We start from the raw sequence: 239,566 nt of genomic DNA, 5'->3' as shown, positions 1-239,566 counted from the left end.
TAAGGTTCGTAAATGTGTCCATCATTCTTATTGCTGCATATATGAGCTATTGTTTCAGGAATATTTTAGTCATGTTAGAAACACTTTTCGTTTCTAACACCTCCTTCCTCAATTTGGCTCAGAAAATACCGATCGGCATGGCCGATAACGCAAACACCAAAAACTGGATCTTTAGTGATCACCTGGCTGCTTACTGGGATCGTAAAGATTGTTGAGAATGGTCGTGAAGTTTGGAAAAAAAACAAATAAAAGAACTAGAATTTTTGTTCGCTCTAGCTATCGTTCCTAACTATTTTCTGTTGATTACATTTTTTCACGCTCGGTACGACGAGTCGTAGAAATGGTAATGATCAATTCGTCGACCGAACACAAAAATCGAGTAAACTACTTTAGCAATGTTTTTATCAAAACGAAGAAGAATTCAATTTTTAGTGTGCATGCATTAAATTAGTTTCCTCTCCTTGATTTGTTTATATTCCGTTATTCATATATGGATGCGGGGCTTCTCTCGTTGCTAACCTGGCGCATCTCTTATCGCGCAGTCTTCGCGAAGAATATGTTGAAATCGGCCAGGGTTGTATAATTGAAACGAAGGAATGCCTTTCATCATTCGTTGATTATTGAGGCAGCTTCCTCCTTTGTGCCACCTCCAAATCAATTCTCCACTCCTCCATCCTCCTGCACATTCGCTCGTACATTTCTCTGACCCAACATGGTTTTATGATTCAACCAACGGCGGATCATAGGGTACGCAAACTAAGCAGCTGTTTCCGAACGTGTTTGTGAATTTACTTTTGGATAAAATAAAATGAAAAATATGAACATGCGTGAATGATTCAAATTATCTTAATTATGCTTTGATGCATAAAAGTGGTTTTTGGATGAAAATATATGATTGGCGCCTTAACGTAAATTAAGAGATCATTGTAAAGATATGTTTGTTTGTTGTTTGTTAAACAAGAGGAAAATTCTCAAAACAGTTTGAGGATGTTGGAAATGAATTAACAAAAGAAATGTCCAGCACATTTAAAAAAATAATAACTTTTCTTAGCATATTTTTGTACCCTTCGTTCAAGTAACATTTTTTGGTGTGCCATACTGTGGTACCACACACAGTTTGTTGTGCTGTGCATTCGTGGTAGCACAGTAAAGTATCATACAACATCTTTATTTATTCAGCAACACCTTTTCAATTAAATAGTGTGTGCAATGTGTTTGATTCAACAAGCACACCCTTGTTTTTGACCCACCCCACATTTCACATCCATGTTACTCTGCGCGCAAAAAAAAATGTACGCGCATCACGAAAGTGTGTAAAAGTATCCAAGAATTGAAGTGCAGAAACTTACCATGATAAGAATGTACAATTTGGGTTACCAGAAGAAACAAAAGAATAACACAGTGTTAACACAGTTTTAGTTTGAATTGCGTTTGTGATTTTTCTTCTTGGATTTGAACCGTTCCTTTCGAACTTCAATCAGTGCCTTTTATTCCATGCTTTTCGTATGGTGCCAGTTTTTTTATACTAATGATAATGAGAAAATTATCGTTTTGAAGTTAGACATTCATTGGAAAAGGTGACGCCTCATTGGTCTTTTAATATGAGCAAAGAAATCAAATATCTTTTTCCTTTTTTCAATTGTTAGATCAAATAATTTAATCACCAGTTTTAGATCAAGTATGAACAAAGACAGTTAGCTCTAAAACGAGATTAAAATAGAGATACATGTAGCAACATCAAAGAATGTTAATCATAAATGTATACCTAGTAAACGGTAGTTAGTGGGCAAGGTCGGGCGAGGCAGCATATCCGCTCACCAGACATGACGGTACTTATATCTACCGTTGCTATCGTAAGGAGACCAAGAGATGAAAGATCGGTAGATTTTCGGTCGGCATAGGTTGACCTATGCTGACTTTTTTACGACTTTAAGATATAGAGAAAGAGAAAATGATACAAGTGAATTCTTTCTCAATTCTGCGCGGAGAAAGTCTTTCAGCCTCAGCATGGACTTCAATTGAATTAATCCGATCGAATCGAGCTATCAATTTTAATTCATCTCACGTCAATGGAAACGAGTTGTAACACGTGATTCGTTGAAACGCCGGCCTAGCAAACCGGCTCTGTCGGTCCGAGCGAACCGACACCGACATGCGGGAATGAACTCTGTTGGTCCCATGGAAATTTACCGCATGCATTTTTTCCAATATATGCATTAAAAGACATATTGCAGTAGAATAGCGACAAACTTGGGCAGTGGAGTGAAATGAAAAGTAAATTATTGACGAATTGAAACTCATACTGCCTACTTATTCAAATCAGCTTAACATGGCAGATGAAAACATTTATTTCAATGTCGATTGTACTTGTATCTACTTTATTATCTCCGATTATTTGGAGTAAAAAACAAAATTTCTCTTCATTGGCAATCAATCATAATTGGTCGTGGGAACAAAATGGCAGTGGTACCAAGCGATAAGCCAATTACAGCGCTAGAAACATGACAAAAAGGAAGTGCGATAAGCTTAATTTTAAAATTAAACTTTCAACGTTAAAAGTTCAACCGGTTGGTATTAGCGCCATCTATAGGTAGCCTTTTGTGTATCGGCTAGATGATAAGTTGGCCGCTTGACGTGTCGAAGCGCTCACGCACGCGCCCCTTTTTCCACGGGTGTGAGGGAGAAATGAATAGCATCTCCGTTGACATAGCCGCCGCTTTGGCGGCTAAAAATGTTTGTTTACTTTTGTATGGCGGCTAGATGCGCTACATGTTTATGCACAATTTCCATTTCTTTTTTAATTATTTACGCATTAGTTGTTTTTATGCCGAATAAAGGTAACTAAAATATATCAACGTTTAGTGTACGACAGGCAGGTCAGCATTTGTTACCTCCTTTCTTTTAAAAATCGGGAGTTCTGAGCAAAAATGTTCTAATGTTCTGCTAAAGAAAACCAGAAGCTGCACCGAAAAATGAAATGAAATATAGAAGATTGTACGGTTGCGATTCATCAATCTCGATCCGATGTCGTCGCTATACACTGAATTTACGTGTGGTAAAAAATATGCTGCTTTGGTATTTGTATCAACAACTGTTGTGGGAAATCGTTCCTTGATGAATGAAAATTGTAAATTTTGCATTCAGCACTGCTTTCATGTATTGTGACAAATTAAGATCATATAAAAAAACATGTTTTATGTGTGCTCTGGATCTTAAGTGCTTCAATATGGGGTTGGAACAGGATTTGTTGGACAAAACTCTTTATGTTTAAACTGTTCATTTTGCATTTTTTTTGTCTCAGTATTACTATTTAGATTGAAGCAAACTTAACCGCAATCTATGATCCTTGCAAGTAAGAGGGTGAAAAGAATCCTATGCGCAGTACTCATCCAAACACAGTATGGCATGGCATAAATGTTGTTTCAAGTTTGGATCACCTACATTTGAAACCCCACTGGGATAGCCTATCATAATTTTGAAGCCATCAAACATTCTGCTTTTCATCGTATTCTTCTAAGATACCGACAATGTAGATACATAATCATAAATGTATAATATTTATGTTCGATTTTTAAACCAAATAAATTTACTTGCAAAAGATCTTCACACTGTTTAACAACATTAAAAACTACTCCATTTAAGAACTTTTTAAGCAAACCTAAACTAAGCAGATTTAGTCTGCTTCAATGTTTTATGATTGATCCAAATCAAATCAGAATTGAAACACTACATCAACGCGATGTTTTGTCGAATAAATGTCACAACAAGTCTGCACATCTTTTAATATTCAATTCGTATTCGTTAATACATTCACTTATTGTTGGAAAAGCGATTGGAAACGCTCAGTATGGAAATATGTTTGCTCAGCTATCGACAATTTTTATTAGGTCTAACCAAATCTCGAGTCTGGCACCCTCCGGTATTACGAACGGATGACCAGCAATCTGTAATATACCTTCTTTCGATCACAGTAACTCTCTTCATCCCCACTAAAGTAGGAGTCTGCATAGTACGGTCAAATCCGGACAACTAACTGATCTGGCAAGTAAGAAAATTTTCGGAGAAAAATTCAAAAAGAACATGTAAAAGAACAATTCGATCGAGTTGGCGTTGAAACTATTGTATGAGGTGTTCAATACCAGGCGACATATTCATAGATTGTTATTAGACTTTCTCGATCACATTTTACTCTTGATCGTTTTAAAAATTCCCAGCTGCGTGAAACTCGTAAACAATCCGGCGGCAAAAGAATATGTTTACTTTGAATCCACAATAAGTACCTTCAAATTATACAATTCATATTTTCCTAAGATCCGTTTTTTGTACGACTTTGTGTTTACTCGGTTGTCATTATTTGTAGCTGATGATTATTGTATATGATAGTTTACTTTTAAGGATATCAGTCAGTTTAACAATACGGCAACGTCCGTAATATCATGATAAATATAAAATAAATCAGTCAGCCTCAAGTGCCGGTGCCAAGATTAGAAAGGTGTAAGTGTCGGAACAGTTCGAAACGCAATTCGGAAGTATAGGTTAATCGTTGAATCTGAACGTAGACCAGACCCTCTGAACCCTAGACATGACTAAAACATTGTGATAGTTATCGCACGTAAAAAAGAGGTTTAAGTAAAAACCGTGGACAGGTGGACAGGTGACAAAAAGGGCGTTTCCGTACCATATGGAACAACAAAGCTGGTAACCTCCAGGAGTACAATCGATCACGCAAAGGCATAATGGCACAACATAGTCAAATTTGATCATAGGACCCTTCAGGGTGATCTGAACTACACGATTTATACTTGACAAATTGTTTAAGTTACCAATAAATATTTTTGTTTTTTGGTTCTGAGTCAGTCTGACAACTGTCTATTGAATCGGAAGCCTAATTAAGCAGCTACAATCGATCGCGTAATTTTTGCTGAAAAAAACGGTAGAAAAAGAAATGGTTTGACAAGCAATTTGCAAGTGTGGTATACTTTAATATCCGTTTGTAAAAACCGTTACAATCTTTAGATAAGGGAATGCTTGCAACGATATCTTCTTCATATAATTAGAAAACCAAATCATCGAGTACTGTTTTGGCCGAATTTGGCATCATAACATTAAGCGAATCATACAATAGCGTGTTACCAAGCCGAAGGACTGAAATTCAAACCCAACCGAAACATGTCAAAGCAGCACATTCCATGAAGAAATATCAAAAGGCTGGAGAAAAGTATCCAAAATCCTCGGAATTATATGGAAATAAAATCACCTCGAAATGTAGTAGAAGATATAGGAGGATCGAACAATTAAAAGGAAACTAGGTTTGCTCTCAAAACAAGGAGACACCTTGTTTAACTATATATCAATAATACTTCGTTTGATTTTTTTTTAAATTGTACTGGTTATTGCATTTAGTTATACAAAATCGTTAAACAAATGAACCAAGCTTTTGAACTGAACAAATAAATGAACTCGAACAAATATAGCCGATCGGGCTAACTATTTCAAACAACCAATTATTTTCTATTTGAAAAATATTGTATTATCATAAAGAAAATTCGTGAAAAAACTGGTACACTTCACTATGATTTGATACACTACGATAAGTGCTTATTTTGCACTTTCAATAAAATATAAATAAAATAATTTCAATTAGCTGTAACTGCGAAACTATTTCAGCTACATATATGTAATTGATATTAACCGATGTACATTCATAGAACGATAATATTATTCAATACCAAATGTGCTGGCTAAACTTTAAAAATTAAAACAGATTTACTGACTGCTGGCTGATGATGATGATCAAATAAATCTGGTAAATTGTTCGGGTCTCCAAAACCCTTAATACATTACAGCTTGAAAAAGAGTAGAAACAAAATAACTAGCTTGAGAACCAAACATTCACATATTTTGATTGTGAAAGATATATCAGTAGAATAGTCAGCACATATTCATTAAACAAAAAGTAAATATACGATTACTATCAAGTAACGATTGTATATCAAGCAATCGTTTCGAATTTCATAAGCGAATTGTAGGATTTATCAGTGTCACTGTACATCAATAATCATGTAATCCTAAACAATTATGATACACAATTATCACTCTAGATTTCTTGCGCGTGTGTCCATAAGAGATTTGGAATTAATTATGCTGTATTTAAACAGTAACAAAAGAAAATGAAAGTAAAAAAGTAGCTACAAATAATAAAATAAACATTACCCCGCCCAACGAATAAAGCTTTTCCGTAAGCTTCTTCGTCACGCGCTTGCGCAAAGTGCCATCTGTTGGGTCAACCGATTGAACTGGCGGCTTAAAATATATAACCGATTCGTGTTGGGCGCAATATGACGGCTATTTTAGACCCGAGAGCCTTTGCGTACAAGATCGAGCAGAATCGAGCAGAATTGATCAGTGCTCGACTTACGTGAGAGGGGGGGGACATCATACTTTGTTTTTACCTCTGCGCCTTATGCTTTAACAGTGGATTGGGTCTCGAGACGCATATATTGGATTGACGAAAAGAAAAACACGATCGAGGTGGCATGCTTGGAGAATCCCGACATCCGTACCGTGTTATTTTCCGACCTCCAACACCCTATCCAAATATCCGTTAATCCGCAGCAAGGCAAGCTATTCTGGTTGGGAGTCGGCAAAATTGAATGGTCTAACCTTGATGGGACCGAACGTCAGACATTGGTAGGTGACCGGTCGGTTATAAATATGGAGACTTCTGTGGCCACTGCAGAGCTCTGCTACTCAATGGAAGAGTTTACAAAAAAAGACAAGTTTCTCTGCGTTGAGTGCGTTGATACTTACAGCAAGCAGATCCGTTCGATGGCTCGAAGGCGATTAAACTTGACCGGGTACTATTTTGCCGTAACTGATGACCGGTTTTACGATATAAATTTCTTCGAGTAAGTAACGCTCGCTACAGACAACTGCTTGAAATATTAAATGTTATTTATATTTTTAAATTTCTAAAGCTACAAGATCGAAGTCAAAAATAGGTACGGTATGCCTCAACAACCCATCTCACTCGGCAGGACTTTGGTACCCAAGTGGATAATGGCCGTCACCGACAAGTGTCCCCTGTCATACAGCCCGTGCGCCATCAAAAATGGCGATTGTCCTCGGAACACAATCTGCCTCGTCAATCCTCGTGCACCATCGGGTAAAAGTTGTAATAAGCTTTTGAAATCTGCCGTGACTAAGCGTTGTTTTATGAAAATATTCTGTTACGGTGAAAAAAACATCATTCAACCTAAAATTCTCCCAGATTGATCATAAAATACGCAGTTTAAGTTATTCCAGGTTTTCACACCTACATTAGGGCACCGTAATGGAATTCCAAAGAAGAAATAATTTATGAGTCCTTAACATTCATAACTAAATAAGTTTCATCTACTTTAGATCTACCTATTGTTTTTTACTAATTTTTCATGCGGGTTGTTAATAATAAAAATGGCAATAATGTGAAACAATTCGCAATATTTAATCATGTTCTGTGTAGATGAGAAAGAATGGAAAGGATGTACAGTATTTGGGAACCCTTTGAAAATGTTTGTTTTTTAATAATTTGAAATTTTAATTCTGCTGTGGGGCACGTGGCACGGTTAGACAGCATCGGAAGGACGAGAAATATGGCGCAAAATCAGCATCAAAACGGGGAAGTCGATATTTGTACAAATACAGTAGAAGCTTTACCGTCCTCGATCATTTCGCCGTTAATAATTTCAATTCAAATATTGGACAAGAGCCTAGATGTATGCAATAATATTCTAACATTCACTTGTCAGAATGGAACGCCTGTAACGTATGCAATCTACCTACACGATAGGTTGGTAGAAAAGTACCGACGAAAATACAGCATTTTTCACCGTTTAGTATCAAGAATCCAGCAAGTTACTAACACGCGCCAGATTTCTACTAACGTTTCTCGCTCCATAATGGATACAATGTTTAACCTATTGCATGAGCACATTACTGTTTCACCAAGTCGCTTTCAATCATACACTACACCACAAAAGGCAGTTCATAAAGCCAAAAATACAATTTGATTTGCGATGTAACTGTTCCTCCAGCGGCTTAGCAATGGAAAAGAGTAATGTTGAAAACTAACGAAGAACTGGTCGTTTTACCATCACATCGAACCGGTTGAGGCGTATGATTAAAAGGATTTGGATGCTGAGCCCAAAATGATCGCCCCAAGTGTGGTGGAAATTTTGAGATTTTTTTGTCCCCCTAAACTCGTATCATCATGAACATGGAACTGTGCGTTAGTCAAGAACGCATAATCTGACCGACATATTGATTGACGCCTTTTTTTAAATTAATTATATCCAAAACCGGTACCTCTTGAATAGGTCACACCACTTCTCCTCGGACGAAGGCCAATTTCTTTTTAGGGATGTCATCAGAACGATTGGAACGCTCAACATAACTTACAAGTACTTGAAAGTTGAATAAGAAAATAGAAAAACGTAAACAATTGCTCATTGATCGATCAAAAATGGTAAGTTAAATTGAACGAAAAAACCTTTGGCCAATCGGTCAATCAAAATTAATCAATCAGTAGCGTTACGGAAACAACGAAACAGTGGTGTATGGAATCGTATTACCTAATTAATCGCTGAGGATGATTGCATTCGAGACGGTTCCGTTTCACTTAGGATCTCACCGGTTTGAATTTTTCCCGCCCCGGAATTCATCTGCTGTCCATCGTTTATGTCGTTATGGATGATGTTCGCCCTCACTCCTATTTCGCCCCTTTGTTACCCGTTGTTGAGTGAAAAATATCGAACAATTTTAACCACAAACAAATTCAAGAGAGAAAAAAGAGTTACAAACAAATTATTTGGAGAAAATGAAAGCACACCATCCAATGATGTTTATCTTGAAATTAGATCGATTTGATTTTCTTTTCCCTTCTCTGACTCACGGCAGACAGTTGCGACCGTCTCGGCGATAAATCGCGCCCGCAACGTGCCGGCCAGTTAGTCGGACGCCAGCGAGATGATGCAAATGATCACAACATGATGCACACGATCAGTAACAGATCGGATGGCGTCGATTTGACAAAAACAAAAGTCATCACTGCATCTTCGTACCGTGACGCAACGTCGGAAATACGAATCGCCATCATTAATTTCCATCGCCAGCGTCACCATTCACCAATGTTTCTGCAATTCAGCAAATAGCATATTTTATGATAGCCAGGTTTTGGTATTTGAAATTCGCAAATCCCCTCACAAACCGTTACAAGGCGTAAACAAAGCGTACAAATGCGTAGGACAGCTGAACGGACGCTTTCGTTCGACTTCCGAGTTGTTACCGGGTGCGCCATTGTGCAATCGGAAAGTGTGCGTTGGGCTAAGGGATGCGCACCTTTCATTTCACGCCTTTTGACACAAATTATATGTACATTCGAGGGCAGTAGAATTAGGTGCTGCGCGTTTGGTTGCAAGCAACAGTTTTCCGGTGATGAAAATGGTACGCACGTTCGACACGGCGTGGCAATTAGTTCACATTATTAAATTAATGTATGGAACACTCGCCCACTACTCGGTAACACACTGCAAGCGTTCGAATCGGTTAATGCATTCCTTGACATGTGATTTTTCCGGAAAAGTCCGGAAAAACACTACGCTCTCTTCAATATTTTTGTTTTATGAAAAGGGATGGTATTCCTAAATTTTATACGCTTAAACATATAGTTCTGCAGTCACATTTCCTTTTATACATCGCCATCAAAATTATCTTCCAAAGGTATAATCTGAAGTCGTTAATATTTGCAAACCTTCGTCAAAACTGAAAATATGTGAACTCAAAATGAGAAAAAGCTTCTTATTGAAGCCAAAAATATAAAAAATGAACTTATTAGTAAACTTATCAATGAAATTATGACCGATAACATGATAGAGCATGAATTAATGCTCCATATTTTAAGACAAATCAGGTCAAGAATTTTAAAATCAGTTCAACCAAACTTATTTGTTACTGCTGTCTACTTTATTACAAAATACTAATTCTATAATTTTGTTACTGTTTTGAGCTCCTTTATATGACTTTTTCAAAGGACCTCCATCGAAGAAACGGTATGATTTGCAGGGACTACAAAAACGCGGTCCAATAAGCAAAACAGTTCATAGTCGAACAAAAAGCAATAATTAAAACTTCATTTAGTTTACCCCTATGATGAACATGTTCTGCTTTATTACCCAACATTACCGGAGAGTTAGGAAACACGGATAATACTATTCAGTATTGCACTTTCGTACGTAAAACATCGATAGTTGCGTTTTCAATATGTTTCAAGGGAAAAGATTTCACCTAGAAATGGTTTCATTTTTGCAGAATTCGTTTCATTATTTCGCTTTCGATGATTTATTTTCCACAAGCTTGTTTTATTGTCCGATTTTTATTCATTGTTTTTAGACAATACTAAAATTCACCTCATTTAAAGATTAATAAAAATGTAAAGATTCTAACTCTTAGTTTTGTTAATGATAAAATTTCAAGAACAAAAAATTCTAAATTTAACATTATATTTGTTACCAAAATAAATGCTTATAGACACATCAATTTTTGAATTATCTTGCTGTCTCGAAGGAGAAGTAAAAAACCAAAACCAATAACTATACAAAACGGTCATAGAATCGTTTCAACACTACTCAAATTAGAATCCATTAGAGTAAATTAACCAGAGAATCTTACTGCACAAAAACACAATCGAACGAAATAATAATGCTATAAGCGTGGTTGTATCAAACACATATTAAAATGAAACGTGTTCGAACGGTATCGGATTAACATAAAGAAACAAGTTGGTAGAACTAGAGTTGCAAAACGCGAGAAAAATGAGAAAATGGTGCAAGTTGCAAAACGACGGGATAAAATCAAGCAATCAAACATTGCTTCAAAATTGTTTTGATCCAATTTAAGTGGCCCACCATTAACTGATCATGGCACGATAAGGTACGACTTTTGAACGCGGAAACGTGTAGGAATTACGATTTGGCCATGCGCGATGGCATCTGTGCAGAGAAGCATTTTTTTTACTTTTTGCAGTGACAGAGAGCATAATTATGCTATCAGGCCATATTTATAGACCCTAAAGACCTCTCAGTGTTACCTTTGGCAGCGGACGCCACGCGAGGTATTACGAAACTCATCATCAATCATCATCCTCGGCTTCGTCCGATAAGCTTAAGCCAGTGGAAGACAAGTTCGCGTTCGCATGCAAGTGTTACTTGTTTTGGTTTTTTGCTTCTAAATTGACGGTCATTGAAAAGCTTCCCATTTCTTCTTTATCCGAAACGCAAAAAAGATCTTGAATAAGATCTTCAAACACCGATGGTCATTGTGAGTGGCCAGCCCGTGCGCCGGCGAAGATGGACCACCACTCGACGGACGAACGTTATCGAACGAGCTGCTGGAAGTGTGATTTAACCTCGATTGCGCCGTTTGAAAGAATTGCCCTTCCGTTTGGGAAGAAGCGCGTTTCAAAAAATCAACGAAGCCTACCGAAGAAAGATCGCTCGCAAGCTCCTGGTGCGTTGCCGGCTGTGGGATGGGGCCATTTTCCACGTTAATTTTCCTCGCAGTCAGACCAACCCGGAGAAGTGCAGAGGCGTTGATGGAGATACGCACAAAACACCGAAGCGTGTCGGTTGCGCAATAGGAAGGCTCGGGCATCTGGGATAGGAGTTGGCTGGCCACAGCATGTAACGCATGCGCTTTTCTTTCCTCCTTTCCTCTCCACATCCCTCCGTTATCTTACGGGTCTTTATCCCTTCATGCATCCCAGCAGCGACCAACGTCATCCAAATCTCCGTTGTCCGGTATTGTATTTTCGTATTGCTACATGCAATCAGTTTTGGGGTTTTCCATTCCTAAACAGTAACCGAAGCGGGAAAAACAAAGGTCTCTGCATTCGGTAACCGATAAGAAAGAAGGAAGTGTTTGCCGTCTCGAAAGAAAGGAACCATTTTTCGGGCATCTAACAAAAACTGGAACGAATGGCCGGCCGGGTGAAATCATATACAAACGGTGTTGGATTTTGTAAAGCCATCACCGACGCAAAATAAAACTGATTCACCGAAAACGAAAGGCCATTCTGCTAAACGATAAGCCGAAAAACGAATCACTTCCCTCGGGCAGTTGCAAAAAGAAGCACAACACGAGCAAAACAAAACCCGCTCCTTCCGGACGTAGGCTACTTCAGGCGAAAGACCAAGCTTATCGCGCCACGATCGAGCACCTTCGCGCAAAACGTGGACGGGCAACACGTGGCCGGAACTGCTTCATGCCCGTCAAGGGATCTTCACTGAAGGGATCTTGACGCGAAGAAAGGGAAAAGCGCAAAACAAACAGATAAACAAACAAATAAACAAACGGACAAAAACCATGAACCACTACGTGTGAGTGTGTGTGTGAAAAACACCCTATGGAGTTGAATGTGGGGTGCAAAACAAAATATCACTCCATCAAGGCCCCCATGGCAAACGGGCCACCGGCTGTTAATCGGTTACTTCTTCGCGGATATCAATTTTGCAGCAACGCCTTTCCGTGCTTCGCTTCGATGAGTACATTTTTCTTCAGTGTGTTTATCTGTGTGTGTGTGCTGAGGGGAGGGAACGGGGTTTTTTGGGGCCCAGCTTCTTTCCGGCGTGGGTCACAGTACGCACAAGTACTGCTCGATTGAAATGCAACTCGGAAGATGTTAACATCGGGAAAACAGGTGGACAAACTCCTGCTCTCGAACTCTCTATTTCTCTCTCCCTCGCAGATTCATCCCGCCCGAAGACGATAAGTTTACGAAACATAACACCATGGGGTCGACGGTGGCTAAAATTATAAAAATTAACTAACTAACAGCGCAAAAAACCTGAAAAATTTTAATGAAGTCATGGTTTCATTGTTCGCTTCATTGTCATTGTTTCATCGGGTGTAAGTGTCTCTAGTTCCGGAGCAGCAACCTGAGAAATCGCATATTATTTGATGGTTTACACAAAATTCTAATGAAAAAAATCGATCTCCATCGAACAACAGCTAAGATTTTGTTTTATGCGCATACTACCTTGACGCCCCAGCAACGCCCGTTTAAGAAGGGATGGGGTAAAGAGTTATGTTTTGAAATTTTCTTTTGGGTTAAATTGATATGCTTGTTCTGAAGTTATGCTTTGACCCTTTCCCAGCAAAATTCCTTTGAAACACTTCCAAGAAGCATCGATCGAAATCTAATTCTGAACATAACGTTCTATTTTATAATGTTTAGTTATTTTTAGATGTCTTATTTAATAGTACCATTTAAAATGATCTAGTATTCATCGATTTCCCCGTATTGTATAAACCCTGTTGTATATCTTTTGATGAATACTCCCTGACCATATGTTTTTTTAAACAGAAGCGGAATTTTATTTGATTCACCGAAAGTTATGAAACAAGCATTTATAAAAACATCCAAAGGAAAGATTGACCCCACTTGATCGTACCATCATTACCAAAGTAAAACGACTGTCCTCCCTCGGTGTGATACTAGCCCATAGTGCCGTTTCCGATACTCAACCCCACAACCCCAGCTTTGACGAGAGTGAGAGTGAAAAAAGTTACCACCGTCCGAGCAGAAAGCATTTCCCGCGTCCTTTCGGCCAGCTCGAAGTGCCAAAGGGAAGCAGGAAATGGCTCGCGGAAAATGGCAGTGGATCAACACAACACCAGAGAGAATCGCGCAATTTCTCTCTCTCTCTCCCTCTCTCAACTGCACTCTCCGTCTCTCTGGCATCTCTTCGCGGAGTCCTACCAAAATGTCCAGCAGGTGGTGGTGGATGGTGTTTCTATAAAAAAGCACCCGATCCGGTTTGGAAGGCATCATTAGCGATCGGTCAGTTGTTTCGAGTTGATTTTCCTACCGTGGTACGGTGCAGTTTTTCACTGACGAGCGAACGAACGTGTGGTGTGCAGTTGCATTTTAAAGCGTGAGTGCAAGTGAAGTGCAGTGTTGAAGCTATCGAGTTTGAGCAAAAGTTTTCCCTTGAGCACCTATTTTCACACAGCTTTTTTGTGTATAAACAAAACATCGCTTTTTTCGAATTTGCTCAAACGTATACATAACACGTGCGCAAAAAAGTGCTTTGAAAGTGTCGAGCATATTCCGAAACATCCGGTGTAAGACGTAGTTCTTGGAAGAAATCATATTTTGGTACGTAGGAAAAATGAAAATGAATTGGATTTTTCAATTCAAAATCCGTCAAGCTTTCCTTTCCATGATCCTTGTTCTCCTGCAAATTATGGTGCCTTTACGTTTTTGATTAATTTTATATTTGAAATTTCAACACATAGTACCGATCGAAGAGATGCTTAGTCCCGCACAAGGACTCACAAAAAAATCTTGCTCATCGATCATTTGTCCACTTTTATTAATTCATAAGTGTTTGTGTTTTTATTTCCGGTGTTTGTTCTAAGTACTGACTGTTCTGTATTTGGTTTGTACGGCATCACAGTTCTATTATAACAGAACATTATCAATACAATTTTGGCAGTATCTCTCAACCGAACTTAAGGAAGTATTACAAGGATCAAGAAGATAAAAACACAAAAAAATACTTCGAGTATATCAACACAATATATTAGTATTTGAAGCTGTACCTTTAATACCTTGCATCTTGATATTTCCTTAATTATGTAATTTTGATGCTAAACTTTTTACAAACACATTATTCGAATCCTTTCGAAGATCTATAAAATAAACGATATAATGGAAGAAATGTATTGATTTTGTAAGCCTTTTACATTTTTGAAATTTATTGCATCAGTTCTTGAGATAAAATTCTAAGAGTTAAAAGAACAACATCAATATCATTCAAAACCCACTTTCAAATGAAGGTGTAACTTCCATCAACACTGTATTTCACTATAACTGATATATCACTAGAGAATTGCTTTTTCCCGTTTAACAAAATTCAATGGTTTGATTATGGATGCCATTTTATTTATTTTGAAAAATATAAGATTCATTTTGGACACATCTCTTCAGCTTTTTTAATCTAATCGAATTGGTTTCCTGTTAACAAACCAAGTTCCACTAAACATTGTGCTGTCTACTTATGTTCAAACAAAATCGAACCAAATTCGTCGCGTTTTTTATCGCTAATTAATCCAACCAACGCTGCATGCCAGAGAAAACACGTTTTCTTGCCCCGTGGATAAATTCACCGGCCAACGGTTTTATGCTGATCGTGCGGCATCAACGTCATGCATTGTTTTCCCTTTCGTTTCGGGGGGGTTTTGTAACGGACATCGAATTTTCGTCCCATACCTCGGATATCGATCGAACTGGCGCAGATGAATTGCGTGCCTTTCTGCCCGGTGTTACGCAATGAGCGTTGGTTTTTTTAAAGTTGTTGTTTCTTTCACCCGCTCCTCCGCAACGGAAACCACCGGAACAGGAATCAATCAAACGAAAAATCACGCCTTTCGCGGAGGAATTTGGCACTTGTGTTAGCTTCGACACACCTGAGAGGGTAAAAGGCTCGACTTGTAGAGCCGGCGGGTCGTAAAAGTGAAACAAAATTGCTCACTAATAACGGGGTGAGATTTTTGCCGGCCTCGTTTGGGCTGAAGGAAGAAGCAAAAGCAAATGGTCAATTCGTTTGCCCCGCCGACCCTACCCTCTCGTTAATTCGTTAGTGCCAAATTGCATCCTTACATTTTGCAACCCCTCTTCTAAGATGAACACAAGGGGAAAGGCAAAAGTCGTGTAGTAAATCACTCAACTCAAAAAATAGTAAAAGAAAAATAATTCACATTGCTAATACATTGTGAATTTGGTTAAGCCCATCAGTGAAAAATTGTGCATTAAAGCATACAAATGCCTTTCTTAGGAAAAACAAAACGAATGGAAGCATGGGATTATCCCATTTGCTACAAAGACTACACACAAAGCGCTAAATCATCGTTCAATCCACTTTACAGCTCTCAAAGCTCGTTTGAGCTTAGCTTTCACACTTCTGAAGATGTATCATGGTGTCATAAATGCAAATTCTTTAGACCTCGGACATTTTAAAATCCGTAACAAGTCAATACTCATAAAGCGGAGAGAATCGCAGAAGCGATCAGTGATTGATTTAAACCGCGGATTACGACGATTCGCTTCATGTCAGCTGTCGTCAGCTTTTCATCTGTAGTATTTTTTTCCCTTCAGTTTGGTTTGTTTTGGTTTCCTCTTTTCCATTCATTTATGTTTTATATTGACCAATCGACCTCGTTCCCGGACTCCAGACAGTTCGATTTATTACACATTGTAGGTAATACTAGGGATCAGTTATTACGACACAAATCTTTGTCTTACATTTACTTGCAAACAACTATTTTGAAACATTTTTTTCGATTCTCTTCAGACTGCATCACTTGATCATGCGCTTTCAACGTTACAAGCACCCATTTTAAACGCTTTGCATTGTTACTGGAAAACAAAATAACACCTTCGATTATGTGGACGATTAGTTTTAGTTCCGTAAGTGGCGTTAGCTCCCACTTTTCCGCCCCATTGTGCAGCGTTCAAAACATCATCAGCCCAACGTCTTCTGGACGGAAGCATCATGTCGGATTAGCGAAGGGGCTCCGAAGGGTCTCTCCTGCTTTTCTGGTCTCATGACCATCGTCTTCTCCTTTCTTCACTTACGTTCCACCGACGTTCCGCAGCATACCGAATGATCATTTATTAATTTACGATCGTTACGCGCTCTCCCCTCGATCCATCCGCATAAACATAGCGCAAACACTCCACGTGCAACCGCCAAAAAAAAAATAACCCGCCCCACCTCGCCCTTGCGGTCGCGGATGGGATGGCGAAGGCGAAGAGGAAAAAGCCAACAAAACAAATCGAACACACTGGTTACTTCCGTTACCGCAAGCGGCCGTTGGGATGATGATTTTTTCCGTACGGGTTTTCACTCCACCGTCCACCTTCAATATCTGCTTCCTTCTGGCTGGTGGAGCCAGGGCTCGGCTCGGTTCGATTTGTTTATTTTTAGCACCTCTTGCTAGACGAAGAAATACCGAAAACCAAAAAAGCCACACACGGTCGAGAAAGTCGCTGGCCATAACATTTCCTCGCGCACTTTGTGTCTCACGATGCGGTTAAAAGCTAATTGCAATTAGACGGTTTGAAGCAAACTGTTTTTAAGGAAAAAAGTACTTTAAGTAAGCTAGCACCCTCTTGCTCGTGGCATTATCGAATTAAGTAACAGTGCATGCAACAAAACTAGCAATTTTCCTATAATCAACATCAAATCAAAGGAAGTAAATGCAGATGATTCGATTATAGGTACCACATTAATGCCATCTACTATGGCGATTCAATTTCAAAACAAATTTGGAAGAAAATGTTAAATCGCAATTGTGAGAATCAACATTGTAATTTGATAATGTTAGGCAACTGAATGGTAGAACATCCGGCAGTACTAACTTCAAAGAAGAAGAAAAAAATGTTTTGCAACCTCGCAAAGAATTATTTTGTACGAGTTCTTAACATGTTAAATATTTTTGGATGCTTGTCCGCCTTCAAATGCTGGATACAAACTCCTTTTTAACTAGCTTATCTGCATACATAGTAATGACATTTTAAACTTATAATTCAAAGAAGTAATGCATTCATAATAGCCCTATTAAAACAGGCAGTTAACGGATCTTGCCATCGGTGTAACACGGAGAAGCTGGGCCGGACACACGACACGGACAAGACGACAAGCCCGACACCCTCGAAAACCCTCCCCCAAGCATGTTCGAAAACTAACGAATTTGAAAGTGCCGTTGAAGTGTGTTCAAATAAATCCGCCTCATTGCAAACGTTGCGCAACCGACGGAGCTGTCGAAAGAAGAAGAAAATACACGAACTGTCCACCGATAATCTTCCCTCCGGTTGGGATAGAAAATGCACCCAGCACGTGCGCCTCCGAGAAGGACAAACTTACGTTTTACATTTGGGGCCGGTTTTTGCATGACTTTTTCACGATCAAATCGCGCAATCGTAATCGCAAACGCGTTTTTTTGCTTCTTTCGCTTCCAGTTGTTGTGGTTGGCATGGTTACGTTTTGCACGTTTTCTTACCATCGTTTCCCATCTCGTTTTCTACTGCATGTGCTCCATAAGCGTGTATTGATAACCTCACTTTCCCGTTTGTAGACTTTCAGTTTCACTGTCACTGTCGTGTGCCGAAGCTTAGGATGAAGCCCGTTACCATCGCAACCATCGTCGGACTGCTGCTGTGCTTTGGTAAGGATTGCGCGCACTCGCATGGTTGAGCGTATCTCTAATAACACTGGTTTTTCCTTTACTTCTCCCTATCTCTCCCTTTCTTTCGCAATAGACGGCATTGTGGCGCGTTCGAGCGGTGCAGACCGGAAGAAGTCGTACGACGAGTACGACTACGACTCGAACACCTCCAGCGGTGGGGGCGGCGGCGGTAGCTACGGCAGCAGCATCGGCAGCTACTCGCCCAAGTCGGGCTACAGCGCTGGAAGTGGGCTGCGTTCGATCGCCCAGGGGTCCGCGGATCAGGCGAACTCGGCCGTCGCCAATCAGCACGCGGCGGCCAAGCAGGCTGCGTACGTGGCGCAGAACACGCTGGCTCAGGCAGCTTCGCAGGCGGCCGCTACCGCCCAGGCCGCCCTCGCCGGGAAGCACGTGCTGCTGCAGGGTCTGGAGCAGCAGAGCCTCGAGGCCCACCAGGCACTGGACGCGGAGATCCAGCAGCTGCAGCAGGCCAAGCGGTCGGCCAAGGCGGCCCAGCACGCAGCCCAACAGGCACTCAACCACGTGCAGGTGCTGACCAGTGCCCTGAACAACGCGCAGGTGGCGGCCGAGCACGCCCAGCAGAGTGCGTCCGAGGCGGCGGCTGAGTTGGCCTCCCAGACGCAGATGGTCGGTTCGGCGAAGCAGCGAGTTGAGGCGCTCGAGGAGCAGCTGAATTCGGCCCGCGTCGACTTTGAGGCGACGCAGGAGGCGGCTCACAAGGCGGCTGCTTCGGCGCAGGAGGCTCAGAACAACGCGGCCGAGGCGGCGGCTCATGCGGCCATCCCGTTGGTGCACGTCTCGCAGTCGTCGCTCGGGGACTCACACTCGCACGGGCACTCGCTGCAGGCCAAGATCGGCAAGGCCAGCGGAGGGCAGCACGCGTCGTCGGAGGACGAGATCAACAGCGGCGAGATTGAGGTCGCCGCCAACCACAACTACGGCGAGTTCGTCCCTTCGAAGCAGACGTTCAGCTTCGCTGGCTACTAAACCCGCCGCGGCCACACCGACACCATTGACTTCTATGTTTTAATAGAGACTCCAGGAACCTCGAACCTCACACTAACTCATCCTCTGCCAACTCGAACCCGTCCAAATCAAGATCACTGCCAGCATCGCTAGCCCAATCTCTAGTTCATCTAATGAAATCATGAAAGTGAAATTCTGCAACCCATACCAAGCGAGGGACGGCTTATCGGAACCGGATAGTGGAACGGATCTACGCCAATACTCCCGTGCGGTCAGGTTTGCAATTTGCGTCACTTCACGCGTGGAGTTGCAGCGCTAGTTCCGCGGAAACCCGGAAGCCAATTCCAACTCGCCTTCCATTGGCTTCATTCCTTTTCCTTTGCTTCGTACGCAAAAAAGCCGGTTTGCGTGTGATCGTCGTAACCGGATCGTCACGAACATCTGTAAGTCCCCCAATACGCTGATGTTCGACACTGAGGTATATCTTTCAATTCCAAGCGAGCGGTTCGACTTGGTACAGCATGTAATAATTCATTCAAACAAATGGACGAAACGAAACAATCGATGCATAAAAATGACCACTTCATCTCAAAGTTTCCTAAAAACTAACATCCCCACACCATTATCGCCGCACGCGCGCAAGTTTTATTTATTTATATATATATAATATGTTTTTAAACGAAAACCCCATCTCGACCTACCGGAGAAACCCGTGCAAGAGAGGGAGCGGTTTTGAGTGGCCTGTTTTTGGCGACCGGAAAATGGATAACAGTGAGCTGTTGTGTTTAAGTGTTATTAGTTTAATAAGCGGTTTTTCATGACGATAAAAATAAAATCGTGTCAACAGGTCTAAAACATATACCAATACGTTTGAGAGATCGCGAAAGAAAACAAAAGTATCAGCTGTCTATTAAATAAGGTAAGTGAGGTTCTTTAACAAGTTTTTAAGTTTTTTGTTTCAGATTATCTAAGAAATATTGTACATTGCAGATTGCAGAAGCATTCCAATCGTTTCTTTTCTAGCTTTGCGTTTCAACTTCCTTCAAAAATGGTTGTTTTAAAGAAGTATGGATTTTAATTAAAAGAGTTGACTATCATTTCAAATAATTCACCTGGAAATGTGAGTATGAGTCCATATTGCAATGAGGAAGTATTCAATAAACATTAGTTTAAACCTAGTATTATCATTTTGCACTGTTTACTTTTTCTTTTCTTTCCAGGAGGAATCTACCGATTCCCCGATTGAGTCAGGCAAACAATCCCAGCAGATAAGTGCAAGCAATGTCAACTGGTACCATTTTTGTATTTTCTTGTATTTTCTAATTCCCGTTATAGTTTGTGCAACGATGAAGTGCATTAGGGTCGGTTTGGAACAGAGAGTAACCAACATATTTTTTGTGTTTAATGTTTGACTAGTTCCAATATTAGCTTAGGTGTAGTGGTTGAAACACGCGTAAAAATACGTAAATTTAATTTCAATGACCCCAGTTGGTGTTGAGATAGGGGAAGAACACTGGCTCATAGGATGTGGATTACGATCAGTAAATAGTCAAATACTATGCTAAGCGAAAATATGAATTAAATTTAATTAATCAAATACAAAAAAAACCAAATAAATCCGCGTAGGTACGGTTGATCCGACCAAAGGGCGAGTTAAACTCAAGACACACTGTTGAAATGAATGAAAGAAACACAAATGAACACACTCTTTCATTGGAATTTTTTTTCTTCTCGCATGAAATCGGGTAAATCAACTAGCTTTTGCTAAGTCCGTTACAAGTCTTAGAACGAATGTAAATTCATCTACATAGGAAATGGCATAAGAAGAATCTAAAATAATACTTTAGTTTAAAGCCGCTTTGATAAATTTCCAATTTGTAATTGGATTTCGGTCAAGATGTCGATCTCCAATCATTTTGAAGATTCATCAACAATATGCTATGATGATATTTCACATATCCTTTTTCACTATTTCCATGTTGTTGTAAGGGTAACTTTAAAAATTCATCATATTCACTCAAGTGACGAGAGGACTGACTATCCACGTACAACAGGGAAACAAGTCTCGTAAGCCCTTAACGGGCAGTCATGACCAAGAGGTCGTTACGCCAAGAAGATGAAGAAGAAGAAGAATTCACTAAAGTAATCCAAACATGTTAAACAATTTCTTTTTCTATTCGGCGACGTAATAATTGTATATCGGAAATTGTACTCTTTTAATACTTGACTTCAATAATATTCATGCTTTTCTTCTTCTTATGATAAATTCAAATGTATTCAATTAGCATCACATTTTTTACGGATTTTATACAAAGTGTGAACTTTTGATTAAATACGTGTTTTTAATTTTTGAAACCTTTGGTAAAATCCCAAATGACTCGAATCGCATGCATATACATTTCGAAATTGATCGGCAGTAGTAGAATGGAAATGGAGATGAGAATATATAGAGGATGAAAAAAGGAAAAATGTGTGAAGAAGCTGAGAAAGGAGAAAAATACATGGCGTAGCGAACGATTCCTCCGCAGACTTTACCAGTAGAAGCCGTCGAACCACCTGTGTCGAGGGACGAAAGAAGAGCGATATGAACGTGCCAGGAAGATCGAAATGAATTGGCGGGTGCAGAGACATACGTGTGATTTCGAATGTCTCATAGATCCCACCGTGCTGGCACCCCAAACGTTCGGTCGGAATTTGACGGCACATAGTTTCTTGATCAGCGCACTGGCAATTCGGGTGGTGTATCCAGGAAACTTGATCACATCGATCACGATTAGGATGATATTGTACGTGCGTATCGGATCGGCTTCGTTGAACGATGGAGCAACCAGTAGTCGACACTGGTGCCATGGCTCCGATTGAGAATAATTTCCGACTCGACATACTCCGGCGTCCTTTTTAGCATATAGATGAAAAGCTTACCCGATTGCAGTTTCTTGGCGAACCCAAAGTCAACCTGCTGCACAACCTGGAGAATTTTTGGGCCCTTGGTCCTGCCCCGGCTGGACATACTCGACCCGCCTTAACCCGTCGGGCGTCGAAATGCACCTCATCGGACAGCTTCACTTCCCGGAACATTACGTAGATGGCGTGGGGCGTGAAGAATTCCAAAAGATGAGTCAATTCAGCCTTCGGCCTGTCGTTGGCCTTGCTACTTACTTCTTCCGCTCACTGACTCCTTCATCGTTGTTAGGGTATCGGAGGTCGTCCAGGCCAGTCATAACAAGTTAAAATACAAACGTTACGAATCCAACTACTATCAACAGTTGTTTGCTTACATCATACTAGAATCTGCAGGCACCACATGCACCGAAATGCAGAATGGTTTATGTGATGGTAATTTCAAAAGCTAAAGATTCCCGTTTACCGTTTTGCTGAAATCAAAAATGACCTTAATGATTCTGGATTTGTATGATAGTGTGATATATGCAGTGGCATTTAACAGTCAGTGATGAGTTCAGTTAAATTGATTGAAAATATAAAACGGTATTGAACGGTATATTATTTCTAAATCAAGATTTTTATTTTATTTGCTTGATGCTTTAGTCTCAAAAAGGTGGACAATTTTGAGTACATTTGCAGATCTTGCCTGATGCGGCGCGTGGATTTAGAAGGCAGAGGGTGTTCGCCGGGCAATCACCGTTGTTGATGGCGCACGGACTGTAGAACACCGGGCATACATCGGTTATCGCAATTAATGAATCTATCCTCTCACTTCCATTCGACATCAAAGGTTTTTGACGCACACCGTTATGGCTAATACTTTCGATGACACTATGAAATGGTAAGAAATCATGAAAATAGATCGTATAACAATAAAGAATCAGAATAATACTAACTTGTGGCTTCCCGCCCAGTAGATCATTTCATCCGTCACGGCCAACCGAGAAGTTTCAGTAAGATTGCTGACGATTGTGAGGCTATGCATGCTGAGAGTATCTATGCACTCAATTCTGGAACTGGTAATGTAGCAGAGTTCTCCAGTGGCCACGGAAACCTTAATATCACCGTACCAGTTTTCTGAACTAACTAATCTACTTGCTTCGGATCCATCGAGGTATTGTGTTACAATCTTACTTTTATAATTTTTGTACAGCTTACCCAGCAGCGGGTCAATGATGATGTCATTATTGAGAGAGTAAAAGGACAACGTCGACCGCAAGTCCGGATTTTCCAAGCTGGCAACCTCAAGGGTGAGCTTACCTCCGTCAACCCAATAAAGGCGGCGCGAGATCCAGTCCACTGCAACATACGATGGATAATTCAGATCTTTCGAGAGGAAAATCTTCTTATCCGTCCCATCGTACTTGGCGCTGAAAATCGAATCAGTTTTATGATCAGACCAGTAAAGACGGCCCTCAACACAATCATAATCCATGTTATGATCGATGTTAAATCCATCTCCAACATTGAAAGGTGGGTCACCATTCATCGGAACTCGAACCAGTGTACCGTTTTGTGAAGTAAGCAAGAAACTATGGTCAAAAAGACTTGCAGCGTTGCACTCAGTGTCTTTTTTAATCGTACCCTCCTTGCAAGGTTCTAGTGTTTTCAACCACTTTGTTGTGTTTGTGTAGCGCAGAATCCATCTGTGGTATTTAGTAACATCTGTAAATACCGTGGGTTTCGAACTATCGCATGGAGGATTGGAATCGAGTCTCAATGCACTGAATGACACAATTCCTCGCAGGAACCATGTGCCATTTATGTTAAAGTATATGCCCCCTCCAACATCTTTGTTACAAACTTGTTTATCTTTACTTCCACGCGCGCAGTACATCTGAGTTGTTAAGCGGTTTCCGTACGTTGCATTGCCGTATTCAAAGCATGTTTTCGTATCAATTACGTTTAAGTTGACCTCTCGAACTTTACCAGATGGCTCACCTTCTTCGTCCAAACGGAATCCAATTACGATTCCGTTCATACCAACAAGTTCATTTTGTCCACTGGTTGCATTCCAAATATATGCAGGGCGAACGTAGTTAGTAATATTCATATCAGTGGATAACTTCAGAATTGCTATATCGTTTGCAAAATTCGAATAGTTATATTGTGGATGGATTATAATTTGAGCCACATCCAACACTTGGGTAGCGTCAGTGATTCCATCCACATAATCACTTCCAACGGAAACGGATAACTGATTTTCAAGTAAAACGCGATAACCCTCAGCAGTATTATGATAAAAACAATTAGCAGCTGAAAATAAAACCAGAAATAAATATAATACTTGGTTATATCTGCAGAGCATAAAATAGTTACCAGTAAGTACAGTGTTCATGTTAATGATGGATCCTCCACACAAATATCCAGTATTCTTTATCAGCGTACTGTATATTACGACATGCCATGGCCATTTCCTTTGTTTTCTTTCGCCGCGACTAATCGGTTTAACAGGTTTGGATTTTATAATTGTTGATGGATCCGTTTGGTCATAGAGTTTGAAAATGCTTTTGCAGATTTTTCCCGATTGGACACGTGGATTGTGAAGACAGATTGTGTTTTCCGGGCAGCCACCATTGTTCTTGGCGCACGGACTGTAGAATACCGGACAAACATCGGTCAACACGATTAAACGTGTATCATACGTAACGTTGGGAATTAATAATGGTTTTTGATGCACCCCTTGCCGGTTAATGCTTTCTATCGTTTCACTATGAAATAAAAAGAAGATTGTAAGGAAGTATGTTCAAACTCAAACCAGAATAATACTAACCTGGCGTATCTCCACCAATAGATTATATAATCAGTTGAGGCTAATTCAAAAGTGTAGGTGCCATTGCTGACAATCGTCCGAGTCTGCCTACTGCGAGTATCGATACAATCGATCGCTTCTGTGTTTCCGTTTATATAACATAGTTCTGCAGTGGCCATAGAAACTGTTATACCAACGATTCTTGAATTTTCTAACAACAGCTCTGGTTCTGATCCATCGAGATTGGTCCGTCCAATCCCGCGATATGCAACCGATGTGTATAGTTTACCTTGAAGGGGATCAACAGCGATTATACTATCACTATCAACATTGATCATCACCGTTGTCCGCAAGTCTCGATTGTCCAAGCTAGCAACTTCAACAGTTTCCTTGTCACGATCAACCCAATATAGACGACGAGAGATCCAGTCCACTGCAATACCTGCTGCGTTGATTCCCTCCGTGAGGAATGTTTCCTTGACCATCTGATCGTACTTTGCACTGAAAATCGTCCCACTTTCAGTCCAGTAAAATCGACCATCAACACAATTTTTATCTATACTGTGTATTCCACTTAGGACCAAGACTTCATGATCGTTGAACGCTTGGTCACCTTTCACGGAAAAACGCCTCAAGCTCACGTTTTCTAAACTCAATACCGACGACAGGAAACCAGAGTCAAAACGGTTCGAGGCGTTGCATTCAGTGTCTATTTCAATCGCACCACCCTTGCATGGCTTTAGTTCCTTTAGCCACTTTTTCGTGTTAGTGTAGCGCAAAATCCAGTTGCGATACTTGGCAACATCTGTAAATACCGTCGGTTTGGAACTGTCGCATAGACTGATATTTTCCTCGGTATTTCCAGTATTTTGCTCCTCGTGTGAACTATGCATCACGATCGGCCTCGTTGGGCTGAATGACACTAGTCCTCGCAAGTACCACGTGTCACTGAGGTTAAAAAACATTCCACCTCCGCTATCTCCGTTGCAAGCACTGACATTGTCTTTTCCACCAGCACAGTACATTTTTGTCGTTAAGTAGTTTCCGTACGTTTCATTATCATATGCAAGACATGTTTTTGTGTCCAACACCGGTATCATTGCCTGTAGAAGAGTATCTGATTCTTCATCATCTTCGTTTAAACCGAATCCAATCACGGTTCCTTGTGATCCGAAAATTTGATTTTCATCAATATCCGCATTCCAAATAGTTACCGGTCGTACGAACTTTGTAATGTTTATATCAGATGTTAACTTTAGAATTGCAATATCGTTTGCGAGGGTCGAGTAGTTATATAGTGGATGGCTAATGATTCTCGCCAAATTCAACGCTTGCATGTCTTTAGTTGTTGCATCTCTATATTTACGGCCACCGAACACACTTATATCATTTTCACGTATAACACTGTCACCATTAACAACACAATGAGCAGCTGAAACATAAAAATCAATAATTATAAGATGATAAATTGGTATGTTCCAGAAAGTGTGAAAAATATGATTACCAGTGAGGATTGTGTTGTTGTTAACGAAAGTTCCCCCACAAAGGCCAGGTTCCATGAGGAGCGTGGCATGCCATGGCCATTTCCCTGGTTGGGCTTCGACGCCGTTATGAATGAGCAGGACAATTTCGCCATGAAGTTGAGAAACACAAGCACACAGTGACAGGAACGCCAGTAAAAATTGGTGTACAGAAACAGCCGTGATTCGTAATTCCCAATTTCTGCACGATGGTATTTTAAAAAGTGACATTTTGTTCTAATGTCCACACTCTTCACTAGCACCAAGCACAGATCTAAACAAGTGGAAGTCAAACACACGACTAAATGCAGCCTAGACGTTAAAAGTTTGAGGAGCTCACCACCCTTACCAGCTTGCGATATGAAGCGGAAAGCCTATTTGGTAAAACTAGTTTTACGAGGCGACTGATTCCTTCTTTTCATGTATTTCCTTCTATCGTGTTTATGGCGCTTAAAATATTTTGCGCACCCAAAAATTTTCGTTTAATCTAAAAGCGGATAGATATGTGGTGCAAAGTCACCCTGCAATTAATTATACCATAGTTTATAGGGTATAGTAAGAATCAATGTATTGCTTAAGACATTCTCAGTACAGAATATGTTATAAATTCTTCAGCACGAGCTGCAAGCGATCTATTTTACCGCGACGCCTCGAGCACGAAAACAGAAAACGAAACAACGAACTCATACAAAACATGGCGATCCTGTCAGGAGATCTTCTTACCGCTGGGAAAAGAACCGACCGCCGATATCGCTACAATCGTGGTCTAAATCCGTCACAACCGAAAAAGTGCACAACGTTACCGCAAGACGACATCGCTACCATGGAGGCCGTACTACATCGAAACCGAAAAGTGAAACACGTTACCGCTGAAGAATAGCGCTTCCATCAAGGTTGTAATGCATTGAACTCACAACCGCTAGAGAACATCGCTACCATCGAGGCCGCAGCACATCGAAGCCGGAAATTGAAATACGCTACCGCTGGAAAATATCGCTACCATCGAGGCTGTAGTGCATTGAACCCGAATAGTGCAATACGCTACCGCTGGAGAATATCGCGGTGGCGCGGTTCATTTCAGAGTTTCGTTCTGAACTAGAAAAGCTCGCGTCAAAACTAGCTGCAGCCCATGTGTCAGTCGATAGGTTTCCAACGGAAGCAGCCGCTACGAAGATAGTCGAACCAATCGCAGTCCGTGCATTTATGAATGGCTTAAAAAATCCTCTCTCTGAATAAAGAAATTTTCGATGCTTTAGAATGTGAGGCAACCGAAGCAAACGACGATGCAACCTTTTGGAGTCACACATTTAGTCTAAACCATAACGCAAATAGACTCGGAAATAAACCAAATCGAGGCTAGCACTGCAACATACAGTCGAATCATCCACGAAACCGAGGAGCATCAAATCGCGGAAGAAACTTTTACCAAACTCGACCACATACGTCATATCCAAACCCGTCGCGTCGTCCTTTCAGATCAAGACCATACATTAATTCTTACAACTTCTGATCTTACCAGCAGGGAGCCCAACCTAGAAATAACATAAATTATGAAACTAATTTGGCCACTAGCAATCATGCAACAAACTTGGGCGCTTGCAATAACGCAGGAACGCCCGAGTTAGGAGTACAGCAAACAAAAGAACCATAAGTAACAGGATTGACAATTTTTTTCGATTCGATTCGTTTCCGAGATCATTGCTTTAGTAGCAGTTAGATCGATATTATTCACTAAATGCATCACCGGAAAAATAGTTATGCAAAAACCAGACTACCCAGTACGTGGAGGCCATCCAGGTGTGTTGCCTTCTTGCGCTAGGACAAATTTACGCAAAACACCCAGAACTAAACTCTCTGCACTTAACACAACCGCACCAATGAAGGGATACGTTTAAAAAAATAACATTGCCGAAAATATTTCGAAAAAAAATCGAAAAATGAATGATCTACAATGATGATGCCTGTTTGCATATGAGTAGCAGTCAATTGACATAACATCATAAGCCAGCAACAAATTGTAGAATTGTAGCTGTGCTGGATCGTGAATTGTAGCGTGAGCTTTTCAAATATTGAAAAAATGCCTATATGCGAGTGTTGCCGCGAAATGCCGCGACTTAAAATTTTTATTGTTATTCAAGGGGCTTCTGTTGGATGCAGCCTGGATCTTGAACGTTTAAAGCCCACCACCCTTGTCAATCTTCTTGCGGTACGAAGTGAAATGCCTAATTGGTAAAACTAGTTTTACTGGTCGACTTATCGCTTCTTTTCATGTATTTCCTTCTATCGACTATACTGCGCTTAAAATATGCGGCGCACCCCATAATTTTCATTTTAACATTTTTCAACAGCAAAAATTAGAATCTATACTGAGATGAGAATATATGAGAAACGACACAAACGCCAAGATCTTGAGCGGTAACGTGAAATTTGAATCCTACTAGTGAGGGTATGAACATTAATTCTTGAGGTGGTTACAAAAATCGTTCGCGAAAGGTTTCTATCCTCCAATAATTGTTTCATGGATTGGTTTAGACATAGATTTGAGAAAAATATGATCAGAAGAGAAATAAATGAAAAATTTATGAAAAAAAATGTTTTAATAAATGAAAAAAATACCCTCCGTATCTAATAGAGGACGATGTAAATAACAGGTATCCGTCGCGAACGTATTCTTTTTTAACGTGTATAATTGTCGGAATAAAGTATTTCAAGCAAAACTAAAGGTGCCTCAACATATGCGGAAAAATACTTTTAAAAGGGACAGCAAGCGATCATTCCTTCAGTATAACCTGTTTTAACATGTATCGATTCTACCAAACGCTATCTAATGACGTTAATTAAAGCATGGATAGTATTATCTGTCTTTCGATCCCCTAAAGTGTGGTAAAATGAATGGCAAACATTTCCGAAACAATTGTAAATACTATACACAATTTTGACATATCTTATATACACATATTTGACATATTGACTAAACTACATGTGTAGTTAGTTGAGTTAAGTAAAGTAACAAATAGAAATAATTTCTTTAACCTATGGTCAAGAAAGAATGGTTGAAAAGAAAGAATTTTAAAAAAATATCACATCCCCCTTTGGCCTTTACTATCGGTTGCAAGCGGATGCTTTCCACTAGTTTTATTTTTGTGTTGAGGATACCCTTCAAAATTTTAAACTGGTTTTTTTTATTATACCGGTTTTAGTCTAACTAGCTACAATGAATTTGCGATGGGGCTTCGGTTCAGGCTTCCAATCCGAGGAGGTTCAACAGGATTAAGACCGGCAAGTTAGAAGACGTCGCACCTGTAGATCGGTGAAGAAAGTGTCGGTGCGAACGCAATATTGTCGTCGAGAAGGTTTTCTTCTTCCTGCTACTTCCTCCTTATCGCCGTTGCATGCTTCCATCTCGCTCCGGATGGTTTTAACAGTGTGCAGAGAACGCTACGCACACTCCATGATGTCATGACGGCGCGTACCATTATGATGCACGTGATTCGTTTCCACAATTCGGGTGGGTTAAACATTTTGCCTGCTCTTGCATGTTTTCAACTGATAGCTCACAACGTTAGATTTCGATTGACGTATCGCTTGTGCTGATATGTCAAGGCAGTCACGAATTAGGAACTGTAACTTGAGATATTAGAAGCAATCTTATACGTATAACGGTTATTGTTCCTGCAGGACTCTAGCGAGAACTTAAATATAGCCAAATGTAGAAGTGATTTTGGTTTGGCAATATGTTGATAGTTGTTGCAATGGCAATCTGCATCAAAAGTGAAAATGGACAATATATTTCCAATACTTTCGCACAACAAGATCAATTGGTTCCAAGTTTCTATGCTCTAGAAAATTTTAATATTAGTTTAGATGGAACGATCTAGAGCCGTATTCTCTGACAAAGACTCCAGTTAAGGGTGTGAATGTAAAAGTGCAAAATAAATACGTGAAAATAATAATTTAAAATATTTTTGATATTATCAGACTTCTTGCATAGATACGTAAAGTGGCAATTCACATTTCTTAAAGTACACCATTTCCATTTTTTTATTGAATTTTTCAATATTTATGCTGCCAATACTTTTGATGATGCCACGTGATTTTAATGATGTTTTTTAGTTATAATATATATATTTTTTAGTTCAGCTAGGAAGTGTTTTGGGGTAAACCACAATTAATTCTGTGGTTAAACTATCTCCTGGTAGCGGCCGAACAGGAGGCAAATAGTAGCACATTTAGATAGGGGATAGAGAAAAGGGAAAATTATTCATTGCAGTGTTTAGATACCTGTTTTGTATTTATAAATTTAGAATTTCGTGATTGTGAAGAACACGTCTTACGCCATTTACATTTTTCACTATTTTCGTTCCTGGACACGCAAAAAAACACCCGGTCGGTCGTTCATCTTTTCAATTTTTTCTCAATTTTTATTTTAATTAAAAAAACTAAGTGTATTTATACTTTTATGTATCAATAATAGTAATTACAAATATTCTCGCCGTCGTTATATAATTTGTTTTGTTTTTTTTTTCTTGACGCGGTTTGTTTTTCGTTTTCCTCCATTTGACCCCGCACATACCCCAGCAATCTACTAATCCCGTGCAGACCACCTTGGTTGCCTTGTTTTTGTCTTGTTTTTTTTGTGTGATTTTCATCTGTTCAGTTTGACCATAGTGATTGTGAGTGTGGGTACGTCTACTTTTATTTGTTCTTCGTTTTTTCTCTCTTCACCTTGGCCGTAGCATTTCCTCCCGTATTTCTTCATCAGTCGCTCGCTCCTTTTTGCTATGACACACCAGCTGTCCTGTCACATTAGAAGAAGTCCTTTCCTTCCTCACACCGACTATGCTGCTGTTCGTCCCAAGTGTGTTGTTTGCAGGTGTTTTTGAGTTCGTTTATATGATTTTTCTGTGTTCTGGTTCGTTCAGCGCGTATACTATACACATAGACTTATAGGCTTAGAAACTATTACACTTTACCGTCTAATTCACATTTCCCACTAATCTTTTATGCATACCCTCTTCATGGTTTCGTGCGCTTCTGATAGCACTTTTGCATCTCTCTGCGCTTGTATATCGCCCCGGTAAGACATTTCCATGTTAGTCGCCTATTCATCCACAATACAGACCTCTGTTGCTACCTTGTTTCGTAGTTCCGTTACTGTGTTTTGTTCAGATTGGGTTTTTCTTCATGTTTTATGCTTCACACATACTTTCCTACAAAGTGTGTTTTGTTTTCCTAATAATTTATCGGAACAATTATGTTGCTTCAATTTGCTCCTCTGTTTTTGTTTTCTTTAACTAATATGTTGTTCAATCCGGCTTTTAAATTACCTATTGCCACACCCTCAAGATCAGCTGCGGTGCGACCATTGTCCATTGGATAGATGGCGGCCACGATTATCATCCGCCATTAAAACATGCCATGGATAGTGATTTCCTTGTGACTCCTTCCCCCACACACTCCTTTCCTGCGGTGAGGTGGTGGTTTATGAGTGTTGCGGATGATTTGCGGGTTCGTTTCAATTACTTTCTCCACGCATTCTGCAGTTCACTGAAATTATAGAATGTCGATCGGCATCTTATAGATTCACATACGCTCCGAATTACATCCAGTGTAGTTTCACCGCACAAGCGCACAAACAGCTGGGGGTAGTCGAGGATTAGAATAACATTCCATCACCCCTATTAACCCCATCCCGAAGGGGTAAAGATGGTTGCCCCTGTGCTTTACTTGAAGCTTTACTTGTCACTTTTTTATCGTCCTTTTTGTTTTAGTTTTGTCCTACAAGGTATCCTATGCACATTGGGGGAGGATTTTTTAATTATTTACTATATCCTATGTCACCATGCTGTGTTCTAGTAGAAGGGTAAGGGGGAGCGTGTTAAGTTATTCTTATACTACTACATCTATTTGCCGATATTGTTTTCGCATTTGACTCTTTACGGTTCTACAGACCGTTTCTTCTCATCCATCGATCGATCGATCTTTGCAACACACGAACAATGGAGAAGGAAGCAACAGTATAGCAACTCGTCCCAGCGTTTCGATCTTAAATAGTACATCTTTTAAATGGGGCATATGCTTTGTATGTCGTCCCGAATGTTGCTAAACTTTGTCCTTGGTTTTGTGGGAGTGATTGTATTCCTGAAGTGTTCTTTTGTTTTCTCTTTTCTTGCCTGTCCTTCCATCGATCGTCCTAAGACAACGATTGTTAAGTGTAACTCTGTCCAGACAAACTCTAGTTTGTTTTTTTACATGTGTTTCCCCTATCCTTCTCTTCCCGTACGTTTTCTAGCAGGACAGAGCGCACGGTTATCCCGACTAATATATATTCACATTGTGTCTAAGCAACTACCCACCTTTCTATCTTTAGTTTTTTTCCCATTAACACCCCATATTCGGTCACTATCACTAATCACTTGCCTATCCTGCTCGCTTAACATTCGCTAATCATGGTTGTGTCTGGTTAATGCTTGAAGTCCCCCCCCTTTCCATCTTTATTTCGGTTTGTTCAAAAAACCCAAAAACACTGACAGGAAAGGGACCGTGTTAATCGTATAAATTAATAGCTATTCCCGCATGGTTTCTGGTTGTTTTAGGGAGAAGTAAACAAGCTTACTGTAAAATAAAACTATACATAATTTATACTCCCACATTTCACACGAAATGACAGTCGGGCTCTCTTTCTGAGGACAAACTGAACCATAATATCAGAGTCCCAGTCGTTGGTAGCGAGTAAAAAACGCAAACTTTCATTCCCACCATTTGGGCATAGGAGGGGCATTAGACTGTTGGATTTGTTCTTGTTTTGTTGTTTGTTTTTTTCTGTCTACGTTTACGATAAACCTTAACTTTATCTTTACAACACATCCCATCATCCCTTTACATTTTACACAAGCATCTTTCGTTGCTCTTAGTGTTTTTTTTTGTGTTTTGTTTTTACTGAATTACAACCCTACTTTACAACGTACTACACACAAAGCAGCAACACGACCGTCCACAAGCAGACCACTTTCGTCCACCACCATATTATCGGGCTCGTTGAGAACACAATAAAAGAACAGGAAACCTATACAAGAAAGATACGTGAAACTATTTCTAAGCTAGTAAGTTTCGAGTTTGCGTAGTCCACGTGGTTCATTCCTCAATTCCAACAAGCTTTGCATTCCTTCACGAATGTGTCTTCCCGTTCGATGTGAGGAGTGTCATCGATCGACGAAAATTGGAAAGGCTTCTGTGGGAAAAAAGAGATTCATTTCTGTTCAACAGTTCCCGCTTGATTCAATCGTGCATCCCATCAAGCGCATATCCCTGCCAGCTTCCGCCGGTGTCGACTGTGTTTTATCAACCCTGCTTTCATTATCCTCTCGAGCAGCGAGAAGGCCGAGGACAAGACAAAAAACAAAAACATGTACACGCATTAGATGTGAAAGAAAGAGCCACCAGAGATACCAGAAACACCTCCACAACTAACATAAGCCGCGTGCGACTCAAAAGCTCACCACAAACTCCTGAGCGAACGGATGATCAAGCTGTGTATTGGAGGGCATTCCTTTCCCTGTCAGCCTTCACCACAACGGCTCCCCACCGGAAGCAAAGTATTAGCAATGGAATGTGTTTCTTTTGTGTTTGCTCTATGCACCGTGCTACAAAAGCAAGATTTTCCTCGACCCAAACCGTTTGCTGCTCAGTTCCGTTTTTCCCAGTGCATCCTTCTATTCATGCCCACACACACACACACACACACACACACACACACACACAAACACACACGCGCTCACGCATTCCCAGTCCCTTAACGGGAGATTTAAAAAGTTTGAACTACACTAATTTAACACATTTTCTTATTTTCCTGTGACTATTAGCTACTAGCAGCGGTTCCCGGTTTTCCATCAATCGATAACATTGATGCATCCTTATGGAAGTGTGTCCTCTGTTTTGATCTAGTTTTGTTTTGTTGTCCTACGTGCTATATATACAATACGCCATTCATTTTGTTCATTATCGACTTTTTTTTTCTATCCAATTTCCTCGAGTCTGTTTTCCCCCCGCTCTACTATTTAGCTACAAGCTACTACCGACCGACTTTCCGGTTTCGTCTCTTTTCGTGAAGGTTTTTCTGTGTGAGTACTCCCTCTCTTGGAGCCCAATTTCAACCGGGTCGTGTGTCTACACCCGTATACGCAGATACTGGAGCGGGCCCAACCTGGGTCAAACACCGTGTCTACGCTAACCCTTGATCCGACGGCTCCCCACATTTACCCTGCATTGGTGGTGTAATACTTTCACAAGCGTTGTACACAGGACGAGTCCTGTCTTTAATCGTCCGTTCACTTTCGTCCTTTCACCCTTCATCCCTTCGATTGGGCGACAACACAACGATCACTTTCTTACAACAAATGAACATCATTGGTTCAAGATGGTAATAATGTGCGAGACGCCTCTCGCGTGACGATGTCAAGGAACGGCCAAAAGTGCTGGAGTTGTACCCTCTTTGCCAGCTCTAACACGGGGCTCAAACAGTATGGAACCTTGTCTATTGGATGATCTTGAAATATGCATTCGGCTGCGACGCGATCATTCCCCCTGGTCAACCCATCTATAAATACACACAGCAGCACATACACACATCCACCCACGTACCCACACACGCACACACACACTCACATGTTTATGCAACACGGTAGTGCAAAAGCAACTAAACCAAATTTCTACAAATCCTTTTACATTTATACCACTTCTTCACCACAATACAAGCACTTCAGTTTACTTCTTATGCCACTTTTTTCAAAACGCTGTTTCCTGAAAACAAAATTATGATCGTGTGTATGCGTGCGTGTATCAGTGAGCGCATGTGTGTATGTTTCCCTAACGAATGGAACAGCATTTTCTGTTTCTCTCTCTATGTTGCTATCTTAAGTTTGTTTGCATTAAGATTAACTATACAACTTCTGCTGCTTCTGCTTTTCCAGCAACAAATTACTCTCCAAATCACGGAAAACGTTTCCTTGCATCTTGGTTGTTTTGAGTTCCACTTTTTCTATTGAAGTGTTTCGTCCGCGTTTGGTTGTTCTGTTTATTTCTACAATTCATACTTGGGTTTTGTCGTTCTTCATTTTGCTACGATTTATATATATACTCGTATATATGTATATAAATATCTACTATACTTCCTACGTATCTATATATGCACGCCCAACCCTGTACCAACGGAAACGGTAACCGCTCCTCCCTTGCTCCTCTTGCTGCTCAGGACACCACCTTCCGCTTGAGACGAACCATGGTAGTAGAGCTCGACGGAGGATCACCTTCAACGTCGTCGATGTCGTCGTCGTCGGAGTCGTGCAGCAGTTGAAGACTTTTTCTCCCCCTCTTCTTTCTCCACTACGATGAAGCTGTTATCGGGTGCTGGGAGGGTTGTTGAGTAGGTGGCGGAGTGGCGGCGGGTACCGACGCGGATGGACTGGTCTGGACTACGTTGCCACCACTGATCATATTGTTGCTGTTGTGAGCTGCACTGCTTATGCTGTTGTTGGTGGTGGTGGCCGACGCTGTAGGAGCGGTCGAGGGTGATGTGGGGGAACTAGTAGGGGTGCAGTTTTCCGCCACCCCGCCACAGGAAGATGAATCGTCATTCGTTGCGGTCGGAGGAGGAGGAGAAGAATTCGAGTTAAGCGTTGTTGCGGCACCGGAGGGTGATTTGCCTTGCTCGGCGGAGGTCCGTTCACTTGTGGCTGCTGACGTCGTGGACGTAGCACCCGGAGCGGTTGGTGTCGAGGGTGAGGCGAAGTCTTCGCTCGATGCCGAGGAACCACCGCCGTTCGACATCACTCCGGCCGCATTCCCGCCGTTCGGGGTGGCACAGGGTGACGATGGGCCGTTCGTTGTTGGCACCTTCGAGTCGAGCATCACAGACACACTACCACCGCCGACGCCGCCGCCGCCGCTTCCCTTTGCCTCTATCACAGACGATGATGCCGCAGTAGCGCAGGACGAGGAGGTTGTCGAACCACCACCAGCTCCAGCTGTCGCTGTAGTGGTCACAGACGATGGGGGTTTGTTCAGTTCGATTTCCATCGTCGTCAGTGGACCGGTCCCCCGGGAGCACTGGTAGAGCACGCGGGAGATGATGAGCGCCACCTGCTGGTCCAGGATGTGACTCATCACCAGCCCCAGCAGTCGCTGCTCCTGCTGCATGAAAAGCGGCCGGTTGTCGGGGTGTTTGGCGAGGTGCAGTAACGTGCCGGCCGCCCGCCGAAGCATGTCCAAGCTGGTGCCCATCGAGTCGGGGTTATCGCGCAGGAAGTTGATTCCGTGCTGGTTGGCCACGCCGAGCGCGGACTGTTCGGCTTGCTCGATGAACGCCACCAGGTAGGACACGCACGGGGACTGCATTGCGACCGTGCGGGCCATCGAACTGTCGGCCGCGGCGAGATAGTGCAGTAGGTTGACCGAAAACTCGCGCAACACCTGGTCCTCGTTCTTGCACAGGTGGCGCGTCAGCACGGAGCAGAGCTTTTCGAGCCGCGAGAACGGTGGCGTCGCTATCACCAGGTCCACGTTGGCGTCCGTCACGCACAGCTTGCACAGGGCCTCGAGGGCCAACCGCTGCGGCGATAGGACTGCGTTCGGGCCGAGCGTCGGGAACGGATCCTGCCCGTGGGCCGACGGACAAACGGCCCAGTGCAGCAACCCATCGAGGATTGGGCGCGAGATCGGCTCGTCGAAGCGCGACAAATCCAGCTGGCCGGAAATGTTCGCCGTCGCCACCAGGAGATTCTCGCGGATCTGCACCAAGAAGTCCCACCACCATTCGTGCTCGCCCTGCAAGCTACTGCACGAGTCGGAGAAGTCGGCGTCCTCCTCGCGGTCATAGTTGCGCGTCTTCTTCGTGCGCATCGGGTGTTCGTGGTTGAGCAGCAACAGCTTCCCGAGGATCGCCAGAAAGCGGGACGATTTCGAGAACTCCGTCTCGTTGTTGGGCAGGAAGGAGAGGTTGCGCAGGATGTTCGAGATGGCCACACAGCGCCGGGCCAGCGCATCCTGACCCTCCGTCACCAGGAAGAGGCTTGCTTCGTCGCGCGTGTAACATTCGTCCTCGTAGTCGCTCATGCGGCGTCGTTTCAACACCTTCGCCGGATCCCGAACACTTTCGGCAACATCAAAGCATTTGGTCACCGGATGCAACGATGATTCAAGCTCCTCCTCTACGGCCACTTCCGTCGGAACAGCGCTCGCAGCATGTTCGTTTCTTTCCTCCTCATCGACATCCATCCTTTCCTCGCTGGCACCATCGGTTTCCTCCTTCCTCTCGTTCGTCAACGCTTCGAATTTCGTAGGACCCTTCTCCTTCGGGGTGGCCACCTTCGTCGCATCACTGTTCCTCCGCACCCCGGCCTTCTTCTCTACACCCGCACCTTCTTGCGGCCCGTTCGATAAACTCGTGCTTTTCTCCAGCTCCATATCGATCTCGCGGCAATCGGCATCAATCGGCGTGCTTCCTGGAGTTCCTCCCGCCTCGATGCCCTCCATAGCCGTTGCGCCCTCATCACCCTCATCCTCCTCTCCTTCTCCGTCCTCCACGTGATGGTGGTCACGCTCGCCTCGCGGCGTGGCAACTTTTCGTCGCTTTCCGATGCAGTTCTTGACGATCGCTTTTTCACTACCCTCACTACCCTTTTCCACCAGCGGTGTCGAGCTGTCCTCTTCTTCGCCACTTTCGCCGTTCATGAGACGCGCCACATGGTGGTCTTTGCGGGTGCGAAGTGAAGGAGGTGCCGCCGTCACGGAGGATGGATCCTCTTTTCTTCGCTTTGCTGGCGTCGCAGCACTATTTTCGAGGCCTTCCTGCTCCTCCTGCTTTATCACCGCAGGCTCCGGAAGTTTCGATGCCGATTCCTCCTTCGGCACGTCAGCATCCGGCTCCTTCTTCACACTCGGCGCCGGGTTAGCCTCCAAGGAGGATCCAGTGGGGGAGGAGGCACCCTTTGGTTCGTCCTCTTGTCGCACCGATGATGGCTCATGGTCTTCACACTCGTTCCTACTCGTGCACTTGATACTGTTGTTATTGTTCATGTTACTGTTGTTATTGTTGTTGTGCTTTGTGCCGTTGCTAGCAGACGCTCCTATCCTCGCGGCGGCGGCAGCGGCGTACTTTTTGCTCGTCTTGATGTACCTCGCGAATGGAATGTTGACAAACTCCGCCCGGAACGTGTCCATAATGTAGTCGTGCGGGTCCGGATCGGTGTGCCCCGCCGTCCACGGGTCCCCGCCGACCTCCGTATCGCGCTGGTACTGATAATCGGCCGCCCGATCCCAGTCGCGCCGATGGTTCAACACGAACACGTCGTCCTCGGCGGGATGTATCTTCACCGGACGACCCTTGCGGGACGCCATCGTGTAGTTGGCGGTTGCGGTCAGTATCACGGTGCGCTCGTCCGGGTTCGGCGGGTTTTTTACCGCACCCAGATCGAGCTCTTCTTCCTCCTCACCAACCTCCACCTCACCAACGGAGCCTCGGCGTTTCGAGATGCGACGCGAGTAGCATTGGGCAGTTCGTCGTCGCTCCACCACCTTGGGCGGTGTGCTTTTCGCCTTCGAGCCCTCGACGACGGTGCCGTTGAAGTTGACAGCGCTTGGTGGAAGGCCGTTTTCGAGCTTCTCCTGCTTTACCACCGTCGTTGTCGTGGTGGATGCAGTGGTCGTCATCGTTGTCATCGTTGTAGTAGTTGTCGTATCTTGGAGTTTGATCGTCGTTTCGGTGGTCATCATTGTGGCCGTAATTTCAACCGACGAACCATCCGTAATGGCTTGCCGATCGTTATCATCGCCTTCCGATTCCGCTATCAATGCCTGCTGCTGCGGCTGCTGCTCGTCGCCCTCAGGCCCGAACCGGTTGATACCGCCCTTCTTCTTTCCACTCTCGAACATGTCGCACAAGCTCTTCTGGAAGTGATCCAGCAGCAGGTTCAACAGGCCCGGCATGTGCGCTAGCCCAAAGAACGCCACCGACGAATCGTCGAACAGCAGAATGTTCAGCACGTCCAAAGCCCACGTGCTCTCAACGAGCAGTCCCGACCGAAGCGCCATAAATATCCGCCACGCGTCCGTCTGCCCGATGTCCAACTTGGTGATGCGCTTGCGCCGGTACAGGACCGGCGTGGTCGCCTCGACGCTGTCCGTCGGGAACACGATGTCCCGCTTCGGTTGCGCAGCATTTCCGCTCGGTTGGAAGGCGGGAGCCGCGCCTCCCGCGCATCCCATCTGTCCTTGCGGTGTTTGCACCTGCTGTGGCTGAGGTTTCACGCCGACCACTGGCGAAGCACTCGATACCGGCACCCCACCTCCCGGTGGAACAACACCTGTTACGGGCGGTACGGTGCTACTTTGCACACCCCCGGCTGCTGAGGGAACCCCGGCAGGTCCACCGGGGGTAGGGACAACCGTACCGGTTGCCGTTGCTTGGCCCGGGGGCCCTCCAACGCCCGGCGGTTGCTGAGGCGCGTTGATGTTGGAGGTCGGAGGCATACCCGGCATCGCACCAGGTGGAGTAGGGATGCCTCCCGGTCCGGAAGCTGCCATCGGTGGATATGGTTTGCCTCCTCGCAACGGTGGCCTTAGAGGTGAATTTTGCGACGTCGGAGGCATTTGATTCCATGGCGGCTGCTGTCCCTGGCACAGAAAAAAAAAGTATTTATTTATTCTCGTAATTAAGGAATCAGGTTTAATCTAAATGCTTCGGGTTTATTGGTTGCTCACCAACTGACTAACGTATTCAACGTGTGCTTCTTTTATATGTATCTATCCAGACTACTTCGATTTCTCGCCCTCTCAATCCGATATTCCGATTTTCTTCATCAAACGTTTAAATTGTGTCGAATTGCATTTCTTCATTTATTTTTAAAAATTTTTTACAAAGTTATCTTCTTACGACAAATCCTGTGAAATGCCAGGTACTTTGTGCTTCCTTTCACTGCACCTCAGCCGGTTACCCTCCATGGCTCATTAAATACATCGCTGTTGCAGTTGCTTCACACCACATCGATTTAGGCATCGAAGCATCAATCGTCATAGTTCTGACTTTTTCCATAAATGTGCGATTGAAATGCTCAGCCACTCGGTTCTGCTGAACCATATTTACGAACTTGAACCACAGTCAGCTTCGTCATTTTTGGTCCCAACGTTTTGTGCGGTAACAAGTGCTTTATACTCCTGGAACTTTTCAAATACTTCCGATTTCTTCTTTCATGGATGAGGTCGGCGCGAATTGTGTTTTATCAACAATAAACGACACATAGTACGCCGTGTTCCATTGATTCTTGGCACTGCTAACCCTTTTCACAAGTGTCGCAAGATTCAGTTTGGCCTGGTGAAGACGCGATCAAATCTATCATGGGTTGAAGCTACGTGCCATTGCAGATATCGGCTCATTGGCTGCGTAGCTCCTGCTATACCGCGCAGTTTGTAGCAAATGGTTGGATCCTGAGCTTAATTGAGGCATTTGTTTGTAATGAGTAATTTGTTAAGAAGATGATGTGCATCGATTGCACAATTTAATAGCTTAACTATTAACATCACTTTGCCTTTCTCTCGAAGATTTTCTACTGTGTCAAGCCCTAGTACGACGTAGGAACACCACACAACCGGATCGGACTAGACTGATAAAGTGTTTAAACATAAAGGATTGTTGAATTCGCACGACATCTTACAAACTACATCGAAAGTCCTGTTCGCTCTACTAATCATATCGTCATAGTGATGTCAAAAAAAAAACATCCAGATCGAGAGCTCATCGTCCAATGGGACACCGGGATCACAAATTCTATCAGTACGGTGCATTATTAAGCCATTTATGAATACAAGGTCTTACCTGCTGATGGGTCGGATAAGGTGGTTGCTGCTGATTCGGTGGGTAGCGGTTAACATCCGCAGCCGCTCCCCACTGGTTCGGCGCACCAGGAGGCGCCCCTGGTGGACCACCCGCACCCGGACCACCCGGTGGTCCGCTTGGTCGAGGTCCATTGTGTGTCCACTGTTGCCCGGGACTCTGCGGTGGATACTGACCACGGTACTGTCCGCCAGGGCCCGGTTGCCAACCGCCGGCTACAAAAGTGACGAGAAGTACCAAATTAGTTGGAGATGAACTCTTAAATTAGGGCATGTCCGGCGGGGAATACTTACGGTACATCTGGGGTCGCTGGTAGGGTGCGTACGGTTGTTGGCTCTTTTCGAAGTCCGGATGGCGCCGGGGCTGGTTTGGCTGAGGGTAGGGAAGAGGCTTAAAGCACATTTACGCGCAAAGGTGAATAATGTTGTTTGAATAAATCAGGCATAAGAAACAATAAATTTCATTAACAAATCTCTCTCCTCCTCTTTAATCTAAATCTCTGCCCTAAGTTTTATCTTGAGACCACTTCAAAGCAAACCAAAACCTTTTTTTTTTCATGAGAATATTTTCTCTTCTCTTATTGTTTGATATTTGAATATTATTTTTAACAAGTTTATGTAAAGCAAAATGGAAGCTTAACTCAATTATAATAAAATACATTCTTGAACAATAATATCATGAGCATGAGAATTTTTCAATTACGGAGTTTGGTAATTAATATTCAGATTTATAAATCTGAAAGACTCTTTGTTCCTATTGCTTATTTTATAAATGAAATAAAATTGAACCGTAATCTTCTAAAAGAGATTAAAAAGACGTTTTATGACAAATCAAAAAGTTACGTTTGGTGAGATCATTACCTGTTCCTGCTGCTGACGATAGTAATCAGCAGGTGACTGCGGCGGCTGCCCGGTCGGAGTTGGATAACCTCCGGGGGTGGATCCTTGTTGTCCTGCCGGTTGTTGCTGCGTGGGAGGCGGTTGTTGCTGCGGCTGCTGCGACGGCGGAACTCCGCCGACAGGACCGGGCACCTGTCCGGGCACTGCATTCGGTTGCCCCGGAACAGGTGGCGTCCCGGGCGGTGGTACTCCCGATCCGGGTGCACCGGCGCCGGCACCGCCAGTGGGTTGCTGATGCTGCTGCTGCGGAGGCTGTGGCGGATAGGGACGCTGCTGCGGTGGTGGAGGATATGGTGCACCGCCGTACCCTCGGTAGGGATCGGCCGGTGTCGGTGGAGTGCCTCCGGTCCCACTCGCCGAGGATGGTGGTGTGCCTCTGTAAGGAGATCTGTCCATTAGGTTAATGCAATTGGTTTCCTTTTCAGTGTTTGTGACGAATCGGAGGAATCGCAACACAGCACGCGAAGAGCTTTCGGTTACTGTAGCGGCACTGCCCTTTTACACACGGGGAACACACCACACACGGACAGAGTCTACACACAACACTCGTAAAATTCAACAACGCATTCTTACCCTTCTCCTGCTTCAGGTGGAACGTACGGTGGATAGAGAGGTCGATTCGTCGGCGGGTACTGGCCCTGCTGACCGGGTGGTGGCGGATACTGGCCGGGTGGTGCACCTCCAGCTGGACCGTACTGGTCCGGGGCTCCATACTGCCCGTAGCCACCAGGCTGTCCTGGGTAAGGTCCGCCTATGGACGAGGAGAAAATCACAAAATCAGCTACCTGGTCTAGTGTTTTGTGTATGATGCTTATTTTTCACAAACATTCGCTGCTATGGAATGAATGATATCTTAATGATATAAGATGAGATGTAGAAAAAAAACTAAACACACACAACTATAATGTTAGTATTTAAAACGAAAACGAAATCGGTTGGTGGGACCTACAAAGGTTAGTAGAACAGTAAACTATATGGTGCATTGAAGCGGAATAGTGGTCGAGGGGGAGGTGAAAGATGTGAAGGGAATGTGCCATTACCTTGAGGACGTGAAACCGGTGGATAAGGAGCGCCCTGCTGATACGGGGGTCTCTGGGGACCCACGGGATCATCAAAGGGATTGCTCACGCTAATGTTATCACCAGAGGCAGGCGGTGCCGAACCTGTGTACGATTGGTTAGAACGAAATGAATGGGAAACATGAAAATCACACGACCAGTAACGCGGGGGCACGAAGAAGACGGTCCGAGTGGACGAACGAACGAGGGTAAAGGTGCTTTTTTACGTGGTGTGAGGCTAATCTCGGTGCGGTGTATGTACATTTGGCGGGCTTAAATTTAATGAGAGTCTCCTCTTTGCGCTAGACACTATTACAACGTTTAAGTTAATAAAGTGTGGTGAGAAAAAATAGGAACTCGTTTAAACATGTTTTCATGTTCCATTTCAATTTCAGCAAACTTTATTCGTTAGAAGAAAGTCGGCCCATCGTTTAGTAGTTGATGTTAAAAAAATTATTAGATCACTTATCTGCTCAATGCGCAAGTACAAATGATAATAACAAGAGATTTAGTTTACAAGTAACAAGAGGTAATTATACTGTACTGTTGTAGACATTCATTTTTAATATCAAATTAACCACAGTTACAAATTGAATATTTGAACAAAGCAATTTTGTTTAGAAAGGGCTGATTATTCAATTGGCTTCGAATTGAATTGACTTTCTCACATTGGGTATTAACATAATGGCTCAAAACTAAGCTAATGAAAATCTCATTTTGGACTTGTTCCTCTACACCCAACTTAAAGATGTTTTGCTTACGATAAGAATTGATCAAGATATTTGGATCTTTTTTGTAACTGTAAAAAGAATTGAGTTGAAGATCTCCTCCAATGAATAATAAAAAGTTATCTGACTAGTTTGACTTTCTACTAACGAATGAAATTGTCTGTGAAAAGCTTTGTGTACTAAGCGTTGTTCTTCACTCTCAAGCATGTTTTAACAGGTAAAATTGTTTGAATTGTATTACCTCTTCGACAAATTTCGGTGCAACATAAATTTCTATCCATTTTAATTTATTGGTCTTAAGTAAATTTTTACAAGAGAAAGGATCTCAAAGCCAATGTGGAGAAACTCCATAAGAGTTGACTCCTTTCCACATAATCCAGGTCACACATGTGTTAGTGTCCAATGATCCCATGTTGCTCATGAGGTTCCACTTACCCGGATGTGGCGATTGGGTGCCGCTCTGCTGCGAGGGTGGTCGTTGCTGGGGCTGTGGTGGTTGCTGCGGACCGGCACCGGTTTGGGCACCGGTTGCGGCGGCTCCCGGCGGTCCTTGTTGCTGTTGCTGTTGCTGTTGTACGTAATCCGGCGTGGAACCCGGAGGATACCCACTGCCCGGATAAGGACCGTAGCCATCCATCGAGGCACTGCTGCTGCCGGGCGCAGGAAATGAGTCCTGTGAGTTGGACGATCCTACAAGAGATAGCATAAAGTTAAACCAAAATCAATCAGAGGGTCCGAAAGATCGTTTCACTCGGTTCTTGTGTGCCCGAAAGCACTTACCTGGCGAAGGAACTGACGTCGTTTTGGCGGACTTTTTCTTCGAGCCCGCCTCCACCTGCGCAATGATCGGGCCCGGATCGATGCCACCCCGATCGAACTTGCACTCGAACGGTAGCAAGTTTTTCGTGTAGTGTTTCCGGAGCGTGTACGCCGCACTACTGCTCGCCCCGATCCCTAGCATGCCCGCGATGTCCTTCCACGTTTTGCTCTTGGTAACCTTCAGTGATTTAGGAGGCGCATCGTGCGGACGCAACGAAGATGAGTTAATTGAGGAAGGGGGAAAGGGGAGGGAAGAAAAGAAAGAAAAAACACACACAAACGCCCACGTTGTACGCTAAACCATTCTCGACTAATCAACAGCTGCCTCACGGGTTAGAGTTGGAGGGTGGGTTAGGTTGTTGGGGGATCGGACAGGTCAGGACTGCTTAGCAACTCACCTTACACACCTCAACAAAACCGCCTCGCTCCTGCACATACACGTACAGCTTGTACAGATCCAACGGTGTCTTCGATATCGTCGGGCACGCCGTTATGGGCGTCCGCCGCTCATCCATGTACGCCAACAGCTTGTCCAGGAAGACGCGCCGCTCCGGTTTGTCGTCCATCTCGTACAGTTTGTTCAGGCTATCCGATTTCTGCTGGTAGTAGCGAACGCAAGAGAAAATACGCCGGTTAGTAACAGTGTCAATCGATAGTGGCAATTGTGTTATGAGCAAAAGAAATTAGATTTTTTTATTCAGTTAAACCCAAGAAAAACAAAAACTGAAAAACGTTGCCATGTATGAAATAGTGAATAAAATTTTAAAAAATGCGAACAGCTAGCTATAAACAAAAGAGAAGAAACAAAAGAGATAAGGAAAAACTGAGGTGCACTTAACTGTAAGAAAGTTAATTAGTTAGTATAAGGTATCAACATGTCCATGCATTGGTTAGCTTCGAGTTAATTAAATTACACACAAGACGAAGTCAATTGTTAACACATCATAAAAGAACAAAAAAAAAACAATGTTAAAAATAATAAACTCATGCAATGATTACTATTGATAAGAAGCAAACTTCTTTCTACTGATTACTTATTCAACTATTTTAATCTTAGATATTAAGATTAAAGAATTAAATCAATTAATAAATTTTTTAACATCCTAAACTTTGAAAAAACAATAGGCAGAAAACACGTAAAATCTATTTAAAACGTTAATTTGCACTAAAATTGTCTTAAAAAAGTAAAATCATCACATTAAATCGATGGGAGTTAACGTTTCGATGCAAGGAAATAACGCTCAAAAAAAAAGGTGCAGATGAATTAATTAAGTTTTAAAAAAATGTAATGACCAAGCATTCACCAGAAGAAAAACAAACAACACCATCATAAAAATGCAATAGCAGTAAGCTTGCTTCAGTAATGAACGATATTAACCTTAGTTGATCTAAAAGGAGTCTCCGGCGTGGGAGGAACGTGACTGTTAAATACCTGCGAATTAGAGAAAGGACAAGAAAAACAATCGAAAGGGGAACGGGTTCAGTAAATGCTCTTTAGCGGTAATTATTTGCTTGAGTTGATTCAGTTTGCAGTTGATTGGAACACTGTTGCTTCCAATCACACTTACATACACATACACACGGACCAGAGGGATCTACAGTGATTTACGGTATGCAAGGGAGGAAAAGACAGGTTCGTTTGATTGGTTCAAAATGGACACGTAAATCCATCCCGGGTGTATCGTGTGTTTTATGTTTTTGAACGTGTTGATGTATGTTTAAACGAACGGAATAAGACACAACTTAATCATAACCTCAACTCAAGACACTAGCATCCGACAGCAAGAAACACAACAACGAAAACAAAAACTCCTGTCAAAGTCGTATGACGAATTTGATTTGGAAACCAAAGGAGAGTGAATATTTCTCGAAAAAAAAGCCACATCATTAGACTCGATCCAAAATGGTTAAGCACAACACAAACAATAGTAGCAAAGAATGAAAGTAACGGAAATGTTTTCAAGGCAAAGAAATTAGAACACAGTAATCTGTAAAAATGACTACACAAAAACACATAAAGTTACATAATCTACACAAATTGCAACTGAACAGCTAATTTAAGAAAACATATAAAGCTTGTTTTATGTGTTAGGTGTTTGGTTTGTGTAGCGGTGGATGTACGCCCAAAATCAGCAGATGGTGTTCACAGACAATTCTTTTTGATGTTTAAAAGTTTGAAACTTTGTTCGACCAATCACTTGCGATTTTCGTGAACACCATGAAACACTGCTTGCGCAAAAGGATTCTATTGAATGGGCAAGGAAAGGTAGGATGTGACCATCATTCGATCCATGGGTATGGGGAACGCAGAAGGAAAGGCAGCCAAGGCAAGGGTCAGTGAAAGGTGGAAACGAGCTCATTTAGACGGGGGTGGGAAAAGGTGGTAGAGAGAAGGTAGAGAAAGAACTGGAGGAGGTGGTTGTTGTATATAAATATGCGCAAAAAAGAAAACCGATTGTACATCTACGTTTCTACTACGACTGGCTACGAGCGAGGGTCGACGCGTCATCATCGTCGTCGCCGTGGTCGGTACGAGGACGTGTGAACGCGACGGCGACGTATAGGAGGAGTAGGAGTACCAGTACGCAACAAGGGCCGCAGCGGCAGCGGCTGTCGCTGCCGCGGCCGACGACGATGTGCCGTCGCACGACTGCACGACACCGGAAGACGCCGCAGCAGCAGCCGCAGCCGCCAGGGAAGAAGAGACCGTGGACGATGACGACGAACGGGAACAGGAAGGAGTGACAGAGGCGCCACCGCCAGCAGTGACCGGTTGGGTGACATTCGACGTCGATGGTGGTGTAGTTCCACCATCGGATCGATGCGAAAAAGAAGCAGAAGGATAGTGTTGCCGATAGAACAGGCGATGGTAAGGGTAGGAATGTTCTGTCTGCTGGAATGGATTGCCATATAGCTGATGGTGGTGAGGATGCTGGAGCTGGACTGGCCGTACGCGGGACATAGCGGAAAAGTATCCACCGGAACCGTCAACCCGATCGACTGCACCGCCACTACTGCGACGGCTGTCAGCGGGGACATGAAAAAGGTCACTGCTGGCAATGGCGGCGCTAGCAGCACCACCGAGCATATTGTCACTTCTGCTCCGTCCAAAACGGGGCGCTTGATTTCGCTGAGCTTGTTGATGGTCTTCGAGCGACACGTCAACACCGGCAGCTGCTAGCGTCGTGGTGGCACGGGTTGACGGAATAAAGGAATGGACAATCGTAACGTCATCGTCCTCGGACGCTTCCCGTTCGTGCTGCGACTGTTGCGACCGTGACGTCGTCGTCGTCGGGCACGCGGACAAGTTGCTGTCGGTGACGTTGCTGTCGTTGCTGTGCTGGTGCATGCTGATGATGCTGCTGCTGCTGCTGGCGCAGTGCTCCAGCTGGCGGCGATCCCGGCCGTCACCGGGCTTGCTGTTGAGGCTGTGTGACTTGACGAGCTTGGCGGTGGCAGCGTCTTCTGCTTGCGTTACTATACTCACTGGACTAGCTGGCGTCCGGGGCCAGGACGTCGGGGACGAGTTGAGCTCGAAGTCTTCGTGCGCGTTGTGCGGCCCGGGCGACGCGTTCGACGACGACGACGGTGTGTTGGTGCTCGTCAGATGGCTTTGGTTGTAGTGATCGTTTTTCCGCGATTTCGGCGTCGAGCACGTCGGATCTTCACCGGAAGCTGTAGGGATGGGATACGACAACAAAAAACAAATGTTACATTATTGACAATTAGCGGTCAGACTCTAGGAAGGGTATGGAGCAGTTCTACTTGCCTACTGAGGTATTGGATAAGGTACTCTGCTGACTCGCTTCGTCGAGTGGAGCGCCATCAGGTCCCGTTGTAACGAGTGAGGTAACTGGGTGATGATGATGATGGTGGTGATGATGCGGTGGACCTCCTCCAACGCCCGCATTCGCCACACCATTGTCCTGCCCGGCGCCCGCCAGTAGCCCGTGTGGTGGCGGTGCATCTGGATGCGTTCCGGGCGCCCCGTGATGACCCGGATGGGGTCCCGGAGGTCCCTGACCCGGTTGCTGCTGCTGCGGATGATGATGCGGTGACGGGGGAGGTTGCTGCTGCTGCTGCGATGGTGGTGGCTGTTGATGTGGCGATGGTGGCGGACCGTCCTGCGACGGGTGGTGACTGCTGCCGCCGACGCCAGGAGCGACACTGTTCGGTCCAACCGCTTGCGGCGATTGACTGGGTGGCGTGCCAGCCGGCGGTGGAGGTCCCATGCTACTAGAGTTGGGCGGTGGAAGTCCCATCGGTGGGCCCATGTGGTGCGGGGGACCCATCGGCGGATGCATGCCCGGCCCGTTGCCGTATCCCTGGCCGGGTGGCGTCGGACTGGGAGCGCCACTGTACGCGCCCTTGTGCTGCAGGTGTTGCTTCAGGTAGTTCAGTGGCTGTGGTGACCCGCTCTGTGGTGGCGGAGGCCCCTGACCCGGCTGCTGCGACTGTCCCTGGCCCTGGTGAGGCGGTGGCGGCGGCTGATGATGTGGCGGCTGATGATGCGGCGGCTGATGATGAGGTGGCTGATGATGCTGGTGGTGCTGCTGCTGCTGGTGTTGCGCGTGCTGCTGATGTTGCTGCTGCTGTGGCGACTGCGGGTGGACGCCCGGTGGCCCCGGCGGCATTCCCTTGCCCTGCCGTGGTCCGCCGGGAGTCGGAGGTCCTTGCTGGGGGCCCTGCTGACCCCCCTGCTGCTGTACATGATTATTTACATGGCTGGCGCTGCCACTGCCAGGGCCGCCGGCCTGCGTGTGAGGCGGACCCCACGGACTCGGCGGCGGGTACTGATGCGGAGGATACTGGGAGTGAGGTGGCGGTGGTGGCCCTCCTGCGCCCACGTGGTTCGGCATCCGGTGCTGACCGTGCGGGTAACTGCCAGGTGGCGGTGCATGCGGTGGTGGCGGTCCTCCTCCCGGCGGCGGTGGACCTCCGCCGGGGGATTGCGTGCCGGGTGGTGGTGGACCCGGCACCGGAGGCGACGGACCGTACGCGCCAGGATACTGCGGACGCGGCGAGTAACTCGCGGGCGAGTGTGGTGAATACTGCTGCGACTGCTGTGGTGGCGGTGGATAGGGGGACATCTGCTGCGGCCCACCCGGGGGCATACCACCCGGGCCCGGGCCGCCCATCTTGTAGGGGCCGCCGTGCATGTGGGGCGGATGCGGCGGCTGTGTCTGGTAGCCTTGTGCGGCCATCCCTGCGGCCACTGCCGGTCCCGCCTGGGACGTCGGGGGTTGCGTCGAGGCCCCGGACACCGGTGGAAGCTGCTGCTGGGAGGACGCCGACGGAGGTCGGTTGGGCGAGCCGACTCGCGCGTGGTGGTCCGGTGGTGGCGCTTGTGGACCTTGTGATTGATTGCCGTGCACTAGATTGCTATTGCTGCCGCCGTGCTGGTTCGGAGCCTGCTGATTTGGAGCTTGCGAGTGACTACTGGATGGACGAGGCGGCATCGGAACACTTTGCTGGCCTACGAGCGAACGAGAGGAAAATGGTTGAAAATGATTAGAAATTACGATCTTCCAAAAAATATTATTTATAATTGTAGTCAATTTTGCTAAAAGCTTTTGTGCGCCAATTTTATTGAAATCCCAAAATTATCAAAGAGCCTGCCTCTATGAAGTAGGAAAGATTATTTTTTACATACCGAGAATCTCTATTAAAAATTTTTAGCCTGTTTCTATTTACATTTTCATTTTCACAGTTCTTAACTATTACCAAATGAATGTTTATACATTTAATTATTGTATCGAAACTAATTTCAACAAACAAAAATATTTCCAATTGTTAAGGATCTAAGGATTAAGGAAAAATATTTCCAATTCTTAACGATCGAACAAGTCGTTTGATGTTAATACGTTCGAAATTGCACTGCTCGTATAACGAAACGTCTTTCTTAATTCATCATAATATTTTGCGAATTATTATTATTTTTTTTTGAAAGCTAATTTTGAACGATATTGCATTACAAGTGAGGTGTCCTTAAAATTGTCCAACTCAATTTAAATGAAAAATAACATGAAATGTACGAATGTTTGAGAAAACACAATGCATCGATTACAAATCGTGTTCATGGTCAGCATTTCTTAGCATACCTCTTTCTTAAAAATATCTACCTATAATATTAAGTACTTTTTTTTTCATTTTCTCTCGAGTCAACTTCCATTAACATACGAAACATATTTCGACTACAAGTATTTTCTCTAAAATATCTACCGAATGCCCAATTTCTCCGTCAGAAAAACCTAAAATAGCCACCAATACATAACCAATGAAGACTTCGACGGCGTTAGGACTTTGCCATTGCGGGTGGCAAAAGATAACTTCACCGTTTCGTATACCAAAGATTTTACACGCAAACGGTGTTGGGCGCACGTACGCCGGGTGATATCATCTCTCCACGTGCGCCATGACCACAAAACATTATCGAAGCACGTGTGCTCGAGGAGATTCGAATTCCGAACGAAGGCAGAGCGAACCCGCCGACTAGCAGCCGTCGTCGATGCTAACGTCAATGCTCAAAACTAGTGCCAGCGTTGTAGCTGTCGTTTACTTTCTGCGTGGTTTCGACCGCCGGAGAGGGTTAGAAAATGGCACATACATACACGTGCACCTAAAACGACATGTGCGCGACAAAGGATGATCGTTTAAACCTGCTTGCACAAACGAGGTCCGACGCTAGGTCGACGCCGTCAGCTGACTGCATTTTAATGCACCGCACAACGACGACCCCGACGGAGCGCAACACTGACCGACATTCTTGCTATCGATGACGAGCTTTAGGATTGTGGAATATCCATTTCGTCGGAGCAGAAACTCCAATGAGGTACTTCAATCGATGGTGTAGGCCAGACTACTAAAGAAGACATTGTCCTCAATGTTGACTTCAACTTTAATGATCTTTAGGTGCCAGAAGAGATAGCCAAAAAATAATTCCGGGGATCGGATCACGATCTACAAAGTCGTCAGACGATCTACAAAGTAGACGAATATTTAAAAAAAAAAAAAATTTCAACATTTTCAACTTAATTCATCGGTTTTGACATTCAACTCAATTTATTCAAATCATTCAGACTTTTGATTTTTATTTATATATCAACAAAACCACGAGCTTTCCAAGGCGAAAAATTGCAGTTTGGAGAATAATGAGTGGTTAAATAAACTAGTTGTAAAAAATAACATTTAAATGATAATTTTCAAAATTGCCAAACAAGCAATTGTCAAACAAAATTGGCAAATTAACAAATAATTGAATACTATATAACTATGGAAATAAGCTTCTTTCGTTTATTTTTTTTCTATAACACTGCTGTTCAAAAAAGTTAAATGCTACCTTTATTCCTGGAGCATTTTCCTATACCTAACCACTAAACATTCTTATGCCGTGGAGTTATCTTGAAATGTTTACTGTTGAAATGGAAAAAGCGTGTTGTGCATTATGAATCTTTAGGGGAGATTGATGAATTCTTCATTTGTTAACTTTTTGAACTTTATTTTTCTGTTCTTTCAACATTCATGAATCTTTGGGATTGATGAATTGCTCATTTAAAGATATATGACTCTCAAAATCGAAGCTAAAAATAATTTAGATTCATGAACCTGAATCAGAATTACTCAACTCCAGTATATTTGTAAACTTTTCGAGACTTTGGTCGACCGTTTGGGTTTACGGCGCTGAACTTACCTACTGCCGGTGACATAGAGCGTGACCCGCTGCCGGAACCGGTTGGCGACGGCGTTGGCCTCATGCCCTGAGACGACGACGAAGAGGAGGAGTTGGGCGTGCCGGGTGCACCGTGGATGCCGCCAGCGCCTGCTGAATTTCCTGCACCGCCACTGCCGCCACTGCCGCCCGCCGTACTGTCATTACTGTTCTGGCCCGTCGAGTCCTACACGGCGAGGAGAAGGAAAAGAAACACAAGAAAAAAATTGTTAATATTTACATCAAAAGCCTTCGCACTAGCAGAAATGGGCACATTATTTTCTATTGCTTGGTAAAAAGCAACAACACGTTTTTTGGTGGAAAATGTGATTAATTTGCGCTCACGAAGAAGACGTACAAACGGATGGCTGGATGCGGGTGGAAACCAAGACGTCGCCGTGGGGCCATATCTTCGCGATGACCATCGTCGACCGCCGGCGGATGGAGCTGGCAGCAGTGGAGAACCTGAAGCTAGCCTGCCAACTGCTATATCCCCACCCCCGGAACCAGCAGACAGTGCTGATGATGGCGACAGTCCACCAAATCCGACGGATCCGGCGTCATAGACGATCGGGCCGCCAGTGGACGGGGAAAATGCCGACCGGATGGACGCCGACGAGGAAACCATCATTGCCAGACGCCACCAGTCATCGTACGGTGAGGGGGACGACGAAGTCACTGATGCTGACGGCGACGAGGATGGTGGGGCGGGAGGTGGTTTATAGTTCATGACTTCCAGTCAATCCAGCCAGAAGCAACGGATCTCACCAGTCAAAACACACACCCTGTTTACGTTTCTTCCTCTCTTGCTCGTCACGACCAACCAAAGGCACAAAAAGGACCTTCAAAACCGTAAAACAACTCTAACACACTTAAACCACTACGCCAGCTGGGCGATAGGGAAATAGTAAAAAAGAAAAGAAACCACCTACAATGCACTCCTTCAAATAAAATAAATAAAGGACACAACACCGGGGGCACACAGCTGAGAGAAAAGCTTTCGTTGTTTATTCTACCTCCTCCACAGCTTGTTTGGTCCTTTTTCTTTGGGAAAGATTGCCCCCACAACGCGACACACGAAACACACGCACAGACAAGATGGAGAAGTGAAAAACTGGGACGAAAGAAATCGTAGGAAAAAAAACCCTCTCACACACAGCAATAACGCTGGGGGTCTTCTCTCCTCAGCGAGCCCAAAAACGGTCGAATTTTTCGCGCAATTCCACCATCCCCATTTAATCGCTTAAATGTGACTGATTTAATAGCCTTCCGGTGTGCCAGCAGTTAGGCTCACTATAGACGCGCGGTCGGTCCATCCGGGTCCACAGCCCCACACGCGCAGGCACACACAGGACACATACACACACAACTAGGGACAGACGGAGGAACGCACACATTCGGAAAAACATACCGAAAAAGGTGAAAAAAGAGCGAAAGAGCGATAGGATTCAACGTGGGATGGGGGGTCCTCCTACTATTGTGCCGTGGCTCGCACACAAACACACCATCATTCACGACCAGGATTCACAGTTCCCTTCCCGGCAGGAGCGAACCCCACCAACAATCATTGAGCGGTGGGGTCAGTTTCCGCGATTGGACCAGGAACGCATCATCGTCATCGGAAAAAGCAGGGTAACATCAAAACGCCCCACATCAAACACAAGGACGAAATTATCTCACACCTCCCGGATACAGCATGATACTGATGATGCCGATGATGATGATGATAATGATGATGATGCTGATGCAGCGAATGGTAGGTTGGGACAGAGACAGAGAAAAAAGGACACACAACAAAATGCAAGGGGAAAACAACAGCCCACTTGCTGCAAGTAGAGATGATTTTCCCAACAACAACCCCAGAACGCCCACCCACCCACAATTCCCATGCGTGTCCCCACCCCCCAACCTCCCCCACCGATCGAAGTAGTTGTAGTTGTGTGGGTGTATTTTGGAACAACGAAAGGGTATAGAGCTTTGCTTGCGTGATGCGAAAAAAGGATCTGCACGATATGCAAAATTGCCCACCACCTCCCTCACCCACTCCCTCCTTCTTCCGTCGCGTTTTTCCCTTTTTTTTTTGGGATGAACAGTTTTTTTTCTCGCTTTTATCTCATGCCTCTCTTTGTCTCTCTTCCTTCTCCCGTGCCACATATGGTCGACACACAACAACACGGTGGATGCAAAATGGAAAATCGCACACAAACGCACGAAACGAAACGGAGGGAACGCAACATCAAATTTCCATGATTACGTCGACCTCCTCCTTCCTTCCCCCGCACCACCCAACCGTTTTCGCGGGAGTCCACCCAAATGCCAATAATCATTTATTCTAGCGCGCCCCCCCCCCCCCCTTTTGAGCCACACACTTCTTTCCGCCCGCCCTGCGAATCAAGCGGGGAGTAGGGAATTTTCCCAAATGCACGTGCTATTCGAGTAAAAATGGTTGCATATCCGCTGGCCGTTGCGCCAAGCGAGGACGAACGAATGTAGAATGTGGATGAAAGGAACCGACGGTGGAAAAACGGGTTATACAAACGCAGCGGAATAAAAGCGCCATTTTACAGCAATCTGGTACGCACACGGTGCCGTGGGCGGGCGGTTTGGGAGGTGATAGAGCAGGTGTTCGCAGAAGGAGATGAAACAGGATGGAGTCCTAGTCAGGCTTTTATTTAAAAAAATTAACTACATAAAATAAATGCAAGCCACAAAAGTGCACCAACAAAAAAAGTGCAGCTAAATAGGTAAGAAGAGGGGGGTTAGTGTGGGGAGCATGCAAGCAATTGCAGGCTTTCAATTAGTCACGGCGCGGGAGGCACGGTGCAACACTAGGTCCTACCCCAGGGTGGTCAGCAATGCATAACGAAATTAGGGTGGTCCCGAACCAGGCCCTTTTGCTGGTGGCTTTTGACCACAGTCCATCACAGGGAAGGTAGGGAGGAGCGGGCCGGTCGTTTGGCCGGTCAAAGGATCCACACCACACGGTCCTACAAAATAAATAATGCGAAAATAAAATAAAAAATTGCCATCACATCGCACTATACTGTTGCGTATCGCGCTGTTTGTTTCACACGAGCGTTTTTCTCGGATAAATAGGGGAAACGATCGCAATGTACACCCCGGCACCGAAAAACACAGTTTCTCTTTGTCCATGCCGTATGATAAAATCATACAGAGGTAAGAATAACCACCATTGATTTCGATCAATATTTAAACACATTTAAAACCTACTTTAAAAATAGTACTCCGTATGGGTTGCTGCTTTCTGCAACACATCAAAAGCAGATGCATCAACAACTTTTGTAATTCGAATCTTTTAAAATAAATTAAATGAAATCTTAACAGGAAAAATACCAGATGCCATCTAGGAATATTGTGGGGAGGTGTTATGTTCTTACATTTTTTTTATATTTTGAAAATAAGTGTATACCTCAACGGTGTATATTGGAATAATACCCCGTACCTACTGTTCCACAAGCAAGGGTAACAACATTTGTAGAACGAGAGGCTTGAATCAAATGGAACCCGAAACTGATTGGAAAGCACGAGAGGAGAACAAACGGGAAAAGTAGTTGCATGATAATAAAATAAAAATTATTTATTATCGTCAACCTCTACCCAAACAACCACACAAACGAATCATCCTCAGAACCTTAACTTTGCCAGTTTTGCATTCCATCATGGCGAAAGGTCCTGCTACTAGTACTGAGCTGTTTTAATAACAGTTCCCATATATTTAGTGATAAACGGTTCGAGAATGATGCAAGCCAATGTTTTCTCAAATTTCCTTCCAACTTCACAAATTTGTTAGTTTCATAATATGTTCATAGCTCCACAGTACACGTTTTTTGCTGTTCCTTACATTTCGCCACAGCCAGCCTTAAAATATACAAAAATAAATTTCTTCAACATTTGAATTTCTTACTATTTTTTTTAATTGCATAGAAACACCATTTGTGCCAAATTGTGAGACTCATAACCAGTTTCCCGTTTGTAAATCGATCTATGAAAACGAATGTAAATGTAAGGAATAGTAAAACATTTGGTGAAAAAACCGGTAGACCAAATGAAGCTGTGGTTTGCGTCGACTGAGGGGTTTGGACTCTGAGAGAACTCTGCATTAATTTAGGGATCCAGTTGCAGTGTGTGCCCATCGACCGCATTCACACACGCACGCGTCTGTTTTGTGGTTGTAATTAAACTCAACGTGAAATGGATGAGCGCACTGGAAGAGCAAAGGGGTCGCGGATCCTGCCGAGAGAGCCTTTTGGAAAGCGAATTAATTTACGGAAATTAAGGATAAAGTATAAATACTTTTTTTTCGAAAAAGTTTAGAGTGGAAGCGCAACATTGTTTTCTGGCTGTCCGGCAATAAAAAAAACAACGCCAGGACAATATGTTAATTTACAGGGAACCATACTCCAAATGTACGCCAAATTATTATGCCATTGCAATGGTCGAGTTGTTAACTACTGGGCTAGGTCAGTGTACATATCAGATTCAAGCGTAAATTTTTCGAAAATGATCTTTAAAATATATCGCTTTTGCATCAATTCGATCCATTTAAATGTAATCACCGAAAACATCACCATACAAAACGAACCTGTTTTCCCAGCGAGGGAAGTGTGCTATATAGCTGGTATGTTTGGTTAAAAGATTTCAATGCTTTTTTTTGTACTGCAAGCTACTTTCTCCCTCTCTGTTTCCCGCAATAATGATCCATCTCGCTCTTGCTGGGCTTTCGATTGGTGCCGAATTATATCGTATCGATAGCATCCATATCCAGCAAGCGCAGGAGGATAGTAGTGTCCGAATATATTTATATCCCACTCCACACACCGTGTTGTGGCGTACATGGCCACGCTCACATACTCAAACGCACCCCGTCTCCGGTAGAATATCCTGTCGACCATTCATCTCCACCCCACCAGCTCCTCCTCCGCCCAACCACTCATGGTGACACAAAAGCCGAACGCGCGGAGTAAATATAATTTATTTTTTAATTTTTATTAATTTTCAACGCATTCATATAATTTTCAATATAATTATGCTGCATTTGCAAATATTTGCATTCATGGTGTGCGCCCGGGTTTGGTGTTGCGCTGATATCGATGTCTCACCCCAACCTCATTTCGCAACCGTCGTTACCTCCCCCTTCGGCTCGATGATCTCGCCGTTGCGTGCAAAATGCGTACTGTGGTGTATCCCGAAGCACCAAAAACCCACCCCCTCACGCACACACATACCAAACACCCTGGACAAATGTCAACATGATCCGGGGATTTATTTCCCAACCACCAAAGTCCAGTTTCGAAGAGACCGGAGTGTTGGAGATTTAAAGTGTGCCGTATTCAGCGTGGGCCTTAATAATCCCCCTTTTTCCTGAACTTGGAAGTCGAAAAAATGAATATATGAACAGATATTAACATATGTGAAAACAGATAAAAATAATCACAAATTTAACGAAGGGCGGTTAGTTTATTTGAGATATCAACAGGATGGATTAGAATTATGCGTGTAGCAGTGATCAAATGTGATTTTTTGGTTATTGAATTCGTTTTACGAACAGTGTTTTTATATGTAAAGCGTCACACCTAGAGTTGTGTAATTCAGATTCAGATTCATGAATCTGAATGATTTTTTGCGTTTTCATGAATCTTTTAATGAGGGATTCAAGAACCCCAAAGATTCGTTTACTGATGAAAAGTGTGGAGCAAAAAATGGATAGAGGGACTCCTTTTGTTTTTGGTTTTATGATCCACGCCAATGCAAGAATCAGGGAGATTCGTGAAAGATCTATGAAAGATTCATTAAGGTTTTGAAAGATTTAGGTGAAAAATTCGCCAAAAGATTCATAAGACACAACACTAGTCACACCTCATTACATACATCTATTATGGTTTCAACCATTCAGCACTGGTAGGAGAAAAAAAAAGACAATTAGCGATTGAGTTCACAAAAATTCATCAAATTTCAGGTGAAACTTATGTATGCAATCACAATTTTCACCACCCACACAGCGAGTAACATAAAAATATGACGACGATGTTATATCTGCTATTGAAATTGATATTGATATTGATAATGATGATGATGATGATGATCGTGGTATACACTGCATTTTCACCACAACTGGCCCCGGACGAGATATCGACTAGATAGATATCCTTTTTCTGTCAGCATTGGGGCTAAAACCAAAGCTGGAGCGGACGGAGGACGGAGGACGGAGGGGTTTCGATTATTGATTAAATTCGTGAGGTTGCAAAAGCCGCCAACCGAACCGCGATCGATCGCGGTTTCGGGGAATTTTATTTTAAGCCGAATCGATAAAAAGGTAAAATCATACGAATAGAAATTTACCGTTTCCACCGTCCACCGTTAACTTAATGTAGAAGTTTTGTAGGAAGTCAAATTAAGTATAATATTTCTCTACCTCCAAACTAACCAGCTTAAAATATACTGTGGATAATAGAATCTTCAATATTGTTCAATCAATCGCTCTATGTAATAATTAAATGTAGAAATGGAGTTACCGAGGAAATCATTCGTCTTTCAGGGCTAAGTTATCCCGGGTGGTACCGTCTGATGGAGCCTAAGCTCACAGGAAGTCGTGGGGATCTGTAGGAAACCGAACGAGTTGTAATCGAATTCCGGAGGGAAAAATACAACCCCACCCACAACTTCGCAATGTGAAAATAACTAACTTCATTCTTCACAACCGGGGGATTGGCACGAAATTGCATTGAGCTCGAGCGGCGGAAAACATTGGGAAGAAATCGAAACAATAGTTCTTCTCTGCACACCACCGTCCTCAATCTTGAACCCGCCCTCTGCTCGCCCCTCCCGAGCGGCGTTTAATTTTGCACCGAAGGATTTTCCCATTTTCTGATGGACGTTTTTCATTTTTAATTTCATATAAATCCATCCAAGATAGTTCCCCGTCACTTGCCTTCCCATCCCCGGGCAAGGCTCTTTCAATTTCTTCCCTCGTGCTCTCGCAACAACATCACAGTGCTGTCGGGACCGGTCGGTCGGGTACGAGGACTGGGGCTCTAATTTATTTACTCCTTCTTCGTGCATCCGACCCCTCTTTCTCGGTACGAGCTGTGAAAGACTTTTCCGTACCAGTTTTCCACCCCAAGAGCGACGACCGACCGTGAGCTTTCCACTCCGGACGTGGGGCGCGTCCCTTTGCCACGTACGTGCGTACCACCCAACCGCTCTTCCTTCCCAACCGAGGACGGCCGTACTTTTTCTTAATTATGGTACGGCAGCCGGGCGAGTAGCGAAGGTGGAAAGCGTTGGCCCGCTTCCTTCGGAAACGGAACATGAAACAATGGTATCAAGAAAGCGGAAAGTGGAGGGGTTTTCATTCAGGGAAAAAGGATCTGCCGGCAAATATCGATCAACTCTTGGTTCTTCCCCAACACGACGCCCTCGAGCTCATCGATATCGAATGTATGTACGGCGTAAGTGCTATAGAAACGCTTCATCGTCTTCACCGAACGATATGGGAAAGTAGAAGCTTAGCTCAAGACAAACTTCTATGGTTCAGGAAAATTGTTCCAGTACTAGCATATGTTTGGAATATCTACGTACATAATGACATTGTTTGCTGGGAAGGTGGGTAGTATTGGACATCTTTGGGAAAGCAAATACCGACAAGAAGTACATGTACTGAAGTCAAAAGTACGAGTTATTTGCATGAGTTTGTGACGTTGCACTATTTTTGCATGGTCTAATGAATTTCTTCAAAAACAATTCAATCCAATGACTCCATTAAACCACACCAGGACCACTCGATATTGACAACCTCTTTTACTACCTTATCACGTACATATATTGTGAACATCGAAAATACCTCCGACGATACGAAGCGAACAGTACATAAAACAACATACACTCCCACCAAAAAAGGAACTATAAACAGTATGTATCTTCCAGCTAGATGGAACATCGTTCCGCAATTGCCCCAGTTACATACAAACAGCATCAGTCATTGACCCGGGTGGTGGTTTCCGACGAGGTTTCCAGCATGAACCGAAAGGGATGAAGTATAAGCAAAAAAAAAACGGTAAACCTGCCCGGTGAAATGTAAAGCAGACGACGACCGACTGCTGCGTCTAGAACACTGCTGCCATAATTCCGCTACCTTCGCGTGCCACCTCCTCCTTCTTCGAATCCTACTTCGAATCTGAACCAGCGGCTGATGGAAGTCAAAGTTTTCCAAGGTCAAGGTTTTTTTTTCTGTCCCCCCTCTTTCTTTTTTAAACCACCCGTGTTTTAGTGAGCCGATGATGCCGCCGGTACGGGCGATGACGGTATGCCTCTCGCGGGTTTTGTTTTCGTTTTTGATTATTTTTCCTCCCCCTCCCATCTCGTCATCCCACCGACATCTGCTTTCGTTGTTGCGCCCACTACAGGCAACCACGTTCTTATCGTGTATATCTCTAGACCGGGTGTATATGTGTTTGTGTGCACTCTGCGTGAGATCGCGCAAAGCAGAGAAAGCAGGCAAAACGAGATCCCATCCGATCCCTGAAGGCATAAATCATGCACCAAATGCCGGCGGTTCCATGTGTCCATGCTTTGGATCCATTCCGACCCGCTTTTTTCTAAACGCATCGAAACCGTACAACACATACACATGCACACGATGTCCTTCCTTCAATGCCATCACAGCGAACCGTTTTCCTCATGGCAGAAGAAGGAAAGACGGAAGCGGTGCGAAAGTAATTGCATAATAATAGACGGCAGCGGTTAGTTCATGGGGATGGTTGTTCATGTGGCCACACGCTCAACCCACTGTCGTCATCATCTCACCGGACGCGACGACTCACAGCTGTTTTGGGCTGCAGAACGAAATGCAACAGATGAGCAACTACAATAGCTATCTCTCAGCGGCATGGTATGGGGACAGGACCTAGACAGGTATGCTTGAAACCTAGAAGTACTGAGTAGAGCGGTATAAAAAAAGGAAGTATTGCTATTAAAATTATCTTGCGTCAAAATAGTGTGCAAAACTCACGCATATATAAGAAAGTCTCGATCCGATATAAGAAAGTCTCGATCGATTATCGTCTAGTCGATAAGAAAGTGTATACCTTCTATGTTATACGCTTTCATAATAAATCATTACAAATCGATCAATAAGTGGGATGAAGTTATGATGAGATGAATTAAGATCTCGTACAAATTAGTGCAAGTGCAATAAAAAACGAATGCGTGCAACAATACAACATCCTGAACCTTTTGACGTTGAAACAACAGTGTAAACCAATTGCATACAATTTCGAAGCGCACTCCTGCATAAAGCAGGACTCACCCAACTAAATACCACACCGCTTGGACAGCATTTCTACCTTCGCACAAAAAGTGCATCCATTCGGAGTGCACTTGCGAATCGAGAGCGCACAATAGCGACAAGCGTCGCGTATCGCCAACCAATCGAAAGCATGACGTTTGTACTTTATGCGCCCGTGTGTGTGTTAGTGTCCTCCTCGTCCCGGAGGAAAGCGCGCGCGAACCAACCCAAAACTCACCACAAAGCACACGGCAAGATAATTGAATGACGTCAATTAATGTCAAAATGTTGTCTAAAACGATTCGCCTCTCCCCTTATCGCAAACCTCCCTCCCGCTTTCCGCTGTGTGTTTGTGTTAGCGGTTGGCAAAAGCATGATAAAAAAAGTCAGACTGTGCTGTGTGCAATAAAAATCGCATTTCGCAGAGCCAAACTCGGACCGGGAAAGTTCGCTGCTGCTGCACGGATCCGAAAGCGGTTGGCTAATGGCACAAATTCGCTGGATGACGAACAAACGAGCCAGAGTCAACGACGCCCACGCGAAGGGCAACTTTGTAGAGGAGTTCGTTACGGTGACCAACAAACCACACCTCCGATGGTGTCGCCTGTACGCCCCGTTTTTCCCCCGGTCACGTCGTGTCCACAACCTTCTGGGAAATGGCCAAAAGGGAGGAGGAAACCCCCTTCGTACGTCAACAGACGGCGGGGTAAAACCCATCGGTTCATGAGCAAGAGGCGGTAAGGTTCTTCGACAGGAAGGGGTGCGTCCATAATAAACGCATTATTATTATTGGTGTTGCAGCAATGACAAGACGCCGACGCGGGTTGGCCAGGATACCGCCCCGCCACCCATTTTAGCGGGACCATCATATTAACCTTGACGTTGACGGAATTCGTCCTCCGTCCTCGTTCCCCAACTTTGCTACGTAAAAGGAAGGCAGCAGAGCAAGAACGTCGCTATCGCTACGAATGGTTCCGGTCTTTGGTGGGAGTTGCGAGTCAAAGAAAGAGTAAACATTGTATGTTTATTATTTCCAACAGCGAACTCCTCGCCCCATAAGGCACACACACACACCCAAACTAATGGAGTGAGAGGGTCATCCATCGCATCGTCTCGTCTCGATTCCTTTGCAAAAATGCAGCACACAATTTATGTTACTTTGAGGCCCGACGTCTGTCGTAAAACGAGTCTCGTTCTTATTCTCCGTTTACAATGTAGATTACGCTCGACTTGGCCCACGATTCCTGGAACAGGGAGGGTTCCGGAGAGAAAGATGTTCTGCCTACAGGATGGATTTAATTCGTCACTGATTGGGCGGCCATCCTTGTGCTTGGCCAAAGAATGGTAAGAATTGGAGAAGACTTCAGGTATATCTTTCAGGTAAGAATTAGAGGAGACTTCAAATATTTCTTTTAGATTTAGGTTTTGCTTGTGCAAAACAGCGAGACACGTTGGCAGTTCCCTCGACCAATTTAGATACGACAAACGTCCTTAGCGAGTCCTCACTAAGAAGGATTCCTCTACCTTCCCCGTGAAAAAATGCAACAGCGCTGTGTCACTTTTTTGTCGCCGGCAATAACTTTCCTCCAACATCCCTTCTGCCGGCAAAGAAGAGGAAATCAACCGGCAAACCGAAAAATAAAGATAAAAATAATCACCAGTAGCGTGTGGTGAGCATTTTTATGCAGACCCGGCGTCGTCAACGGAGAGAGAATGCGAGACCCGGGCGCCAACCATTTTTATCACCTACACGTTAATCATCCCAGTCGCTGGAAGCGGTGGTGGGTCGGGGGGTCTCCAGTCCAAAACGGCGACCCACGTGCGGCAAGTTATTAATTTGTAGTCGGCAACATTTTTCCCCCTTTCTTCTCGGGCCAACATTTATCACATTGTGTTGGGGGCCCGGTGGGCTTGGTTTATGGGACAAAGTACTTTTATGTTCTTTGGCTTTATCTAGCATACACTTTTCCTATCAAGGATTGTAATTCCAACACCATCCTTTGTAAATTATTTAAATCTTCTTTCAAATGTAGGTTAAATTGGTTTACAAAGATGTCTTCACATTGTGAAATTATGCCACCCGATGGAAAAAAACTCCTTAAAAATAGTCAATCTCCTAGACTTTCGAGAATTGCAATTTCGATACCAATCGGAAAACATCATCCATCACCGATTGAGCAGTCGGAAATCTTCTCCCACCCAAGTGGCGGCAAAAACGCATAATGGATGCAGGCACAGCTGGTGTATTTCGATTGCCGACACGAGTCGTCACACGTTTTGGAGCGTATCACAATAGTACCCGACAGGCCGTTGCGGCGCAAGCACGTAAACGTCAATTGGTAGTAAATTTTCCCACATTGCTGCTGCTCCACTCGAAACCCGCCGGTTGTTGCGGCCGGAGTACGAGAACCGACGAGAGATTTAGATCCGAACGTATCTCCCACTTGGCATCGCGAAGCGTCGCATACAAGGGCAACAAAAAAGCCATGATCAGAATGAGGCCGCCAATAAAATATGCTTCCCAGTGACTCATCCACTTTTCCTCCGTTTTCGTTAACTTAGTCCCCTCCCGTCGACGGAAGTAATGACAGGCGTGCGCGCGCGTCCGTTGGAAGAGTAACGTTTCCACCATGGCGAGTTCCATCATGCCGGTATAAATCGTGTTACGAAAAACGATCCTCCCGATTGGGGCCCCATATTCTGGTCTGGGTCGGGTTGCAGGGGGGGGATTCGAGCAGTTTTGTGTCAACGCGCGGTTGAGTGGAGGCCTCGCTTCTAATTTCCATCAAACAATCGATCAAGCGTCGTGGTGTGTTTTTGCCGTCGGTGCAGATAGAATCTCGCCCTGCACGTAGTGGAACGTCAAAAGACAACCGAACGTCGTCCGCTCCGTTCGAGCTGTTAGTTACGTTAGTTCGAAAAGGGTCGCTTCACCTCGGCGAGACCGGACGGGACCCGACCGTGCCCTAACGTTCGTACCTTCCCCTTGCGTTCTGCTAATCGTGTGTGTCTCCGCTAAATTACCAGCAGCGTTTCCACCTACCCGGGAGGGTGCGCACTTCCCCCGGGAGAGCACAACAAAATCCCACGTCGCATCGGTACGACGACTTTGAGACTCCTCGAGGGCGCGCACTCGCGGCGCAAGGCAAAACTCGCAAAGCGGTCGTCGGGTCGTCGCATGAAGAAACGTCGCGGCTGAGAAGAACGGCGCAGCGAAAAAATAAACGAGGCTCACATAACCATCTTATCCCCTTTAGACCCGCCATACATCATCATTCCAAAGAAACACAACGATTGAGTGAGTTCAGGTCTCTTGCGGTGAGGCCGCCGTCGTATCGTCCCCGGCCCGTCCCGTAGTCGCAATCGTACGCCGCCTCCCGTCCCTCCGCATATCACGGCCATTCGAAAGCAGCCTATAGAAGGCAGGCACACTGCGGCTCAGTTTTGCCCGACAACGACGACGTCGACGACGTCGACGGAACGCGCTGCTGCCACAACACCGCATCGAAATAGAGTGTGTTTTGTGTGCGCCCCGTGTCCGTGGTGCTCGTCTGAAGCAGCACCAGCAGCAGCAGCAGCAGCAATCGGTCGTATCAGCGCGCAGAGGGAGCACCGACCGAGCTGTAGTGTGCTGCTCTCATCATCAGCGCGCTCTACACACCACCACCACGCACGCCCTGGCTAACAAGCGACGACCCGGACCGGATCGACGAGCCCGGGCTGTTGTGTGTGCTGTGCCGTGCCCGTGGCACCGAGAGCAACGGCACACTGCGATTGCGTTGCGCTACGCCGCTCGAAGGTGGTCAAAATATGTACACGACAACAAAGTTACAAAACATGGATGGAGAAACTCACCAACAGTGAAGTATTAAGGTGCGTCAGGCATCGAATTGGATCATCGACATTTACCTACAATGAGAAAGGGAAGGTTACAACAATGAGTAAAAAAATAACACTTGTTACAGTTACATACTTAGCACTTTTTTTCAAAGTAGCATGGACTTCTAAGGTCTTCAAATATGTTTAAGCTTAGACAAAATATTAGGTGTTCTTAGAAGCTATTTATAAACAATCAAACAAGACCATTTCTCTAACATATACTGCAGTTTTTAACAAAAATATATTCATTTGACCCTAGCAGGATATTAAACCATCTAAAGCTATAATATCTCTGCCTTTGCAGAAACGAGCACTATTAATGGTAACGTTCAACGGATATTTTTTAACGAAATCATTCTGTCCGATTTGAACGACAACAAAATCACACCGTGCCTGGGCGGTCGGTGTACCATCGAGTCGGTGCTCGCTGTGCTGTGCTTCGCTTGTGCGCTGTGTGTCGACCGTCCCCGGGTCCGGGTGTCGATGTTCATTCTCGATGTGTTTTTTCTCCCCGATATCCCGTAAAACAGCTCGACCCGTGCGTCCGAGCGACAGAGTGACAGAGTGCGACCAGGGTTTTCGGTCGGTCGGTCGGTCGATGCTGACGGTGTTTTGTGCTGTTATATAGCTCAGCCATTCCGTAGTGCGGCGTTCGGTTCGTGCACGGCAAAAGTAGCACCAGCAGCAATAGCACCGACGAGAGAACCAGCAATAGCAACAGCACACACACGGAGCGCACCACCGGCGAAGCACAAAGCATTAACTCTAGAGAACCAACCTTCCCCTACCTAACCCCGTGCCGCCTGGCATGCCACTGGCAGCCAAGTCGACCATATTTCTTCCCCTCGTGCCACCTTCAGCTGAACACAAACCATTCGCATTTCCCATTCCATCATCCCACCGCCGTGTACCGCCCGCCGCATTCGCGCTCGTTTCCTGTCCCCACCGGCCGCCCTTTCCGGACACACACTTTCCGCACTTCCCCACCTGCCACCCAGTGCCCTTATTATTTACCCTGTGCGTCTTCTCCATCTCTTCTCTGGCCATCCCCACGAGCTATTCGAGCACATGCTTCGCTGGTGATGTTTTTCGATGCTGCTGATGTCGCATCGCAACTGTCAGGGCAACTGACATTCAAAGGCACACACATACAGCGGGGGCCTCGGCGGTTTCTACATCGCATCGACAATCTAAAGCGCGCTGCTGCCATGGCACTCGCTTTGGAGGACGGTTTTATTGCGATAGTTAGGAGGAACCGAACCCGAATGGAGCCAACCCAACAGTGCTGCCAGCGAGAGTGAGTGAGTGTGTTTGGGAACAGCAATCATAGCTAGGCCAGCAGCAGCAAAGGGAAAAAGTTTGTACACGGCGTATTGCGATTTGACCGCCGGGTGACGCATGCAGCCACCGCAGCTCACACTCTTTCACGGCCGCTGGCGAACCCCTAGCATACATCGGGGGGAGGGGTGGGTGGCCTCGTTTAATTTCACATTATTATAGTGCCCACTTTTTTTGTTTGCAATTTATAAATTGCCACCGAGAAGATTAAAAAAGGCGCACACGTGTAACGTTAACTGCATGTCGACCCATCTCGCCCCCAATCTACCGAACGAAATCGTTACACAATTAAACGCAGTATACGCTGGAGTACATCCCACCACATCACGCGCCCTCGAGGGACGACGAATATCTCACTTTTTCCGTGCAAAAGCCTCATCCCACCGGGCAGCAAAATGCAAGGGGAAACACAATTATCGACCGGATTAGGGCAGGCGGATAAGGAAACGTGCAAAGAACGATTTCCCATCAGCCGGTAAGACACGAGTTCGAGCTGGTCCACATAGTGAATGTATGTGTGCGCGGGTTTTTAAACGCGCGAGGAGACGATTAACTTTGATCGACAGATAACAACCGGTGATGTTGTTGATTTTGTGAGAAGGGAGAGGTAACTCTGGCCACCGCAGACTGTACCAAAAACAAACGAAAGTGTTTGAATGTTAATCATACATTTGGAATTGCAAAAAACACTACAATTTATTGTGCGAACCAACATTTGTTGCAAAAAAATGCCATCACTAAAACCGGCATAAAATATTTAACAAGTTGGATAGAAACGAGAGAAATTAGTCTACAAAATACCGCCACTAGAATGAACCTGCTTCAATTTAATTGAATCCAACAATCACAATTTAACAACCAATAACTAAACCAAATCTGTTCCGTAGGAGCAAAGATTTGCGAAGACTCACCAGCGTGAGATGAACTATCGCAATGAGCTATCCGGCATCTCACAGTGCTCGAGAGTTCGACCAGAAAATTGGCGCCAAAAAACAGATCGTAGCAAGCACCGGCGGTACCGGCAGCAAACTGCAGCACGTACGCAGCCCAAAAGGTCGCGTAATGGTAGTCCCCAAGGGGGAGACGACCTACACACGGAGCGTATAAAGGAAATATCGAAGGAACGCTGGGACTTGGTGGAACCAGCGAGGAAGAAACATTCTCCATCGCTACGACGAAGCAGCTGCAGCAGCACCATAGCAGCAACCGCAGTCTACTTTGTTGCTTCGTGCAGAGTAGAGACCGGGGCGTGCGATTAAGCTGGGAATATAAAATACCAGCTCTCCACGCTTCGTGTACTGCAAACCCCGTTGGAGCTTGCTGTAAAATGCAAAACAACAAACCCCGCTTACCCTCTTCCTCTTAGACGTACCCCTTCAAGCGACTCACAAGCGGCTCTACTTGACCATCTCACACCGCCGGCGTCATTCATAGGAGCAGGAACGCGGTTGCGTGGAACAGGTCGGCGGCAGGTTTTATGCTTCTCTTTTTTTATATGGGGACCAAAACAACCGGTATTTCTCTCCTAAACGATGGCCAGGCTATAGTTTTCGATTTGCCGGCAAACCAACGCAGCAAACGCTAACGATAGAGGCATGTGGACTTTCCCGTTTACGGATTTCTCCGCACCATAGAAGCGGGTGCGATCGGTCCGGGCTGGCAGCATTCGAGGGGTTTTGCTACGGGTGGCGCCGGTTTAATCATCATCACGCTGCTAACCAAACGTCGTCCCGTCCGTCCGGCCATCGTGACTATCGCACTAATACGCAGCCACACATAAGGCCGGCGGCTCTCTTCTCACGAGCGAAGGGCGGATGAGCCATTGGCAGTCGCCGGTTTGGCGCTAAAAGCACGTTCTACTATTCTGATTACACAGCTGCCCACGACTATTCACGCGAAGCGGCGTTGCCGGCCGTCCGTATCAGTTGGACGCTCTTCCTTCCTAGAGCATAACATTTCAAGTGGTTCACGCGGTCTGTCCGCACTGGTTTTGGCAGGCGAAATTTTAACGAGAAGAACCAATGGTTCCTCTTGGAGCCGCGGAAGTGAACCGATTGAAACCTGATATTGAACACTTTTTGGATAGTGTTAAAAATGGGTCTTTTGAAACTTTAGTCATTGAAGAAAGTAACTGTTGTTGAGGATAACTTTTTAAGAATCCTAGTCGTGCAACCTTTTTAATTATATCCTATTTCTTTTCAGTGACACTAAATTTTCAATGGTGTTCACTTAACATCATCTCTTTGGGTTGATCTTAGCCAAGCCTGTACATTTCTTATGACTGCATACGTCGACGCAGATGTGTTGTTATCATAAAACATTAACAACCGAAATGTACTCCGTTGTTGAAACACTTATTCCTTGGGATCTTTTCAAGCCACTCTTGCCAAATCTGAACGTATCGTGAAACGAACCAAACATTACGATATGGAACTGATACCGGCATGTTTCAAATGAGCACACTTGCAAATCGAACTACCCTCGGCACAAGAACCGAAACAGTCATTGTCGAGTTCCCGCCCAAAAATTCTACGCAAGAAGTAACTCAACTCACGAGATAGACCAGCCTGTGTGCTGCTGTCAGTTGGGACCTGCCAGCACATCCCGTATCGTAATCAAACCGAACGGGCACTTGGGAGCGGGCAACAAGATACAATATATAGAGGAAAAAAAACAAACTACTACAGAACGCGTCCATCCTACCGTTCGTTCGCGTTTGTTCGACGCCTCGTTGGGAAAGGTTAAGAGCAGAAACAACAACAAACCACCAGCAGCAGCACCGCCAAACAAAAACTCTGGGAGAGGAGTTTTGTTGCGCCTACGACGGTCGGTACCAGGGGGCGTCGAAGTGGCACGGGAAGGGTAAATCAGCCGGCATTTAACGGGCCCGCGCCTCCCTCATTCATGGGTTGGGTAGAGCAACACCAACAAAAAAAAGAAAAAGAAGATAGCGTGAGTGTGTGTAAGTCGAGTATCCGCGTCCACCGTAGTCGGGGCCGTGGAGGAAATATAAACAAATACTTAACTTCCTCCACCACCGAACCTCACCCGGGACATTGTGGGTCTCCCCCCATCTTCGTTCGCCACATAGCCCCGACCCGTCTCTCACATTGCTTTTTTCCAGCGTTCCATCGTCCACCAGCAGCAGCAATCGCTCGCGGCAATCTGCTGCTTGTCAGTTGCGACGAAGGTGGCCCCTGTGCACATACACGCAAACGGTAGGCGCCTGCTAGTCCCTACCGACATCCATTGCATTATCAGATCTCACTTCGATGATCCCGGTCTTCCTCCTCACACCGGTTGCTACTGACAGTCGCCACCGACGACAGCGCCGTATACCTCATCACCGACGGCAAAAAGAGGAAATTGCTCCTGAAGTATGGTTTTAGCTTCCGCCGTTCCGTCTAAAGTTGACGCCAGTGAAGACGTTTTTTATTTGTGTACAGCAACTGTTCTATCCTCCAGGTCCATGACAACAGGTTGTCGGATGGATTCGAAAGCTTTGCCTAACTTCACCGCCGGCCATACAACACAATCTACAGAACTAACCTAACCCAGAGAGAGCTTCTCAGCTTCTTTACATTGAAATTTATGTCTACCACATCCATCTAGCCGCTTGGGGCTAATTTTATTTATCCATATATTGACGTCAGCCAACAAGTCTTGAAACGAGAAGTCTCCGCTAGGGAACCGCTACAGATGGTACTGTAAATTTAATTTCGTTTCTTGTTACATGTCAGAAGAGTTACATGTCCCATGGAATAAACAGTACAACAACCGTTCGGACACGACCATCCCCTTTAGTCAAGTAATTCTTCCACCATTTGCACTGTCGGACAAGACCAACGGAAGTCATCAGCATGCTCTACATCAAACAAACATCAGCCTAAATTAAGCTCATTGCGATGTAAACCATCGCAATGATACGCTATACCGGTTGTAGTAACGCTTTCTGGAAGAGAAATGTTTGCCTAAATATTTGACGTTCACCTCGGAACTAAAGTTAAACTATCAAAATGATTTTACTTCCTAAAAAACTAAAATCATAGAAAGTGCCTGCGAAATGGGGCCGCCGGCACCTAAAACCATCCAAATACCTCCGAGACAGCACACATTCCTAAAATCTTTTTCTACCGGTAGTCAACAATCAAAAAGCTCGTACTAAACTCAGACGATGTATTTCGCTTCGCTCGTTTTTGAGTGACAATAAAAGCAAACCACCCCACGTCGTCTTTCTTGAGTGACATTTTTTTTTGTTTTATTTTTGTTTTGCCCGTCCCCAGTTTTGGCGCAAAGTTGATCTTTATCATCAGCTCGAGGGAATAAGCCGGAGGGGCCACACATACACAAGCAAGTTCGTGGAAGCGAGGAAAAGGGCCACCGGAGTGTCTCGGTCACATTTCCCGTAACGCACTCGGCCGGCGCACGGCACTCAACATTTATCCTTCGAAACTAGCTTTTTGTCGAAAACGACAGGATATGCCGGAGCCGAGCGCGTCGACATAATCTCGCAAAAGTCTGGCAGGCAACAAAACGGCCTCCCAATTCCCGCTTCGCAGCTGTGCCCGGAGCGCTGTGAGGTTATGTTTTTTGTTTGTGCGCGTGTGTTTCATTTCGGTATTACGCAAGGTGGATGTGCTTCGTTCTAAGAGGAAAATTATATTTCTTGCAACCTTAAACGAATAAGACGTTCCACGCGAGCACGAACTGAAGTAGGAAATGGAGCGGGGGGCTTGGGGATGGCCGGGGGGCAATCTTGGGAAATCTAGCATCGGGGCCAACGGAAATGCTGCATCCAATGGTTGCTCTGTACCACAACACACCCCCACCTACCACCTCCCGTACTTCATCGTTTCCGACAGGCCAGAAGTAATGCGCCCACCGGAGAGAGAGAGAGAGAGAGAGAGAAAACAACCTCCAACGGAAAAGCGAACCTGCCATAGGACAGGGATGATGCGAACGGAAGTGGCGCTTGGCAGGTACCACACACCACCCGGCTGGTGGGTTGTAAAAAGGAAATTTTACCTCCTGAAGGGAAGCACTGCCAGTCAGCCAACCGATCGAATGCGAGTGGAAGTAAAATGCCAGCTCACCACCAACAAACCCACCCCTACCGCCCACTGGTATTTTCCTCGAAACACACACACATACACACAACACAAAAAGTGCTGAAGCAAGCGAAGGCGAAGGCATTAACCATCCACCGGCAATCGGCCACCGGTATACAGACATACACACATACAGAGAGAGGAATAAAACTCGTCCTGGCGTCGAAAGAAAATTCCAAACGCCTGCGTTGCGAAAGACACACTCGGATGATACGGGCAGGGAAGGGCGGGGGAACAGGAAGAAGAAACTGGGGCGGCTCAAGGCACAATTTGGTGCCAGAGCTTCGGTTGTTGTTGCTGCTTCCCGCAGCGCACGTGGGGCTCTGGCACACTGGACGAAAGTTAGTTGGAATGATTGTTCTTGGAAACGTTTTTGGAATGTTTGTCAAATATTTATTGACGATCGGAATGAATGTCCTACACGGTAGGAGCAACTCGATAAAAATATATCGGGATGTTAATAAACACTTTGCCGTCCGGAAACCTATCGGTTTTCATCCGATCACATCATTTTGGTGTGCTGTCAACGCTGTCACCTGACACCCACCATATTCTACTAGATATAAACAAACTTCAAAAGGAATATAATAAACTTTGCAGGGCGTTTTGATGTAAGTACGTATATTTGAATAAAGAAAAAGAGAAAGGATATAAACAGGGCGGTCAGATGCGGACGAACTGGTGCAAACGCAAAGTGTTTATAGCCATATTTCACGACGATAAATGACACATTATTTGAAGGTTACAGAAAATGTCTCCCAACTGAAAGCTACGTGTGCCAGGACCTTTGACATTTGCTTTATTTTGGCCATTTCCAGCACAATCTACAAGGCACCGTCCAGTGTGCCGGAGCCATCGGAATCGGGCACACTCGAACACTCGGGTCGTCCTCAGCTCAGCAGCGCACACAGCAAGAGGCGGCGCTGTTCACCACCGCGAACAATTTTCCAAGGATTCGCAGCAGCAACTCGCCGGCAACCTCCAGGAGAGACCGGCCACCGCCTGCCGTATTTTCTACTGCGGGTTTCACTCTAGGGGTTGGAAAAACGGAACCGAGAAAAACTCTTCTCCCCTTTTTTCCATAAAAAAAACCCCAACCCCCAAATGCCACCGTTCTGCCTTTTCTGCTCTGACGTTCGCATCGTTTATGCTTACGGTTCCTCCGGTTCCTCAACGTTTCTAGTCCTTACGGACCAAAACACACACACACACACACACAAGTACGGAAGCGAACCATCCCTAGCCAACATTAAACCGGTCAGATAAAGGCGAGGCAAACGGAATTCAGGTCCTTTTATTCGTCCACCCTTCTGCTGAGCCAACCAAACCCAAACCCCAACCCCCCGCGCCACCTGTCCTGACTCCTTTTCCACCGATACGCTCTTCCTCTGGTGATTAGATTGAGTGAACAAAATCAGCAGCAGCAGCAGCAGTAGTGGTTCTTTTTTGCCTGCAGGATTTCTTATCCTCAGTGGGACTTAGTAGAAGGTGGAACGTGATCATAAAGACACACATACACACACACACACACACAGCTCGAATGGAAGTAACGGGGAAACAGTCAACCGCCATTGCAAACAAGGGAGTATGAAATGTGGTGCCGAGTCAGCCGAGCGTGCTGGAAATCAAGCACGACAGAGCAGAGATTCCATTCGTCGAGCGTCGAATGTATGGGCCGAACAGGAGCGAATGATTGTGCCCCCCCAGGGGAAAGAAGGGGGACGACCGGAAGGGCGGAGTGCTGACTGGAAACGAAGGCAAAGGATATTTGCGGAGCAACGACGCTTTCGATCGTCGATTCGACACAACTTCGTCCTAAGTCGAACCACATTCGATGACTCAAGAAAGATTCTTACCCTCACTAGGTACGATTAAGTGGTGGAACTTTTGCATATCGACGCTTAGATTCACGCTTCGTTCAGGATTTTAATATAAGTTGGACTAATGCGACAGCACAAGAGGCATCTCTCATAATTTCAAAGTAAACTTGCCGAAGAAGTTATGCCGCCCGAATTCTTTCCGCTGTTTGATTTATTAAAATTTTGCAGTTAAGATTTTTTAATTGTGCAACATACTTTAATCCAAGTTCATCATCGAAGTGTTTGAGAGAACTTAGTTGATGTCGAGTCATTTTATTAGCTATTGAACCTTGGTTTAACCTCAACTCAAATCGATCAATTCAAATTATTTTATCGTCAACAAGAACGCTAACGATGTTAAAGATTTGAAGAAAACAAATACATTTGCGAAATTTGAACTGAAAAAAAAAACGCAAAACGTCTGGTGCGATGATGAGTGTGTTTTTATTTTTGTTTGGCGCACCCCAAAGAATACAAATGTACATAAAATATCCCAACCACGACCTACGTCAACGCACGCGGCCGGCAATGGATGGGTGTTTTAGGGTTCCGACCGGCTGAGTGAAGTTTGGGGGGAGGGGTGAGATGAATTCACCCCCAAAATACCCCACCACCCTGCACATACCCCATGACATACCGCTTACCTCGGCGGAAGTTTTGTTGTTTCGCATTCCACGAGTGATTTACGAAAAATGTTACCGTCGGTAAATCCGCGCGAGGTTGAAGCTGATTGTTTGCACATTTGGTTTATATTCTCCATTACGATATACATCTTTTTCTCTAGGTTTACTCTTCCGCTGGGAAGTTATTTCATAGAACACATCGTAAGGGAATTTAAACGCGTTCTCCGAACGTTTTCACAATGTGTACAGTGTACAGTGTCGGGAGGAAATTACACATCCCTCGTTTCTAAGAGATTAAAATTAAACTCAAGTCCTTGAAATTGTTTCTGAATTTCAACAATTCTCTTCAAATTATGGAAGGAAACAGATTACAGTAAACCTCTTAACAAACATATCTGTTATCCAAATTATTAATAAGTGTTCCATTTCTTCTATTATCTTAATACGTTTCCAAGTGGCCATACTCCGTTCGCAGAATTCCGCAGATTATCTTTGCTTCGGATAATGGTCCGCCCTGTTTATTCTGGTCGTTTTCTTTGTCGAGCTATTGCTGCATAACTCTTTCCTTTTTTGCAAATCTTGACTATTTCTATCTTTTTCAAATTGTCATTGCACACTTTATTTGATGCCATATTAATCACTTCAAGATGAAAGTGCAGCTTAACGAAACAAGAACCAACGTGTATCAGACACTGTGTAATTCAGACCGTTGCAGTCATGGCATTTAAACGGCTGTTTAAAACTGCGTATTAAAAACATACCAAAACAAAGCAAAACCGACCAATCAGAACTCAAGCAACAACGGTAAACGCTATAAGCTGTCATTTGTAAAAAAAAATCGCGTATTGCGAATTCGCGTATATCGAGTATAGCGTACTGCGGGGATCTACTGCATACAGTGAACAGTGTACTATACTACAATAATTATAGTGTAACAGATTTATCTTTTTGTACATAAACTACAGCTGCTACTGGGAGCGTTGTTTTACTTCCAACAAAAATAGTCAAATGTTGTCTATGTACTTTGGATCGGATCTGTTAGAAAAAAAAATTTCTAATAACCGGGATAGACTACAGAAACGAAAAACAGTTTTCTTGAAACTGCTTAGAGTGCGAAAAAAGAAGTTAACGACTCTATTCCCCGTTCATGGTTCATCGTAGGAAAAATGATAGAATCAGTAGATCGTCGTCTGCATTTTCCTTTATCCCCAGTTTCCCTCTTTCTTTTCTGAGCCGAATTGTCAACTGGCGTTAGGAACGTGAAGCATTTCTAGCAATATCCTTCACTAAGGCAGTAGGTTACTTACGCTTTCAACAATTTGAGACGGTTCTTCGCAGTTGGCCAAATTAGATTCCCAACGTACCTGAAATGAAATGAATAACAAAAATGAAAATTAGTCAATTTTAATAAGCAGACATGTGCATTCATGTGCGAAGTGTTTTTTTTTTTGTATTATGTAAAATGGTTAAAATTGAGGGATAAGCATAAATTTACTTCTACGATATCATACGATTCCTCATGTTTAAAGCGTTCAAATAGAATCTGGTCAGCATACAACAAACGGTGAACATAGTTTTCCAAACGAACATTTCAAAAATCAAAATCTGGGTCAAATCTTTTGCGACCCAAACGCATTGAAGTAAGCTGGCTGATGGTGGAGGTAAATAATTCAACGTTCATTCACAACTATTCCTCGGCACGCAACTGGCAAGCAAACGCATTGGAACGCGGGAAGAGCAGAAGTTCTTCGTCCGTTCTGGACGTCCGGCCAACGCACGTGGGTCGGTTTCATACGCTGCACAGCAGCATGACGTTTTACGCACTACCCGGTGCGTATTTCCCCGAACTCAATCGGGCCGGGTTAGTTAGCGGAATAGTTTGGCCTTTCCACCACGCTCTTTCGCCAGCTGATGGCGAGCGTCGATATCGACGGACCAACATCGGACCCGGCATGGGGATGCTGCTACTACACACCGGTCGAATTCTCATGGCGAGAGATGCCGTAAAATTCTAAAGTAGAAAAGAGCACGGAAATAGTCTGCCGTCCCTGGACATAGGTGCGTGGATCCTTCCGTGTTCGTACGATACGGACCTTTCGAATGCTCAATAGTGTTGGGTTTTGCATGTCCTATCAGCAGTTTCGCGCGCCATCTGTCTCTCCCTCTCTTCAGTTGTTTGTTTTTCCTACAAAATACATTCCCCCACGCGCCCTCCGGTTGACCACTTTCCCTCTCAAGATACACGCACACACAACAGCGGCAACATCACACGCACTGAGGATGCACCTCTGGCCGTATGATGCAGGCGACCCATTTTATTGCATCGCACACACTGCGTTTGCCAATGATGCACCGGCAGCTTCGGCTTGGATGCGATGCATTAAACCGCACGCGCCATTCTCGCTCGGGCCGAAGAATACGAACCCGTACACCATGCAGTCTGGAAGCGCCACGCCATGCAGCATCCAAACGTGAGAGGAGTGACGAGAACACGTCGGAGGAAAGTTGCTTCCCTTTAACAACAAAAAAAAACCCACGTACAAACAAATACACACACACACAAGATGAAGGGAATCGTGGCTATATGTGCATACCAGAACAGAAAAATAGAAAGAAAAGGTACGAGCGATGGAAACACCCGTGGGGAACGACGACGACGGCGACGACTATGGGGCAAACATACAATAATAAACCGCACCATCCCGTCCCCCCTTCCACCGTCAGATTTCGTTCGATTATCATACCCTCCACTCTGCGGCCAAAGCCAAAGGTATGCCGTACGAAGCAGTACCTTCACACGCAGGGGCGAGGGATGGGGGTGGATGGGTGGTGGTCCAACCCGGGAACGAGGAGTGTGTATTTTCCTCCCCGTTAGGATGCCGGTTCATCGTCATCATCATCGTCGTCGTCGTCGGCGGCGTCGTTTTCATTGCCGGCCTCGAAACGACCTTGGAAATCGTGGTCACCGATCCCGCGGGGTGCGGTGTAGATGGAAGGGTGTCTATGTGTTTGGTGGTGCTGCTGGAGCAGGAGCCGGTTCGCAGTGTATGTGTGTGTGTGCGGGCCCGCAACGCTCGGTTTTCGGATCAGCTGATTGCAAACGCCGAGTGCAGCGACGAAATGATTTGTTTTCAACCGTGACGGCCAAAGCTGAAACTTGAGATGAACTTTCGGTACCTCTAGCTTGGTGGACGGACTGCTTGAGCTCCATCTACAGATATAAAACTATCGATTGTCTTGCTTCATAAAAGCTTTGGCTGCATACAAAATGTCGTTCACGGAAAGACCAGAAAAGATGAGATATCTAAAACGATCGACAAAGAACAAAATAAATCCTCCATCCCGCCCCAAGGAGGAAAACCAATTTAAACATGCAAATATGTGTGTGCCGTGCTGCCCCACATTTAACTCATTTCTTACTGCCTTCTACCACACGCTTCCGCGACCATCGTTGGATAACGAGAGCACGTGGTTTACGAGGCCAACGTCGTTGATGAATGAATCTCTGCTCCCGTCCGCAATCGAACGCAGGAAAAGAAGGAACCAATGCGAGGAAGAAGTCGACAACGGCGATGACGACGAAGACGAGGTGATGGGCGTAAGGGGTCAAACTTGAGAGGGGCTCGACTCCGGCATCATCGTCTCGACGGCCGGTTCCGTCGTTCGGGGTGTGTTGTCCCCCGTTTGTCGTATTTTGCCGGCTTGGAAGAAGAAGCAACCACAACAACAACAGCAGAAAGAAGGGGAGAAAAAACGCGGAGGAAAACAAACCAAACATAAACCCAACCACCCTCCCTCCCCTAGCGCTTCTTCCCATCCCAACATCCCGCCGTTACCTTCTTCTGGTGCCCGATTACTCAAACCGGGCAAATTCATTCGCTTTTCTCTCTCTCGCCCTCCGTGTTCTTTTCCCACCCGTGCGACCAAAATAAGCCATCGTCGGTACAAACACAGCCACACACACACGCAGGCGGATTTGTCCAACCAAATCTAAACAATCGGTGTTCCGGATTGTCGGGCGAGACAGTGCGCGAGCGATTACGTCACGGCGTAGTTTAGCGCGACACCATCGAAGGTATATTATACACACTCTTCGCAAAACGGTTTCACAACAAACCGTCTTCGACAACGAGGGTAATGTTCGCTACGAGGTTTATTTTGTCTTCTCTTTTCTTTCCAATCTGAAGGGTTATTTTTATTTTGCCCACACAAAACGCAATGATTTCGTAACGTAATCAAATATTTCTGTTTCGTGGTTTTGTTGCAAGTGCATTTGTTTCACATCGTAAGCTAAACTATTTCATGATGTGTGATATATCCGACACACTCAAAAACACACATGAAAACGAACTTTATCAGGAAAGAATTGAGAACAGTTAAAGTTCAAAAACAAGTTTGAAATTTTGAAAACACTATTGAATAAAACCACGAAAAAACTGAAACGTAATTGTAACCAGACCAAATTGGTTGAGTATTAAAAAATCACGGTAAAAGAAAGATGTGATGATGGTTATGGAACTTATGCATCGATATAACAAACCTAGAAGGCCGTAGAACTCCAACAGATATCCAACCTAGAATGCCGTAGAACTCCAACAGATATTTAGACTATTTTTAAACGAATTGTAACGGAAATACGTTAGCATGGGCATTTAAATTTTCTAACATGCTAAGCTAAGCTTGTTAAAATTCTCGCCGCATCCGCATCGAACAAGGAGACATTTTCCCGATGGATAACCTTGGATAAAGCCTTGGATCATCTCTACAGTGGGTAGGTTATTGCTAAACTGCAGATAAAATAACCCCATGGAGCCACCCTTTTTTGTCGAGTTTGTGTTACTCTAAGATCCAACTGTGAAATGCTTTGCCGGTATCCACAGTGAAGTAAGACTAAAAAAAAGTAAGCTTGTGTATCTTTTAGTCTGATCGAAGTGTTCAGGTAGGTTTATAATACGAGTACAAAATAAACAAGTACCGTATTGACTATCTGTAGATTACCATCTTTCTTATGCCATTTCTCGTTGTAAGTAACAACTACGGATCAAGAATGTTTTGTTCTGGAAATTCTCCGCGTGTTACCAATATAGGTTGGCCGAGTGTAAAGGATATAACTTGCTATGCAACTTATCCACCACACAGGAGCTAACAACGCTTACGGTTACTGTTACTGGCGTTATCTCAAGTCAAACATTATAGCAAAAAAACTTATTATATACATTATCTAAACCAAAGAAAACCAGAAGGTAAGTAAATGACAAGGAAATAATTAATCTTAACTTATCTAACTCATTTTACTTGACGATGAACGGTCTTAAAAGTAAAATTTTGTAAAAGTAAACACAATGAATCGGTGACCTTACGAAGATGTACGGAATGTAAACTAGATATCCAGCTGTCTGACTTAAAAGCAATTGATTAATCACCGCTTCCCACAATTGGCACTATCAAAGACACACCCACACTAAGATACACCGAGAGACGTTGCAAGATTAGAAGGTGTGTCAACCAACCTGCTACTGCTAGACTCCGGCTTCGATACCGATTGTAAAAAAACGTGGAATCTCCTTCGCCCCTCTCCCACCCAATTCGACACACCGCCATCCTGTCTGCCCGGCAGATTGGGCTGGCGAACGAACTGTGTATGTGCGTCCCCGCGGCTGCCCCGACGGTGACTCAGCACCGAGACCGAGGAAGCGGGTAGGGATGCTTGTCCCGAGGTCGAGGTCTCGATCTCAGAGGGCACTGTAGCAGCACCGTGCCAGTCACTTATTGCTGGGGTGGTGACGTGTGAGCAAATGTAAACAAAACGAAACGCTCGCAAACGTCCCCCCCCTCTCCTTTCTGACACTTATTACCTTCTTCCGCGTCCTCTCGAAAATAATGCTGCCCCCCTCGTGGTGAGTGTAATAAAAAGAAGGAGAAAAAAAAGCTAGCACCCACAGGAAGCGACGTGGAGGGGGATGATTCGGGGAGGTTGGAGGGATGTGACTGACCGACTGACCTTCGCCTCAGCTGGGTGGGTGGGTTGTAGAAACTGGGAGGCTCGTCCGTCGGGAAAGGGGGATTGTTATGCAACACACATACATAATCGGAATCGAAGAGATCGACACACCGCGCGCGCCGCTCTCTATCGTCGTACGTCATCCCCAAACGCGATGCGGTGGGCTGATTGTGGGGGGTTTTTTTTTACCCCTATATTGTTTTGTTTATTTTTCCACCTTGCCATCTTTTTTCTTACCGGGAGTTCAATAAACTCTGCCCCAGCACACACAAGCAAAACAGAATACGGTTACGTGTCGATTGCAAATTGCAATGGGTGTCGATTAAGCTTCCCGACAAGAGATCTTATTCCTTTAAATGTCATCAAGATAATTTAAACGGTACGTGTTTTTAATCAGGTCCCCGAGAACTACTCATATTGATTAAAAAAAATACCAGCACAGGGTTGCTTGTTGCTAAACGTTGTTCACTCGAGAAATTACCTTTAAAAGAGTTGGCTAAAAAGTCATCAGTTTCAACTTTAAAGCCATAGCCAACTCGTTTTCTATGCCTCGTGGGAAAACAGAAAAATCCTTCCTGGACCGACATCGTACACACAAACTTTATTCCCGAAAAACAGTATTGTGGTTGCGCTCCGGTTATCGGGAACAATTTCCATCTCCGTTGTACGTTGTTGTTTTTCTTTCATCTTTTTCACCCACTTCTCCACAGCACCGGTAGGAGAAAGTTGGGGGGGTTTTCCCTCACGACACATACAAACACACACACACACATACAGAGGGGCCAGAAGCCGTGGAAAACACGGTTGCACAGTCGGTTGTCACGGTTATCATGCTGCTTTCATGATCCCTTTCTTTTTTTTTGTTCTGTCGGTTTCTTCCTTGCCTTTCAAAACCGATATTTTTTATGTTTTGTTGCAACCAAACACAGAAAAAAGGCAGTTCTTCTGAAACATGAAGCGAACAAGTGGTATTTTTGGGTATGTATTTGTAGCAGCATACCGAAGGGGATCCTCCCCCGTCACATCCTTGCGCCCGGGAAAACCCCACCGGTTCCTTTTTCTTCCATCCATCCCAGCACCAAAAAAACTCGCGCTGCCCATGTGATTTTGTGATGGTATGTGTTTGGGAAAAGCGGTTTTGTTTACTTTTGGTTCAAAAAAAAAAAAGAGAAGAAAAATGAAATAAGGCATCGAAAGGATGCGCGTTGCGTTTCGCGTACATAAGAGCGAGGAACCACGAAAAAAACACACTTTGCTTACAGTTGATGTCGGTCCGCAGAAAATGTTACTCCACGTTTTTGCTTCCTTGTGTGCTTGTGCCTGTCTGTACTGCTGCGTTTACGTGTGCTTCCCGGAAAATCCTTTCACTTTCAATTTAGTTTGTGCGCATTTTATCGCCGCTATTCCCTTACGTACGCGTTCTCTCGTTTGCTCCTCTGATTATTGTGCACCGTTTTCCTCGTCGTCTTCGTTCGCCTTTGCTTTTCCCGTTATAACTCGAATCCGTTTCTCTTCGGTTCGCATTCTGCATCGAACGCATCGAACATATGAATGGAAGGTAACCGAACTAGACACCAACGTCATACACACTCACGTATGGGCGAACCAAACAAACCGTCCTTGACCTACAGCGAGCTTCTATATGACACGGAAATAAGCACTGTGTGATTGAAAAAGGCAAAAGGTTTAGGGTTAGGGTTATCTAGTCTAACAAAATGACTCGAACGTGTTGTGTTGTATCCCAGGATATTGGATTGATTTAATTAGGGTCCTCCTAGGAATTATGTAATCATTCCAACATACTTTGCACTGTAGACGGATATTACGAATAGTTCACACAACTCTCAGAAATTGATCATAACTAATTATAGGCTTATCCTGCTCAAAAGCATCAATATGTACAAATTTAATAGACTTCAGTTTAAAAGACTTCAAGAACTCAACTGATTGTGTCATTCCCAACGGAAAAGGTGTTTTTTCTTCAACCTTATAGCACTGATGAGAATAAAAAGTAAGCTACAGTTGAATCAACATGCTCACCAAACCAAGTATTAAAGGTAATGCAGAAGGGCACCTTATTCTTCAGAAGAAGGAAACCCTTATATAGAAACATGCTCGGGGGTTTTCACTGCCAATCTCCCATAAGCAATTTTGTCGGTGGCTTGTATTAGGTGTGCCCATTATTGGGAAGTTTCCTGGAACTAAAGATTTTACAAATTTGAAATTCCAGCCCATTCCAGTGGGAACAGTTCGAGTTGCTGTTTTCTATTAAAAATTGATTACGATAAGTTGAGAACAAGTTGTGCAACAAGAAGCAGAATTATGTTTGAAGTGCTGCACGTGATAAACTTTGAATAGACTACGTTCCAACTAAAATCTCGAAGAGCTCGTCTAAAAGTGAAATATGATAATACCCACTTCTACAGAATACAAAAAAAGAATATTTTCATTTTTCTACTAGAATTAGTTTCCAGAAAATTAAAAGAATGCCTTTCAATATTACATCACCGCAAAATATGTTACGTAAACAACGATGCTCGTTAATAAGTTTCGACGAAGCACAATCGCTTTTGGTAAGGAAGACGAGACGAAAAGAGCAAAGAGATCGAATACAAAACAAACCACCCACCCAACCTTTCAGAGGGTTTGATCCGGATAGGAAAGGGAGGAGGGAGGCTCGATAAGGAGAAACAAACGTAACCAGACAACGCACGCCACATGAATCGAGAATAGGTGAGGTGAGATGCGCATCAAGAGGACCACCGGCGGGAGAGGGCAAGAAGAGGCGGAGATGAGGAAGAAAATGACGCCGACGGCGCCAACGACGACACACGCGTCCGCTCGTCGCTCGGTCGGCCGGTCGGTCGGAGATCCCAATTTCATCGAAATCATGAATGAAATCTTTGTTTACATTTTTCACCCCGTTCCACCTGCTCGCCCCGTCGTCCCATGTATTGTCGGTTCCGCTTCCTCGTAAACTCGGTACCGTAGCTTCCTTCCTCCTTTCCACCACCCGATCAGCTGCTTCGTTTCTATCTCTGCCTTTTGCCAACGAGCAAATAACTTCCAATTATTCCATGCCGGAGGTGTCTGTGCCTTTTGCCGGTTGCTTTCATCTCTTTACGGTGCTGCCGGGTGCGTTATTTTAATTATTTTTTATTTTTGCCCTTCCTTCCGTTCTACTGAACTGCTGGCGCGAACGGGGTTTGTTCAAGCGCTTCTCCTATCTTGGATCACTGGCAGCAGACAGCTAGCTTGAGGCCAGGGTTGGATATGGGTGCTTTTCCTTCCGGTACACCTCATGATCTACTACTTTTGAGAACTTCCTTTCAACAACAAAACACCAAAGATCGACGTGGTTAGATTGTTTTCGTGTGTGTGTGCACCATTATTCGTGATAGCAAGGGGATGAAAAAGGTTTACTACGATGGGACCCCAGCATACCCGCCACCCCATCTCGTCCACCCGAACGGGGCTGCATACAATGCACTAGACCATATTTATTTTGCTGCCGCCGTTCCGTTATCTCCTGCACACTGCACGCTTCCCCCGGTTCCCACCCTTTTGCATGACCTTCAGGTGGCTTTTACTTCTTTTTTTCCCTCCTCCCTCGTGGTTTTGTAGCAATAGCAATAAGAGCAGCAGCAAGCACGTGGTTAATGTTATTGTTGTGCAGCGCTGCAGAAACTCTGTTTACTCCGTCGAATCACCTTCTCAGCTCATTTAAAGCACGATGTGATGTGCTGTGAGATGCAATGAGAGATGTGATGAGAATATGGCAGTAGAGTATTTGGTGGTCAAAGTTGTCCCAATCCATTGTGTTTCTGAATTCTTGGTTCATTATTTAAAGTCCGGTGAAGTAAAAAGATTTATAGTTCCGAATTATAAAAGTTTGTTTACTTCCTTCCGAAACATAGCACATTCACATTTCGTCTTATGATCATGCTAGAAGTTCTATTTGTACTTGGCAGGATTTTTGTGGAATATCATTTATGTGGAAAAAGCAATCCCGACAGCATATACAATATTACGAATAAAAACATTGGTCAAAACAAATATAGCCACCCATTTAGTCTATCCAGATTTTAGGTTATCTTGATCAAAGGAGACTGAAAAGAATATATCTAGGTTTTAATTATACAACTAGCATGCAAAGGTCATTGTACATTCCTCAAAATTTATAAAAAATACGATATTGTAACAAACATTTGCAAACATTTTGAAATAAGCCTTGCCAAAGATTATGCAAAAACAAGCATCATAGCAATCGTTCATCAAACACTAAAAATAAGCAGGTTAATGTTTACTAGGCTAGAGAACCTATTTGACTACTAAATTTCCACAAAATATGTAGACCCCGTCTATCTGCATACCATTGGGTTGAATTCTCTAAATACAGCAAACAACACACACTGGACTTACTTCGGGTATAATGTGTTTGAGACGATGTTTTTGCTAATCTGCAGAACACCTGCTATTCGCTGACAAACTAATACGTTGCACGGATGTCTTTCGTACACCTTAAACGTTTTCTAATCCATTAATTTTCACTGCCTTCGAGAGTTATTTATCTCTTGAATCCAAATCATCGCACCTCATGGGCCAATTTAGCAAGACTCCTTTGCAAGCTTAGGTTTCACAACCCGCCTTTTTAGTAAAAGCAACTCGTGACGCTTAGGAAAATCTGACATCTCCTCCATTTCACAATACTGAATTTTCCACTTCACATTCACACCCACATTTTTCTGCCAGATTGTAGACACAAATGTAACTCAGTCACTGAAGAATTTGTCCCCATTCTCGAAGCCGTTTTCCTTCGGAAGAAATTGATGAGAAATTACTATTATGTATCTCCATTTTTTTCAACCCCATTATATAATTGAAATGCACCAATACTATAGTATTGTACAACATAAACAAATGTTTCAAAATGTCTACTCCATATTGCAAACCCGACTTCCGCCGGCAGAAGGTTAAGGAGAAGAAAATACTAGCGCCTTACTGAAAGAACTTCAAAAGAATAGTGTTGCACACCGGAAAGTGATACACTGGAAAGGTAAGTCAATATATTGTATAAAAAGTGACATTTCCATTGGATAATGTTATATCTTCTTGAAAAGTGGAAGAAATTTTGCAAGGAAAAATAACTCAAACCACCCGTTGCCAAAAAGGAAACTTCATCGCACTATTGGTAGCAACAATTTGTGTATTTTTTGACAGTTATTTACTTGCTCGTACTATTTTTACAATAGTAGTGATCACGGCACCCTCCCACCACCGTTACACTTTGTCTGTAGCGTTTTTTTTCACGATACACAGTAGGCCAGCGCTTTCACGTGGCAACTACACAACCCACAGCCTTTCGGCCGATTGAACACGAGAAACGTCAACGCACCGCGGGCTTGGTGAGCAACGAGATTACGCTTGAGAAAAGACCGTGAGCACGGGGTGAGTTAAAAAAACTTTCGATTGGCACACACGCGGAACGATTTCAAATTGGAGGTGCAGCGCTCCCGCTCTTCTACTGCCCCACCATTACTGACACATTCCCTTCGGTACAGAGACACACCCCGCGGAACCCCGCACAAGATTACTATGCTGCTTCCTCACATTGCACGGCACACAAACATAGGCCCAAGGCACGCAATACCGGTGGAGCAAATTTATCATCAGCTGCGCGACCGACGACGGTGATGACGGTGTTTTATTTTCTTTTTGCGTTGACGTGCGGTCGAAGGAAGTGTATTTTTTTCCTACCTTCCACCCCCTCTCCTACACAGCCCACACCGTAAGTGGATTGAAGCGAGATGATAACTTTTGCTCACCCGATTGGAGTGGCGCGAGATGAGATGAAAGATGTTTTCGTAGCGTTCGCGTTCTCCTCACTGCACTCACTACTGCTCACGCGGCAGCAGCAGCTTGACTTTGATAACGTGCGAGAACAATATGAACAACAATAACGCCTCGTTATTTGGCAAACGACGATACCTTGCTCGGTGATGTCAACTGCGGCATGACGTTGTTTTCGTCACTTTAGTACACGTTTTCTACGGCACGGTCGTTTTTGCACAGCTGCTTTGGCTAAAAACTTTTTCGCTTGCACTGGATTTACACCAAAAGTGGAACACTGGCCCCGGCGGTGCGAGGGTTAAATTTAATCTTTTTCGCGTGTTTCTTTCGCCTGCGAGGAACAAGAAATGGTTTCTAGGTGGCACCGATCGGCATCGCTTCTGCAATGCTGAAGGAATTGCTCTTTGACCGAGAATATCACACCGCTCGAGCGATTCGAACGTACGGAACGGAACGAAAACGAACCACCGTACGGAAAAACGACACCCGACTGTTCGCTGCCTCGACGGCGGCAACTTTGCTAAGCGGTAACGGGCACACCACACTATACACACGGTTCCTACACCACCACTGCGAGGAGCGGACGGAAACCACCACTACCACACCTCGTCCGTTCATCTTTGCCTTTCCGTGGTAGTGGTGAACGGCCAATCCAGGGGTCGGCAATCGTTTAGTGCCAGAACGGCGAAAATATTAAAAACAAACCTATATCCTGTAGAAGGTCAACGAGGGTTTATAAGTTGTTTGTTGGTTGTATTATAATTATATATATTTTAGAGTTGTTTGCCACGTAACCTTTACGAAGTCCAGTATTTAAAACCTAACGGAGACAAGCATATCACAGACAAGGACGTAAGGACCGGTATGGGACGGGGGAATAAGACAAGACTAGGTAGATAAGAGACGAGAGCGGAATCTAATTGAAGACAGGTTGCCGTTAAACAAGTGACTAACGCCGTTAAACGCCAAACTGACAATTTACCAAACAGTATTTTTATTTCATTTTCATCCCACCCAAAACACCAACCTACTATATAGTTTTACCCATTAATGTTCAATTCGGCAGTGAAAACACCGACTGCCGATTTGGCAAACCCTGGCCCAACTCACAGCACTGCCAGCGAGGTTGCATCGCGCGCGCGTTCTTCAACCAACCAAACCACCCCGCAGCAAGCAGCAGGAGGGAGCGGGATACCAGAAAGTACACAAGAAGAAAATCGAACCGAATGACATAGGCTGCTATGTAAGGGCAAAGCAGGGGCGGCCAACGTGCGCGCACACAATTGCTCGGCTTTTACGACACCACCCTGTGGCAAACAACGCAACGAAAGTATAGAAAGCAGCACCATTTGGTAACGATCGAAAACCCTAACCTCAAAATGCCGTCAGCAGCCGTTCGCTCCACTAATACACTATCGTGTGTGCGCTCCTTCTGCTGCAGCTGTATTCGTGCGATGATGTTAGCGTGAGATAACGAAACAGTGAGAATGAGTCAGTGAATCGTGTGTGAGAAGCTCTGCATGTTGTGAACAATCGAAACTCGACGGGGTAGAAGACCGCCTTGGCGAGAAGACGTTTCACTGCTTACATGGGCAATATTTCAACTGAAGGATCCTATGTTGCCAACATCCTGCCAAACAGTGTTATTTTTATTTATTTCTTATGTGACATTGTTTATAAGGCACCACTTACGAAAAAGACATCATAATGATTACGAAATGTTAGTGGTTCATAGGGCAACTGGCCTACTGTGTTCGAGAAACTCCACAAGAAATATTTTTGATCAAAATGCAGTCTACCATCTTTGAAACAAGTTTAAAACTTATCACACTTTCAAAACATCGAATAACTTTTCTCTCGATTCGCAGCGGCTTTTCCAAACCTCACTGACGATCGCGTAGCTCATCACAGTTTAATACCGGCTCTTAAAAATGGTCCGTAATGCCTCACCCTTATGTAGCCGTACCACTCTGCCCGTTCGCGCGTACGAAAGAACAAACAACTCTAATAAATAAACTCTGCAAGACATCCGTTCCCTTCGCTATCGGCGTGGAACAAGAAAACGGTACACACGGGGCCAGAAAAGTAAACACGTTGGCCAACGCACACACAGCGGAAAGGACGACGACGACGACGATGAGGAAGAATTCTGCTTCGCATCGATCCAAACGCGCCAGCCTACTTTACTTTGTACGCTAGATGGGAAGTGCCTGATTCGCCTGCCTGCTTTCATTATTCATTTCCCTTGTGTTAGTGCCGACCTCTTCACCAACACACAAGCACGAGCGGGCTATATTGACGGGTGAGCAAAATATCTCACCGAACAATGTGGAAATCTTCCTCCTCACAAAACCGTGCAGCAGCAGTGAGAAACCGTTCTTCCATCGTGGTTTTATTGAGGGCAGACAAACAATTCGATCGAAAAGGCGTTATTCACCATGGGACAATAAAGGACTAAAGGACGGCAACCAGTAGTGTGGTGGTAGAGCCAAAAGCAGCAGGACTCGGTGTTCCAAAACGAATGTCACTAAATTGTGCCGAATTGTGATGTATTGCTCCGCCTGGCCGTTTTTCCTCGTTTCGTCAGCCATACACGGCTGCCCTACATCACTCACTGTCACATCGCCGCGTGTAAGTGAGAAACGAGGGAATCGGCCGGCTGTCGGTCGCAGCAGGAAGGACAGGACCGAACAGACAGGACAAGGATGGAACAGACATCCATATGAATTACGCACGCCGATAAGCGCGTGACAGCGGCCTTAATTGCAAGCAAGGCGGGTCGGTCTCGTCGGTCCATGGAATCGCGTTTCATGAGCCGCGGCCCTGGAAAGGACACCATTCACGGAAATTATTCATTAGGACACACGAATGGAACCAACGTGACAGTAGCGATAATCGCGAGTAGTCGCTCAGTCAAAAGAAACCATTCAGCAAATACTCAAAGAAGCGAACAATGATAACAATTGATTTGGAAGGAAACAGAAAACAGACATAACAAAAATGGCCATTCGAGAGTGGTGATAAAAGCAAGGATTTTTTTTTTTTTTTGAACCAAAATGTTACCATTGATGCTAGGATGACTTATGTAAATAAGGGGCAAAACAAAGCAGCCCCAAACAAATGGTACAGAACTATGTCAGTGACAGAACGGTAAAATAAAAATGTACGGAAAAGAACGGAAAAGAAAGAAGAAAATAACACAAAGTGGCGCCGCGTCGAATATTATTACATCACGTTACGTGAAGCGGTGCTGACGTGAAAAAAATTAAAACTGTTCAAACCAAACTTTTAAAAACAACACGTCACTTTCATTCATAAAACAACACACCGTGGAAGACAAATTCCTTCGTCCGCTCCGGAATGCGACCTTACCGAAGCGAACGGAAGAATACGGCCAAGAATATAATCCTGCAGGAATGGAAAAGAAGAAACCCCCGCCCGTCTCCAATTCATCAGGAACAGCAGCAGACCACGTTGGCGAGTGAGAAAGAATTTCTATCGAGCCAAAACAACAACATCCACACACCTTCTCATCACGTCACCGAATGGGCGGGCGGGCGGGAGATCAGTTTTGCCGATAGTAAACAAAAACAGATTACCCCTAATGTAAGCAGGAAGGGGGGAAAAAAAGGAAAGGAAATCAAGACCGGCAAATAAAGAAAAAAAACACACACACAAAAATGCCGGTTGCATTACGGCACACGACGACGACGACGACGACAACGACGACGAAGACGCCGGCAACGACGATGAAGAAGAGGACCGGTGGAAGTAGACAAAGATGAAGATGAAGACGACGACGATGCCAATGCGGAACACACGGGCGCCGGCTGATAAAAAAAGGTAGCGGTGAAAAGCAGAGCGTTGGCAAGTAGATACAAAAAAAAGAATACCAGAGCACACACAGCACACACAGCAATCCATGAATCACCAAACCCTCCGCAGCGCTACCGTTACCAGCACTCCTCTCGCCCTCCTTCTCCTCCTCGTCATCCTCATGATCCGCAACATCATGAACGATGAAAACAAAACACCTACTGTGGTGGTTGGAAGAACGGCATGGAAGGGAGGGGTCGTCTGCCGGGTGGCGGTAGGCGCACAACGTAGACAGGCCGAGTTTTGCGCGGGAAACAGGGCGAAGGAGTGTACGTCGCGGGTCCGTTTCGTTCTCGCATAAAATCGGCGAGTTTCCAACAAGTGGATTCCTTGTTGTTCCACACACCTCCTCCAACAAAAACACACAGACACGGGGGGTGGGTCGTACAAAAAAGCACACACGCACGGATTCGGCACGATGCTGTGTGTGACTTGTGCGCACACGGGCTGGCGACACATCGACACACCGTTTGATGATATCCCCAATCATCATGTTCCCTCCGTCCTACCCGACTGCCTGTCTGTCTGGCTGGTAATGCTTGTGTATGTCGTGCCGGTGGTGGTCCTCTTCCCCATTCTCATCCCCTTGGCTGGCGCTTGCCCACCGCTGCTGCTTCTTTGCAACAAGTCTTCGTCGTTCTGGTCGTTTTTATTTTATCTCCCAAACACACCTCAACAACACCCGACGCCGCGTGAGTACTTTTCCTTCTCACGTGTGCCAAGGGACCTGGGGTGGGAGGGGGTGGTGGCGAGATTATTGCATCACTGCAACCCCCCCATGTGTGCAAGAATGCAACAGACAAGCCGCAGAGCTGCAGCGACCGGAAGAGGATGCATCTTCACCAACCATATGTTTTCGTCAGGCCACAGCCGGTTTTCTTCCATTCCATTGTCCCTCGGCCCGACACTCGGCAGCATTAGCGGATAGATGTAGGGCAGGTTGTGATGAGATGCCGGCTTTCATTCTTCCTGCCGTTCCCACATTTTCCATCCCTTCCAGAGAAAAGGGCACACAAAAGCACGAGCGTAAACTTCGAATGGACGATTTCGAAGCTGCTGAAGGTCGTTCCATTGCGGCCTGATGATCTCTGCATGCTGGAGTGCTGGTGTTACGCAACTTGCAACAACTCTTCGCCTCCTGCCTTTCCTCCCCGCTCTCGTCATCACCTTCGGTGGGATTTCCATTTTAAATGCAAACGCCAGTCTTGGCACAGCCGAAGGAATCGTTCGATGCCGTCCTTCGCTTCACGTCACGTCCGTTTCACACACAACTACACACTCGTACATACGGTGTATTTGGTTCCCTTTAAATTTAATGGCCTCCCTAGCGAACGGGAGAAATAAACCGCGCACAGACCGACCGAATCCTTTCGCCTCAGGGACCGTGTGTCAAAGCACAAGTCTACCAATACCACCACCACCACCACCAACCGGGACCATATGATTCCGAAGTCAACAAGCACCACGTGGGAAGAGGCGAGACTCGGGAAGAAATGGAAGAAAGGCCGGAAAATGCCGACACACTCTCGTTTGGCGAGCCGGCGTCCTGATGAGGTCATAATGGAGCGTGTGGCTCTCGTACGTCTATGCTTTGCCCGTTGCCCATCCCGGTAAAGAGGTCAGCGTAATTTCGTTCCGTCTATTATCCCGGCAAAGTACCTACCTACGATAATCGGGACGGTAGATTTCGGACGGATTTGAACGATGTAATTTATTAGCTACGTGCGCCGAGTAGATACCTTCTACGTTTGTGATAATGCAGTGTGTCCTACCGGTTGAAAAGAATGGTATTGGAACGAAGTACCCCTTACCCTCACATTTGATGAACGTATCCCTTCTTTTTCATACACTAAATTGATTCAAAACATGTAATGGTAGGGAAAACTTCTACAAGGGTTTACCACGCCAGAAGAAAGTCTCGCCAACTTTCATAACTGGCAGTGCATTACTTCTCAGTACACTTTATAGTCCTGTGTAACCGATTGCTACTCATTGGCATTTACTATTTGCGCATCTGAGGATGTACCGGCTACAATATCTCTAAAGGAAAAATTAAAGGTTAGGTCGATACAACTGTTGAGACTTTAATTAAATGCATTATGCATTATTAAATGCAAACGCAACTAACTTTATTTAAATGCAAAGGAACGTAATATACGCAGATATTGTATTAAACCGCCGGCAATAGCCATTTAAGGCAAAAATTAAAAGAGAGCTACAACACTCTAATTTCGATTTCACAAACATAAATAATAAAAATATGTAGAAATATTATATTGTAAGGGATTCCTTTGCCAGAAAATTTAAAATACCTTACATTGTCGAAATCTATATTTAAGCACGGTCAATATCTGGTGCACGGTCAATATCATATACTTAACTTGACCAAAGTTTACTGATCCAAGAAATAGTTTTTTTAACAATATCCGAGGAATAAGGTTAGGTTTCTGCTGGTATATTTATAGTTCATGAAAAGTGCAAAACCCAACGAATTCAATTAGTCTAGTTCATTCCCACTTCAATAGAATTCAGAAAGAGGACACAGCCCTATCACAATTACAATTCGAACAGTTGAGAATTGATTTCCACCCGCGGAATTCGAACCGATCCCGCAACAACTTCCACCTGACCTGTCGGACGAGGTTGAGCGGGCGAAAAAAATAGCGCTGGATCAATAAATATTCACAAGCGCCGGTGCGTCGCGTGGTTCGCTTCAGAACCAAAACAAGAACATCGAACGAGGGAGAAGAGGAAAATTGCTTTCCGCACGATACGGAACGAAAACAAAACTCTCTTGAACCGTGTACCATACCGGCCGGGAAATACTAGCACACCATCCGGTATCGTATGGCTTAACCACAGCGTTCTCACGAAAGCGGGGGGAAATCTCCCAAACCGTGACGACGACGACGACGACGACGATAGGACGCATTCACTTTTCGGTCCGTCCGTCAACTGCAGTCCGTTGCACAGTGGCGAAACGGTGCCCGCTTGCGAAAGAAAAAGGAAAATGTACACCACGTGCGCAGGGCGTAATGAAGCTGGAATAAGGAGAAAAAGGAAAAATGGCACACCAAAACAAGAAAGAGCTGAAATGGAAAGCTTCGTGCGGTCGCAGAAAATGCAATTGTACTGCTGCGCTGTGATGCAATACCATCGGTGCATGAACCTTATAACTTTCTTTCCTCCGGTTTTCGATGCTCTTACTTCCGCAAAGGTATACGGCAAAACAGTACGGCTCCCGGAATGACTTCGAAGATGCGAAACGGAAGTTGACGGATTCACCAAGAAATCCGAGCACGTCTTTCGATGCACGGTCCACTACGGGTCGATGCACTTGCCAAGCTGCTTCAGATGAGCATCCTCTTCCCGTTCGAAAGACTGAAAACAAAGAATACTTCTTGTTCAACCTGCTTAGAAAAGGTCATCGAACGGTTGCATTCGCTCAGAGGAAATTGCATCAAATGGACGATTGAGCTGTGCAACTTTCTTGCTACGATAAAAACGATAAAGAGGGCTTGCACCTTCTTCCCTAGTGCTTTCCAGTGCAAACGATGAAATCCATAAATTACATAATGCCACCCTTTATTTGATGCCACTCCCGTAGAGAATGTAGCTTTTTTCCATTCCATTTTTCATCGCCCATGTAGTAGCATGGAAAACTACTAAATCGAATGGTTTTAATTAGGGGGAGACAAAATACTTTGGTTCGCACCTTATTTGGGTGTTGGTGAATAAAACATTAAATTATCAATTTTGATTGTTGAAAAGAGTTTTGCCCGACGACATATTGTTGGCAAATACGAAACGCCAATTATTTTATAAAAAAAAACCAACTTTTGGTGAAGGTGCTTTAGAAATTAATTACAATTTTCATTTTACCTTCATCTGTCTACAGTGTTCTGGTGCCATCCATTTTTTAATTTTATTCTCTGAAGACCCCTTCAGCATTCTACAAACATTCAATTAATTTTCCTTTTTCCCTTTTTCGTAATTTTACTACGATTTGAAAGCACCCTCATATGGCCCACAAGACAAAGAGCCGGTACTCTGAGGCTGCCAGCGCGACCGGCAAAAGAAGGGACAGGAAAAGGAAATAATCAGACGCTTAGTCCGAAGGGAAAAGGGACCGGCATTTCATTGTGCAATCCATCCAGCTGAGTCCTCTTCTCCTGTCGACCCCACCCTAAAAAGACCTTCTCTCCGGAGGCCGGGTGGTGTAAAGGGTTTTATGCAACCCCTCAATCAATCCTTCACCCAACTAGCACGCAAACACACACACACATACACACAGACTCATACACATGGGCTCACATTTAATGTTAGCGATAGTAATTTCACCCAACGCCGAGGGAAAGAGAAAAGGCCACAGAGGAAATGGTAGAAAGCGGACGGGTAAAGGAACAGTAAGAGCCGATCATTTTTGGGAAAACCCAACGTGGTTCGAAGAGAAGAAAAAAGAACTTACAGAAAAAAACCCCTGAGTGAGAAAAAACCGGCGGCAGTAAAAATCACAAGCAAACGGAACGAAAGAAGGATAACATCGTGACAGCGGGGTGTTCGGCTACGAAGCTACGGTTAGAAGAAATTTATCCAAACTCAGGCAAAAATAAAATCCCACATCCTTTCTTTTACACCGCCACACTGCATCTCACTGCAGTGAGCCGAGCAGATGAGATGAGCAGACAACACGTGAAAGCGTTGTTCCCTGTGTGAGGCAGCGGCGAACCAACAAACAACGACAGGCGCAGGCTCATTCGGTGCGTGGAAAAGAGAACGTTTGCAGTGCGTCTCACTCGCTCGACAACTGCGGTGGTTGCTGCTGCTGCTGCTGCTGTACGCTTTCTACATCACATCATCGATCGACCGGGGTGGTGGGTTTTTCATTTTTCCATCATCCCTCGCGCACTCAACCAACTCGAGGGGGTTGTATATTTTACATCACACAAGCGCGTTTCGCTTGAAACGTACCATGGCAAGAGCGGGATCCACAGAGTGAGAAGGGACATTTCCGTGCCTCGTCATTTCGTTAAGTGTAATGAAGGAAAGAAAAAAAAAACCCATCCCCTGCATGGAAAAAAACGTATTCCAGCTCCACGAGCGCTATCGATCGACACGAAATGCTCGCTACAGTCGATAACAGACAAAACCTAGCACGGCAGACATAATGAAGAAATATTGATAAACACACTGTAGGTAAACCTGCATATTCGCGTGAAAAATATTAATTTAAAACAAAAACCATAACGAAATATAAAAACTTAAAACATCTTCAAAAGTTCAAAAATAGAGTTATTGTTATATGTGAGTTAGATTGTATCACAAAAACAACTAAATCTAAATTCATATCGTTTCCTGTCACTGTGTAAAATTTATTTTTTGAGTAAATCGAAAGGTTGCTCAAATGGCCATGATAAATATCGTACGCGAAATGATTACGTTTCAGTTGGCAGAGAGACACAATACCGAGTAACGGAGGCTAAGAAACATAAACACATCTTCTGCGCTTAATTTCATCATTAAAATTAATTTGTAGTCTTATCATTTCCAGTTTAATTAGCACTGGCGAGTACAGTAAGCCAGCCGGCGAAGAACGAGACGCGGTGTGGCTTTCTTCGGTGGTCACTGTAAACATCCGACCCGGTGCTCTGTGCGAGCGGACCAGCGCACATTCGTTCTCGCATCGCCGGCAACAGCGGCACCGCGGGACGGATGCGAGATAGGAAAATTAATGCTGCCGCTGCTCTCGAATACCAAGAAGGCGCAGGAAAGAAATAGCACCGGACGAGCGCAGCAGTAAAACGAACGAACCCAGCTTTACACAACACCCGCTTTCGTGGCCGCCTCCCGGCGAAGGGAGAGCGAGCGAGACGAGGGCAAAGCAATTTGAAACACACGTCAACCATAGCAGGCAGCCGCCGCAGCAGCAGGCAAGCAACAACAGAAGGCGCAGTAAAACGAGCGAACGAGTGAGTGCGAGTGAGTGAGCTAGTGAGTGAGCGAACGACGTTTACATAGGGGGATTGAGCAAAGGCGGCGGACGGTAGATTGCGTTTTATATTCGTTCTGCGCGTTCGTCGGACGGTGTCGCTTGGGTCACCGGCACAACAGGGTTCGGCGATGGTGTGTGCCTGCCTGAAGGCACCAAGCAACCAACGCGGAGAGCAGCACTGTTCGCCGTGTTTCCATCGTTTCAGATGATGGCTGATGCTGGCGTTAAAATTATACACGGGGCAAACGCGACGACTAAGATCATATGGCAACTTGGTTGTGCTCGGTCCGCTCTTGAGCTCCAGAAAGCAGGGGAGACCTACCGCATACACTAAGAACGGCTGGCTCGCTGACATTTAAAATGAAGTCTGTGCGGACTCGACCCTTGAGCAAAATCGACGATGGTGGATCGAAAACAGCACACCACGCGAAAAACATCGCCATGCACACGAACCGGATGGTGGCAGTGGGAGGGGAGCCATCGTGCAAAACGGCGCGGAATCCAATTCGATATTTTCCACTCGCGTATCGAGCTGTGGCGCAGTGAAGCGGATTATCGGGCGATGGGGAGTCGTAACGCGCGCAAAATGAAATCGAATCGAGCTCGCAAGGTTGGAGAGCGATATAGGGAGTTATTGGTACCATATGCACCTCCAGGGCTCGATACTGTGCATGTTACAGCAAAACTCGCGAGTTAGAAGAGTTAGATTTACATAAGAAATAGTAGTAGAGAAACGTGGAACAGAAAATCAGAATACGCAAAATATATAGCAATACAAAAATAAGCAAATGCAGTGGAATCCATTTTGTCTGTTTTCCAATGAAAATAGTATTACAATAATACATTAAAAACGCTGAAAACTAGTTTTAAGTTGGCTTACTAGACGTTCACTTGGAAAACAAAACGATGTTAATTGAGATAAAATTGGAATTTTCGGGTCAATCACGACCCTAAGCTAACGTTCTCAGATAGAAAAGGACATGGAAAATGAAATTTTCTAAGCAAAACAAAAACTCAGAATAGCCCAAAATTGGTCAAGTTAGTATAAAAAGTAGGAGACATATATTTAAATCTGATATATTCCAAATTCTTTTTTGTAATCATAAAGTTTTTTCAAGAGATTCTTTTATATGAGTAATTCTAATGCCAGGTTGTTTAAAACAAAATCGTTAACATAATGCTGACGGTGTGTATATTTTACGTTTTGATATTCTGCTAATGAATTCCAACCCAACGCAATTTAAACAACAATGCGATGTTTTTAACAGTGAAGTACATTGATTGATAAAAACAATATTGATTTCTGCCTCTTCGAAGACGGACGTACATTTCATTTCAGACAGACTATTTTTTTATCATTAGTCGATGAACCGTAGTGCCCTCACTTCCCCTACAACAGAGCGATACGCCTTCTCAACCGGCGAGCAAAAACCTCGCCAAATGCCGCAAAGTTCGCTTCGCGAAATCAGTATCGAGGTTAGTTTTGCCTTTACTTTTTCGTTTCTTTCTTCACCTTTTTCCCTTACGTGTGCGGGAGATGTTTTTCTTTTGCAGCGGTATGGCGCATTCATCGAACGAAGAAATTGGGAACGAAATTAGATTGCATCCAAGCAACCAACCGCACACATATCCATCGATGACTGGGGGAAAAGATGAAGAAAAAATTGGTTCAAAAACACATCCCCGAAAAATAAAACTCGAGACGCCTCCTGTCCATTTGCTCCGTGTGTTCCTATCATCAATCTCCTTGCGCGTTCGCAAAACAACAAGCCTGAATTTCCACAATTTTGTAAGATGAAATGCAAGAAGATGTAAAAAGAGAAAAAACAGTCCCCACATCCGCATCTCCACATCGCGTGCGATATGACAGAAAAAGTTAATACTTAACGCGATTCCCTGGATGAAGGCGAGGCGTAGCAAAGGAGGATAGGACGATAAAAGAAATTTACTTTCAAAAAATGAATGAAACAAAACACCCACATAAAGCACACGGTCGAGAGGCAGAGTAAAGAGAATGCTTCATGGCCGTGACGTCGATTTATGTACTTTCGTCAGTTTGTTTTTATCAAATTCGGCACTTTGGCGACTTTCATGCAAAAAGACATCTAAAAACAAAGAGCAGAAATTCCTTCGTTTCTTGTCTTCACTTTCTTCACTAATGCAAAGCAGATGTTATATTTGGAATACTTAAAAAAATTAAGTCTCATCTCATGGAACCTTAGTTTTTATATGAAAATTTTAAATATTTTCAATTATGACATGTCGTTCAATCATCATTAGCATGTGCATTTTAATCATAAAATGAATAAAATAGAAATCAAATGTCAAATGATCAAACCAAACTCGTTTGTTTCGTGACTCGACGATCTGTGAGTCAGCTGTCATCGAAGGTGGAATTGGGTATTTTTGTTTTAATTCTTCTCTACCCCATTTCGGGCGGTATACATAAACATGTTTAACGTCAGAGCGTACAACACGGAAAGAAACGTTCAAAACCACAGCTAGCATAACAAATTGTAGAGTGCGTAAGGATCTTGGGGGAATTTCTTGCACTTCAACAAAATTATTTTCTTCTTATTGATCAGGTACTTTGAACCTAATGTTTTCAAAAAATGAAGGTTTCTTGGGAAATTGATATCACTAGGGGTGTTTTATAGGAAAAAGAATGATACTTTGTAATTCTAATCCTACTTGAGCGTATACAGCCATCACTCTTTTTTCGCCAGCGCTACGGGATTAAGCTGCTCCCGATGCCTTAAAAACCTATTTCGCCCGATAGCTTCCTCTCCTCATCCGCTTGTTAAACTTCTGCTGCTACGCTCGCTTTGCGACTTTTGATGGATTAATAATGGTTGTCGCTTCAGGGCACCCTCTCCATACGCTGCTGCTATCCCTATGCTCATGGCAGGCAGGGCAGTCAGAGATGAATGAGCTGCTACTGTCACCAGCACCAACCAAGCCAGCAATGCCAAGACCCGGCGGCTTTCTGGCACCGGATGGATTCGACGATGCAGAGCCGAGCAGGGCCGGGGGAAGGCATAACCAGGATATTTGCATATTTATGACAGCTCACGATGGCGGGAAGAAACGGTCCCCTTTCCGGTTGGGATTCGGTGGGGTGACCCGCTACACAGCGAAACAGTGTCTGTGGCAGGGCTGATAGCGCATAATTTAGGAAATTGTTAAGCAGAAACTTGTTACAAACAAAATTAGATGAAAAGTTTTCTTTTCCTTGTAAATTAAACGAATTAAACGTTCGTTATGTGAAAGGAACGGCAATTCATTAACATGTCAGAAGCTAATTCAGCGGAATATATTTGCAAATCAATGCGACGGCTGATCCTTGCCACAGCGGTTTGCAAAATGCTACAAATTTTAGAGTGTGATAAAAGACTTAAAATCCTTTTTAAGAACTTTCAATTTCCATCAGAGAAATAGAGTGCAATGATTTAAATTTCAGATAGAGATAAACTGAATTCAATACATTATCCAAAAAATAAATCTGTCCGGGAACCGGTGAGAACGTGAATCACATCCAACATATGGCAGCTCAGGAAGCTTATCATGCTGACGGGAATCGTCTCGTCATGCACATATGAAGCATGTTTCGGTTGCCGCTTCGAAGGTCGACCTTGAGATAATGCATTATTCTAAAACCGAAAGTGCGTGGCGCACAGAAAAAAGCGAGACATAGTAAAAGAGAGAGAGAGTCCGTGAAATAGGTTGCTGAAGACCAAGCACACACAAACGCGACATTTATACACATACACACGGAAAGGAAACAGCTGTTAGCGGCGAGAGATCGAAGCGAAGAATGGTGAAAACCCGGCACCGGTTGAGGGGGGATGAGAAGGGATGAAAAATGTAGGTCTTTCCCAAAACGATTTGCGTGAAGGAAAGTGGACAAAAACCGGCTGTTCGAATCCGGGAGCGGAGGGAGGAACAGAGCGCGACTCGAACGCAGACAACCGGTAGACGATAACGTAAGCGACCGACTACCACCAGCACCACCGACTCTTCCTCCTCCAGCCAAAAGGCACCCACCAATCCAAAACCCACCCCAACCCAACCGAACCCCATCCAATTCACGGATAGGCGACCAAACCGGCGAGGAGATGGTGAATGAGCGATAACACAGACCACCCTCATTCTCAGCACAGCTTCATCTCATCGTAGAATAGTTGCTGCCGCTTGCCCAAGCAGCATCCTCCCTATGCCGTGGCCCCACGCCCGCCGGGCCTGATGCAATTCCCGGGCGAGACCACCGGCGAAACAAAATAGAGAGTGTTCCCCATACACGCGCACACACACCCGACAGTGTCGACAACGAAAACTCGACGGTTGTATCGATGATGATGAGGATGATGCGAGGAACTGGTGTGAGCGGGTGGGAGCCTTTGTTGTTGTCCAACACGAGGAGTGTAGCTGCCGGATATGGACGCGTTGGCGCGGAAGTTATTGGAGGATAAGCCGACGGGAAACACCCGAAAACGCACTTCCTAGGTGGCGAGCGAACGAGCGACTGTATTAGATTTTCATACAGGGACGAAGGACTTTACCGTCGAAGGTATTTGAATGAGGGCGGAGGAATGAGTGGTTTTATGCCTTTACGAACCTAACCGAGGGATGAAGCTCTAGTTAGGAACAGCCCCGAAATTCTCCGTTTCAGTAGGAGTACTGTTTTCCAACAGAGTCAGCAATGTGTAGTAACTGCATCGTTACTGCTTTGATTTGTTGAACAAAAATGGCAACTAGGCGAAGAACTGACTGATCTAGTCTATACTCGACGAAACGCATTCGCATACTCGTTGCTAACCATGACAGGCTCTACAGAATTCCAACTCGTTTAACTAAACCTAAACTAATCATATAAGATAGCAATCACGTGCTTCCGAAATCGTTGGCATTCATCGCTATCCATAAAAAAGCACTAATGAATTATTCGCAGGTTCAAAGAAAAGAGGCTAGAGTTATGTAGGCAGGTAAATTTCCACCCCAAGAGGATACAATTTCAATTGACCAATATCTTTGAAAGTTACAGATCCGTATTGCGAAAATGAAATCCTACCCACTAGTCATAGTCAAAACTGATTTCGGGAAGGTTCATGACATTTTTAAAACCGACACACCGTTGCTCTCAGTGTCCTGAGATGGCAAATAAAGTTGCTTCACGAACTCAACGGTGGATAAACTTTTGGAGCACGATAAAGAAACTTCCCGAGCTACAAGTGAGTAAGAGCAAAACTGACAACAATCAATCTCCCACGAGGTCTCCAAGTTTCGCAGTCTGGAGCAGTGGACGGCACCCTTGTTCGTCGGTAATGGCAGCAAGAGGAAAATAAACACGTGCCACCGTAATAATAATAAAAATCGCACCACGTGTTTTACACGCTTCACCCGCGAAGGTATGGCGACGTCAAGGGGCACAAAAGAACGACAGACAGATGGCCGGTGCGCGAAAAAAACAAATCGGAAAAAGGAGGGAATTATAACGAACGTGGAACCGGTGCGCGATCTTTCGCCGGAGGAGGGCGGGGATTTTTGCGGACCAGTGGCCAAGCCACGGCATCACTACTCCCATCAATACAGTCGTCCCTCGGCCGCATCCAGCGCAAGACAGCGACGAGTAATGACGATAACGATGTTTTTCGTCCCCACCGCCACGCGGCGATGGGGATTGCACCGATGCCGCACGGTTGTGTACTCACATGCATAATGAAGAAACATGATTGACGTGTCCTCGCGCTCACTTCGGACGCATCAAACTGTTTCTCTTTTCCATCGGAAGTACTCTTATTCCCTCTGGCCAGTTTGAAGTGCTTACCTATAAGGGAAACGAAACAAGGAGAAAGAGAGTTCATTAGTGATTGTATATTATTAAACAATCGATGCAATTTGAGAATACATAATATCATTTATAGATGTATTTTGATGGGCTCTACTTGTTGTTTGTAGAACGCTTTCAATTTTGGCAAAACACAAATAACACACATATCACCTAGACAAATCTGTATGTTTAAAACCATAGTCCAATTCAGTATGTGAAGTAACCTATTTGAACCCTTATGCTCGAATACGATAATTGGACCCTCTTCACATTTCAAAAATAACGTTTTGCCAGAAAGCATCTAATCAAAAGTATGGCTATTCCCAATGTTTTAAAAATGTCCGATTGATCCAGCTAAGGATAATCCCAAAACAAAGAATGCATATAGACGGAAAAATATTGGCACAAAAATTTATTTTAGTCTATTTTTTATGTAAGTATTAAAAATTAAAAGTGAGTACAAAAATCGTCGTTAATTTAAAATGTGGGCACTGAGATCATCTTACTTGTAGCATTTAGTAGGAACCTATAACTTGTTTAGGCTTTAGCGAAGTTGGTTCTTCGTACGGGAAGATTGTGCCTTTCACTTGAACGAGGAAACTCTCGTGTATTCATTCGATAGTTAAACAGAACCAATGATTACTGTTTAGTGAAAACAAGAGTGTAGATTACTAGGTATAAAGTATTGTGTCTCGTAACATCAGCCTTGTATTGGTTGTACATCCCGAGCAACTTTGCTTTCCGTAAAAGAATATTTAAGTTTGCACTGCTAAGTCCAGCAAGCGGATGAAACATACCACGTTGATGGAGTTCGAAAAGTTGCTTCGGCAACGCAAAGAAACGAATGTTAAAAAAAAAACAAATCGAAAATAAAATCAACGACCTTGCCCCGCGACGTACACGCGCCACCTATATTCATCCTTCCCTTCAACTCACCATGTTACCCACGGAAGGAAGAGGCTCAAAACTAGGGCACAAAAAGCCGGGCAAGCTAAGAGTCGGCTGACCGGAAACAGGAAGGGACAGGGGCGACAGGAACAGGACTACGGTTTAACGTGCTCTCCTGTGCCTGCTCAGGTTGAAAGAACTGTTTCGCACAGCTGAACAGAATAATTTCGTGTCCACCGGGGGATGGAAAATTATATAAAACAACCACTTCGTCTCGGGGTTTTCGAAGTGGAGAATGGGAAAGAGAGAAGAAACCCGAAAAGTCGAATCGTGGTAATCGTTAAGGCAATGCCACCGGCGCGCGTTGCGTCCGGTGATGTTGGTAAAATTGGCGCACTCTCTCTACGGAACGGAACAAATGGCATCGAACAGCTGACGAGTTGGGGAGTCCGAGTTACCACACAACTGGGGAGGGAACGTCGACAGAGATGCTGCGCTGATGGTGTTGTTACGGTACGGTACCTTCTAAAACTCGTCGTTCTACGTATCGCAAGGACCGAAGGGATGGGGTTGGGATTGGGCCAGAGGACTGTGTAGCCGACAGTACCCCGGCGAGGCAAGTGTGAGACCGTGAGACAAGAAGAACGCGCGTACCGAAACGGTGAACCACCGCCATCACCATCATCACCACCGATCGGCCGAACCAATGAATGAATGAATGTGCGAACGACGGACGAATGCATGAATGAATCAGCGGATGGATAATCGGAAGAGGAAGCGGTGGTACCGAGAGTGGTCCTCGACCGAAGGGTAGGACGGAATGTGTATGTTTTGTATCGGCGGCATTTCGAACCAAAGCTCTAGATGATACGATCCCTTCCCCGAGTTTCGCACTCTCCACTCCCGATCAACCAGGCTCGTGGAAACCCCATCGAGAGGCTGGTGCATCACACATTTCGAACATCCAAAACGTGCCAGACAAAGTGGAGCACACTAAAGGGCGAGGGAACGGGGCACGGAAACACGACGCCACCATCTTCGCCATCGTCGGGCGCCATATCGTTGTCGTTGGCGTTTAGCGACGTGTGCGTTTGGGTTTCATCAAAAAGCTTCCATCATGTCGACGACGGCTTCTTCTGGGAGCCTAGTCGATGAACGCAGAACGAATGCCACACCACGCTCAATGGCGGCGTACGATGCTGTTTTGACCCAGTCCACGATCCGAGCCATCAGCTGGCGTACATATGATTTGCCACCAGCATCGTTTGTTATCATCGTGCCGCCACATAAACAAACCCGGGGCAAACCCGGACGTCACAGGGTGTGTATGTCCGGTGTCACCGCGAGTCGTGGGAAGGTGGCGATGCTACGTCACAAACTGTGTGGAATTCCATGAGTGCAGTCAAATATATCCTCTATACTCCAATGGGATCGACTATCGTTCGGTTAGACTGCCGGTTGATAACTTGAGTTTAATGGCTCAATGTTTCCAGGAATATCTGAACATCAGAACACTTGCATGTATGTTAAAGGAATTATGAAATAAGAACCTGTACTAACTCATATAGAGCATGATATTTTTCATTCTTATTTACATAATTTTTGTGTAAGAAACTCACAGAACTTATACTCCCAGATTTTCTTCTTATGTTTCAAAATCACTGGCTTATGTCCTCCTTTGGTAACCACATTTGTTTCTGGTACCACGTGCGTAAAAATACGTTCCCTTAGGCGACCCTGTTTTGAAGTAGAACTTATGCCGTCGGGGATGTGCCTCATTGCTCAGACCTCGTTATTGATGTTCGTGTAGTATGCGTGCCGTAGCCGTAACCTATATTTTCATAACTACGTCAGTATTCGTACTTTAAAAAAAACCCGTTTTTTAAACGCAGAAACACCAGCAAAAAGTCGAACGAAATTCTGGCAAAACCCGACTTCGAAACAGTTGCTTTCCGGATCGACAGAGATCTGTACGAACAGCAGGATTTCGCCGTATCACATGTGTTCCATTGGCGGATTCTGAAAAACTGACAAAATTTAGTGAATGAAATTTCGGCATTCAATTTGTTTGATATTTCCAAAACAAGACGATGATGATGATGGGAACACCGTGCTACCGTGTGCAAAACGAACAGTGGTAGAATGTAAGGGGAGGGAAAGGATTTGTCATCGTCTCGGTGACAGAATGAGAAATGCAAACAAACAACTCAAAAACGCCAAAATAAACAACAACCGTTAGTCATGTTTTAGGCAAGTGAGAGGAGAAGTTTTTCTCACTTTATGCTAGGTTCTTTTAACAAGGAGAGATAAATTTCTAAATTTTTAATTAAAAAACCTTTTCTCATTTACCCGAATCGATTCGAGACATTAAACAAACGTGTTGTTTATGTGTCGCCATACGGGGTTCTAAAACAATGCGGAAACACCTGTAAGACTTCCAGCGCTTCTGCACTCGGATATCTGGCATCGCCGAAGAAACACATTCACATACCTAAGGTAGTGCGGCAGGAAGATGTTTTTCAACCACCATCCATCACCTGCCGCGCAACGTAGTTGCATTTTTCGTTCATCCGTACTTTGGATGGAGCCTTTCCTGTTGAAAGGTTTCCTCCTTCGTTTTTACCCTTACCTTCAAAACGTTAGCCCTTTTGCGTCGATCACCTGCTTCGTCCTATCGTTTCTTCATGGCAATGGCAGAAGTGTTTGTGCACATGTGAAGGCACAAATTCAAGGGCGAAAAGAAAAAATGAAAAGGAATGCTAGGGCATCTGTTCCACTCGAAGGAAAAACAGGAAAACAAACCGATACATCAACAGAATCCGGAGGTCGTGCCTGTTGGGAACGAAGAAAAACAACCGTGTTTCACCACGGTTTTGTTGATGTCGATGTAAAAAAAAAAAGATGACTAGCGAAACATTTTGCATTCTGTAGGAAAAACACTTTCCAAACATTCAACACACTGTTGTGCCACACACTTACCAACGGATGCTGTTTCTCGTTCCTACTCTAGTCCTGTCGGGCGGAACTGGGAGAGCCTTTTGCGTGTGGTACGCTAAAAACATACCACTGAAAACAAACCGACGAGCACGTTGTCGAGATGCTCTTTGCTGGTCGAAAACTTTTCCCGCCAAAAACTTGAAACCCTCCGAATAATCACTAACCAGCAACGAAAGATGCGGGAAGCGAATGGAACGGCATTGACGTACAGACAGAAAACGGTAAAAACAGTTTACATCAGCGGTGGCCCACTTGTTAGCCGATTCTGCTTTATCACATTCTATTTTTTGTTGCTGCCCGTCTAACTTAAAGTTCCACTTTTCTCGCTTCTCAATCCACCCACTCCCTCGGTCATACACATAACATTTTCAACAAGCTGTTATTTATGGCTTTAAGAGCAACAGCAAACACGGCGTATCCCGGTAAACAGCAATCAAAACAAAAATCGTAAAAAAATCTTCTGCATAAAATGCGACAGAGTAAAGTGAATGAAACAAAAAGAGAGATGTTTGGCATACTCATGACCGCGGGTTAGCTGCTGCAGTTTTTCATTTGTCTTTAACGTTTTACAATGCACGAATGGCAGAGCAAAGAGTTAGCCAGCAGAGACATCAGCGTCGACTTAAAACTCGATCCGAAGATTGATGCCGGTCCGTTTTTCAACCTTTCCGTCGAAGGGTTTATCCCGGTTTGGCACGTTTTTCCTCGCGCAAAGAGTAGGGGGAAGAGGCGGAAAGATAAATAAACCGTGACCTTCCCTCGCCCACGGAGGAGAGATGGGTATCGAGGAGTCATAAATGCAAAACGATGCATGCACCCAGCAGCCCGGATGCGCATCGGAAAGTGTTACGAAATACGGCACGGTGTAATGGGTGATGAGGGGAAACCGGTAATAATTGAACAACCTAAGCCCGGTAGGGCCCTATTTAGGCAGAAACGAACAACGCATCAATAAAAACCGCAATCGGCATTCCATCGTAAAACATTGAAATGCTTTTTAATGATATTTATTCCGGTGGGGGTCAATAAAAAGTTAACAACACTTTGAAATATATTATATGTGCACTTTCACCTTCTTTATTATAAGGATATTTCTTGCGTCAAGAATGAGATAAGCAGATATATATTTTTCTCCTATTTATATGAACATTCGGTTCTTGTAGATGTTTTACCAACACTTAAGTAAAAAAAGCACTAGCTTTGATGCACAAGCAAAAGTAATCAAAGTTTAAAACCAAAAACCAAGTTAAACATGTACACCAACATTTGAAAAGTGCTATAATTTGATAGAAGAAAAATCGTCATCCGACTCAGGAAACAAAACGTTTATGAAAGAATTACACTTTATTCTGCTCATATTGAAGTTGTTCTATTCAAAAAAATTTCGAACAGTTTATTTCATAATGTCAAATCACACAAAGTGTTGCAAATGCAACATGAGAGTGAAAATGAAAGGAATTTAATAAATATTTCAGAAACGAGAAAAAATAAAAAAATGAGTCCTTTATTCGTAATTTGGCAAAAAGTCTAGGTCCTCGGCCATTTAACCCTACAAGCCTAGGTCCTCGGCCATTAAGCTGCTGCGTTCGAGGGTTTATATAGACCATTTGTAACAGAAAGATCAAACGTTTCGACAAATGTTGTGAAGACACTTCAATGGTGATCGATCGGGGCATTCGAATGGAATTGCGAAACAAACTGATGACGCTACACAGGCGTAACAAACCACGTGAAAGCAGGTTGATTTCCGACATTCAAACGTTCGACGCCGTTTTATTCTAATCACACCTCGAACAGCAGACACCTAATAGGAAAGGCATTTTTAGTACAAAGGAAAAGGTGAAAAATTATCATACGTACGAAATCGTCCGCTACAATGTATGTAGCGCGGTTAAACAACCACGTGAAAAGCTATTTGATCCGGTGGCGGTGTGTTTTCGGAATGCTGAAGAAGCAAAACCAATAAAAATCAGAGAGTCGGGCTCTTCTGCCCTCGTACAAAAATCGAATAAATTGGACACCAAATGAAATGAAAATGAGTGGGGAAAATGCGCGAGACCCGGCGGCACACCGTTTTTATGCGATATGATAATAATCCTCACGTTCGCGAATCGCCATCCACTCCGGATCCCCACACCCGGGGTGGGCGAACGCAATTATGCCCAAGCGGAACGGGCGGCCCATGGAAATATGAGTGACCGGCTGGCCAGCTAGGCACCGCTCCGGAACGTCACTTTGACGGCGACAACCGTTCAGTGATGGGGCCGGCAATTGGGACGGCAGCTTGATGATGATGATGATGATGATTGGGTGACTCAAATCAAATTCGACCGACGGACCGATCCGGTGCGCAAAATGAGTCCGCAACGCCGACCAACGGAACGGCGATAGGGCATCGCCGTCGCGCGGTTGTTTAAGGGAAGCTGGCACCCCCTTGAGGGGGCTAAAGTAGGGGGGAGGAATTAGGAGAGAAAATAAAAACAAGGCGACTCAAGAGAGTGGCTTAGGGAGCGGAACGGGCGCGAGTTCGTTAGTGCGAATGACGATAGCGCTAAAAGGAATTTGAACGCGGGGCAAAATGGAAACGGACCGGGGGTGTCGGTTCGCTTGGGAGTGAAAGGGACCGGACGCGAGATAATGAAAAAAGGATCGGGGAACGCGGTCCGCGCGTTGCGACGCCGGAGGACGACGTTCACCAAACACACGTTTATAATATTAAAAACCCAGCGCCGCGCGCTGGTGGCTTTGGCTTTCGGTTCACCCCGGGAACAATGTTCGCGCACAAGGGGGAGGGAGGTGGGAAGGTTTTTAAAATGCGTTGCCATTCGTTCTCCCGTCGGTTGAACCTCCCCCCCGCCAAACGAACAATGTTCGCTGTTTCACTCGCACCGTGCGCACTGTTTGCCGATGATTTCATCAGGCAGGCTTTCTCTCTCTTTCGTTATATCCTTCCATCTGTAATTCCAGTCCCGATGCGGGACCGGATCGACGGAGCGGATCTGAAGTGTTCTCGGATGGAACCGGCACATGATGGAGATGAGTTGGTACGAATGGAACGGAGTGATACCGGCTCCCAGGCCCTGCCAAGCATCGCATCCGCCGTCACAGCAACCACCAACAAACAGGAATGGGTCGAATTGCCGGAGGGATAAGAGGGATTGAGAGAGAGAGAAAGAGAGACAGCGCATTAGAGCATTCCGTGTGCCATCCGTATTGTTGCTGCAAAGCAAGAATGATGCTTGTGCTTCGTTTCCTTTAAGTCCGTAGAACCAAACCGCACCGCGCGTGCACACACACAAACCTCGTGGCGGATGACTTGTCGTGCAGAGAGCGGCGGTGGGTCGTGGAGATGATGATGAGAGCACACAAAACGTGGAACGCGCGTCATGGCAGCCCGGGAATACACAGCAAGCGCAGGCAGCGGCCGGCGCGGGAACACGACCGATCCGACGGTGTGCCCAATAGCACCGCATAAGCGCACCGAACACCGAACACCGGGCACCGAGAGAGCACCGGACCAGCACCGATGGCAAGAGACAGTAGGCGCAACGTACCGGAACCGGTGGTCAAAACCATACAGGCCTGCACAATTGCAGTAATTTTATACATTCAGCGGAAATGGGCTGTTATGGTGAACCCAACAAGTGCTTTGATCAACCAATAACTGTGCGTATTAGGAACAACTTTTATTTTAGCTAACTAATACTCGTTAAACTACATTTAGTCGAAATCAATGAAAAATTCGAAATGTAATCAATTTCATTAAATTCCATTTACTTAAAAGTAGCAATCTCCGGTGTGTACTCCGTTAATTCATTTAATAAAAATCATACCACTATGTGTAATTAACTTTGTGTGAAAAGGGAAATAATTCGATAATGAAGAAAAAATAAATGAAAACAGAATGCTAAAAAATTTCCGTACTTTCGTGCTATAACTTTAAATTGAAACTCAGGATGCCAAAACCAAGTTATTACTTCAATTTTAATAAACGAAGGTTGCTTAAAAAAGGTATCCAGATTTTCAAAAAGGTAGTAATATTTTAAGGGTAGTAAATTTTAATGAACAAAGTATACTTAAAGCAGGTTTTCGAATTTTTAAAAAGATAGTAAATTAACAGTATTTTAAGTTTCTCTATATACTAAATTTAAGTTGACCGCCCCATTAAAAATACATGATTTTTGGTGTGCGTAGTTCAGCCCGAGTTGAGAAATAATTTTGACCACCACCAAGCTACAACGAGAAACCGAATGTGCCGTTGCCCGTTCGCACAGTGTGCTGTGCTGCGCCGGGTCTCGTGTGCCCTGATGGTGGTGCCCCTTTTTATTCGAGTGCTGCTTTGCTTTGCTTGCTTGCCTGCCTGCCTGCCTGCTGCTTCGTTTCGCTTTGGTTCGCTTCTCGCACTGTCGTGCGAAGCAGGCCGGACGAGTGATGGGTTTTCGGTCCGGGTCCCACCAGGTCCGTGACCATATCATCATCATCTTTATCGTGGCTGGCGGAGAGGTTAGCCTGATGGGCCTGATGGGTTGTTGGGTTGGTTTAGGTCGAGAGAGTGGTTGGCTCGCATTCATCTCGGCGTGCTCGTTTTGCGTTCTCTCGCCTCCGTGTTTCGAACGCGCGCGTTTTTGCCGCTTACCAGCCAACCCAACCAACCAACCAAACCAAATCGACCCATCCAAGCACACCGCGCAGCAGCCGCGCGCAGATTTTCAAAAAGGTAGTAATATTTTAAGGATAGTAAATTTTAATGAACAAAGTATACTTAAATCAGGTTTTCGAATTTTTAAAAAGATAGTAAATTAACAGTATTTTAAGTTCCTCTATACACTAAATTTAAGTTGACCGCCCCATTAAAAATACATGATTTTTGGTGTGCGTAGTTCAGCCCGAGTTGAGAAATAATTTTGACCACCACCAAGCTACAACGAGAAACCGAATGTGCCGTTGCCCGTTCGCACAGTGTGCTGTGCTGCGCCGGGTCTCGTGTGCCCTGATGGTGGTGCCCCTTTTTATTCGAGTGCTGCTTTGCTTTGCTTGCTTGCCTGCCTGCCTGCCTGCTGCTTCGTTTCGCTTTGGTTCGCTTCTCGCACTGTCGTGCGAAGCAGGCCGGACGAGTGATGGGTTTTCGGTCCGGGTCCCACCAGGTCCGTGACCATATCATCATCATCTTTATCGTGGCTGGCGGAGAGGTTAGCCTGATGGGCCTGATGGGTTGTTGGGTTGGTTTAGGTCGAGAGAGTGGTTGGCTCACATTCATCTCGGCGTGCTCGTTTTGCGTTCTCTCGCCTCCGTGTTTCGAACGCGCGCGTTTTTGCCGCTTACCAGCCAACCCAACCAACCAACCAAACCAAATCGACCCATCCAAGCACACCGCGCAGCAGCCGCGCGCGTTCGACTCTAGCAAAGGCCTTTGCTTTGTTAAAAAGCACTCCGGCGAGCAGGACAAAGATGGATATGGCGAGAGATAGAGACGGTTGGCAATGTGAGCGATAGGGACGGGCAACTTTTTTGTATGGAATGTGCTCTTGTGCGCTGTGTTCAGGCCTCGTCGTTTACGGTCCCGAACCGTCGTCCTTTCCCGTGTTTCTCGTTCATATTTAGGTTGGCATTTCGGTGCCGTGTTCCGTGTACCCTTAAAAACTCGGAAACGAAGAAAAAAGAAACCCTCCTCTACGCTGGGGAGGAGGATCTCTCGTGGAACTGTGCTTGGTTGCTGCTGATGTTGCTGATCCGTCCCATGAAAAACCGACACTAATCCCCTTTTGCCGTTCGGACCAAAAAAGAAGCTAAGTTCAGCTCGCACGGCCACCACCATTTACCGGCGGCAAATAGGGAACCCTTGATGAGAAGACGATGTCGACGGCGGACAACAAATTCGTTCCCGGTTCTCTTGTGCATGGACCCTCTTCTTACAATTTCCCGGTCGCTTCGCGATACACACGCACACACGGAATATATTTGCCCGCCGCTTGTGGGCAGGCTGTTCCTCAAGTTCGAACGACGGTGCACGGGGCGGTATCTTTCTTTGGCATCGGAGAAGCGAACCTAGTGCTTTTGCTAATATCGTTCCTTTCTCAACTCAACAAAACCAGAGGGGATCAGACGAACCCAGTGTGTTCGTTTTGTTTTTGTTTTCGATGCCACTCGCTTCGTTGATGAGTTGAGTAATATTTTCTACCCCGCCCATCTATCCTGCCGGAGCTGCATTCTAACCGCCGGCAAGAGAAATAGAGTTCCATTTCTTCAAACCAAACATTGTTAATCGTATCTCGTAAAACATAACCATTTTGCAGCTCTTCCTTCGATTGATGTAAGGATGGGAAAGAAGAAAACTCACTATTGATCTGACCACCACGGGTTACTACATCTCGGTATGTTTTATCTTTTATAGAAGGGTCTTGTCTAAGTGCCCCAAATCATGCGGAAATTCTAGTCCAGTCGAGTACGAGGAAAATCAAAAGATACACTCCTTTGTAAAGTGCATAAAGACAGCGTGAAACACGAACGAGTAATTTCAGGAGGGAGGAAGCGTTGGGCGACAAGCACCCGATGTGCATCACCACTGTTTCCCCCACCTGTGAGTTTTCTTTGAGCACCAGTACGGCATTTTTAAAAGGGAAAGCAAACGAAGCTGATGCAACAAAATGGAAAATAAACTGGAAGGATTTTCCCGTCGGCATTCGTTCCGCATTCGCAACGATATGACGTCAGCGGAGTCACAACATCATTTTACCTTTTTAGGAATAGAATTTATAGCACATAGCCATGTAATTAAATTCACCAAGGTTGTCTACAGTCAACATTGCAATTTGAACTACGAACACAGATACTAAATTTTGATTCTCCTGAAATTTTAAACAACATTAAAGTGACGATGAAAATTGAGTTTAATTAATTAAAAACGTCACAAAGCAGCAAGTAATGCGTAGCAACAAAAGGCAAAAAAGACTATAAGCACGAAGCTTTCTGGAATAACACCAACCACAAGTAAAGCATGAATTAAAAAAAGACTACGTAAAAACCCACCCGCGACATGCATCAGACGTAATTGAAAGCACGGAACGCGCGCAAAATAATAAAAAAGGAGCAATTAGTTAAGCGCACGTTTTGCTGAATGGATTGCTCCCTGCAATGTTCCTTGCTCGCGTTATTGGTCCTTCCAGCTGAAGGTGGCACGACTCGAAGGAAATCTTCCTTGGGAAAAGCATTGTAGTGGCCTCTTTTGTGCACAGAAGGGTATAAACCAATAGAACCAGAAACCTCTAGGCAACAATGTTTAGGGAAGAATTCTTCATCGTGACAACACCGTGCTACGAGGGTTTATTGTAATTCATCAAAAAAATTGCTTGGGCAAGAATTAGACAACCAAAAAAAACCTGTTGGAAACGGAAACTTTTTTGTGTTAGAAGTCCTATTCTGGTTTATTTCAAATTTCTGCTACTTTTTTTTTCTGCAGGAATTTTTAAACTTCATAGTGTATATCGCACTAATTTTTTATGTTTTGTAAGTTGAGATAGTAAAACAACTTATTTATGTAATTTATACCATTTTGGTACACAATTTAAACACAATACACAATATAAACAAAACTAATTCCATTACTGGATATGCTGCTTAAAATTGTACCCTACTGTGACTGGATCGTAGACCACACACACGCTCCTAAGAGAAGGGAAGTCTCGATTTCCATGCCGGCGGAAAAGAACGAATCGGGTGGAAAACGGCGCCAGACACCGGTGTAGAAGACATGAAAATAGAACCAATTAATTCCATAGGAATTACGTCAAAAGCGCGCCGGCACCGGAAGCGAACCGGATGGAAAGGAAACGGCCAGTGGAGACGCTAAAGGCTGGGGGAAAAAAGAGACCCACCAGCGCGAGTGTGTGACAAAAGTAAAACGGGATCTGTGGAAAAGTGGAAATATTTGTCATGCCACTCCTTCATTGGGAAGGGGAGGGGGAGAGAAACAAAAAAGAAAACTAATACAATTTTCCATCCGACGCGGCTCGACGACGACGGTTATTTGAGAGAGGGTTGTGGTGATGGAAATGGAGAAAACGGACAGGCAGGTGGACGCTAAATGCCAGCGCCAAAACCGCACAACCTTTATTATTTTGTGCTTTCCCTTGGGAGGCACAAAAAAAATGAAAGAAAATTGTCTTGAAGCTTTCAGTTTTCCCTTGGTTTCGCTAGTTTTGTTTTCGTAATTTATCATTTTTGTTTTTCTGCCCTAGTTTCGGCGATTCGTACCGTCGCCAGGAAGGAACTCCTACACTGTGATTTATCTTAAAGTGGAGGTGGAGGTGTGCTCGCTTCGCTATCGGAAGATTTAAATGGTTTTCGTTTTCAATAATTTGCCTTGCACTAAGATGATTACTCATGATGTGGCAACTATATATAAATGTAAATTGGCAATCTAAACACAAGTTTTGATAACAGCGAGTTGTTTGGATAGAAGTAGAGAATTTTAATTTATTTAATACTGAACGTAAAAATATGTTATTTATTTATTTTCAGAAGGGACGGCCTGGCCATATCGTATGCTATGCTAAAAATATGTTATGAAATCAAAAAATTGTTATCACCGGTTTGGATAACCCACTAGGGATAACTGATCCTTTTTCCTGTTCATAAAAGTTTTAAGGGTATAACATAAACTGTTCCAATCAAGTTTAAAACTGCAGCAATGCACTCGCATACAAAACCGTGCGCACACAAAAAGCAAAATGAAAAATAACATATTTTGCATCCATCTTTTCCATCCTGCTTAGCTGTATTTACCATCGTGACTTTCCATGCAAAGCGAAAACCAAACCAAAGTATAACAAAAGAGGTGTGAGAGAGGAAATTGGCCAGGGAATGGAAGGAATGGCGTTATTTTATCGAAACACAACATCTCGCTTGCTTTATCTTCATCGGTTTGTCAGAAACATGTAGATTCATTTCTCTCCAATTGTATAGCATTACTTAAGCTAACGATTGTAGCTTTTATTTTATTTTATTTGATGAGCCGTTCCTTTCTATTAGCCAGCTAAGTGGTGGGGTATATGTTCGATACATTAGTGAAATTTTTTGATCACTGCAGGATGCACAGAGTTGTAAAAATATATAAAATGCGTTTTGCTTGCTGAAAACATTAATCAAAATCGATATTCAAAACCTTTAAAAAAACAACATAAACATAAATAAATGCAGCATATTTAAAGCCCAAGTGGCTTGTAATAACACGGAGCTAACTAAATATGGAAATCACAACATTTTAGACAGTTACTGTGTGAGTTTCTGTTTACGAATTGGACATTGCATTGTTCGATTTTTCGTTATCTTGCGTTGACTTTGGCGTTGAAGAAACAAAAACAACCCCCAAATTAAAAATCGCCCTTCACAAACCGCGTGGCGAGCAGATTCGTTGCGCAGTGTGGCTTTTTATTGATTCAATGGTCTGCACAGCATGGAGGTGGAGTGTGACTTAATAACTTTGTTTGTTTTGATTTTTCACGCACCTTCCACACCGACCTTGTGACGACCTGGAAATGCAGGCATGCGAGAAAAATCATACATTTTATCGCGTCTCTTCATCCACACTCGCAACACACATTAATCAATCTCTTGTCGGATAGCGCAGTTTTGGTTCGTTCTTTTTCGAATGAAAGATTTTTCACCTGTGAACAGTACGTAACCGGGGTCGTTTGACCATGTTCGAAACATTAAGTTGTTAATAACAGTTTCACGGACGATGGCAAAAGTGTGTAACTGTTGTGTGGAATGGTCAACTGGAATAATAGGATGCAAAGTTCGACGAACCATTATCATTTAAAAATAAATGCATAACGTCGAGTCTGCACCAAAACGGCGAGGTTAAATCAGTAAAAACTGGATTTTTTATCGTTATCTGCTCGATCAAAAACGAGCCAAATCGAAAGCGTTCAACCATTAATCATAAACCACCAAGCAGGATGAAGCATCAAGTTTTGATGGTGTGGGGCACAAGTGTGCCGCGCTTCTTTTTCCTACTTTTTGTCCGATCTACTGAAATCTATGGGAATTTTCATCCTCCACCCAAACAACCGCCGTCATTATTTCTATTTACTGAACCGTTATTTTCTATGCGCCCACTAACGCGGATGATGCAAAACGGGTCGATAAGCGCGTCAAATTAATTAACATTGACAACGGAGCCCTGGGCACAATTAAGCGAAGGATTGCCCCCACACCCTTTGCTGTGGGTGTACTAAAATAAATGGAAAAACATGTTTTAAATAAAATATCGTGACGGAAAAGCGCGATCATTTTTGGCGCAATAAATCCACGTATTATGCCGCGTGCACTACTGCGTGGGTAGGTTTATTATGCAACCCATGGACCAAAGCAGCCTATCGATTTTTTTTTTTAATATAAAGCATTCAATTTGTTTGCAAAAATTTGATATGTTATTTGATTTGTAGGACATAAAACATGAAATTTGTACTTAAATAAAATTTAAAAAATAAGTATGGAACTTAATAAGCAATTTAGTTGTGATACCAATCTCATCTCTATTTTTTAGTTAGAAGCATGTACAAAACATTTCCGATTATGAAATTTTATCTACCAGGAAATTATAATCGTAAATATCATATTTTATGACAGCAAAACTAAGCCCCGTGATTGACAATAAGAATGATGTGTAAGTCCATAATAGAAAGATTAAACATTGTTTACGGGTAAAACAATGCCTATGCTTCACAATGAAATGACCACTCATTCGATTTGGTTTTTGCACCAACATACAACTACTGCAAATGGATTACAAATGAAAAGGTGGGATGATTATATATTTAAAATTGTTTATCAATTAAACCCGACGGGATGACATGCAATTTTCACACATAAAAGGTTAAATTTTAATACATGAAGTATTAATCATAAAAAGGTGATCCAGGCCCAGAGAATGCGGAAAACAGTTTCCCTAGGCAGATATGTAAACATGATTTTAACCACCGGACGTTTTCGGCGGTTCCCCACGAAGGAATATCATCCTATCGCGTATCAGCAAACACATGATCATCATCGTCATCATCATAATGCAAGCTTGCATTTTTCTTTTCCCACTATCGTTGCAGTGCTTGTGGTGGCGACTCCTTCCTCCATCCCGCGCTCCATGCTCACGTATAATTTGCAGTACGAATAATTAATTTACGTTGGATGTCCAGTTTTATTTTCCATATTATCCATTATGTTTAACGTTCGGTCGTTTTTCTTCTTCAAATCCCTCGCACCGTAAGTCGACCCCTATCGTGTGAGCTGCACTCGTGCAAATTGCATTTATGTACGTTGTTTATGTACGTAAAGTTCGCTAGCAGCCACGATCCGGTAGCATCTCATTTGCTGCTCTGCAGTTCCGGCGGTTTGGCAAAGCCGCCCGGGAAAAGAATGACGGGAAATATATAATTATTTTTCATAATTAAAATAATGCTCTCCCACTACAAACCACCCACCTCCAGCCTAACTGCCGGCCACCCCAAAACGGGACGATTGCAAACAATAATTCGTATTCAATTTTTACGCTTTTCACCGATTGGTTTGGCCGAAGGTTCGAAAATCAGCAATTGAGCATTTATTTACTTATTATTTTATTTATGGCGTCGACAATTATGAAAATCAATAAAAAATAATACTTAAAATTATGTTGCACGGTACGAGAGGGTTCGAGCTACAACGCACCTACCCTATGAATGTGTATGTAGGGTGGTAGCCGTAAATGAATGGAAATTGAATATTAAAATTAAGGTTTATCAACAATAATGAAAAGTTTTCCAACCAACACAAACATGAATTCATGGTACGAACTTTTCTTTAAACACAGGAATCGGAAAATATACCTGATATTTATAGTGTGAAAACCTTCAAGCGTGTAACCTGTAATTTTAATTTAACTACAGTATACAATAGGATATCGAAATTTATGCTTAAAAAGTTGAATTAATATGCATTGGTGATAACAGAAACAACCACGAAAATAAATGTAATGCAGACGTTACTAAAAAGAAAAATGCTATATGGATTCTATTCAATGTTGTAGAAAATACTTTCAATCATAACATTATATTATGAATAGATCCAAAAACTCTTTTCACCCGGAATTGTCTTAGTTCGTTATGCATAAAGATGCATTAAGAAGACGCGAAGTGAATTCTTCGGAAAACCTTTTCGAAAGATAGTTTTTGGACAGCTTTTGGGCTCGAAATCTTTGCAGTTTGTTGAACCTAAGTCTTGTAGTCCAAGGAAAGTTGTTAAGCCAAATAACTGTCGTACCTTACAACTAAAAGAGATATAATAAAAAAAAATGGGTTTGACAAATGATTACAGAAAATACAAATTACTGCATCTTGGACTTTGGTATATTTTTCGATAGACATAAAAAATAGACTTGGAATAGACATTAAATTAAATACCGACACATTCACAAGGTAATGGTTTATTTCGCTGTTTGACAGTACGAAATAGGTGAAAACCAACATAATCGTCCATACATTGAAGTGAACAAATCGTGGTCCTGTACTTAACAAGTAAAATCCAAAAAAGTCTATCAAGAAAAGGTTTTGTTAGAAAGAAACATACAATTCTCGTTGAACTGAGTATGAAAAAGGCAAATAATGCAACGGGCTGACGAGTTCACGGCATAGTTTTTAACAAAACGAGAGCCAAAACACACAAGTGTAGCCGGAGGTGATGGCATGGTGTGATGTGGCAGGGAAGGAAAAAGCGTCCCGAAGAAGAAAAGTGCTCGAAACCAAATCAAAACAAACCGCACCGCAACACCCGGTACCCCTTATCCTTTCCCTATCGCATTGCATACACACACGCACGCAGGCACACACAAACGAGAGCTGACCCAACTTTCGCTTCACTTGCCCACCACATCCCGCAACCAACCGCCGCTCGCTTTTCCCTTCACGATTGGGATGTTTATTTTTTTCCTTTTCCCTTCTTTCCGCACTTCTTCACTCGATTCCGACGACAAACGACATCGACGAGCAATGCCGGAGTGCAAGGAAGGGAGGCGGGGAAGGCCGTCTAACGAAGAACGACCTTGACAGTACCCGCCATGCCGCACGACGCGAAAAGCCCCCCTCTCTCTCCACGTCACTGGCGTCCCATTTCCGACTCCTCCCGCCCTCATCGGTGCTCGAAAAGAACCTGATTCACCACTTTGGGATTCACCCCATTTTCCCCCGGTTCCGATAGCGCACCAGGCAACCCCCCCTCAAGCCACCCTGTTGCTTCTCCAACGGTACCTCCTCTTCTTCCTCACATTGTCCCTTTTGTCGCACTCCTTCCTTTTCCACCAGCAGCGACGAGAGCCAACCAAACCGGGGCCCTTTCTCTAGCGATAAATTTTTATAGACCTCAATCCCCACACCGCTCCACCACCATCACCAGCGCTGCTCCACTTGATCCGTGTGTTGGCGTGTGTTTTTTTTTATTTTATCTGCTTCTCATTTTCAGTCAAACCGTCAAGCAGCAGCAACTGGTGTCTTTTGGCGTGCCGCATTCCGCATCCCGTTCCCTCCCCTAGCAGTTTTGCTCCGTGTTTCCGGCCATCGTAGCTCAAGATGACGTCGAACATCCTTCTGCTGGTCCGGTTCGGGTCGCGGCGGAGAAACCGAGGTGACAGCTGGTGGCAGACCGGGCTGTGCACCACGTGCCTTCGAGTGCACTCGTTATTCGCGCATCCCTACCTACTCGAAAGCAGCCGCGATTGCAGCACATCAACATGCCCGCCGGTTTCTGCTTGTGATTGACGTAAAACGCCTTCGAAAGCCTATTAATAGCATGGGTTTCGTACACACTCGTTTGGAGTGAAACTGCTGCCGTCATGACCATTTTTTTCGTTTTGGCAAGTTACTCTACGCTCCAACCAAGAAGCAGTTGCTTACAAAATGTATAACACTCCAGATGTTCTAACACTGACTTTTAAAAATTTGATTATAGTTAAAAATCATTGTCTTCTCGACAATTACGATAAATGGTTTGGAGATGAAGTGCTTGCATGCAATGGCAACTTATAGAGAATACAACCAAAAAATGATCGGATGGTGAAAACTGGATCATGAATATGGCACAGAACAATACTAGATGAAATAAAATTTGTATGTTAAACATGCCTAGGCGGTGTCAAAGTTTTTTTAAAGCAAAACGTGTTCCTCTGTTTGCTTTTCAAGTGGAATCATACAACGCTTTATTTAATTATTTTTGAGATTTTCAAGTCTTTGCATTCAAAATCAGATACATTGTGTACCACTACATAACGGACCACTCCATCCGGTGGATAATCGGGACGGAATACGGGTTCTTCCTGGGCATATCATGTGTTGGTAAACTAATGACAATCATTTTTCCTGTTTCTGTGATGCCTATTCCAATATTTTATTTATTTGGGCTTTTTTGATCTCAATGACGTGAGATTTAGATTGAGTGCTGTTCACTAGAGTTGGTTAGTTCAGATTCAGATTCATGAATCTGAATGATTCTTTGTATTTTAGAGATTCGTAAATCTTTCGATGAGAAATTCATGGACCCCAAAGATACATCAACTGATGAAACGTGATGGGCCAAAAATAGGAAGAGGGACCCTATTTTTTTGTCGCATGATCCACGCCAATGAAAAATTTGTAACGATTCGTAACAGATCCATGAAAGATTCATGAAGATTCATTAAAGTTCCCAAATCCCTAAAGATTCATATGAATGAATCTCGCCAAAAGATTCTTTAAGCCCAACATCACTGTTCACCAATTTTATAATTCAATCAATATCGATCAAACAAAATTCAGCAAGTTATTAGACTGCGAATACTGCTGGTAGAGCAAATGATTGATTCTGTCATCCTACAACAATGTCATGGAGTTTGGTTCATTGAACGTGTAATGTGTTTATCTAGAAAATGCCAGAGAAACTTTCTAAAAATAATGACAAAGTTCTGGTCAACATTCTGTTTTAGCGTCATTGCTTTGAGATCAATCATCAACTAATCGTGAATTATCGAATCAGACACCTTTACGCATCGTTGAAAAAGATAGCGGTGAGACGAAGTGAGCAAAGATAATTGTACATTTGCAATCTGTGTTTGAGTGATTTTTTTTCTTCTCAATCTCACCATTCATCACCATCGCGCGGCGTCCGTGTAATATAATGCTGCGAGTGAGGGTGAAAAAATGACTAGAAAGTGGAACAACACATTCCTTCCATTCGAATATGTATGTTTCTCATCGTACATGAACGGTTTATGGCTGTTTGATGTGTTGTATTTTTCTCTTTTGCCTCGACTTCGAGAGGTAGCCAACAACTCACCCTCCCTCCCCGTCGTCGCCCTTCCTTTGCCGGTGGCTTTCGCGAAGGCGATCTTATTTACGAGCGAACGACGATATCTGCACACACTCACACGCACCGAGAGAGATACAAACACACAGCAGACGCCCAGGCCCATAGTTCCAAAGCCGCGTCGTGGTCGCGACGCCGGCCGGCCGGCATTTTTCGCTGCAAGACGGAGTGATTTGTTTTATAATAGTTGCTCCCACCACCCCTTGTACCTTTCCCCGGCGACTCCGACCATCACTATTTGTTGATTGTTTGTTTGTTTTGAACAGCTGACTTAGTCGGTGTCGATGGGAAGGTCAATGCACGACGGAGAGAGCGTATACGCGACTGTATGTCGTGCGGCAGCAATAAGTATATGCTGGGGGCAGACAGGTTGGTGGTGATGTGCGACGCAAAGGTGGTACACACGCAACGGGGCCCCATCGGTCCTCTCCTGTCCCATCCCCGGCAGCGCCGACCGGGATGAGGCGCAAAACGTGAAGTTCAGAGGGAGGGTTGCACTAATCAAATCGACATTGTGTTGAAAAACAGAGTGGAAAGAATGGTGGATATATTGCTTTTTCCTTTTCTTTTTGCTGCCATCAACATACTGCAATAACCCTGCAGCACGTGCTTAAATTGGATCGTGTCCGGATCTGCTGTGTTTGGGATGTTTTGCAAGATGAGTTCTGTTAACACGTTGCTCAAGCTTTTTGACAAGAACGAAGATGATTCCAAACCAAAATACGATAACATTAAAAATAAAAGTTTCAAGTGTTTCAAATGATAAACTGCAATTGTAGCAATTTCAAACCAAACTTGTACAAAATGCTGTCGAATGTAGACAAAATGTATTTAAACGCGTTTTTATCTCTACTCTTTTAAATGTTTTGTTATTTTTAAGATTTTTTTGGACAAAGATTAAAAACTTCCGCCAACTTCATCGGTTGAAAACAGCTTGGCATGTTCTTCTTGAACGAGTAGATTGTGCATGTCATTTTCGGAAACACAAGGAGCCTTCTCATTCGCACAACTTTTTTACTTTCACCGTGAACGAATTCCCTGACGGCCTCAATCACTGCGTTGGAGCTAACTGAACACCTTAGTCCGAGGTTTTTTTGGTCATTCAACTGGCAAATCATTCTGTATCTTTATACGATTCGTTACAAAAAAAAAATCCATCAAATTCCTAGATTTTAAAATTATTTTTCAACAGTGTTTGGAAATTCTCTTCATAAATTGACTTCAACATGAATGCTGAATCATAATAATAATAACAAAACAGAAAAGCCAAGGTAAGTGTGTCCTTTACGAAACGATGCGTAATGAAATTCAAGCATACCGAAAACTTTAAGTGAACTTAACAGTGTTACCACGAGTAAGAGTTGTTTAAAAACCTGACTTTCATGCAACAAGAAACATGCAGCATAATTTGGAAATATCTTCTGTATATTTCTTTTCCCAAGGCTACTATATTGTCAGGTAGATTTTAACTTCCAAGCTGAGAGATTTCCGCTCTATTTATATTTAGGACTACCAAAATCAGTCCAACATATTTTTAATATATATTTCTAGTATCTATTCAGCAAATGATTGCCTTCACAGACCTTGTTCACTTTGAGCTGCTTTTCGAATTGGCAATCCAATGAAAGTGAAATATATTTCAGAATCGCTTTGAAGCTGGTCTACAAATCTACTTCCACTACTAACTCAACCATCATGTGCCCTTTTTCCTCGCCGTAAGCAAACGAAAACGGTTGCCAACCTTTACCAACCACCGTCGAGCGCCAAAGACTGTCGGCCTTGCAGCTTCCTTGACATTCATCAATCAATCATTCCGACGGACTTCCGAGCGGGCCAACGACCCGGGTAGTTTATCTACGCGTCGGGATAGATTGGCACTTTGAGAACCGGCCCGCACTACTACTACACCCTCAAAACACGGCCAGCCTCCCCCCCCCCCCCCCCCCCCCCCTCACCGACGTATCTCCCCCGCCTGCCTAAATGCCACGTGCTGCAGCGAACGAGCTCTGGATGGCGTCGTCGTGGTTGGGAAATTTAAACTGACCTACATCCCCACACACGCACACATTCCCTAGCGGCAGAAAATCACGGTCACTCACCGCTCGGGACGCGTTGGCGAAGGGAAGTTATTCTAGCCGTCAAATCAAACCCATCCAAAAACCCCAGAGATAAGAGCTAGACCAGTAGGGCGGCGGGGTGGTGTGCGGGGAATGCAAACGAAACAGAACTAACAACAAACCGTGCACACCCACGCACAAACGCACAGTGAGACGGCGACCCGCTCCACTGGGTTGTGCCTTTCCTCCACCTTCCTCACGGAGGCGCGTCGTTTTGGGTTTCCCCATTTCCGGAAGAGCGCACTTGATTTGCCTTCATTTCGCCGGGCGACGACGAATCGCCCATCGAGAGACGACGTCCGGCGCGCACTTTCGAGCCAGCAGCATGGAGTAGGTACGGAGCCGAGTAAACCCGTGGCACATCCAATACGTTCACCGTACTCGACCGACACACACCACGTTGAAGTTGAAGCAGACGGGGTAGTGGGGAGGATTGGGCGATTGGGGCAGGGCTGGTGTGGTATTATCGTCCTCGGCCCACCTTATCTCGGGACGTTGGGATGGTGAAGGCAAAGGTGGTTCGCTCTCCCAACGACGACTGCAACCAGTGGTCTGGTCGAAATCAGCTGATATCGCGACGTGCCTTGCTGTGTAGGTTCTGTATGGAGGGGGTTTCGTTTACCGGGACCACAACAACGCACACCATCGGGTTGGTTAAAGCTGTGACGTTGTTTCCACGACTCTTTCGAGGTGAATTTTCCAACCTAAACCAGACCACCAGAGGTCAGTAAGAGTGAGAAGCGGAATGCTCTACGGGAAGCCAGAGGAACTGGTTGTGTAGATCCACGACGCGATTCTAGTGGACAAAACGGCTGCCATCCACGCGAACTTGCGGGAAAACTTACAACCGTCTCCCGGGCTTGGAAGCCGTACACACGTCCACGCACACGAACGAACCATCTCTGTCCACCCGGGAAGCCCTCATTGCAGGCAGCGTTTGGGTTCGGAAAGAGGCCTACAAATAATGGAGCAGGATTCTATAATTAATTCTACTAGTACAAGATGAACGAGCAGCTTCTCAAAATATAGGAAAATGTTCTGTAGAAGCTACTCAACAATACGTTACAAGACGAAATAAGTACCGAATGTTATCAGTTCTGTTTTGCGAGCAATTAAAAAAACAAGGCTTTTATTCTGTCAGCCTGTGTAAAACTGCCTGATAAACTGTTATATGACTTATCAGCAGTAATGATCTCCTGGGATCTGCTGCCCCAAGGCAGTTGTACCTTTTTTCTACTATTTCTCTTTTTCTCCGCGATCCAAACTGAAGCTCGTATACACTTAGCCTGTCGTCAAATGGATAAGAACGTTAAGTAATAGTAATATAGGACGTTGTTATTCTCAAAATGATTAGGGGACTAAAAACCCTAAAGTTGCAATCGAACTCAAACGATTCTTGAACGGAACTAGTTGGCTCAAATTTACACGCCCAAATCAAAAGCCTGATAAACAAGGTTAGAAGAAAGCAGACGTACATGGTATGGCATAGACGGAAATTCTGCAAATACTAGACAACTCAACTCTAGTAGTAAACAACTTTTACTCGTTTCTACTAGTGGCTCATGGTTATCAGACTAAACATATTGTGTTTCGTATTCATCTATTCAGCGAATAGTTCACAAAGATTTTTATACTGCTCCTTTTCAAAAAAAAAATTCACAAAAATCAAAAACTAAATGGTTGAGAGTAACGACAATTAAGAAAATGTCCAATTTGCATACTATCGCATTTATAGTATTGTTAAACCGTTGATCCTGACGAGCTTGAAGGCTGGCTTGATTTGACTGCAGCCAAGTAGCTGAATTGCCAAAAGCCACTCTAACGAGTTCATAGCAATAACGATCATTCATGATGATGTTTTTATGGTGCTTTGGAAGTGGTCATTATGGTAAAGGATCGAACGATTACTGCAGTAAGGAGGCAGGAAATCAGAGGTACATAAGAATTGTTTCCTTGCCCGCTAAAACTATCGAGGAACTCATCGGTGGAACTACTGGTTGGTAGGATGTTAGATTTGATAGGCACATGTGAAATAACGTATCATCTAAAAGTAACATAATTTGTTAACAATTGTGTTTTGTTCCTGCATAATCATTTTCTTACCATCGTCAAACATTTACAACAAACTGCAAATGAAGTACTAATATACATTTTGTTCGAAAAACACGTACCTGCAATGAAACAGAAAAGGAAGAAGATTAATTTACTGTTTAAAAGCAAGAATTTTAAATAGTTTAAAAAGACAACATTATTTCTGGATATATTTATAGCAAACTATCTTCAGTGCAAAAGAAGATAGCAAATTGCCGTAAAATTTTCATCGACATCTAAACTAAAACAAAAATCACTTTAAAGAAAAAAGGTGTACATAACCCTTTCTCATAAAACAGAATGGTGGGGTATATCGTTACGTTATCGTTACATTCTTCCAGTAAAACCCCGAACGAAGCGGCAAGTACCGAAGTAGTAACCAAGGGACGGCCAACCATATTTTCCGGATATTTGCGAAAAGTTAAACGAAGTGACATTAAAAACGAAAACATCAGCAAACCCCCCTTTGCACGATGATGATGTTTATCGAGGAAAATCACATTTTATAGCCCAACTTTGAAAACGACCAACCACGAAGAACGAAAGGAAAGAAAAACATTACGGCAGTGTGTGTGTGTGTGTGTTTATGTGAAACGAATCCATATTGGAAATTGGTTACTGGGCCGACACGAATGTCCTTGTTGGGAGGGAGGAAAACAAGGACAAAAGTCTCAGCTGGTGTGCAACGCCGGTACGCAAGCAACCATCGTGTTGTGGTGTTAAGTTTCTCACGTCAATGGTCTTCGGAAGGAACGTTCACCTGGGTTGAGGAAATTATAGCAAAAGAAGAACCGAAATATAAGCAGCGACGCATCAACGGAAATCAACGTACGGAAATGGGCTCAGATGTGAACAAAGAATTCCTCCTAGCGCACACGACGACGGGAGATGCAACAACGAGGAGATGACGGATTTGTGGTGGTGGTGGTAAGTTCAACATCATGTCGTGACCGTCGGACGTAACGAACGGACGGGCAAAAGTCACCTACAACGTGGTGCTTAAAAGGATGACAGAGGAGTTACCAATGGCTCACGCGACCAAACCCTCCAACACACACACACACACTACCGCCGGACACGGGGGGAAGAAATGGAGGGAACGGTTTGGTTTCACTTTCCATTTCGTTACAAACGCCGGTTTACAGCTAGGGAGCAAAAACACAACCTTCCACATGGAAAACTTTTCACACCACGCTCTCCTGCACATTGCGGCGTGGAAAGCGTGATCCGGTAAGGTCCTGTGTGTTGTTATTTTTCCACTCCCCGGTGGAAGCGATATTTTTTTCTCAAACTTGTCGTACCTTGCAATCAATATTGCTTGCCGACACCTACACACACACACCCATCATGGCAAGAAGGGTTATTGTAGTGTGTTTTTATCTAAAAGTTACGATTTTACCGCCCCGGTGCTGTGCGCGGCGAGGGGGTGGTTCGGGGATGAAAATGAGATGTGACGATAAAAAGTGAAAACCCATTCGCCACAAGCACCGTTTTTTTCTCTCTCGGCTGCTTCCTCGAATGGTTAATGGTGGTCATAAACCGGGACACAGTATCACCTACAGAAGTCGTCGAGAAAAGCCGAAACGTGCAACACTCACGGGTTTATGGGAAAAATAAAGTAAACAGATTAAACAAGGTGGAAAACAATGCGTTCAATGGCAGCTCGTAAGGCGCTCAACTTTTAACGAAACTAAAACCAGGTAAGCGTTGTGAGATGACTGAATACGAACGAATGAAAATAAAAGGAAATTGTAAATTTTTTAATAAAAAAAAACTTCAAATGACGTAATTTTACGTAGTGTAATTTTCGAGAAGAAGCTTCCGTTAAACCAACTTTGTTACAAAAACATTAATTATGATAAAGAAAAAAAGCCCCCCAAACTTTACCATTTTGCGTCACGAGCTGAAGAAAAGTATGTTTTGATTTATGATGTGATTAAAAATACTTTTGGTCGAAAAAAAAAAAACAAATCCAACGCAAAACCTGACAAAGAAGCGAGAGCCTGCCGCTAAAAGACGTTCCACATTTTCTTTCTGCATTCACCCACCATTTACTGAGCGCGTGTATTGCAGAGGGAACGCAAAAAAGGCACATAAAAACCACCCACACCAGGAGCAACCAATAATCTCCCTGTGTGTGCTTCTCCCAATTCTCCCAACCCCAAGTCCTTCGTGGAATGGATATTGATTTTCTTTATCCTCCCATCCCCACCCCCCCAACAACAGTCAAGCGCGCCGCAACCGTGAAAGATCGGGAAAGAACGAATCGAAAATGGCCGAATGGCGCTGCCTTTGTTAACCGAAAAGCTTAGGTTTTTCTTTTTCCTTTCTTCAGTCGTGGCGAGAAGTGCGACGACTTTGGGTTGCCGCCGTCGGGGGGTGGATACCGAAAATCCCGCGTTTGCCTGCGCCAAGTTTCACTTTCACAGAGGGAAAAACCCCCTCCTGGAAGGTGAACGGCATCCGAAAAGAAAAGACGTGAAAAGCAAGAAGCAAGAAAATACTGGGCGCCCGCGCACTCCGGGGCGGTAACCCACAAAATGGAAAAACGGAGGGCGAAAGCACTCAAACATCGCACGGGACGAGCGCACGGGGCGAGCGCACACCAGTACACCAAACAGTTGAGGTGTGGGTGTGTGTGTTTGGAGTTGGGAAAAGTGGGAGAAAAAACATTAGTGAAGAAGCAATGGAGGCGCCCGGTGCCTCACGGGAGAAAGACGTGAACGGCGCCTTTTCTACGCGACTTTAGCTCGTGCTCAGAAGGCGTCGGGTCCTGATGACGTTAGGACGAAAAAACAAACGAGACCCGTAAAGTCTTCTCGTGACAAATCAAACACATGGAAGAGTGCTTACGAAATCTCCCATCAATCGTACGACGGCGGTGGGGTGGCGGTGTGGTGCAGACATAGATGGATTACGTGAAAACTCCCATGGAAGGCCCCTTCTCTCCTACAAGGGCGTCCGATTTTCCCGAAATGTGGGCAACAAAAGGCCACGCACAATTCTACCCAACAACGAGCAATTCGAGGAAATTAAGAAACGCTTTCCATTTCATGTCGCTGCCTGCGTCGCTTCTTATCGAATCGTTTTCCGTGGGGTGCCCTCCTCCTCCACCTGGATATCCCGGTGGGACCATTTCCATTGGACGTTTAATGGGCAAAAAAAGGAAAGAAATAAAAATAAAAGAAGAAAAATCAACCGTAGTTCGTACACTTCTGCTATCGGCAGAAACTCCACACGGCGAAGGACATTACGTCCGGTGCGCTTCGAAACGGGAGGATGATGGCGCGCGCTTGGTGCGAGAGACATTACATTTGTATGCAGCAAGGGGACAGGCGAAGGAAAAAGGTGTCGGAGGCAGGACAGGGGGCGTTTTATGTACCAGTTTTATCGTACGTTACGAAACACATAAACGCACGGAAACGGCGAACGTTTCCACGAACGAAACGGAACGGAACGGACTAACGAGAGAGGTCTCCCAACGGGTGCGCCTTGTTACATCCCGTGCTGGCAGTGTGTTGGTGAGGAGATTACGGCGGTTCGGGTCGATAAAGACGGTTTCCAATTTTACCATTTTGCCCAAGCAGTGGCAGCAGAAGGAAACGATTTTCCCCCCCGACGCCCGGGAGGGATCGGGAGACGATTCACTGAGGACAGAGACAATAAGTGTCTGATGGGTTACGCAAAACTAAGTTTTCCAAGAAGGCAGAGTAAGGACATTATATTCCAAGGGTGGCTGGTGAGAGTAAGGGGGAGAGAGAAAGAAAGACTGTGTATTGATGAACTTTATATCGAACCGCGCGTTCTTCAGTACATAGGAACGATACAAAGGCGGCACAGAGAGAAGCACGGGAAGGATTATGCTACTGTGGAACCAAGCGATACGTGTTCTAATGTAACGCTGCTTCGTACTTTGAGCACGTTTCGTAAGACTTTGATATTTTATCTTATGGCTATCACACGACGATCCAGGGGCGGTTAGGAGCAGCGTTAGTTCAGTTGGGAAGTTCTCAACTACGCTGTTATTTACTTGGCCGTATTGACGTAGTTAGGTAGTAGTATTTTATCAACAATTTGATTAAAATTTGTTATATCTCTTACTTTTAAGCATTTTCAAAATAGATTGAGAACATTCAAGTTAGTATTTTCCAATGAAAGATACGAACGAAGATAATGAAACCCTGTTGTCACTTTTTCTAATTTAAAGTGTGTCTTCTTTTAAATTATCTACATCAATTGGCGGACAAGAAAGAAATTCGTATTTAATATAATGTTCCTATAAAATTGTATATTTCTATTTAGTTTTTGCAAACAAGCTAGATTGCAAACATTGAAATAAACATTTTACATATAAAGTAAAAAAAGAACATAAAACCGCTGTGTCTCTTTTTCTCAAATGTAGGAACAAATGTAACTTTTTTAAAAAAGAGCAACGAAAGCTGAGGAGTTTTTAAAGAATTTAACAAGAAAAATAATATTATAAAAATTGAATGCTTATAATCCAAAAGAAATACCATTACAGTTAGCGATGCCTTGGTGAATCATCTGTTTGCACCGTCTGCGAACGTTCGAAAATTATCAACAGGTTGTAGGCAAAACCCCGCTGCCCCAAGCCTCCGCTCTTCTCCTTCCCCCCAATATAAATGGTTCGGCCGATGGTAGGAAGCCCCCGGTAGACACATGATTTCGCAATCTACGACCGAACGCAAGTGGTCCTTCGGCCCATCGGGGGAAAAGAAGGAAGTAAAAAAAAAAAACTGGTAGTATAAGTGGGACACATAGCGACGCAAGCTAAAGGCCCGCGCGACAGGACAGTTTTCAAGTGCAAGTGCGAAAGCGGCGGGATCGAAGGGCGTAAATAGTGTACGCTTCTCTCCGAACGAACGGCCAGCCAGCCAACGAGCCACGGCTTTTCATCACCGTTCGGTTCAAGGGTGCAGACGAAGCGACGAAAGCAAAAAAAGAAAAAAGTAAAGAAAAACTCCGAAGAGCTGGAGGGGGCTGGGTAGGTGGAAAGATTTTCCAAAAACAGACGACCGCCAGACGGCGGACGTCGACCTTTTTTTGGGGAGGAGGGGAAAGAAACGGGTGCGACTGGGTGGCGGTAATGTCGGCCGATGCGAAGGCGAAGTGGGAGGGAAAAGGTCTAGGAAAAGTGCGGGTAGCATAAAGTGGGCGACTGCTACCACCCCCCCGAAGCTACCAGTATGCCACCTTCACTTCTTTACCCGCATTCGATGCGTTCGTGGAAGAAAGATGGACAAAAAGAGTGAATGTGGGGAAAAAGGAAGTACATGCAGGAAAAAAAAAACGGAAGAAGAGTGGGCATCCGAGTGGCAACAAACAACAGCAAGACGCCCGCAATGAAAAATGAATAGTGACATGGAAAGCGACTCGCGATTACCGGAAAGCGAACGAACGAAAGCGTCGAAACGATGAGAACACACAGCATAATCCCACATACCCACAGCAGACCACCAACTTACATCACACGCTGCGGGAAAAGCGTCAAGTGCAAGGATCTCCTATTCGACTATCCAAAACGCACCAACACACACACACACACATACAGAAACGCACACGTTATCCTCGCAGCACTCGAAAGGAAAGCAACATGATGACACATTTCAACAACCAATGGGAGGTTCAACGTTTGGGGCGGCAATTCGGTGGCGAATGGGGAAGGATTTTCCGCCCAACGTAAAGGGGAACCTCCTTCTCTTACCCTTAACCCTTCTTTCCACCACGACGCACAAAGCCCTCCCGGACAGAACGGTTCATTGCAAGAGGAAAAGTGAAAACGAATTCAGAACGACGCTGTCACATTTTACCACCATTGTCAAGCAAACCGCTTCTTTTGAAGGATTTCAGTGTGGTTTTTACGTTGACATTAGTGCGACGCCAAGTTTCACGCGCTTTACAGGGTCAAGTGCCTGGGAAAGGGTATCTTTGGCAATGGTTGTCTAAGAAAACTTTCAGCTGTTTTATACGACTCCAAAATCAAATATTTTGTCTGAGCTAGATGAATTCTCAGGCAAATGGCAAAACTCCCAGACATACTGAAAAAGTTCAACTAAAATTGAAAATACTAACAACAAAAAGTCTAGTCGTCGCAAATGAGCAACTCCAGAACGCAATAAAATACAAAATTTGGCCAACTCATTTATTCCTCTTCGAAGAATTGCTCACAAGGTCGTTCGGTCGGTCGGTCAGTCAGTAAATCTGTCCGTATCGCCGAGTTGTCGGTCCACTAGAGATTGGCCTGAAATCGACGTCGACAACCCTCACCCATCGATCCGCGCCTTTCGTCACCAGCTGACGGTGCATTAAAAATCGATTTCAATCGGGGGTACCTTTTTTCTCTCTGTTTCTTGTTTGCATTACATTTCCTACTTCCCGAAAAATGTCCTTGAACGGCGTCCAAATAGGAACAGAACAGTTGCACGCACCAGACCGTGAACGAATGTCTGTCTACGAAGCCACCAACGTCATCATCATCACGGTTGAGTATTTATGTAGTCTAGTAGCAAAAGAAACCGATCGCTTATATTCGCATACGAACCAATTTCTTAGCTTAAATATTAGGTGGAATCGCATACGGATTTGTTTATGTAAAGATATTTTTCCAAAACCCAAACAGATCAGAACTAGTTTCTAAGAGAAACAGACATACTTAGGTATCGGATAAACTCTAAAAGTGTCATTATTTAAAGATTTTAACTGGAAACGTTATAGAACACGAACAAGTTCGCACGAAAACTGTTTGTGTCATTTGATGTTCAACTTCGGACTAGCATAAAATTAACATTAATTTAAAACTTTTACAAACGAAACTAACCTAACGTATCTCTTTTAAATTTTTCTCTTTGTAGACATTGTTATACGTATTCGCGTTTCATGTTAGATGAAGTCATTTACTGTATAAATCGTTTCTACTAAACGTACAGAAATCGGATAAAACTCGTCATCCATCATATTCGCTGAACAGGCGATAAAAATCGAAAATTGTCCAATACTGTTGCTTGTTAGAGTGACCTTTTCGATTCATGAAAGTGAAACTGTATTGCATCAACCGTCGACGAGGTTAAGGCAGGACGTAAACTGTCACCAAAATCCCAAAAGAACGATGGAAATATCGGGTTCTGTTCGACCCCGACGGTGACCGTCAGCTGGACGAGTAACACGAGCTCATCAGCTTGAAGAGCAGCACGCGTAGGATGGCGCACAAACTCCAAAGGATGGGCAGTTAGGAGATAGGCTAGGAAATTCCAAAAATGTGTCTATCACTCGTGAAAGCGCGCCTGTACAGAGTGACCCGCTTTCGCAAAGTACCATCACAGAGAGAGAAGCTCGAACACATCGTTCGCCGGATGGTAAGGACGGTATCGGCGAAAGTACGCGTACGTTCCATCGTATAACCACAGCGCTGGGACGAACGCACGTTCGTGGTAAGGACACGCCGTCGTAGTGCGCTCCGTACTATCCGTACACCGTAAGGATGCGCCCGGGAGCATCCAGCAGACCGACGGGACGTCGCTTGCCGGCAGTAGCCGTTGTGCGTTCGAATGTACCGGTTTAAACACATGCCTAATATGTATGTTTTTGCACAAGCAGGCGCCGAATTCGGTCTCATTCATCCCGTTCCGTTCGATGATTCATTCATCTACTCTCGACCGTCTGGTGTCCGGTGCCGGTGGGTTTAGAGAGCGGCCAAGGGAATCGGTAGGTTCCCGGCACGAGAACGAGGAGCTGCAGTGTTCGCATAGTAATGATGCGTTTCGCCTCGTTTGTACTACGCGCCGGAAATGCCGGTAGTTAGCATTAACCGCCAGCGAAATGGAAAGTGAGAGTGTGGCAGAGTTTCCGTGAAGCGAGGTCTCTAAGCTTTCGATACAGGACCTCGGCGCCACACGTTAGACTGCGAGAATTAAACATGAGACTAGCCTGTTTCGTTATCTTTGCAGGAATTATTGTGAACTTTTTGTCCTGCTGTTTCATTTTTTCTTCAATCTCAAATGGGAAGTCACTAAAACTAACTCTTATGCTTAGTTTACACGACGCGCAAAACTCTGAAAACACAGGCGAAAATATCATTTTTTCTGTCACTTTTTTTCGCTTCGTGTACTTCCTATTCGTGCGCCGATGCAGATGTAAGCGCGTTCAGTGTTGTTTTGATTGTTTAACTGTAAAAAAAAACAGCACAGAGGTATTGTGTACACTGAAATCTTATCAACAACCACTGTACATTATCAAAAACAACTATTTTCGATCCACCGGCACTCTATACCAGATTTTCCAGAAGTACCAGAAAACAGATTTTCGCTTACATTGACAGTTGACTGCCCATCTGACAGCATTTTACCGCTAACTCACAGCATTTTACCGTTTGCAAAGGTTGCTTGGCGCTTCGTGTAGACTAAGCATTAAGGCAAACTATATATCGAGATACGTGTTGCCAACAATGCTCAAAGGATTTCTACTCATGCCAGGAAAGTGTCTAGGTTAACTCGCGTAAAATAAATATTTTGTTGTATTGATTCCAATTCCATGATAAATACATCTTAAAACAAGACGCATACCTCAACTCAAGTAAATCGATCAATTCAAATATTTAACACCACAAACAACTAATAAAGCTATTCAATAGAGATTTAGTAGCCTAAGATAAAAGAATCTCATAGTAAAGCGATCAGTACTTTAGGAGAAAGTTCTTTAACTGCTGAACTATTTCGTTTGTTCCTTATTATTGGTACCAACGCATATTAACATTTATACTTACGTATAACACGCATCGAAAAGACTCATTGTTTCCAGGAATTTCCTGCCGATTACTGAGTTTGAAGACGTTGGAAGTAAGAGCAATCTTTTTATTATTTGTCTGGTTATCTCTTTGCCTACACACTCCATCGTAACCATTTGAATCATCATGCGTCGATGACCTTTATGATATTGGTGCCATGACAGTTTTCCCACTAGTTCCTGTTTCATGCTTGATCCATTTGGCAAGCCCAAGGAGGCGTGGTTGATTTGAACTGAGATGGAAAGATGATGTAGACCAACCAGCAAGGAGCGCGCTTCATGGTAAAATCAGTTTGCAAATCACCATCGCAATGCCAGACCAACGCAGGTAAACGTTCGAGTTTTCAATCGGAATGGAAACTGGTTCGTAAACAAGAGCGTTCCCTTAGTACTCCACGTAACCACAAGTAACGACGCCTATGTTCGCGCCGCTTTTCCGTTCGCTCGGAAGGTGAATGAAAATCCCGTAAACTTTGTGCCGAACGCAAACACCGTGTTATGTCGCCCGTCCGGTTGCCAATATTGCCAGGGTGCGCGGTGGCGGAGCGGTTGGGGTGGAATCAAACAAAAATGGAGTAAAAATATTGCATGCGCGCATTCACACCACAAACGTTAGTAGTATAGCACTTCCGTACGGCTTCCCATCCACAACCGCGCACCGAACCAGGGCAAGGCGGTCTTTGCTCGCAATCTCCGTCTCCGGAGTTTCCCGGTCGATGTCCGCCGAGGGTTGGGAGGGGTGGGTTTGGAAGTTGGGGGGGAGAGGTGGCAAGGTCGAATGGACGTTGAGGTTGCGCGAGAGCGCATGGGGAGGGTGGTGTTGTGGATAGGGTTTGCCCCTTCGTTGCCCACTTTCGAACCGCCACCCTACCCCCTCCCTCTCCTCCGCACTCCAGAGAGCCGGTCCTTACCGGTTGGTTAGTAGGTCGAAACGTGAAATAAACACGGGTTGTTGAATGGGAAAAAGGGGGCCATGCAAGGGGGGGGGGAGAAAGGGGACGAAGTAGAAGAACGGAGAGCGAGAGGGGGGCAAGGGCCGCGACTGACGGGATGACGAGGGCGAGATGGGATGAGGAAGGTGAACGAACGACGAACCGCTCGACAGACGAACGCTTCTCCTCCGCTTCCTCCTTCTTCTCCTCCTCGGCAATCTTTTGCCACCCCTTTTTGGCCGGAAAGTGAATCACTCTCAAAACTCACCGTTCTCCTACCCTTATCCATCCCCCGCTTCCTCTCCTTCACCCACAACGTTTGCCTGATCACCCACAATCCACCCATCTGTTGCTTTGCTTGGTTTGTGTTTCGTTTGCAGGAATAAAAAAAACCATAACAACAATGAGAAAAAGGGAAAGAAAACGCAGTGGCAAAAGCATTCGGATTCTCTCCCCCCTCCCTTCAAACCCACCCTCCCCTAGCGACGTTTTGCTCGCTCGAAAACCCAACCACCCTTCCGCTTCGGGGTCCCGCGCTCACTTTTCCTCCTCTAGCCAAAAGCGCCCCCCTTTTGCCCGGCTTGTACCCCCCCCAACCATCCACCGTATTTCATCACCCAGCTCGTGAGCTCGTCGCCCATCAACCTTACACAAGCCTCAGTGCCTCCACCCAACCACCCCGATACCTTATCACCACCACCACACCCGTCGAGGAATGGGGGGGGGGGGGTCGTGCGCCAACACACAAACCGCGTGCCGCCGCCGTCACCCCCACGGAAGTGAATTTGCCTGTTTGGTCTTCGACGTGTGCCTGCGTGTGTGTGTGTCTGTATGTTTTATTATGCCGCCTTTTTTTTGCGTCTTCTTCTTAGCGCCGATCATTCATCTCCTCACTGCCGGCAACAACAACAACAACAAGGTCCGACCCCGGTGTGCGATGAGTGTGTGTCGTCTTCGTTCATTTGTTGCGTTCTCGCGTGTGTATCGGCGCCACGCGGCGCGCGGCCTTAAATCTAGGCCAATGTCAAGGCCTTCCCTCCCGGCCGCACCGAAGGCGAGCACCAGCAGCAACCGTTTGCTGACGGATTCCACCAGCGGCAGCACGGAATGAAAACAACAATACACCGGTAGATTGAGGAGGAATACAACGCTCGTTCCTACCGTTCAACAACAAATGTACACCCATCGATATGGAACGACCGAACTGGTGCTGCAAGATCGAAATCACTTGTCCAAATGCCCACCAAGAGGATGCAGATACCGTAGAACACGGCTTCGCTTGCAAACCATACACTTTTTTACCAAGAGAAGCCAGAAATCACACAATAGAGGCAAAACATGTTTGTGCTGCCATCCTTCAACAAATCGTTTGGACCAGCATGAAGTCGCAGGAAAACAATTCTGTACCTTCTATCCTGCCCCAAATATTCCATAATCTGGCTTAAACATCACCCCAGTACTAAAGACAACAAGTGTTTTATGGCATTTGTTTTGCGTGGTAAATATACCAATTCTGGAACAAAATGTGCGAAATGGTTTTCGTTATTCTTTTCCCAACTATTTGCACAATCGGCGCCCTCTCTATGTTTTAGTTCCTCACACTTTCTTCGTTATTATGATTCTATGATTATGATTTTACCACCAGTTTTAAGCGACATTTTTGTTACATCCTCTCTTAGGCTCATGTACCAAATTAAAAGGTTTCCGTTGAATATTCTTGTGCACAAAACGGCACGCATAGGAAAAAGAGTTGAACCGATTCGAACACTGAAATATGCAGCAGCAAAGTATCAGCATAAAAAGAAACATTTTGAAATGGAAACCCCCGTTTTTTACAACACTTTGGATCACTCATCGCATTATCAAATATATTTTTCATTCAATGTACGATAAAAACTATAAATATACCAATTCTGAGAACAAAACAAACAAATTGTTTTTCTAACAATTTAAACATGGAAATGAGAAATAAATTCATTTCAATTGCACAAACACAAAAACATTGATTTGTTTAAATTGGGGCTAAACGTTAATTCCTTGATTCGAGTGACTTTAAAAATTAATCGCATTGAAAGTTCACCCAAAACATCCGCCCCAATTTAATCCAAAAGAACAAGTTTTCTTGTATATGTTTTTTTTTTTTAATGTTGTTGCTATCTTTTTAATCCAGTAAAACAGATCGATCCTGTGCAGACCAGTAACAAATGACCAACACTAACCTGATGTGGTGATGGAGCGGGCTGTGGGGGCTGGGGTGACGGACTGGGGCCGCCACCGTGTTGCTGCTGCTGCTGTTGCTGACCGGGGCTCTGCGGGGGTCCGTGCGGCGACGGCGGTAAGTGTCCCGGGCCCGGGCCCGGACTAGCGGCCGGCGAAGGCCACGACCGGACCGGTTCGTACTGTGTTCGGGGAAGAGATAACAGACGGAAAAGCAAAAGGAAGCAAATTAGATCGACGCAAAACAAACATGCCGAGCACATTGAAGCGGTCAAATAGAAAAAGAAGACCATTCTAAACGATCCCAACGATGAAACATGTGTTAGCCAGGGTGTGTGAACGCTTTTCTCGTTTTTCATTGCGAGAAAAACTAATTCTTTTCACTACACAAAAAACATACGGCAACGCAAACGAATCCAAACGAATGGGCTCAATCTATTGGAAATGAATGATTGCACAGTCACCTAGAGATGAATGAAATTCCGCAAAACGCAGGCTTGCCGACCCAAAGACTCGAAAAGGTAAAAAGCACGGCCACGTGTGACGGCATAAATTGCCGTCAGGTTGTTGGTGGTTTACTGTCTTTTTTCCGGTTCTTCCAATTTTCTATCTATAACACAAACGGGGATGGCCAGTGGAACGAAATTGAACCAATTTATTCATGTACACGAACATTTTCCGTTGGAAAAACACAATGACAACGAATGCGATTGACCGGAATGGACCAAAAGCCGTCTGCCGCTGGCTCCCGGGAAATCCTTTTCCAGTTGAATTTATAACTCTAAAACAAATTTGGGGTCATCAACTTTTAAGGATTAGTTGATTCTAATTTATTATAATTGATTGAATTCAGATGATTTTGCTTAAGAATTTGAAGTGTTGCTTTCTATTTATGTCAAGCAAATCAAGCTTTTCAATATTAGTCACACAATTACTTTCGATGTTTTGAATTAAAATCCGAAATTTACTTTTGCACCTCTACCTCTTACTTCGGCGATTCTTTGAAATAACAGTCAAATTTGTCCACTCAAATAATTAGCTCTAAAGTGAACATTTAGTAATATTTCAAGCTGGCTTGCACGAATTTATAAACTCATTGAAGACGAAAACAAAAAGGCTACTCTAAATCCGCTTGAACATGGAACTCAAGACGAAATCTTCTAGCACAATCCCGAATCTACCGATTTTGAAGAGATTCAAATCGCCTACATGAAGCGTAATGGTAGTATAGGCGTCCTTGAAGGACACGCGTGTGTCAGCTATACACACCCACAAGAGTCCGCGCGCGAACGAAGCAAACATAGAAGCTCCCATAATTTTGCCGCCCTAAAAGGGACAGGAGGTGGGTAAAACATACAGGGTCAACAACTCTTGCATACGCCCGGCCGTTCCCCAAAATTGCACGAGGGAAGTGCTTTCACGGAACGATGGTATTTATTTTGGTTTGAACGAACCGAAATGGTACAATTGGAAGGTTTAGAGTTTGAAGACCTAGATAAAGCTTGCTGAAAAGCTAACAGCTGTTTCGAAATGATGAAGCAAAGGTCGGAAAAATGTCTGAAGTTCACGTCTTAAATATCACACCAGAGACCGAGTGTGCAATTCGTTAAAAAGCCTTTGAAGAATATCTGATTCGTAGATGAATACGATTCTTTTGCAAAGATGTTTAAGTCTCATGAAATTATATTTCAAAGTGGTTCAATATAAGACAGGACATTCAATTTTAAGAACAAAACTATTTAACTTTTTAATGCATCAGCCTCACCCTTACCTACATAGAACTAACAAATTTCATGTTTCAAGAAATTTTATCTTCTTGGATTTGAATATTCACTATCCAGTTGCGAATTCTACCGAAAACCGAACACCTACCTGATGCGGAGGATACGGCGTCCGATGGTTGCTGCCGGGGCCGCCGGGAGTTGGGTAGCGCTGCGGTTGATACGGCGTATACTGAGTATTGGCGGGCGGGCCCTGCGACGTGGGTGTGTGCGGGGGACCGCCTGGTTGCGGCGACTGGCCGGGCGCAGCGGCACCCACGCCGGCCGCCGGCCCGCCCGGAGCGCCCGCCGACGGAGGTCCCTGCTGGCCGGGCGGACCTCCCGGTTGCTGGGCACCCGGTTGCGGCGGGCCCGGAGGCTGCTGCTGCGATCCCGGAGGTTGGCCGGCGGGCTGAGGCGGCGGGTAGCTGCCGGGCGCTTGACCCGGCGGACCCGGCGGATACGGTGACTGTCCCCGTCCGGTATTACCCTGCAAGGAGGAATAAGGCCCGAAGGGCAAAAAGGGTTAGCGAACGATCGACGGACGAACTGGCGAGGTCAGCTAATTCCTCAAACTTTCTAGCCAACGTTCTGGACGTCATGCGGCGGGTGGTATGACAGTTTAATTTTGCCCACTAATTGGACGCAGCCTGTGCCACTCGAAATCACTCGAAACCGGTCTCGACGATTTGACAACCCTGTGGGTGGAGGGGGGTGCAAAAACTCAATTGATGACGAAGATCGGCAGCAGGTGTGTACAGCACAGACCTTCCCCAAAAAACGGCAACGTCGAAATTGGCACCCGAATATCGAACGAACGATGCTGATATATTAGCATCCGCGTAAATCCAATCGCAGAGGATCAAACATTGACGTATCGAACCTACGCTGGATTGGAAACCGAGGCACGTCAAACGCATGAAATGATTCATGACGCAGGTAGCTCGCCGCCATAACTCGAGAAGAAGCATCGCTAACCATCCCTAAACCTCTCGAGACTTATTTGTGTCCGGCTCTACTGACACCTGGAACATCCCGTTCGCCTGACGCTTGGCATTTGCGGAGAAAATGGTACAAATTAAACAACCAAACGAGCCACGACCAGAGGCAGTAATACATCATCATAACACTTTGTGTGCGCGCTAGGGACCAGCCGAACGAAACGCCACACCAGAGCGTTGCCTGTTCATAATTTAGTTCATTCATGTTAGACATCGTCCCGCGTCGTATTTACGGGCGACGCGGCGAGGTCCAAATTCCACCAGAGGCTCCCGACATCAGAGCGAGGTGCGCCATCGGGACAGATTTCAATCGCTCAACCGGCTCGAGGAGCATCAGCTCGATACGGGGGAGCTCTATCGGTTCGTGATACCGGAAACTGAATAAACCATAGGTGCGCGCACGGAATCATAAACCATCCGCCATCAGCGCCACCGTCGTCACAGCAGTTCCGCTGGATACTGCCGAACAATGGTTGTAAAACTCACATCTGAGCCTAGAGAATAGTACCCGATACCCAAGAGTGAGCTATTAGGTAATTAGTGTCGCGCCAGCGTTGGTTCCGGTTGTTAGGCAGGTGGAGGAGTTATGGATCTACCGTTGGTTAGTAGGGGATATTCAAGTACTCAAATGTCGCAATATCTTGTTTGACTTACAGACGTAAGCTAGATTTCAGCGACTAGGCCCAGCCTCCGGGAACGACGAGTGAGGCATTACTTAATTGCAGTAGGTTACATGCATTTCCACCAATCCCAGCGGGGACAACAAACGATGAATGAGTAGAAAAACAGCATGGACAAAAAAAAAACAGCGAAAGTTGGAAGCCGGCATGCAATACGAATTCTGTGGAATTGCCCAGCGAGCCGCTGCAAGAACCCAGCAACATCGGATCAGCGAATCATCGTTCCTATGAAATTCACTTCCTCCTGATGCCACTATAGACGTCGAGGGAACACAAGACAGTCGGCATTCCTCTGTAGTACCACATGTTTCAGAGAGTCCGCCAGTGCTCTCCTTTGCTACCTCCTGCGCTAACTCTCTCCATCGTTGGAAAGATGATCTATTAGGCCGGCACAGCGTAATTCTGCCAAGTGCTGTAACGTATTAAGCCTGTTTTCAGCTTCCTGGCCTCATTTGGGTAAAGCGAATGTTATTAAACCTCTCCCAGGAGGAGGAGGCAGGATTTAGGCTACCCGGACTGGACCAGGTACTAGGGTTCGCTTGGCAAGAGTTCGTCGTTCAACGATGCATTTTAGTGTATTTGCTTAATTCATCCGAGGTCTGGTCGTTTTTTGTTTGTCGTAATTTTCTTTCCCACCCCAAATGGATGCGAAACCGCGAAGGATTCAAAAGAACTTCTTCGTATCCCGTTGGCTCAAACTGTGCACTGTTCTACTTTCGGGCGAACGTTTACCAAGCGGTGCTTTTTAGCTTCCCGACCACACGACGCCCACCCGCGTTCCCCCGGGCCGCAGTGCGAGTAGATAAATGATATATAATTTCCATTGCATCCCGGCACTTGTTCCATTAAATGTTGCAAGCGGAGCGAGGAAATGAAAAAAAAGTCAAACGAAAGATACTCCAGGATGCAAAGCAAATAATACTCGACCCGGCGAGGATTTACAACCCCCCCCCCCCCCCCCCCACCGTTCCTTCACATGCCCCCGCACACAGAGGTCACCTCCAATGGATAAATTGGAGGGAAAGAGAGAGAAAGAGAGAGAGAGCAATGGTACAAAACTACATACAAACGCACCGACACCGGAGCAAGAGAAAGTGGAGCACAAATTCCAACATTTCGAGCGACCATTGTGTGTTCCCGGCAAGTGGCAAGCAATTGCAAAATGTGTTCATCCATTTGGCTTCCATTCTGCTGAAAGTCGGGTAGCATCATCAGAAGCAGCAACAACAACAACATGCACGACTAAAAAAAACCCTGCAGGGAAAATTGCTCAAATGGAATCAGCTCCGAAAGGATCTCCCGACCGCCAATGTCCCCTTGCGTTCCGCCTCTTCCTGCCATCCCCGTTCGACCGTGGATACACCCTCAAATGTCTGCCAATCACGCCCACACCTCAACCCCCCCCCCCCCCCTTTCCCCACGTGTTCACAACACCCACATCGCAGTGTTCCTTTTTCCACCAGCAACCTCGCACATACATACACGCGCACACGGCTTTCTACATAAAACCCACCCAGTGCTGCTCCTGTGGCATTGTGTGGTTCTATCCGTCCCGCTCGCACCGGTGCTGCGATTTTCCACCCATACGAACATTTCCTATTTCGCAATTCCCACTAACACCACCACCACCACCACCGTTGCCACGGCCGGAAGCACCGAGTTTTCCACCGGGAAGGGGGGCGAGTGAGAGAAACAGAGAGCCCGTGGGGGGAAGGGTGTTCTGGAGGATGGCAACATTGTGTGCCTTCAAGCTCCGCCCAGCGCCAGGCAGCGACACACAAAATGGCTGACCGAGCCCGAGAAGAGACACACACAGCGCAGTGAACGAGGCTCGCTCGGAGCGAAGGGTGGAACGCTGGTGATGCGGTGGAACATTTTATCATTAGGACACAAATGTCCCGAGAGTGAACCCCCCTGGCAAGGGAGTTTCCGGGGGGTGGGGGAGAGAGATGAGCCAGCCCGGTTCGCAGCGCTCCGATTGGACGATGGGGCGCTCATTGCGGGCGCTTGTGGAAAATATCGATTTTCCGCACTCCGGAGCCGTTCTTGTATCCTTTCAGTAGCACCATCAGTATCGTCTGTGCCATGAGGAGCACGTTCGTTGAGTGTGTTGGTGAGCAAAGCCTGAGTCAGCTATGTAGTTGTGAGAGATTGTATTTGTCTTCTAAACAGGATAAACGCACCGCAGCTCAGAAACTGTGTTGCAGAGAATCTAACTTGAACAACACAGACAAGGAAGTCGGTTTGTTTTGATAAAACAGATAATTTTTTTTTTTTTAAACAAAAAAGATCTATATTTAATTTAAAAAAAAAATGCAAGGACATCATGATTATATAATTTTTACAAATAACAAACACAAATTTAAGGTGTTTAAACAGCCACACAAAAACAAACCAGTATTCGTAAAATAAACCTGTCCTTCCTACTCTACATTGATAACCAAACAAAAGGACACTGTCGCATCAGCTTGATAAGAACTGAAACCCCCCGGACTGTAAACGTAGCTGTAGCTGTCAAACACAAAACCCCTTCTGCTGCTGCTGTTGTTGTTGTGCTCCTCTTCGGCTCCCTGGTATTGGGACAACAATGAGGCAGGCGACGAAACGAGAGGGAGAGCGCGCGCGTGGCAGGGTTTTGTGGAAATGAATTTATTCAGCATTCACCCCTCCCGCGCTCGGGCGGGAAATATCGTTGCGCCGGGGAAGCGTGGATGGCACAAGGAGCAAACGGGAGAAGGAAACGGTTGGAATCGATGGATTCGGAGCAACAAAAACGGTTAGATTGTAATTTTATGGAAACGGACAGATAACGTTGCGAGGAGCGCGCGTTTTGTGTTACGTCGTGGGTGGTGGGTTGGAAAAAACGGGAGCAGGAGGCAAGCGCGTGTTCTGTTTTCCACTTATAATTGAACGTAAATATATTTCTTTCTTTCTCCCTCGCATGCAGCGACGTCAATGGCAGCGTGGCAAAACAGAGCCGCGAGGGAAATACAAACGCCCTACGTTGGTTGTGTCCGAAATGAGGATCGCAGTGGCGAAAACAAAAGCAGACCGACGGGGGACGTGTAATTGTGAGCGACCGGCGGACGCATGGCGGGGCGGGAGGATTTTCCACGAGCGGGGAAAAATCCTGACTCCCTCGTGACCGTGGGCTGGGCTTTTCTCAAGTGTCATTGCTTCGCGCTCCAAAAACGTTCCACGTGCCGTGGATGGTGCTCCGGAACGCTTCGCGGCGGTTAATGCGCTCCCCGATGAACGTTTCCAGGAACTGTGGGTGAACTGGAGAGCGACCATGGAGGCGCCCGGTTGATTTCGTTAGGTGGAAAACACCGGAACGCCGCACGAGAGAAACGAGCGCGCGCTTCACTTATTAGACACCGACGAAAATCGAATCAGGCCGCGAGGGCAGATGTCGCCACGTGAACCTACCAGCATCCCGTATCCTACCCTCCCTCCCACTACTCCCCCACCAAAACGCTGCGCAAATCGAAACCCCATTCATTTTTGTCATGGGATTCACCCACTCGCTCTCCACCCACCCCCCCTTGGTGTGCCGTTGTGTCATTTGGAATTCGAAGCAGCATTTTCCGACGGGCCCGAAGAAGGACAAAGTACCGTACCGGGGGCGGGGAGTATCAGATTTGCTTAGTTCGCCCAAGCCCCCGTTCCATTAAGCCACCCCCGCCACCCACCCCCCCACCCAGGGGGCGACCCACTACCTGGGCGGGTTGGTGTGTTTGCGACCGAGAAGGAACTTCACAAAAACCGGAGGACATCACTCACGGTCCCCCTTCCCCGTTTCGCCCGGGGTTCGTCCTTGTGCCTTCCCACCCCTCAGCGAAAGGCGGGAAAATGGATGGAAAAACATCGACATCGACACATACAAGTGCCGGCTGGGAAACTTGGTCGCAATCGTCGTCAGGAAAACTCCCCTCGCTCACAACAAAAAGCGAACGTTCAGTGGTGCGTCGCCTTGTGCGCCTTCCTCCAACACCAGCCCGCCCGCCCGCGCGTCGAGGTTTTGGTCACCCCGTGCGCTCCTCCACGTGCCGGAATCGTTATCCGTTTTGTTCGATGTGCCATGGCTCGCAAAATCCTAGCTTCCAAAGTCCGTACACAACAGAGTCCGTTGCACAGTGGGCGACAAGCATCGTTAAGCAATTCAATTGTTCAACAATAATTTACTTCTTTTTCTGTCGCGGAGGAAAGAGTTGAAAGATTATTTTAAATATTTTATTAGTATCTGAAGTTCAGTATTCTTGAGTATCTGAATTCATTTGTTTTAACTTTCTAATCCAAATTTTCTAATTTTAATTTTTAACAGATGATGTACTTTTTTAAATTAATTTGACTATAAAGCAATTCAACTGGAAGCGTATTTTCGACATATGTAAAATTTGTTAAAAATTTTGACATTTAAATAAATATTAAAACTGAACCGATCAGTTGCTTGATGCTGCTAATATCGAACGAATAGCTAGTAAAAAGTAAGTTGAATTAAAACTACAACCATAACCAACAGACAATTCAGACAACCAAAGTGGATTTAAACCAAATCTGAGAAAATGTAGTTTTCAACTCAATAAATAAGTACAAGTAATATATTATTGTACGTGCGACAGCAACTGGATCATTTTTGATATTCTTGAAAGGTGTTTTGTTCTACTTTCTTCCATTTAATGGCGAGGAAGGTTATCGATAACAATTTACTAGCTTAAACTCCTGGAAATATTTACGTTTGAGCAACAACTAGTTGCCGAATGTTCAAGAAACTAACCAGACGTTAGTAAAGTGTTTGCATAAATTTACTTGACATCGACAAGTTTGCAAAGATATGAATTCATTTGAATGATTGTAGATTACAGCCTATGCTTCAGGTGTTTTTTTTACGGATGGAGTGCACAAACAGTGCTAAGTAATTTCTACATTTGAAGGAAATTTTTTACATTTGAAACCACATTTAAGAAAATGTAAGTCACAAAAAACATTCCAATTTTGATAAATAGAATAACCTCTCAAAGAAAGGAATACAAAACCAGTGTAACTCGAGAGTGAGAGAAATTATGTCCAACCGACAGCGCAGTACGGAACCCAGTGTTCCGGGACGGTTTTTCCATGGGCACCCCGGTTCACAGCACCGGTGTTGTGCGCTCCGGAGCGCACCAGATGCGAACAGCAATGGCGGAGCCAGCAGCACCGGCAGCACCGAAGCACCGGAGCACACATTTTCTCGGTGCCGTGGCTGACAAACAGCAGCACCGAGCGCCCGACCGGCCGGGGCCGATGTCGGTGTGGTTTTGTGCCAGCCAGTACGTGTGTGTATGTGTGTGTGCTCTGCATTTTGAGGTCCTCCCTCCGAGGCTGCTGTGGATCAACTGCGACGGAGGCCCACCGTGCCGTTGCCGTGTCCTCCCCGGGCACGAGTTTCCCGCGGCAACTTTGCTGATGGTAGTATATTATGCTCCCTCTCCCTACTCCCGAGGCTCCCGGTTTCCGTCACGCACCCTGCCAGGCACCAACCGACCATTTATTCATCAGAGTAACAAAATTCCAAGGACTTGTGCAAGTACAGCAAAAGCGACTCATCAGGATCAAGCAACGGGCGAACACGGGGCAGAAACAACAGCACCCACCACTGGAGCGGTGGGTGTGTGGGAAGGGTTTGAAGGATGCAGGCCTTTCACCCTCCCTCCCCTTTGGGCTCTTTGTCTTCTCGGTGCCATCCGAAGTTTACGCTCTGATTTCGAGCGATTCCAGTTGATGCCATATATTTTTGCAGCAGTTTGTCAGGCACTCCTCCGCCTAGCCTTGGCTTAGCCCCAGCCAGTACACAAGGCGCAGGCCGACGACTCTGCTCCAACGACACTCCGGGCAGAAGATCTTTTAGGAAGGATAAAACACTAGCAGCAGCGACATTGCGAGGGAGGAGTGGGTTGGGAAGCGAACTGTTAGACGACTGTGTTTTCCACCGGCTGCCGGATTCCAGAGCCAGATCCCTGACAGCAACGGAGAAGTTAGTGGATAACGTTTCGTTTCATTTCGTTTCCATTTTACCGTGCACACACACACACACACATACATCCATACACAAACGCTTTGCTTCCTTCCAACCTTTCGGTAGGTTGGAGACGCCTTTTGCTGAAAGTCGCATTCGTATCTCTCCCCGCCGTCTCAAGCAGGCGCGCCGTCGTTTTGCCACATCCTCTCGCATGACTAAAAGCTGTTATTCGTATCTTCCACAACCTCAAAAACTCGTCCTTACGCTGCACAAACCGAAATCGTACCCAACTTTGCTTTCCATTTCCGCTCGCCATTTCTCCCCGACGGTAGGAGATTGGGAAGCCGAAGGGCGACGTTCGGTCACGTCGTTCCCAGTTTTCCAGCCGGCTCAGAAAACAACCTGTCAACGAAAAACTGCCGGAGGAGAATGTGTGTGTGTGTGTGTGTGTCTCTCTGTATGTGGTTGGGAGGTTTTCTAAGCGAGGACTTTACGTCAAACCCGGCGTTCGATGGAAAGGTATGTTTTATCATAACGCTTGCAGGACGATAGTGTCACGGACAGCAAGTGGAATGGTCTGTATGAGATGCCGGCTCTGAGATGCTGGTGATGATGATGTTGATGGTGACGAGCATAAGAATGCAAAGGGGGTAGTGACTACCGAGCACTACACCAGAGCCCTGGATGGTCAAAAGTTTCGTCCCAATGAGGGATCCCAACCGGTCCCGCCGTGCGGATGACGCACTAATGACCGGTAGGGACCACCGTAGGGACGTTGGCATATATCCTAATCCTTTCACTTGAGTGCCGTTCTGAAGGCTTAGATCCTCCTCGGGAAGTCAATGGACAGCGCCGAATGTTGAAGTTGGAAGGGTGCGAATAAATGAGCGTTTCTGCACCACTTGGAATTTCGATTTTAATGAACTTCACAAGAAAGAGCGTGTTATCTGAGGATGTTACCTTATTAGAAGTCCTGTTCATCAGAGAGAAAAATTGTAAAGGTCTTCAACTCGAAACATGCGTGAACTTGAAAATCTTAAGAACCAAAGTACTCTTAATGAGCTTCTGAAATACTGGAAGGGCGGAGATCGTCAGACATCGCGTTGGGCTGAGTCACGATATCGCCCTTGCAGTAGCGAACCAGCATTGCAACACACGCGCATCATATTTAGTAACCACTCTTGCAATCCCAGTAAGTGAACACACGCAAAAGACAACAACAAAGGGCAGAACATTAAGCCTCCATTTCTGATTTGAACCGTAATTTGATCCTCCCGGCTAGAGGTTCCGACTCCTGAATGGCGTCGGGGTGCAAGGCACACACTTATCGTCTACACGGTACATGCCGGAACAGCGGAAAAGGGACGTTGTTAAACTGTTCATGTGTACCCATCCTCGGCTCTATCATTCTCCTCCCCGTGCACAACGAACCGTTCATCCTTGAGCAGTACTACATTTCTCTTTCCGCCTCCGGTTGGTTTGTGCGCTCGTGTGCCCGGATGTACTTTCCACCTCCATATGCTCGATATAGCTCGTCCTCACAAGGCGCGTTTCGTTACACGAGCTTTGTCGGTTTTAGCGTCATGTTCTCGATGATGGCTTCGCCGTGCAGGATATGCTAGAGCCGAATGGTTTTGTAACCGTTTTGTAGCACGTTCCAGCACCGCAGAGACACCGACAGCGGCAACGAACTTATAATTTTGCTGCCTTGAATGAACTGCACGCTAGAGCGAAATCCTTCATCGAAATGCAGACCTTGAAGGAAGGTTGGGACGCAAAATAGTTCTCCGATTCGTTTGCACCCGACGGTAGTTGCGCAAGAAACTAGATTGCAGGTGACGATGGAATTCCAATTATCGGCTTTCCCCTGGCAGCGAATGCTAGGAGAGAAGCTTTCCGTAGCTCGGCAAGAAGCGTCACGAATCAGGTCCTAATTTTTTTTTTTTTTTCCTCCAAAGCGTCCCCTTTTCCCGAGGACAACCGACGAACGTGAAGTCACCGTCGATCACCGCATCATGGTGGTGAGGTGGAAATGCTGCATCTGAACACCGTGGGGGGGTTGGGAAACTCCTACCAGAAGAAGGCAAAAATTAAGCAGCAAAAGTCACGCCCGATCCGGTTCGGCACGTGCAGCACACCGAGTCGAGCCGATGGTAAAGGGTCAAAAGTCGCTGCAGGATCCACGAATTATTAAACAAGAGCGAAGGCGGCAGGAAAGGGACACGAGGCGATGATGGAGGAAAAAGGAGCAGGAAAACAGTTTTCGCCGGATGTATCCGTTTACGCTAGCCGGAAGTTATGAGTTTCCGACACTCGGTAGGGCGAGAGCTCTGTGCGCTCGGTGTAGAAAACTAAAAACACACACACAATTGCTGGATTCAAGCCCGTCCCACGCAAAGGATGCTACCGACTACCGTTGGGATTGGGAGGGGAAAAGGGAAAATTGGAGGAACGATAGAGGAATGATTTTTCTAACAACAGTCCCGACGGATTGGGTAGGATCTGAAACGTTGCCCGGACGGAGGACGATCGTGTGCCGGGAGGAAATCGCTTTCGAGCGTCGAACGTGCGCCTTTCCTTCATCAGCGCCAAATGAAGTTGTGCGAACGATGATTGCTTCCGCGTGAAAAACGAAACGTTCAATCTTGCGCCTGTGGAAGCGGCGAAGGAGGAGGGTGGTGGACAAGAAACCTTCCTTTTTTGTGCAAGCGCACGCGGGATGCAGCAATCTGGAAACGGCATTGGAACTATGGCAGACAATTACCGTGCCATTGCAGACACTCGAGGAGACATGATGACGCGAGAGGAGGAAAATTAAACTTCGATGGTAGGATCCTGTGTTTCAGAGGTGGGCCGAACTCAACACAAATCGCGTAAACTTAAGCAAGAGTGTGTAGCAGACGAGCGAATCTTTTACGAGTTTTTACAGCAACGTGTAATTATACTCTGTTTTAACGAATCCATATTACGATCGTGACCGACGGGAGCAGCAATGATTAAAACCCAAGCGTACGTAAATGTCGTAAACGTAACAGTTAAGGAACAGAAGGTGTTTAAAAATAAAATACCTTTTACCCAAACTTTGAATGAAAAGAGCATTTTCAAACAACCTCTGCTATCATTACGAGCTTAGGTATAAGTAGACAATTTGTTTTAAATAATCCGAATTGCTTTTTTAAGATCCAAAAATTTAAAGTAAACACAAACACATTTCGAATATTGAATTGAATAAAAATAAGAAAAACAACTGGCCAGAGAAAAAGTTACATTTGAAAGAATACGAAGCGTCATGGCAGAAGACCGAAATAAGAGGCATCAAAATGTTCATAATTATTAATGTAAAAAATTTTACAATAAATCAACCATTAAATAAGTGATTATCATATTATATAATTAGCGGTCAAAATTATAATAAGATCAGGATATTGTTCATAAAGAAGGCAGCAGGCTAATCTCCAAATAATTAAAATATGAAGAAACTAATACAAATTTAAGTTTTTTAGGACTCCATGAAAAACATGGAGTCGCTCTTTGCGAATAAACTTTTTGAAGGATTAGAAGATACAAACGGAAAGTAAACATCCTTTTGTTTTTTGACTTTCTGCCGAATAAACAATCAGCCGCTCCATATTTTATCAGTGCATGATTTATGCTAATATGTTTTGCTAATGTTTTAATCTAAAGCCAAACGTAACTTGTAACGCTAAGGTATGTATGGTAATGGAATTTCTATTTTCATTTGGAATGAAAAGATTAAAAAAGCCAAAAAGCGAAATAGAAAACTAAAAACACGTAGTCGATCGTCATATCAATCGCTTCGATGATGAAAATCCTTCCATTTGCTGATTACGTCACATGGGAAACTCCAATCGTGGCATGCAACGGGTTGGTTGTTATTATGAACAGCAACCTTCGTTGTCGCTATACCTTAATGCCTTAATCTTCTGTAGTGTATTGTTGTGTTATTCTGCGGACTGAACTGCAGAACGGAGAGTACCTCCGTAAGTGTTGGATGCATTTCTTCCCCATTGCCTGCCACAGAAATGGCCACGGTAAGTGTTTTCTCGGCGTAATATTCCATAGCGGAACTCCCGGTCGACGACGGCGACGACGATGGGTTTGTTCTCCCGGGCACGGATTGGTTGGTATTCTGTGGTTTTGGCATGTGGCCTGAAAATAAACCATCAAAACCATCACAGCAACCTTCTTCGACGGAGCGGCGGTTGGAGGCACACAAACCTCAACCAACATCACCACACACTCGCCCAGAGGTTTTCGCGTTTCGATGGAGATACGAAAAGACCTCCGATTTGCGTTGCGTTTCGAGTTCCTGCAAGTGACGCCTCTACGTCAATTATGTACTACTTCGAGCGTCAACCGTTCGGTGGAACTCTGCTGCTACCGCACGAATGCGTGCGGTGAGTGATTCAAGGATCTTTTCGAAAGGATTACAGCACACTCCTAGCGAACCGGACAAAGCCTGCCATGCAAGGCGAAAGGAGGCACGGCAACCATTTCCCTGCTGTTTACCAATCATCATACACCGTGGCTCTCTAATGCCTCTCTCGCCTGCCACCACTCCATCGTACTGTGCGCCATTAGGGCAATGTTTACAGGCGTAAATGGTTCAGAAAACAAGGCATTAGCATGTGGACTCTCGTTTGTGCTCGTTTGGAGCCGGCCTGGACGAGTTCGCTGGAGTTGACGGATTAACTCCAACCGAGAGAGGTCGCCTACCAGCGCGGACGAAAATAACGCTTTCGCTGAGGAACGGTAAGCTGATGATCGATCCATCGAAGAGCTTTGGTTTTAAGGCTCCCATCGGCTCGATGGTTGGTCGATACGGAATGGCAATTAATTTTTATTAGGCAACGTGAAAGCAGCACTACTTGGATATAGGGAGGTTAGCATTCATTACCAAAGCTGACCTCGCTGAAGTGCACCTTTTAATTGAGTATTCCTAAAATCGAATTTGTAGTCACTGGATTTATCCATAGAATGCATTACACAAATACAAGTAGAATTTTCAAACAGTTGACCTTAAAGTATCGTTCAAGCTGCTGTACCAGGATAACAACTGCTGTGATTCTAATTTCAACTGGCAACGTTATAATAAACATGACCGCGTTATAAAATTAACTGATGCTGGTGGAATATCATGTGCTGTAGTTAGAAATAATGCTGCTACTGTTGCAGTATCATAGAAAAACTCCTGTAAGTATCTCGAGCAAAAAAATCTTTATTTCACGTCAAGTTAAAGATCTTAGCAGAAATATTCTTCTTTAATATTCTTCCAGGAGACAGCATTTGGAATTCATCTATTCTATTTAGCATAGGATTACCGTTCCGGCTTTCTCAAGGTCATTTGTCGACTATTTGAACGTCACGTTGGTGCAAAATCCGGTATCCTTTCAGATTTGTGACAAATGTAGGTCTTTCTAATGTTTGCGTTAAGCATGAGTACGATTTATTTAATTTTGCAGATCCTTAGACTCTGTGTTGAAATCGAATTTATAAATGTTTATACACAGCACAATCTATGTCTTATCCTAATTTAATGCAAAACGATTCGCTTTTTCATGAGGCATCGGTTGTGCTTCATAACAAAAAGGTGAAAGGTTATCCCTTTCGCAAATCACAAACCGTTCAACGCAGGCAGGATGATTGACGTTGGAATGCCTCGATATATCAAAGACAGGTAAACAAAATCTGTTAGAATTTATGAACGCATCCTCCCGTCCACTCGCATATCACAAACAACAGGAAGCAGATCCACCTCGTCCCAAATGACGTTTACTTTCTAGTATTCCGGTCTAAAACAATGTGTAAAGAGGTCGGGGATGGTGTTCCATCTGACACACGGCTATCATCGAGCGAAAGTCAAATGCGAGTGCGTTGATCCACTCCGGCACGGCACAGGACCGAAAACTGCACCACCACAGAGTACGATGCGAACAAATCGTACGACACACGAGATATGGCGTGACCGGTTGAACCGGTGGACTTTGTGAACGCAATGATAATCGAACGGTGAAGCATCCTTTTCAAAATACCACTGACCAGGACGCTGACCAATGAACGGTAAATTTACATCCAATCATCCAGACGGGTGTGTGTGGCTGTGTTGGTGTCAAAAACACCACATCATCATCAATCTCCGTTACGATTGACAGGATGCAGTCAAAAAATTAAGGTGTCCAGTCTGTGGACTAGAGTGGATCAGTCAGTGCGTTAAATGAGATGGTGAAGGATGGTAAACAACAGAATGCTTCGAGTCAAACCCATACTGGGACATGCAAAATTATTCAGAGCATGTTTTTAACATCATTTCCATACCTTCCCCAGAACTAAGGAGATAACTCAAATATAATATTAATCGTCGAACGTCTTCAACTCCGTCGATGTTAGTAAGTTCCAACCTACCGGTTCAACGGAAGCGGTAAGTAAAATGAGTGAGCTCTCAAATAATCAATAATATTTTAACTTTTTTTTGTATGAAGTTTTCTGAACACTAAACACTCGACCAATACTATGCCGTCGTTTCTGAAACTTTCCACACATCAAATTTAAACGCTGAATCAAAATTCAACACAAGTTGTTGAAGATTTGTTTGGATTGTGTTTTTTACTTACACAAACTAAACAAGCATGTACACATGTTCTTTTTAAAAAACAGCTCATCATAAACATGCACAAAATCTTTATGCGTGTTGCACAAACTAAACTACAACTTTCTATAATTATGTTTCCTGGAAGTGTTTCAAAAAAAGTTTTGTCAAAAAGGGCCAAAGCATAACTTTTGAAGAAGTGTAAAAATATAACCCTCATATAAAGAGAAAATAACATAACTCTTTTCTCCACCCTTTTATAACAGAGCATTATCGGAGCGTCAAGCAATATTTCCATGCCGGCTTTTGTACCTGGCAGCCCCCCTGTAATCAGTTTACGGAAATACGTAAAGTACAGGAGGACAGAAGATGAAAACTTTCGTTCTTGAAGAAAACCAATCCATTACTTCTCGACAACTACTACTTCGGGTGTTACCTCGCCTTCCCCCACACGGACGAGTGTAGCCGTTGTCCAGTGAATTCAACTCCCGGTGTTCGGTACGCCCGAAGGGTCGGTCCGACGATCCATCCAGTCGGACAGTTGGAGGTTCTGCCCCAAACGATGGATAATTTATTGTGCAGGTCAGGTACGGGTAGTAGCGTTGCGAGTCATCGCGAACACTGGATGGATGGGGTCCGGAGACGTCTACAAAGGTCGGTGGTGCGGCAGACGATACCGATAGCTTCTGTTCGATGCCAAGTGTGGTTGTGTGCGTGTGCGTATGTGTGATCCTACTCTTCCCGCGAAATAACCACCTCACTGCCATCAACCACCAACGGCAAACGCTTGTGCCGGGCAGGGTGAAGCTACTCTCGATAGGGGTTTTCTTGCATGCCGAGGCACTCCAATCAAGTCCAATAACCCCAGGGCATCATTTACCGGATTCCACCACCTCCAGTGCTATGTGTAGCATTCCGTGTGCGTGTGTGTATGTGTGATTATATGGAATGTATGCGTGCACGTTTATTAAATGCACATACGTAATAGCTTCCACAGCGGACGAAGACGAACGCGTCGAATTTGCCCGTGAGCTATGAATATTCAAAGTCCACAACACACCTGCATACATGCATAGACACTCCTCGTGTGCAATCTTGACGCCCCCTCGATACGACAACGTCCTTCCCTCTTCCCCGGCGCCGTGTTGGGCTGTAAGGTGCCGTGTTCAAAGGAAGCCAGCTTCCGCCGCGTACACGAATACCTTGGAGTGGGGCTCAGCAAAAGCACCCTGTACTGAGGGGGTGGTGAATCCTTGCACGGAGAGAAGGATAGCGATTTTAATCGGCTCTCGACACACCTAACCCTCCGTGTGAAGTGTAATCGAAACCGCAGAAACCGAAGCCATTTGGCGAAACGATCGAAGGAGGAGGCACGTACAGAGGGATTTGGAGTGGTTGATAGGATGCATCGCTCCTTGAAGGTTCCTGTGCACACGACAATCTGAGCAACACCGCCCCGGTTCGATACCTTTCGCTCGTCCCACAATCATCATCGCAGGCAGCATATTCAAATCATTGTTTGTGAAAGTAGTTTCATACTGTTGTTAGAATAAATAGCCTCTCTGCGAACACGCGTGCATGACCCAAGTCTCCCGGCGTTCGGGTCAAACCAAACATATCAACAGCAGATAAACAGCACTACTACAATAAGCTGGTTGCGACTGCTTGTTTGCTTTGCATTCCTTCCCTATGTAAAACGGAGTGCAAAATGAAAACATTCGCCAAACTTGCCGCCATTTTAAGGTGGTAAATATGTATTTATTCCTCTCGCGCGGCCAAGAAACCTTACCAAACAAGATGCTTGGTATCGAAAACATTGATTGAAATTCCTACCGTAGAAACATGGATAATTTAAATGTGAGAGCATCGGTCGAATACCATTGACCCTTGCGGTTTCGATTGTTTTCCTTCAAATGATGCATTACTTTACTGTAGAGTCCTTGAAGTAAACAACTAATGTTGAACAGAATTCGATAATAGTGTGTCTGGCACATAAACCGGGCAGCAGAGAATTTCGCTTCCTACAACAAAGCGCTACTGGTTTCGCTCACCACAATTAATTTGCTAATTAACTTTTGATTGATTGCTCTCCCGTTTCTCCCATTCGTGGCGTTAGGCAGTGGGAAATTGGAAGAAAAAAAAAACCCCAACCATCCTCGCGTGTTTGTGCAGTGGGACATCACTACTCTCAGCTCCATTGTCGGCACAGGGAAGATATCTGCTGACACCCGTCCCGCTCTACTGCATCTTCCCTCAGCGAACTGAGCCGTTACGAAACGGAAGGAGCAGTGGTTTCGATTCGGAGCGAAAACGTGCATGAAAGTGCATATGCACGTACCGACACAATACCAGCATAATTCAATTCGCCCGCTTCGAAGTGTGATAACGACAATCGATTATTTAGCGGCACCAGCCATCATGCAGGGAGGGATTGTTTTGCGCATGTATTCTCATTTAAGGCTACGATTCGACGCACGCTGCGGTTTCCTTCGGGGGACTCCTTGTCGACGCCATTTGCGGAAGGGGCCCAAGGATCGTTCCCAACCCGAGGGAGCGCAAGTGTCTTCGGGACAGATTGAGCTCGTCGAAAAATGGCGACGACCATGGTGGGTTTCCAAAATTGGCAACCCATTCCTAGATACAGTTCACAAGTCTTCGAAGAATATATAAATCCAAGATTCTCGTTCATATTTACCAGCGATCGGAGTACATCCTCTGCGCCTTACTAGACCCGGTGGGTAAAAGTAGATAAAATTCTGCGTTTCTGTCTTACCATTGACTTCACCAGAGGAGAAGGGGGGAGACTAGGAATTTTGCAGTCACAATTAGAACTTTGGATGAACTTTCCACGATAGGCAGGTTCGGGTTTTTGGTAGCAGCGAGCTCACCTCACTAATATACCCTTTTTTGGAACTTACCTGAAACGAAATGTGGGGTTTTGGGGAGCGAAAGAGAGAGATAGAGAGAGCAAGAGAAAAGGAAGAAAAAGTTGGGAATTAGTTTAGCTTAAGCCTTCCCCACCGAAACGGAGGGGCTACGGTTTGTAGCAAGTTTCGACTTATTTACGATGGATGGAACAACAAGAAGGCGCTTATTTTCGATTCTAGCCAATACATCACCAGCGCGCGTCGATTATGGGAGGGTGAGTGTGTGGTTGTGTGTGTGGTTGGGATGGCTCTTGGAACAACGGGACACTTTTCGCAGATGGATCGGCGTTTTCGGGCACGTCACGGTAAGCTTTGTCCTGTAAGATCCTCTACGTTTGCGAATTGGCTCTTAATTCCGCGGAAGCAACGCACTGAATGGCTTCTAAATCTTTTTAAATTGTGCTTTAACTGAGAGAAATTTTGGAAATCTCTAATATTTGCAGAAGAACACTTCACAACTCTCGACACCAAGGGTCGGGTTTTCATTAACAAATTCCTGCACACCAATACCACAAGAGTGCGAAATTAAAAAATGCACGAAACAGGCCGTCGTCACACGCCCAGGTGTATGCACACTTCTTGTAGGCTTCACTGTCGGCGGAAAACTGAACACTCGCCCGAAGGACTCCAGCCTCCGAAGGGTTCTTTCGACGGACGCAACAACTGCAGCACTCCGGAAAGGTTGGGGGGTTGGGGTTTTGAGCAGGGGGAGGGGGAGGGGTGGCAAGTGCACAGGTGCGCGGCGGCACGACGATCCGGCGAAACGGCGAAAAGCCGAAATGGACAACAATATTATTCGACAACCGCCCGTGTTTAACTGCCGGAGACCACCGCCCACCACCCACATTTTGCAAGAAACCGATTCGGCACGAGTGAAACCACCAGGCGAACGCAGGGCTGCGATGAAGGTATGCAGGGTGGCCGAGGGGGTGGGTTGCCATGATACGAGAAAGGTTAGAGAAGGTATTTCAAAGCGCCGATTGTGCGTGCAGGCAAGTGCAAGTGCAGCATCGGTGGAGCAGCTTCGTTGCATCTGCACACCACCGAGGGGCAAGGACACACCAAACACTATACAAAAACACACACACACACGCACGGATATGTGTCTTTTGCCAACCGTACCCCCCCTTATTCCGAATATCCTCCAGTCCAACCGTTTCTTCATTACGAACGGCGCGTTACCGCTCTCCAAAATCCGCCCCCGTTGATTCTTCTCTCAGGCCATAGTTTTCCATACACCGCATCAATAATAGGCTCCCCTCAGCATACACCCACATACTCCCAAAAACACGCCGATTGCAATATGCCATATAGTGCATCATAACTAAATGCAGGAGAACGCGAGCAAAACCGCTCCCGGGGATGCACTAATGTTGCAACCGAACCAACACCTCTACAAACGATGTGCTGTACTTGGCGAATCCTACATGTAGAACGTTTCTGAGAAGCTTTAACACACCAAAGGAACCCTTTTTAGAACATAACAGTTTGTAAAACAAACGCAAAAAAGATTGCATTTCTTTTCATTTAATTGATTAGACAACGAACTATGTTTAGATTTGCGTATATGTTTTTAGAGCTGGATGCAATGAAACATTTTCTCGGTAACAATCCGCATAAAAAAGGCGCTAACCGAGACTGATTAGGTTCATCCTGCAAAACCGCATCGACCGAATCAAAGCGGACCGCACCGACAATTCTAGAAACCGGAATGGTATACGAAATCCCGAAAGAAAGGCGTGATATGCAGGGCCGGTATTTAGGAGATACGAGCAGCCACCGGAAGCAAGCACACCAACAAACGCATTCACGCCTGAAGGCCCGTCAGTGGCATTGATTTTCTCATACTCCTCCCTAAACGAAAAGTCAGGCTCTGTAGGGAGCGAAACGGCAAAAGGAAGAACTAATTCCGACTGGCTTCCGTTCGGTGTGATTAGAAAGCGACGAAGTGCCTCTCGTGTGTTCAACGATTGATGCCTGTCATCGGGATGTTCGGATGAGAACGTTTTAAAATGACGAATCAGCGTATAACTTACGCACCAACACACAGACACACGCAAAAAAATGTGCTGCCGTGACGGTCGATTCCCATTTCCGTACGACTGCTAATTGAATTTGTGGAACGAAATGAAAAATGAAAATCGATTGTTCTTAAAAGTTGAATTAGTTTGATGTCTTAATGGAGCAATTAATGGCACATGGTTTTCAATTGCAAAGATGAACGATGAATACGCCTTCACGCATCAGTGACTCTCTTCTGCGAAATGCATTCCCTGGAGGTAATGGGGAGAACGCAGACGACACCAGTTTTGCTGGTGTTAATCTTAGATCGGGCAATGCGACAGTAGAACGTATGCATGTTTGCACTAAAACGACACCGAACGGGACGGAATGGAATAGGAGTGTATTTTACGATCAATAAAACATATATGCTACAATAAACACAGATGCTTATGGCGAATGCTCAGACGTTTTTGAAAAAAAGTTCTTCTATGTTTCTTGTGTCGTTGCTTTGTCTTTTATTACTTCCACTGAAGATCAATAAAAAAAGAGGTCGCAACATACCATGCGAACAAAAATATTTGAGGGTATTATGATTGGGAGCGCGGAAACGTAAACTTCTCGACGCTGGCCCATACAAAAGGTAAACAACACTTTGAAAAAAGCGAAAAAATGGCTGGGCGTCTCGACGATCTAAAACGACGCCACCTGCGTGTCGAGACGATGCGCGGATACGAAACGACGCGCGTCGTTATCGTCGAGCAGTTTCAAGCACCTCCTGGTCGATGGATCTCTATAGACCGTATGTGTCCGAAGCATATGTGGGTTCTATGGATCTTGGTATTTACCAAGAACATGATAATTCAGGATGCACTTTTCATATCAACGTTGTGTTTAGACAAGTCACTTTGATTTATTTAGCCATTTAGCCATAGTATAAAACACACCAATAACTCGATCGTTTTGAAAATTGATTAAAAATCAAAGTGCTCGAAACTTGTTAAAAACTATATATTTATATACCTTGAAATACTTGTATAAATACCCAGGTTGCTATTCGAGCAAATATGCGGAAACTTTCGAGCAATAACGCGGAACTGGATCATAATACCCTCAATTATCATTTTTGTATGGGCGGAGACGAGCTGACAAAAAATTAGGAGCTCGAAAAACTGCTCGAGAGCTTGAACAACTCCTTAATATTGTGAAAGAGCTAGGAAAATTCCCATTTTACAAAAATGAGGAGATTTATGTTGGCGCTGAGGAGTTGTTGACAGTTTGTTTGAATTTTGTTTCGTCAATCATGACGACCAACAGGATCCATGTCCCATGACTATACACAGAAGAGCAGATTCTCTCTGCGACACTATAATCCAGAATCCAGAATCAACTTCCTATTCCGTTTAACACAAAGGAGGTATGTTTTTAAACACTTTTCAATCTAACTGTCACAACAATGGCGTAGCAGAAAATAGCTTCGACCCGACCTGTCGTTTCATCGATCTTGCTACCACGTAGTTAACAAAATGAGATGAAATCAAACCCCACCGAGCGTCAATCGAAAGCAATAGAAATTCCTTAACATCCGAACTCGTCGTGCCGAAACTCGAGCCACGAATCTATTCTCTGGCACGTGGATTGATCTTATCCCTTTCCATAGCGAACCAAACGGCAGGTTGAAAGTGGCTAAGTATAAAAACTAGAGTTGTGTATTTCAGATTCAGATTCATGAATCTGAATGAATCTTTCAACAAAATTAATGAATCTGAATCGCTGAACGAAAGATTCATGAATCTTTGGGGATTCATGAAGATTCATGAATCTCTCGGGATTCATGAAGATTCATGAATCTCTCGGGATTCATGAATCTCTCAGGATTCATGAATCTCTTGGGATTCATGAATCTCTCGGGATTCATGAATCTCTCAGGATTCATGAATCTCTCGGGATTCATGAATCTCTCGGGATTCATGAATCTCTCGGGATTCATGAATCTCTCGGTATTAATGAATCTTCATTGACTAATGAATCTTCATTGATTAATGAATCCTTTGGGATAGGAATCTTTAGGGAACAGCAAAGCGCGATAGAGGTAGGGGAGTTTAGGGAAATATATATTACATTTGAGCACAAATTCGGCCCAAAAAGTTTGTTGAATTTTGACATATTTGTTTAGTTACGTATTTCATTCAACCTTGGTTAGTTTGGCGCAAAAGAAATTCACTGAGAAAACAAACTAAAACAGACAACGACGATGTTTTGCCCCACCGTAGGAGGTATATATTTTCCCAACATCTCCTATTTTAATGAAGTGCACCCGGTTGACAAAAATTCAAATTTTTTGCAGCTGTCATGTAGTAACAGCAAGTTTTTCCATGGCAGATTGCTGGGACTCTTGCTGGAACTACATGAGAGCAGTAAAAATTTAAATTTCTGTCAACCGGCCAGTTTGTTTTCATTTCGACACCGGAAGAAACGGTGGAAATATCAATTAAAACGGAGTTTTACAACTGAACTACATTTCAGAAGAGTAGAAATAAGTAGTAAAACAAAAACTCCGATGTTTCGTGGAGAATATTGCTCGTTTTGTTCGCGTTTGTGTTTCGGTTTGTCTACATTTTGTCCAGTTGTCGGTTTGTTTACGTTTTGAATTGACATTTGACAAGAGCTAAAGCGACGTCGCGTTTTTCGCGAGCTAATTTACCAAACTTAAAATTTCGAATCTTCCCGACGTCTTGATAAAAAGTTATTTGGTCTGAAGTACAGGAAAACGGAATCTCCCATACAAAATGTATGGACTACCCGGGTAGTCCGGTTGAACGTTTGAGGGGTATCAACCGAAAAACTCGAATAAAAATTATTTAAATTCCTTGGAAATTTTTTTTTCTTTAGTAAAACGATAGAAAGTGCGTTTTTCTAGGCATTCTAAAAGTTTCATGCCGATACGCCAATCCAATCCAGAGTTATTTAAAAACATAAATCCAAAAACTACCCAAGTAGGCGGTTGAACGGGTAACGGTTAACATGTGTATAAATAATATGTATAATTAATAGTAAAGATATATTATCAGACCGCGTCCACACGGCTTCGTAGCGTAGCGATTTTGACACTCCGTAGTAGTGTCAACTATTTTTTATGGCCGTGGCTAAAGCCTCTCGACCAGCATTTACACTACGACGGAGTGTCAAAATCGCTACGCTACTATGCCGTGTGGACGCGGTGTCAAATATATATATTATTATATATAACGTCTGGAGTATGCGTTTCGAGTATGCGTTCTTGCTAAGCGAACCGATCATGCGTTCCAAGTGCGTTCTTCGGTAAGCGTAACTACATGAAAGCTGCAAAAAATTTGAATTTTTGTCAACCGGGTGCACTACATTAAAATAGGAGATGATGGGAAAATATATACAGTCTGACAAGAAAGTATCCGTACAGTCACCAATTTCAACTTCAAGCCTAGTTATCTCAGCGACTACGTGACCTAGGACAATCATTTAAACGACATCTCGTAGATAAACTTCTATTCTATCCAATGAGGTCTTAACATTTCGAAAAAGTTACTTGTAGGTCACTTTGTTCTATAGAAACCCAAAAAAAGGCTCAAAATCGATGACAAAAAAGTATTCGTACACCCGACTTTCTTGACCAAAAACACCGGTTTGGTGAGGGTCTAGTAGTCAAAATATCAGCCTAGTCATTATTTAGAGTTATCAAGTGTCTAAAAGTATGGCGGCAACAATTTTATATCTATTATTTTTATATTTTAACGTGAAATGGCCGGTGAAACTAGGCAAACAGCTGCAACCGATAGAGAACTATCTTTTTCTTGTGATGTAAAGGGAACCCAACTTGGCAAGTTTATGAATCCTGTGAAAAATCTCATGCTAAGTCTCAGGAACTTATAATTCGTCGAATTAACCAGGATGCAACTAGACTAAACCCTGCAAACAGACACCTTTCTTGGTTACTCAATCGCTATGGGAGGGTGATTGCTCGAAAAGCTATTAAGTTCTCCATACTTCGAGTCCTCAAACATGACGAACGAAGTGTCTAGTGCATCAATCATATGATTTGGATTTCAACTCTTAAGAAGATTTTTTGTAAATAACAATTACATTGCATTATTGTAAGTTGCAAACTTGTCATTTCCTAGGAAAGAATAAGAAAGACTGGGGATTTGCAAATCGCTGTATTTTGATGCCATTGGCGTGTAGGCTCAGTGTTTTATACACTATATACAAACAAAATTAAGCAATTTTGGCCAAAAAACGAGTAACAATAGACACCAGACGTCGAACTCAACCATCATTACGAGCAACGTTGTTCCAACTATAAAACACAGTAGTTGAGAGTTTGTGTTATGGTGTTCCATTAAGACCATTAATCGAACTGGAAATATTGAATTAAATATGAATCATCCGTGGGACATAGTCTACTTCGCCCATTTTGTCACTTGGACAAGCCATGGCTAGGTTAAACTTTAAATGTTCAATAATATGCTCTCTGAGTAAAATAACGATCCCAAGAATAGACCATGTATTGTCCAAGAATTACCACTTTATGAGACCGTACAAGTGTTGACGATACTCCTAAAGTCTCCGGAATCGATCTCTGTACAACATTTGTCGAAAGACGCCTAGATTTACCATGAACGGGACATTATCTTGATCTTAGTAGACCCCTTTAGAAACATTATAGAAATCGGGTCAAATTTCCAGCATCTTTCGAAAAAAAAACTTGTAGAAATGATGCCTTGGCACTTGCTGGCCATTATTGAGGCAAGTGGCATTGATTGTAACATATTGGCACATCAGGTACCGATGGCACATCATCAATACTCATCATGTACGGATACTTTTTTGTCATCGATTTTGAGCCTTTTTTAGGGTTTCTATAGAACAAAGTGACCTACAAGTAACTTTTTTGAAATGTTAAGACCTCATTGGATAGAATAGAAGTTTATCTACGATATGTCGTTTAAATGGTTGTCCTAGGTCACGTAGTCGCTGAGATAACTAGGCTTGAAGTTGAAATTGATGACTGTACGGATACTTTCTTGTCAGACTGTACCTCCTACGGTGGGGCAAAGCATCGTCGTTGTCTGTTTTAGTTTGTTCCCTTAAGATTCCTATCCCTAAGGATTCATTAATCAATGAAGATTCATGAATCTCTCAATGAAGATTCATGAAGATTCATGAATCTGAAGATTCATGAATCCCGAAAGATTCATGAATCCCGAGAGATTCATGAATCCCGAGAGATTCATGAATCCTGAGAGATTCATGAATCCCAAGAGATTCATGAATCCCAAGAGATTCATGAATCCCGAGAGATTCATGAATGATTCTGAATGAATCTTCCGTAAAAGATTCATGTGAATGAATCTCGTCGAAAGATTCATATGACCCAACACTAATAAAAACGCTACAACTGGCCTGATGATATCCGACGACAGCGATGTCCAACCGAACGACAACCCAGCGCTACAGCGTAATGTTATTCCTTTTTCATTCCTTTCGCTCTTCAGTTTTCCACTTTCCCTTTTCTGTGCAAAAGCGCGCGCCTCGAAACCTGGGGAGGCACGACTTTTCTCACACCCCTCGGTGTGTAGTACTCGCAAACCCCCCCGACCGAAGTACTCGCGATTCAAGCCCATTTGCCTCGCCCCGTACCGCTATCACCTTCAGCAGCCCTTCGCCGAGCCTGTGGCTTATCATCGGCCCAGTCGCACTCTGTCCGTGACCTACACCAAAAGAATCGGACTTATTCAATCGCACGAAGTGGGCTGGAGGGAGGGAAAAAGTAAAGCAAAAGGAGGTAGAAGGAAAAAAACCCGTAAACACACAATCCCACATACAGACACACAAACACACAACGGCACACACAAATAACCTCAACCCACCAGACACGGCGGCGACGGCGACGATGATGACGCGGCCCCGCACACAACCACGACACCGACGATGTCGACGATACGGAAGCGAGGTTCAACAACTCCTCCTCCCATCACCACCATCGCCCTTCCTCTTACCGGTGTCGCATCGAACCCAATCCCCAACCCGCATACCGCATGGTCCGCACCCCAACCGTCGGATCCTTTAAATGATTCGCTCGTCATCCCTTTTCGGTACTTCCACGCTTCCGGCACCCCTACTACCACCCTCGGCACCACCCTCTCGTGTAACATCACCTAACCGTGGCGAGGCCTAGTAGTTAGCGGTGCGATCTGGTCCGTTCGCTTTGCATGCTTGTTGCGTCTCCCTCGCCAGCAGCAGCAGACACCATTCTAGGGCAACAGATGGTATACACGGTTGCGGCCGGCCGTATCGTCACACGTCCAGTCGTGGTCCGGTTCCTTCACCCAGTGAATGGCACCCGCCATGTTTCAGACGCATTCGTCCTCACTTTCGAGAGACGTTATATGGTAGTTCCATCATCGCGTTATCGCTTCGGATGCCTCGACACCAAACTCTCTACGCGAATACCCAAACAGAACCACACAGCCTTTCGCTTAGCCGTAAGTGTAAGAGAACCATTCCACTAGGGGGTTTTTATTAGTCTCAATCTGGTAGGTAAAGCAAACTTCGGTGTGGCCCATCGATATCGGTTTAACTAAGGTAGAAGTCATTTTATGTTACCGGTTCGAATCGACATAATAAAGTATTGCAAGCGACAATAACCCCTAAGGACTAAGTGAATTAAAATACCCAGACTTTCAACAACGCGTCATATATCTGATGCAGACGAAAGCACTAGTATAGACTTCTCAGAAGATCTCAAAATATTGGGAACATATGTCAGACATTAGCGGACACACAAACATGAAGTTTACGTAGTCGTCACTAAGTCCCAGGTACGCAAAAAGGGTAAAACTGCAGCGGGGCAAGAACAACTATCGACTTAATAGCAAGTACACATCCAATGTCAATAGAAACAATATTCATCAGAAAAATTGGGGAAGATGACAATATTTCTTTAGTATACAGGGACTGTTACATCGAACAGGTTATTCCTAAGTTTAGGAGTATGTTATACTCGGCAGTATTACAACGAAAACTTACGCACACTAGAACTTCTACATAAATCAAGAAATTGAGAGGACTTTAACCTGATGTACGGAGTTTCCCAAATCTATAAACGTTTCCGCAGTACGCAAAACTGTGAATGGGGGAAATTTTCTCTGTCACGCGCAGCATACATTTGCCGGTTCACGACTGACGATCGGGTTGTTGTTGTTTATACTGCGCACGGAGTCGCTAATTTATAGCGATATCTGTGCCGGTGATAACTACTGCCCAGACTGCCTCCTGTTGGCCCGATACACAAGACTGGACACAGGCGAACCATCGTCTATACCCAAGTCTAGTCTAGCTCGCGTCTGACGGTGCACAACAAATGATTGCTTGCGCGCGCTTTATGCATCGCGAGGGCGTTTCAACGAATATCACGTGCCGGTCCACATGTGCGACGGCTGCCGGGGAGAACAGCGCGGCCGCATGTGACAATGTGACCACACAATCGATTAACCGGTTGCTCGCTCTTCCGGTGACGAGGTTTTATCGTTAACAAGAAAAAAAAATGAAAACCTCATCCAACAACCTGCGACGTCAGGCTTCGAAACGAGGTGGAGCTTATCAATTTCAGATCCTCCCGACCCAGCATTTCCCTGTTATCTCTCCCACGAGATTATTGCTCGTTTGCCACCAGAACGGACGAAACTGTCCGCGCGCCGAAGAGTCGTTCATCCTCCCCCCCAACCGTGGTGATTTGCTCTGATTGCAGTTATTTATAAAACTATTTCTCAAAAACCCGTACCGGCATGATGACGGTGAGCAGAGCGTTTGGCTCACGGCAGAATCCGGGTCGTAGTGTTGGTGAATTTCAAAACATTGCCATACGCCAGTTGGTGGACGAACCATCCACTAGTGTTCGAAGGTTTGCTGCTGTTGTGGATTCGATAGGAGGAGAAAGGACGGTTGGTTCGGACGCAAGCAAGCAAAACATTTGGGTACCTATTTTTAGCGATTATTTCAAAAAGGCACCGCACACTGCTGAGAGTGTCTGAGGGGGCGTTCGCGACACTCGCGTCAGTTCATCGGGCTGTCACATCGACAGCCGAGGCGGTCTGCCTGGCATCGGCTATATGCGTTCCGTAGCAACGCTAATGAATACTGTTCACTGTGCGAGACATGAGACTGTTTACCGGCAGCTAGGAACGACATTACCGGCGAAAAAGATAAATACCTATGGACAACAGCTGATGTACGAGGGCCACAATTGTACTACAGCATTCGCCTAACAATGTTATTTAAAAATGGCACCTTAAAACGTACTTTTGTAAAATATTTCGCGTTATACAAAATAGTAATTGATAAGACATAAAGTTTAAGTCCTAACTGAGCGAGCAGAGATAAAGATACATTTCATCAATTCGTTTAATTTAAGGCAACATACGGTAGTGTAGCAAAGGGGTCAGCAGCAAATGTTCAACTCTTAGCGATATCCATCCTGGACTTAGAGGACTTAGAGACTTCTTAGACTATCAATCATTTTAAGTCAATCCAGATCTTGACGTAACACCATATTGATCTGCTATTCTTGGTATCACTGGCACATGATGTTTTTATGCAACTGGCGGAACATTCTTAGAGTGTTCCGCAGTACAGAAGCGTGTCTTGGGCCTGAAATACAGAAGTGGCCACTACACTTTAGCTCTACTCTACTCTCTCTGTAAGCACCAAGATTTGAAATAACACATGAGATTTTGTCTTTGTCTCGAACTCATAATTTTTTTTCTTTTGCCGAAAGCATGAAAATCAGCAGGTTAATTTTGACTTTACAAAATAATGTTAGTACAAACAATAATCGCCATATTTCATCAGCAGGCGAAATAACCAAAATTTTAGATAGAGACCAAATTGAAATCAAGAGACAACTTGAAGAGATGAGCACGAGACAAAAACGGATGAGTTAGACTCAATATGTTAGAGGCAAAGTTATAGCTGGCAACGACTGTAGAGTAAAAGGATGGCGCAGCCAAAACCGAAAAAAAACCCAGGGTAGGAAGTCGAAACCAGTTCGATGAGAGATCTCGATCGGATTCCGATGGAGGAGGACTACGAATTCGAGACCAAAGCGGTAAGGAATCGTAAGTTGTAGAGCTTAAACTATTTGCTTCTCTTCAGTATGGTTTGTTCCTTCATGGAGGTGGTAAATCTTCTGACTTCATTGACACTTTGCTGTCCGGATACACACATAGGTGTAGCGGTATTCGAATTGGTTTTCATCCGATCACATCGTTTTGGTGTGCTGTCAACGATGTCACCTGACACCCGCCTTATCCTACTGGATGTAAACAAACATCAAATACAATGTAAACAAACTTCACAGGACGCGTACAGGACCACTGCTTAGTGAATGTGGATCATTAACCACTACGCATTCCTCGCATATCTTAGGTTCCGCAAGTCGCATGTCTTCACTTCTGCAAGTACTTACCGGTGGTGGCGGTCGATACGGTTGCGAGTGTGGGCTGTAGGGACGGGGTGGAGGGGCCCATCCCTGTTGCTGGTGGCCGGTGTGGTACGGCGGCATGCCGGGTTGCCCCTGGCCCGGCCCCGGAGGCCCTCCGGCTGGTGGCGGCTGTCCGGGTCCGGGAGGCTGTTGCGGTGCCGACGGATCGTAGCTGCTCGGCGGGTAGCGATGGTGCGGGGCGCCCGGATGGGGTGGCGGTGGTGGATGCGATTGAAGCAACGAGTTAAGCGTTGGCGTCGGGCCGCCACCCGGAGGTCCCCCGGGCGGGGCATTAGCGCCGGCGGCTCCACCAGCGGTCGGCGGTTGCTGCTGTGGTGGACCCTGCCCTTGACTGCCGCCAGTTCCGGTTCCGCCTGCCGGCTGTTGCGGCATCCCATACCGGCCATGCCGGCCGTGCATTGGACTTCCGCCAACGGCGGCGGCGGCTGCGGCGGCTGCTGCTGCAGCGGCGGCCGGTTTTCCTCCGGGATGCTGCGGAGGTGGAGTTCCCGGTGCACCGCTGCCTCCCGTGCCGCCTCCAGCGGCCGCTCCAGCTCCGGAGGCCGCGGCGGCTGCGGCGGCTGCTGCAGCGGCGGCGGCAGCCGCTCCCATCCGGTGATGGTAGTGCGCGTACGGATCCGGTCCCCCGGCCGCCCCGGGCTGCACGTTCGGGTCGTGCGGATGGTGCGGATGGTGGTGGTGGTAGCGGGGCGCGTACTGTTGCTGCTGGTGCTGCATCGGAGGCGGCGGCGGCTGACCGTACACTTGGCCGTGATGCTGCATCTGGTGGTGATGGTGGCCCATCGGAGGCGGCCCACCGGCACCGTGCGGGGGTGGCGGTGGCCCGTGGCCATGTTGCTGCTGGTGCGGGGGTGGCGGACCACCCTCGTCTTTCCCACTACCGGCCCCCGCGCCACCGTTGGGCGCATCCCCCGGCCCGGACACGGGGACGGGATGGTGGTGTTCGTAGGGCGAGTGATGCATCCCGCCGGGGGGTGGCGGTGGTGGACCGTGGCCACCGTGCTGCTGCGGTTGATGCTCGCCGCCCGCACCGGGAGGAGGGGGTGGACCCGCGCCCGGATGCGGCGGGTGATGATGCGGATGGTGGTGCGGATGGTGTGGCGGCATGTGATGCTGCGGGTGGGGCGCATGGTGATGCGGTGGGGGCGGGGGCGGCTGCTGCTGATGAAGATGGTGCTGGTGGTGGTGAGGGTGATGGGGCGGCTGATGGTGTTGCTGCGGGGTGGTGACGGGGGCGGACGCGGCCGACGTCGTGGTCGTCGTCGTGGTCGAGGACATCGCTGTCGATGAACCCCCGGCGCCGCTCGCCCCACCACCACTCGACCCTCCGCCGTTACTGCCCGGTGGGGCCCCGCCGGCTCCGCTTCCTCCTCCCTTTTGGCCCTTCTGATCGCCCATCGCGCCTCGCTGCGTTTTTTGGACGACGGCGGACGGCGGAACGGAGAAGACGGTCGGACGAAACTTCCACCCTTTAACTACGCTGCTGCTGTTTTTCGACCGCTACTGTTCTGCCCGAACGACGCACTATCGATATCAGCATTTTCTGTCGGCGGGGGATGCGAGAGAGTCCCTCTTCGCCTCAGATGAACATCCCTTCGATTGCTCCGCGGAACACTAATTTCATTTCACAAACGTACAGGACTCTAAACACTGACACACTGTTTCCAAAACCCGAAAACGCACACGAACACAAACGAACGTAAACCGAGAAAACAAATGCAACCTTCCTTCCAGTTGATGGCCGCTGACGACTTTGCAGTTAGAACTTGTGTAACACTTTTTTTTTAATTAATTTCACTTTTCTCTTAATCTACTTCACCCTTCGCTCATTCACTTTTTCATTTTTCCCTCGCTTTCCCTCACTGCTGCACACACGATTACACTCGTCACCGAACACTAAACGCTCAAACACGAACGAGACCGATGATTCGATAATTGCTCCTGCAAAGCACAATAGAAAACAAAATACCCAGATCAAAACACCTGTCACACCCCTTCCCTGGCGCACGACACAATCATCGGACACAACCACACGAATAGAAATCACATCCATTCACGGCGGAAAATCGCTGCACTCGCACAACAACAACAGCAACAACAGCCGATTGCTGGCGGAGAAATTCTATCCGTGACTATTTTCACTCACAGTAAACTTGCCTAAACGAAACGGAACTTCTCTTGAGTGGGGGTTGAAAGAAATGCATAGTAAAGAAAAACACCAAATGAAAACACGTAATAACGGCTTTTCAACCCCGCCCAGCCGTGTACCACTTCCTCCTTTCGTGAAACTCTAAACAACACTTGAGCCGCGTGAAAGAAACCCAATCCCAAACGGGGCACTTGTTGTTGGTGAAGCGGTAGTTTTCAGATATCGGAAATGGGCAGCGTTTCCGACAAGCGAGATGAGCAGTGGTGTGTTTGTGGTGGTGAATCGAAACCTGGGAAAAAGAGAAACAAAATGTTAGTTTACTAATAATTAATCGTTGCTTAGTTCATGAGAAAAGAAAAATCCCATGGCGTAGAATAGTGAGGAATGGATGTTTTATATCATTTAGATCAGAGGTCGGCAAAGTCGGGCCCGCCAGCAGATTTTATCAGGCCCGCCAGAAATGTTTTTCTGTAAGTTACAAGAAATTACACAAAAAAGCAAAAAAGAAATGGTAATGGAAATAAACTTTCGTTACATCTCAATGTTGATATCGTTCAATTGAATGTTTATTTAAATGTGATAAGTTAAAACAATGCTTGTATCCAAGCTATATTTAACCTTCAAAAATCTCAAAAAATTGGCGCATTTCGAAACACGAGTTGCAACCAACAACTTTCAAATAGACAAAGTATAACAAATTCGAACTGTGAAGGTATGTAAATTATATGTACACATAATGAACCTATTTAGAATTATAACTTCAATTAACGAACGTTGCTCATATCATAAACACGATGCATTTGTATAACGTATTGTAAAAAAACCTCAATGAAAGTTAAAGTAACGGTCAAAATTAATTAGTAAAAGTGACGAACAATATTCTACTTATATCACTCCAAAAAACTAAAACACTGTAGCACAAAAAAAAAAAATTTCATGGCATTTGGCCCTCAGTTTAAATTTTTATTTAGAAATTTGGCCGCTTTCGAGAAATGTGTGCAGACCCCTGATTTACATGAGTAGAGCTAAATTTTAAGTGAAATTTATGAAAGTTGCAAAAAAACAAAACAAATTTGTTGGGAAAAAATTATGTGAAACTCGCCCTCCCAGGCCGAGACATGGGCTTGGTTAAATGAATGAAATATAAAGTTACAAAACTACTACTGAACAAAGAGCCTCTGTACATGAACAGCCAGAAACATGTTTTTGGCAAAACTGGTTAGCCACGAAAACAAACGATAGGAAACATTGCATGCATATCTATTACGTACGAATTTGCGAAGCCTATATCGAACCGCACCTAATCGAAAACCCAACCCGGCCGAGCCTTAGACCACGCAAAGATGCACAGAAACATCAAAATAGAAAAACCAAAATCGAAAGCGCCGGACGAAGGCAGGAGGGGCCAGGCCAGCAAAAGTGGAACGTAACGAGAACCGTTCAGCCAAATTGCAAATTAATGGACCACTCCACTGCCGCGGCACCCCCCGTCCCCGACACGGCCCCCGCCGTTCGTGAAACCACAAGCCTCGAAGATAAAGAACCGGAGAAGAGCCTCGCCACTTCGCCATGTTTACGCCTCGTTTGAAAATCGATTCGAGCCGCAAAAGGCAAACTAGGAACGGCAGAATGGGGCAGTCAAGGGCAATTGACCCAAAGCGGATACGGATTGCGGCAACGGGTGGAGAGTTTCAACTCGGCTGAGATAGCGTAGGGCGAGCAGAAGGAAAACTCCTTAACCGTTAGTACTCAAGCACGAAGTCCAAGAAAAACAATAAACGTACCAGTTGTGAGCAGGTGTAATTGGGAGGACATAATTACCAGCCATCTAAATGAGACCAAATTGGTCGGTTGCGAATGATGCATCGATTGACATCGCAATGATAACTATACGCTTTCGTCACATTCGCGGGACGTAAATAATAAACTAATTTCCGCTTCTCACGCCGCTCCTCTACTTTCTCAACGGTCGGAGAGGCCGCCAAAAAAGCGAGCCGCCAATTAGGAACCATTTTTAACCGATCTTCACGAGCGTCCGCTCTGGAGGATTCGTAGCAGTTCTTTTCTTCGTCAACCAACTCACTACTGACGGTTGGTAGCGAACCCATCCTACCGACTGACGATTTTACGATTACAGAAAAAGAACGCAACCGAAAAATGCGAACAGCGCAATGTAAAGTCAGACGCTGAAAACGAACCGAAATCCGAAACGTGTGGCCGCCGGTACACGGTTGCGGCGAACTTTTGGCATAAAACCGGTGCGGAAAGCGATAAGCCGGTGCAAATTATGCACACCGTTTCCCGCCGACCCGGGGGGCGCCATTTCGCCGCAAAACAGCTTTCTCTCGAGTTTCTTTTGCTTTAATTTTGGAATCCGTTCGGAGCGATCTCGCTCTCCAAACTTCAGCGCAAGAAATGCGATACACAACAGGGTGGAAAGAAACGTTTACAAAATTGGAACGCTCGGAACGAACCTACCAAACCGGAAGGAACGGATAAAGCGAACCACTGCCGAGAATGAATAATGCCGGGCTTTCGGGAACGGTTTGAGGGCTGGAAGAGGCTCCCTTTACCCCACAATTTTTGTCTTGGGTAGGTTTGCCGTTCTCTCGAGAGGTTTTCAAGCGAGAGCAAAGGAAGGAAAAAAAACAGCGGGTTCGTCTCATAACAGCACGTTGGAATTACTTCGTTACCCCCAAGGAGCTGAGTCCGATCGGAGGAACGAGATAGGGGTGAACGAATGCTACCCCTCGGACGGTTCTCGCGCCAGCACGGATTGTCGTTTTTCCGTAGCTGCTCCGTTCCAAGTGCATGCGGGTTGTTAGAGCCCCAGAGCAGCAAAAATACAAACCAAAAAAAAAAACAGCGAATTCTTTTGCACCGTCATCGCGCGCCCAGCGTCTGACAGGCGGCTGATTATTCATATTCTGTAAATTAAGGCTCCGCGCTAATTCATTCCACCGCGTGCACGCGCGCACTTCGGAACGCAAATTCTACGCCACGGCACACCGGTCGTGTTGTTGACTTTTGTTCGTAGGGATATAACCGAAAAGTCACCCGAACGAACATGTACAAAATATGTACAGTCTGCCGGTAAAGAAAATGAACCGTGCAGAATATGGCAGCCGAAACCCGCTTCAGGTGAGGTAAATAAATAATACAAAAAAAATCATCAGAGTCAAAAATATTGCTCGGTAACGGAAAGGCAACGACGAAAATAAAAAAAAACGAGCCCATTCTCCTTCTTAAGCCAACCGAAGCACTGCGGTGAACGAGCGACTCCAAACGCCAAACAATCACGGCTCCCAAAACCGCACAACAACACAACAGAGCATTTGCAAAGCCCACTCCGTCATCTCGTTCTAGGGGCTGCCAGAGTTGTTGCCGGAGAACCGAGAACCAAGTAGGAGCAGCAGCAGCAGCAGCAAAGAGGAAGACCTTCCTGTTATATTTCCTTCGGCAGCAAATGGCACCGGCGTTTGGGCCATTCGTTCTTCTCTCGCCCGGATTCGCTGTCATGCCGAGGAAAAATGTGTGGGGAGGGGGGCGCCATGAAGGGAAGGATGTTGCGTTTCTTGTGGCCTCTTTGGCAAGCCCACCGCACACCAGCAGCATGGCGGCCAGCCAAGTCACCGGAGGGAAAAAACGAGAGGGAGAGAGACAGCGAGAAATGAAAAAATGACCGCAGAATAACAAAATATTATCTTGCAAGGTAGGAAAAAACAACACCACGCTGAAGCTGAAGAGCATCGCAGCAGAGGAGAGAAGAAAAAAAACACACATCATCATGTGCTTCTCAGCGAAACACAACACCGGCCCACCCCACGACAGGGGCGGGGGGAGGGATGATCGGTGAAGAATGGGATAAGATCCACCCTTATTTTCGCCCCCCCCTCTTCCAGCAAGCCATCATCATCGCTACGCCACACCGAAGCCAAAGCCAATTCTCGAGTAATATTTTTCAACCACTCTCTGGCTTTCCTGTCGAGTCTCGGTTCGGATGGTGTTTTTTTTATTCCTTCCCAACCTGTGTAATTCATTCTCTCCTTCTGCAATCTTCTTATATTGAAGCTCTTTTATGTGCGACGGCCGCTTCAACGGCGCAGAGAGGAGACAAGGCACAAGAAATAGCCAGGCAAACTAACAACATCAACGTAAAAAAAAGAGATAACCCCCTTCTGACCAAGCGCGGACCAACCCAACCACGAACGGTGGATACCCACAATGGGAATGGATAATGAAGATGAAGAGGCGAACCAGCAACACAGAAGAGAACGACGACGACGACGACGACGACGACGATCAACATGGCGCGCGAATCTTGAGAAAAAAGGTGGACAAGAGAGAAAAAAAACAAGCACAAAATGTGCTGCTTGGGTAAGGAGGAGAACGAAAGGGGAGGGGGGAGGGGTTTGGGCATCCGCTGTTGGAGCCGTTCGGTTGGAGCCGGGAGCCCGATCCCAAGATGTTGGCTGGAGCGTAAGAAAATATGCGCTTGGCTGTCGACAATCATAAAGCCAACGAACGAACCCGGAGACCTCTGGACGTGATTGGAACCGCAGCGCACAGTGGGACGAGGTTCGATAAATGGCTGAACAGAAACTTGCACACGACTACATCACAGCCACAAACGAACTGTGTTGGATTTGTAGAAGGGTTGTATCGATTTTTAAAAGTTATAGGAAGCTCAAAAAACATTTTTTTTTTCTAAAAGTTATAGGAAGGAAATAACTGACAGTTATGAAAGTAAAAACAATTGTGAAAAAGATTGAACTTTCTTGTCCTCGTACACTTAAAAAAAATTAAGTGTAGCTTTGTGAAGAATTGTGAATATCTTTAGAACAAAAATATTGCACATAAAATATTGTACACGTTGACTGCCAAGTGTTTTTATAACACTTTTTTAGTACAATCGTTTTTAATAAAATTTGTTTATAACATTTATGAAACCGGCGATTTTTGAAGGCTAAGCAAAGACTTAGCTTCCCACAGATCAATTCTTTAAATTAAATTTATGAAATATTACTATAATTTTTATGTTGCATTTTAATTTTTCATGCGACAAAACCTTTTTAGAACTAATTACAGCTGGCTATCAAAAATGATAACCATAGCAGTTAACGTGTCAAAGCTAGTTTTGTTACACAACTTAATTCTTCACTTCATATGATTTATTATTTGTAAATCCCTTCAGAATTAATGAACATTCAATTGTTCTACTTTAATCTCCTAATTACTTTTTAGTATATGTGATAATTCACTCAAAACCTGACTTTCGCTTAAAACAGGAACGAGCGAACCCACCATAGTAAAAAGGAACGTTACTCATTTACGGACAACCCAACGCTAATTCTAATGCGGGACTGCTTATAATTTTCAATTTTTGATATTACAAATTTCATCACATGCTATCTTTTCTAAAGTATAAGTTTTGACTGATACTAACAAAGAAATTATATTCCTTAAAACGCATTCGTTTTTCGCCATTTTGCAACATCAAGTCCAATTTTGGATTGCATTTTTTAACATTCCGAGGCCAAACACAAAACACACAATTACTCGATTTTTGTATTTTGAAAACAAAATTTTATAATTAATTCCATTCTTTTTTCAAGACCTTAAGTTTTTATTACTATCGGGCAAGCAAATTATCCTCAGTCGCAATGTTAAATGTTTATATAAGAAATTGGACCCAAAGTGCGCCAAAGAAGCGAATCCAGCGAAATGACCCTCAAAAAGTTTTGTACTTTGCAGTCAACTTCTTTGTTCCGCTCAATCCTCCTGCCTTCGGCTTCCAATGGGCTTTCGCGCCCATTTGGAGATCCGAAAGGCAGCTCCAGGAATACCATGAATACCGGGAGATTTACAGCACTCGCTACGACGATCGAGTGCGATCCCATCAAATCCCCCCTTCTCCCCCTCCTCCACCTTTCGGGACCGGCGGATGCCTGTGTTGTGAGAGTGACCGGCAACTTTACTTCCCTGCCGTGCTGGTGCTGGCGGGCCCCGGCCAAACCTCGCACTTGGCCACAAATGGACAAAAGAGAATGGGCGTTTGTGTCCGGAGCGTACGTTCCCGAGGGGGCTCTGGCTCAAAAGTGTGCTCGACACGAAATATGTGGATCTTGAGACGCTGTAGCAGCAGCACCACAGGCCGACGGACGGACTGGGTTTGACTCCACTCCACTGGAAACCGAGCGATCCGAAACCAGAATACAATGCAATGCGTTTCTTGGGACTCTTTGACAGAAGCCCACTCTCTCGTCGTGGACCTGCATCCTAAGGGCTTGCTGCAAAAGGGCAGGAAAACAAATATACAGCATCGACACCCGATGCTACATCCTCTTTTCATATCGCATGTGTCGATTTCCAGTGGAAAAATAACGTAAGGATAATTCTGGTGAAAAACAACATCTTCCGCCCATGAAATATCAACACAACATTATTGCCTCCACTTACAATAATATAAAAAGTTGACACAGGACACTTCATGATGGCAAAGGTTTTTGAACGAAATTTACGGTCTTATAATTTTTTAGATGAGATTGCAGCATGTTATTTAATTTAAAAAATCATAGTTTACAAACAAGGAAAATTGTACTCTTAAGCTGGTGTCAGCGCTTCTGCGAATGCGATTTTATCGGACAAGCGATTCGGAAGTGTTTCTGTTATTTTTTAAATTTAAAGAAAGTTTGATGAACTTGATTGTTTTTGTCTAGATAAACACCGCAATTTTAGCTTTATACAAATCCGTACGGTCGACAGATAAAAATCAAATAATTTTTATTTTTCATAAGATAAAATCGCATGACGCAAGTCGCTGACAACAACCTTAACGAGATGTAGAATTCCTTACAAATTTAAATTTCGTCTCATAGATCCCTGTAGCTTCAAAGAAGAAACAACCTTAAAACATGAAAGCATTGCAAAATGTTAACACATCCACATAACACATGCAATGCGAAACTTAAACAACTTTCTCTTAAAATATGAAAAATCCAACAAAAATCTACAAGACAGAGGAAACACCCTACTTTCAATAAATAAAAAAAATACTAAGCAGGTTTCTTCAAATAAAAGAAATATGTCAAAGCATGATTCAAATAATTCGTTGACAGGTGATCATTTTTAACGCTCAATGATATAAAGTATTGCTAAACAAGCACCGCCAGTCCCCAACACACAAAAAAAGTTCGTTGAAAGTTCTGAAAGTGAAGCTGGGGATGCAGTAAAATAAAAACAACAGTGAAGTGATGGAAATGAGACAAGGAAAAACAGTTTCCGCGATTCCTACTACACCGTCATAAATGCGCTCCTTTTTTTGTTGTTGGAGAGAATTTGCGTTAATGACATCCAACCGCCCAGCTTAAGTTGCTTTTTTTTTATCTTCGTTTCCCAACCCGAAAGATCGTATTCAACCTGGTTCACCTCTGCGAGTGCTGCGGTTATCCCCGTTCGCTGGTTCGTCGTTTTCCAAGTGTATTTCCTTCCTTTAGTTTAAGTTACGGCCATAAACATGCTTTAACCGGGCGACGAGAGACCTCGATGCTGGGGAAATACGAGAAACACATCCAACCGAAAGGGTTGCGATGAGGAGAACGCAGCCTTATGCAGGCCTTACACCATTCATTCATATTCCAGCCGAAGCGGTGGTGTGTCTCAACTTCCCGGCCCGGTTTATGATTCCGCCCGGTGACTGATGGCGCAAAGAGAATTTTACCCAGCACCAGGCCGGTCACGAAGGAAGTGTGCAACCACACGTACACAACACACAACCCCCCATTCGAGAGCCGGACTAACGATAAAAATAAAACCGTCGACTCCGAAGGAGCTTACGAATTTGCAAGCTCGTAAAATGACGCGAACGCTGGAAGCGCTTTGGTGGTTGTTGGTTGTGTCCTTTCGTTTATTAATTTTCGATAATTTACCTCCGGAAGCTGGCAGCAGCCCGGATGGTAATGATTCATGGCCCCGAGGCGGATTTCTGTTTTGGTTTTCCCATTCCCATTTGCGTTTCGAGCTGCGATGTTTGTTTTATTATATCGCTCTCTGCGCGAGGTGGTGGTGTGTTGTGCTCCGTCAAGATGGTCTTTCCTCTCACCCTCTGTTTGGATTTTACTTCCGTCCAAATGGAAATAAAAATTTATGCTCGACTCCAGCAGCTCCGGCAAAGGGTGGCTCCGGCCCCCTCTCTTGGCTGGTGCGACAAAAGTTGGCACCCAATCGGCGTTTGATTTATTGATGCGGATTGATTTATGAAACTCGTATTGCCGTGTGCCATAATGCATGGCGCATCACATTAACCGGAGGAAGCGCTTGCGGTATTGAACGATTCAATTAAATCATATTGCCTCCGTGCGGAACAAAACCCAACGGAGATGAGGAGAATATCAGCTGTTCCGATGGAACCGTAATGCCAAACACGTTACACTTCATTGCAAACGGGTGCTTGAAGAAGAACAAGGAACCAGAAAAGGGCTAAAGCGGGTATTCGAAACACAAATCGAAGAAACACCGTTTCAGCCAGAGCCTCTCAGGCATGGACCCTTTTGAAGGTAGTTGAAAACAAAACGAAGAAGGTAAATCGAACCCTTCTTCGTGGATGCACTTTGGAGGTACAATTCTTCCCCGGGGGAAGGCACTCATACACACATACTGTGCAGGTGAAAGTGCAACGGCGTCAAGAGGGAAGTCAAAAAATTGCTGAAAAATGGGTATGAAGTCAGCCAATACCTGAAAACGGTAAATCCGTGATAAATTTCCCGGCAGGAGACGCATTCCCCCTCACCGTAACCGATTCTCCGAGCCTCATTGAACCTTTTTTATGTTGTTGTTTTATGATCTTCCGAACTGTGGCACGATGCACTTTACCCGTTAGATCGCCTCAAATCGACGCGTTTCAGTTCCTACAACCGAAGAAATGCTCAACAGGAAGGTTATAAAAGGTGAGTTTCACCCAAGATGGAATTCCCTAAACGAACTAACGATAAAAGTTTTATTGAGTAGGTACAACGGTAAGGAAGTTAAATGGCTTACTAAAAAAAAATAAATATAGTTTAGAGAAAATGTTGCAAAGATCAACATTATCAGAACCAAATTTATATTTCAATTTCTATAGCACAATAGAAAAGTCGTACCTTTGGAGTCTAAAAATTGTTTTTGAGATAAAAAAAAAATATACTGTCAAACTACGTTTTAACATCATGTAAACAAATATATAACTCCTTAGTAAGATAACCAAAGAACCAATCATCATTGCTTTAATAGGTCCAATTTTCTACACGATGGCAATTTGCTAAGCTCATCAAACCCTTTCATGCTGAATGCAGTAGCAGCAAAAGCAGCTTAAACATAAAAAAGCAGCCCCTACACGTGATGATCTGCGACGCGAGGGAAAAAGCCATCGTTAATTTGAGAAAACTCTAGCCACCACCCGACAGAGCTAGAATCAATGAATGCACGGATTATGCATTAAAAATCACCCGTGAAAAATTGCTAATTGCTCATCATTCCGGCAGACTCTTCTTCCCTCTTCCTCTCCCTCCTTCCTGTCTCTTGATTGTTTTGCCGTAAGGAATGCCATCGACAGACAGACGATTAATGCTAGTACCATGCTTCGGGGGGAGGGGTTGGAAAACAGCCCGACCGAATCCCGTCATAAAACGTGGGGCGGGAGGTCTGCGGGAAAAACGCTTCGTGTGCCTTCATCAAGCGCTGGAATCGGAATAGACACACCGAGACCGAGACGGTCGTTCTTTTTTGTGGCAACCGGGCGGAGAATTTTCCTGCGCTGGAAACCCGAACTAACCCGGGCAAAAAGCGTCCGGACGAAGGCACGACTTTCATTTCATTGCTCAGCCGCTGCTAAGGAGGGGAGAGGAACGGGGAACGGAAGAAACGCTGGAGCCGTGGTCCCAAGGAATTAAAGAGGGAGGGGAGGGAAGACTATGTTCATTTAATCAAGGTGCAACACCCAACAGCAGCACAATTTGAAATATTGCCACCGCAGCAGCAGCATGGAAACGGGTTGGATTTATCTCCCGGGCTCTCTGCCCCCCTTTTCTTCATTCTCCTGTGCCCGTCGTGTGGCCAATGCCATCATCCTGACCTTCTCCGTGCGCCGATGGAAGCGATGGAAATGGACAACCACGGCGCGTAGAAGGAGCGAGATAAAATCAAAACGAAACGATTACCGTCCGGAGAGGCGCAACGGAATAAAAGGGTTGAGATACAGACTCCCCGCCACTCACGGAATGGGGCTGGTGAAAATGCTAGTGGTGCTTGCGAGCGGAGCGAAGATCGAAGAGGCCTGACCGTCGGCGGCCAGCGTTCGAATGTAATAAGAGTACAAGAATCGAGCCCATCACGAAAAAAGATCACAATCGGTTTTCCCTTGGCCTTCTTCGCTGGCGTCGTACCGACACGGACACACAGGGATTTTCATCCTTGAGCATCGTAAAATCCCGCGTATTGTGTGCAGTTTTCTTCCTACCCTTCAACCAAACGAAAGACGGGGGGCGCTAGAGCAGCATCGGGTCTCCGTTCCATGCTGGAAGTCCTTCGAGGGGCTGCCGGTACGGGGAGGAACTCCATGGCGTTACATTCCTTAATCACGCCAACTCCATACAAGGCGACCACGAGGCGCGCTCGACTCTCTGTTGCGCTTCTCAGACGTCATACAAAAAGGGTAACCATGTGCAAGATTGATTATCTCGTAAAAAAAGGCAAAAGAAGTGTTGGTGAATCGAACCACACCACATCGCTGTCTTGTTGTTTTTTCCAAACTAAAAATGTGTTATTGTTAGATGGGTGGCGAAAGGAGGAAGGATGGCAAGGGGACAACAACGAGGCAGCAAACAACAACGCAAAGGGAAATTGATTTTAAACCATTCCTGCCGCCTTTTGCCCACCAACCCCCCCATCATCAAACAGCAGAGATAGTGTGTGTTATTTTGTTGCGAAACTCCAACACCAAGCAAGAAAGCGAACTGGGATGAAGATGAAACGACCGAATGCCTGAAATCCGCGAATTGCGGTGAGAGATGCGTTGCGTTCGTTCTTAGTTCCATTTACTTCTACTTTGGCAACGGCTTCGTCAAAGAGGCCCTCTTGTTCTTCTTTTTCCCAACCTTTTCCGTTTCCCTGCCGAACTCCCGGCTTTTAAACGATGGCGCGATTGTGAAGAACTGGACAACGACAAATGAAGCGGAGTCCGGAAACGGGAACGGGAGGAATTGCCCTTTCGACGAATGTTTGCGAATTTTTGGGAGGTGGAAATCAATTAAGTCAACCAGCATCAAACGGAAGGCGGCACCGCCACTCAGCGGCCAAGCGGCATATCAAGTGGAGGACGTCTTCGTTCTGTCCTGTATTATCGCAACTGTCTTCTGGCTTCTCAGTGACCACCGAGTCGAAGAATCATTAGCAACAATCTCATGAAATTTTGAACACATCCAACAGCAGCATACACATAACCTGCTTGTGGAACGGATGTGAGTGATAGGGAACGATGGAATCATCCCACGGGAAGGTGGGAAACAAGAGACTACCACCGTGTCGAAGTGTACCTTTGCGAGGACCTGGTTGTGGTGTATGTGTGTGTGTGTATGTGTGTGTTACACCGCCGGTAATGCCATCATTTAGCGTCCCCGACAATGCCGGACCTACCTCACTGGGAAAGGTTAGTCCTTTTTCGCCACGCAAGCAAACACAACACAACCGAAGGAGGACGCCACCCAGGTGGGAGGCGAGGTGGTGGGGGCCATTTTCAGGGTTAAAAGGGACCGCACTGTAGTCGACTTTTCGGGAGGGAGATCGTCCGAGGGATGGGGATGGGAAGGAGGAAAAAACGACCAAGGAAATCCGCTTCGAGCGAAGGACGAGCGAAACACAGGAGGCAGGCCGATAATTTCCAGCTGAAGCTGCTGCAACCGAACAACCAACGGTTTTATCTCGTGTGGTTTTTGTTTTGCATTCCCTTGCCCGATTTCCAAACCCAACCCAACCCCACCGACAAACACACGCATACACAACCCTCGACGCTTCGTTTTCCTATCCGGTCGACGTATCACCTTGTAAAACGCGCAAATAAAAGAAAAATGCCTGTTAAAAGAAATCGAGAAGGGTTTAAACCGACCTGCCGGGGCTTTTGGTTCAGACCTTGGTTAAATAAATGCAAATGATACAATTTCAAGTGCAATTACAAGTGCTCGATGAGATGTGGGTTACGAAAAACCCGTAGGAATTATGCCAAACCCCCTCCCTTTTAGGTTCGAGTTTATTTTAGGCCACCCAGTACGATTGCACGTCAAATAAGGTATGAAGTTTTCTTCAATTTAACACTTGTTTTAAATTTTGTAAATTTTTTAAGTAACTTTACCAACATCCTTAAAAAGTTTAGATCTAGTGAATCCATTGTTGCTGCAATGAGCCAAGAAAATGTTCGGTCCTTGAGCCAACGACATTTTGTAGACGCAATCATGTTTCCATTTTCGAAGCTTATTGTATTGTATTGTACAGATTAGTCATAACAACCATCATAAATAAAATAATGATATCCCTCGATAAGTGCTAGGTTCTATCGATTAACATTGTATTACAACGATGAACGGATAGAAAATAAAAAACAATCAGAGAGATAAACAATTTTCAATCTTAGCAAGCAAAGATTGGCAAATATAATTCAGTTGACATTTAGGAGTGCTCAGAACAACAACACTTCGTTAAAAATGTAACTGATGAAGTTTTCCTCCGTCCCATGATTTTAGTTAGATTGGGTGCCAAACGAAATTATTCGAGATAGTGGCCAACCATTGTTTCGTTAGCTTTATGTGCAGCTTGTTAAAATGTTTTATTTATGGATACCTTTCTCCTTCGAATAAATTTATTGGTGGTCAATACCGGTGTAGAGATCGTCAACAAGCTTGGCTTCATGCTACTAACTGAACTGATTGTCATTCCCAGCTAGTACTATACATTTGAACTTCGGCAAGACTTCTATAAATAATTTCAAAAAATCATCAAAGAAAGAATCTCAAAATGTAAAAACAACCAACATCCCATAATGAATCTGTCTTAACAAAGTATTTTATACTCTCGACTGTTACAATAAAGTCTGTTTGTTGAAGATATAGGAAAAAAGATAGTCAAATATAAGCTTTTAAGTTATCCACCACAGCGTTATAATATCATCTGCCGTTGAACAGTAAAAACGACCACAACAAAACCACTCTTAAACTGAGCGGCGGTTGATGAAATGCCGTTCAAGCCCGCGCAAACCGTTGTTTACACTAAAGACCGGGCAACGCTGGCAAGGAAGACAATCTTTATTATTCAACAATTTAGCTACCGTTGGCTTCCTCGAAGGCGCTGTAGCGTTCGTGCCATCGTGGATAGCTGCTGCTGCTGCGAAGGCAACAAATCAAAAGTGAGCAGCGAAACCTTCGCGGGATTGGCATGATCAAAGGAAGAGTGCGAAAAGAAAGAATAACACACACACACATACACACACGCACATAAACAACAAAACGTCCATGGCTGATAAATTTCCCTTTCGTTTTTCACGAGCGTGTCTCGCGGAATCGGTGGCACACGGTCGTCGTCGTCGGTGCAACCGCCACAACTCGTCCTTGGTTGTTCGGGTTTTGAAGTAGGTGGGTCTCCCGTTACCGTCTCCATCCTCGACCCCTTGACTCAGCGCGCGGCAGGCAAATCTTCATGCCACCAGTTCGAAACACGTCGCCAGCAGCAGAGCCGGACGAACCGTTTGCGGCAAACTTCTTCCTCGCGAAAACCGATGGTGAGAAAGAAAAAAAAACCCACAAATTTCTTCGCAAGGAAGTTGGAGTTGGAGGAAACAGGCCACCGAAGGACTTTGTACTTTCGCTGCGAACAAACGCGCTCGACGTAAGGGCGACTGTTTTGTTCGGTGCCGGTGGTTTTCACTTTCTTTTCAATCGACTTCACCACCCCGCGCTTGCCTTGCTCAACTTGCATCCCGTCATCTTTAAAGGAAGTGTATTCCTGTTTCTTAGAAGCAAACACCGGCGCCTTGCCGTGCCGCAACAGTCTGCGACAAAGTAAAATCACATGCACGTGGCCCGTCTACCCATTCTGACGCTTTTGCGCGGGGTCTCACGGGGACGTTAACGATGCTCTTTTGGGCCACTTGTCGGTGATTCGACACCTGACATTTCTCTACGTGTCTGCCAACGGAACCGTACGCAGCCGGAACTGCAACATGCAGCAACAATGCCGCCAAAAGGTTCGGGAAGACCGGTGGCAGAGGATAAATAATCGATCCGTCCTTCCGAGTGCTTGCTGCTATGGTTTGCATTGCTCACTCCTACACTCTCGTCGATGACGAAAAGTAGCTGTCAACAACAAATCCCCGTGGCCATCATTTACGGGTGGGGTGGGGGCGGGGGCCGATGTGCAGCAAGGTGAGTTTGGTTCGTCGTCCGGCGTTCTTTCGCATCCGCGTTGGCGGTCGCCGGGCGCGTGCGGGCGCGATTGTTTTGGATCGGATTCCCCGTGCTTATGGGGGTGTTATAAGGCTGGGTGGGTGCGTGTGTGTGTGCATTCGCATCCGCAACGTTCAGGTGGGAAGGGGTTGGCGATGAGCGTTGAGTGCGCGCGATAAGGCTTGCGATCTGGGAAGCAGATTGTTTTTCCTTTTGCTGTTATCGCTTTGGCCAAGCGTAAACACACGACGGAGGCTCTCGCGAAGCCTCCAACCAACCAAACAACCAGATGGTGGGCTTTCTCCGAATTGGGTTCGTTTATGTTTATGCTGCAATTACAGAAGAGATTGATGGAGCGTTTTTTCACTTCCTCGCGAGAGCACGTGGTTAGCATGTGCTAGTCGGAACATTAAAAGGTAAATATTCAAAAGAATCACGAATGCTGGTATTGTGTTAAAACAACATGATTTGTGGATGGTGTGTCCTGGTTTGGAAGATACATAATATATGACAATTTAAATGAGCTTTCGTTGCAATCCGTTTTTCAACACTAGATTTTCTAACTACATTAACGAGGTCGATAATTTGCTCATAATAAGCAGTGAAAATATTATGCATCCAACTAGTGATTTGACTAGTAATAAATTAACCCCAATGGAAGAGAAGAATACCTCAAGCTTTTGTATAATTTAGAAAAGTCAAAGATCTTTATCGAATTTTACCCTTAATTTTTGTTTTTATAAATCAACTCATGTATGTCGAGAAAACTAAAAAAAAAAGATGAAAAACTATCTACTTTTAACACCAATCGATCATGGTAAACAGTCTCGAATAAATGAATCTTTCCTCATGGTTGATTGAAAAACACCACTTCCGAAAAGAACTCAACCAATCGATAGAGAAACTATTTATCAACGCTACCATCCTACCACCTTTTCCAACAACACGGTTGATAAATCTGTGCTAGAAATTATTGACAGATAAAACTGACAGCAAATCATCATCCAATTATTTTTTCACCGATCTCAAACAGTAGTCGAGCGGATCGTTAAAAAAAACAGCTTACAGGTTAAACATTCCATCCGTTAACGGTGCACACTAAACCATTGTCCTGGGGTTACACTTGGAAGCGTTCCAGGTAGCCCGGCGCCAGCGTTTCCATTTAACGGTGGTTGGCGCTTCACACTTTATGGCTTATTAAATATCCTTTACAGATTCACACTCGGCGAACGAATAGGAGAAGATGCAAACTGGAAAACATAAAACAAAAATTTGCATCGCCGCTGGACAAAAACTCGAACGGAATCGGAACGGAATGGTGGTAACGACCAGGCAGGAAGAGATGGTTTTGTTACTCGTAACCCTCATGTGTTCCATCCGGGTAAACGATGCACGTTTTGTTTTGTGAAAATGTTTTTGTTTTCAGCAGTGAAGAAACTACCCGTTTCCCGTAGGAAAACGAGTCAAACTGGCCATTTAATTTCTTGTTCGCATTAAATATGAATAAAAATAACAGCCATAACCTTTGCAGAGCTCAGGTGCAGATAAAGAAAGCCGTTCCTTATGTTATCGATCGCGGAAGGAGTGAAAACTGAACAACCGATCGATGGGGAAAAACACAAACATTTGTCGATCGTTGTAAGCGTGAGCCGACTTACGCTCCATCTGGAAAGCATAATCAAAGATGTTTTTCCCTCCCACCGTGCTCGTTGGAAAATACATTGTTGTAGCTTCGGCATCCTCCACCATCACGAGCAGCGCCTTTACTGGCGCTCGCCAAAAAGAGTGCAATTTGCGGCCCTTTTCGCTCTCGCAGCGCTCACCATATCTTGCTCGCTTGGTGATCTCAATTTTCTCACCCGCCCTCGAAAGGCAGGGGATGCGGTAGGCCATCGGTAATTTTCATGGCGTTTCCATCGTACCGGTGGCTGTCTGCGGAGGATGTGGTTGAGGAAAACTTGAAAGAACTCGGAACTGCAACTATCAAAATCATATAAATTTTGAAATCATGCATGGTTTCCTAAGTTTTCGTCTGTTTTTATAAAATGCACATGAATGTTATTCGTCCTACGACCCATATCGTGAGTCGTTTTGAAGATGTAAATGTTCTACAAAGAAAATTAAAATGTTTTCATCCTTTTCCTCTGTAACCGCCCTGAGAAACGACGAAGGCGTTTCTTGCTAACTAAATATCTATTCTCCCAATTGGAACAAAGGAAAACGACCATCCGCACAAACGCCAACCTGCGCGCTTTTCCCAAACACCAACCGGTAAACTGTGTTTTTCTACAAGGAATTGAATTGAAAAGTGTTAAAAAATTATGTTCAACCAACCTTTCTTTACATCAGTTTGGCAAATGTGCCACATATGAGCTGCGGTCAATTTTCGTCATGTCTGCCGGTTGCTTTGTCGACGAAGGTGGGTGAATTTCCAGTTTGCTAGGATTGATCTGGACATATTCCTCTTTGCTTTAGCAGACGATTGTTTTTAAATCACTTTTTCACTTCACCACTTTCTAATTGTTAGCGTTCAGCTTGCATCGTTCATACAAATCGACCGGACATATTTTTTCGGTCTATATGCAGACACACTTCACTGTTGCAATGGGATAGCATTTCCGGTTCCTTTCTCGACTTTACCAATTCTGTGAATAACTGCCAACTCGTATTACTTCCATAATTTTCCTCAACAACGGGTCACGATTCCTCCCGCTCCCCCCCTTATGTCTCCACGACGACGAAACGACGCCGCCAACTTGGGGGGTATGTACACACACACACACACACAGACACACAAGCACATACGCTCTCGAGAAACGCTTTTTGACTCCTCGACACGGTCCTCGTCGCGCTAACCACTGCCTCAGGGATTCGCCGTCATTAGTAACTTCCGCAGGAGGTGGACACACTGCATTACACTGTCCAGCACTCGGTGGTTCTCTTTTCCCTCCCGTAAATTACAAATCGAGGAACGAAAGGAGAACGTTATTTCACCCGATAAGCAATATATTCCATTCTTCGTAAATACCTTATAATTCAACTTTCCGGCCCGATGTTCCAAGCGCACACACTCCGCGCGGGAGACACACTTGCTTGGACTGTGTTCGAACGCATCGGGCACGTTTGACGCTTTCCGAGACTATGCTTGAAGCTCGCTAGAGCATTCCTGCTGCATTTCAAGCACCGAAGGACACGCCTGGACGAAGGAGTTTTTCGTGGGTACCGTCTTCACACGAATATCCCTCCAGGGGTCTTTTAATCCGAGTAGGCTGCAGGGTTTTGCGTACGAACGGATTGGGACACAAATAACACTGCTCTGACACGGTCGCCCTTTTTCTTGTCGCACGCAAGGAGACTTGTCGCTGACTGCAAAAGAGAACACAGGGGTGAAATGATTAGTTTTCCCGTGCACCGGCCAGATCGTGCCATAAAGACGATGGCCGCCCCATGGCCGATGTGTGTAGGTTTCGTTTCGGCGCAGTTAAGGCCGCTCCATGTTGCTTTGTGAGACAACGAAGACGATGATGATGACGACGACGACGACGACGACTACGACACGGAGCTCTCTTCTACGGTGTTCGTATCGTAGCCAGCTCTACCACTGTCGGTGATGGTGACGGCCAACGTCGACGGAAACGGACATTTTTGTGGGACGTTTTCTTCGCTTGAGCTAACGAACCAGCAAAACCTAGCAAGCTGGTTTCCTCCGTTTGGCGAAGCAAGCAGTTTGGCTGGATACACGGAATTATGCGACCATCTCCGATCGACGACGACAGCGGGTTTGTGGGACCGACACCGAAGAACTCTCGCGCAGAGGAACTAACAGATAATCGATCAGCAGCAACCAAGCCAGGCTATGGTAAGCGAACCAGCCTGCTGCTGCGTTAAGGTGGTCGTATCGAGCAACTTTGCTTACTTACATCCTACAGCACCAAAAAATCACAAAACTACCGCAATCGACGGTGACACGACTGTCTTAATCCTGTGCGTGTGCAAAAGCAGCGACCAGAAGCCCGCAGAAATCTCCGCGTTTGCGTTTTTCGCTTCAGCTTCGATTCGAACAATTTTCGGAAATGAAACACTCCTCGATGCATACACACACAAACGCCGTCGGCGGCGACGCTTCGCACCACTACTACCTAACGCACCATGCAGCAGTCACGCACACTTCTTTGTTACTTCCCATAGCATAGTATAAAACCGTACACCTATCCGAGATCCTATCCCTTGTCCTCTAATTACCGATTGAACGACCTCGACAGGAACAAAACGCAGTCCCGGAATCGGTAACAACCGGTTCGAAAATCGGTAATTGCCGGTTCATCAACCAATCAAAGCAATACGACGGGTTAGTCACTAACACAAAAGCGAATTGTTTCGCTAGAAGAGTGATTTTTTTAAGTCGAGAGAGGTCAACCTCTAGAAGGGAGGGTTTCCAATTCGGGAGAGGAAAAAGGCTTGGTGTTGGCTACGATATTTTTATAGTAGGTAAAGTCTTCAAATTTTGTTCAGCTTTTGAGTTTGATTTGTGACGTTATGAATTGTAAAACTATTTGCTTTATTTGAAAATACTTACTTTTTGGCAGCCATTCTTCTATCATCCGAATCAAAGTTAATTAATTCTATTTTTTAGTGTTATTCAAAAAGTAACGAATAAGAACAAGGCTTGAAATTACGCGTTCAAATTGACTACCGTTATTTGTTCTTTTATTTGTTTTTTCATCTTTCAAAAAATAGTGAGGAAAACTGTTAGTACACCAATTTCACAACTTCTCAATGACACCTATTTAGGTACACACGTTATTCATAAAATTAAATTGGCGTCATCGGTAGATACAATTCAAATATTGAAATTGATTACTATTTTTTTCCGTTCCATCCTGGTAAAAATTTGATTTAAAAATTATTAAAAATTAAATTCATTGCTTAAATATTTACTCTGACGCCATTTTGAGATCTAAAAATTTTTTAAACTCCACCTTTATTCTATTTCAATGTTATATACTCCTTGATTCACACATTTTAAATTCCCGGTTCGAAAACCTTGAAGTACCGATTCGACGACCGTCAAAACAATACCTGTCGCAAGATGGCCGGCATGTTCGAAACGGACGCCGGTTCCCGGTGTTTTAACTTCTGTATTTTTATAAATTAAGTAACAACATTTCAATTACTCCCTGATATTCTCCTGTTACTACTATGGCCGATCTTTTTTTGTTTATTAATGGGAAACTGATAGCGACATTTCATTATCCTTTTCGAATTTTGATTTCAATTCCACAAAAACCGAAAAATTGCTTTCACCATCCGTATAACAGATTGGCCACAATTTAAGCATTGACTCAAAGAAATGATAAATATATTTATATGTTCTTTAATGAATTTTATGTACTCATCACATTTTCACAAAAATCCTGAAATAGCACGCACATAAACGTGTAACATTAAAAATTATACCACTAGGCATACATTCGCACGAATTTTTTTATCGACTTTCGAAGTAGATTCGACTTTGATGTGCCTAGTGAGTGTTGATCAGAAAAGGAACAGTAATCACGTGAATTAAAACTATTTGAAAAAATTTGCGGGATGTACGTTGAATTATCAACCATTTCGAATTTATTTTACATTCGACTTTTGCTACATTTGTCTATAAATTCGTTACTCTTCATGCTGAAAAGTAGTCGAATCCTTTCTCACGAAAGTGTTTTCGGTTCGAAAAGCAATTAAGCGATCAACGAATGAAGACTTATTCAATAGTCGAGCGTTCCCGAAAAGATGTCATCATTTCATTTCAACAACCATATACATATTCCGTTTATTTTGTCATTTTATATAAAATGTTACTGAAGTGTTTATTATCGTGTGTATGATTTAAATTAACAGTATAATTATCATTAATTATCGGTATTAGTAAAACATAATGAAAACAGAAAGAAAGAAAACAAGATTAGCTACTGCTCGCCGACAAGACGCGGATTTGCAAAAAGGCATACTTTCATCTCTTTTCCTCCCGGTTTACTAGTGCTCACCGCGAATGTCCTTATTGCGCTGGCTGAGACGCACATCAGTCACCCTATGCCGAAGTGCGCAAGGCACCGACACAGAGAATACAACGGATTTTGGCCGCCTCCGAGGCAAAAAAAAATGTAAAAAAATTATAAGATCGTGCGATCACTCTCCGGCCCAGCATTAACAACACATTGTGGTGATATGTGGTCAATCATCGAAGGAACTTTGAGAGCAGGTCGAGAGCTGGAGCGCCACGCACATGGATTGTAAAATTATGGCAAAAGCATCGATTGGCGAAGGCAAATAAATTAGCATTGCGGTTTAACACAGGCCCCACACAAATGCATCCTCCAGCCAACTGGGAGAAAGGATTCGTGTTGTGGAGGAAGTCTGACCGAAATGGTACAACACGACGTATGCTCGCCCACTTCTGATTCTACCCACTGTGTCCCTCGTTTCTTTTCCATTTTTGTTTTTTTTTTTTCTACAAAGATCACAATCACGGTAAACCGTTGACTCGTATGCTCGGCGTTTGGCCAGAGTTTTGGAGAGCGCGCATTCAGTATTCGAGGACACGGAACCGCAGCCTAGCCACGCTCGTTGGAACGAATACGTAGGCGGCTGCGACCGACCTGAGCATGGCCACCTCCAAGTGCCGCCTGTAATCACGACGAGCCGAACTCTTTCATCCATTGCTGGTATTTTGCCAGATCGTCTTTGGATACGCTCTTGTTGCACTTGGCGATGGCCTCTTTGAAGTCCTGCTTCGATACCGGCAGGTCCAGTTCCTCCTTCGCCAGCTGGCGGATCTGTTCCGGCCGGAGGCCCGCAATCTTGCGCCGCATCGACATCATCGACGCATCCCGGCACACGTTCGTGATATCCGCCCCGGAGTAGCCCTCCAATCGGTCGGCGATGTCGCGCATGTCCACCGATTCGTCCACCTTCACCTCGCGCAAGTTAATCTTAAGCAGTGCCTCACGACCTTCGCTGTTTGGTAGCGGGATGTAGATACGCTTCTCCAACCGTCGCCTCAACGCCTCGTCGATGTCCCAGGGAAAGTTGGTGGCTGCCAATACCATCACAATCTTGGTCGCCTCGTCATTGCTGACGCCATCCATCTGCACGAGCAGCTCGGACTTGACCCGCCGGGAAGCTTCGTGTTCGGATTCGGAGCCACGCCGCGAGCACAGCGAGTCGATTTCGTCGATGAAAATCGTGCTGGGCGCGTAGAAGCGGGCCATCTCGAACAAGAGCCGCACGAGCTTCTCCGACTCGCCCCGGTACTTGGAGGTAAGCGTCGACGAGGACACGTTGAAGAACGTCGTCCCACACTCCGTGGCGACCGCTTTGGCAAGCATCGTTTTGCCAGTACCGGGCGGGCCGACCATCAGCACACCCTTCCACGGGCGCCGAATGCCTTTGAAGTAGTCCGGCATCCACATCGGCAGTACGACCGCTTCCTCTAGCAACCGCTTGGCCTCGTGCAGGTCCGCAATGTCGTCCCAGTGGATGTTGGGATTCTTCTGCAGGATGTCCCGCTCGAGCATATCGACTAGATCTACGTCCGCGTGGGCCGCCGGTTCGAACTTACGCTCGACTTCTTCCGGCGTATCCCCGCCATTGCCATTGCCCTCCTCGTCGTCCAGCTTCTCCTTGTCACTTTTTTCCCCGTTTCCGTTGGTGCTCTCGGAGGACGCTCCCGGCGTTCCGGTCGCCGTTGCCCTTGCGCTCGGTTTCGTTCGGGTTAGTGTGCCCGTCCGTGACGCACCATTCATGCCCGCCGCCGCCGCCGACGACCCGGATGAGCGCGCCGATTGACTGATCGTCTTCCGCCCGCCGACGGTCGACGTGGAGGCGGATTTGGTGGCCGCATTTCGTCGATTCACCTCCGACTTTCGGTTGAGTGCGGTGCTCGAGCGGGACTGACTGCGAGGGGCAACGGTGCGCCGGTGCGGATCGGGTGGGGGCATATCCGGGGGAGGTCCCCAAACGTCGGGGTCAACCCCCCGACCAGCGGAGGCCGACGGTGGCATCCAGATATCCGGATCGGCACGGAACCAAGCCGCTGGATCTTTGCTGGCCGTTTCGTGCAGGGGCGTACGGATGCGGGCTTGTAGCGGGGCGTTCTGTAGATCCATTGTGATTTCCGTGAGCGTCTTCTGGATGAGCTTCATCTGATTGTACTCTTTATTGATTTCTTGCTGTGCCTGAAACCGAACAACAGAACAACATTAGACAAAGGCACGATTGGTATTGGAAGTCCAACACTCACCACTAGCCATTTTCCTTTCTGCATTGGCTCGTTCATGCCGACCAGCAGCTTGCGAAGCATTTGCAGCACGCCCTCGTAGTAAATGCCAGCCGAGTCGTAGTTGCCCATCACGGCCATCTCGCGGGCCAGCTTCGTGTTCTCGCATATTTCCGTCGTCGATAGACCGGCCATAACGATGGTCATTCCTCCTGCCTGCAAGAGAACAAAGCATCGTAAAGAAATCAATATTACTACATGGAATAAATGGACTATGTTATATTGAATTGGATATGTAATTCCATATGTAGAGAATGAGAAGAACATTATAAAATACTCGAAAATGTATTTAGACTTTTAAGGTAATTTTTTTAAAATCGGTAAACGAGATCTGTTTTTACACTTGATTCAAACTTAAAGCTTAAATATTATTACAAAATTCAAGGAAAAATAGAAGAAACTCCCTGTGAAGATACGTGTCACAAGCAACTCAGAGGATAAAGATAACTTAACTAGTGTTGTGCCTTGTGAATCTTTAGGCGAGATTCAAACGTTGATGAAGCTTACGAAACCTTAATGCATCTTCATGAAACTTTGATGGATCTTTCACGAATGTTGATGATTCTTTCATTGGCGTGGGACCAGAAAAAAACGAAGGTCTCTTTAATAATTTGTTGGTCTTTAGTTGTCGGTTCTGATTTATGAATCTCAAAGATTAATTAATGTTAAATGTTTGGAATGCATGAATCTCTCATTGAAAGATGCATGAATGTCTTAAACGATACAAAGAATCATTCAGATTCATGAATCTGAATCGGAATTACACAATTCTAAACTTAACACAAACTAAAACGATTGTCTGATTTTTGATTCCCTGCCACTGCGCAACAATCCGATAATTTCTCCTTCATTTGTTTCTCTCTCACGTACAACTGCAATTTTAGCATTTTATCAACTGATCGTTAAAACAGAGAAAAGACAGTGGGTAAGGGACGGATTTTAGGATAAGCAAACTAGGCAGCTGCTTGCGACTCCGAACATTCGAGGACCCCGTACTTTTTGTCCATATTTTTTTCAAATATTAAAATTATTTTTATCATTTTGCAAAACAAATGGCTGGTCTAATCAAACGTGTGATGCGTTTGTAAATTTACTTTCGAATGAAAGTAAATGAAGAATATGAAAGATGTAAGAATGATGCGACTAAATTGTCTGTATTGTGTTTTGATGAAGAAAACGTAACGTCTTCATATTTTTTTTGGTTGAAACATAAAAGATTGATGCGCTAACGTGTATTAAGTGTGAAGTGTAAAGTGCAAAGAAGTTATTAAGGAATAAGAAAATTCTAAGGATAATTCGACATACAGGGTTTCGATTCATATAATGGAATGTTTCAATAGGTAGAGGGAACATTTCAAAAGCATAGGGGATATTTTCAACCGGTAAAGATAACTTTGCAATCATATAGGGGAATGTGTTAGACAGCTAGGGGAATCGTGTAATGTCACCGGGGAGCTTTGCAACCGGTTAGGGGAGCGAGCTGATAATTTCATTAAACTCATCATTTTTATGTCAAGGAATGTTATAACTGTGGAAAGTAAAATATTCGAAAATCGTATAATTTATTTGTATCCTATGCTTTTGAAATGTTCCCTTTACATATTGAAACATTCCATTATATGAATCGAAACTCTGTAATGAATTAGCAACAGATCCTGCTCATTTGCAAATATAGAAATAATGCTTAAAATTGTTTTTTTTTCAAACATTTAACAAAAAAGGAATTTGCAGTCTCAGCACGTTTATTATTTAGAAAATATTGTTAGGCGCAGTTCATGAAGCTAAATAATCAAAGTAGAAAGTAACGTAAAACAGCCTTACACTGTTAATTGAAAACTATTGTAAACACAAGGACATGCTTGAAATTAATATTGAACTTTTGCACCAATAGTAATAACTTGCGGGTTTTCTCTGTCATTTTGATAATTCAATCCGACTGTAACGGTCAATTTTTTTAAGAACGCGGAAGAAATCAGTTCCGAGAAAATCGTAACAAGATGAAAACCGAACCTTGTCGGCCGCATTGCTGCTTGGAGATTAAAGTTACAGCACAAAGACCTAGTGCGCAGGAACAGTACAACAAGAGGGGACCTAAAACTGATCTCATTAAAAAGTTCTCACATTTCAATCAGTAAGACCTTCAACTTAGACACCAGCACCTGCCGGCGACCCTGATACCCTCTGGGAGAGCTCGTTGTAAGAAAACCGGCATCGGAAGCCCAACAGAATTATGCCCCGCTTCAACTCGCGCCACCAGAAGACAGCTTCAGGAACGGCATCGCCTACACCCGCCAGTTATTTCTCCGTCCGGTCCCCATATGATTTGTGAGCCGTCTCTTTCTTTCCATTTTGGCCTACAGCAACACCTCGTTGTGACACAATCGTCAATTATAAGCTAATTAGGCAACGCGTACACTCGGCAACAACCACATTTACACATCGCATCATCCCCAAAGGGCCTCCGCTGTGAACGTTAACGGAGCCCACCCAGTCCCTCCCCGGTGGACGGTAAGTTGAAGGAAAAGCCAAGCCAGTGTCCCGCCACCATCGAATACACCGTCCTCCGACGGCGTGCCGGCGGCGCACAACACTTGAAGCTGTAATCAGGCTCAGACACTGCGCGGCAGACGGTATTATGGCATGCAATCGGGTCAACCCGACCCTTGTTGTACCTTTATTTTTGGGGTTTCCTACGGTGGCATTCAATCTGAACCCTTGCGTGAACAGGGTCGTTCGATAAATAAATCTAAACTCATTTCAAAAACTGATCATCACATCAATCGTAAAGCCAGCCCACAGGACAATCAACTAGATTTACAGTATTTATAAGAAGATAATCAAACTTGTTACAACATGAGAACATGTGAGATTCGAAACAATTAATATCTTTTATTATAATTTTATTTAAAGACTTCGAAAAACACGCGTTCGTCTCCAAGTATTTTACCTCATAGTCGTTTTAGATTGATTTAAAGTTCATCAACATCAATCGTAAAGCCAGCCCATAGGACAATCAACTAGATTTACAGTATTTAGAAGAAGATAATCGAACTTGTTAGAACATGAGAACATGTAAGATTCGAAACAATTCATATATTTTTTTATGATTTTGTTCAAAGACTTCGAAAAAACAGCGTTCGTCTCCAAGTATTTTACCTCATAGTCGTTTTAGATTGATTTAAAGTTCCTGTGAAGTTATAAAATCCTTTTAAGATAACGAAAAAAAAAATACAATTTAATGTTGTAGAAATTTTGTACATTCATGTATAGTGACATAAAACTCTGCCTTCGAATAAAACAGAGCAAGAAAAATAAATAAATGGAAAGCTCAAACCAAGGTGCATAGGACAGACTTTTGAAACTATAGACTAAGATAAGATGTGTTTTGAACACTGGATGAATTAAAAGAGAAAGCAAAGGTTATTCAATAAAACCAATGCGAAGATACAAATAACATTGACGATTTAAGGGTTAAATGCAGTGTATCTTTCTCGATTGCATTCGCTTGCATCGCCACGTACAGAGAATAGCGAAGCAATGGACGCAGAGCAATGGGGCTGGCTCTTCCAACCGTTCTGCATTTGCATTTTTTCGGTCGGTCGGTGAAAGGAAATCGCGTGCCGGGAAGAAATGAATCTTCCTTACTTGCTCCACACAAACGCATGCCTATTCCGCGACGGCCAGCACACACGTTGGGGATCGCACTGCCGGTTGCAACAATTTGTGATTCATCAGCTTCATCGGGACTGGGATGCGGATGTGTACCAACGGATCGCGATACGTGTTTTCGTTCGGGAGGCGGAAGATCAAGATTCCGGGGGACCGTTTTTTTTTTACGGAGGGAAAACGTTTTCTTTTTCGTCACTTGGTTGCCAAAAAAGGAAACCCGAATCAAGGGAAGAAGGAGCAAACCGCACCTTGACGACAATAAGAGCAGGGTAATGGGCACGCTAAAGAAGTGCTGGCAAGGAAATTAATTAGGCATTAATTTTGCGGGAATGGCTCACACAGGAGAGAATCTTGCGTATACAGTGGAGTTTTAACTTTTTCTCCATCCATGTTCAATTTCCTCAAACACTGAATAGCTTCAGTGGAATCCTAACTATTTCTCCATCCAACAATCGAACTCAAAATCAACTGTTGACAATCAATAAAATTGTTAAATTCATTCTTTTAATAAGAAAATACTAATTTAAATTACAAGTATTTTAAGTACTTATTAATTTAAGAACGAAAAATAATAGAAAATTGTATTTCAAATGACAGCAATAAGCTCTAGAACTTTCAACAACTGATCAACCACGTCAAATATATTTTCTCGATTTTTTATTACATACAACATAAAATATTTGATACTGAACAATACTGAGGGAATTAACTATTATTTAACTGTTTCCCAACCAAATAATAAAAATAAAATATGATTTGTGATCTCGCTTTGATTTACTAACAGTTTGTTGTGTTGAAACAATTGTAATTTTAACTAACATTTATGACATACAAAATTATTACATACAACATAAAATAATACTGAATGATGCAGAGGGAATTAATTAATATTGAACTGCTTTCCAACAAAGTAATAAAAATTAAGCATAATTTGTGATCTAGCTTGGATTTACTAACAGTTTCTTGTGTTGAAACAGTTGTAACTAACATTTTACGACGTTCTTGCAACGTTTTGGCAACAAAAAAGCAAGGTTGTAGAAGAAAAACAACACCGAACAGGTACGGCACAGTGAAACCGGCACGATCGCGATTGCCTTTCGTAGAGTGAAAAGAAAGCGCCACCAGAGCCAAGGCAAGCAAAAGCTGTGGCTAGCCTACCGGTGCCAAACTAAACAAACAATAGGCAAATAAAATATGAAACATAATTAACCTCCATTCAACGGCGCATCCCTTTACCCCACCCTTGTCCCCCACCCGATGCAGTACTAAAAGAGTTCTATTTCGAGTCAGCTATTGTGCCGAGAAGAGGCTCTAGATTTCGCAAATCCCCCAAGCTCCGTTTACATTGCACTGTCTCGAGGTGGGATTGCATTCAACTAGTGCGCTTGTTTTTCTCTCATCTCTTTACTCCGTACCCTCGTTTCCCTCGCATGTCCATGCCAACCTCTGCCTTCTTGCTGGGGCAAGGTTGTTCTGGCCGTGGAGTTTCCTTTGCACGAGGCACGTTTTTCTTCGTGCCTGTTGATTCTGCTTGTAGGCCCCTAGGGGCTAGGGACTTTCTTCAGCACGACGAAGACGCAAACGGTGACGACAGTCATCATTTTGCAATGCTACCCAAGCACGGGGCCCGGGTGGAGTTGCCAAACTGAAGGCAGTTAGCATCGCGTCACGTTGAGATAAAACGCGATCAAGACGGGTGAGCGCACACTTTCGGCTCGAATTTAGTTGATCCTCCGTGCCTTGCAATACACATACACAGTGCGGAATGCAATTGCCAAGCGAATGCGAAGAGAGGGATTGCGAGGATCAGCACGCTGCGCCAGATTTAGATCAGTTTTCCATAATGGATCACTTCCCTGTCACCGGTTGACCCGAGGTGGGGAAAACCGAGGAAACCGATGAGGCAGCATTGGGTGACTCATGCCTGGCTGCTGGCAAGCTGGCCCATGGAGGTAAACAGCGGGAAATGCACATGACTCATTAAACAATTTAGCTACCTATAAATCAGTGACAGTTCTAGACAGAGAAAGAGTTAAACGTTAAACAAATTAAAATGAGCAAATGCGTGAAAAAGTGACTAGTAAATATGAACAAAAATAAACTAACAGAAAAAAATGTAAAATTTCAAATGTAACACAGGCTTGAAAAAAAATTACTTAATAATGGGAAAGTTTGTGAAATGATAACAAAATAAACACGTACTTCTACGTGATGTTCAAAAATATCACAATGAAACTAATCAACCAATAATGGAAGAATAGAGCCTTCAATACAGTAAATAAATTTAAGATTTAAATGTTTATAAAATATTAGGAAAATTCTGCATAAATAATAGTTCTCAATTGATATTTACTAGTTTTAACAAACATGTGATTAAAATAAAACATTCGTGAACTGATGAATTAATAAAATGTAGCTATTCAAATCCTTTTTTTATTGACAAATATTCTCGGTGATATAAAAATTACATCGCTAAATTTTGACTGCTTATGATGATTAAAAATACGCAACAGAATTGATTTAGAAAAGCGCAAAATCAATATTATTTAAATTTTTCATCATATACATGGTTTGTTTTTGTTGATGCACAGTGGAGAATTTTTACTGTATTACATTTAAAATCAATATCCATAATGAGATCCCTCCGTTTTTGAGTACACATCGTATAAATTTGTGTGAATAAGGTTATCGAACATTTTTATATATTATTTAAATGTACGAGTTCCTAGTTGAGAAGACAATTCCAATTATATTTCAAAGTTAATGTTTTCTGCTCTACCGTAATGTTTTTCAAGCTCAACAAATGTTTACCATCATTTTTTATTCTTTTTAAGTTATTCACTGCATAGTTTCTATCACGAGATCTTTCTATATTCGCTTGTACCATATTCTATGATACATTTGAAGAAATTGATTATCTCTTTAACATATTACGCCCAATCGAAGCTCATGGTCTGGCCCATTGTGCAATTACACAACCACAATGAAACAATATATCTCGCGAAAAACTGAAACAAAAAAAACGTCAGCTCATTCTCCGGGGAAACAAACCAAAAACAAAAAAGCCAACATGAAACACACAGAGTGAACGTAACACCCAATGGCCTCGGCCGGCGCGCAGCATCGCAGCGTGCAGCAGCAGCACAATTTAAATATAAAATTGCACCGAATTGCAACGAAACTGCAGCAACCGAAACCGGTCGCCCCAATGTCGCTTGCGCAAGAGAATCGACTTGCATCTGGTTCTTGTGTTCCGCTTCACAATTTTCGGGCTGGTTGGATTTCATTCGGCGAGCATAGAAAACTGACACTAACGGAGCGAATAATAGTAGACCATCGGCGAGAAGGTGGTAAACCAGTCTGTGAAGTTGTTAAAATCTCACTAGTCATCAATTGGTGTCCCCGGCGGGGGGATTCGTTACAAGGCTTGGCGGGGAGGGAAGAAAACAACTGACCTTTCCGTGCATTGTGTGCATAAAGGCGAGGCATAGGACTCACAAAACACCTCTCGCCCAGATGGTGGATGGTTAGAAAGTTTTCCTATGCGGTCCGTTCAGGTCCTGCCCCGGTATACATCCCACCATCCACCCGGAGGTTCCGTCTTGTAGGTTGTAAGTTGCCTCCGGTTCTTCCAAGTCAAGACAGATTGCTCTCTAGTAAACGTTGCAGTCCCCTGCATGCCCGGTTTATTATCTTACGGCCGAGCGACGACCGGTGACGAGACAATGGCCCTTCGAAACCATCCCCCCCGGAGGTAGCGCTGAAGACGCTCACGGTTGTAAACGGATAAATAGCGGAAACCGCTTGCTCGATAGGTCGAAAGAAATGGGCGCAGTGTAATCAATCAGGAGAGGAGAATAGAGTGTGTTATGGTCGGTGGCAGTTTAATAGTCGAAACAAAATACAGACTGGCGTATGCTGATGATGTAGGTATTGTGTTATGTAGAAGGAATGGTGCATTACTAATGACACTTTTCTTAACTTATGATCGTGACGAAAATGCTTTTATGTAGAGACGCTAGAAGGAAAACTGTTCAGACTTCGTAGTTCGATAACATTTTATACTAATGGCTTTTCTATTCTGTAAATCGTTTGCAAGTTCTAAAGGTATAGTATGTGTAGGTGTCCGAGAAATATCGACAATACATCGAACAACACCCAATTAGTCCAAACTGGACATGTGTATCATCCCTTCAACATCCTGTTACTGATTTTTGTCCATGTTTCCAATCAATTTAGTCAATTATTTAAAAAAATGCTCGGGCCCCAAAAACAAGTTTTTGGGCTAAACTGTTCTATTCTTTCTTTATAATACTAGTTTCTAAATCGGTTCAAATATTTTCCCGAATTTTCCTAGGGTTTTTGGAAAGGGTAAAATTTGTAATCGATAAAATTGGTTATATCGTAGAAACTGCTCTAGGTAGGGAAGAGTAAAAAAATTCTAGGAAGTTGTCTTGAGGCGCATGTTCTTTCTATTTATCTTGAGGTCTTAATCTTGAGGAGCATAATTTTTCTGTACATGTATACCTCAATCAATATTTTATTCATCACAGAAATAACGCTTGTTCAAAGTCCTTCACTTTACAGAGAAACAACCGCTCAACCATTTATAACAACTTGACTCGTAATCCCGTTTTAAACCACGGTCAACCGATCCGAAGGCGCGTTCAATAACCCCCGATCTCGTCTCTTTGTAGGTCTTGAAGCAATATCTCCAAGTACGGATGACATTCAGCTTCCATCAAGATGCAAAAACCGGGGGCTCATAAATCAATTATTCCAAGTGAAAAATGCACCGTCTCCTTCCGTCGGGTCAACTCAAAACGGACAAAGATCGTAGTTGTTCGACCTTCACGGGTAAGCACAGTTCGCCAGGCTTAAGAGAAGGTCGCGCAAAGTTGAACATCTGATGAAGTTTACCGTTTCCTTCGACAAGGGTAGTATTGAGCAACGAACTTGTTCGATTACTTGCCGTAGAAAATCCTCCTTTGGTGTTGGTATGCAAACTCTGAAGGAAGAGAAATTATTACACAGATTCGATCCTCTTCAGCAACCAGAAGAGTCGAAAAACGGGTTTCTGGATAAAACGGTATAGCGTATAAGAATAAAACCCAGAAAGGATTTAAAGCTATAAAACCTGTTTAGCAGTTCTTTAACTTCTTACTCATAGTAAAAATGTGTCCAAGACTAAATGAGATTGAGGTCTATTTCTAGCAATACTTAAACAACTATCTGAAACATTGAAAAATCTACTTAGGGGGCAACTATTTACCACTAAGATTGCTGCTCACTCAAGGGTTAGAAAGACGACGAGAAAGGCAAGGCACAACTGCGTGACGTTGTGTTGGCGGGACGAATAGTAAACACATCCAAAAGAGGCGGCAAAGGAAGGTCACCGTAAAACAGCACAGTTTAACTATGCAAATCGTGCCAACCCCCTTCTCTCAAGTGATACAATGTCGTCTTAGTCCCGAAGGGTTCAACATCAAGTTAAGTCCAGTGTGAGAATTTTACCAAAGAGTATACTGTTGGTATAAAGCTTACGGGAGATTCCAGGGATGTTCCGAATGAGGGTGAATTATGGCAGCCCAGCAGAAAGCAGAATGAGGTACTGATACTTGACAAGTTCAAACTGCCCCAACAAACCAGAAGTCGTTGCTTGATGAAGGTGGAATAGCATCTCGACGTGAAGGAGACAAATCAGAGACTGTAGCAATCGAGAAGCGTCCCACTGCAACCAAAGAAACCCTGACACTCCGTTTTCGGAGCCCTCGCAGCACTCAGGGTTCAGTAACCACCAGTCCGTCCGCGGTCTTTCATCTTTCCGTTGTGCAACGTGCTTCCTCTTGCGCTCAGTTCAAGTTCATTTTCTTCCAATGCCGCGGGGCAGAAGAAGGAAGTGGAAGGAGGCGACTTACGGCTTGCGTACGGCGTAAGGCAACCGTTGGGGCCCCAAACGGAGCACTCCGCCAAGAAGAAAGAAACCCGTCCGGAGACGTCGAAGATGTGTGTTGTATTTACGGTTAATTTCTCGCAAATACTCGTCATTCAATTTAAGCGACCGTAATTACGACTCCCGGCCACGGCGTGAGTGAGAGGGACTGGGGAGATCCGGGGGGGGCTTGGTTGACCGTTTGTGACTGATGGCCTACCTCCCTGTTCTATGCTCTCTCCACGCTCCTCGGGCCTTCATTCTGGTATTTTTGCTCTTTCGTCTTGCGAGAAACCACCTCGCTTGATCGAACTCGCGCCCGGGGAATGATCTGGACTGGCGTTCTGTCCAGCAAGCAGAAAAAAGGTGCTCCAAATTGATTCAAACAAACGTTGGTAAAAAAGGAAAGGCAAAAAAGCAAATGCCAAACGATAATAAAAAGAAACATCTGAACTATTCGAGTACTTGGCGGAGTTTTGTTAACGGGTTCGGGAAGCCAATGACTATTGAAGAAATTAGTGCGTTTTCCGTGCGGCGTGTAACTGTGCTTTTCACCGATTTCGAAACAGCGAAGATACTCTTGAAGTACATCGCAGCAGAACCACTAGAAAAGGCAAGGCTCCGACGGACATTCCAAACTTACAACTAACCGTTGCATCCACACCAAACTGTGACTTCTCGAGGTTCGGGAAGAAAAACAGCTTTCGGTACCACATCACATGACCACCAACGGAGTACGGGATCGACGTTTGTCGAATGACGAAACCATCCATGGTATATCCGCGTACCAATATTTACCGTTGGCCTTCAAACATGCGACGAAAATGCGTGTGGTTTTTGTGCAAATAGAATCCAGACAATCTGACATTCAGCATTTGCGCGGAGTGAAAATCGTAAGTCAACATCAACATCACATGGAAATTTTAAATAAACGTCTACAACCAATTGAACAGCCCTAACGTTATGAGGACAAATAAATGAATTGATAAGAATGCCACGCTTTTGGAGAACTAATGTAAGTTTGGTAGAGAAATTTACACATTTTCATAGAGGTAGAGAAATTTACATTACACTAGTGATGCGTATTGAGTACAATGGTGAGTGAAAAGAGTCCTACAAATAAGCTGAAGGATTTAATTGATCACGAAAAGTGTTTGTAACTTTTGAGTCTCAAAAGTAAATGTAGAGTAGCTAAACGATTTCCTAGTCGAGAAAGAACATTAAATCCCTCTCTAGAATTCTTATCCGTCTGTATATTTCCAATCTTTGGCGGTGACTAGTAGAGGAAAGTGGGGCAAGATGCATATAAAAGAAATTCAGACTGAAATTATTCAACATAGTGTCATTATACTTTAAGTTGTACTACATAGTTATCCAATATCTAAACACGACATTTAATTGGTACTGCAAAAAACATTTATGTATATATAATGTATTAACACGACATTAATCAAAGTTAGAAATAAATGTCAATTAAGTTTTTAGTATGGTCAATTGCATTTTGCAACCAAAGATACCCCAAAAGTAACAAATTATACCTACAACTCAAGCCATAAAATTATAAACGCTGCGCATTCTGACTCCTAGTATGGATAACTTTGCCTTCCAATCAGTTGCAATTACTTGAAAAAGAATTAATTTGAACATGTTGGTTTTAATAACCTTTTAAGATCTTTCATGTTATTACGTTATTTTTATGCAACATAACAGATTATAGAGAACCGAAAAGAGAATTTGACTTAAATTTCCCTAATGGACTTCGAGAAATATATATATAACCTTACTCCTTTTACTTACTCCATTCCCTACCAATAGAGTATTGGAAATCGATTCTCTGTAGAGGATGCATATCTCCGCAGTAACTAATAAATAGTTTTACGTGTTTCAAATCACAAAATAGTGACCTAAATGTTCAATTCATCATGACGATGATTATGGAACCTGATTCAAATCTTTCAAAAGAGTTCTTATACTCATCGCTACTTTGCACATCTTTTGAATTCGGTTTCCCATTCCGGGAGCCGCAGTGTTTCGTGTAAATTTAGCTGAATGAATCTCCCTCATTCATGACTCACATGTTTAACGCCTCCCAAAAACGATGCTCGCAGTGTTTGGTTACACGAGAAAAACAAGTTTTCCTCCAAAATCCTAGGCGAACCGCTAATTTCGCGCACCGTCTCGGGAGTTCGAACTGATCGACCCTGAACCGCACCGAAATACATCGATCATCGGACGCAATCACGTGAGGGAGGGAGGGAGTGGGAGGGGGGGAGGGGTAGTCGGCAAACGGAAGGCAAACAAACGTGAAGTAGCAAGCATGTGAAGGTCGCCCGCGAGTTTGCGTACCAAAAGGGTGAAATTAAACGAAGGAAAAAAAAGGTAAGGGGCGAAATAGCATCGAAGGAGGAAACATATGGAAACCTTCCGGATTAGGTTCCGGGCGCGCGGACAGGGCCGGTGTTTCTCCACATTCCTTAAGCAGTTGGCGTACTATAGAGCTCGCTACAATGGATTCGCGAACGATTCCGGAATCATCACTTCCTTTTCTCTTGCTATGCTAGTGCATGAATGTGCATCGAATAAAACAAACGGAAAACAATCCACTCCCAATCGATCATCGGTTAAAAACCATCGAAACTCCTAGTTCCGATTTGCATTGCGGATTTAAAGCTATTTTCCTCCACCCTTTCCTCCCCCGATGGCTGCTGCGGCCACAACAATTGCTGTGCATCGGCCAATTTAGTTAATCTATTTTATTTCACGCGCAACTTTTTACAAACTGATCTAGTTTCATCGACTTTCCCTTTACTCCCGCCGCCGGGCGGGGTGGCCACATTTTTTTTTATTTCCACCCAAAAAATGCCACCACCATTGCACCGAACCCGGGGAAAAAAGGCCAAATCGGAACACGCACGCGGAAAGGTACCGAAATAGCGCTAGAAACCGTAGTGTCGCAGGCGGATGCACGATCCGATTCAAGTAAAAAGCTTTTAATTTAGAAGTGCGCCCAGGAGCCTAGGCGCACGGGCAGGCAAATTCCACCTTACCCGTGTACGAAACAGCGAAACTGGCGGGAAATGTTTTTGCTTAAAACCACCAATTCTCGGCCACCCTGCCAGCGGTACGCATTTTGTTCGCTCACTTTACGCGAAAGTGGAATGGATTGGGCCACTGCGGCAGGAAAGTGCCACAAGGGTAGGGCCCTTAGCTGAGCACAGTGCAATGTGTGGGGATCGTAGAGAAGACAAGTGGAGAAATAGAGGAAGACGAAGAAGAAAGGCAGCCTTCGACAAGTGTTTCGTGAGACGGATTTCGATAGGCAAGGTACTAAATATTTGACGGTTCTTGATGTTCTAATTCTGTGATCTATGATGCCCTTTACATTGCTTTAATTATTTCTTTATGTACCTGATATATTTTTCAATTTGCCCAAACATCCAACATACTGAAAAAATTATGTGTAATTGCAAAACTGTTGTAGAGCTAAAATAAGGATTAGAATGCTCGCTAGAAATTAATCAAGTATTTAAAATATTACATTGATTAATTAACAACTGATGTTGGGATTAGGTTTTGGGATCAGATTAAATTAGTTCAACAAACAGTTTAAAATAAGCACAAACTAATTTAAAGTCATTATTGAAAATACTTATATGGTAAAGAAAGCTATATATGGCCAATGTCATCTTGAAGAGTTTAAATGCGTTTTCACCTCTTGCAACAAAGAGCAAACAAGCAAACAAACGTACAAAATAAACTTTTTGAGGAGATATTTCTTAATTATTGAAGGTACAACAGGATTAAAATTTTCACTCAATAAAGTGAATCACAGTAGTGATGAGAATAACTATTCTTTTGAGAGATTTGAATCAGACTGAGCAATCATCACGATGATTGGAATCTTTTAGCTATTTTTTGTAATTCGAATCCTTAACAGGAATCCCAAAAAAATGAATTTGTGTGTAAACGAGTTGCTAGTCACCAAAGAGCTTCGAATCTCAAGAATAAACTTACTAAACTTAATAAACTGTTCAAAGTATCGTATTGGACAATTTTCAAGAACCGATGAGACATACCATATATTATCCGATGGAATCATTCTTTATATGGTTGTCTAACACTTAAAACATGTTTCTCCTATTGTCTTGTTCGGTAAACATTACAACCATTGGACGGTGAATAAAATAAGTCAACTGAATATCCATGAGCTAATTATTATTATTGCAACCTGGCATTTGAACGTTCCAGAAGATTGCAGGGCACCTTCATAACTGAGTGGTGTGTTCAATGAATAATTAAAAAAAAAACAAACACACACACAAATAACCAAAACTTTTACTAAAGGGTCTTCTAGTTAGTTTTCACAACCATAAGACGCCTCCAGCAGCATTCAACCACCCACCGGCCAGCGGAGAATGTGCCCCGATCTATTTGGCATTCCTGCCCACCACGGAGAAGCACGCCGGATGATTTCTAATCGTTCGATTTCGCATCGCTCAGGTTGTACGGCTGGAATCTGTGACAACTTGGCTTGAGAACTGCCGCTGACGTCACCGAATGGTACACGAAATCACAGACAAACAAAATCACAACCGATCACCGTCGCCCACGCGCTGTTGCAAACGGAAACTCACAAAAACCGCCAATCGATCCATCGACTCCAGTGAAATGATCTAAAACGAAAAAAAAACGTCCCAGCTCGAGCAGCAAAAAAGTCCCGGCCCGGCGAAGCGCAATCTCGACTCGGTCTCGAAGATCGGCGGTTTGCTCGCCCAAAGCCCCGGAGACCTTGTTCCGGATGGAGTTTGCGTGGGCCGGCGCAAGTAGTTGCGGCACGGTTTTGCGTCGCTGTTGACGGTTGTTTTGGAACGAGGGAGGGCGAAAAAAACTCACGTTACACAAAAACCGGCACGTTCCGATGGATTCAACGACGGCGACGTCAAATCGTCAAGACGACAACTAACGATCCCCGCCGGCGGGCGACTCCTCCGCGCGATCGTTTTCACGCGCTCCAAAGTGTCCGTCATGTAGACGGCGCGAGAAAAAACGAACACACACAAGGTGGTTGCTGCCGTCGGTGGTGGGTTGTTTCTCATTTCAGGCCGGCAAAGGGGGGTCTGGTGGGGTGTTCTGTACGTGGTTTGATTTGTCGCAAGTGCTGCAAATGCGCGAGACGAGCTGTTTTCGGCGCGTCGATTCGATCATTCTTGACCGGATGCATTAGAAGCAACATCTTCAATTATCTTCACACTGTCGGGGTTTGGGAACGGAAGCGAACCGGAAGACGCAATGGTAGAGAGGAGAGAAGTGTTTCGTGCAGAGATTGCTTTAAGTATTCCCTCAACAATAGATGTATCAAATCAGTAATTAAATTCTGTAATACACGAAAAATAAGTTTAAATGTTTAAGTGGCACATGGGTCAATATTTTAACAAATTTTGTCAAAAAACTTAGGTCTATCCAGGAGAAAAAAAATTACGATCATGATCTTTTTATACCAATTTCTCTACACACACCACACCAGATCTTTACCAAAGTTACAACATTGTTTCAAAGCAACGTCATTTATCTTACTTGTAATCGAAAGTAAAATTATCTAATTGCTTAATAAATAATTAATCAAAAAAGCTAAAAATTAATTTATTTCAAGCGCGATCCTACACAAAATCAACTAAGAGAAAAGTGCCACTTTTGGCAGGTGTCATAATCTTTCACAGTAGCATTCAACAGTGTCCAACAACAAAAGATAAGGATCGATTTAATCACTTTCACGATAAAAAGAAACTCTTGTTTTAAACCATATTCCTACGACAACCAACTGATTCAGCCAACTGAGCATAACAACTCTAAGAGTAATAACTGCTGAATCTTGTCGAATTTCAATCAACTTCCAAAGCAATGTGTTAAATGATTGTCTCAAATGACTTAAATTATTTGAGCATGATAAAACATCAAAAAAGAGTGTGATAAATTTTACAAATTAACAGGAATTGATAAAATCATAATTTGGTACCATTGCAGCATTTGGATAGGTAAATTGTAACAGTGTTTATCATCAGCCACTCTAACAAATGAAGAAATTATACGAAATAACAGAGAAGAAATAAGGAAATAGAAAGGAAATTTCTTGATCTGTTAACCCTCATATTCAGTTCCTTTTAGCCTAACAATATCCGACAGCTAAAAATTAATATTTTAAAATACGTTTTTATATCTTAACATAACTTATTCCTTTAAAACACATTTCATGTTGAAAAATTCTATTCCCAACTTCATGCGCCAGAATCTGAAACGGCTTTGTCGCGACACGTGAAAAACGAATCGAATTAAAAATATGCACATGCAATATGCATACGAATAGCTCATTGTGCAGCGGTGCAAACGTTCCCTTCTACTCTCTGTCTCTCCCCCTTCAGCTCCTTATCGGATTACCTCCTTACGTAGTCCCAGTCCTCTCTTTCGTCCCGTTTTCCCCTCACCAGAACAGAGGAGCAACCGTTACGATTTAAAGCAAGGTACACCACAGTTGTTGTAGGCAATTGTTTACAATGTGTCTTACCTGCCCCGTTGGTGTGTGGTATACGAGATGGCAATTTTGTGTTTCGCGGACAAATCATACAACCCCACACAAACACACAGGCTCGAACCTCGAGCGCCTCACCGGGTTTTGCATCGCGATAGATTCTGCAACGGGCGAACCCACCGAGAAGTCGTGCGCACGAGTGGGAAAAGAACTCGAACGACGAGCCGACTCGCGCAAACGACCTTCTTGGCGAACGTCATCTTCGGTCGTGATCACGCGATCGGTGAGGCTGTTTTTTCAGAGCTCGCCCGGTGTAAGCTTACCGCATCACGTTGGGTTAACGGCCACTTTTACAGTGGCGGGGAGAAGTATTGCGATAAAACGCTTCCCTGAATGAGTCGTGCGAAAGAAGGCCAACGCTTCGAGGCCAAAAATTGGCAGTTTTATTCCACCAATGTTTTCATTACAGAATAAAACTTTTTTTTTATCACTTCTGTCTCACGAAAGCTCTTTCCTTTCATTAACCTTTTTTTTTCTTTTACTCAAAACCATTTAGCAAGTTTTAAGAAGTGTAAATGACATCCGTTAAGGTAAAAGGGAGAGATACCCGGTCGCAAAACATGGCATTACATCCACCATGTCCCCATCCCGGAAACCCACCCGGAGAGATCGAGAGATGGGAAAGGTCGGCGGGATCGAAAAGAAGGAGAGAAAAACGGCACCCGATACGGGGCAGGAACACTTTCTTGTTCCGGCCGTAGGAAAAGTATGGTGTTTTACGCAGCCGGTGGTTTCTTTTTCTACTTAGCAGCGCCACTAGCGATCGAAGCTCGCGTAGGAAGCAGGAAATTAACACCCGATATGAATCCTCACCACCGTGGCGTTGCTTTGGGTAACCCGCTCGTTACTTTCGATTTCTCGATGGGCTCGATTTGTTTTTTTGCCCGGCGATAGATGATCCGGCCGGCTGGTGGCGTTTCCAAAAGTTCCGCCGGGGATGCTCCAGATAGGTGGTGCTCCAGATGCAAATGTACGTAAGACAATCTCAGGGGAGTGAAAAGTGATCCTACGCTTGGTTGGGTTTGGGTTTTGTGGTAAGAAAATCGAAAGTGATACAAATCAAGCGTATTGTTTTCAAAGTTGTTGAGTAACAGTTGGATAAAGATATCCTAAATCCTACCCATTTACCGCAAAATTGATGCAAATCGTAATGTTCCCTTGATGATTAACACCATGATTCCTCGCCGAAAAGAAATTTAAAACCCCGTCTGACATCAGAGCACCGTTTTTAACACTAGAACTGCTAGGATTTGGAAACGACCAGTTAACATTTTTTGCTGGATGTTTAGTAAACGATATCGAAAAGCTGGTATATGTTAAACGTTTTTAAGAATTAAATTATGTTTTTGGAGTAAAAGCAAATTATTTAAGCGTTACAATTCATAGCTGAATTAATAAATAACCATTTTAAAAATTTCATAAGTTCTGAAATGACAGCTTTATTCGAGCTCTTCATACGAGCATAAACTTAGAATCAATTTAAAAGAGTTTTTATAATAACTTCGAGAGCATATAAAAGATAATAAGAAGAGTTGTTTGAACAAAAAAAGCGTTTAACATTGTTATTTAGATCATAATTTAGTTTACACTCGCATTATTGAATCGGTCAAAATGACTTATCCCATTGGAGTTGCTGAAAACATCTTTTTTATCAATATCAAAAGAATTTTTTCTTTTAGCTTCGTAGTAAATTTCAATAAATATGGGAAAGTCATGCATCAACTTCGATACAAACGCAATGCTTCATCTAAAATATTTATGGCATCTGGAAGGTACTAGACTAGTCAAAAGGATTGTAAGGGTAGTTCTAGTGTTAAAGTCATCAATACCGGCCTTATCGGTGAGGACGTGAAAAAATAACGTTTTCTAAAGTCAAATCATCACGTCATCGTTTTCACGTACCGTCGACTCCAAGAAGGAGGGGATTGATGAATTAAGGTGGTCATTTTTTCTACTCCACCTCATCAAACAAGGGCCCCAGACATGGGAAACGATTGTGCACAACACTTGCCTTCACGACCGGGTGCCCCCGTTTAAAAAGTCCGCAAATTTGAGAAGCACTGTAGGCTGTGTAAAGTGGTTCAAATAGTAACACTTTTCTACCGTGTCTTTATCATAATTTGTGGAGCGGGAGGGAGGAAAAACAAACGTCATCCCCGGGGTTGGTACCTTATCGGTGTGTAGTGAAGCAGACCAATAAAACGTCTTAGTAAGCCCCGGGTGGATGGATTATAAATAAAAAGGAAAAAAAACGGGCCAACGTATGGCGCCAAGTAGGTGACTAATAAAACTATCGGTTCCGCAGGCTATTAAATACACCTGTATAACTCTCCCTCTCTCTCTCTCTCTGTCGCTCTGCTCGTAAGTAAACCGGTATTCACGTGACAAGGACACGAACGACGAGAGAAATTAAAAATTAGTTTATAAAATATAATTTACAACGACGATATCAATGTATCAAAGGGGATGTCAAAGTTCCTTGGAAAAGCATATTAATGCTTCGTTAAGACCAAGTAATTAATATAAAAACCAAGCATTTTATGATTGCCTAAGCCTCTATTCAATATTCAATATTTTACCTCTAAAAAATTGAGTCCAAAGTAAGTATGTACATAATAGTTACAGGTTGATTTTGTTTGAACCTAGCGACAAGGTTCATGTGAAGGCATTCGGTTTAGGATCATAATTTGCAACTCAATTTAAAAGGCTTATTTAAATACATAAAAGTGGTATTCGAGTGGCTTACTTTACCACCGGGCGGGAAGAAACCCCGTAACTGTGTCACTCCCAAGGGAACTAAAACTATTAAACAACGCGTGGAAAATGGACCGAACGAAAATACAATAAAAACCAATCGACGTCATGCTTGATCAATATCCAACCACGCCTTGGATGTCCTAACCAAAAAAAAAGACCATATTCCCTCCTAAAAAAGGGAAAAATAAGGAAACGAAGAAAATCGCCCCCTTCAGCCAAAAGACGTCCACTGGGTAGGGCTAGAGGGATGACGACAGTAAGCAACTTTTCCGAAAGAAAGCTCCATCAAAAGGGGGGTTGGCTTTCGTAGCGCACCGATGTGCCCTTAAACGGGTGCAACCCCCTCCCCTTAGGGGAAGGTGGCATGGGCAGGCGGAGAAAGCTTGCGGAAGCACCAGACACTTTGAATGAAGAAAAGTCGGTACACGGTGGAAGCGGTTGAGGGAAACAAAATAAAAAAAAACCTAAACTAAATGGCCAAAACAAACCCCCTCATCATCATGGCCATCGAGGGATCTAGGTCTTTTTTGTTTCGTTTTCTATTTTTTTCCCTTTCGAGCGCTAAGGGTTGCGGGTGCTGGAGATGTGTGCAGTAGTAGTTCACACGGAACAGCCATTCATTCAAAATCTTGTTTCGCCACCCGGCGTTTCGCGAGCGAGTTTGGATCGAAAAGGAACTAAGGTGTGCGTGTGCCCCTTTTTTTCTCACCAACCAATGAGGTTTCGGTGAGGGCGGATAGGAAACGAAAAACATAAATTTAGGCCAATTAAAACACACCTGGAACTAAGATGAGTTCCTTTTTTTTTTCTTGGACATTGTGCTTCCGAACGTTGAAGGGACAAACGCAAAGCGAGAATCGCACCGCATTCGTGAGAACTCTTTAGTCAATATCACGACGGTAACTACTTCCGATGCCATTGCTTCAACGGCCTTCCCCCTCGATCCTCCGCCAAATTCGAAGGCGTTGAAACAGGTTGTTCGGTTAGCGGTGAGGTCACACGAAATGGCCCTCGGCTGTCGAGACGCAGCGAGCTCTGCTCAGCTGAGATTCCAGTGCGACTCGTTGCGACGAACGAAAAGACGGAACCGGTTGACCTCCGGCCGGTTGATAGAACCACCCGGTCGTCGTGTAACGGCCTCCACAGGGTTGGTGGACGTGTCGCTTGCTTTGTCGCCCACCGAGCGGTGTTGTAGGCCAGGTAACATACAATCAACCTTCATCACTGGAAGCTATCTAGCGCTTCCTTCACCCTCAAACGCTCCCTCCAAGCTGTCTTTGTGTCGTTCTACCGCTTGCCATACAAACGAACGAATGCACTTCTTGTGCGGTTTCATTGGGATAAATTCAATTTAATTGCGTATTGTGAGTATTCAGAATCATCTGTAAGGTACAGAAAAGAGCAGATCGTCATTTTTTGGGGGAGGAAAAAGGGCAAACTTACCGATGAAATATGCTTTCCGTTGTGTGCCACCTTTCGTTGAATGTTTAAACCGGAGTAACTGCAAGATCGGATTACGATCCACAGCTGTTTTGGTTTCGCTTTCGATCGCGAGAAGAATATGTAATCCTAAGGGGTTTGGAACGGAGGCTTGCCTGTCCACCACCGCCAGCGCGGCTCGGTTCCAGGAAGCCAAGGGTAGTTGCTCCGCACACACACACACACACACACACAGTATCTGCTGCTCTGCGGCAGAGGCCGTTGCTGATAAGAAAGTCCGTGTATGTTTCTAGTTCTCTACTATTCGAGTTAAATGTTCAATCATGAGCGCGATAAGGGAATCGTCGTAATTACGCCACAATGCTGCGGTGGGTGGCGGGATCCGCAATATCTACTGCCCTTCCGGACCCTGCTTGGAGAGGTGGTCGTGGACAGACGCGAGGGTCACACCGACGTTAGTTCGACCGTCTACGATGCGGCCGTTTTCCAGCTGACCTAAGCACCGCCTGCTGCGACGCAGCTCCACGAGCAGGCCATCATTTCCCTTTGCAAGGTAGCTTGCCTTGACAAGAACCACAACACAACACACGACGTCTTTGACAGAAACTAATCGACCAACGCGGGTGGAGCGTTCGTGTGTGCCCTTTACGATCTTTCTTTCTTTCTCGCGCTTCCCCGTGGTTCCACGAACTGCCCCGCGGATGGAGGTGAATAACACACACGGCTGATGGCTTCTATGTTCTCTTCTTGGACCGAACGTGCTGCTGCTACGAAACTGCCTCTGCAAGCACTTACAGGGGGCGCACGGCCACACACACCACAGTGCAAACAGGTAGACGCGGGATGGAAGAGGCCAATTTTTGCCACCCTAGAACCGACAGGAAGAGGCAAACCAGCAAGAAAAAAACGGATTCCCCCGGTGGTTCCGGAGACCGTGGACCAATACACGCGCACCGCGCCTACTTCGGTTACGGTAAGAACGCGGCACGACGGGCTGCCGTTCTTGGTTTCAGACTTTTCGCTGCAATTTGAACTGCTTTTATTGCGGCTCGACGCGAGATGGTTGTTGAGAATCGAAACACCGCCCGCGAAGTGCTATGCCGCAGTTGTCGATCGGACAGATGCCTAGATCGCGCTCGACGCAAAAGCATTGGACACACTATCGGCACAATCCATAATGCAAGCTCACAGCAGGCACATGTTCTCGGTGATAATAGCTGCACTTTTCTACCTCCTCATACACGGCACTGGGACCAACGCACGGACAGACACAACAGAGTAAATGGCGGACACACAACGGCTCGCGATCTGCCTGCCGAACCGACCACAATCAACGCAACGAAGCAACTGAATTCGCGTTGAATTGTCAAAACGAACTGAGCAAACACAGTAGTGTTGGCAGAATCGGGATTCAAAAGTCTTGTAGACTCGCACCCTTGACAGATTGTAAAGGATTGAATCACAATTGACAGATTCGTTTGGGACGCGATTTTAACTTACGTTCGAGAAAAAATCATAAACCTATCAATTAAATACAGTACAACGTCGATTAGCTGATGTGTTTTACTTTTACATTTTGCCCACGAAGTGATTCAGATCAGAACCTGATATAAATGCCAGTTGGAAATTGCAAATGTCAACAAAATTCAAATTTGGCAAATCAATCATCCATGTTTTTGTTGCTTTACATAACAAGAAGCCCACTGATGTGAATAACTAACCAGTAGTTGGTCAAATACTAACTTTAAATTATTTAGTTCAAAAAATATCCCACGGCATGGCAAAAATGACGGTTCAGAATAGTTAACCCCTTCGGAAACGGTGAAAATAAAAGTTTTGTCATAGCAGTAGTTGAAATACGGTTTACAGTGTTCTTGATGCTTAATCATACATTTCATTTCAAAATTTATCGTTTTATTCAGATGCCAAATAAAGTTATTTATTAAGTCATTTACCGTTAGTTTACCGTTTAGTCGATGAAATTAGTTTATAAAATGATTGAAAGAAGGTAAATTGATAAATGAGGCCGTAGTCTAAATCCTCGTCGTTCACATTTGCACCTGATGCTATGCAAAGCATGATACATGCAATCTTTTCGAATATTTGAACTCTAACAGTTCAATTAAAAGACCATAACGGTTTAAACTAATCATGCAGTGGAGGTTGAAGACAAGTTAATATACTTTTATATTTGTAAATTACAATACATACGATAGAAAGCAAGAACCGATGAGTTTAGCCTTAAAAATGAACTTGAATGCAGCGAGCGGATTGCGATAGGTTTATCAAAAAAGGCCTATGTTATAAATTTATGAAATTAGGAGGGTCCGTGGGCGATAACGATTTGAAATCCCAATCGTCCCAATTTTAGATGATTACATAATGTCTACAATTTCTAACCGTACTGTCAATCTCGCAAAAGATGCATCAACCTTTTGCGTACCTAATCTCTGATTTTTCTCTTTCTTTCCATCCAATGCTTTTGGTACTCTTTACTTGTCTAGCAACCAGCAATTCAACCCCTAGTGATGGAACAGGAAAACACGATGTTTCCCGAGGAAAACAGTTTGATATCGTACTTCGGACGGTTCACTTCGGTGTCGAGTGGTTCGCCTGTAGTCAACGTGTTGGTTAGTGGCTTAATTTTTTAAGTATAATAATTATTGGTTTCATTATGATTTAGGCTGCATTTCAGCAGCTGTGTTATTATTGTCCGATCGAACGAATGCGCTAGAAATCCGTGATGTTAGTTTTTAGTCATGTTCTCCATTCAAATGTGGAGAGAAACTGTTTTATTGGAAGCACGTTTGCAGCCGATTGCAGGTTTGGTGAAAATAAGTTCTGTATTGGATATTTTCTATTGCCTATCATCATCGTTGTCGTCATTGGCCAGTACCCAACCTATGTTTGGTTGGATTTCTGTCGAATGAAATTCCCTTTTCACGCCGAAGAAGGTCATTTTCAGCACCGTGAAAAACCGTGTTTCCTGCGGTTACTGTGCTGATGTGTATGTGCCAAGTGTGCGAGGTATCCTTTTCCGACTATTCGGGTGTGCTTCAGCTGTGTGAGTGAATCCTTGCTGTACTAAGAATTTGACGTTTCACACTACGAAACAATCGCATTTTCCTTCACAAGACGCAGTGGATTTCTTTGCCAAGGCGACAGCACGTCCAGTTCGTTTCGGTTGCTGACTGCGAACAAAGCACCCCTGCATACACTGGCGGTGAAATACACACATTCGCGAGCGCGAGGAACGTGTTTTGTCTGCTGTGCAGATAGTTGGAGTAGGGGTTGTTTTTTTCGCTTCCTCAAATAATTAACCGCGACCCGCAGCGGGACATCCAACCATTCGCCCGCAGGGAAAGCGCGACAAGTGTTGCTGGTCGCTTTTGGTGCTGTGTTGGTGTGGTGGGTGGGATGGTGTTTTCTTTTTTTTGTTTAGATCTTTCCCCGCTCACTTTTCCATATATCGCGCCGCATTGCGTGTCATTACATCACGCACACGAAGATGGTGTGCGCGGTTGTCTAGCAGCTGAAGGCACGTATCGTACTAGCCTCAACATTGAGATATTTATCAACGTTTTAGACGGGCGCACAACTATTCATAGTCGTCGAATAAGAAGCGGTTCGCGGATGGATTGCTACCATCGTAAAACCAAACCAGCTGATTTGTTCAACACCCCCGTACCATGACGTCTTTGGTTTTAAGTAACAGTGTATTCAAAACAAACGCTTACTGTGTTGCTCTTGTTGGTTACGCAAAATGTTTTTATTTTAAATTTGCTTCGTTAATCGCATTTACTGCCCTGCTGCCGGTTTTCTTAAATTATTTTTAAAAAGATGTTTGAAGAGCGATTTTTATGGCTGAGGGAAGGCAATTACAAAATTTAATTAATTCAATTTACAATAGGAGACAAATTTAAAAATTACTAAAATACAACCAAACATAAGCTCATATTCGAGCGTTTGTTTATTTGTATGGTTTTTATCTATGAGCAGCATTCACGCGAACTACTGATAGCAATCTTTCATGGCGATTGGTTTTCATGGCACATAGAAGCATTTGTACGTGATTCGTACGACCGTAGAATTTACATATGGTTTATTCAGCACCCAAGCGGAAAGCAGCATTCGGTAAAGCTTTGGTATTCTCTGTTTTGCCTTCAGTTCTCGCCTTCCGGAAGACGGAACCCCGCAGTTTGGAAGTCATCATCTCTCTTTTGCCTTCCTTTGAAACGTGATCCGGTGGCTCAATTGGGCGGTTTGTAAAAGAAAGTGTCAAGTGCGTCCGGCATACCCCACACTCCGGCAACTTCTTCGCCAAGGTCTTGCTCAGCATTCGTACTGGAATTTCCGCTGCAGCTGGAATCGTAAAATCTCGTCGACGCCAGGCGGTTGGAAAGTTATCTCCGCACCGGAATATACTTGCACTTACGAATCGCGTCCGCCGCTGCCACCCATTTGCCTTCGGCCAGCCTCCGGTTAGGGGCTCAGTCTCTTTTTTTTTCAACGGGGTCGTCCGCATCCTACCAAACGCATCCGGAAGGTTTCGCTTCATTAACTTAAAACAACTGTCAAGGATGTGCCAGTTCAGAGTTTTCTAGCATCGTTCTACAGTGAAAGAAAGTTCATGTAAGTAGCAAATATTAAATGTTTCTATATATCATATTAATATTTAAGGTGAGCTTATATTGAAGTAAAACTGTAAAGTACCACTGTTCATCATGGAAATTTTAAAGAGAAATAATTTATCACATTTTTTAACTATAGAAAACATTGCTGTATAGTCTTTCACATTAATTGACAAGAAAAAAAAACATCTAGTATTCTGGGATCTTCTTTAGTCCACCCAATCCTTTGTTTGCCAAAATATTGCAGTAAAGTTACTTTCTACTGCTGAAAACCTTGAGCCTTTTGCCGCATTATTCTTAGTGAAATCAAGAAGTTTACCGTACGCCGGTGTAGGATGTCGATTGCCCTCGGACTTATGCAAGAACTATCGGAAAACCAGTTCTAAGTAAAGTGGTCGGACTGGTTTTCTATTGATGTGTTGCGGTTTTTATGCTTTCAAACCGACCGGTTTGATTTATATGTATCAACTCAACTTTTTTTTTTTCAATTAATATAGTTTGATTTTATGTATTTCACTACATTTCTTTGAAATATGCCGTAACATGTCGTATGTAATATTAGTTGTGTATGGATAATTTTCAGATAATTATTCCTAACGTGTATCTCATTAATACACTGGAGGAAACAAGATTAGCACCACCCTGTTTTTTGCCAATATTTGTTATATTTCGTTAAAGTTGGAGCTTTTTCGAGTTTGGTACGTTATTACAATCAATTTAACAACTTACCAGTGGATTACGATCGTATTCATGTGGGCTAATAACGTTAAAACCAAATAAGTCATGAAAACAGGGAGGAAATAAAAATAGCACCACTTTGGATTTTTGTTCAGCAATTGAAGCTATTCTACAAAACCTCAATTAAAATATTATTTAATGATTTTATTAGTAAATATAAGAGTATTTGTATCTAATTTCTTCAATACGTGGTGATTTAGAGGCACAAAATAATATTTTTTAGGGAGTTCTGCTCATGGCGCTCCCAGCATTCACGAATACGAATTAGCACATAATTGTTGCTTCATTGTTTGACATTTGAAGACAACCACGATGACCATGAATAGGCCAAAGGTTTTTTATGAGATTAGGATACAGAGAGCCTGCTGGCCACCTTGATAGCTCCATTCTTATGTCAGGAATCCAACCTGTAGCCAATATCAACGCGTGAAATCCGGTATATTTTTATTGGAAAACGAAGTCTAAGCCCAGCCAAGATTAATTTTGTTCAATTAATCTTGTTTCTAGTACATACAACTTCATTCTCACTTAGATCCATGGCAAGGTAAGCTTTCGTTGCAGGGAGAGAGCTCCCCATATCGATGATTTAACACCACTAACGTTGCGGCTCATTTTAACACCAGGTTCTTGTTGAAAATCTAGCTGAAAGTATTGCCAAACATGTAGAAAACAAAGAATGAACTTTATTTCGCCTGAAAAAAACTTTTTTTTATGCTTCGCAACAATAAATATAACTAACAGCAAATTTCAACCGTTTCAATGCATTACTCTCTGTCATGTTGAGCTTGCGGAATCTTTGTGGCTACTTGTAGTTTTCCCCGCTCAACGTAATCCGCGCTAAATGTCTTATTGGCATCTTAAGTTGAATTCTGCATGATTTAGAATCATTATTCGTACCTGGTTTCCTCCTTATTTATAAATTATTCACCTATCCATCTCCGAATGCTGGGTTTTACTCCCGAGTTGGTCCTTGTGGCCGTCGTTACCGGAATGTTTCATCAACCCTACTGCTATGATATGTAATCGAAAGGTTTTTAGACCGATTTTCAGGGATCAGCCCTCTGCTACCATGGTCAGTTTTGATGTTTAGCTTGGTTTTAACGAAGATATGCTGTTCCTGACCCATTTTTTCTGAATGACTTGGAAAATCAAATAACACACGAATAATAAAATTAAATTTCTATAGTTTAGGTTCCATACTAACTACTAATATCTTAAAAACCCATTTAAAATTATTAGTTTTTAAATATCTTCAATTGCTGAACAAAAAACCAAAGTGGTGCTATTTTTATTTCCTCCCTGTTTTCTTGACTTATTTGGTTTTAACGTTATTAGCCCACATGAATACGATCGTAATCCACTGGAAAGTTGTTAAATTGATTGTAATAACGTACCAAACTCGAAAAAGCTCCAACTTTAACGAAATATAAAAAATATTGGCAAAAAACAGGGTGGTGCTATTCTTGTTTCCTCCAGTGTATTTGAAGTGGAGCAATATTTAATTCGACTGTCGGTGCAATCAAAATTAGATTCCATGATCGAAAGGCAGTACGCTGAACATATTCCAGCTGCCTTTGAACAAGTATCCATCGTTAGGCAAAATAATCTTGCAGCACAAGCTTCGCCCAGCCTTCGACCTGGTCGGCGTAGGTACGTTACAACCGGTTGGCATGCTGGTCCGATAACAGCTGTGCAGGATGGAAGAACCTTTAATTAAGCCAAAGCTACACCACCTAACCTGACGATAGCTTGTCTCCGGTTTGGGGCCCGCTTTGCTCGAAGGTTGCCCTGGCTCCGGTTCGCCCACCCGGAGGAGGGAAGCACGGTTTTAGGTGTGGTGTGTTTCTTGAGCTACGGAATAGAGCCGACATGTGCACAATCCATCCACCCTCTGGACCTGCTGCTTGCTTCAGGTGGTGTGCATGTTGTGGCACTGCAGCAACGCGCCGTCGTTCTAGCATTTTGATTGAAATGTTTCCTTCGCATCGATTCTGCTGGTGGTCGTGGACTGCTTTTGAAGGCCTGCACCCGGGGGGTGCACGACCTTGCCGAAGAGACCGTGGAATCCGTCGCCGTTGGTACAACGCACCGCCAGCAGTGTGGATGCGCTACAGCGCGAATGTGGAACCGTTAATGTTGCTCAGGGACGACCGACCTCCGTTGGGGTCCTTCGCTTTTCGATCCGTGTGACGACTACGCCTAGCAAACGGAACCCCAAACATTGTGCCTCATCCGATGGACGGGTAACGAACTTGAGACTGCGTTATCGCGATGGCTTCTCAGTTGCCGCGCGTTCTACTCCAGTTGCCGAAGACCACAAGAAGCGGCACTGCAAGTTTCCAATTGCTCGATAAAGACATGGCAAAAGTTGGACGTCTTTGTTAGTGACGGGTTCTAAGCGTGGCTTTTTGTTTCTTCGCAGCCGATGGTAAACATGAGTCATCAAGCTGGTGTAGAGTGTACATTTGCGCCTTTTGGTGATTAACACATTTAGGTTGGAAAAGCTTCTTGTTTTTTAAACATTGCCAGGTTCCATCCGTATTCTATTTTTATGCCAATTCAAATACAGTGTCATCAACGGAAGTTATCTTGTTACAGTATTTGCACATTTTTAGAAAGTTTTAAAAAACATCCCTTTAGAAAAAATGATTCGGAAAATAATAGAGTGAAGAAAAATGTTCAAGAAATTGAAGTTCAATTTTTCTTCTTTTGAAATTTTTTAATGTTTTTAAAAATTTGGGAAAGGTTTTAAAGCCATTCAACTTCCATAGACAGTTGTCTATGAAAGGTATGTGTTAATAAAAGTACGACCCCTAAAAAAATATTATTTTATTAATGTTTATGACATTTTTTTTTGGTATTTAATCAGTTGTTATACGTGTTTTAACCTCCATTGTATGATCGAATCGATAAGTTACTAGTTAGTTATAATGACCCCTTAATCCGCCTTCGACCAATTTTGAAATAAAAGGGGGTCGTTATACACCGCAAAATACGGTAATTATTTAGAATTAAATATATGTAGCTCAAATTGACCTCGTGGAGAAAGGTAAATATACCTAGTTAACGACTTGTACCAGAGTTTAGCATTTTGTTTAAGACTACTATCAAAAGCTGAAACTTGATTACGTTGGTAGATCTAACGAACAACATTTGGTACAACGAATGCGCGTGTTGCGCATTTCGAATTAAACACCAACACCAGATTCGGCGTCTCGTCCGACCGTAAAAAATTCAGACGTTTGGTGTCATTCCAAGCCGAAAGCAAGCATTGCAAACCAAAAAGAAAAAAACAGATTATGTTTTCCCAGGGTACAACTGCAGCATCAACTGCAGTAAAATTTTGCCGCTAGAAACGGCATGCTCTGGTGGTTCAAAGTTCTTTTCGTTTCGTTTCACGTTGCGGTGAACGTGTTCGACGCCGACTAACAGTGTTTTGTTCATTGCGGAGTTTTCTTTTATTGAAGAAACTGAAGAAAAAAAAGGTATGTAAAACTGTATGATGTGACAGAACCGTAGGATCGCCGCCATGAACGTAGGCAGCGGACATATGGTGTAAGGACATTTCCCTTTCGGAACACGTACAGAGCCCACAGTGTAAGCGAACCGTGCGAGCGAATTTAAAATGTATTTCCTGTATTTGCTCAAATTTCCATCCCTACGAGCGACATGATGTGTGACGGTCGTAAAAGTGTGTGTTTGTGTGCTATTTTTCTCGCAATAAAACAAAACAAACAAATAGAGAAATCTAAAACAACCGATACCACCCACCAAACCACCCATAGGCTGAAACCAACAAGCGGCGGTTGTTTATTAGGGAACACCACCGTGACGGGTGATAACATTGTTGGCGATTTGGGCTTTTCTGTTGCGTTGTTTTTTTCATTTTTCTACCTGCTGTCATTTGTTTTAGGTTTAGCAGGCAGAGGCAGAGGCAAACATTGGAAAATTTGAAAAAAAAACAACAAACAAGCTGGACTGGCCTAGCCGCAATTTGATGCAACAACATGTTGCTGGAAGTACTAGATCCGGTCGTACGGGCCCAGAAATTGGGACACAAAAACAGCTGGCAATGTGCCAGGAAACAAAAAACCTACCTACCAGGTCGCCGTTGGTAAAGGATCACGGTTGCTGGTGGAACTGTTGGACCTTTCGATGCGCTGTGGATGTGGTTTGTCTTTAGGCAAAAGCCGCCGTTGATGACCTGCCTGGAAAGTGCCCACTACAGGAGCTGATTTAGCCGAGCGTGACCTTCGCATTGTTCTACTTTTTCCTAGCCAATGTGATTTATTTCGTGTGACGGTTTGGGTTGTTATTGTACTGCGCAGATCAAGGAACAAGGGCAACTCTCAACACTTCATTACATGAGAAACAGTGAGGCAGCTTTGCATACAAACTCACGGTGTATTTGGCGATAAATATTGACAGTTTTATTATGAGAGTGCAAACTCCCTTTAATTTTGTTTTCTTAGAGCAGTTAATGGTACTATTTCCTTCATAAAATCGAATTAACGAATTTTTGCAATAAATTTAACAAATTATATCTCATTTTTGCGTTACAATGTTATGATAATTCTGCCAGCACTGGAAAGTTTATTGCGTTAGAAATTAGAAAAATAACCAAGTAGAGTATGTGGCGATGTCGGAACAAGAGTACAATCAGCTAATGAAATTTTGGAAAAGATTTGTACACACAGTATTTATAAGGATAGACGCAACCTAAACATGTCGAGTGTCCCCTTAAACTTCCAAAGAATCGTTTAACCTGACTGGGGCACTGTTAAACTCTTCGATACCGAGTCGATAAATATCAATCAAGGTACTTTTGAATTTCATCTGCGAATTATCCGATAGAAGATCTGTTTGTTTTGCATTCCACGGATGCAGATAAAGTGTAAAAAGTCAAATTAAACTGGCCTTTGGCCTGATAATTTTTTAATGACGCTTAAAGATACCCGATTGCTGTTATCGATTTTTTACCGAAGTTTAACATTACCCTGATAAATTTACTGATACTGTAATGAGATTTATTTACCAGTTTTCGAAAAAAAACCTTCGTTCCTACACATTTATCGATCTTACAATATCATTATACATTATGTTGCAAAATCCGGCACGAGCTAAAAGAACGGTGACCGACCGAATGTTCTGTTAGGTGAACATTGTTACATTTGCGAATCTTTGGTTATTTGTTTCTGATACCTAGTACAACAACTTGTTCATTACTGTCGGATTTATCTGAATATTGTTACATAAACATGAGAAATTGTTTTCCTAATTTCACTGAAAGAATTCGTCACGTACCTTGTACACCAGAGAACGCGGGGGAAGGAAAACATTTTAACTAATCAGTTCGTTGAACATCATTGGTTTTACGTTTGTGTTAGGTGTGTTTTTCCGAAAACACGCTCCACAACCAGCACGTGATTGAGCGATTTATCTAGCGCAGAAGCAGCGTATAAAATCGTGACCACAACTCTTTCCTTCCCTTGTGCCGTGTACGAAGCCGGTGTTTGCCGTGATAAGCGGGATTTAACGAAGATAAACCGATTGACTCGGGAGAAAACGCAACTCGCAACCAGAATCCCCGCTACTAACGAGCGTGTTTCTGGATGTATCGTGTAGGGAGTACACTTATTTATAACTTGTTCATTACGGTGGGCAATTAATTTTTTGCTGGAAAAAGAAGCCTAACTACGTTCGTGGTAAAGTAAGATTTTTGTAAGTAGAGCAAACTTTCTGCAACAAAAATGAGACGATCTTCGATGGATGTGAGTTTGATAACATAAGGCTTGCACCCTTTCTGCAACGCTTGCTTGTTGTTCCGTGATAATAACAAATGAAGAACACAATTACCAAACTAGTCTTTCCAAACGTCATTTATTCGGTATGTCCGTGCTCCGTCTGTTCGTCTTATGATTTTTTGTTGATGCAAGCTTCCATTGCTGGTATATAATGGGAGAATTCCGCTTTGTAAACCTAAAAAAATAGTTGTTACGGTAGTAAGCTTTAACTTCCGGTTTTGCTCCTAGCAACTTTTCTCGCGTGCTGCTTCCCGTCGGCAGTCTATTGTTGTGTGGTTTTAAATAGTCCGCTCTATTTTCGCTGCACTCGCTCGTTTGCACTCGTTTGATCGCCAATTGATAGTATCGCGTTGGTTAAATGCGCTCGCTAACCTTCCACTGGACAGGTGGCGAACATAATTGCCCATAATGTGCATCGTAAAATGCCGCACTGCTTAGCCAGCAAAATACGTGGTTCTACTTGTCGCCATTACCCAAGCGCGCGCAACACACATAACACATGTCCATGTCGAGGCGGTTTTATTTTCCTGTTTTCCGCGGCACTGCTCGAGAATGCGACAACAAAGTAGGTGAAAATGGCAACAAATAGTGATGATACCTACGAATTACCTCCGAGCACCGTTACGAGCACGGTTTGCGGATGGCCAAGCACATTCAGCTGCGAGTTATCGCTAGTTTATCCATCATCCGCTGAGTATGGGGATTTGGTGTAGGTGAGAAAATCCTTGCTGCCATCCACATTCATCATTACCGGCTGGACGGCGGATGACGAACTGTCGTTACCAGAGTAGATGGCAATACTCGGGTGGCTCGTGGATAACCAACTAACGATTTGAAGCATGGTTGTACCACGAGCAAGTGAAGATGTTTTGCTCCTGAATACATCGGTGGACGGCGCGAACCATTAGCGAATGTTTTTTATGCTGACTATAAAAATAATGCAGGCATGTCCCAATGGAGGGTTTTTGGTGTGTTACGAGAGCATATTTGTATAATGCCTGTTGAAACTAATTTTAGATCATACTTGTAGTTATTGTAAACGTGTGGTCGTGTCGTTATAGGTTTAGTAAAAAATTTGAACTTCTTTGACCAAACCAAACGGTTTAACTTAAGAATATCTACTTCTCGTTTAACAAATAGTTTATTCTATGCTTAATCACTGTCACTTAAATTGAGCAAATTGTTAACTTTATTACATTCCCTGCTTATATTAAGCATTTAGTCTAGAGTTTTGTAATTCCAACTCAGATTAATGAATCTGAATGACTTTACTGAACGCGAAATTTTTGAATTCCAAAGATTCATAAATGTTTAACGAATTTTTCATTAAGGTTTCCAAAGATTCATCGACGTTTTGAGATTCGAATCCCGAAAGATTTGTGAATCAATATGAATGAATCTTAAATGAAATTCATATGAATGAATCCCGCCTAAAGATTCATACACAATAGACAATAAATTTAGATTTTTCCACAATCATTGTTTATTTTACGTTTGGCTGTTTTAAATCGTTTAATTCTTTTATTTTTCTTAAATATTTTGAAACTTTTATATTTATATTTATAACTATAACTATTTTTAACTGTTTTGAATTTCAGTCCTTCTGTATTCACGTTGGTACCAAGATTTTTTCAAACGATTATCTTGTTTTTACTTTGTGTTCTATTAAATTAATATTAAAAGAAATTAAATAAATTTGAAATAATAACAAAGTTTTTGTTGATTTCAATAGTATTTTATATTTAATTTACTTTTTTTTGTGCCACTTTCGTAGAATTATCGTAAAGCTGCCAGTTTGACAATTGGATCGCAACCCGATCGATAATTTGTCGTTGGTGGTGTTTGCCGAGTTTTACTCAACAGCAACATAATGTTTCGCGACCACTCCAACAACATTTCCGTGCCCATTTTATCTGTTTGTGTATCGGTTTGTTCATGTTTTGTTTTCTTCTTATTCAGTTTAAGCCACTTTTGTGCAATGCTACCCTACCGATATGGCAAGCAACTCCAGTGACCAACCCCCAACGCTCGAGCTTGCCCGGTTTGGTTGTTTTGTTACGCCTGCTTTCAACTGCCTTACAACTTGTCGAGCTAATTTATGGACGCTGGTTTATCGGTTTGACCAAAAGTTCGGCGTCGCATTTTCTGTTCGCTATCGCGCACAATAGTGAGTTGTTTTATGTTGCGGTCGCTCGAAAAGCATATAACAACGCACATTGACGCACTCACGCACATAGTCTCGAACGGTTCCGGTTGGATATGGATGATTTACTCGCCCGATGAGAATGTTGCCAACTGGTTATGCTTTGACCTATTGACCGGAACCAAGTTTTCGTTTTAATGGTATTGATCCTTCTCTGCTCGTGCGCTTTATAGAACGGAAGAAAGAGTATTTATTTATTTCGTTAAGGGTTCGATAATCGATTCAATTTACTTTGAATTTGAAATGGCAAGAGTTATAAAATACTTGTTGTGATTTGTTGAAAACTTTTACAATTTTGTCATATGCTATCGCTTTGTTTACACAAATTGTGTGGTATTTTTAATCAGTCGTTTTGTACGACGGAAGACGATAAAATATAATCTTTTTTTATGGCCAATTTATAGATAGTTTTTTAATGAGAAATCTTTTCTGATCGCTTTCTCTTTTTTATTTCTAGTTATTACTTATTTTGCCCAATTCATACTGATTCTTATAATCACCGACTTTCGAAGAAAATCCAATATTTGTGTCCGGCACAAGGGTGTTCGATGAATCACTCGAAAACGCCAGCAAACTGGAGGGCATGTGTCGAAGCGTCGATTTGTGTGAAGCTCGATTTTGGGCGAGAAAAAGCGTTGCCGGAACAAGGGTATTTTCGCGGTCCATCAATCTTCACGATGGGGTCACTAAACATTCGTTGCCCGATGGTTCGTGCGTGCGTCGCCAATGCTGGTTTTTGGTGGCGGGGTGATGATGAGGGCAGCTTTTGCTACCATCGGGCTGCCGATTCTTCGCTCGCTTTCGTCGTATTCTGGGGCGCTTTTTCTGGCACTTAAAGGACAGCCTGGCGTCACCTTTACTGCGCGAAGAATCACCGTCCAGGCTGGCGCCAGCAGAATGTGTTTATGTCGTCGTCTCGATGGCGTAACGTCGGGGGGGTTAGTATGTGTGTTTGTGTGCTTTAGCTGGGGTTGCTGGTGCGCCCGTCGAAGTGGGACCCGGGATGCTAATCGAGCGGACAAATGCCGTCAGCGAACGGCAACGTTTAGACGGAAAAATACGCTTCACCAGTGACAGGCTCGAGGGGCGCGGTGATTACAAACGGGCGATCCATCCATCCGTTTGCCCTTACGAAGCATATACGTATCCGTGTGCAGACATGGGAGAAAAATGAATATTTTATCATGCAGAATAATTATGGCGCCGACACGCAACGCCTGCCGTGTAAAGCACACCGGCCCGTGCAGACATATACGATAATTTGTCAGTTTTGATGTGTCAGTCAAACAACGATAAAAAGTATTACTAAATGGTTCGATACTTCTAATGCAACCATACGTCAGTTTTAGTCAATGCACTTGTTTGAGTCTTGACAAGATTTGTTGGAGAAATTATGATTCACCGTATTTTGTTATCCAATACACGATGTAATTAACACGTACTAACTGGTGATGAGTGATTAAAACTTATGTTTTAAGGCAAGAGGCCTAAAGTAAGTTTTAATTTCAATTGGTTTCCATTGTCATCCAACGAATGGTGGTTTTGCTATTCAGTTTACATTTATATACAGGCTTACCCTTCTGTAGTTCATAAAACAACCAATCATAATTTATATCTCACTTTTACTCGCAAACAAAGATTATTACAACATGATAAAGTGATTCCCCGCTGCTTGCTGCAGCGAATGAAATGTTTTTATCAGCGGCAACATCGCGCTTCGACGCCACATAAATCCCCCGTGGATAGCGATAATTTGAACACCCGGTCATGTAATCGATATAGATATAGATTGTTTATCAATGGTTGATCGTCGAATGTCCATTCGATTCATTCCCCGATAACCAATCGAACGAAAGTGTAAGAGTTTTCCGGGCCATGTGGAATGTGGAGCGCCGGGCACGTCTCGTCGTCTGGTTATTGTGGGCATATGTGGAACGTTTTTCAGTTGGAAAACAGTTTTCCATGACCAAAGCACAATGTATTTTGTCACTCGAGTGAACTACGATAGTTGTGTTTTGGTACTATTGTACCATTTCTCAGTTTTTCTTCATTATTCTTTTTTTTCTTTCCCAATATTCTTCTTTTTTCTTTAATATTTCATGTTAATGATTTTTTAATCTAAACATAATTGTATAATTTGGGGGTTGGTCAGAAATATTATACATACTTTATTGCGGATTGCTAGTTTGAAGCTAAATCCTTTTGCCAACCAATTTCGAACAATCAGTATGCGCAACTAGGCGACTCCATCGATTGAGCGTTCTCCGTAAAGTCGTGTCTCCGGCGGAATAATGACACGTGGCAGTTTAAGTTATAGATTTTTCTACCATCAACTGCATAACCCGTAGGCCCTTGAAATGTCAGCTAGGATGCCGCTGCTAACCAACCCCGAGCATCGAGCCTCGGAAGCCCAATGGAGGCGCACGATGGTTTTCACGAGCACGGCCGTTCGTTCGCTTCACGTTCGCTCCGGTTCAAGGTTGTGCCGGGGGTTTGAGAGTGGCCGTTGTTCGTTGTAGTTTTATTTTTCTCCCTTTCGCCAACTTAGGCCAAAGACGGTTCGTCAGCAGCGGCGAAACACGTGCACGTTGCACGAATGAAGCACTGGTTGGTTTCTTGAACTCCCGGCAACAAATGCCTTAGAAAGGTGTGGTGAGGGTGGCCACGTCTCGAAGGTTGGAACGTCCGTTTCATGTCTTCAGTATGCATGTTTATGGATATTATAAATACATTAAGCTTTCACGCTAGCATGTGCAAGAAAGCTAAAAGAATCGGCGGGCTTGTGTTAGACGGGGCGAAACCTTGAAGGAGAACTATGTTTTACTGGACGCGTGTGTCTTGTTGAACGTTATACAATAGATTTGTTGAATTACATTTGCAAATCCTAAAGAAAATTTTTAAAAGCGGATCAGTTTCTGTTTATTACAATCTTATTTGACCCTATTTTCTATTTGTGAAAGCTGAGTGTTGAAATTTATTTACATTGCCTCATGAGTAGATAGTTGTATAAAATGTGATTGGAAGCTTAATTTCTAGTCAGAATGTGTTTAGCAAGTGGGAAAAAAAATTCGTAAAAATCGTGTTCTACACTATAACTACAAAGTCTAAACGCTTCCATTAGTCATTGAAAATGTGGCGTAAGATCCAAAACGAACTAAACAAACTTCAATATTACACATCAGTGTTACTGACTTCGAATTTAAGATTTATCATAGTTGACCCTTTTCAAACTTATGTTCGTTCACAAAACATACTGTTTTTCATCTCATGAAGACGCCTTGGTTGAACTTCGCTTTTCCCGGCAGGTAAACTTAGCTCCCCTTAGATTTAATACCAAAGTTACACGTGACAAACAATGTGCAGGGAAAAGTTTCAACTGTTGTACTTGTCACGTTAGTTTGAATTAAACAGTTTTTTTAAAGATTTTTTCGTTTGGGTTAGGCCGCGGCGGACCAGTTGTATTTGATAATTCAAAATAATGTATTTAGATACAGTTGTTGCTAAATAGTCGTTTTAATTTTCATTTACTATATAAATTAATATGGTTGACGTTTTGATGATCCATTTTAGGGGTGGTTATTCTTTTAAGCATTTTCATATACAGATACATATATAAAGTACATTATATATGGAACTAGCACACGGCAGAGTAAAGTATCAGCCTACAGAAAAGCTTCGTCAGGATGATCTGCGATCAGATGAACCGATCGAGATTCCCGCGGGTTTGATTCCACCACTGACGTTCATCTCGATCGCGCCATTCTTTCGCATCGGATGATCAGCTTGGCGTACGGCGTACTACTGCGTTCTCTGTTCCGCTTTCACACAGGGACAGCGTTGGCTGGTGCGTTTGAGTGCTCTCGTTTCGCTTTGTCTCGCGCTCGAGCCAGCCACTTGACGTTCCGTTTGTGGCGATGTCCCGGCACGATCCCGTCCGTCAGTGCACTCTCGCGGGGTGGCGCTCATCCAAGATTGCGCCGAGCGGCGATCGCTCATATTCCGTGCCGTAAGCCGTCGGGGGCAGTCTTGTTTCCGCCTTCGAAGCTACCGGAGCTGCCTTCCGCATCGGTCGGGGCGCCACAGATCGCGCAATCTCGTCGGGCTTTTGTCTTTGGCCCGCAGAACGCATCGCAAACGAGGCCTCCAAAGCCGACCGATTCGGTTCCGTTTTCCGCGTGTGTCATCGGTGAATCCTCCAGCATGGCGTGTGTGCGTATGGCTGTGTTCCCCGCGGGGGCTGATGTTGTGTCCTGAGGAGGAGGAACCGCCGTTGTGGTTAGTTTCCGTTCGGTGCTTTGTTCGCCGGGGGGGGCAAACACAAAAAAGCGTACCCATTTTCCTTGTTCCGCAACAATCTGCGCTGCCAACAACGTCACTTCCGTCGAACTTGGCCAACTCTTTTGTTACGACTTCCTCCAACCTGAGCACCGCGAGCAGCTGTTCTGCAGTTCCATCCCGCGCGCTGTGTTGGTGCACTACCCCCCCCCCCCCCACCGTTGCTCTCCACAAAGCGATTGTTTTTGTTTATAATTATCCAACCGGTTACGAGCGAGCGAGCGGTCAAAGTGGATGCTTTTGACCGCCGAACCGTGCGCGCGGGTGGTTGTGCCGATTCTCTAGCGTTTGCTCATTGGCGAATTTCGAATCATTTTCCCACCGGGCGATCGTGTGCAAATTGTGTGTACGAAACTGTGCCGCAGTGCCGAAAACAAAAAATAAACCCCTCCAACGTGCTCGGCTTGTTTGGTTTGGGGGGTGGTGGTTGTTGCGACAAGCAGGTGTTTGAGTGTGTATGTGTGCGTCGTGTGTGTGTGGTTGAAGGATATTTTTAAGAAGCAAAACAAACCGCTCGCCATTTTTCAGCACGCACGCGTGAACGGTGTTTGGATCGGCCGACCTTTAAAGACAGGACGCCGTCGAAGCAGACTCGCGTTCCACCGTTTGATCTTGCCAGTGTGTTTTTTTTTGCCCCAGCTGTTGTTGTTCAAGTGATTTCACTAGGGTAAAAAGTAACGCAAAGAGTGGAGGAAGGAAATTTATGCATCCCAACAAACCATAAAGCATACGGGGCTCGTAACGCAAAGTGGTGTGCAATAAAGAAGCGTTCCCTTTACGGAATCATCCGTCAACAATTACATTTCAAACTCACAGTGGACACTTTTCCTCGGTTTCGTGCGACGCTTTCGTCGGTGCTTCCGCACCCGCGAGAGCCATTGCTTAGGTGGTCGTTGTCGTCAAGACACAAAAAAATAAAACCGGGTGGTGTATTTCCACCACTTTCACCGGCAACTGATAAGGGAAGAAGGTTGCCGGCGAAGGCGAAGGCACAGGGGGTTGGGGGAGTGTGCGGAGGCGCTTTGCCTCAAGTGTCCTGCCTCTCATCAGGCTCGTCGAGTACGTCAACATCGAAGAAGACGACGCACAATCGTCTTTGAAGCCGCGGGAGAAGTGCCCGCTTCTTCGTGGTGCCCGCCCTTGTCTGCCCTGTGGTCGAGGGCTTCTGGAAGTGTCCGCGAGGGCTCACTATCAGCTTGAAGTGATCTAAATATTGAAGCCAACGGGCGAGAGTGTGTGCGGTGTGATCAAGCGTGTGGCTGTGTGTATGCCTCCTCTCGGCAACTACATTCCCCGGCCGCGTGCTTCCTTCGGCGGGTGATCGTGTGATTCTATGCGGTTCCTTTTGAATTTTTAATATTCCGAGTGTAGATGAGTAAAGGTGTTTTCTTTTCAGAAAAATATTATCATAATTTGCTACGGCACGGAAAACCCCGTTCCGTTGTCCGTTATTTGATAGTGATCGTCGACGAAAGAGAGACGTTAGAGGCGACGTGTCTGGTGAAGTGTTTCCTATAGTTACCCGTTTGTTTTAGACGTCATACGCCAACAATGCTAGTCGTGCAGTATCATACGGTAATGCAAATGAGCTAATTTAAGAGACTAGATTTAAAAAAATCTTAGTTTCATAAGAATCTGCGCAATTTTGTCAGAGGAATTTGGGATAAATGGCAGAAGCATAAAGAAGAAAGAAAATTCATAATATTTTTCTGTTAATTATCTGATAAGGAGATGAAAAATTGTAGATTTATTCTTTGATATTTCGCATAACCAAAAACCTACAGTTGTTATGAATGAAAAGTTAGAAAAATAAATTTATAAATTTTCTCAAATGTGTAAATCTCGACAGCTGCATGATGTGGTTTAATATCAATTTTGGAGTACCGTGTGATGTTACCTGAAGGCAATTTTCATACTTGTAAACTGGTTGAAAATCGCATTTTCTTTACTATAATACTATTGAATAATGCTGCGTCTCCTTGTTTCACAAAAAATAGATCTTTTTGTCCCGCGCATCATTATATTTGATTTATGTCAGACTTCTCTTTGCACTCTGTTTGTCTGGCAATTCATCGCAATGAAAGGATTTGTCAGTGTAAATTATTTGTCCTCGTGTGGGTTACCCTGCGGTGGTAAATAATAAGTCAACAAACATAAAAGTGAATTATTTGTCCCCAGTGTATGTTAGAAAGGGGAAGCATTCCTTTGCATGGCGAGGGATGCGCATTCAGGACGGGATGCAAAATCTAAATGAGATCACGTCTGGTCACATACATTTTCTTCTGAAGCAGCTTTATTATTGTCGTTAAAAAACAGTATCTCAACTTAGTCTTACTCAATTTCTTAAGGTTTGCAAAGAAAAACCACGATCTGGATAAAACATTTAGTGAGAAAATTTCTCTCTCGTGAAACATGTTTCATACCATGCATCGTCTGCAACTGTTCTACTTTAGTTGGCCACTTGTTTTCCATAAATTTAAGTAGGTAACAACAGCATTCTTACCCGTAATCATATTCGATTAATTATGCATTCATCATTGGACGATTGCTTTTGCTGTTGCATAATTATGGAGGCAATAACTTTATGACGAAATACATAACAAAGAGGTAGACCGAACGAGGTTCGACACTGCATCATTGTTTTCGATGTGCATTTATTTTCCGAACAGAAAAACTGAGACACGAAACTTCATCGCGCAGTCAGACTGGTCTGATTTCGTTTGCATATTAAACATTTCTCGGGGAAACCAATTCGATAGTTGGTTGACCAAAATGTCCGACACTACCATGTTGGAATTTGCAAACGAAATAAAAACTGTCCCTCAAATGTGTCGATCACGTCTATTAATGGTGTGATTCGCTCGACAAATCTGCGCACGGCAGGTTACTGACGCTTTCCAAATGCAACATTGATGTTTTAGATCCCGAAAACTAACATTGGCTTCGCGAGACTGTTTTCTGGTTCTCGTAGTACAGATTCGTGTAATTTGTCATCCAATGAGAAAACGATTTCTTTCCATCTAATTACACTTTAATTTGAGCCAGTGCCAGCAGATATGCAGCACAAAAGGCGTTGCCATGCGGGGACGGTAAGAAGTTAAACGAGCGTGGGGTGGAGAAGAGAGGGCCATTGACAGAATCTGACCCAGATTTCTATGGCATTCTCTATCAATATTAGAAACTTGCACCATTTTCTTCAGAGCGTCTCAACTCTAAGAAATACTGTGGAAGACGATACGCTTCTTTGGCGATACGAAGTTCTCTGTTAGGTAATTCCCGATGGGAGAGTGGATTTCATAATCAAGAATGCACGACGCTTTAATCTCTTTTTCTATTTAGGGCAAGAATTTTTCGTACACGTAGCTAGAAAAAAAAAAATTAATGAATTTATTGAATTTTTCTCTTCTTAAAAAACGCTATGGTATAATAATAAGTGCTTTTTAAAATTGACTTGGCCAGAATTTCTTTTCTGGCTCTCACTTTTCATGTGAATATAAATGTTAAATGTGAATTTTTCCACTGTGAAATATATTTGGTATTTAATGACATAATATGTGTAAAGGATCCTAAAAATATTATGTATATATTTGGATGGCCAGGTCGTATTGTACATCGATGTACAAAAATATTGCATTTTCCTTAACCTTATGCTTAAAAACCAATTGTATCGTAGCATTTCCTCCTAGCTAGCCATAGCTGTAGAGTTATCGCGGCCATTCTAAACATCGGTAGACTCGGCTATTCTAAACATGTTTGAACGTGTGCATATGTAAATTTTATAATAAATTTTTATACCTATTTTTGGAATATATATGTATGACCATTTATAAAAATTACAATGGTAATATTTGAGCAACACGAAGGGAGATGAAAAATAGATTAAAAACAATTCAACATCTTTACATCATTCAGCGAACACTTTTCGTGCATTATGCACCAGTGGAGAATGAAACTCATGGAAACGAGCGGAAGAACCCTTTGGAAAGTGCTTTGCACTTGAGTAAACTCGCTCTTTCTTACTGATGAGCGGCGCAACATATTTCCTGATTCATCACTCAGCATGAAAGTGTAGTACACAAACGGTCGTTATGAAGTGCAGTGATGCTGTTACTGCATCCAGTCCAATCTTCTACAATGTTTGCCACCAAAGTCCTCCTCCATCCGGTCACATTCCATATCTGCCCATAGCAAAGCAAACAACGCGCGCCTCGTTGGTCGTATTGTTGTTTATAATATAATGAATAAATAGCTGCGTTGACAAAAAGCTTCCCCCAGTTGGAGTTGTTTGTTTTGGGTTTGTTTCCGGTCGATAAAATTTTGCTTACGTTTATTACTCCATTCGGAAGGTACTGTTTGTTTCTACTTTGTAATTGTAAACTTCTTTGTATATAAAAACTGGAGTCAAACAATAATTTGAATAAATTATATTTATTAGGCTTGAAGTAACATAACATCAGTAAAATACAACAACAAACGTTATTTATAAAAGATTCTTCAAAATGTCTTATGTCTTAAATGGTTTCCAAATAATTAATGAACGTTCGTATACGGCTTGGGAGAGCTTTGTCGATTGAAACTACCTTCGAAGGAAAAAGCTCTGTCGAGACGAAAAATTGCATAGCCAAAAATATGGCACTACGAAAGGGATCCACAGTGCATCTTTTCCTGCATCTGTGAATTACGCTAGCTGCACGAACTTCCGGCTGACGATGGGAAAGACACACAGAAAACACCATAGCTGTAATCCGGTGGCCCAATACGTTCTTCCCTGGTGCCTACGGGAGACTTTCTCGAAGTTCCACCTTCCGACGGCCGAAGCCCGGAACCGGAAATGAACCGGAAACGATGCAACGGAGAAAACTACCGGGCCCTGGTGGAACGGGAAATGAGCTATGGTCCCCTTTTCAAATTTAGAAAATTAGAGAACCGTGTGGAACAGAGGAGGGGATATAGAAGCTTCTGGTGCGAGGTGGGGGGAAAGCTGTCGAACAAAAAAGCTTTCGCCCGGCTTCGAAGTGCTGCACCGTTGCCACCTTCGCCACCGGGCCCTGGCGCTGGTGTTAATAATTTATCAGGCCACTCCGGGAAACCGCGGATGTTCTACCGGCTTACCGGAGGATGGCTTCTTTCCGGTTGGCGGTTTTCCTGGGCGTAACAACTCTCCGCGAAACCGTTGCTCTACAGCCTCGGGCCTCAGCGTTTTTCCCGGAAACGCAAAGTGGGGCATTCGTCCGTTCGTTTATTCTTTTTTTTCCCCCATTTAGAACATTCACCCATCGTTGATCGAAAAGATAAACATTTTGAAACGCTCATGGGCCCGGGGTGGTCTAGTCAAGGGGGCTGGTCGCAAGTCGTTGCAGACTACTCGTCGGGTAAGTTTATAACAGCGACTCCGGTTCGCAATGGCACGGGAAAGGGTGTCTGGAAACTTATGATATGCATACGCTATCTTTGTGCATAATTTAAGCTTCAAACAGACAAATCTAAACGGGAATGCATGGTGGCAGACCGTGTGCAAAATTCAGCAAATACGAACATCAGGTCGAAGTAGAATCCCGAAACGGGGATCGCCCAATCACGCCAAGTGCATCGGATGCAAAAATGATCGTTCTGTTTGCTTTTCGTTTCACTGAATCCACCGATGTAGGTCAATTGGTTTAGGTTCCCTTGTTTTCATTCCTTTTGCGTACCCTCGCCAAGCTTTATTATCGCATTTCTGGTGATCAGCGGGATACCGGACGAACAAATAAGCTTTTCTATTCTTTTTAAAATATCTGAAAAACATTAGTAAAAATTAGGTTTGTTATAAAACTTGTCTTGCTGTTCTATAACATTAGCACATAATTGTCCTATTACTCCTCTTTTTTGCCTCTTGCTTCGGTAAGCAATCAATCGGAATGATGGAGCAGTCCCTGCAGGGAAATGTCATTATTGGAAAGGTCCACCAATAGAACACATGGACAGGTTCTGGGATTATTTTTAGTCAACAAACTGGCTTGGCCGTTGGTTTCCTTAACGAACGTGCTCGACGAAGGAACCTTTCGCGTTTGCCTACATCACATTTTCCCTTTCGTACACCGGTTACACCGAACCCACCGGCAAAGGACTTTGGCATGTCGTAAATGGACGGTGCGGTGCGATTGGATGGGAGAGCCTTTCGGATGATCCTTGAACGCGCCAACCTAGCGCCGGAAACGAGCCACTCTCCTTCGTGTAATGAAAGGAAAACTTTCACCTCGTCGAGAAGTGGTTGTCAATATTTCCCGACGTTCCTCCTGCGCTATAGTGGTAGGTATCGATTGTGATACCATTTGGAATGTTTAATGATGTTTGATCGTTCGTCCGGTGGCCCGGTCGGTATCAATAACTACGAACCTGTCGAACCGGGCGCATGATTTGCAAGACAAATATTTAATGGTTTAATTTTGAAAAGAAGTTTTATCGATACCGTTCTGGGTGCGGTGCTCCTCTTTGCCTCAACCGTTGTTGCAAAAACATTTTCAAATCAGTTTCGCTAGAAAAAAGGTCTCTTGTCTTCATTAAACGAACGGAAATTGTATGGTTAAAAAAAGTACAAATGGAAAAAAGTAATTTCTCTTTTTTAGTTCGCTCTTCATTGCGGGATGTTTGCCAACCGATTACTATTTATATGAGCTAGTTACGAGCTAGAAACCACTGATGTACATGTATAAAAAAGTCGGCACGTGCAGTTCGGGATTACCTTTTCTTGCTTCGGGGCGTTTGTTCGGTTTTTCGTTGTCCTTTTGAGGTGGAAGAAAAAACGAGGACACGTGGGAATTGGTTCCATACACTACTACACTGCAATTTTCTCAAGCCATAAATCATTTGTATGGTTTAATTAATAGAGCAATCTAGCAGATGGCATCTTATCAAACATGAAGGTAATGTTGTCACCTCATTGTCGTTTTTGCAATTATTGTCGTTTTTTTGCATCGAAATTGAAACGAATTTAAATTAAGAAAAGAACAGTTATCGTATTTTTTAGTATATAACGATTTTTTAGTGCACAACAATTATTCAATGTTTATGAAAAAAAAAAATTATATACACCAATTTTAACAATGTTATTCCTATTTTCATCTCCGCTCTATGATCTGCTTGGTGGTGATCCAAAATGCTTCTCTGCCGCATAATTTCCATTCACTTTGGCGTATTCAATCACTTTATACTTCAAACTGGATTTATACATAATTTTCTTTGTTGCACATATGTTGCTTAATTTTGAAGACGAATACCAAAAACCAATAAAAACTGAATCAGTTGTTAACAAATCTGTCATACACTAAGTTGTCAAAAAAGTCAAGAATCGTCCACATTTAAATCGATCAGTAATCCATAATGCAAGAATCTAAAAGTTACTACCCGTGTTTAACGACCCCCACTTATCTGACGTTGGTAATTTTTTAACTAAAAGGTGGTTGTTATACACAGAAAAATACGGTACTTAAATTTAATGTTTGAAAAACAGTTTATGGTAATAAAATTGTCTAAATCAAAGAATATAATAATTCTCACTAGAGTTAGTAGAATTGATTATAATTAAATACTTCTTATAAATACTTATTTGTGCTCATTAAAAAGTGCAAAAAGTTATCATTTATTTGAACAAAGAGTGCCAAGCATTTTTTTTTATTTAAGTGGAACATTGTTCCTGCAAGTAATGCCCATCGATCAGCAGCTCAGCTGAAGCGACCGATCAGTCGATCTTCATCAAGCAAAAGGGAAGAGATCCTGTCAGTCCGTCGGCTTGGCTGCCTGAATGAATGAATGTCATTATCACCCGGGGACACCAACCCAACCAATCCATCCAACCCGCTCCGGATGCTGCGGAAACATTTGTCGAAGGTTAAATATTCATAACAAGCGAGAGAACGAGCAAACGGTCGACGCGAAAATATGTACGATGGAAGGGGTCCTGGGTGGCCACGAGCTGGCGAGAGGAATGGGCCAACAACCAAACCGCACAATTACGCGCATGTACCACCGGTGGCCGGGTTCGGGTTTGTCGTTGCAATATTGCGTCACATGAATTATGCATCCCACCCTTAGGGGTGGCCCCTTAGGCGTTCAGCGTGGCGATCGCGTTTATTTTCCCCATTTATTTGCGGTACACATGTCCGGCCAGGCGGCTTTTCCCTGTGCGGGAAAGTGTACCATTCGCCGACCGGCCAGGAGGTGGGGGTGTGTTATTGTGGCAGGCGGACGATTCGCCTTTTGTGCGAGTGTGAGCCAAGAGTTTGTTGACAAGTGGTAGGCCTTTACTTTTTTTTTGTCATTCGCGGCCATTGCCGGCCGTTACACTGTTATAACAAAATGTTACCCAAATAAGAGAGAAAAATAATGTAGAACACGTTTTGGGTATTTTTAAAATTTATTACACC

General features: G+C 44.2%; 3 protein-coding genes and 1 pseudogene across 3 annotated transcripts; 1 reads left to right on the top strand and 3 right to left on the bottom strand.

The window, feature by feature from the left end:
- The first annotated feature begins 18,218 nt into the window (after window positions 1–18,218).
- LOC131287897 (ankyrin repeat and KH domain-containing protein mask-like) lies at window positions 18,219–19,275 on the top strand. The gene is made up of 2 exons (XM_058316989.1): window positions 18,219–18,267; window positions 18,353–19,275. Exons 1-2 carry the CDS (start codon window positions 18,219–18,221, stop codon window positions 19,273–19,275), a joined length of 972 nt encoding a protein of 323 aa, XP_058172972.1.
- Window positions 19,276–20,729: 1,454 nt separating this feature from the next.
- Window positions 20,730–22,332, bottom strand: LOC131284709 (cGMP-dependent protein kinase, isozyme 2 forms cD5/T2-like; annotated as a pseudogene).
- Window positions 22,333–35,455: 13,123 nt separating this feature from the next.
- On the bottom strand, window positions 35,456–188,800 carry LOC131284708 (trithorax group protein osa-like). The gene is made up of 20 exons (XM_058313571.1): window positions 188,670–188,800; window positions 187,778–188,115; window positions 168,103–170,079; window positions 139,499–139,876; window positions 137,629–137,808; window positions 52,548–52,752; window positions 48,627–50,333; window positions 48,345–48,532; window positions 46,236–46,289; window positions 45,256–45,456; window positions 44,819–45,035; window positions 44,474–44,728; window positions 43,293–43,415; window positions 42,826–43,003; window positions 42,214–42,640; window positions 41,647–41,743; window positions 41,336–41,568; window positions 39,861–40,137; window positions 38,019–39,827; window positions 35,456–37,967 (listed from the first exon to the last, which is right to left on the bottom strand). The coding sequence occupies exons 3-20, from the start codon at window positions 169,534–169,536 to the stop codon at window positions 35,851–35,853; spliced, it is 10,080 nt and encodes a 3,359-aa protein (XP_058169554.1). The 5' UTR covers window positions 169,537–170,079; window positions 187,778–188,115; window positions 188,670–188,800; the 3' UTR covers window positions 35,456–35,850.
- A 1,780-nt stretch (window positions 188,801–190,580) lies between these two features.
- Window positions 190,581–213,604, bottom strand: LOC131290089 (katanin p60 ATPase-containing subunit A-like 1). The gene is made up of 3 exons (XM_058319475.1): window positions 213,457–213,604; window positions 193,037–193,228; window positions 190,581–192,971 (listed from the first exon to the last, which is right to left on the bottom strand). Exons 2-3 carry the CDS (start codon window positions 193,217–193,219, stop codon window positions 191,427–191,429), a joined length of 1,728 nt encoding a protein of 575 aa, XP_058175458.1. The 5' UTR covers window positions 193,220–193,228; window positions 213,457–213,604; the 3' UTR covers window positions 190,581–191,426.
- Window positions 213,605–239,566: the final 25,962 nt, after the last annotated feature.

This window comes from Anopheles ziemanni, chromosome 3, assembly GCF_943734765.1.
Source record: "Anopheles ziemanni chromosome 3, idAnoZiCoDA_A2_x.2, whole genome shotgun sequence".
NCBI lineage: Eukaryota > Metazoa > Arthropoda > Insecta > Diptera > Culicidae > Anopheles > Anopheles ziemanni.
Note: the sequence above shows the minus strand (reverse complement) of the source record. Positions and strands in the feature narration are given on the sequence as shown.

What these genes read in the sequence shown, in the direction of transcription:
- LOC131287897 (XM_058316989.1), top strand. Translation starts at nt 18,219, where the DNA reads ATGAAGCCCGTTACCATCGCAACCATCGTCGGACTGCTGCTGTGCTTT. An exon ending in CGGACTGCTGCTGTGCTTTG is followed by an intron (nt 18,268 to 18,352) that starts GTAAGGATTGCG and finishes TCTCCCTTTCTT; the next exon opens with TCGCAATAGACGGCATTGTG.
- LOC131284708 (XM_058313571.1), bottom strand. Translation starts at nt 169,536, where the DNA reads ATGGGCGATCAGAAGGGCCAAAAGGGAGGAGGAAGCGGAGCCGGCGGG. An exon ending in CCCGGACGCCAGCTAGTCCA is followed by an intron (nt 46,290 to 48,344) that starts GTGAGTATAGTA and finishes TCTAATTCGCAG; the next exon opens with GTATTTAACAGTCACGTTCC. An exon ending in CACCCAATCGCCACATCCGG is followed by an intron (nt 43,416 to 44,473) that starts GTAAGTGGAACC and finishes AATCGTACACAG; the next exon opens with GTTCGGCACCGCCTGCCTCT.
- LOC131290089 (XM_058319475.1), bottom strand. Translation starts at nt 193,219, where the DNA reads ATGACCATCGTTATGGCCGGTCTATCGACGACGGAAATATGCGAGAAC. An exon ending in AGAAAGGAAAATGGCTAGTG is followed by an intron (nt 192,972 to 193,036) that starts GTGAGTGTTGGA and finishes GTTCGGTTTCAG; the next exon opens with GCACAGCAAGAAATCAATAA.